Source organism: Oncorhynchus nerka, linkage group LG22 (assembly GCF_034236695.1).
Source record: "Oncorhynchus nerka isolate Pitt River linkage group LG22, Oner_Uvic_2.0, whole genome shotgun sequence".
In the NCBI taxonomy this organism is placed as follows: Eukaryota; Metazoa; Chordata; class Actinopteri; order Salmoniformes; family Salmonidae; genus Oncorhynchus; species Oncorhynchus nerka.
The window spans coordinates 80,694,994-80,936,704 of record NC_088417.1 but is presented as its reverse complement, the minus strand read 5'-3'; the positions used below and the strand labels follow the sequence as shown (position 1 = coordinate 80,936,704).

At 43.3% G+C, this 241,711-nt stretch overlaps 11 protein-coding genes, 2 long non-coding RNA genes and 2 pseudogenes across 24 annotated transcripts; 9 read left to right on the top strand and 6 right to left on the bottom strand.

Annotated features, from left to right (window-relative positions):
* Positions 1–9,365: 9,365 nt before the first annotated feature.
* LOC135563828 (uncharacterized) lies at positions 9,366–14,578 on the bottom strand. Its single transcript, XR_010460571.1, has 3 exons — positions 14,498–14,578; positions 13,812–13,969; positions 9,366–10,213 (listed from the first exon to the last, which is right to left on the bottom strand). It is a non-coding gene; the product is annotated as an uncharacterized LOC135563828 (long non-coding RNA).
* A 19-nt stretch (positions 14,579–14,597) lies between these two features.
* Positions 14,598–40,226, top strand: LOC115105838 (autism susceptibility gene 2 protein-like). 4 transcript variants are annotated; one of them, XM_029628262.2, is made up of 19 exons: positions 14,598–15,810; positions 26,879–27,085; positions 29,143–29,235; positions 29,365–29,391; positions 30,453–30,482; positions 32,312–32,360; positions 34,076–34,400; positions 34,503–34,717; positions 34,845–35,074; positions 35,937–35,987; positions 36,208–36,312; positions 36,430–36,483; positions 36,572–36,601; positions 36,701–36,772; positions 36,957–37,095; positions 37,369–37,440; positions 37,961–38,044; positions 38,138–38,369; positions 38,549–40,226. In XM_029628262.2, exons 1-19 carry the CDS (start codon positions 15,460–15,462, stop codon positions 39,576–39,578), a joined length of 3,396 nt encoding a protein of 1,131 aa, XP_029484122.2. In that variant the 5' UTR covers positions 14,598–15,459; the 3' UTR covers positions 39,579–40,226. The 4 variants fall into 4 exon arrangements, with proteins under 4 accessions (XP_029484122.2, XP_029484121.2, XP_029484120.2 ...); XM_029628261.2 differs by having other exon boundaries at positions 34,500–34,717; positions 36,960–37,095; XM_029628260.2 differs by having other exon boundaries at positions 34,500–34,717.
* Positions 40,227–54,341: 14,115 nt separating this feature from the next.
* On the top strand, positions 54,342–72,910 carry foxred1 (FAD-dependent oxidoreductase domain containing 1). Its single transcript, XM_029628258.2, has 11 exons — positions 54,342–54,639; positions 61,457–61,677; positions 62,142–62,252; positions 63,475–63,593; positions 63,712–63,806; positions 68,145–68,246; positions 68,369–68,445; positions 68,954–69,114; positions 69,346–69,475; positions 69,754–69,855; positions 70,153–72,910. The coding sequence occupies exons 1-11, from the start codon at positions 54,519–54,521 to the stop codon at positions 70,405–70,407; spliced, it is 1,494 nt and encodes a 497-aa protein (XP_029484118.1). The 5' UTR covers positions 54,342–54,518; the 3' UTR covers positions 70,408–72,910.
* A 969-nt stretch (positions 72,911–73,879) lies between these two features.
* On the bottom strand, positions 73,880–86,427 carry cry5 (cryptochrome circadian regulator 5). Of its 3 annotated transcripts, none has more exons than XM_029628252.2 (11): positions 86,327–86,427; positions 85,659–85,891; positions 85,065–85,259; positions 84,690–84,808; positions 83,056–83,210; positions 82,689–82,829; positions 82,382–82,549; positions 81,988–82,128; positions 79,197–79,348; positions 75,281–75,519; positions 73,880–74,105 (listed from the first exon to the last, which is right to left on the bottom strand). In XM_029628252.2, the coding sequence occupies exons 2-11, from the start codon at positions 85,871–85,873 to the stop codon at positions 74,050–74,052; spliced, it is 1,581 nt and encodes a 526-aa protein (XP_029484112.1). In that variant the 5' UTR covers positions 85,874–85,891; positions 86,327–86,427; the 3' UTR covers positions 73,880–74,049. The 3 variants fall into 3 exon arrangements, with proteins under 3 accessions (XP_029484112.1, XP_029484113.1, XP_029484115.1); XM_029628253.2 differs by having other exon boundaries at positions 75,296–75,519; XM_029628255.2 differs by having other exon boundaries at positions 75,422–75,519.
* LOC115105836 (BTB/POZ domain-containing adapter for CUL3-mediated RhoA degradation protein 3) lies at positions 85,991–100,545 on the top strand. Of its 2 annotated transcripts, none has more exons than XM_029628256.2 (7): positions 85,991–86,087; positions 95,283–95,496; positions 95,736–95,905; positions 96,047–96,133; positions 96,247–96,299; positions 97,891–98,086; positions 98,230–100,545. In XM_029628256.2, exons 1-7 carry the CDS (start codon positions 86,064–86,066, stop codon positions 98,446–98,448), a joined length of 963 nt encoding a protein of 320 aa, XP_029484116.1. In that variant the 5' UTR covers positions 85,991–86,063; the 3' UTR covers positions 98,449–100,545. The 2 variants fall into 2 exon arrangements, with proteins under 2 accessions (XP_029484116.1, XP_029484117.1); XM_029628257.2 differs by lacking the exon at positions 85,991–86,087 and adding an exon at positions 88,758–89,627.
* Positions 100,546–101,184: 639 nt separating this feature from the next.
* On the bottom strand, positions 101,185–116,133 carry LOC115104808 (unconventional myosin-Ih-like; annotated as a pseudogene).
* A 2,971-nt stretch (positions 116,134–119,104) lies between these two features.
* On the top strand, positions 119,105–126,492 carry LOC115105833 (forkhead box protein N4-like). Of its 3 annotated transcripts, XM_029628249.2 has the most exons (9): positions 119,105–119,301; positions 119,615–119,682; positions 122,807–123,092; positions 123,191–123,304; positions 123,458–123,609; positions 123,761–123,857; positions 123,976–124,189; positions 124,849–125,196; positions 125,372–126,492. In XM_029628249.2, exons 1-9 carry the CDS (start codon positions 119,266–119,268, stop codon positions 125,596–125,598), a joined length of 1,542 nt encoding a protein of 513 aa, XP_029484109.2. In that variant the 5' UTR covers positions 119,105–119,265; the 3' UTR covers positions 125,599–126,492. The 3 variants fall into 3 exon arrangements, with proteins under 3 accessions (XP_029484109.2, XP_029484111.2, XP_029484110.2); XM_029628251.2 differs by lacking the exon at positions 119,615–119,682 and having other exon boundaries at positions 125,372–126,405; XM_029628250.2 differs by lacking the exons at positions 119,105–119,301; positions 119,615–119,682 and adding an exon at positions 120,121–120,469 and having other exon boundaries at positions 125,372–126,405.
* Positions 126,493–131,449: 4,957 nt separating this feature from the next.
* Positions 131,450–167,184, top strand: LOC115105832 (protein phosphatase Slingshot homolog 1-like). The gene is made up of 15 exons (XM_029628248.2): positions 131,450–131,843; positions 133,394–133,431; positions 146,127–146,227; positions 148,894–148,958; positions 149,051–149,172; positions 149,267–149,335; positions 150,248–150,313; positions 150,755–150,949; positions 151,151–151,244; positions 151,369–151,497; positions 153,654–153,700; positions 155,020–155,166; positions 155,407–155,607; positions 160,560–161,184; positions 161,483–167,184. The coding sequence occupies exons 1-15, from the start codon at positions 131,772–131,774 to the stop codon at positions 162,581–162,583; spliced, it is 3,072 nt and encodes a 1,023-aa protein (XP_029484108.1). The 5' UTR covers positions 131,450–131,771; the 3' UTR covers positions 162,584–167,184.
* Positions 167,185–171,600: 4,416 nt separating this feature from the next.
* On the top strand, positions 171,601–202,319 carry LOC115105830 (coronin-1C-A-like). 3 transcript variants are annotated; one of them, XM_029628244.2, is made up of 11 exons: positions 172,035–174,786; positions 180,091–180,290; positions 196,050–196,172; positions 196,987–197,116; positions 197,298–197,479; positions 199,171–199,290; positions 200,045–200,149; positions 200,266–200,411; positions 200,561–200,618; positions 200,804–201,049; positions 201,328–202,319. In XM_029628244.2, exons 1-11 carry the CDS (start codon positions 172,035–172,037, stop codon positions 201,445–201,447), a joined length of 4,182 nt encoding a protein of 1,393 aa, XP_029484104.2. In that variant the 3' UTR covers positions 201,448–202,319. The 3 variants fall into 3 exon arrangements, with proteins under 3 accessions (XP_064863530.1, XP_029484104.2, XP_029484106.1); XM_029628246.2 differs by lacking the exon at positions 172,035–174,786 and adding an exon at positions 176,270–176,500; XM_065007458.1 differs by lacking the exons at positions 196,050–196,172; positions 196,987–197,116; positions 197,298–197,479; ... (4 more) ...; positions 200,804–201,049; positions 201,328–202,319 and adding an exon at positions 192,934–193,547 and having other exon boundaries at positions 171,601–174,786.
* A 3,282-nt stretch (positions 202,320–205,601) lies between these two features.
* selplg (selectin P ligand) lies at positions 205,602–209,107 on the top strand. Its single transcript, XM_029628243.2, has 2 exons — positions 205,602–205,734; positions 206,262–209,107. Exon 2 carries the CDS (start codon positions 206,272–206,274, stop codon positions 207,586–207,588), a length of 1,317 nt encoding a protein of 438 aa, XP_029484103.1. The 5' UTR covers positions 205,602–205,734; positions 206,262–206,271; the 3' UTR covers positions 207,589–209,107.
* A 4,235-nt stretch (positions 209,108–213,342) lies between these two features.
* LOC115105828 (uncharacterized) lies at positions 213,343–217,114 on the bottom strand. The gene is made up of 2 exons (XR_003859931.1): positions 216,895–217,114; positions 213,343–214,067 (listed from the first exon to the last, which is right to left on the bottom strand). It is a non-coding gene; the product is annotated as an uncharacterized LOC115105828 (long non-coding RNA).
* LOC115105827 (transmembrane protein 119-like) lies at positions 213,446–216,642 on the top strand (annotated as a pseudogene).
* A 330-nt stretch (positions 217,115–217,444) lies between the features above and the next one.
* On the bottom strand, positions 217,445–220,368 carry LOC135563827 (iron-sulfur cluster assembly scaffold protein IscU-like). The gene is made up of 5 exons (XM_065007457.1): positions 220,237–220,368; positions 218,878–218,991; positions 218,525–218,635; positions 218,263–218,341; positions 217,445–218,137 (listed from the first exon to the last, which is right to left on the bottom strand). The coding sequence occupies exons 1-5, from the start codon at positions 220,333–220,335 to the stop codon at positions 218,046–218,048; spliced, it is 495 nt and encodes a 164-aa protein (XP_064863529.1). The 5' UTR covers positions 220,336–220,368; the 3' UTR covers positions 217,445–218,045.
* Positions 220,369–225,268: 4,900 nt separating this feature from the next.
* Positions 225,269–228,524, top strand: LOC115105826 (E3 ubiquitin-protein ligase RNF185-like). 2 transcript variants are annotated; one of them, XM_029628239.2, is made up of 7 exons: positions 225,269–225,385; positions 226,223–226,427; positions 226,584–226,602; positions 226,732–226,844; positions 226,963–227,014; positions 227,444–227,561; positions 227,684–228,524. In XM_029628239.2, the coding sequence occupies exons 2-7, from the start codon at positions 226,276–226,278 to the stop codon at positions 227,779–227,781; spliced, it is 552 nt and encodes a 183-aa protein (XP_029484099.2). In that variant the 5' UTR covers positions 225,269–225,385; positions 226,223–226,275; the 3' UTR covers positions 227,782–228,524. The 2 variants fall into 2 exon arrangements, with proteins under 2 accessions (XP_029484099.2, XP_064863528.1); XM_065007456.1 differs by lacking the exon at positions 225,269–225,385 and having other exon boundaries at positions 225,397–226,427.
* Positions 228,525–228,743: 219 nt separating this feature from the next.
* LOC115105825 (uncharacterized) lies at positions 228,744–231,169 on the bottom strand. Its single transcript, XM_029628238.2, has 2 exons — positions 230,933–231,169; positions 228,744–229,899 (listed from the first exon to the last, which is right to left on the bottom strand). Exons 1-2 carry the CDS (start codon positions 231,060–231,062, stop codon positions 229,085–229,087), a joined length of 945 nt encoding a protein of 314 aa, XP_029484098.1. The 5' UTR covers positions 231,063–231,169; the 3' UTR covers positions 228,744–229,084.
* Positions 231,170–241,711: the final 10,542 nt, after the last annotated feature.

The window sequence follows — 241,711 nt, the reverse complement described above, 5'->3', positions numbered from 1 at the left end:
ACACAGTCAATTGTGGAAATGCTCACACTGTCGATTCCCTGGAAGTGTGTGTTGTCTTGTATCACTCGTTACATTATCTTGAAGGACCATGCCAACTATAACGGCCTCTTGCTCCCAAGTGAATATAGCTGTCCTTCCACCTGCATGTGGCAGCCTTGCAATTCTAGAAAAAGTAGTTGTGCTCGTAACCGGCCGCGACCGGGAGGTCCGTGGGGTGACGCACAATTGGCCTAGCGTCGCCCGGGTTAGGGAGGGGTTGGCCGGTAGGGATATCCTTGTCTCATCGCGCACCAGCGAGTCCTGTGGGAGGCCGGGCGCAGTGCATGCTAACCAAGGTTTCCAGGTGCACAGTGTTTCCTCCAACACATTGGTGCGGCTGGCTTCCGGGTTGGATGCGCGCTGTGTTAAGAAGCAGTGCGGCTTGGTTGGGTTGTGTATCGGAGGACGCATGACTTTCAACCTTCGTCTCTCCCGAGGCCGTACGGGAGTTGTAGCGATGAGACAAGATAGTAGCTACTAACAATAGGATACCACGAAATTGGGGAGAAAAAAACGGGGTAAAATAAATAAAATAAAAATTTAAAAATTTAAAAAGTAGTTGTGCAGTTACAAAACATATTCATGCAGTACAATACATACAGTGATTAACTTAACACAGTAAATTTGCAATTACAAAAAATACAGTAGTATACTGTACCTGTTCTCTTCTCTGAATGTCCTTACTATGGTGGACACAGAAAATCGGCTCAAATTGGGTTGCACTCTAAGTCCTGCTTCCCTCATTGTCAGTCCATAGACAAGAACATGGTCTATAACTGTGGCTCAAATTTCATCAGATATTTACACTCTTCCTCTTCCTCTTCGTCCTCCTCTTCCTCTTTCTTGCCCTCCTGCTCCTCTTCCTCCTCGTCGCCCACCTCACATACGCACTCGTCCTCATCCTCTCACATTGTTTCTTCTATCCATTCTCAGACTTTCTCCTTCCCACCTTCAACAACCTGTTTGCTCTCTGAACTGGCTTATATTGGTTGTGTCGCATCATTTGAAACAGGTTAAATCAATTTTGAGTGGTTGTGTTCAATCAATGACATGTGTTCTCTATTTGTATTTGTTTGTTGCCACTTGTGTTTACCAGTATGGATGACATGTGCATTAGAGTGCAGAATGTGTTTTGAGAATGAGAATGTGTTTAGAGTTTTGCTGAAAAGTCTAAGTGAGATCTGCAAATTGTGTTTTACCATGTGAAATGGTTTAAGGTATTGACAACAGACTGCATAATTAGCTAAATGAGTCTAGCCAACTGAGAACTTTGTTCAACCAATGGGTTTTAGGGTTTTAGCAATTGAGAAAAACTGTAATCTGGTGCAATTTGTAATTTTGCAGTTCGGACTATTTAAAACTGACAATTATTTCTAGGAAACACCAAGAATAAAGCCAGGAAGGTACACAATGTCATTCTGGGGCTGCAGGTAACCTAGTGGTTAGAGGTTGCTGGATCGAATCCCCGAGCTTGACAAGGTAAAAAAATAAAATAATAATCTGTCCTTCTGGCCCTGAACAGGCAGTTAACCCAATGTTCCCTGGTAGGCCATCATTGTAAATAAGAATTTGTTCTTAACTGACTTGCCTAGATAAATAAAAGTCAAATCTGTGTAGTTTTGCTGCTGTTGTTTTTTGCTTTATACTAATTTCCCAGGGCACCCCACATAAAGCAGGCGGGTGCTGAATGTGCGTTGCTATAATTACACAATCCACCCAGAGGCCCAAACTGTTCCTCAGGGCAACAGTCAATAGTCTAGACAGGGGGTATGTGGGGCCTCAAATCATATAGAATAAATAAATCTTGTCCCCGGATATCCAAATATAATAATAACAAACATCCAAGGAGGGAAAATAAATATCCCCATGTGTAAAATTGCATAATTCTTTACATTATAAAATATGTCAGCTAGAAGTAAATGACAGTGCAGTAATGAAGGACTGAAGCCATGTCCTGTTAAATAATGCTACAGTAGCATTATGCATCGAAGAAGCTAGAATATATATTTTTTTAAATAGAGACATGGCAATACTTCTATTTACTTGACCAGAATTATCCAAGAACTGTCATGGTCTGAGTACATTCATGTCATGGAGTACATTCATGTAATCTTTACAATCTGATAGGTGGATCTGGCAAATCTTATTTGCATCTAATGACATTAGTAAAACTGTTATTCCTTTGCTTGGTGAAATTGACCACATGGAAATGCAAACAAACCAAAATTGTCCATAAAGATTCATGTACAGCTTAACAACCAGCAGCATGAATCTGACTTCATACGATCTTTTACATGTTGGGTAAAAACTGCTGAGGGCAGCTTAATGTTTCTAACAAAAGTTGATTTGGGACCAAAGCAGTATTTATTTTAAGCAAAGTGATGAATGAAAATGTCTGCACAGAACAGAAATGCCAACTGTTGATATTTTCTTACAGAATCATGCGATGAAGGGCACAGGACAATAGGCTAAGGCAAAGAATCTTCCATTAAACTTGTTGTTGTAAAATTAAATATATAATACACTGACCTTTAGCAACATAAATTGTCCCTTGAGATATATTTCACACTAGCAAAAGGCAGCCTGTCTGCACATTTTAAAGTTGGTTTGGCATTTCTATCTTAAACCATTCAAGAGCAATATCCTGGCCTTTCCATTTAGGAGCTATTCTGTAAACCAAAACTACACTTCATTGCTGAAGAATACCCCATGGAAACTCACAACACCACCCTGAGTATATCTTAAAAAGCCACAGCGGAGGTGACACTGGGTATGGCTGCTCTCTCTCTCTCATTGGCCTTTCCACTGAATCCATCCAAACACATTTCCCAGTCAATCCTGCCTCTGTATTAGGAAATGTCCAAAACCATCACATCCTATTCAGAGCCAATGGCAGCCTGAGTACCAGACATGCTCTCTTAGCCAGATTAACAGCTTCATGAGAGCCATCAGGCTGCAGCTGCTGTGGTCATACAGCACATTATACAGCACAGGCAGGAGAAAGATGGTGTGAATAACAATAAAACAGGTCCTTGCCTCATTGCAATAGGCAAACATTGTTTAGGAAGTCTGCCTAACATGTTTCAATTACATTTTTTTCTTTGAACTCTGAGAAGGGGGTGGGAGACAATTGATACAGACAATCTGAAGTTCTTTCTTTTCCTTGATCAGAGTTTTGTAATAAATGTATTGTTTTTTTGCTTAGAAAATATTTCTACCATATGGTAACGTTCCATATCGTCCTTAAAGGCCCAGTGCAGTCAAAAATGATTTTGCTGTGTTTTACATACATTTCCACACTTTGAGGTTGAAATAATACTGTGAATTTGTTAAAATGAGGCCTGCAAATTCAGCCTGTTTTGGGTGGAATGGAGTTTTGGCCTGACTGGCAGTAAATGAGTTAATAGGCTAATAAGAGAGTTCCAAACGGTTCTACTATTAATTCTTGCTTGAGAAATTGCTCTTTATTAAGATGGCATTTTTGTTTATTTTTTACTGTTTTAATTGAACCCTTGTGTGGTGGTCTATGGGACCCATTTTCAATGTTTACTAAAAGAAAAGTGATACAATCAATCATTTTTTAACCCAGTCTCATTAGCCATTTTCTGTAAAGAACATTTAAAATAACATTTTCATTGAGTGCACACTCTGTGCACCCCCCTACACATTTATAGTACATATGTGGTTGTAACGGCTCTCGTCGGTGGAAGGAAGAGTGGACCAAAGCACAAAGTGTTCATGATATTTATTTTCAAGAAACACTCAAAAAATAACAAATCCCCCCAAAAAACAAAAGCGAACAGTTCCGTCAGGCACAGACACTAAACAAAAAATAACACCCCACAAAATCCAAACTGTAACGGCTGTTGGAAGGAGAGGACCAGAGCGCAGCGTTGTACATGTTCATACTTTTATTAATGGAACTGAACACTGATTAACGAAAATACAAAGAGAACGAACAAAACCGAACCAGTTCTGTCTGGTGCAGACACAAAACAGAAAACTACCCACAAAACCCATGTGGGAAAAAGCTACCTAAGTATGGTTCTCAATCAGAGACAACGATAGACAGCTGCCTCTGATTGAGAACCACACCCGGCCAAACAAAGAAATACAAAACATAGAAACTAAACATAGAATGCCCACTCTAGTCACACCCTGGCCTAACCAAAATAGAGAATAAAATCCTCTCTATGGCCAGGGCGTGACACAAACGGAAAATCACAACTTATATATGATCCCCAATCAGAGACAATGATAGACAGCTGCCTCTGATTGGGAACCACACTCCAAAAAAACAAAGAAATAGAAAACATAGATTTTCTCACCCGAGTCACACTCTGACCTAACATAGAGAATAAATAAGGATCTCTAAGGTCAGGGCATGACAGTGGTGTTCGGGTCCAATGTAATAAAAGTGTGGAAAAATGTGTGTGTAGGTGAAAACATGTAAAAATGAAACAAAAAGGTTTGCTGTGTGCCTTGACTCTTCCTTCCTCCTCCCAGGGCCTGCTGTTTCAACATAGCCCCAAGAACCTGCCCGTCTCCCGCTTTTCTCGCGCTCTTTACCCTCTGTAGTATGTGAAACTATACAATATCTTGCGGGAACTGTCGTGGAGGATCGTTACAAAATATAACACTTACAAGAACTTGTGAATTCAATGTAGGCTTTTAATACAAACATATCAGAAGCCTAGATGGTCCGCGGAACACACCCTTTTCCAGAGCACTGGCTCTGATTTATACACATACAACATATGAGTAGATCCCACATGCAAATGAAGTTACTTCCCTCAGTCCATCTGCCACCATTATATCCCAATCTGTGCATCCTGCTTGTTCACGCCCAATAACGCCCATATCTGCTTTCAGTTTTAAGTTATAATGGTGGCAGGACCTCTTCATGTCCCAAAAATAATAGATGCCCATCTTATCCTATGGGCCCCTTATATTTAGCTTGGTGTGTTCTTTGGTATGTCTGTCCTTATTAGGACTAGTAGACTATGTGTCTCTTCTCTTCATGTCCTAAAAATATGTGCCCTATGTCTATAGTCCATCCGTTGGTCATTTGGCTGACCCCCTCCTTTGTGTGTCCCTCTGACCTTGGTATATCCAGCTGTCCTATGCTCTCATGGCCTTACTTTGGTTTCCTGTCCTATACAATAGACAATGCATTTTACCAGAATGGCAAATGCACTCTAAGTGTATCTTCCTCTTGTGGTACAGTATTATGTTTGTCCCTATATGTACATCTTGCTCCCACAGAACCTGCAAAGTGTTATTATAATACATTATTTCAATACATTATAAGAAAATGCAGTATTTTCCCACACTCTACCCCAGCGATGTACAAATTTGGGGAGGGACACAACAAATAAATAGCTTTGCATGTGTGGCTCCTTACCACAATCAGTATGGCAAAAATAATCTCTGCTCAGAGGATCTGAGAAATAATCTGTGTAGAGAGAGAAGCTAGTGTGGAAAGAACGTCTTCCACTTTGGAAGATGAAGAATTTTCTGAATATGAGTATCTTGTCTCTGTCAATTCGGAGTCTGACTCTCAGCCAGCCCCAGGACCAGCCCATCAGCAACCAGCTCATCAGCAGCCTGCAGGAGGAGAAATATGGATGTCAAAAAATTGTGAGATTGAATGGTCTTCTTGCCCAAGGAATGAGCCACCCCGCATGGCTGCCAATATAATAAGGATGCAACCAGGGCCGACGCGGATGTTGGTTACTCATGTGCAGGACATAAAGTCTTCTTTTGAACTGTTCATCCCAGACACCATCCAGAAAATCATTCTGGACTGTACTAATATGGAGAAAGTGTGTTTTTGGAGAGAGATGGAAGGAGATGGACCAAACTCACTTTCATGCATACTTTGGAGTTCTTATCCTTGCTGGTGTTTTCAGATCCAGTGGGGAATCCACAGAATCCCTGTGGGATGCAGAAACTGACAGAGAACTTTTCCGTGCAACAATGTCTCTGGAAAACCTCCACATTATTTCCAGGATTATCCGCTTCGATAACTGAGACACCAGACCAGCTCGGCGGCAGAGAGACAAGCTAGCTGCAATCAGGTCAGTGCAGAGAGACAAGCTATCTGCAATCAGGTCAGTGTGGGACAAGTGGGTGGACAGCCTTCCCCTGTTTTACAACCCTGGGCTACCGTTACTGTTGATGAGCAGCTTAGCTTATGCCATTTACATACCGTCTAAACCCACAAAATATGGAATCAAGATCTGGGCTGCTTGTTCATATGCATGGAACTTGCAAGTGTAGATGGAGAAGCCAGATGGAGGAGCCCATGAGAAGAACCAAGGGACTTGGGTTGTCCTGGACGTGACACAGGGACTCCGTCACATCATAACTTTTTGACTTTGTATAAGCTGGGACAGGAGCTTCTCAAGAGGAAGCTGACGATGGTAGGAACAGTACGAAAAAACAAGCCAGAGTTCCAACCTCAATACATGGAACAGGCCTATTAATTCCTCTAAGTTTGTGTTCACGGCCGACACGTCCCTAGTGTCCTATGTGCCAAAGAAAGGCAAAACTGTGGTACTCATGAGTACGCTGCATAGGGATGGGAGAATCTGTGGCCAGGAACATGAAAAACAGAAATCATATAATGGATTACAATGCCACAAAAGGAGGGGTGGACAATTTACAGCTACAGCTGCAAAATAAGAACCCTATGCCACCCACTTGTGATATTCTTCAACATCTTGGACATCTCGGCGTACAACACATTTGTCATCTGGATGGCGTTGAACCCTGATTGGAACAGAGGGAATCTCCAGAGGAGACGGCTCTTTCTTGAGGAGCTGGGCAAGGCATTGGTGAGACCTCAAATCCAGAGAAGGCAACATATCCCAAGGACCCCAGCTTCTGCAGCCATCATGAGGAGGATTCAGGAGGAGGATGCTGGTTCTCCATCCACCCAACCCACAGAACCAACAACTCCAGTAATGGAAGAAAGTGTGTGATGTTGTGTGTGTCTTACTCTCCTACCTGGGCCGGCTGTAACAATTTATGTGAGTGAGTGAGATGTTGGTAAAATTCCTGAACTAATTGTTTTGATCATTCTAGATTGTAGCCAGTAGCAACAAGAAGAAGCGCTGTGATGTGTGTGGACCCAAGAAGGACAGGAAGACGCAATACACGCATCAAGTGCAAGAAATACATTTGCAACACACAGAGTAAAACTCTGTCCCTCATGTCGTGTGTAGACCGGCCTTCATTTGTGTTCTATGTGGCTCATTTATCATTTCCATAAAATACTGTGTATAAAATGTGTCATTCCAATTTGTTCAGTTCAAACCAAAAAACATCAATAGTGATGAAAACCTTGTTTCATTAATATTTGTTCAAGATAAACATGATTTATTGCACCCATTTTTGTTTACAAAAATCACATTATTTAAAAAAACGAATAGCGGTTTTATTGGTCAACATGATCTAGCAGAGGTAAATGGCAAATATGAACCATGTATGCTGTCTGTATTAACCATGTATGCTGTCTATATTGCTTGTAACTGATATAAGTCAACATCTAAGTATCAAGAATGTTTATATAAATTGTTATGGCTGTAGTGTTTTAAAAACCCAAAACTGTTGTGGGTCCATCAGACCCGCGAACGTTGCGTGAATAACAAAAACATGAACATCACACAAGGGTTAAAACAATCACAGTAAGGTACTTAATTGTTACCCATAAATGATTAGATATTGAGATAAAAACGTCTGCATTGGACCTGTAACTAAAGATGACAATATTATTTAGATGAAAGCGTTTCTGTCGGGTATTTCTGATCAATGTTGTGCAATGTGCGCACAAACAAAGGTTTATACAGGATAGCGTGGAGGCTGTGGTTAAACCATCCATCCCGAAGTCAAATGTACAATTTAAAGGTTGGACAACTTGATCCAACAGCACAATAAGTGACATGGGATAGACCTGTGCTGCCCTCTACTGATAGGCATGTTTCTGGTTACTCAAAGGGTTTTCAAAGAGCCAGCTATTACACCAGCAGAGGACAGTGTAACACAAAATGAAATGGCTGTGGTGACTGGACCCTCTTAGTAATGGATAACGTTGAACAAAAGCGTTGCACAAATGTGCCCTGTGATCCCTCAGGTGTGAAGTACGACATAGAAAACAAGGCCCACTCCAATGTTCCTTGCTGTTTCTCACAAAAGGTGGTTCCAGCTCTGTCCCTTGTTTGTTCTGTGTTTCATATCATTTCACTGCAAATCATCAGTCAGATTGGATTAGAAAGTAGACAATTGATCTCATCACAAAGGTTAATCTGGAGTGTGCTTTTATTACTGGAGTGTGCTTGTATTACTGGAGTGTGCTTTTATTACTGGAGTGTGCTTTTATTACTGGAGTGTGCTTTTATTACTGGAGTGTGCTTTTATTACTGGAGTGTGCTTTTATTACTGGAGTGTGTTTTTATTACTGGAGTGTGTTTTTATTACTGGAGTGTGCTTTTATTACTGGAGTGTGCTTTTATTACTGGAGTATTACTGGAGTGTGTTTTTATTACTGGAGTGTGCTTTTTATTACTGGAGTGTGCTTTTATTACTGGAGTGTGTTTTTATTACTGGAGTGTGCTTTTATTACTGGAGTGTGCATTTATTACTGGAATGTGCTTTTATTACTGGAGTGTGTTTTTATTACTGGAGTGTGTTTTTATTACTGGAGTGTGTTTTTATTACTGGAGTGTGCTTTTATTACTGGAGTGTGTTTTTATTACTGGAGTGTGTTTTTATTACTGGAGTGTGCTTTTATTACTGGAGTGTGTTTTTATTACTGGAGTGTGCTTTTATTACTGGAGTGTGTTTTTATTATTACTGGAGTGTGCTTTTATTACTGGAGTGTGCTTTTATTACTGGAGTGTGTTTTTATTACAGTGTGTTTTTATTACTGGTGTGCTTTAGTGTGCTTTTATTACTGTGTTTTATTACTGGAGTGTGTTTTTATTACTGGAGTGTGCTTTTATTACTGGAGTGTGCTTTTATTACTGGAGTGTGTTTTTATTACTGGAGTGTGCTTTTATTACTGGAGTGTGTTTTTATTACTGGAGTGTGCTTTTATTACTGGAGTGTGCTTTTATTACTGGAGTGTGCTTTTATTACTGGAGTGTGTTTTTATTACTGGAGTGTGCTTTTATTACTGGAGTGTGCTTTTATTACTGGAGTGTGCTTTTATTACTGGAGTGTGCTTTTATTACTGGAGAGTGCTTTTATTACTGGAGTGTGCTTTTATTGCTTTCACATTGCATTGGCATCTGGGAATGACAACAAGAAAAGGAGACCATCGGTTGATTAAAAAAAACATATATGTAAAATACCATAAACAGTTAGCATCACCATTGCATCCAATTCAATAGAAGGATGGAAATAAGAGTACAAGGAAGCAAATTGACATTAAAAGCCCAGTGCAGTCAAAAAAGTGATTTTCCTATATTTTATATACAGTGCCGGTCAAAAGTTTGGATACACCTACTCATTCAAGGGTTTTTCTTTATCTTTACTCTTTTCTGCATTGTAAAATAATAGTGAAGACATATGGAATCATGTAGTAACCAAAAAAGTTAAATCAATAAATCAATCAAATGTATTTATAAAGCCCGTTTTACATCAGCCGATGTCACAAAGTGCTGTATAGAAACCCAGCCTAAAACCCCAAACAAGCAATGTAGATCTAGATGCACGTTGGCTAGGAAAAACTCCCTAGAATGGCCAGAACCTAGGAAGAAACCTAGACAGGAACCAGGCTCTGAGGGGTGGCCAGTCCTCTTCTGGCCGTGCCGGGTGGAGATTATAACAGAACATGGCCAAGATGCTCAAACGTTCATAAATGACCTGCAAGGTCAGATAATAATAATCACAGTGGTTGTAGAGGGTGCAACAGGTCAGCACCTCAGGAGTAAATGTCAGTTGGCTTTTCATAGCCGATCACTCAGAGTTAGAGACAGCAGGTGCGGTAGAGAGAGGGTCCAAAACAGCAGGTCCGGGACAAGGTAGCACGTCCAGTGAACAGGTCATTGTTCCATAGCCGCAGGCAGAACAGTTGAAACTGGAGCAGCAGCATGACCAGGTGGACTGGGGACAACAAGGAGTCATCAGGCCAGGTAGTCCTGAGGCATGGTCCTAGGACATAGGTCCTCTGAGAGGAAGAGAGAAAGAGAGGGAGCATACTAAAATTTGCACATGACACCGGATGAGACAGGAGAAATACTCCAGATATAACAGACTGACCCTATCCCTCCGACACATAAACTACTGCAGCATAAAAACTGGAGGCTGAGACAGGAAGGGTCGGGAGACACTGCGGCCCTGTCCGACAATTCCCCTGTGACAGGGCCAAACAGGCAGGATTATAACCCCACCCACTTTGCCAAAGCACAGCCCCCACACCACTAGAGGGATATCTTCAACCACCAACCTACTACCCTGACACCAGGCCGAGTATAGCTCATGAAGATCTCCCCCACGGCACAAACCCGAGGGAGGCACCAATCTTGACAGGAATACCACGTCAGTGACTCAACCCACTCAAGTGACGCACCCCTCCATGGAAGAGCACCAGTAAGCCAGTGACTCAGCCCCTGTAATAGGGTTTGAGGCATAAAATCCCAGTGGAGAGAAGGGAACCGGCAAGGCAGAGACAGCAAGGGCGGTTCGTCACTCCAGAGCCTTTCCGTTCTCCTTCACACCCCTGGGCCAGGCTACACTCAATCATAGGACCTACTGAAGTGATGAGTCTTCAATAAAGACTTAAAGTTTGAGACCGAGTCTGCGTCTCTCACATGGATGGGCAGGCCATTCCATAAAAATGGAGCGCTATAGTAGAAAGCCCTGCTGCCAACTGTTTGCTTAGAAATTCTAGGGACAGTAAGGTGGCCTGCGTCTTGTGACCATAGTGTACGTGTAGGTATGTAGAGCAGGACCAAATCAGAAAGATGGATAGGAGAAAGCCCATGTAATGCTTTGTAGGCCAGCAGTAAAACGTTGAAATCAGCCCTAGCCTTAACAGGAAGCCAGTGTAGAGAGGCTATCACTGGAGTAATATGATCACATTTTTTGGTTCTAGTCAAGATTCTAGCAGCTGTGTTTCTGTACTAACTGAAGTTCATTTAGTGCTTTATCCGGGTAGCCGGAAAGTAGAGCATTGCAGTAGTCTAATCTAGAAGTGACAAAAGCATGGATATATTTTTCTGCATCATTTTTGGACAGAAAGTTTCTGATTTTTGCAATGTTATGAAGATGGAAAAAAACTGTCCTTGAAATATTCTTGATATGTTGGTCAAAAGAGAGATCAGGCTCCAGAGTAACGCCAAGGTCCTTCACAGTTTTATTTGAGATGAATGTACAACCATCAAGATTAATTGTCAGATTCAACAGAAGATCTCTTTGTTTCTTGGGACCTAGAACTAGCATCTCTCTTTTGTCCGAGTTTAAAAGTTTTTAAAAATCTGCCATCCACGTCCTTCTGTCTGAAACGCAGGCTTCCAGGGAGAGCAATTTTGGGGCTTCACCATGTTTCATCGAAATGTACAGCTGTGTATCGTCCACATAGCAGTGAAAGTTAACATTATGTTTCTGAATGACATCACCAAGAGTATATAGTGAAAACAATAGTGGTTATAGTGATTTGTCAGAAGATAAACCATCCACAGAGACCAACTGATATCTTTCCGACAGAAAATATCTAAACCAGGCCAGAACTTAAACAAATCAAAATAGATTTTAGATTTTAGATTCTTTAAAGTAGCCACCCTTTGCCTTGATGACAGCTTTGCACACCCTTGACATTCTCTCAACCAGCTTCACCTAGAATGCTTTTCCAACAGGAGTTCCCACATATGCTGAGCACTTGTTGGCTGCTTTTCCTTAACTCTGCGGTCCAACTCATCCCAAACCATCTCAATTGTATTTAGGTTGGGTTATTGTGGAGGCCAGGTCATCTGATGCAGCCCTCCATCACTCTCATTCATGGTCAAATAGCCCTTACTCAGCCTGGAGGTGTGTTGGGTCATTGTCCTGTTGAAAAACAAATGATAGTCCCAGTCCCACTAATATATGCGTATCACTGCATAATGCTGTGGGGACCATGCTGGTTAAGTGTGCCTTGAATTCTAAATAAATCACTGACAGTGTCACCAGCAAAGCACCCCCACACCATCACACCTCCTCCTCCATGCTTCACGCTGGGAACCACACATGCGGAGGTCATCCGTTCCACTACTCTGCGTCTCACAAAGACACGCCGGTTGGAACCAAAAATCTCAAATTTGGACTCATCACACCAAAGGACAGATTTCCACCAGTCTAATGTCCATTGCTCTATTTCTTGGCCCAAGCAAGTCTCTTCTTATTATTGGTGTCCTTTAGTAGTGGTTTCTTTGCAGCAACTCAACCATGAAGGTCTGATTCACGCTGTCACCTCTGAACAGTTGATGTTGAGATGTGTCTTTTACTTGAACTCTGTGAAGCATTTATTTGAGCTGTAATCTAAGGTGCAGTTAACTATAATGAACTTGTCCTCTGCAGCAGATGTAACTATGGGTCTTCCTTTCCTGTGGCGGTCCTCATTAAAGCCAGTGTCATCATAGCGCGGGATGGTTTTTGCGACTGCACATGAAGAAACTTTGAACGTTCTTGACATTTTCTGGATTGACTGACCATCATGTCTTAAAGTAATGATGGAATGTCGTTTCTCTTTGCTTATTTGAGCTGTTCTTCCCATAATATGTACTTGGCCTTTTACCAAATAGGGCTATCTTCTGTATACCACCCCTACCTTGTAGAATTGACTCAAACGCACTAAGAAGGAAAGAAATTCTGCAAATGAACTTTTACCAAGGCACACCTGTACATTGAAATGCATTCTAGGTGACTACCTCATGAAGCTGGTTGAGAGAATGCCAAGAGAGTGTAAAGTTGTCGTCAAGGCAAAGGGTGGCTACTATGTGTTATTTCATAGTTTGATGTCTTCACTATTGTACTACAATGTAGAACATTTTAAAAATAAAGAACAATCCTGGAATGAGTAGGTGTCCAAATGTTTCACTGATACTGTATATTTCCACACTATGGGTTTTGGAATAATACTGTGAAATTGTGAAAATGATGATTATGCCCTTTTAGTGTAAGAGCTGTTTGAAAAGACCGCCTGACAATTCTGCCTGTTTTGGTGAGATCGAGTTTTGGCCTGTCTGGTGACATCACCAGGCAGTAAATTAGTTAATAGGCCAATAAGAAAGAGAGTTACAAACCTCTGCCAATTACAGCTAGTTTTCAGTTTTCCCCGCTCAGACCACTTCCAGACAGTCCTAGCAAAATTCTTGCTTGAGAAATGGCTCTTTGCTAAGAAGCTATTTTTGTTTTGTTTTCTGACCATTTTAATTGAAAACAATCACAGTAAGGTACTTAACTGTTTCCCAGAAATGATTTGATATTTAGATAAAAATAGCTGCATTGGGCCTTTAATAAGTATTGAATGGACTCCTGGTGCCCTGGGGAGGTTAGAACCTACTGTTCCAGAACATACATGTCTCATGTATCAATGCTCTCGAGCAGCCTAGTGGTGCACTCAACTTACAGGACCTTTCTAAATGGAGCACTTCATCAGGGAAAACCCACAGAATGTGTCAGTGCACCACTAGAGACCTAAGACACTTGGGAATGTAGTAACTATTGCACTATACAAATACAAATATATATCACTATACAAATATAGGAAATCAAAAAGGTTTACTTACACTCAGAGTTTGAAGGACATTATGTGATAACAGAGCATCATGTAGAACTGCAATCATAAAGCTGTTATTTGATCAACTTTGTTCAGAAAGAGGACAACCAAGAGGATGATGAGAGCATATCCATGCTTCATGCATCTTTTAGCATTCTGCTAACGTTCCTATGGGAGTGATGCAAACCACAATAAAGGCTGGATGTTACTGATAATGGCGACCTGGGGAAGCTTTTCTACTATTTCCTATTCCTAAGGCAATTGTAGCAGGACACTTTGAACACTACTTTCCAGTGAATATGTACTGTAGGTCCTACAGCTATGGGGGGTTGATTTGTTTTCTTGGCACAGGAATACCAAGCATGCTTGTGCATTAGGATTAAGTCTACATCATATAAAGAATATTAATTTAACAATGCCTTTTAACACACACCTTATGCTCAATTTTTCCTATTAGCAATAGGCTATTATGCAACATCAATAATGCATATAGAAAAACAGTTTTGTTTGCATTTATTCGTAACGAATTGTGAAATATATGATTCACATTTCCTCAAAACCCTTTGTTTCACCATCATGAACTAATTTTTCCAAGAATCAATCTGTATGCTATTCTCAGCATAGGCTATACTCAGTTGTAATAACCTGGTAGTCATGATAACTTTTATGTAATACTGTATCAAGAACAGAACGAACTTTTTTAAGCAGTTAATATGGTAGAAGTAGAATTCCATTACTCATCTCCTCCCGTCAGTGTCAAGTCGATGATCATTTCAGACACTTCCGTGCAGAGGTGGCGGAAATACGTCAGTTGTTCAGGGTATTGGGATTTACTCTAGACTACAAACGAAAATGCAATGTAGAGCGAAGTGGGGAGTGGGCTTTAAATCTAACGTGTCTCTTTAACACCATTTACCCAACGATTTACTCAAGCTCAACGGGACATTCGAACCAAGGAACCAATCATATCAACTAAGGAACCACTGAAAGAAGAATTCGAGGCTGGATCTATTATGAAGACCGAACCAGGATAAAGGCGAATCGTTTTCTGGCTGAGGTTTGGTCACTTTGGCGTGAAGATTGACAAGCTTTAAACAAATAGCCTGCGCATGGATGGTTTTATCTGTCAATGGATGGACAATTATTCACTTCACGGAATTGATTGCGTTGTGTGGATTATTAATGTGGAATCTCGTTTGCATTTCAAAGCCCATAAGTAACAATCAATCGGGCAATCAACATTAAAAAGAGGAGTTATTTGGGCTATTTATATTTTAATTGGATTAACTGGATCCGTCTAGCCAAGCACAACCGTTTTGGGGGGAGGTTATGGCAGTGGATTGACCATGGATTGGGCGGTGATGGAAGTAGAAGAACCGTCGGACATGATACAGCGTCATAGCTTTGTCTGGCAGCTCGCGCTGTAGCAGCCAGACAACAATTGTAACAAAGTTGCAGAACAAGTCAATATTATTGTGAGTCTTGGTGATGCCATTAGAAGGGCAGCCGCTGTTCGCATTCTAATCGAAACCATCCTTCGAAAATGTTCTTGTCTGTTTTTGTTATTGTTGGATAGATAATTCTCTCAGATCGTTGTCTGAATTGTTTATTTGATTTGTAAAACAAAGCAAGGGCTCTTCTGCGCACTGTTACTTTCCATGGACATAGAACACATTTCTCACTGTCTTGTGGTATTCGCCTCGTCTCGGAGTTATAAAATGGACGGGAAAATAAAGCGCAGCCGGAGGTCCAGATCTCAACGAGACCGCGTGCGGAGAAGGGATGCGATTGACAGGAATGATCAAAACCGGAGTCCATCATCTGGCACCGACCGGGGGCAAAGTCCGTTCAGAAAAAAGGCCCTGTGTAATTATGGAAAAATGACCAACTTGCATTATGTCCGACCCCCGCGTCCCTCTCGGAGAAAGAGACGGGGGTCAGTGTCTCAGGAGGAAGACATTATTGATGGCTTTGCCATAGCCAGCTTTATCAATCTGGAATCTTTAGAGGTAAGAACGTAGGGCTATGTGTGTGTGTATATATATATATATATTGACACATGTTTGTTTATTTGGACATGATTCATAAGTAAATAAGTCTCTTAAATCACCATGTGTGAGCCTCATGGCTCATGGTCTCTGACAGGGTCATGTGCAGTTTACCCAGTTGTCTCCATTGTGAGTTAATTTGCAATTCTTGTGTAAAGATGAATAATAACCATTGTAACAATGTGTTGGCTATCTACACTGTAATTACCTACCTGCCTATGTAACAAGTTTTTAGGGACCTTGGATATTGCTCTAAACATACTGGTTTGCAGGGTCAATATGCTGTGAGGGTGACAGCTGATGATATGCTGTTAGGTTACTGTTGATTTATCCCAACTTCAACCATTATGATGCTATGAGGTGTCACTCAGTCCATGTGTTTCTATAAATCAGACTCACTTTCATTCCAGCAGATGTGTTTCTGGAATACAGATCATTATGGGTGCACATTGGCTGGTTTGGTCAATGTCATGATAATTGCTAGTGTTTTTCAGAGAAAAACTAGTCGATTTTGAATATGTTCTGATTTGCTGGTTGTACACACATGGAAAACCAAAAAACTCTAGGCCTACGCTTGACCCATTATAAAGAAAGCTGCTCTCTTGCTCTTAAACGCTCCCAGGTGCAGTATTCATCAGCTGGTTTTAGTTTTAGTGTGCCCCCTCCTGCCTCACGGCATGTCAACACACAGGGACATGTGTTTTGAAAATAGATGCAAAAGAAGCAATAATAAAAGCATCAGAGGCTTCTATGTTCAAGCAAACCAAGTGTGTGGAATGATTGAAAATGACCTTTTCTCTCAGTGCTTTCCGCCAGATGGTGACTACCAGTAAACAGTGATTAATGGTACTTAAGTGACACTGTGTAAAAGACAAAACTGGCAGTAAAAAGCCAGAGCTGACTCAAAGTGAATGGTGCATATGTACCAGACAGAAGACTCATTATCATTATGATACTGTCAGAATCCTGTTATGACATTCACATTCTAGAAAGAGAAACCTATTGTTATACCAAATGTCACGGGTGAAAAACAAAACATAACACAATACAATCAACTCTCATTGATGGTGATGACGATCATTATCTATTACCGTCAACCCTTGCTTCTCGCAGTTGTAAACTCAAGGATTTGCTTTGCTACGTGACTACACTAGAGCGTGCCAGTAGAGGAAAGGAATGTAGAAAGAATGGAGTTTGGTATAGATGCCGGAAATGAGGTCTGAGGTTAAAACAAGTTTAGGTCTTATACATTTTGTTTTATGAGATAATATCAGTCAGTTAATAGTACCTTTATGAATGATGAAGGCTTTATGTGCTCTATGTGCTTGTTCCTCTGTGTCCAAATCACTAAACACTTCAAATGGTCCAAACACACACGCACAGTCGTGAAGAAGGCGCGACAGTGTTTATTCTCCCTCAGGAGGTTGAAAAGGTTAGGCAGGGGCCCTCAAATCCTGGAAAGGTTCTACAGCTGTACCACTGAGAGCATATTGACTGTCTGTACCACTGAGAGCATATTGACTGTCTGTACCACTGAGCGCATATTGACTGGCTGTACCACTGAGAGCATATTGACTGGCTGTACCACTGAGAGCATATTGACTGGCTGTACCACTGAGAGCATATTGACTGGCTGTACCACTGAGAGCATATTGACTGGCTGTACCACTGAGAGCATATTGACTGGCTGTACCACTGAGAGCATATTGACTGGCTGTACCACTGAGAGCATATTGACTGGCTGTACCACTGAGAGCATATTGACTGGCTGTACCACTGAGAGCATATTGACTGGCTGTACCACTGAGAGCATATTGACTGGCTTGAGAGCATATTGACTGACTGTACCATTGAGAGCATATTGACTGGCTGCATCACTGCTTGGTATGGCAATAGCACCGCCCTTGATCGCATGGCGCTACAGAGGGTTGTGCGGACAGCCCAGTACATCACTGGGACCGAGCCGCCTGCCATCCAGGACCTCTATATCAGGCGGTGTGAAAAGAAGGCCCAAAAATCATCAAAGACCCCAACCACCCAAGCCTTAGACTATTTTCTGTGCGGCGCACAGCAAGAAGTACCGGTGCATCAAGTCTGACACCAACCAGCTCTTGAACACCTTCTAACCCCAAGCAATATGACTGATAAATAGCGAACAAAATAGCTACACGGACCGAGTTTACCTTGTATCTTTATTGACCTTTTATTTCAGTATTTGCACTGTTGCCTAGCCCCCTTATCCCTATACATATCTACCTATAAAACAACCTCATTCATTTCCCTGTGGTGGCAAACGAGCCATGGCAGAGTTAGTGCGTACAAACAGATGCCATTGCTATTACACTCACACTGTACTGTAGTCACTGTAGCCATGATGGACCAGCTTACCGTACATGAATCACTGTAGAAACAGCTGCTGCATACAGCTGTTGCATATTGCCAACATGATTCCCACAACATTCTGGATGAGGATGACTGTAGACTTATGACTCCAGCTCAAAATGACCCTGACCTGGATTGTAATAGAGGAGGCTTACATAATTGTATAATGATTGTTGCAGTGAGTGAGTGCTGTAAACCTAGACAGTGTAACTCACCAGGGAGGGATTCTTGGATGTGCTGGCCCACTGTATGTTTGTTTGACTTCATTAGCTCTGTAACCAGCGTTGTCATTAGTCTAGCTTTATGTATGAATGGGTGACGCCTGCAGCAGCTCTACCCTTTAAACTGTCACACAGTCTGTTCCCTTTAATAAGGCATGCTTCTCTTCTCTAGCTCTGTAACCAGCGTGTCTGGCTTGTCATTAGTCTAGCTTTATGTATGAATGGGTGACGCCTGCAGCAGCTCTACCCTTTAAACTGTCACACAGTCTGTTCCCTTTAATAAGGCATGCTTCTCTTCTCTAGCTCTGTAACCAGCGTGTCTGGCTTGTCATTAGTCTAGCTTTATGTATGAATGGGTGACGCCTGCAGCAGCTCTACCCTTTAAACTGTCACACAGTCTGTTCCCTTTAATAAGCCATGCTTCTCTTCTCTAGCTCTGCTAATAGAGCGACTCTCTCCCCACTCTCACACTTTTATGATGATTGAGCTTCTAGGATTTCCACCAGATAGAATTTCATTAATACTAAATCTAGGATTAGTCATTTATAGTGTGAGCTGTCAGACTGTTACAAGTTGTTAATATCCTACTGCATTAAAGCCCCACGTAGACATTTTGACACCCTATTTGCGTAAATAGAAAGATATGTTTGATGTTCTCTCTGAGTCTGTCCATCAGGTGTGTACTTTACTGTACACCCCAGAGGTGATGTCCTCTAAGTAGCTGTTTGATAAGCACTACCAGTGTGTCAAAGGCTAAAGGTTCATTTAATAGGCTGCAACAGGGGGGAAACAGTCACAGAGCATTCTACGCCCATAGCTCTAAGTTAATAAAAAAAAATGTTTGTCTGTATTCAAGATTACGGCTAAACTTGTACAGGCAGTGGCACAGTGGTCTAATTTTCTCAAGAAGCATATAATTGAAATATTACAGCTGTTGATAGGTAAGTGCTTCTTTATGACAGCCAGGGCCCTGCTGCATAGTTCATGTGCGCCAGCCTCCCAGTCCTCCGGCCCAGCTCTTCAGGCAGTCAAGGGGGAGAAAGGCTGCTGCTCCACAGCTCCTTGTCTCTTTGTGGTGTTTGTCTGTCTGTTTGGATAACACTCTTTAAAAGCTTGTGTGGACAAGATTGAGGAAGTGATTGGCTTTCAGGGGCCCTACAAGGATTTTTAAACAAGTAGGTGTCACTTGTCTGTGTATGTGAAGTGAAGCTGATAACAGGCTGTGCTTTTGCTTTCATCCCTTTTTTCAAGTAGAATCAATGTTCAATATTCTAGTTCTAGGAACACTGAAATGACCTCTCCATGGCCATATTCAGTGTGCCTGAATGTGCACTCATTGACATACCCTCTATGTTATCTGGCCTGCCATCCCCCTAGTCTCCACAACAGCTAGCCTCTTATGTCCAAGGATTACCTTCTCCTCTCTTAAGCATGGTGGAAGCACAATGACTTCATTCAGCCAGCTGAACGTTTCATGTTTTACCCCTGTTCACTGCAGTTCCACATAATGGGAAAAGTCACAGTTGTAAAAGTGAATGCGTGTGCGTGTGTAAGACAGAAAACAGGCTGGCTCGGACTCAGACTCTTCCTGCCATAAAACCTCTCTCCTAGCCTTTGTTCTGCTGCTTGTCCGCTTCTGCTGTAAATAAACCACCAGTTGCCCTAAACAGCCTGGAAATGACATGGAACACCATAGTGTCTGTCTGTTGCAGTGTGCTGACAGACAGAGAGGCAGCAAGTTTTATTTAGAAAGTGAATATGTAGAACAGGGCTGGCCCCAGGCATATCTTTTTTATATATATAAAAAATAGGAACTCAATCGGGGTCTCAACTTACGGTTGAGTTTAAGAATAGTATACACCAAGTGCAATTTTGAAATCAGCAGTTTTTCTGTTGTTATGTCAGTCACTGACAGTCACTCAATTAGACATGTCAACTACCAATGTTTTGATTCAGCTAAACTTATAGTAATCATGGCCGAATACCAACCCTGGCACATAGCGCACGTGCCCAGGGGCCCTGACCTCCCGGGAGCCCCCATTGTTTTTGTTAGTCATTCTCACTCAGATATTATATTAACATGGTAGAAGTAATGGCAAACTTTGTAGAATTGTTTGTTGTATATAGCTACATTTTCTCTCCGCCTCATGGCAAAATGTGTAGAATTGACAAAAACTTCCATTAAAAAACCTGCAGCATTTTCTCTATGCCCCATGGCACAATATGTAGAAGTGCAGGAAATTAGCTTTAAAACTGCAAAATGTCTCTCCACCAAATGGCAAAATGAGTCGAATTGTATGAAATTTGTTATACAGTTTTTACATTTTCTCTCCACCCCATGGCAAAATGTGTAGAATTGTAGGAAATGAAATGAATTTTTTTCGCACCGCCGTCAAAAGGGAGGCCACTAAAATGTTTTGCCGCGAGGTGGGGGGCTCCTGAACCAAATCTCACTTAGGGTCCCCAAAAGGCTAGGTCCGGCCCTGATGTAGACTTTGCTGCTATTTACTGCATGACCTCAATCCACTGGCTAAATAATGACTGTTGGCCCCATTTTGTGGATAGATACTATTTAGCCCTGATAAGTAGGGCTATCTGCTGAATATGGTACAGTTCCAAATGTAGTTTAGTTCCAATTCAGGGGCAGTGCAAACAACACTCTTTTGTTTTACACTGTCTTTCTATCTCTGTCCTTCTGTTTTTGGCCTCCCCTTTGTGTCTGTTGGATGTTGAGCTCTACTGCTTTGTAGTTAGGTTAGGGTTCCACTACAATGCCCATAGCTGAGGAGATTATCCCAGTATAATGTCTGGAGGCCACTGTGAATAGGCTCTCTGAGGAAAAGGCCTGATTAGTTACTGATGGTGTGTAATCTAATTGTCTTAGTACCTGGCAGGCGAGGAGAGCAGAGGCATTAATCAAGCTACTATATACAGCTGTCAAGGATAGCATGTTTTATTACATGTCCTTTTTACCCAAATATACACTGAGTGTACAAAACATTAGGAACACCTTCCTAATTTTGAGTTTCGCCCCTTTTGCCCTAAGAACAGCCTCAGTTTGTCGGGGGATGGACTGCAAGGTGTCAAAAGCGTTCTACAGGAAGGTTGGCCCACGTTGACTCCAATGCATCCCACATTTGTGTCAAGTTGGATGTCCTTTGGGTGATGGACCCTTCTTAATACACACGGGAAAAACCCAGCAGCCTTACAGTTCTTGGCACACTCGTACCAGTCCCCCTTGCACCTACTACTATGCCCTGTTCAAAGGCACTTAGATATTTTGTCTTGCCCACTCACTCTCTGAATGGCACACATACACAATCCATGTCTCAGTTGTCTCAAGGCTTAAAAGTCCTTCTTTAACCCGTCTCCTCCCCTTCATCTACACTGTTTGAAGTGGATTTGTGACATCAATAGGGATCATAGCTTTCACCTGGATTCACCTGGTCAATCTACATTGTCATTGAAAGAGCTGTTCCTAATGTTTTGTACACTCTGTGTATGTTGTTGCCCAGATTTACCCTCTACCACAGTAGCATGTGATAAGTACTTTGAGGTAAGATATGAAAATACATTTTTTCTCAATAATCTTGTCTGAAGAGTGAGTGTAATGAGGCTCACAAGAATTCCTGATGTTATGTCGTTGCCTAGATCAGCTTTTGTCAGCTGAACATCTAGTCAAGCTTCTGATCATAATCACTTGTCAGACTGTCTCCATCTCATTTTCCTGGGCTGCCAGTGCAAATAGCATATTGAGTTGATGTAAGTCAGACAGGATTCTGATGACGAATGATATTGACCGATTTAGCGTACCTCACTCTTATGAATGGCAACATCAGTCTATAAAATCAGTGAGTGTCCTTGAATGGGTCTATACTAGGATGAAGAGTTGTAGCTGTGCTGTACTACACAGAGAAAGAGAAGCTCCACGATGAAATCACTAATCGCTTCACACAGGTATGTGGGGAATTTCTTCCTCTGAGAATGGAACACAGCAGCTGTCCAGGGACTGTAGATAGTCTAGATACTGTGCTATGTGGACAGAATGTACTGTAGTGTTTACAAATGAATCTAGGTGATAATAATAAACTGGATCCATTTCAGCCCCCTCGTCTTTATCATTACTGTAGGTTGAGACAAGAAAAGTGACATTTATGTTCTATTACAATTTCATAATGTTTATATTTTTGGCCACCAGTACCCCTTTAAATATGTTTGACATTTATGTGACAAAGTACACATTTAGACTTGTACGGCAGAGCCATGGCAGTGTGAATTTATTCATGACTTAAGTCCATTACTGGTAAATAGATTGCCCGACTCCCATAATTCAGTGGCAGGACCTGCTGTGACCTCAGGCTGTTGGACAGGCAGAACCTGTCGTGGGAATAGAGTGTTAAGTGTCTAATTACCTCTACCACTTATTTGTGTGTCACACACATTGTGGGAAATGACACGCCAACTCCATTTCAGCATTCAAATAATCCAGTCATTATGAACCTATTGTATCTGCAACCTCTCTACAGAAGTCAGGGCCATTTAAAGTGAATCATGTACCAGAAGATGGTGGCCTATAGTTGCTTGTGATCGAACAGTTCAGAATGACAGAAAGAGGTCTAGCTGGGAATGGATGGAGTGCTTGATCTATGGATAGGCTGTTTGCAGTATTATCTCTGTTGTGGTCAGGAGGATAAAGACATAAATAATCATGCATATCAATTCAGATTATCTACAGCCATGACTGTATCTCCTCATGCCTCTATAGGACTTACGCTGTTTAACAGCTAAGCAGCACCTGTGTTATCTGTTGACCTGTAGCTTTACACACAGCTTAGGAATCCATCATGTACTGTATCTAATGGAGCAACGCCCATGAACATCAGATCTGCTGGGTCCACATTCATACACTGTAGTGCTTTAATACATGAACATAGGAAGGAATATATTTCACTATAACAGATTTATTACTCTAATAAAGGCATGTTAGCCGATGCTATTAACTTTATACAATTAACTGACTGACTCTCTGTTGTAACCCTGCATGTGTTGTACCTTTGCAGAGCAGTTAATGGAGGCTGAAGCAGCACTTATTGTGCCATTAGCTGATTGTATGCCCTTTGCACTGTCTTCCCGCAGACACAAATTGGATTTGAATAGCTTAACATCCCCCCTTGTTTCTCTGGCCACTTGTATGTCATGTCCTTTGTGGAACATTTGCAGGCCATACCCAGGGCATGTTCAGATGCCTAGTGAGAGCTCATATGTAACGTCTGACTGCAGAGGCTGTGGAACATGAGCTGTTAATAGCTTGATTCTCATGAACTCTGTTAATTGAGGATAGACTGTGTTATAACATGCATGTTACTGCTATATTCACTGGTGGCTTCATAGATGGTGAGAGGGAATGGATGGAGGTACAGCTGTGATAGTGGAACTAGATGAGAGCCTTCCAGCCACTGAATCCTTTGTAAGCCACTGGACTTTACCTGGGATTTAGATCCAGTGTTCTTTCTCAAAGCCATTCACACCCCAAACCCTAACCTGGATTTAGCTGGATTCACCCCATTGTATTCAGTGTAGCTGGCAAAACGTATCTACCCCAGATTATTTTCACCCACACTCTCTCATCCTCCCCTTGTTTGGTATTTGGTTTTTGGATATTTCTCCCCCTATCCCCCTGCCTCTCCACAGATGTGTACACCTGATGCTAATTCAGAGTCAAGCTGACAGTGATTGTTTTTATCAGAGTCTTGGTAACAGTCCAGGGAGCTGGAGAAACAGAATAAGACATCATTTACCTCACGCCGTTAGTCTTTCAGCAGAATGAATATTAATATCACTATGGCAATGGTTCTGGAGATTAGCTCAAGGTAGGGCTTTACACTTGTACCATTAGATCAGTTGTTTTCATGGATAGCTGAAGCTGCAGGCAGGGGGGACGCTCAGCGGGGAATGCTCACAGTTCACACTTGATGATTAGTTCGTTTCCATTGAACAATAATACCTAAAAAGCCACCAGCGTAGGGGTTAATTTTAGGGGTTAATTTATTGCATCGCTCCATTCAAAAAAATATATATATATATTTCACCTTTATTTAACCAGGTAGGCAAGTTGAGAACAAGTTGTCATTTACAACTGTGACCTGGCCAAGATAAAGCAAATCAGTGCGACACAAACAACAACACAGAGTTACTCATGGAATAAACAAACATACAGTCAATAACACAATAGAAAAGTATATATACAGTGTGTGCAAATGAGGTAAGATAAGGGAGGTAAGGCAATAAATAGGCCATTGTGGCAAAATAATTACAATGTATCAATTAAACACTGGAGTGATAGATATGCAGAAGATGAATGTGCAAGTAGAGATACTGGGGTGCAAAGGAGCAAAAAAATAAACAACAGTATGGGGATGAGGTAGTTGGATGGGCTATTTACAGATGGGCTATGTACAGGTGCTCTGACAGCTTGTGCTTAAAGTTAGTGAGGGAGATATGAGTCTCCAGCTTCAGTGATTTTTGCAATTAGTTCCAGTCATTTGCAGCAGAGAACTGGAAGGAGAGGCGGCCAAAGGAGGAATTGGCTTTGGGGGTGACCAGTGGAATATTCCTGCTGGAGGGCGTGCTACGGGTGGGTACTGCTATGGTGACCAGTGAGCTGAGATAAGGCGGGGCTTTACCGAGCAAAGAGTTATAGATGACCTGGAGCCAGTGGGTTTGGTGACAAATATGAAGCGAGGGCCAGCCATACAGGTCGCAGTGGTGGGTAGTATATGGGGCTTTGGTGACAAAACGGATGGCACCGTGATAGACTGCATCCAATTTGCTGAGTAGAGTGTTGGAGGCTATTTTGTAAATGACATCGCAGAAATCAAGGATCGGTAGGATAGTCAGTTTTATGAGGGTATGTTAGGGAGCATTGTTGAATGATGCTCTGTTGCGAAATAGGAAGCCGATTCTAGATTTAATTTTGGATTGGAGATGCTTAATGTGAGTCTGGAAGGAGAGTTTACAGTCTAGCCAGACACCTAGGTATTTGTAGTTGTCCACATATTCTAAGTCAGAACCGTCCAGAGTAGTGATGCTGGATGGGCGGGCAGGTGTGGGCAGCGATCGGTTGAAGAGCATGCATTTAGTTTTACTAGCGTTTAAGAACAGTTGGAGGCCACCGAAGGAGAGTTGTATGGCATTGAAGCTCGTCTGGAGGTTTGTCAACACAGTGTACAAAGAAGGGCCAGAAGTATACAGAATGCTGTCGTCTGCGTAGAGGTGGATCAGAGAATCACGCACAGCAAGAGCGACATCATTGATGTATACAGAATAATAGACATTTGTGTCTTAGATTACCTGTAACTGATTTTTGTTTGTGTTTATTGCTTGCCTCCACTGTGCTTGATGACATGTGTATCAACACCAATGGTAAACCCCCCGCAGGTCACTGGTGTTATTCCGGGCACGGGGCATTTAGCTCAGACTGCCAGACCCCACATCCACAGCCTGACAATGGGCAGCAGCTGGCCGCCCACATTCTAGTCTCACAGGCCTGCCTCATAGGATATGAAAGCCTGCTCTCATATACTAGACATAACATAGTAAACATAAATCTGGGACACTTACATTTGGTGTGGTTACATAAGACAGATGGTTACTTTAAGGCAAAAAACAAAAGTAGGGTGGTTAGTCGTGGGTGGAGGGGTGGGCGTATAGCACGTACGTCTAGCAACCTAAAGGTTGCGAGTTTGAATTTTATCATCGACAACTTTATCATTTTAGCTAACTTTTCAACTACCTACTACTTTTGAGCTACTTTGCAACTACTTAGCATGCTAGCTAACCCTTCCCCTAACCTTAACCCTTTAACCTAACTCCTAAACTTAACCCTAACCCCTAGCCTATCTAACATTAGCCAGCTGGCTAACATTAGCCACCTAGCCACCTACTGTAGCTAGAATTCATTAACATATCATACGTTTCGCAAGTTCGTAACATATAATATGATTTGCAAATACGTAACATATTGTATGTTTTGCAAATCATAATGTATAATACAAATAGTATTCTTAACATGTCATACAAAATGTGTAATGGAAATCCACAAATTAATACATACCATACAAAACTTAACATATAATACTAAATGGAGTGTCTCGGATTTACGTACAACATAATACGAAATGCTCTGAGACCAGGTTGGATATGACCTCAATACACAGAACCATGCCCAGAAGCATCATGAGTATGGTTTTATTTCAATTTTTTTTGTCTTTAAGATGGGTTTTTATTGAATTCTTAGAGGTTTCAGCAAGGATTCCCTTGCCGCCTTGTCACATTGACTCATTCTAAGCATTATCATCATCCACACCAAGGTCTCTTTCTTTCTGTGCTGTAGATATTAAGCCTCTTTTGTGTTTGTTCTTTCGTAGGTGGCTCTGAGGAAGACCTCAAAGAGCCTGAGGTTGCAGGAGGGTAAGGAGAAGTGGGAGAGCCAGATGCTGAAGAACCGAAAGGCTTCTGAAAGGGCTGAGATCCCTGTGAATGTATTCACTGACAATGGAGCTGACTTTGAACATGAGCAGTATGGAGAGAAGGAGCAGGGGAAGGTGAAAAACAACTCAAAGAAGAACAAGCAGGTAGCCTATGGATCTGTGGTATTAACCTTCATTATATTTCGAATGAATATGCTCTACTACAAACCAAAACCTGTCTACCTGGTAATGTGTGTGTCCACATGTGTAAGGGTTTTGCCCAGTGAAGTAATGAGGTCTTACAGTTGAGGTATTATTTTTGGTTGTTTGTGTAGCTTAGAGTCTAGGCTTGTTTATTTTGAGTTCTTTCTTTCTGTTGCAAGTATCTTTCAATCCCACAGTTCTATTTTTCTAATGGTGATCCTGTTTCAATCAGTTGTAAACAAACTGTCTCCATTATTAGGTGTTCATTGTTGGCACCAGCCAGTCAATGAACTCTATCAGGTTAATTCCCGAAGCTTCCCATCCTGGTCTAGTAATTGCCTTGCACAAGCCTGTCTGTTGTGCATGAAGTCAGGAGGGAGCCACACAGGAAACGAGGGCCAATAAAGAGCTATGATGAGATAAGGTGCTTTGTGAAGAGATTCCTCCTCAGCCCAGGATGTGTCTGTGTTTGTAACATAGAACACACCAGATACACACACAATTAGGCTCGCTTCCATATCAGTCTCTGGCCTAGCCAATTCCCCTACCCTTATCTCTGTGTGTAGACCAGATACTATTTGTTGTAAGGTATCGCCTTGTAAGGTATCGCCTTGTAAGGTATCGCCTAGATAGCCCCTGGCTTGTGGATGTTTCCTCTACTGAACAGTATGCAAAACAGTATGTTGGATAGTAGCCTCCTTTGCAATAGAGGAGAGATCTATGATCATGTTTGTTTCAAAGAGTCCTTTGTTCCTTGAATTGATTGTTTATCTAAGCACATTGTAAGTAGATGGAATCTACTTTACGAAATGGATGAAACCTACGCACACTTGATTCAAGCAGTTCAATTGTGTCATTGAAGAAACGTCTAAGGTGTTCTCTAGAAAGTAGAGGGACTTAAGATAACATCATCTCTTCTGTTTCACCTCATCACCAGAAAGATAGTGTATTTTACTGCAGCTCATTGCACATTGACACAGCACACTGGCTGTGTCAAATCAAGGCAGGACTTTTGCTGAAGGATGCTAGTTTGACATATTCGCAACCACTGTGAAACATCATCTATGCTATTTAAATAAATCGGTTTCACACGAACACCCACACACAGAAATAGATAGTGTCCTGGGCTGGACTGTCAAAGCAGGGAAGTGTAGCAGCCAGCAGAACACTACAGGAACGGGCTGAATGCTACAGTAGCAGTAGCTTTAAAGCAGGGCTGCCCAACCCTCTTCCTGGAGATCTACCGTCATGTGGGTTTTCAGTCCAACCCTAATTTAACACACCTGGTTCTACTTATTAGCTGCTCAACAAGACCTTAACTAACTGAATCAGATATTCTAAATTAGGTTTGGACTAAAAACCTACAGGACAGTAGATCTCCAGGAAGAGGGTTGGGCAGCCCTGCTTTAAACCATCAAACCTCAGATCAATACCACATTATTATACTGTTCCTGTGTCATCATCACCACGTGCTAAGCTTTCAGTCAATATCATTTCTGTCTTGTTTTGTCCAGAAACAATTAGTTATTTCCTGAATAAATGTTTGAATATGCATTATGCTTCATGGATCTGTCATTTAAGGTTTCCATTGCAACACAATTGTGTGTGTGTGTGTGTGTGTGTGTGTGTGTGCATTTGTGCCTGTGTGTATGTGTGTGTGTGTGTGTGTGCGTGTGTTTATGTGTGCGTGCGCCCATTTATGCATGCGCTGTGTACCTGCACCCATGTTGCCGTCGGCTCTCAGATGGGCCAGAGCATGGCCTAGTGCTAATTGCCCATCACGGGCAGTCAATGAGTCTGGGCATCAACTCTGCTTGTTTTAAATCAGGTTAACTGTGTCATTGAAATGGATGTCCTCACTGACGTGTAATCACTCACTGATGTCTGTAATACTGTAGCGCCCTCTGGTGGTCCAGATTCTCTTCTGGGCTGATAAATGTACTGTCTAACAATTCAATATAATATAGATAACCATGGACTCAAAGAACGGAAGATAATTAGTCTATCATGTCCCTCAGGTGAAGGGGCTTCTAGGAAGGCAAGACAGAGCTGAAGTCACCAAAACACAGGGCACACATCAGAGAAGCAACTCCAAAGGACACCATAGTGAGGTATGAGCAGTGTTGTCTGGATAAAGACATGTTTGTGTGCAACAACATCCTATTGAGTGATTACAGAAGGCCTTTATCAGAATCTATCATAAGCCCTTTGCTCATTAACATTATCCTTCCTTTCCACAGAGTTCATTTTCTGGTCGGGGATATTCGGTGAGTGACTTCAATTCTTTCTGACAGAATTAATGTCCAGGATCTGCCTATAGTCATTCTCAGAGTATGAGGGCAAAACCGGGTCAGTGATTATCTTTACCATTTTGAGAACAAGAACAGTCTGTGACAAAATGTTCTCAAAAGCTAACAGGCTGATATTTAGTAATGTAGCTAAACAGGTGTCATGTCAACATGGATTAGTGATTTGTGGATCTGAGTAACCTTGACATGTTGACAGTGAGCAGGGCTTGAGTCATTAGGGGAGTGAGGCAGAGAGACACGTGTTGTCAGTGGTTTCAGTATAAATTGACTGGCTGATACAGTAGCTCACAGTTGTGCAGCTGTGTCGTCTGGCATGATGAATCCCTTAGAGCAGACAGATCAGTTCACACAGCAGTTAAACACATGTCTGGTACTAGGAACGAGGTAACAGACATAATGTATAATAATATCCTCTCTCTCTCTCTTGATTTGTAAACACTGTTTTTGTGATATTACTACTAGACATAACCACAGTTTTTAGTCCTAATCTAACCAGGATTATTAGTTGATCTCAATGGATCTCAATGTTTCTTTATGCAGGCATTATTTGTAAATACAGCACATATTTATCAAGATTTCATTGAACATACTAAATTAAATGATTGGAGTCAAGTTTCTTAATCCACAATCTTGTTTTCATGGAATAGGATATTGTAATGAAAGCTTAGTTAATGAAGATAAATACTGCTGTGGATGCTTACTGTAAACACCCATCAGTCACTCGTATGACTACTGCCTCTAGTCTCGCGGTATCCTCTGCTGTTCTCTCCCTGCCAATAGAGTAGGAGTAAACACGGCAGTGTCACTCAAAACACAGGTCATGACCTTGAATCAAGGTCTCCTTATAATCTCTAGACAAATAATAACACTTTTTGTTCCTGTGGGTAATATTGATATGACTGTGGAGGCAGATAGCAGAAATGTGAACAACTCACTTCCAGTTTGAGTGTTTGTGATTGATGAAGGTGTTGATACATTCTCTTGAATTAATGCAGTGTTTTACATCCTTTCTCTCGCAGTGTGACAGTGAGAGTGACATCGATGACAAGGCAAGATAAACATTCTCACTTTTCACAACTGTTATCACTGATAATAAGGTATCAGTGCTCTACTATTCTGTCATTCAGCCATGTGTAACAGCTTCTGTTCCTCTCCTCACCCCAACCTGGGCTTCAACCAGAAATTATCTGCACATCGACAACGGTAACCCTGAAGCATCGTTACCTATCGCTCCACAAAAGCCACGTCCCTTGTAGAGCAATGGAAACAACTACTTCAAGGTCTCAGAGCGAGCGACGTCACCGATTGAAACGCTACTAGCGCGCACCGCTTACTAGCTAGCCATTTCACACCGGTTACACATGTATTCCCATCTGCGCTGTCAGCTGGCCAGGCTTTATTGTACTGAGAGGAAGGGGGTCCTCCAAATGCCAGGCAGGGTTGTGATGGGAGTCAGGTCTTTTGGCTGACCTTTTTATTTACATCAGGGCAGCGTAAACAGTGTGTGTGATATCTTTAGTCTTGTGTTTTATTACTGGTTTGTGAGTGTTAGGTTCAGTCTGTGTGTCCCGAGGACATTATACTAATTTAAACTTGTTATAAATATCTATATGTTAATAATACCAGCACTCTTTGATTTCATTATTGGATTTGATCTAAGGAATTTGCGGAAGTTAACTTGATTACACTGTGAACATCATTAGGCCTTTTTACGAAGGTCAAGATGTTCTGATAATAACAACTAGTCTCTGTTATTTCCTCCATATGATATATTTACTTTGTCAGCAACCTCAAATTAAATCTGGAGGCTCCAAAACTGAAATTGAACTCATGAGGTCATATGAACCAGATTACAGTATTGTGGCATTTTGCTAGGTTGTTAATCAACAGAGGGATTCTAGGAATAGCTGTAAATAAGGTCCTTACCTTTGCAACACCAAGGGAACCTCATGATGGTTTACCACAGCTGAATTTCAGCTGAGTTCAGACCCAGTAAATCAACAATTTGATGTAGCAATTGAGTCTGCTCTGTTTGATTCGTCTTTATTTGATGCCATTAGTCCATAATCAGGTGGTTTCACAGCGTCCGTATGACTTTGCAAAGAACATCAAGTTTAAAGATGAGAAATACACAGAACATCATATATTCTCACCACATATATTATTTAAATGAAAATGGCTGATTAGTCTAGTTTGTGTGTGTGTGTGTGCGCGTATGTGTGTGTGTCCTTTGCTGCCTGTTATTAGAATCTGGCCAATATTCAGCAATTTAATCAGAAACATATGGTTGGTAATGTAATTTATTGATTGTAATAAGATACTCACTAACTTAATTTGTCTCATCCACTTTCTAATGAGTTTTTCACAAGGTAAATGTCATGGACATTTATGTATATTTCTAGTGAGTGCTCTTACAAGGAAGATATGACTGATTACATGAATTACCTCTTAATATGTAATCTATGTTGAGATGCTTTTTACTATCCTGTCAAAAACATACTTGCATTGAGCTGTCACGTAATACATTAAATTATTTAAGAATGGTTTCGATTGAATCTCATTCAGTTTCATTTCGAAACTTTCCCTCGTGTCATTGGACTGGGTTCACCAAGATGTATGTCTCACCTTTTGTCCGTCTGTTCTCATTTACATTCATTGGAAACTTGAACACACCCCCTTGAGTGACGAAGTGCACATCGAGTCTGGGAGTGGAACAAGAGCCAGTATACAGAACAGTCCTGTTGATAGAGAGCTGATAAAGATGGAAAAGCAACCACTTTTCTGGACAGTTCCACTACCGGCACCTTCAGAATCCTAATTTAGCCTCTAGCTAGGCTAACATATTTGTTATTTCCTTTCTTTTCTCATTCTAACTCAGGTTTCAGGGATTGTGTCTGATAAACTCTTCACACTAAGGAAAACTACTGGTAAGAATATTTCCTCTGGATTCTGGGGTATTCAGTGTGTATGCTTTTGACTCTCTGTCCTCGTTTAGCTGTTGCTATTTACAGAATAGATATGTGTCTCTCTTAGTGACAAGATTTTGACATGCTTTTTATGGCATTCCATTTCTGTTCACTCGAATAAGGGAATAATCCTCTTTAAAGCCACACAGTGGTCAAGTTGTTGGCAAAGTGTTATGGCCTTTGCCATTTTAGGATCCTCACACACTTGCTCTTAATTACACAATGTGGGTATAATGTTACTCTTCCATGTGGAAAGTCTCTGCTCTAGAGGGATTTATTATATTTAAAGTAAAACCGAATAATGATGCAATGTTTTGTCAGATATATTTGTGCAATTGAGTTGAGTGATTTGAAATAGTTGATAAATGTTTTCTACAAAACATTTTAGCTATGAATTGGATTGAACCTCTACTCCCAGTGGCTTAGATGCTTTGTTGGGGCTAGGAACGGGTTAGTCACACTTCATGCTCAATGAGACTATTGGCTCAAGCAATTTTGTAATCTACTGCAATGTTCCCTATTATCATCCCTATTATCATCCCTATTATCATCCCTATTATCATCCTTAGTATCGCCATCAATTCCATATTGTGATCTAAATACAGCTGAAATTCACAAGAGGTTGGTGGCACCTTAATTGGGGAGAACGGGATGCGGTAATGACTGGAATTAGTGGAATTGTATCAAATAAATCAAACACATGGTTTCTAGGTGTTTGATGCCATTCCATTTTCTCCGTTCCGGCCATTATGATGAGCCTCCCCTCTGCAGCCTCCTGTGCTGAAATTCAACAATGAAATACAATTTTCACCCAAAAGAATGGTGCTGAAAGCAACATCACTGAATGGTATTGTTCCCATTCAGCAGTCTTTACCCGACTGAGGTGTTTGGCCGTATAGGGGCAGCTTGATAGATTGTGTTCCCTTCAAAACCCACGATTTCTCAAACTAAAACTCATTTGGCCTGTAAAAGCCAAGAGGAGACGCACATCCAAGGTCAGGCAGCATAAAACCTGCTCTAATCCCACTGGCTGGCTGGCGGTGAGAACCTTTTAGAGCTGAGCTAGGGGTTTAATATGTCTTGTGTGAACGTGATTAGGAGCTCCCCATTTAACTCTCACTACCTCCAAGCTGCTTGTGGTGGGCTTTAGACAGGGCATTTGTTGTTTGCTTTGGAGGTCTCTTCAGTCTCCCAATAAGCCGTCTGGAGTTCAGCCTATTGAACGTTATGATTACAAATAATGGTAAACACACCACTCGTCTCTCCACAGGGCCCTCAGCTCTTGTCAGAGCTCAAAGACTGCAGGGAATAGAGACTAAGGTTGTGTTTGGTGCTGGGAAAATAGGCCGTTTGTTGAATTTAATGATCATTTTCTGGCAGTGAATGGAAGATCTATTGGTGCGACTAACAAATTGTAAGCACTTTGTAGTATGAACATGCTAATATTTCCAAGACACACTGGCTGTTACGAAGCTGCTCGTTGTTGCCTCATTGTTGTTTCTAGATGTAGGCCTAGTACAGCAGAGATTAGAAGCTATTCACCACTCTGACTGAAGGTTGTTTCAGCTAAGTATGGACACATCAATGTCAGTATTTATCTGAAGTGGGAAAGAACATTAAATGACTAAGTTTTGTCAAACTGTGGTTGATAGCCTATGTTCTCTGTTTGCTAATAGACATAGGTGTTGACCAGAGGGATGAAGCGAAGGTGTGCAGCTCTGCCAGAGTGTCAGGTCTACAACGCAGCCAAGAGCAGAGCAGCGACACGCCCCTCGATCTGCCCGCTGCCAGCCCCGCCCCTGGCGCTCTGCCCGATGCCAGCCCTGTCCCTGCAGCCCCTCTCACCACCACCCCACCTCCTGCTGTGTGTGTGAAGAAGGAGAGGACGTCCCCTCACAACCCGACCATGCCAACTCTGCCAGGGCAAGGCCTATCCCAGGTCAAGAGAGAACCATCGTCACATCACCAGGGTCATCCCCTGTACATTGGTCTCCACAACAGGTAGGACATGGCATTGACCGACCTTGTTCAAACCATTTAATAATACTATATCCTAGAGGAGGTTGATATTTATTTACAACTTTTCCTTCCTCTCCACAGCAGCATAGAGGGGTCCCACAAGCGAACCCTCCCCCCATCCCCCCACTTCGGGCGCCATTCTTCTCCCTTGCCAGCCCTCCCCCTGTCCATCTCAGAGCTGTCCGCACCCCACTTCTTCCTGCCAGGTCACGGGCATCGCCACCCTGCCATGTTCACTAGTCCTGTGGGATTAGCAACCAGCGGTATTGTAGGACGGTCCACTCGAGCAGGCTGCTCAGGTAAGTGGCATGAACAGTAAATGAGATTTAATGTACAACAGGTGTAGGTTGTGAGAAAGGGTGAGAAAAGAACTGTAGTCATCATAGAGTATGACCTTTTAACCTCGCCTCTTTCCCCCCACAACAGAGCACGACCTGCTTCGCCAGGAACTGAACAACCATTTCCTGGCACAGACTGCAGTTAGAGGGGCAGGCTCTGAGCCACCTCTACTGAGGGCAGAATTCCACCAGCACACACACCAGCACCAACATCAGCACCAACACCAGCTCACCTTCTCACCCTACCCCAACTGGTTGCCTCCTCCACCAGGCATCGTCTCTACACCCCCAAATATGGGTCACACAGCTGCCCTAAATGTAAGTCCAGCACATGGCCATTACAAACCTCTTCATATGAGTTCATGTTATTATCAAATCCCACATTCATTGTAAAGAACATTTTAGGTCACCCAGAAACCAGAGAGTTTACAGAGTGCTTTGTTTTTGCTGTTTTCCAAACTCATCTTCTTAATAGTGTAGCCTCAGGCTCAGCATCTGCCTCCTGTACTCTGGGGAAAACCCTGTGTGTGTGTTAGTTTCACATCTCAAATATCACACAGAAATATCAGATACAGTCCCCAAGAGATACATTTTTGCTTTCAGATCCATTTACACTCCACTAAAACATTTTTTACACCCACCCGGGAACATTTTGAAATATTTCAGCATAGAAAAAAATGATGTATGATCCCTGAAATGGTTGGCTGTTCCACTGGCAGTTGGTAAAGGCAGTGTAAATGGATCTCATGGCTGTTTTGACACACCAAAGCCCTGCTGTCAGGACAAATGACTGTGCCGCAGCAGAAGGAATGAGGTCATTAGTGCTTTTGATCGTGGGTAATTGCTCATGGATGCTTGTGCCGGCCTTGGCAGGGCTTCAGTTAAGGCTTAAGCAGCTGAGATATGGAAACTCTGAACATAGCCATCTGAAGTGTGTACATGCATCTGTTAAACAGTCAATGAGCTGAGATGAATGCACCGTGCTGTGCAGTCGTTGGCATGCATAGCTTCCTGGCACTTTGTGTAATGAGAGGTGTAGAACAGGACGGTCATGGTTAATGTTTTATATTTTTTATAATAATTTGTAGCATTTTTACATTTGTTTCTTCTTTGTGTATGCTTATATTATTGTCTAATATTGTTCATATTACTGACGTGTTCTCACAAAATTGTCTTTCAGTTGGAAAAGTACTCAGCAAAACTGGAAAACCCTTACCTAAGACATCAACATGTAAGTTAAAGTACTGTTTTCAAAAAGATGGCAATATGTTCCTTTGGATTACCATCAAAGGCATTATTCTGTATCATATTATGGTTCTCAAAGAAATGAAGTTATATGCCATTTACTCACAGATCTACTCTGGGCGTACAAAGTGTTTGTTTAATCTTTTGTTTCCCCTGACGTTCCACTTCATTCATTCTCATCTTAACCTGTGTGTGGTCTTGCCCAGTTCTACCCCTCCTACCCCCCAGTGATGCCAGGCATGCCAGCCCTGCACCCCCACTCAGGACCCCCAGGACCTTTCAGCTCTCTGCAAGGAGCCTTCCAGCCTAAGGTCCATACCACATCACTCCCTCTGTCTGTGTGTCTGTCTGACTGTCTGTCTGTCTCCTTTATGGCCTTGTGTTAACCACATAATAATCTAATCATGTGACTTACCATCCCTCCCTAGTCTATGGATGTAGTGACACGGCCAGAAGTCCCTCTACTACCAAAGGACCCACGGGTAGGCCTCTTCTCTATCCATTAAGTTATGAATAAAACACTGTAGTAAAGGCTCAGATATTAACCCTCTGTTCTCCCTCTGTTCACAGATAGCTGATCCATTCAGATCATCAGCTAGGGTAAGAATATGCCATTCGCTGTCATTCTGTAAGCTTGTCGACAGAATTCTAGCCCTTGGGTTTAAGACTAATCAAATGATTGTCCTTCTATTCTTGCAGAAGGCTGGCAAATGGTGTCTAATGCATGGCCAGATCGCATGGCAGATTCATCACCACCAGCAGAGAATGAAGGTGCACAAGATGCATTCATTAATTTACAAAATGCATTAATTATTTTCCAAAACCGGTAATCAGTGAAGTAATGCTTTCTGTGTCCTCCCATCTCAGCAACCCCTTCACCTCTCAATCTCTATTAAGCGTTTAATCCCTCTCTCTGTCCATCACTCTCCTCCCCACTTTATCTATCTATCTTTAGCAGAACATGCACTTTGATCCACATCAGCTGAATATGAGCAGGGTGAAGCTGGACCTGTTTAGTCGGCCAGCCGCACCAGGTCTTTCTCCTGGACTATCCTATGGCCATGACATGGCCCGACCTTTCCTGTCCTCCTCAGGTTAGCCAGCCTACGGTTATGATGATATTGTACAGTTATGGTGATATTGTACAGTGATGATGATATTGTACAGTTATGATGGTATTGTACAGTTATGGTTATATTGTACGGTTATGATGATATTGTACAATTATGGTGATCTTGTACAGTGATGATGATATTGTTATGGTCATGGGAACAACGGCTTTTATTGGTTCCTTAGCTCCTTTATGTCCCTGTATGCCCATGTTAGTGTGGTTGATTCGCTCACTACTGTACCTTCTCCCTCTACAGGTCATTTGTCTGCATCACCATTCAATGCCCCCACGCATCACGGCCACTATCAACATGCTAGCCACCTTACTGGTAAGAGCCATAGGCTGCTGGTGCAGCGTCAAAATAATGAACCCAGAGACTCTGGGTTCGCGCCCAGGCTCTGCCGTAACCGGCTGCGACCGGGAGGTCCATGGAGGCAACGCACAATTGGCCTAGCATTGTCGGGGTTAGGGAGGGCTTGGCCGGTAGGGATATCCTTGTCTCATCGCGCACCAGCGACTCCTGTGGCGGGCCGGGCGCAGTGCGCGCCAACCAAGGTGGCCAGGTGCACGGTGTTTCCTCCGACACATTGGTGCGGCTGGCTTCCGGGTTGGATGCGCGCTGTGTTAAGAAGCAGTGCGGCTTGGTTGGGTTGTGTATCGGAGGACGCATGACCTTCAACCTTCTACGAGAGTTGTAGCGATGATACAAGATAGTAGCTACTAAACAATTGGATACCACAGAATTGGGGAGAAAAAGGTGTAAAAAAAATCAAATTAAAAATAAATAATGATGTATGAAGTACAAGACAACAGCCATTAAGAGGTGCTCCTCTTGTGATGCTCCTCAGATCCATTTGATCGAGCTAGTCACTATGGAAACCTTGGACAACTGGCAACTAATGCATTTGGCGGCCTGGGTGCCCCATCTCTTGGTAGGTTTTCGCTCTCAGATAGTTAATGCAACCTACTGTTTCAACTCAATTGGTGAACTGATTGATTTTATTGAAATTACATAAATCTTTTAGGCCCAGGCAGCCCGTTTGGTGACAGGCAGGGCCATGGGTTGCCAGGTTTTGTCAGCCACCCTCAGGAAGCCTGGAACCGCCTGCAACGAATGCCCCCCTCCTTCCCCATGCCTCCAGCACAGTCCAGGCCTGCTGATGTGGCCCGCAAGCTCACAGTCCAGAGCATCGAGAGGGAAAGGGAAGCTAAGAAAAGGGATCACTCTGCTACCAAGGAGGAGTCAGAGAGAGACGGGTGTGTGACAGCCCTAGCACAGAGATGGCATTTCCCAACCTGAAAGGCCTTCAAAAGTTGTGATTTTATATTTTGAAACAGCATCTAACATTCAAAGAATTGCCTATTTCTCCAACCACATAGAGGCTAGATATCATATTTCCCAGCTGTTAACCTCCGCACCTCTGTCCTCTCCATAGAAATTCTCTGGAAAGAAGCCATCAATCCACCCACACATCCTCAGGCTTTCAGATTAGTAATCTGATTGGCAGCAGCAGCCCAGAAAGGAAGAGGAGTAGCCCAGATCAGGGTCGTCGTCAGGCTGAGAGGGACGGCACCTCGCTGGGGAGAGTCCAGGTGAAGCAGAGCTCCTCTCCAGCGCTGGAGGTGCAGGATAGGGGATCCTCAAACCCTTATAACACAGTGAAGAATCACCAATCCAGTGAGAGCACACAAACCCTGAAGGGACCTTTAAACATAAAGCAGGAACACAGAGATGAGCCAGAGGTTATGGCTGGGCCACTAGAAATGACCCTCTTACTCCCACCAGGCCACTCTCAGGCTCCACACCCCTCATCAAGGCACAGCCACTTCCCCGTCGCAGGCATGCTTCAGAGCAGCCATCTACCTCACTCTCTACCACTCTCCATGAGCCCCATGCACCCAGTGAGCAGCCTCAGTGCAATGGAGCGTGCCCGTGTCCAGCCCTTCATGGGGGTCAGTTCACTAGCCACAGGTCGAGACCACCGTGTGCCCCTTCACCTCTCGGGCCCCTGGGATCCACTACGAGACCCCTACAGAGGTCTGTACCTGCAGAGCCAGCAGGTACATACGACCTATGACCCTGAGAAAGGCCACAGACAGCGGGAGCAACACCCCCACCCACAGCCGCAGCAGCACCTACAGGACAGTCACCGACAGGCAGAGGAGAGGGCCAGGTTGCACCAGCTCCAGGGGTCTCCCATGGAGGGCCACCTAGCACACACACCCACCTTTACGTCCTCCCTGGGTGGGGTGATGTACCCCAGGCTCAGCCCCTCAGCTCCACACAGTGGCCATCTGAACAGGACTCCTCCCACTGCTACTCTCAGTGCCCCACCTCCTCTGGTGCCCACCTCCACCACATCCCCTGGCATACCTTCCACTCCTCGAAAGACCACACCCACCAGTGCCCCACCCTCTGGGGACCCAACCCCATCCTGCAATCCTAAAGAGGTGGAGGCACAGTAGCATGGAAGTCTCTCAGATATAAGAGACAAGACTCTATACAGTACACACTCAACTTGACGACTTTATGTAAAAATAGTATATGGTAGATTATATGTTAATAAATAATAAGTTTAAGTAGTGAGTCTGCATAGAAACCGTTGAATAAGTTGAATAACTATTGTTGGATAATGTTATTTGATAGTAATATATGAGTATTTTGTAAGATTTATATTCCCTCTGTGTACAGAAATAGATTTTATGAATTTGTACATTTGTGTAATTAATGCATTACCTTTGTTTAATACACATTTATTACACATTATTTATCAATAGGTAAAACTGACAAAATATGTTCTCCTCTTGATTGATAGTTTTTAGGTTAATGTAACTATGTTTCTTACCTGAAAATGACTTTCACTTTGTGGAAATATTCACATAACCTGTCATTTGTTTCTATAAAGAATGTCTATTTAAACAAAAATTGAATTACTTGGCAATTCATTGTCTTATTTTCACTTGCATTTGCAGTACTCCTTAAATTATCATAATTGTTCTATTTTTTTGTATTATAGTATAATTTATCATAGCATGGGCTTGTATGTACATTGGGGTCCGATTGATAAAGATGAGCAAAAATGACTGTATAAAATAAATATGAATTGATATTTAGGTATGGAGTTCTTTTCTGCTTATGCATTTTAATTTCTACTCGAAACCCACCAATGGTGTGCCTGGTCAAACTGCTCCATTTTCATGTCATCTGACCAAAGCACGGGTTCCAATCCAAGTGCCAATGCCGTTTAGCAAACTCCGGGCATTTACATTTGTTGGACAGCATGAAAATAGAGCTCTTTGGCCACGCACTCCAGTGGAGCCGAAGTGAGAATGCATGAACAGAAAATAACCCCATACCTACTGCAAAACATAGTGGTGGATCTTTGATTTTATGGGGCATTTTTGCTTCCATTGTCCTGGGGTCGTTGTTAAGGTCAACTGCATCATAAACTTTACCAAGTACCAGGACATTTTAGCCAAAAACATGGTTGCCTCTGCCAGGAGGCTGAAACTTGGCACAAGTAGACGGCCATCTCAATCTCCAGACTTGAAACACATTGAAAATCTGTAGTTTTAATTAAGGCCAGGCACCACAGACAAAAATTGTGATTTTGCTTCCATCTGTCAATTTTCATATTTTGGGATGTTTGGCAACCTTAACTTCAATACTTTCATAAAATTTACAAATAAATTGGCAATAATGTATATAAATAACTCCGTCAACACCTACCATAAATGTCGTTCTTGATAGCATGTTTTATGTAGAACTTTTCAAAACTTTCCATGTTGAATCATATACAGTGGGGCAAAAAAGTATTTAGTCAGCCACCAATTGTGCAAGTTCTCCCACTTAAAAAGATGAGAGAGGCCTGTAATTGTCATCATAGGTACACTTCAACTATGTCACGCCCTGGTCGAAGTATTTTGTGTTTGTCTTCATGTATTGGGTCAGGCCAGGGTGTGGCATGGGTTTTTGTATGTGGTGTGTATATATTGGGATTGTAGCTAGTGGGGTGATCTAGCAAAGTCTATGGCTGTCTGGAGTGGTTCTCAATCAGAGGCAGGTGTTTATCGTTGTCTCTGATTGGGAACCATATTTAGGCAGCCATATTCTTTGAGTTTGTCGTGGGTGATTGTCCTTAGTGTCCTTGTTCCTGTCTATGTGTTAGTGTACACAAGTATAGGCTGTTTCGGTTTTCGTTACGTTTATTGTTTTTTTGTAGTGTTTGTATTTAGATTCGTGTTACGTTTGTTTATTAAATTATGGATCGCAATCTACACGCTGCATTTTGGTCCGACTCTCCTTCACACCTAGAAAACCGTTACAGAATCACCCACCACAAACGGACCAAGCAGCGTGTCAACAGGCAGGAGCCACAGGAGAGGCAACAGAGGCAGCAGCAGCAGGAGCAGCAGCAGCTGCAGTGGGAGAGGCTGCACTACCTGGAGAAATGGACATGGGAGGACGAACTGGACGGTAAAGGACCCTGGGCTCAGCCTGGAGAATATCGCCGCCCCAAGGAAGAACTGGAGGCGGCGAAAGCTGAGAGGCGCAGGTATGAGGAGGCAGCACGGCGTAGCGGATGGAAGCCCGAGAGTCAGCCCCAAAAGTTTATTGGGGGTGGGCTCACAGGGAGTAGGGCTACGCTAGGTAGGAGACCTACGCTAACTTCCTGTGGTTACCGGGGGGCTAGAGAGACCGGGCAGGCACCGTGTTATGCAGTGGTGCGCACGGTGTCCCCAGTGCGGGTGCATAGCCCGGTGCGGTATATTCCAGCTCCGCGTATCGGCCGGGCTAGATTGAGCGTCGAGCCAAATGCCATGAAGCCGGCTCTACACATCTGGTCTCCAGTGCGTCTCCTTGGGCCGGCTTACATGGCACCAGCCTTGCGCTCGGTGTCTCCGGTTCGCCTGCATAGCCCAGTGCGGGCTATTCCACCTCGCCGCACTGGCAGGGCGACCGAGAGTATTCCACCAGGTAAGGTTGGGCAGGCTCAGTGCTCAAGAGCTCCAGTGCGCCTGCACGGTCCGGTCTATCCAGTACCACCTCCACACCCCAGCCCTCCGGTAGCAGCTCCCCGCACCAGGCTTCCTGTGCGTGTCCTCGGTTCAGTACCACCAGTGCCAGCACCACGCATCAGGCCTACAGTGCGCCTCGCCTCTCCTGCGCTGTCGGAGTCTCCTGCCTCTCCAGCGCTGTCGGAGCCTTTCTCCTCTCCTGCGCTGCCGGAGCTGCTAGTCTGTAAGAAGCCGCCAGAGCTGTCAGCCTACATGGAGCAGCCAGAGCCGCCAGTCAGCGTGGAGCAGCCAGAGCCGCCAGTCAGCATGGAGCAGCCAGATCTTTCAGTCTGCCAGGATCCGCCAGTCAACCAGACTCTTCCAGATCTGCCAGTCAACCAGACTCTTCCAGATCTGCCAGTCAACCAGACTCTTCCAGATCTGCCAGTCAACCAGACCGCCAGTTGGAGCCAGATCCGCCAGTCAACCAGACTCTTCCAGATCTGCCAGTCAGCCAGACTCTTCCAGATCTGCCAGTCAGCCAGACTCTTCCAGTCAGCCAGACTCTTCCAGATCCGCCAGTCAGCCAGACTCTTCCAGATCTGCCAGTCAACCAGACTCTTCCAGATCTGCCAGTCAACCAGACTCTTCCAGATCTGCCAGTCAACCAGACTCTTCCAGATCCGCCAGTCAACCAGACTCTTCCAGATCTGCCAGTCAGCCAGACTCTTCCAGATCTGCCAGTCAACCAGACTCTTCCAGATCTGCCAGTCAACCAGACTCTTCCAGATCTGCCAGTCAACCAGACTCTTCCAGATCCGCCAGTCAACCAGACTCTTCCAGATCTGCCAGTCAGCCAGACTCTTCCAGATCTGCCAGTCAACCAGACTCTTCCAGATCTGCCAGTCAACCAGACTCTTCCAGATCTGCCAGTCAACCAGACTCTTCCAGATCCGCCAGTCAACCAGACTCTTCCAGATCTGCCAGTCAGCCAGACTCTTCCAGATCTGCCAGTCAGCCAGACTCTTCCAGTCAGCCAGACTCTTCCAGATTCGCCAGTCAGCCAGACTCTTCCAGATCCGCCAGTCAGCCAGACTCTTCCAGATCTGCCAGTCAACCAGACTCTTCCAGATCTGCCAGTCAACCAGACTCTTCCAGATCTGCCAGTCAACCAGACTCTTCCAGATCCGCCAGTCAACCAGACTCTTCCAGATCTGCCAGTCAGCCAGACTCTTCCAGATCTGCCAGTCAGCCAGACTCTTCCAGTCAGCCAGACTCTTCCAGATCCGCCAGTCAGCCAGACTCTTCCAGATCTGCCAGTCAACCAGACTCTTCCAGATCTGCCAGTCAACCAGACTCTTCCAGATCCGCCAGTCAACCAGACTCTTCCAGATCTGCCAGTCAGCCAGACTCTTCCAGATCTGCCAGTCAGCCAGACTCTTCCAGTCAGCCAGACTCTTCCAGATTCGCCAGTCAGCCAGACTCTTCCAGATCCGCCAGTCAGCCAGACTCTTCCAGATCCGCCAGTCAGCCAGACTCTTCCAGATCTGCCAGTCAACCAGACTCTTCCAGATCTGCCAGTCAACCAGACTCTTCCAGATCTGCCAGTCAACCAGACTCTTCCAGATCTGCCAGTCAACCAGACTCTTCCAGATCTGCCAGTCAACCAGACTCTTCCAGATCTGCCAGGATCTGCCAGTCGGCCAGGATCCGCCAGTCAGCCAGGATCCGCCAGATCCGCCAGTCAGCCAGGATCCGCCAGATCCGCCAGTCAGCCGGGATCTGCCAGATCTGCTAGTCGGCCGGGATCTGCCAGTCGGCCAGGATCTGCCAGTCGGCCAGGATCCGCCAGTCAGCCAGGATCCGCCAGATCCGCCAGTCAGCCAGGATCTGCCAGTCAGCCAGAAACCACCAGCCAGCCAGGATCTGGTAGATTTATCTACCTGCCTGAGCTTCCTCTCACTCCTGAGCTTCCTCTCACTCCCGAGCTTCCTCTCACTCCAGAGCTTCCTCTCACTCCCGAGCTTCCTCAGTCCCGAGCTGCCCTTCAGTCCCGATCTGCTCCTCAGTCCAGTGGGGTTCTGGGTGAGGACTACTAGGCCATGGTCGGCGGCGAGGGTGGACTATCCAGGGACGCGAGGAGAGGGGACTAAGACATTGACTGAGTGGGGTCCACGTCCCGCGCCGGAGCCGCCACCATGGACAGACGCCCACCCGGACCCTCCCTATTGTTTTGAGGTGCGTTCGGGAGTCCGCACCTTGGGGGGGGGGGTTCTGTCACGCCCTGGTCGAAGTATTTTGTGTTTATCTTCATGTATTGGGTCAGGCCAGGGTGTGGCATGGGTTTTTGTATGTGGTGTGTATATATTGGGATTGTAGCTAGTGGGGTGATCTAGCAAAGTCTATGGCTGTCTGGAGTGGTTCTCAATCAGAGGCAGGTGTTTATCGTTGTCTCTGATTGGGAACCATATTTAGGCAGCCATATTCTTTGAGTTTGTCGTGGGTGATTGTCCTTAGTGTCCTTGTTCCTGTCTATGTGTTAGGTTACACAAGTATAGGCTGTTTCGGTTTTCGTTACGTTTATTGTTTTTTGTAGTGTTTGTATTTAGATTCGTGTTATGTTTGTTTATTAAATTATGGATCGCAATCTACACGCTGCATTTTGGTCCGACTCTCCTTCACACCTAAAAAACCGTTACAAACTATGACATACAAAATGAGGGAAAGGAATCCAGAAAATCACATTGTAGGATTTTTAATGAATTTATTTGCAAATTATGGTGGAAAATAAGTATTTGGTCACGTACAAACAAGCAAGATTTCTGGCTCTCACAGACCTGTAACTTCTTCTTTAAGAGGCTCCTCTGTCCTCCACTCGTTACCTGTATTAATGGCACCTGTTTGAACTTGTTATCAGTATAAAAGGCACCTGTCCACAACCTCAAACAGTCACACTCCAAACTCCACTATGGCCAAGACCAAAGAGCTGAGAGAGACGGGTCAGTGACAGCCCTAGCGCAGAGATGGCATCAAAGGACACCAGAAACAAAATTGTAGACCTGCACCAGGCTGGGAAGACAATCTGCAATAGGTAAGCAGCTTGGTTTTAAGAAATCAACTGTGGGAGCAATTATTAGGAAATGGAAGACATACAATACCACTGATAATCTCCCTCGATCTGGGGCTCCACGCAAGATCTCACCCCGTGGGGTCAAAATGATCACAAGAACGGTGAGCAAAAATTCCAGGAAAAATCCCAGAACCACACGGGGGGACCTAGTGAATGACGTGCAGAGAGCTGGGACCAAAGTAACAAAGCCTACCATCAGTAATACACTACGCCACCAGGGACTCAAATCCTGCAGTGCCAGACGTGTCCCCCTGCTTAAGCCAGTACATGTCCAGGCCCGTTTGAAGTTTGCTAGAGAGCATTTGGATGATCCAGAAGAAGATTGGGAGAATGTCATATGGTCAGATGAAACCAAAATAGCATGGGGGTGGAAACATCCTGCTTTGGCGCTGTTTTTCTGCAAAGGGACCAGGATGACTGATCCGTGTAAAGGAAAGAATGAATGGGGCCATGTATTGTGAGATTTTGAGTGAAAACCTCCTTCCATCAGCAAGGGCATTGAAGATGAAACGTAGCTGGGTCTTTCAGCATGACAATGATCCCAAACACACCGCCCGGGCAACGAAGGAGTGGCTTCGTAAGAAGCATTTCAAGGTCCTGGAGTGGCCTAGCCAGTCTCCAGATCTCAACCCCATAGAAAATCTTTGGAGGGAGTTGAAAGTCTGTGTTGCCCAGCAACAGCCCCAAAACATCACTGCTCTAGAGGAGATCTGCATGGAGGAATGGGCCAAAATACCAGCAACAGTGTGTGAAAACCTTGTGAGGAATTACAGAAAACGTTTGACCTCTGTCATTGCCAACAAAGGGTATATAACAAAATATTGAGAAACTTTTTTTATTGACCAAATACTCCACAATAATTTGCAAATAAATTCTTCAAAAATCCTACAATGTGATTTTCTGGATTTTTTTTCTCATTTTGTCGGTCATAGTTGAAGTGTACCTATGATGAAAATTACAGGCCTCTCTCATCTTTTTAAGTGGGAGAACTTGCACAATTGGTGGCTGGCTAAATACTTTTTTTGCCCCACTGTATCATTCAAAAGCTTGTTTCTGGGGAATATCGTTAGCTAGTCCATACCTGGTTATATCCTTTGTAGACGTAGCGCTTCGTGCTGAAATATCAGTAATTTCCTGACATCCGATTGGGTACAAGCATTTAAAGGCCCTTTACGGCAACCTGATTGGTTAAAATGCCTCTCGTGCCGTTTGAAAATATCTCCCGCGAAAAGTCAACGTAAAGAGAGACAAAATCTCAAAGAATATACCTACAGTGTGTGAATAAAATAGGCGATCTCAGTTAGCCAATGCGAGAAAAGCAGTGAATGAAAGAAAGTGAATGTTCCGCGATCGAGGCAGTACAGGTAGAGGAGGAAAATGAGGTAGCCCGCAGCAGCGCTTTGAGACACAAATTAGTTGAGATGAAGACAACTAGCAGCGATCAACCAGACAGCAGCCAGCCAACAGTGGCTTTTATTCTACGTCTCAAATAAGCCAATTTGTACATGATTTGCCCTAACAGTCTAAACACTGGACTGAAAATCACCATAGACTTCCCCAACCAGTGATTCTGTAATTATGTCATGAAAGAATGTGCAGAGTGTGAAGGTGATCGTGATGCATTTAGGAGGACTGTTTACACTTCCTCCAGGCTGCAGGAGTGCTCCAGGCTGCAGGAGTGCTCCAGGGGAGGAGTGGCATTCGATATAAATGTGAGGATGATTCTTCTAGCTCACGAACTTGGATTTGGTTATGCAGCTCTAAAGAAAATAAGCAAAGTCCTAGGGATTCCTTCCTTGCTTCTCAGCTCATATCAGAGACATGACAGGTAAATAAAAAGGCAGAGTTGCCCATTATTGTCAGATGACTTGCTGTGTGTAAATAATATTTATTTCCTTGCTTCAGCAAATGTATTCAAAGTGAATAAAACAGAGTGATAGGAAATCATAACTACAATGAGACTGTAACATAGGCCTAAAGTGTCATAGGGCTGTAGCCTAATGTGATTAGTAAGAAATTAGCTTGACCTAAAGAAATACATGCTTATTGGCTAATATTTACATGGGGTAACATGCTGGTATTTAGTCCTGCAGTTTAGTCTGCTGTATTGTCAACAGACACTTTAGTTGCAGAGATTCAGAGAGGGCTGCAGTCAATGGAGAGTGCTAAAAATATAATTAGAAGAGCATATGCAGATATGGACCCAGACTTCCGTCATCATGAAGTGCTTTGAGAGACTAGTCAAGGACCATATCACCTCCACCCTACCTGACACCCTAGACCCACTCCAATTTGCTTACCGCCCAAATAGGTCCACAGACGATGCAATCTCAACCACACTGCACACTGCCCTAACCCATCTGGACAAGAGGAATACCTATGTGAGAATGCTGTTCATTGACTACAGCTCGGCATTTAACACCATAGTGCCCTCCAAGCTCGTCATCAAGCTCGAGACCCTGGGTCTCGACCCCGCCATGTGCAACTGGGTACTGGACTTCCTGACGGGCCGCCCCCAGGTGGTGAGGGTAGGCAACAACATCTCCACCCCGCTGATCCTCAACACTGGGGCCCCACAAGGGTGCGTTCTGAGCCCTCTCCTATACTCCCTTTTCACCCACGACTGCGTGGCCACGCACGCCTCCAACTCAATCATCAAGTTTGCGGACGACACAACAGTGGTAGGCTTGATTACCAACAACGACGAGACGGCCTACAGGGAGGAGGTGAGGGCCCTCGGAGTGTGGTGTCAGGAAAATAACCTCACACTCAACGTCAACAAAACTAAGGAGATGATTGTGGACTTCAGGAAACAGCAGAGGGAAAACCCCCCTATCCACATCGATGGAACAGTAGTGGAGAGGGTAGTAAGTTTTAAGTTCCTCGGCGTACACATCACAGACATACTGAATTGGTCCACCCACACAGACAGCATCGTGAAGAAGGCGCAGCAGCGCCTCTTCAACCTCAGGAGGCTGAAGAAATTTGGCTTGTCACCACAAACTTCTACAGATGCACAATCGAGAGCATCCTGTCGGGCTGTATCACCGCCTGGTACGGCAACTGCTCGGCCCACAACCGTAAGGCTCTCCAGAGGGTAGTGAGGTCTGCACAACGCATCACCGGGGGCAAACTACCTGCCCTCCAGGACACCTACACCACCCGATGTCACAGGAAGGCCATAAAGATCATCAAGGACAACAACCACCCGAGCCCCTGCCTGTTCACCCCGCTATCATCCAGAAGGCGAGGTCAGTACAGGTGCATCAAAGCTGGGACCGAGAGACTGAAAAACAGCTTCTATCTCAAGGCCATCAGACTGTTAAACAGCCACCACTAACATTGAGTGGCTGCTGCCAACACACTGACTCAACTCCAGCCACTTTAATAATGGGAATTGATGGGAAATTATGTAAAATATATCACTAGCCACTTTAAACAATGCTACCTAATATAATGTTTACATACCCTACATTATTCATCTCATATGTATACGTATATACTGTATATATCATCTACTGCATCCTTATGTAATACATGTATCACTAGCCACTTTAACTATGCCACTTTGTTTACATACTCATCTCATATGTATATACTGCACTCAATACCATCTACTGTATCTTGCCTATGCCGCTCTGTACCATCACTCATTCATATATCTTTATGTACATATTCTTTATCCCCTTACAGTTGTGTCTATAAGGTAGTAGTTTTGGAATTGTTGGCTAGATTACTTGTTGGTTATTACTGCATTGTCGGAACTAGAAGCACAAGCATTTCGCTACACTCGCACTAACATCTGCTAACCATGTGTATGTGACGAATAAACATTTGATTTGATTTGATTGATTTTAGACAGAGCAGAGTTGCTGAAGGAGGATGAGGATGCCATCATAGACATTAATGTATCCTTCGATGGAACTTGGCACAAGAGGATTCACTTCCAACTACGGAGTATGTGTGTGCATTGGTGGTGGTACCAGTGAGCCATAGAAAATGGTGAACATCCACCCTGTTATTTTTAATAGAGAGGTTGCACAGAAAATGGTACCTGTATATCATAGGATGTCAAATGATAACGTCCTCAATAGAATGTATTACGGAGGATCCCAGAATGCAAATGAATGTCTGAACTCTGTAATATGGTCGCGGCAAAAGCTGCATTGACTGAGCAGCCAGTAGGGCAGTAGCCACATTCAATGAGGGAGCCACTGCTATAACAAATGTGATGAACAAATTGTGGCTGGACAGCACTTTGGTGACATTGGAGCAATCAGAGAGGAGTTGTGAGAGCTGATGCTGCTTCAATGGAGTGTGCCAAGCGTAGGTCCCATGACACAGTCAAGAAAGTAAAGCGTCAACAGCAACAACTCAAAGAGGGCCTAACATATGTGGCAGGCATAGTTGATTAATGTTCTGCACATTTCAACAGCCATACAAAACATGACAAATTGAGCAAAGTGATATGAGGATTTTCCCAAAACTGCATATTTGCCCAACAGACCTGTTATGCACTTGAGTGAGGACCCAAAAGCGGTTTAACAAAAACAGAGTCCTTTAATGTAAACACAGGGAAGACATAGATCCTCTTCAGATGTAGATAATGGCAAAATAGACAACCCGCAGAGAGGGCGACAAATGAAACAAAAAGTCCTTCTGATAATTACAAAGAGCCCCCTTCTTAGCAGCAGTGGAGAATAGCTGGGTTAGCGGCGACAGGCTGCAGGTCTCTCTGGGTAGGCGCGGGTCGTAGAGGAACAGAGGTACCTGATCTCACGTAGCATCAGATGAACTGGACACAACGTAGCATCAGATGAACTGGACACAGTACCAACGATAAGACAGTTAGCTGAGTACAGGATGCACTTGCCAGGCAGATTCCGACAGGACGGGACAAGGGTGAAGCAAACGAGACGATAGTTTGGTTCTGGCATGAGAAACTCAAACGAGAATCTGACAAAGAAAGAAGCAGGAACAGAGAGAGAAATAGAGACCTAATCAGAGGGAAAAAGGGAACAGGTGGGAAAAGGGTGAACGAGGTAGTTAGAGGAGATGAGGAACAGCTGGAGGAGGAGAGAAAGAGAAGGTAACCTAATATGACCAGCAGAGGGAGACAGAGTGAAGAGAAAGAACAGGAACAAGACATAATATGACAATACATGACAAGACCAGTATTCAAAGCATATGCTCTATTGCTTGAAACAAATGTAGTACATGTGCTAATGTAAAAGGTATATTTGATGTTTATTTGTCAGTTTAGAAGTGATATATGATTAAGAGTTTAATTAATTTGACATAAATTGTCATATTTATGGAAAGTACATTTGAATTGTATTATTAACCTGTCTTTATCGGCCATTTTCTCAAAATGACATGTTCCCGGTGGGCCAATTCATTTTCTGTCTTCAAAGGACGTGCATTCCCATTATTCCACACACAGGTTCTTAGATCTTTTTTAAATATCTTGTGTCGTTTTGATTTTAAGTGGCATTTTATGTGTAAATACAAACAAAATATCCATCAGTCATACATGTGAAGTGTTTTTTAAATAATTCCATGAAATTACAATATTTTTGATAAACTGATCTGTAAAAGGCTGACCATTGAGTGTCTTGAAGCAATGTGTTGAAAAACACATTCTCGTAATATTCAACTTAGCACATATTTAAGGACTGTTTGCCTCATTTGCATATTTTAAATTTTAAATAAATAAAACTTGTAATACAATAATATATTGTATTTATATATACTTTCAACTGGTAACGTTTCAGTCTGATGTGAGTAAAGAAAAAAAAAAATCCATATTAGCCTGTGGTGCCTGGCCTTAAAATGGGCAGTCCATAGGCGAAGGATATCAAGGATCGGTAAGAATTGTGTATGGAGGAATGGTCTAAGAACCCTCTCAATGTGTTCCTCAACTCGTAATTGTTTTTTTTGTTTTTTTAAAGCTCAGTGCCATTATCCTCGCACGGTGAGGTATTGAAATTTATGAAAAACATGTATCAATCATTTTGACCCACCTTTTTTATGTATTTTTTTACCTTTATTTTACTAGGCAAGTCAGTTAAGACCAAATTCTTATTTTCAATGACGGCCTAGGAACAGTGGGTTAACTGCCTGTTCAGGGGCAGAACGACAGATTTTGTACCTTGTCAGCTCGGGGATTTGAACTTGCAACCTTTCGGTTACTAGTCCAATGCTCTAACCACTAGGCTACCCTGGATTTTTGAGGAAATAACATATTCCTTGTTAAACAAAATATCTTTCTCTGAGCAATTGTCAACTCAGCAAAAAAAATAAACATCCCTTTTTCAGGACCCTGTCTTTCAAAGATAATTCGTAAAAATCCAAATAACTTCACAGATCTTCATTGTAAAACGGTTTAAACACTGTTTCCCATGCTTGTTCAATGAACCATAAACAATTAATGAACATGCACCTGTGGAACAGTCGTTAAGACACTAACAGTTTACAGACAGTAGGCAATTAAGGTCCCAGTTATTAAACTTAGGAAACTAGAGGCATTTCTACTGACTCTGAAAAACACCAAAAGAAAGATGCCCAGGGTCCCTGCTCATCTGCGTGAACGTGCCTTAGGAATGCTGCAAGGAGCCATGAGGACTGGAGATGCGGCCAGGGAAATAACTTGTAATGTCCGTACTGTGAGACGCCTAAGACAGCGCTACAGGGAGACAGGGCGGACAGCTGATTGTCCTTTGCAGTGGCAAACCACGTGTAACAACCGATCAACCACTCTTCAACCAATCACTGCCTGCACCTGCCCGCCTGTCCAACATCACTACTCTGGACGGCTCTGACTTAGAATACGTGGACAACTACAAATACCTAGGTGTCTGGTTAGACTGTAAACTCTCCTTCCAGACCCACATCAAACATCTCCAATCCAAAGTTAAATCTAGAATTGGCTTCCTATTTCACAACAAAGCATCCTTCACTCATGCTGCCAAACATACCCTTGTAAAACTGACCATCCTACCAATCCTCGACTTTGGCGATGTCATTTACAAAATAGCCTCCAATACCCTACTCAACAAATTGGATGCAGTCTATCACAGTGCCATCTGTTTTGTCACCAAAGCCCCATATACTACCCACCATTGCGACCTGTACGCTCTCGTTGGCTGGCCCTCGCTTCATACTCGTTGCCAAACCCACTGGCTCCATGTCATCTACAAGACCCTGCTAGGTAAAGTCCCCCCTTATCTCAGCTCGTTGGTCGCTGTAGCAGGCGCTCCACCTGTAGCAGGCGCTCCAGTAGGTATATCTCTCTGGTCACCCCCAAAACCAATTCTTTCTTTGGCCGCCTCTCCTTCCAGTTCTCTGCTGCCAATGACTGGAACGAACTACAAAAATCTCTGAAACTGGAAACACTTATCTCCCTCACTTGCTTTAAGCACCAGCTGTCAGAGCAGCTCACAGATTACTGCACCTGTACATAGCCCACCTATAATTTAGCCCAAACAACTACCTCTTTCCCTACTGTATTTATTTTATTTATTTTGCTCATTTGCACCCCATTATTTTTATTTCTACAAGAGTGTGCCCTTTATGCTGTGTTTGTAAGTGGGATTTTACCACATCGACTTGAAACAATCCAGTTGAACAGCCATGGTAATTACTCGTGGGAGAAATGTATCTATTGCTGCGTTCACGTGCTAGTAGGAATTTATTTCTAACAGCATGTCACCTGTGAAACTGCTTGGCATCCGACCGTTAGACGCTACAGAAGGTAGTGCGTAGGGCACATCATACCAGGCCGTGTCAGATGAAGGCCCTAAAAAGACTCCAGCAAGTCATAGACCGTTCTCTCTGTTACTGCACAGCAAGCAGTACCGATGCACAAAGTCTGGAACCAACAGGACCCTGAACAGCTTCTGTTCACAAAACCATAACACTGCTAAATAGTTAACCAATAGCTACCCGGACTATCTGCATTACACCTTTTTGCACTTTGATTCATTACATATGCTGTTGCTTACTCACTTTGTCCCTACCTATATACAGCGCTTTCGGAAAGTATTCACACCGCTTGAATTTTTCCACATTTTGTTACCTTACAGCCTTATTCTAAAATGGATTAAATTGCCCCCCATCAATCTCAAATTAAATGCGATTAGTCACATGAGCAATCAGTGATGTTTTAAAGTGCAGTGGCCATGCTGAGCAGCGTTTCTCAACCGGTCATTCTGTACGGTTTACGTTTAATTGGACGTTCCAGAACGTTAAAAACGTACTCAACACAGCTATTCCTGGTCGTGCAGAACAACACCGTTTCACACCTTTTTTTTAGTACTGAGCCGTTCATTAATACGCTCAGTGTACTAATAATGAACCGTTTTTTGCCACAATTTCGTGAAAGCGACCGAAGCCTTCAGAAAGCCTCGGTTTCCCAAGCACTACTAACTAGGTTCTCCCATACATACTAGTGTGCTGCAAATTCGAGATTTTACATTCATCTACCGTGTGGCTCTACGCCCCGAGCCATCTTTCTGCTTGTTGCTGAAGGAGACATACCAAGGGGTGTGTTCGTAAATTCACGCTGGAGTGCGCTCATAGCGTTTCGCTCTCGGAACGTTCTGACATCACAAAAGCAATCAAGCTACATCCAGACAAAAATTAGAGAACTCCTCACTCTGACCATTTTACTCGCCCTAGCAGAGCTGGTTAGGCTGTTTTCATGTTATCTAGATCGTTGGTGACTGTAACATGTCATATTCAACTGATATTGCGCGATCGTAAATTCCTTATTCTGCGCTCTGGCACACAGACGGGCGGTCTGAAATCGTAGTAGATAGCAAGAGTGAATTTACGAACGCAACCGAAGTAGATTTCCAGAACGAATTTACGAACTCTGACACTAGATTTTTTTTAAATGAAGGTCGGTGGTCATATACCCGCTTTCACTTGCTAGTTGAAACTCAGGCATTTCCAACTTTCTGAATAATTGAACGCCGCACGGGTATAATGACAACCAGTTCGCAAGTAAGACATTTTCAAGTTTTCTAAATCCGACTCGAACATGACCGTGTCATTATATGGTTGTGTCACGTCCGAAGCGTTTATACGTCATTACGTGATATTGTTACGTCCACACGTTGTGTCGAATCGAAGTGTTGCACCAGACAGTGAATATTAATTTCAGGGTTAGCCAACACACCATTTTGAATCTGTGCTCAAAAGCCAGCTAGCTAGCTTACATTAGCATTTACAGTGTGCTAGTAGTGCTGCTAGAGAGAAGAAATCAAGCTCCAGCAATGTCAATGTGGAAGGGACTGCACATGACAGCGCGTGCCGCTCATGGAATTCATGTTTCCTCGCGACTCTGCACCCGAAACATCAGCACTAGTAGACCCGTGCAAAATGATTTCTTCAAAGGTGAGATAATCAACTTTGTTTTCACTGTTGCGTTTGTGTGCTACCCAGTAGCGATTTTAGCATGGCATTTTTGGTGGGGCTACAACAAAAATGGTTGGATGCATTCCGGAAAAGCCACAACACAACATTAAACAATACATTAATTGTACTATAACGGCGACAGACGGTGCCCACAAACTGTTGGGCCTATATAAAGCTGTCCCAACAGCAGTTCCAACATCTTACCACCGCTACACCTGGCTCTCAGCGAAACAGTTCATTCAGACTAAAAAAAAATCATAAGCTGACTTGCGTAAACAAATGTGGTTTCTACTGACAATCGAGATGTACAAACGATGGCGTAAGGGGGGCGATAAGAGGCAGTCCGTCATTTCGATTAAGACATTAATGAGCGGGCGACTACTGACGTAGTCATAACTTTGTTCAGCGATAGAATTCAGAACATGGGCTGTTCTTAGTCAGAACCACAGGATAAATAAAGGGGGCATATAAACAGACAATGAAAGTTCACAGACAATGAATTTCTTTAAAACAGGTTATAGGCTACATGTGCACCACCAAGTTAGAACACATGCATTGCTTGCTGTTTGGGGTTTTAGGCTGGGTTTCTGTACTGCATTTTGTGACATCAGCTGATGTAAGAAGGGCTTTATAAATACATTTGATTGAACAGTAGGTGAAAATAGACCCAAAGGCACATTGAACACAGATATGTCATGTAACACTTTGATGCATTAAATAAACTTGTTTAATTTGACACGTCAAATAACACTATTCCATTATAGAATGTTGTGTATGATGAATTTGCATGTGCCAGCACTACTATCAGTAGCACTGTCAAAGCTGTACAAAAAGAGTTGGCAAACAAGCACACACCTGCCACGAAAGATGTTTACAGTACTGCGTTGGTGAAAATAGACTACATTTATTAGTGAGGCACGTGGGCTACTAACAGCTTACTACACAACATACACTTAGTATTACTTTATTAGCTACAGTATACATATCTCCCTTGCATAGACATTTTTGGACTCACTTCGTGAAGGTGGCGTGGCGATCCATTGTGGTCAAATTTTGTCATCAGCCTGGCATTCTCTGGATTTATGGTGGGAACTCAGAGGGGGGGAAAAGCCACTCCATTGAATAGCAGGCTAACATTGTTGAATTTGCAATTTCCAACTTGTTGTGTAATCTTTATGGCTGATGAGCACCGATACATTATATCTATAATTTCTCTAAATTATTTCTCTTCATATGACAAGGATTAAAAAGGATTTGCCAGTAGATTGTTGACTTGATTCATGATGACTGCTAGCTAAGACTTTGAAAGTAAGTTGTTGACATCAGTTCAATCAAAGCTACTGTACATATAATGTGATTTGGTGTCATTTTATCTGAGGCCAATAATGACCTTGAGCCTTCTTGGAAGGGCACTTGTAATATAATTCTGGACCCAAAGGGCTGACATTTTAGATATCTACCCTTACTAAGGATTTAAACTTGGCAATGACGTACAGTCCCCATGAGTGACGGAACACTGAGCCAATCATGGCGCAATGCTCCTATTTTCTGCTGGCTTGCCCCACCACCACAGAAAACACTGAGCTAGGCTGAAACACCTGCATTTTGGAGCTGCTTTACTCAAGAAAACAAAAAGAGACCATGTGTGTATGCAACTTTATTAACGTCTTGTGGATCAGTCCCATTTAAGCGTCCCATTTCAACAACTTCCGGTGAAATTGCAGAGCGCCAAATACTATAAATATTCAACTTTTATTAAATCACAGTGTAATCCGTGTCAGATTTCAAAAAGGCTTTACGGCGAAAGCAAACCATGCGATTATCTCCCAGCACACAAATGCATGAATCATTTTTTTATATATTTTTTCGTGGTATCCAATTGTTGTAGTAGCTACTATCTTGTCTCATCGCTACAACTCCCGAGACGAAGGTTGAAAGTCATGCGTCCTCCGATACACAACCAGCCGTACTGCTTTTTAACACAGCGCGCATCCAACCTGGAAGCCAGCCGCACCAATGTGTTGGAGGGTACACCGTGCACCTGGCAACCTTGGTTAGCGCGCACTGCGCCCGGCCCACCACAGGACTCACTGGTGCGCGATGAGACAAGGACAACCCTACCGACCAAGCCCTCCCTAACCCGGACGACGCTAGGCCAATTGTGCGTCGCCCCACGGACCTCCCGGTCGCGGCCGGTTACGACAGAGCCTGGGCGCGAACCCAGGGACTCTGATGGCACAGCTGGCGCTGCAGTACAGCGCTCTTAACCACTGCGCCACCCGGGGAAAAAAATCATTTTCAACCAGGGAGTTAAGACATTTTACATTTACATTTAAGTCATTTAGCAGACGCTCTTATCCAGAGCGACTTACAAATTGGTGCATTCACCTTATGACCTCCAGTGGAACAGTAGTGCATCTAAATCTTTTCAGGGGGAGGGGGGGTGAGAGGGATTACTTTATCCTATCCTAGGTATTCCTTAAAGAGGTGGGGTTTCAGGTGTCTCCGGAAGGTGGTGATTGACTCCGCTGTCCTGGCGTCGTGAGGGAGTTAAGACACGAAAGTTAGAAATAGCGATTATAATATATGCCTTACCTTTGAAGGTCTTCTTCTGTTGGCACTTCAAAAGGTCCCAGTTACATTACAAATGGTCCTTTTGTTCGATCAAGTCCTTCATAAAAACTCAGTCGCGCTTCAGTCAAAAATCCACTCGGTTTCCCTCCTTCAAAACGCATACAAAATGAATAAAAACTTATCCAAACAAGTCAATCAACGTTTATAATCAAACCTTAGGTACCCTAATACGCAAATAAACTATACAATTTAAGACGAGAATCATTATTGTCTTTACCTGAGAAAAATAACAAAGAATGCGTTCTCATTCACGTGCTTGGAAATACTACAGCCAAAATGGGAGCCAACTAAAACTACAATTTCTGGCTCATTTTTCCAAATACCAGCCTGAAACTCTTTCTAAAGACTGTTGACATCTAGTGGAAGCCCTAGGAACTGCAATCGGGCATGATTTCGCCCTATTCTAAAAGTGCCAGCCATTGAAATCAGCAGTAGGATGAATATTTTTTTTGGGGGGGGGGGGCTTGACCTCAGGGTTTCGCCTGCCATTTCAGTTCTGTTATACTCACAGACATTATTTTAACAGTTTTAGTGTTTTCTATCCAAATCTACCAATTATATGCATATCCTAGCTTATGGGCCTGAGTAGCTGATATGTGACACGGATTAAAACAGGAAAGCCCCCAAAAATAATTAAATATATATGGGGCTCAAAACAGATGGGACTCAATGACGGTTTGCCACGGGTCCTACCTAGTTAGCTAACTTACAGTGGGGAGAACAAGTATTTTATACACTGCCAATTTTGCAGGTTTTCCTACTTACAAAGCATGTAGAGGTCTGTCATTTTTATCATGGGTACACTTCAACTGTGAGAGATGGAATCTAAAACAAAAATCCAGAAAATCACATTGTATGATTTTTAAGTAATCACCTACCAACCAGTAAGAATTCCGGGTCTCACAGACCTGTTAGTTTTACTTTAAGAAGCCTGCCTGTTCTCCACTCATTACCTGTATTAACTGCACCTGTTTGAACTCGTTACCTGTATAAAAGACACCTGTCCACACACTCAATCAAACAGACTCCAACCTCTCCACAATGGCCAAGACCAGAGAGCTGTGTAAGGACATCAGGGATAAAATTGTAGACCTGCACAAGGCTGGGATGGGCTACAGGACAATAGGCAAGCAGCTTGGTGAGAAGGCAACAACTGTTGGCACAATTATTAGAAAATGGAAGAAGTTCAAGATGACGGTCAATCACCCTCGGTCTGGGGCTCCATGCAAGATCTCTCACCTCGTGGGGCATCAATGATCATGAGGAAGGTGAGGGATCAGCCCAGAACTACACGGCAGGACCTGGTCAGTGACCTGAAGAGAGCTGGGACCACAGTCTCAAAGAAAACCATTAGTAACACACTACGCCGTCATGGATTAAAATCCTGCAGCGCACGCAAGGTCCCCTTGCTCAAGCCAGCGCATGTCCAGGCCCGTCTGAAGTTTGCCAATGACCATCTGGATGATCCAGAGGAGGAATGGGAGAAGGTCATGTGGTCTGATGAGACAAAAATAGAGCTTTTTGGTCTAAACTCCACTCGCCGTATTTGGAGGAAGAAGGAGGATGAGTACAACCCCAGAACACCATCCCAACTGTGAAGCACGGAGGTGGAAACATCATTCTTTGGGGATGCTTTTCTGCAAAGGGGACAGGACGACTGCACCGTATTGAGGGGAGGATGGATGGGGCCAAGTATTGCGAGATCTTTACCAACAACCTCCTTCCCTCAGTAAGAGCATTGAAGATGGATTGTGGCTGGGTCTTCCAGCATGACAACGAAACGAAACACACAGCCAGGGCAACTAAGGAGTGGCTCCGTAAGAAGTATCTCAAGGTCCTGGAGTGGCCAAGCCAGTCTCCAGACCTGAACCCAATAGAAAATCTTTGGAGGGAGCTGAAAGTCCGTATTGCCCAGCGACAGCACCGAAACCTGAAGGATCTGGAGAAGGTCTGTATGGAGGAGTGGGTCAAAATCCCTGCTGCAGTGTGTGCAAACCTGGTCAAGAACTACAGAAAACGTATGATCTCTGTAATTGCAAACAAAGGTTTCTGTACCAAATATTAAGTTCTGCTTTTCTGATGTATCAAATACTTATGTCATGCAATAAAATGCAAATTAATTTCTTAAAAATCATACAATGATTTTCTGGATGAATTTTCTATGATAACAAGTACAGAACTCTACATGCTTTGTAAGTAGGAAACACTGCCGATTTTGCAGGTTATCAAATACTTGTTCTCCCCACTGTAGCAAAGTAGTTTATGACATTTCATATTCCTCTATAGAAGTTGAACTACTACATGCATTTTGATTGTTGAAATTTTGTGCAGTTTGCTATAATATACTTTTTGTTGACATTGTGTTGAAGTGACTCCCTTACATAATTTTTGTATGGTAAACCCTGAATTTGAAATTACACTGCTCAAAAAAATAAAGGGAACACTTTAACAACACAATGTAACTCCAAGTCAATCACACTTCTGTGAAATCAAACTGTCCACTTAGGAAGCAACACTGGTTGACAATAAATTGCACATGCTGTTGTGCAAATAGAATAGACAACAGGTGGAAATTCTAGGCAATTAGCAAGACACCCCCAATAAAGGAGTGGTTCTGCAGGTGGTGACCACAGACCATTTCTCAGTTCCTATGCTTCCTGGCTGATGTTTTGGTTACTTTTGAATGCTGGCGGTGCTTTCACTCTAGTGGTAGCATGAGACGGAGTCTACAACCCACACAAGTGGCTCAGGTAGTGCAGATCATCCAGGATGGCACATCGATGCGAGCTGTGGCAAGAAGGTTTGCTGTGTCTGTCGGCGTAATGTCCAGAGCATGGAGGCGTTACCAGGAGACAGGCCAGTACATCATGAGACGTGGAGGAGGCCGTAGGAGGGCAACAACCCAGCAGCAGGACCGCTACCTCCGCCTTTGTGCAGGAGGAGCACTGCCAGAGCCCTGCAAAATTACCTCCAGTAGGCCACAAATGTGCACGTGTCTGCTCAAACGGTCAGAAACAGACTCCATGAAGGTGGTATGGTGGCCCGACGTCCACAGGTGGGGGTTGTGCTTACAGCCCAACACCGTGCAGGACGTTTGGCATTTGCCAGAGAACACCAAGATTGGCAAATTCGCCACTGGCGCCCTGTGCTCTTCACAGATAAAAGCAGGTTCACACTGAGCACGTGACAGAGTCTGGAGACGCCGTGGAGAATGTTCTGCTGCCTGCAACATTCTCCAGCATGACCGGTTTGGTGGTGGGTCAGTCATGGTGTGGGGAGGCATTTCTTTGGGGGGCCACACAGCCCTCCATGTGCTCGCCAGAGGTAGCCTGACTGCCATTAGGTACCGAGATGAGATCCTCAGACCCCTTGTGAGACCATATGCTGGTGCAGTTGGCCCTGGGTTCCTCCTAATGCAAGACAATGCTAGACCTCATGTGGCTGGAGTGTGTCAGCAGTTCCTGCAAGAGGAAGGCATTGATGTTATGGACTGGCCCGCCCGTTCCCCAGACCTGAATCCAATTTGGGATATCATGTCTCGCTCCATCCACCAACACCACGTTGCACCACAGACTGTCCAGGAGTTGGCGGATGCTTTAGTCCAGGTCTGGGAGGAGATCCCTCAGGAGACCATCCGCCACCTCATCAGGAGCATGCCCAGGCGTTGTAGGGAGGTCATACAGGCACGTGGAGGCCACACACACTACTGAGCCTCATTCTGACTTTTTTAAGGACATTAAAGTTGGAACAGCCAGTAGTGTGGTTTTCCACTTTAATTTTGAGTGTGACTCCAAATCCAGACCTCCATGGGTTGATACATTTAATTTCCATTGGTCATTTTTGTGTGATTTTGTTGTCAGCACATTCAACTATGTAAAGAAAAAAGTATTTAATAAGAATATTTCATTGATTCAGATCTAGGATGTGTTATTTTAGTGTTCCCTTTATTTTTTTGAGCAGTGTATATCTGAATGGTAAAAAAACTGTCTGTAACATGTTGAAATTCTTCTTGTAGTTGGTGTGAATGTCATGTATTACCATAAAGTACCTCTGGCCAGATAGGAGAATTAAGTCACTTTTGTAGTTACAACCAGATAACTAGAATGACAAATGTAGAGTGCCTTACGTCCTAATAGAAATAACAATATATTTCTCAACACAGATCTCGAGAACCAGTTCAAAGCGTTCAGGGAGAAAGCGGCAGACGCCATGCCTGGCAGTGACTGGACTCCGTTTGAGAAGAACTCCTCACTCCCCCCTGAGAGGGCGGACATCGTGATCGTAGGAGGTGGCGTGGTGGGCTGGTCCATTGCCTATTGGCTGAAGCAGAAAGAGATGATTCGGGACGGGGTGCGGGTGCTGGTGGTTGAGAGGGACCCCACTGTGAGTGGCCTAGGCTGTGTCACGTGACCTCACTCACGTCCACTGAATACATTTGAAGCTCAAGCAATGTTCCATTAATCTCTCCTGTCTCTGTGTGCACTTGTTCACTTCCTTTCACTGGTTTTAAAGGAAATGACTGGCATAAGAATATGGTGGAAACTCCCTGTACCCATGCCTCTATCAATCCAATGCTTTTAGATTTGTGGGAAGTAGTAAACAAGTGCACATTTCTGTAGAAAATTACTTTATTGGGATGCACCCTCAGGCTTGGAGCTGTCCTAATGGTCTCTGAAACTTTCCTTTCCATATCACCTTTCCTTGATGACCAAGTATAAACGAAGAGACTGGACTCTTATGTCATCTTAGATCAGATGCTCGTCAAATCATTAAAGGACTGCTACACTAACACAGTGCACGGACTGAATCTAGGTGTTAATCTGTATCTTCTATCTCCCTGTCTCCAGTACTCCCAGGCCTCCACAGTGCTGTCTGCTGGGGGGATTCGACAGCAGTTCTCCTTGCCAGAGAACATCCACCTGTCCATGGCCTCGGCTGACTTCATGAGGAACATCAATGTAGGTCACTGACACTGACCACCAGCTAGTATCAGCTATTGGGTCACTGTGACCACCAGCTAGTATCAGCCATTGGGTCACTGTGACCACCAGCTAGTATCAGCCATTGGGTCACTGTGACCACCAGCTAGTATCAGCCATTGGGTCACTGTGACCACCAGCTAGTATCAGCCATTGGGTCACTGTGACCACCAGCTAGTATCAGCCATTGGGTCACTGTGACTACCAGCTAGTATCAGCCATTGGGTCACTGTGACCACCAGCTAGTATCAGCCATTGGGTCACTGTGACCACCAGCTAGTATCAGCCATTGGGTCACTGTGACCACCAGCTAGTATCAGCCATTGGGTCACTGTGACCACCAGCTAGTATCAGCCATTGGGTCACTGTGACCAGCCAGCTACCACCAGCTATCAGCCATTGGGTCACTGTGACCACCAGCTAGTATCAGCCATTGGGTCACTGTGACCACCAGCTAGTATCAGCCATTGGGTCACTGTGACCACCAGCTAGTATCAGCCATTGGGTCACTGTGACCACCAGCTAGTATCAGCCATTGGGTCACTGTGACCACCAGCTAGTATCAGCCATTGGGTCACTGTGACCACCAGCTAGTATCAGCCATTGGGTCACTGTGACCACCAGCTAGTATCAGCCATTGGGTCACTGTGACCACCAGCTAGTATCAGCCATTGGGTCACTGTGACCACCAGCTAGTATCAGCCATTGGGTCACTGTGACCACCAGCTAGTATCAGCCATTGGGTCACTGTGACCACCAGCTAGTATCAGCCATTGGGTCACTGTGACCACCAGCTAGTATCAGCCATTGGGTCACTGACCACCAGCTAGTATCAGCCATTGGGTCACTGTGACCACAGTGTCAGGTTATTTACTCATAATACAGTTGACCATTTCCCTGTCAATATATGGCCACGCTGCAGTCAACATGTACAATTTGTATCTATTATTGGATCCCTATTAGTTGCTTCCTGAATACACAAAAATGTGTTTTTTGTTCTTCATTTAAGGTTTGGGTTTTTAAGCATAAGGTTAGGGATAGTTAAAAAAAAAAATTAGGGCGATATTGTGGTACTTCTGTCTTTACAGCTTGGCATGATGGTGACAACTATACATTTGTTTATGGCATTCCTTAGACCTGTTGAAGTGTTTTATTTATTGTTTCAGTGTAAAGTGATTGACAGTTTGTTGTGCCTTCTCAGGAACACTTGAGTGTGCTGAATGACGACCCCGTGGACCTGCAGTTTAACCACTCCGGATATCTTTTTCTGGCCAGTGAAAAAGTGGCTCATATCATGGAAGAAAACTACAGCACCCAAAGGTAAACACTTGTACCCTACACTTATGCACCATACACACAAATATCCAATCATGCAAATATTTAAATGGAACCTGATGCTGTTTTTTGACAAATGCTATTAATTTTAATTCCAAATCAGGTATGCTGGAGCAAAAGTCTCTCTTCTTTCACCTACACAACTAAAGGAGAAATGTCCATGGATCAACACTGATGGAGTAGTGCTGGCTTCATATGGTGAGTACAGATCTTCGTTATTCTGAGTGACGGACGAGATCGTATTACCTGAAATGATTACGGTGGCATAATCTGGGTCCATGCAACAATAAGACAATGAACATTGTCTTCTTTAAAGCAAATGGAGCATATGCAGTCTTGGTACAATGACAGATCCAATAAGCAATATATTCAACATTTCTGAACAAAGTAAAGGGGCTGAATAATTTTGCACGCCCAATTTTTCAGTTTTGATTTGTTAAAAAAGTTTGAAATATCCAATAAATGTCGTTCCACTTCATGATTGTGTCCCACTTGTTGATTCTTCACAAAAAAATACAGTTTTATATCTTTATGTTTGAAGCCTGAAATGTGGCAAAAGGTCGCAAAGTTCAAGGGGGCCGAATACTTTCGCAAGGCACTGTATGTATTGCATAACTTTTCCAGTAATGTTGATCTTATCAGTGGAACAATATAATTTTTATTTAACTAGGTAGGCCAGTTGAGAACAAGTTCTCATTTACAACTGCGACCTGGCCAAGATAAAGCAAAGCAGTGCGACAAAAACAACAGTTACACATGGGATAAACAAACATACAGTCAATAACACAATAGAAATCTGTATACAGTGTGCAAATGAAGGAGATAAGGCAATAAATAGGCCATAGTGGCGAAGTAATTACAATTGATCAATTAACACTGGAGTGATAGATGTGCAGATGAGGATGTGCAAGTAGAAATACTGGTGTGCAAAAGAGCAGGAAAAACAAATGTGGGATGAGGCAGGTAGTTGGTTGGATGGGCTATTTACAGATGGGCTGTGTACAGCTGCAGCGATCAGCAAGCTGCTCTGACAGCTGATGCTTATAGTTAGTGAGGAAGATATGTATCCAACCTCAGTGATTTATTTTTATTTTTTACGACTCATTCCAGTCATTGGCAGCAGAGAACTGGAAGGAAAGGTGGCTAAAGGGAGTGTTGACTTTGGGGAAGACCAGTGAAATATACCTGCTGGAGCGCTTGCTACAGGTGGGTGTTGCTATGGTGACCAGTGAGCTGAGATAAGGCGGAGCTTTACCTAGCAAAGATTTATAGGTGACCTGGAGCCAGTGGGTTTGGTGACGAATATGTAGCGAGGACCAGCCAACCAGAGCATACAGGTCGCAGGGGTGGGTAGTATATGGTGCTTTGGTGACAAAACGGATGGCACTGTGATAGACTGCATCCAATTTGCTGAGTAGAGTGTTTGAGGCTATTTTGTAAATGACATCGCAGAAATCAGGCGGTGGCCCGTTCTTGTAGGTTCATGCTCTACAACATCCGCAGAGTACGACCCTGCCTCACACAGGAAGCAGCGCAGGTCCTAATCCAGGCACTTGTCATCTCCCGTCTGGATTACTGCAACTCGCTGTTGGCTGGGCTCCCTGCCTGTGCCATTAAACCCCTACAACTCATCCAGAACGCCGCAGCCCGTCTGGTGTTCAACCTTCCCAAGTTCTCTCACGTCACCCCGCTCCTCCACTCTCTCCACTGGCTTCCAGTTGAAGCTCGCATCCGCTACAAGACCATGGTGCTTGCCTACGGAGCTGTGAGGGGAACGGCACCTCAGTACCTCCAGGCTCTGATCAGGCCCTACACCCAAACAAGGGCACTACGTTCATCCACCTCTGGCCTGCTCGCCTCCCTACCACTGAGGAAGTACAGTTCCCGCGCAGCCCAGTCAAAACTGTTCGCTGCTCTGGCCCCCCAATGGTGGAACAAACTCCCTCACGACGCCAGGACAGCGGAGTCAATCACCACCTTCCGGAGACACCTGAAACCCCACCTCTTTCAGAAATACCTAGGATAGGATAAAGTAATCCTTCTCACCCCCTTAAAATATTTAGATGCACTATTGTAAAGTGGCTGTTCCACTGGATGTCTTAAGGTGAACGCACCAATTTGTAAGTCGCTCTGGATAAGAGCGTCTGCTAAATGTCTTAAATGTAAATGTAAATGTAAATCAAGGATCGGTAGGATAGTCAGTTTTACAAGGGTATGTTTGGCAGCATGAGTGAAGGATGCTTTGTTGCAAAATAGGAAGCAGATTCTAGATTACATTTTGGATTGGAGATGCTTAATGTGAGTCTGGAAGGAGAGTTTACAGTCTAGCTAGACACCTAGCTATTTACAGTTGTCCACATATTCTAAGTCAGAACCGTCCAGAGTAGTGATGCTGGGCGGGCGGGTGCGGGCAGCGATCGGTTAAAGAGCATGCATTTTGTTTTACTAGCATTTAAGAGCAGTTGGAAGCCACAGAAGGAGTGTTGTATGGCATTGAAGCTCGTCTGGAGGTTAGTTAACAGTGTCCAAAGAGGGGCCAGAAGTATACAGAATGGTGTTGTCTGCGTAGAGGTGGATCAAAGAAGCACCCGCAGCAAGAGCAACATCGTTGATATATACAGAGGAAAGAGTCAGCCCGAGAATTGAACCCTGTGGCACCCCCATAGACTGCCAGAGGTCCGAACAACAGGCCCTCCCCTCCGATTTGACACACTGAACTCTATCTGAGCAGTAGTTGGTGAACCAGGCGAAGCAGTCATTTGAGAAACCAAGGCTGTTGAATCTGCCGATAAGAATGCGGTGATTGACAGAGTCGAAAGCCTTGGCCAGGTCGATGATGACTGCTGCACAGTACTGTCTTTTATCGGTGGCGGTTATATCGTTTAGGACCTTGAGTGTGGCTGATGTGCACCCGTGACCAGCTCCGAAACCGGATTGTATAGCAGAGAAGGTACGGTGGGATTCGAAATGGTCGGTGATCTGTTTGTTCACTTGGCTTTCGAAGACTTTAGAAAGGCAGGGCAGGATGGATATAGGTCTGTAACAGTTTGGGTCTAGAGTGGCCCCCCCCTTTTTGAAGAGCGCTTTCCAATCTTTAGGAATCTCAGACAATACGAAAGAGAGGTTGAACAGACTAGTAATAGGGGTTGCAACAATGGCGGCGGATAATTTTCGGAAGAGAGGGTCCAGATTGTCTAGTCCAGCTGATTTGTAGGGATCCAGATTTTGCAGCTCTATCAGAATATCAGCTGTCTGGATTTGGGGGACGGAGAAGCGGGGGGACTTGGGCCAGTTGCTGCGGGGGGTGCAGAGCTGTTGGTTGGGGTAGTCAAGTGGAAAGCATGGCCAGCCGTAGAGAAATGCTTTCCTAACTGACTGTGTATATTGGTTCCTGACTTCCCTGAAAAGTTGCATATCGCGGGGACTATTCGATGCTAGTGCAGTACGCCACAGGATGTTTTTGTGCTGGTCAAGGGCAGTCAAGCCTGGAGTGAACAGGGGCTATATCTGTTCTTAGTTCTACATTTTTTTGAAAGGGGCATGCTTATTTAAGATGGAGAGGAAAACACTTAAAGGACAACCAGGCATCCTCTACTGATGGGATGAGGTCAATATCCTTTCAGGATACCCGGCCAAGTCGATTAGAAAGGCCTGCTCGCAGAAGTGTTTTTGGGAGCGTTTGACAGTGATGAGGGGTGGTCGTTTGACCGCGGACCCATAACGGACGCAGGCAATGAGATGGTGATCACTGAGATCCTGGTTGAAAACAGCAGAGGTATATTTAGAGGGCAAGTTGGTCAGGGTGATATCTATGAGGGTGCCCATGGTTACGGATTTCGGGTTGTACCTGGTAGGTTCCTTGATCATTTGTGTGAGATGGGGGGCATCTAGCTTAGATTGTAGGACGGCTGGGGTGTTAAGCATATCCCAGTTTAGGTCACCGAACAGTACGAACTCTGAAGATAGATGGGGGGGTAATCAATTCACATATGGTGTCCAGGGCACAGCTGGGAGCTGAGGGGGATCTATAACAAACGGCAACAGTGATGGACTTTTAAAAGTAGAAGCTCAAACTTTGGACATAGACCTGGATATTATGACAGGGGGGCTAGGGGCTCTGCAGTAAAATAAAACAATGAGATCTACCCTAAACAACAGTATAAAAGGCATATTGACATTAGAGAGAGGCATAAAGCAATCACAGGTGTTGCTTGAGAGCGCTAAGACAACAACGGGTAAATGGCGATGAATGGGCAGAGAGGGTCAGTTAGCTACACACAGGGCCTGAGTTCGAGGCTGGGGCCGGCCGATAAACAAGATAATAAACAAGATAATCCTGTTAGTGTCCTCACACACTTCTTGTGGAAAAAAGCAATCCTTCAATAAATTGCAACCTTGCACAGACACGCCCCATAATTTTGCTGGCTAGAACCAATTAAATGACTTATTTTCTGGGTTAAGCATAAACTGTCTCTTCTCCCAAATGACCTCTACTTTGACAAGGTCACCTCATCCCTTTGCCCTTTTTACACCCAGGGCTGGAGAACGAGGGCTGGTTCGACCCCTGGATGCTGTTGAACGCTTTCAGACGGAAGGCCATCTCCATGGGGGTCTACCAGTGCTTTGGAGAAGTCACAGGTTTGTGCTTGTGCCAATATCACAGCATTGTGGAACAGACAAGCCATGTACACACTGGTTTAGCTTGGCTCTGTAATCTATCCAAGCTGTATATTGATGATTTTGGCGATGCTGCGTTTCAGGTTTTAGTTACACCACAAACACAATGACTACTGCAGAAGGAGACCAGGTGGATTTCAGGAGAATCAAATATGCTAATGTAAGTATGACTCCTGATTTGTGCAAGGACATGTTTCACTAAACATTAACTCTAATTCAGTTGCTGTGTTTCCCTTGATCTCCTGTGTTTTGAGGGAAAACGAATTGTGTGCAGATCAGAAACTCATTTCTGAATCAACATCTTAAGATTAACACCCAGATCCTCACTTCAGTTAATCAACACAGGGTTGAAAGGGAAAAAAACTGAGTCGGGCAAAACATTCTGCAACAGTAAACATCATCCCCCACGAATGATGCCGGGTCTCTCTGGCAAGACACATCATTCACCCAAGTTTGTGACTAATGGACAAACAGAGACTGATCCACAGTCCCCTCCCCAATTTCATCATAGGGGACAACAATCTGTATTTTACAGTAATTTGGACGTGTTCAAGTAATTCCGCCCCATTTCAAAATGTCCCTACTGAATGCAACCCAGCTCACAGTAGCTAGGACCTCTCTACCGTTATGGTCCCTTCCTAATTGTCTGTCCCTGGTGTCTTGAGTAGGTCCAGATGCCCAACAGTCTGGAGTACCAGCCTGTGGAGTGTGCCATCGTGGTGAACGCTGCAGGGGCCCTCTCCGGTAAGGTGGCAGAGATGATGGGCATCGGGCTCGGCCCGAAAGACACCATCGCTGGAATCCCGCTACCCGTGGAGCCCAGGAAAAGGTGCGTTGGATAGAGGACCACCACCCGATGTACTGCATTTGTCAGAACAAATAATTTACACCATGTTGCTGACAGCTGGCTTTCTTTCAGCCCTTATTGGTATCGGTCATAACACTGATATAATATTCACAGGCTACAGGGGAGAAATGCTAACTGTATTAGGTCTCTGTGTGTTATGTGTTTGCGGTACTGTCTAATATATCAGTGTAATTGTTGTGGGTCTTCGTCTAGGTTCATCTATGTGGTCCACTGTCCAAACGGGCCAGGGCTGGACACTCCCTTCCTCGTAGACTACTCTGGAGTGTACTTCAGACGAGAGGGGCTGGGAGGAAACTACATTGCTGGGATGTCACCAGAAGAGGTGAGGAAGAGGATTGCCCTATTCCTCTAACTTAATTTTGGAACCCTGAGTCACCTGACAAGGTCGCTTTTCCAAAAATGATCTAGATTTTAAATTAGGGTAACCTCGAATAATGGTTAAATAAACTGCATTCAGTAAGCTCAAATGGGAGAAAATGTTTTGAGTCAGAACTCAACCAATTTAGTTTTTGGTTGAGGGATTTCTCCTTTCTCCCGTCTTTGCTCTGAACTCGCCCCAAGAGTCTGGGAAGTGGTCTTCATTATTTGCAACCCCATCAGGAAGAGGAGCCAGAGACCAATAACCTGGAGGTGGACCACCAGTTCTTCCAGAACATCTGGCCTCATTTGGCCCACCGGGTCCCTGCCTTTGAGTGCCTCAAGGTAAATTGATGTGACATTGCAACCATATAATTACATAGTAATATGGGTCATAATGGTTGCAACCTTCCTCGCCTCTGAAAACTAGGTTGTGTTCAGTAGGCACCAAATGTTATAAACAGGGTGGGACAATCCATATGCTCTAATTAACTTTCCCTTTTCATTGGGAAAGTCAGTTGATAAATCTATTGCTACTGTTTCTACTTTTGTCCTTTGTGCTGCTTTCGAATTAGCTCCATATCATTGCCAATAACGTCTATCCCTCAAATTTTAACATTCGTTTCGCATCACTCCTTTCAGGTGAAGAGCGCATGGGCCGGCTTCTACGACTACAACACCTTTGACCAGAACGGCATCGTGGGCATGCACCCGCTGGTCAACAACATGTTCTTTGCCACAGGCTTCAGTGGGCACGGGCTGCAGCACTCGCCGGCAGTAGGTCGCGCCATGGCCGAACTCATCCTGGACGGGGGCTTCAAGACCCTGGACCTGAGCGCCTTCAGCTTCAAACGCATCATGACCAAGGAACCCATATTAGAGAGGAACATTGTCTGAGAGGGAGAGTCTGACATTTTTACGAAGGGAGGAAAGAGGAATGCCTTGTCGCATTCTACAGTCTTGTGGGAAATATGGTCTCGAAATAAGAGTTTGCCAAAGTTTCTGGTAAGGTGAATGGTGTCCTATTAATTTCTTCACTAAAGTGCATGAGGGAGTAATTGCACATTTCACAAGCTCAATTCTGTGGTCTACCGGTGAGACCACATGGCAGCGGCCTCAGCCAAAGTGCTTTGCACTTAAACACAGTCACCCATTGCTTGGGAGTGCAAGGGGAACGCAAGACTGAATGGGAAAAAATGGAATGCGTCAGAAATGCATCTCAGGAACGAGTGAGGGACTTTGTGGGATGAGGAAGAGAAGAGGGTAGAAGAAAGAGCCTTGACAGCAAACATGGACTTCTGAAGTAAGCATGGAATTTAGGATGCCCAATATCTAACCTACTGTACAAAGAATAAGGTACTGACATACAATGCGTTAGCACAATTAGAAAGGCTTTTAGTTGGATGTTGGAGTAATTTCCATTCCTCCGATGGTAAATCTGTATTGAATGGCTTGATTATGCATCTTTTTTATTTTATTTAACCATTTAACCTAGACATGTCACTTTACTCTTGATCACGTAAGCATTCAACTGTATTTGTATAAGAAAAAGTGAAGTTGGAAGTTTACATACACCGTAGCCAAATACATTTAAACTCAGTTTCACAATTCCTGACATTTAATCCTCACTTTATTCACCACTTTATTTTAAGAATGTGAACTGTCAGAATAATAGGAGAGTGACTTACTTCAGCTTTTATTTCTTTCATCACATTCCCAGTGGGTCAGAAGTTTACTGAATTAGTATTTGGTAGCGTTTCCTTTTAAATTTGGGTCAAACATTTTGGATAGCCTTCCACAATAAGTTGGGTAAATTTTGTCCCATTCCTCCTGACAGAGGACATGCTTTTTCAGTTCTGCCCACAAATTTTCTATAGGATTGAGGTCAGGGCTTTGTGATGGCCACTCCAATACCTTGACTTTGTTGTCCTTAAGCCATTTTGCCACAACTTTGGAAGTAGGCTTGGGGTCATTGTCCATTTGGAAGACCCATTTGCGACCAAGCTTTAACTTCCTGACTGATGTCTTGAGATGTTGCTTCAATATATCCACATAATTTTCCTTTCCTCATGATGCCATCTATTTTCTGAAGTGCACCAGTCCCTCATGCAGCAAAGCACCCCCACAACATGATGCTGCCACCCCTGTGCTTCACAGTTGGGATGGTGTTCTTCGGCTTGCAAGCATCCCCCTTTTTCCTCCAAACATAACGATGGTTATTATGGCTAAACAGTTATATTTTTGTTTCATCAGACCAGAGGACATTTCTCCCAAAAATATGTTCTTTGTCCCCATGTGCAGTTGCAAACCGTAATCTGGATTTTTTTATGACGGTTTTGGAGCAGTGGCTTCTTCCTTGCTGAGCGGCCATACAGGTTATGTCGATATAGGACTGGTTTTACTGTGGATATAGATAATTCTGTACCTGTTTCCTCTAGCATCTTCACAAGGTCCTTTGCTGTTGTTTTGGGATTGATTTGCGCTTTTTGGCACCAAACTACATTAATCTCTAGGAGACCGAACGCGTCTCCTTCCTGAGCGGTATGACGGCTGCGTGGTCCCATGGTGTTTATACTTGCGTACTATTGTTTGTACAGATGAACGTGATACCTTCAGGCATTTGGAAATTGCTCCCAAGGATGAACCAGGCTTGTGGAGGTCTCCCCCAAAAAATCTGAGGTCTTTGCTGATTTCCCATGATATCAAGCAAAGAGGCACTGAGATTGACGGTAGGCCTTGAAATACATCCACAGGTACACCTTCAATTAACGCAAATTATGTAAATTAGCCTATCAGAAGCTTCTAAAGCCATGACATAATTTTCTGGAATTTTCCAAGATGTTTAAAGGCACAGGCACCTTAGTGTATGTAAACTTCTGACCCACTGGAATTGTAATACAATGAAATAATCTAAACAATTAGTCTAAACAATTGTTAGGAAAATTACTTGTCATGCAAAGTAGATGTCCTAACCGACTTGCCAAAACTATAGTTTGTTCACAAGAAATTTGTGGAGCGGTTGAAAAATCAGTTTTAGAGACTCCAACATAAGTATGTAAACTTCCTACTTCAACTGTACATGTGATGCAGTAAAGATGTCAATCAATCTAATCCAAACGTCTTTACCGCATCGCATGTGTTTGTATAAAAAAAGTTAACAATTGTGATCAATAGTAAAATGAACTAGTTTAGAAACCCATGGCTTCAATTTCAAAATCTATGTTCAATGGCACATCAATTTACCTCATTGCCGCCCACCAAAATTAGCCTACATTTAGGCTATTGTTTTGTATTTCACACTGTTGGGGTAAAAATGTGTAATGCTTGTATAGATGTCAACCCCAGTTCATGTTATCGTCACCAATCAACTGCATTACAGTTAAACAACTACCACCCCCGATTTCTATATGCTAGTTATTCTACCAGCTTATACGAATGGAAAATGGCATTTAGCAGACAGTTTTGTAAACCTGAAACGGACAACTTCTAAATATATTTGGCTGTTTTCACTGCACAATATCCAAATCAGATTTTAGTAACCACCTTGTGGGCCTGTTTATAACATAATCATGATGGATTTGACAAATATCCACTTTGTTAGATCAGCTTTTTGAATGTGCGACAGTGTGCGTCCCATCATCCCCCACGGTCTGCGTCCTACGTCTGGTTGTTTTCTTCAGTGTGCGTCCCATCATCCCCCACGGTCTGCGTCCTATGTATGGTTGTTTTCTTCAGTGTGCGTCCCATCATCCCCCACGGTCTGCGTCCTATGTATGGTTGTTTTCTTCAGTGTGCGTCCCATCATCCCCCACGGTCTGCGTCCTATGTATGGTTGTTTTCTTCAGTGTGCGTCCCATCATCCCCCACGGTCTGCGTCCTATGTATGGTTGTTTTCTTCAGTGTGCGTCCCATCATCCCCCACGGTCTGCGTCCTATGTATGGTTGTTTTCTTCAGTGTGCGTCCCATCATCAGCCCACGGTCTGCATCCTATGTATGGTTGTTTTCTTCAGTGTGCGTCCCATCATCCCCCACGGTCTGCGTCCTACGTATGGTTGTTTTCTTCAGTGTGCGTCCCATCATCCCCCACGGTCTGCGTCCTACGTATGGTTGTTTTCTTCAGTGTGCGTCCCATCATCAGCCCACGGTCTGCGTCCTATGTATGGTTGTTTTCTTCAGTGTGCGTCCCATCATCCCCCACGGTCTGCGTCCTACGTATGGTTGTTTTCTTCAGTGTGCGTCCCATCATCCCCCACGGTCTGCGTCCTATCTATGGTTGTTTTCTTCAGTGTGTGAATCTCCGTTGTGATTTTACAGACCAAATTTCACATTTACTTCCTTAATATGTAAAATGACTGCCTTGTTTGAATGTTTAGCCAAAGAGTTTTTATTTTCAGCACATACTGGGGAAAAAGCCCACCAATTCCCATACATTGAAAGTCATAATGTAAATGTGACATGTAAACCGATAGACAAAATGTAACATGGCAGCTTCCACTCAAGCTCTAATTGGAGTAGATGAACACGTCTCCAAAACAATATCATTTCTTCTTCTTTATCAGCATATCCAATACAGATGGCGCTTTGTGTTTTTTACCTTCAAAAGCAAGAGAAAGAGTTAGTCCATTTCTATAAATTCAAACCATAGCAAATAGGGGTGTGATGTTTTAAATGAATTTGGGATTGTCAACGTTTTGATTTTTTTTGTGTGCAAATAATGCTACAACAATACTGTAAATAGAAGATGACATGCATCTTTCTAATTATTTGCCACTGATAAAGCGCTCCACACCTCATTGTCATTATTAGTTGTGAAAATGGCAGTGAGACATGAAAGCAACAGCAGCTAAGTCCTGTATGGCAATACTTTAGTTAAATGAGAAGGTGATGAAATGCTAACTTTGAGGGGGAATTGAGCTACAGTAGCAGTACTGGTGCAATGCTGAAAGGGATGCACCGTGAGACCCATGCTGTTGCTGGCAGCAGTGGGATAAGGGACAGAGTGAAAAAAATCAATGATTGCAACCATTGTCAATGGTAGAGGATGTCTACTTCAATACCCTAATGGCATATCTAGAACCAGACTACAAGATGCCATGTCGAAAAACCACCACGGACCTGATGGAGAAATGTACGATTGCTCTCAAACACCATTGTTGGACGTCTATGAACACGCTGCAACGAGTCATCATATTGATGAGAAAGTGTGACATGAAGTCCCATGTACCGAGAACATGGAGGAGAGGCACAAAGAGCCGAAAACTGCATTTATACCATCATTACTGAGTGAATGGGGGACAGCAGTAAGGGGAGTGCCGTTGGGTAGGTAGCCAGGACTGCGTTTAGATTTTTTATTAAACGCTTTAATGATAAATGGCAGTTTAAACGCTAAGAAAATGTGTGCATTTGTCACATCCCTAATTGCAAACAATGAGCTCCAATGAATCATTCCATCAAGGATATAGCAGTACATGTTTATTAGGACAAGGAACAGCTAATCTGCAGTCCCTGTCCTAAATACCGACAATTAGTCCTTTCATCAACAGTAACGTTAGTTGTCAGTAATAGCGATTAAGTAGTCATTTGTAAGGCATTCAGGGTGATATTCTGACTTGGTCCATGTGCACTACTTGGACTTTCGCATATCATTTATTGATATCAATGGGAGATTTGCATGTAAGTTTGAGCATGCAGATCCAAAGTCAGAATATGGTGCTCTGTGTTATCCTATACTATGGTTAAGGTTAGGGGAAGCTGATCCTATAGCTGTACCTAGGGGAAACAAACCTCTCCCCTTGCTGGGTGACTCATCACTGGAATGTGGGGATCTCTTTGCGTAGGCTGCCTTCATCCTCTGGATGTTCTTCTTGCTGATCACCTCGTGCTCCACTATGGGCCGCGGGTAGTCCTTACCTACGATGCACCCTGCTGCCTCCTGGACGCTGCGGGGAGCCTTCCACGGCTCGTAGATGTACTGAGCTGGGTACTTATTCAAGTGGGGCAGGTATTTCCTACAACACAGATGATTGTGATTGGTTAGAACTTGAAGGGGGGTGTCCTTCCTACAATGCACAGGTTCATGATTGGTTGTGGTTAATCATCAATTAACATATCATAAATCGCACTCACAGCTTTCCAATCATTTTTTTAAATGTATGGTCTGTTTACATATTTGAGGGTTACGGTTGGAATAAATGGGTATAACCTGTAAATTATTTATAATGACTTTTAGGGTGACTATAATACCATTACACTTTGATACATCACATACCTTTTTATTTTTCTGCATAAGTAAAAGCAGGAAATTTATCACCTATGCCTTTACTCTCATTCATTCCAATTAGACTGGTTTTGGATTTCTCCCTGACCAAGGTGGCTGCCATTTTTGCCCCGTTATAGATCTGAGAGCTTATGACATAGCCACTTTTATTAATTGAAAAATATTAGAGGTTGGCCGATTTAATTAGGGCCGGTTTCAAGTTTTCATAATCGGCATTTTTGGACACCGATCATGGACGATTACATTGCAGGCTGACTGCCTTTTATGCGAGTGCATTAAGGAGCCAGCTAGCATTAAACGTGTCTTATAAAAAAACAATCAATCTTAACATAATCACTAGTTTATCTAGCTTGTCCTGCGTTGCATATAATCGATGCGGTGCCTGTTAATTTATCATTGAATCACAGCCTACTTGATTTAACAAGCTCATTTGCGAAAAAAGCACTGTCATTGCGCCAATGTGTACTTAACCATCAACACCTTTCTTAAAATCAATACACAAGTATATATTTTTAAACCTGCATATTTAGTTAATATTGCCTGCTAACATGAATTTCTTTTAACTAGAGAAATTGTCACTTCTCTTGCGATCTGTTCGACAGAGTCTGGGTATATGCAGCAGTTTGGGCCGCCTGGCTCGTTGCAAACTGTGTGAAGATAATTTCTTCCTAACAAAGACAGCCAACTTCGCCAAACGGGGGATGATTTCACAAAAGCGCATTTGCGAAAAAAGCACAATCGTTGCACGAATGTACCTAACCATGAACATCAATGCCTTTCTTAAAATCAACAGACAGAAGTATATATTTTTAAACCTGCATATTTAGTTAAAAGAAATTCATGTTAGCAGGCAATATTAAACTAGGGAAATTGTGTCACTTCTCTTGCGTTCATTGCACGCAGAGTCAGGGTATATGCAACAGTTTGAGCCCCTGGCTCGTTGCGAACTAATTTGCCAGAATTCTACGTAATTATGACAACATTGAGCAATGTAACATCAATATTTAGACTTTGGGATGCCACCCGTTAGATAAACGTTTTGTTTTCGAAAAGATAGTTTCCGGATTTGACCATATTAATGACCTAAGGCTTGTTTTTCTGTGTTATATTATAATTAAGTCTATTATTTGATAGAGCAGTCTGACTGAGCGGTGGTAGGCAGCAGCAGGCTCGTAAGCATTAATTCAAACAGCACTTTACTGCGTTTGCCAGTAGCTCTTCGCTGTGCTTCAAGCATTGCGCTGTTTATGACTTCAAGCCCATCAACTCCCGAGATTAGGGTGGCAATACTAAAGTACCTATTAGAACATCCAATAGTCAAAGGTATATGAAATACAAATGGTATAGAGAGAAGTAGTCCTATAATAACTACAACCTAAAACTTCTTACCTGGGAATATTGAAGATTCATGTTAAAAGGAACCACCTGCTTTCATATGTTCTCATGTTCTGAGCAAGGAACTTAAACGTTAGCTTTCTTACATGGCACATATTGCACTTTTACTTTCTTCTCCAACACTTTGTTTTTGCATTATTTAAACCAAATTGAACATGTTTCATTATTTATTTGAGGCTAAATTATTTTATTGATGTATTATATTAAGTTAAAATGGTGTTCATTGTTCATTCAGTATTGTTCTAATTGTCATTATTACATATACAGTGGGGCAAAAAAGTATTTAGTCAGCCACCAATTGTGCAAGTTCTCCCACTTAAAAAGATGAGAGTCTGGTCATTTTCATCATAGGTAAAGACAGACAAAATTAGGGGGAAAATCCAGAAAAATCACATTGTAGGATTTTTAATGAATTTATTTGCAAATTATGGTGGAAAATAAGTATTTGGTCACCTACAAACAAGCAAGATTTCTGGCTCTCACAGACCTGTAACTTCTTCTTTAAGAGGCTCCTCTGTCCTCCACTTGTTACCTGTATTAATGGCACCTGTTTGAACTTGTTATCAGTATAAAAGACACCTGTCCACAACCTCAAACAGTCACACTCCAAACTCCACTATGGCCAAGACCAAAGAGCTGTCAAAGGACACCAGAAACAAAATTGTAGACCTGCACCAGGCTGGGAAGACTGAATCTGCAATAGGTAAGCAGCTTGGTTTGAAGAAATCAACTGTGGGAGCAATTATTAGGAAATGGAAGACATACAAGACCAATGATAATCTCCCTCGATCTGGGGCTCCACGCAAGATCTCACCCCGTGGGGTCAAAATGATCACAAGAACGGTGAGCAAAAATCCCAGAACCACACGGGGGGACCTAGAGAGCTGGGACCAAAGTAACAAAGCCTACCATCAGTAACACACTACGCCGCCAGGGACTCAAATCCTGCAGTGCCAGACGTGTCCCCCTGCTTAAGCCAGTACATGTCCAGGCACGTCTGAAGTTTGCTAGAGAGCATTTGGATGATCCAAAAGAAGATTGGGAGAATATCATATGGTCAGATGAAACCAAAATATAACTTTTTGGTAAAAACTCAACTCGTCGTGTTTGGAGGACAAAGAATGCTGAGTTGCATCCAAAGAACACCATACCTACTGTGAAGCATAGGCGTGGAAACATCATGCTTTGGGGCTGTTTTTCTGCAAAGGGACCAGGACGACTGATCCGTGTAAAGGAAAGAATGAATGGGGCCATGTATCGTGAGATTTTGAGTGAAAACCTCTTCCATCAACAAGGGCATTGAAGATGAAACGTGGCTGGGTCTTTCAGCATAACAATGATCCCAAACACACCGCCCGGGCAATGAAGGAGTGGCTTCGTAAGAAGCATTTCAAGGTCCTGGAGTGGCCTAGCCAGTCTCCAGATCTCAACCCCATAGAAAATCTTTGGAGGGAGTTGAAAGTCCGTGTTGCCCAGCAACAGCCCCAAAACATCACTGCTCTAGAGGAGATCTGCATGGGCCAAAATACCAGCAACAGTGTGAAGACTTACAGAAAACGTTTGACCTCTGTCATTGCCAACAAAGGGTATATAACAAAGTATTGAGAAACTTTTGTTATTGACCAAATACTTATTTTCCACCATAATTTGCAAATAAATTCATAAAAAAATCCTACAATGTGATTTTCTGGATTTTTTTTCTAATTTTGTCTGTCATAGTTGAAGTGTACCTATGATGAAAATTATAGGCCTCATCTTTTTAAGTGGGAGAACTTGCACAATTGGTGGATGACTAAATACTTTTTTGCCCCACTGTATATAAAAATCGTCCGATGAATCGGTATCCGCCTTTTTTTGGTCCTCCAATAATCGGTATCGGCATTAAATCATAATCGGTCGACCTCTAATTCTGATCAACACATTTATTTGTGTGACAGCAAAACAATTGGATGCTATGGTATTACAAGGTAATAAATCTAACATTCTGGCTTTGGTAAGGGTTAATGTTCTTACTTGATGTAGTCTCCGTTTTTGTCAGTTTTCTTCCCAAAGACGATGGGCGAGTAGACCCTGAAGAACTGGTGAAAGAAAGTACTAGCAGAGAGCCACTGCCAGTTCCCAGCATTCAGGGACCAGTCTCCATCCAATAAGAGTTCCTCAAATACCTGTGAGGCAAACAAGGTCCAATGAGAATAAACTCAATAATACAGTGGTCAGAACTAAGTTCATCTAAATATTCTGAAATGGTGTCAAAACCTTGTATCAGGCCTATTGCTGCCAACATTTTCAGATCAATGCATTCAAAAGAGGATGAGAGAAAGACTCTACTTTCAAGTATTGAGTTGCTCCTCTAATCTCAGCATTTAGCCTCATTCTTACCAAACATGACCATTTTGATCTGGTTATTGTGCTTTTCATTAGACTTATGAGGAATGGTTGAGCATATATAGGGATTATGCCCCAAATGGCACCCTATACCCTACATAGTGCACTATTGACCAGGACCCTGGTCAAAAGTAGTGCACTATTTACATTTGAGTCATTTGGCAGACGCTCTTATCCAGAGCAATTTACAGAAACAATTAGGGTTAAGGGCGCATCAGATTTTTCACCTAGTCAGCTCAGGGATTTGAACCAGCAACCACTCAGTTACTGGCCCAACGCTCTTAACCGCTAGGCAAGGGAATAGGAGACTACTTAATTTATGGCAACATCTGAAAATGGTTGTCTAACAATAATCAACAACCAACTTGACAGAGCTTGAACCTTTTTTTTTTTTTAAAGATTAATGTGCAAATGTTGCACAATCCAGGTGTCCAAAGCTATTAGACTTACTCAGAAAGACTCAGAGCTGTAATCGCTGCCAAAGGTGCTTCTGCAAAGCATTGATTCAGGAGCATGAATACTTATGTAAATTAGATATCTGTATTTATTTTTTCAATAAATGTTTAAAAAAAAAATGTTTTTATCATTATGGCATAGTGTGTGTAGATGGGTGAGTATCATTAACCCATTTAAAATTCAGGCTGTAACAAAATGTGGGAAAAGTCGAGGGGTATGAATACTTTTTGAAGGCACTGTTTCTGTTGTATGGTGAACTTGGGTGTCAATATTTCTGTGTAAATCTGGCTTTAACAGCCCATGCTTACCTAGCCACTGCTGTCACTGAATTGCACCTAATAGTCTACAGTAAGTTTCAAACTCTACAAAACAAGTCTGCCAAATAACTGTTGAATTATCACTTGAAAGTTAAAACCATTTGAGACACACACTAGTAACATGTTGATTGGCAGTAAAAACTACAGTTACAGCTTTCAGACGGCAGTGTGAACTTTAAAACCAATTATTAAAAGGTTTTCTATATTAAGATTTCACTGTAATAACCTTGTCCTTACAGAGCATAACAAAGAGAGAGTACTTGAGTTGGATGGTTGTGCTGAGATTAATGGATGGGGCAGGAGCCAGGTTTAAATATCAATCCTCTATGGAGCAGGACTAATCGTGTCACTTTATTCCATTAAACCATTCAACTCCGTACTAGACACGAGAGAGAAGTCCCTCAGCTTGAAAAGTTGGACGTAACAGACGAGGCACAAATCGTCTCTCTTAGGGAGACAGGATAACTTCTGCAAGGTTTCATGTTCTGAATTATAATTATGATATAAGCAATGCATGATTGTTAAAGCTCTTGTTTGAGCAGAACATCTGACGACATGGCCATCAGGCCCTAACTGTAGATACACTTCGGTTTCACAAAGGTTCTTAGACTGTACAGTACATAGGCCTATTCACTGTGGTTTCTTTCTTCTATGCAAATTAGACTCCAGAAGAGAGAAATGCTGTATTTCATAGATTTTTTATTTATTTATTTAACCTTTATTTACCTAGGCAAGTCAGTTAAGAACAAATTCTTATTTTCAATGACGGCCTAGGAACGGTGGGATAACTGCCTGTTCAGGGGCAGAACGACAGATTTGTACCTTGTCAGCTCGGGGGTTTGAACTTGCAACCTTCCGGCTACTAGTCCAATGCTCTAACCACTAGGCTCTGACAAATGATACCATTAACTTATTATTGGAATAATTATTTGCAGTACACTGTGTTTTCAACAACCACAGTGGACAATATGATCAATATTTCATATGGCCTACATCATTTCAGACCAAGTGTCCTACAGTAACAATGAATGAATTAAAGATGGATGAAGAATGTATTGCCCTTGGTGATACATTTCAATTAACAGTAGCTGGATATGTATGACACTTACTGCAGTGCCAGGCCATATTCATGTCACCAAACAGGAAGTGAATGATTATATCCATGAACATGAATATTATTTAAAGATGGAATGGATGTGGTGGTTTCACCATTAAGGATTCCAGCTTTAATGTTCAGGTTTGACTAATATCAATGATTGGTGGGCTAGGCTGGGCTGGGACATTCAACTACATCATCCATGCTCTGCAGTGAGGACCTTGTCAATAAAGGGGTCAGACTTGTTGATCAATCTTTTTAAATGTCATTACACAACTTGAACATTGTAAATGTACTAACAGCAATAAGAGTAGATAGTCTTTTTTTCTTTTTCTTGTGAGGTACTGTATTTGCCTCACTGAAAAGCATTTTAAATGATCAGATGTCTTATATTTACAGCATACATAATGGGGGTTCAATTATTATTTATTGTATTATTGCAGTACAGTTGTGATTGCTAAAGAATGCAGCTAAAACCCACTTGAGGTTATATACCGTAGACGTTAATAAATAACAATAATCCATAACGGCAAGGTATGGTAGTCCATACCTTCTGGCCCTCCTCCCAGCTGATCCACAGGTCTCCTCTGGTCAGGAAGCAGGCCACGGCGTGCCGGGCCAGGTGGTGGATCCAGCCCTCTTGCCTCAGCTGGGTCATGATGGCATCGATGAAGGGGAAACCAGTCCTGGCCTGCAGAGCAACACACGCACACATTGAGTGGATTGATAAACAACAATGTCATGCTTTACTATAGCATCAGATTAAGTGAAATTCTATTCTTCAGAGGTTTATGGTCTGGTTCCCAGACACTGATTGAACCTATTCCCCTGGACTAAAAAGCATGATCACTGGAAAATCTCCATTATTTGCTTTTTAGTCCAGGAGTAGACTTAATCTCTGACTGGAAAACTGGCCCTATGTGTTAGGAGCTCTACAGGCCTACCTCTGCCCATGCAGCCAGATACTCGGAGTTGCTGTCCCAGTCCACCTGTGTACACACCGGGTTTCCCTCCATCTTGTCAAAGTTGGGGATGCCCAGGCCGGCTGTGTAGAAGAACTCTCTCCACAGCAGCTGGCCATGCAGCGAGACGGGAGGCTTGGAGTGCTTCTTCTACAAATCCCACAAAGGTAAGATGTCAGACATTACTTTCCATTTTCCACAATATGACTTCCCATTCTTGTGCATGACCAAACTCTGCAAAACACTTACCCATCAATGGAAGTTGATTGATAGGCTTGAAGAGACTCACCCCTTGGTAGACGTCAGTTAGACTCCACCAGAAGGTGCGTACTGACAGGCAGCCAAATGTCATATAAGGGCTGAGGACCGTGGTGCTGGGGCTCAGGGAGTTTGGGGACGTCTGTGGTTTCTCAAAGCCACACACCCATTCCTGGGTGACACCAAATAACGAAAAGAAATTAAACAAGGAATTCCATTCAACCAACTCCCCCATTGACATCAACAAATGATTTACATGAAAGTCTGGGATAAGCGTGTGAACCTTAAGTCTAAATACTGACCAATGTGTTGGAAGGAAAATGGGTTTTTCCATCTTCCACCCACTTGTCATTGCTCATGTACCAGTAATCAAGATGGCTGCCAAAAGACATAAGTACCTTTCTCTCCATGTGTTGGTCCAGTCTCAGCAGAGCCTCTTGCTCTCCACCGGGGAACAGCTCCTCAGTCAAAGACTCTGGATCCTGATACAACTTCTCTAACGTGGAGATGCCATAGTGTTCCTCATGTTTCTCTGAGCACGGAGTCTTTACATCTAGTTGAATGTGAGGAAGAAAGGCAAAAGTTAACCCTTTACACTTGTGGGAATTGGCCTATCTGTATAGGGCTAAAATAATGTATGTTTCTTACAGAAATCTGAAAATAATTTGCATAAGCATGGTAGCAATTGAAAGTGAAGAGTATGGAGATCATGGGGAAATTATTAGACCAAAGTGGATGACAACAGTTGACCTAATACAAGACTAAATCCAAATATTACACTGTTGAATTTATGTGCATTTTACATTTAATGTACTTTTCGCCACATTTGTTGATAACGAAATCTGAAATACTCTGGATACATTCAGTAACATGATAAAAATATTCCTTAAATGTGGGGTAGGTGCAACATAACAAAAATAATTACACAGGTTTGAGTGAGGATGAACTGATGTCCCCAAGCGGCCACACACCTCTCCAAAGTGTAAACAGTTCCTAAGTCATTTCAATGCACTTTTATGACTCAAAGAAGTCTTCAACTATAAAGATTTTTTTATTTTTTAGCTCTCCTAGCTGTGCCGTTAAGGAGTTAACACAACCCTGTATCCCCGCTATATCACACAATTACTGTTGTTTACACAATCCAAAAACAGCCCATTATAAATTGCAATCTGGGTCAGGTGAGCATCATTTGAAAGCTTGTTCTAATGTCATCATGACTAGCTAAGTTATAAAAGGCTTTCACAAGGAAATTCTTAGAAACCGATCATAATTTGTGCGCATTGAAAGGAGTCGAGTGCATGTTCCACAGCACATTTTCTTCACAAAAGACAAACAAGCTCATTATGTTCAGAACAATCCAGGGTATTTTTTTCTTCCTTTATTTAACTAGACAAGTCAGTTAAGAACAAATTATTATTTTCAATGACGGCCTAGGAACAGTGGGTTAACTGCCTTGTTCAGGGGCAGAACGACAGATTTTTACTTTGTCAGCTCGGGGATTCAACCTTTCGGTTACTAGTCCAACGCTCTACCCACTAGGCTATGACACCATGTCATCTTGTAACTATACATCAAACAGTGATCATAATTGTCGACACTGTATATGACATGAGCTTTATGATATGGAAATGTGAAGTGCACATTTGGACTTGCTTGTATGACATCAAAGCGGTATTTAATATAATCCTCAAGGTCATCTTTCAAAATACAGTCTTCTTAGTTAAAGCATTTCCCTCACTCAAACAAACAAAAATTAGCAAATGTTGCCCAATTAGCGGGAAGGATGGGGGCAACATCTTGTCGCTTATCAGTGCACACTCTTCCTCACAAAGTTAAAAGCGTTGGATTGGTTTTGGCCTAAGCATGGGCTAGAGGAAGTTTCCACCATATTTCTTACACATTTTAAATCCATGAAGGGAAGTGAACAAGTGCACGCTTAGGACATAAACGCTTAGGACATAAAGGTAGAGAATCGGGACATGGCAAATATATTCACATGGGAGAACCATTCCAAAAGACCTTTTGGTCTTACCCTTCATGTCATCATTGGTTGGAGCGGGGATAGGCCTTTTGGGGGGACCGATACTACTGACAAGGGTCTGCAGCCGATTGTAGGTCAGGGGAGCCTTCCCGTTGTTCTCTTCAATTATCCTACAAGAATGACAGGGCAGGGATACAGATCATTAGTGCTGCATCCAAGATAGTCTTGCAACTTGAGTGATGGTGTTCATTTTATGTATACAGACATTTTTCAATTAAGACAGTGTCATCATGCATTTCTTTCTAAGATGTCTGTCTCCATATACAAATAATCACATTTAATTGTATTCTTATTGTGTTTCATTCATTTCTAAGTTGGCAATAAGCTTTCTCTGCACAGAGTAAACACTCGTTAAGGATCGCTCACCTGTCTATGTTGTAGAGTGTGTGGGAGACTTTGTAGATGATTTCTACTCCGTGCTCTTCAGCTAACCGGACCACCACCTTGTCCCGGCGGAGGCTGAAGGGCTCTGTGTCATACTCATATGTCAACCGCGTCACCTTCCACTTCTGGAACAGCTTAGGAAAGACCTCCTCTGGCTTACCTCTCACCACAAACAGCCTGGAGAGTGGAGACCCCACCAGCACTTTTTACTTCACTAACTGTAGATTTTTTTAGAAGCACACAACAATAGAATACCAGTAGGGATCCATCTGGGATCGCCACACAATAATAGAATACCAGTAGGGATCCATCTGGGATCGCCACACAACAATCGAATACCAGTAGGGATCCATCTGGGATCGCCACACAACAAACAGCCAAGAAGAGACACCATATCTCATTTCTTTATCCACTCCTTACATTAACTAACCAAAACAACACATGCATCTTTATTGATCCATTATCAAAAAAATATTGTTTTGCTCAACAGTACCCAGTCCCATCAACACAATATATCCACTAAGCAACTGAAATAGCATTGGATATCATGCTTTTGAGTTGTCCTTTTATTCCTACCTAGAATTGAGTTTCCTCAGGCTGCAATCCAAGTCTTTAAGGGCTCCTATGAGGAACTTCCATCGGTTGATGCCAATTTTGACGTTGTTGGGGGCACAGGGGTCCAGAACAAACACAGGGTAGATCTCCTTGCAGTCCCGCAATGCAGCCACGAGTGCTGGATTGTCGTGCAGTCGGAGCCCCTTGCGGAACCAGTGAATGCAAGTATGAGCCATGCCTGTTTGGTGACCTACCTTTTAAGAATAAACGAATCAAGGAGGCAGGATTGTTAGTTCAAGCTCTGCCCCAGTGGTTCCCTCTGTCCTTACATGTCTGTCAGAAGTAGTTCTAAAGTGAGGGGGAGTAGCCTAGCTGGACATTTATGGCAGTTGGTAGTCCTCTAATTCGGTTACTTTCAATATCTTGATGGGACGTAATGGACTTCAAAAGGTAAACACTGTGTCCAGCATAGGTTACCTATCTAGGCTTTAAAATATTTTAATAAAAGTAGCCTACTGAATGTCTCTGTATGGGTTCGATTATGCCTACATAGTTTCTATTGTAAACGAATTGAGATACAATTTATCGGTTTTAACATTTCAATTTTCTCATGTAAACAAATGGCACAACAGTCCGTTTTCAAATAACTATTTTGTGCCTTTGAAACTAGTTTTAAAAACTAGACTTACCTTTATACAGTCTTGCCTGCACCAGTAGAAAATATTGACAATTTGTTTTGTAATCAATCGTAAAGAGAGTTACAAAACCCAACACAACACGTGTTACCCGTGAGCAGCCAATCAGACGTAGGTCTAATAAATGGATGCTGTTTCTGGCCAATAAGATCATTGAGACAGTCCGTGTTGTGTGGTGCACTGCCAAGCTGTGTAGTTGCTACTTCTCCATTAGATGGCGCCGTTGCAGCTACATAGCAGCGAGCCATTGCAATGCATAAAGTGAACGAAATGCTAAGGAAGTGCACACTTCTGGAGAAGGGTAGAAAATCGGAAGCAGACCTTATAAATGAACTCAGTGATAGGGCCTCAACTCAAGTGTTTACTGCTAAACAGCCCATGGTCATCAAAGAGCCATCCTCTGTCTAGTTCTGGGACTTTATTTGTATTTTTTACTAACAACAAATCAATACATGAAGTACATGTTGGAACAAGTATATATAAATGATATACAAAGGACAATTGGGCTAGGGGGTACAATATCACATTACACAAGGACCTTAAGGGACATACATACACTTAGAATTCTAACAGCTTTTTTGTTAGTAGAGTATTTAATTGTCTTAAAATATAGTTACATTTCTTTTTGTAAGGTAAGAAAATGTGGTGTTTTGTTTGTAAATTTACATTTGTGAATATGAAATCTGGCCAAAAGAATAATTTAATTAATTACATAATTGTTTCAGCTTATTTCTATCATAGGTAAAGAATCCAAGCAGTACATCTCTCCACAATAGTGTAAAATCTTCATAAATGTGTTCAATTATAAATCTACTGATGTCTTGACACAGTTTTCAATGCCAGAAAAATAATACAGTACCAGAAAAAGATGCAGCACCATTTCTGGGTGGTCATTACAAAAGGTAGAATTTGAGTAACCTCAGCAGCAGGGAATAACAGGGAGGGACAGCCTCAGCAGTCAGCTGGCTCAGGCACCAGGACAACAGGAAGAAGAGGGATCAGACGAGCAGAAGCACCAGCAGTAGTGCCACATACGTCTGCTGTTTGGATGCTGTTTGATGAGAGAGTAACTGGGGATGCAGCACGAAGGAATCCCTCAGCAGATGCCATAATGGAGGTCTGATCCTATTTGGAGGAGCCCCTCCTCCAAAGATCTGCAGATGCTCTGAGCTGGTGGAAGAACAAGGCCTCTGTCTACCCACAGCTTACTAAAGTCATGACAGGGAGACTCTGCATAGTGACCACATCCATTCCCTCTGAGAGGGTCTTCTCGAAAACGGGACAAATAAACTAACTGTCTGTTACATGCAATATGCTTTGTGGACTGAACCAGACAGAGGTTGCTATCCAGTTTTGTGGCAAAACAAAGATTTGGTTGAATTTATTCTGCCAAGGTCTTATTGTCTCGGCCTTAGGCCTATATATCACTGTCGCAGGGCATATGAATGAACAGGATTTATAGAGCAAACACATTTATCACAACAGAGATAGTAATATGGCTTTTTTTCTGGCTTCCTCTGTGATTTTTACCCACGCATCACTACTGCAGCAGTCTAAAAAATTGAACAGAAAAGGGAATAGTCTGAAATTGGAGTGTAGGATACGTTTATAAATGATAATACATCGTTTCTTGGTGGGATGCGTTTATTGGGTAATTGGGTAATGATGCCCGTTTGAGGTGTTGGAAAATGTGAAGTATGCGCTGGGAAAAGTTGTCTATCAGAGTGACCAGGCGTGGTCTTATTTTGATTAATGATATTTCTGAAGAAAAGAGGAAGATTGCAGTGGGCATCACAAGAATCCGAACAACAGAAGTATTGTGCTTTAAACTTCGGAGCCAAGCACCCATCAAAGGAGTCATTTCAGGAGTAACGATGGATGCTCAGGTTGAATACCTGAAGGTTGGTGCCCGGCGTCTGACCCGCTGGGTGAATGGAGACAAATAAGTATGTCGGCCCTGTTTTTGACCCGCTGGGTGAATGGAGACAAATAAGTATGTCGGCCCTGTTTTTTAAATGTTTTATAAAGAGCACCTATCTACGCAAAGATTGGTTATGTATACAGCTTTGTAAAAATGTTTAAGGATTTGGCCATGTTTCAAGTGTGTGCAGACGGACGGAGTATGCTGAAGTGTATAGATGGACGATCGGTGTTGCAATTGTGTTGGGGTCATGTTCCTGGTGTGGGTGGGGTTATATCCTTCCTGTTTGGCCCTGTCCGGGGGTGTCCTCGGATGGAGCCACAGTGTCTCCTGACCCCTCCTGTCTCAGCCTCCAGTATATATGCTGCAGTAGTTTGTGTCGGGGGGCTAGGGTCAGTTTGTTATATCTGGAGTACTTCTCCTGTCCTATTCAGTGTCCTGTGTGAATTTAAGCGTGCTCTCTCTAATTCTCTCTCTCTCAGAGGACCTGAGCCCTAGGACCATGCCTCAGGACTACCTGACATGATGACTCCTTGCTGTCCCCAGTCCACCTGGCCGTGCTGCTGCTCCAGTTTCAACTGTTCTGCCTTATTATTATTCTACCATGCTGGTCATTTATGAACATTTGAACATCTTGGCCATGTTCTGTTATAATCTCCACCCGGCACAGCCAGAAGAGGACTGGCCACCCCACATAGCCTGGATCCTCTCTAGGTTTCTTCCTAGGTTTTGGCCTTTCTAGGGGTTTTTTACTAGCCACCGTGCTTCTACACCTGCATTGCTTGCTGTTTGGGGTTTTAGGCTGGGTTTCTGTACAGCACTTTGAGATATCAGCTGATGTACGAAGGGCTATATAAATACATTTGATTTGATTTGTGCCTTGTAAGGGTGAATGAGATTGAGGTGACATACATTAGAGCGTTCAATCGAATGCGGATGGAATTGAAAGAGTTGAGAATACAAGCGACGTTAGTGGAGATATCGTAATGGAAGTAGCACAGCCTGTAGTACATATTTTCTGTCAGGCTTGGATTTTGTGGCGTTCATTGGCACAATTATAAACTGTACGGCTCCAGTCTCAAAGAAGTCAAACAACTGGACATTATTGTGGCTGCGGCTATTTAAGACTTGAAAGTGGTAGACTACTGGCGACGGAAGACGGCCCACCCTCCCATCTCAGTTTCGTTTTTATTTTTAACATAAAGTTGTATGATTCGTTTTTTTTTTTTTTTGGTAGTTCAGTTTTTGGGTGATCCTGTTTCCATCCCGATTAGTAAAATGTGCGAACGTCAATATAACGTTACCATAGAAGTCTGAATTTAACACGATCTAGTCAGCAAACTTTGTTTCCAGGCTGACTGACCGGGTCCTATGGTACGTTTTTTTGTTGTATTTTTATATCCGGCTAACTAACGTTAACTAGTAACTGGGCGATTCGACTATTAAGATAATGTTAAAGTACACACACGACTAGATAGCTATGTAACGGTTAATCTACAGGATGTAGTTAGCTAGGCTTTTGTCTAGGAATTCTTGACAACCTGGAACCACAGTAACGATGTAATTTAGCTAGCTAGCTAGCTGTGTAGCTAACTGTTAGCTAGCCAGCCAACCGTCTTGGTAAAACAATGGATTTGCTAGCGGAGGTCCCTAAAAAAGGAGCTTTCAGGGCTAGCTAGCATTCACATAAAGTCAGCTAGCCAGACCAGAGTTAAGTTAGATCCAGATAAATGGCTAGATAACTATTCAGTAGCTGTAGTGTAAGTATTGCTTTCTGTGTTTAACTAGTAGTTAGATTCCGCTTGCTAGCTAACGTTAACATGAAACGGCTTTGAACTTTTGATGACAAGCTAACGTTAGCAGGTTAGACTTGTCATTGGCCCCATATATATTATTGTTGGCTAACTATTTACCCTAGTTTAAGAACCGGGTTTGTTCTGTATTTTTGTTGGCTTGTTATAAACTGAGTTTCAAACAAACTAGCTAGCTAGTTGATGGGTTTTGAAGTCTAGCCTGTCATCAAAATGTATTAGTTACCTGCGCCGAATACAACAGGTGTAGTAGACCTTCCAGTGGAATGCTTACTTATGAGCCCCTAACAAACAGTGCAGTTTAAAAAAAATACGGATAAAAGTAATTCAAGAGCAGCAGTAAAAAATATATATATATACAGGGGGGTGCTGGTACAGAGTCAATGAGCGAGTCCACCGATTAATTTAATTAACAGTGAGGGAAAATAGTATTTTATCCCCTACTGATTTTGTACGTTTGCCCACTGACAAAGAAATGATCAGTCTAATTTTTTTATGGTAAGTTTATTTGAACAGTGAGAGACAGAATAACAAAAATCCAGAAAAATGCATGTCAACAATGTTATACATTGATTTGCATTTTAATGAGGGAAATAAGTATTTGAACCCTCTGCAAAACATGACTTAGTGGCAAAACCCTTGTTGACAATCAGAGGTCAGACGTATCTTGTAGTTGGCCATCAGGTTTGCACACATCTCAGGAGGGATTTTGTCCCACTCCTCTTTGCAGATCTTCTCCAAGTCATTAAGGTTTCGAGGTTGACTTTTGGCAACTCGAACCTTCAGCTCCCTACACAGATTTTCTATGGGATTAAGGTCTGAAGACTGGCTAGGCCACTCCAGGACCTTAATGTGCTTCTTCTTGAGCCACTCCTTTGTTGCCTTGGCCGTGTGTTTTGGGTCATTGTCATGCTGGAATACCCATCCACAATGCCCTGGCTGAGGGAAGGAGGTTCTCACCCAAGAATTTTTATTTTATTTATTTATTTCACCTTTATTTAACCAGGTAGGCTAGTTGAGAACAAGTTCTCATTTGCAACTGCGACCTGGCCAAGATAAAGCATAGCAGTGTGAACAGACAACACAGAGTTACACATGGAGTAAACAATTAACAAGTCAATAACACAGTAGAAAAAAAGGGGAGTCTATATACAATGTGTGCAAAAGGCATGAGGAGGTAGGTGAATAATTACAATATTGCAGATTAACACTGGAGTGATAAATGATCAGATGATCATGTACAGGTAGAGATATTGGTGTGCAAAAGAGCAGAAAAGTAAATAAATAAAAACTGTGGGGATGAGGTAGGTGAAAATGGGTGGGCTGTTTACCAATAGATTATGTACAGCTGCAGCGATCGGTTAGCTGCTCAGATAGCAGATGTTTGAAGTTGGTGAGGGAGATAAGTCTCCAACTTCAGCGGTTTTTGCAATTCGTTCCAGTCAGGCAGCAGAGTACTGGAACGAAAGGCGGCCGAATGAGGTGTTGGCTTTAGGGATGATCAGTGAGATACACCTGCTGGAGCGCGTGCTACGGATGGGTGTTGCCATCGTGACCAGTGAACTGAGATAAGGCGGAGCTTTACCTAGCATGGCCTTGTAGATGACCTGGAGCCAGTGGGTCTGGCAACGAATATGTAACGAGGGCCAGCCGACTAGAGCATACAAGTCGCAGTGGTGGGTAGTATAAGGTGCTTTAGTGACAAAACGGATGGCACTGTGATAAACTGCATCCAGTTTGCTGGGTAGAGTGTTGGAAGCAATTTTGTAGATGACGTCGCCGAAGTCGAGGATCGGTAGGATAGTCAGTTTTACTAGGGTAAGCTTGGCAGCGTGAGTGAAGGAGGCTTTGTTGCGGAATAGAAAGCCGACTCTTGATTTGATTTTCGATTGGAGATGTTTGATATGGGTCTGGAAGGAGAGTTTGCAGTCTAGCCAGACACCTAGGTACTTATAGGTGTCCACATATTCAAGGTCGGAACCATCCAGTGTGGTGATGCTAGTCGGGCATGCGGGTGCAGGCAGCGATCGGTTGAAAAGCATGCATTTGGTTTTACTAGCGTTTAAGAGCAGTTGGAGGCCACGGAAGGAGTGTTGTATGGCATTGAAGCTCGTTTGGAGGTTAGATAGCACAGTGTCCAATGACGGGCCGAAAGTATATAGAATGGTGTCGTCTGCGTAGAGGTGGATCAGGGAATCGCCCGCAGCAAGAGCAACATCATTGATATATACAGAGAAAAGAGTCGGCCCGAGAATTGAACCCTGTGGCACCCCCATGGAGACTGCCAGAGGACCGGACAGCATGCCCTCCGATTTGACACACTGAACTCTGTCTGCAAAGTAATTGGTGAACCAGGCAAGGCAGTCATCCGAAAAACCGAGGCTACTGAGTCTGCCGATAAGAATATGGTGATTGACAGAGTCGAAAGCCTTGGCAAGGTCGATGAAGACGGCTGCACAGTACTGTCTTTTATCGATGGCGGTTATGATGTCGTTTAGTACCTTGAGTGTGGCTGAGGTGCACCCGTGACCGGCTCGGAAACCAGATTGCATAGCGGAGAAGGTACGGTGGGATTCGAGATGGTCAGTGACCTGTTTGTTGACTTGACTTTCGAATTGACGGTACATGGCCCCGTCCATCGTCCCTTTGATGCGTTGAGGTTGTCCTGTCCCTTTAACAGAAAAACACCCCCAAAGCATAATGTTTCCACCTCCATGTTTGATGGGGATGGCGTTCTTGGGGTCGTAGGCAGCATTCCTCCTCCTCCAAACACGGTGAGTTGAGTTAATGCCAAAGAGCTCCATTTTGGTCTCATCTGACCACAACACTTTCACCCAGTTGTCAACTGAATCATTCAGATGTTCATTGGCAAACTTCAGACGGGCATGTATATGTGCTTTCTTGAGCAGGGAGACCTTGTGGGCGCTGCAGGATTTCAGCCCTTCACGGCGTACCAATTGTTTTCTTGGTGACTATGGTCCCCGCTGCCTTCAGATCATTGACAAGATCCTCCCGTGTAGTTCTGGGCTGATTCCTCACCGTTCTCATGATCATTGCAACTCCACGAGGTGAGATCTTGCATGGAGCCCCAGGCCGAGGGAGATTGACAGTTATTTTGTGTTTCTTCCATTTGCAAATAATCACACCAACGGTTGTCACCTTCTCACCAAGCTGCTTGGCGATGGTCTTGTAGCCCATTCCAGCCTTGTGTCGGTCTACAATCTTGTCCCTGACATCCTTGGAGAGCTCTTTGGTCTTGGCCATGGTGGAGAGTTTGGAATCTGATTGATTGATTGCTTCTGTGGACAGGTGTCTTATATACAGGTAACAAGCTGAGATTAGGAGCACTCCCTTTAAGAGTGTGCTCCTAATCTCAGCTCGTTACCTGTATAAAAGACACCTGGGAGCCAGAGATCTTTCTGATTGAGAGGGGGTCAAATACTTATTTCCCCTCATTAAAATGCAAATAAATTTATAATTTTTTTTACATGTTTTTCTGGATTTTTTTGTTGTTATTCTGTCTCTCACTGTTCAAATAAACCTACCATTAAAATTATAGACGGATCATTTCTTTGTCAGTGGGCAAATGTACAAAATCAGCAGGGGATCAAATACTTTTTTCCCTCACTGTAGGTAGATTTAATTAAAGTAACTATGCATAGATGACAACAGAGTGGTGTAGAGAGGGGGGGGGGGGTCAATGCAAATAGTTTAGGTAGCCATTTGACTAGATGTTCAGGAGTCTTATGGTTTGGGGGTAGAAGCTGTTTAGAAGCCTCTTGGACCTAGACTTGGCGCTCCGGTACCACTTGCCGTGTGGTAGCAGAGAGAACAGTCTATGACTAGGGTGGTGGAGTCTTTGACAATTATTAGGGCCTTCCTCTGACACCGCCTGGTATAGAGGTCCTGGATCGCAGGAAGCTTGGACCCAGTGATGTCCTGGGCCATTCGCACTACCATCTGTTGTGCCTTGCGGTCGGAGGCTGAGCAGTTGCCATACCAGGCAGTGATGCAACAAGTCAGGATGCTCTCGATGATGCAGCTGTAGCACCTTTTGAGGATCTGAGGACCCGTGCCGAATCTTTTCAGTCTCCTAAGGGGGAATCGATTTTGTCGTGCCCGCTTCACGACCGTCATGGTGTGCTTTGGCAAGGCATTATGGTGGTCTGCTTAAAACATGTTGCTATTACACACTCGGACAGGGAGAGGTTGAAAATGTCAGTGAAGACACTTGCATGTTGGTCAGCGCATGCTCGCAGCACACGTCCTGATAATCCGTCTGGCCCTGCGGCCTTGTGAATGTTGACCTGTCTAAAGGTCTTACTCACATCGGCTCTGGAGAGCATGATCACACTCGTGTCGTGTCACTGGGCAGCTCTCGGTTGTGCTTCCCTTTGTAGTCTGTAATGGTTTGCAAGCCCTGCCACATCTGACGAGCGTCAGAGCCGGTGTAGTACAACTCTATCTTAGTCCTGTATTGATGCTTTGCCTGTTTAATGGTTTGTCAGAGGGCATAGCGGGATTTCTTATAAGCTTCCGGGTTAGAGTCCCGCTCCTTGAAAGCGGCAGCTCTAGCCTTTAGCTCAGTGTGGATGCTGCCTGTAATCCATGGCTTCTGGTTGGGGTATGTACGTATGGTCACTGTGGGGACGACGTCATCGATGCACTTATTGATGAAGTCATTGACAGATGTAGTGTACTCCTCAATGCCATTGGAGGAATCCCGGTACATATTCCAGTCTGTGCTAGAAAAACAGTCCTGTAGCTTAGCATCTGCTTCATCTGACCACTTTTTTTTGTTGATCTAGTCACGGGTGCTTCCTGCTTTAATTTTTGCTTGTTAACAGGATTGAGGAGAATGGAATTATGGTCAGATTTGCCAAATGGAGGGCGAGGGAGAGCTTTGTATGCATCTTTGTGTGTGGAGTTCCTTTCCCTCTGGTTGCACATTTAACATGCTGATAGAAATTTGGTAAAACTGATTTAAGTTTCCCTGCATTAAAGTCCTCGGCTACTAGGAGCGCCACCTCTGGGTGAGCGTTTTCTTGTTTGCTTATGGCAGTTTCATGTTAACTAGCTAGCTAACGGAATCTAACTACTAACGTTAGTTAAACACAGAAAGCAATACTTGCAATTTATTTGGAGTGCCTGATTGATATCAGCTGTGAAGTCCATCATTGTAGCTAATGACTTAAATTTGGACTGTTTTGACTCACAGGAAGAGATGTCAGGAGTAAGTGCGGTGAGCTCGGCGTTGCCTGCGGCTACAACCCGTACCACCTCATTCAAGGGCTCCTGCCCCAGCTCGAAGTATGTGAAGCTGAACGTGGGCGGGGCGCTCTACTACACCACCATGCAGACACTCACCAAGCAGGACACCATGCTCAAGGCCATGTTCAGCGGTAGGATGGAGGTTCTCACAGACAGCGAAGGTATTGATGATGACATGGGTTGACTGCACCAAGGGTTTCCCAAACCTTTGTCCACTGCCAAGTCTTGGCACTCCATGTTCCTTCATGCTGCATAGGATACGATTCTCCCAGGCTAGCTGCCCTTGCATGCCTCCCATCATGTCTTCTGAGATGACGCTATATGAAGACGCACAGTCTACTATCTCCACTCTGTTGTCCCTGCCACTTCTCAATGTAATGAGCCCTGTCCTCTGCTGCAGGCTGGATCCTTATTGACAGGTGTGGGAAGCACTTTGGAACCATTCTGAACTACCTGCGTGATGGTGCTGTACCTCTGCCTGAGATCCGGAGAGAGGTGGAAGAGCTCCTGGCAGAGGCCAAATATTACCTGGTGCAGGGGTTAGCTGACGAGTGCCATGCTGCCTTACAGGTATTGTGTATCACCTTAACATACTGTAAACACTTACCTGTAATGAATCTCTCTCTTGGTGTCTCTCCTTCTCTGTGTGCTTGTGTGGCCCATCATGCCATCATTGAATGATTTGTGTCCTGTTTTCCTCCATGCGTTCAGAACAAAGATATGTATGAGCCCTTCTGTAAAGTGCCCTTGGTCACTTCATCAAAGGAAGAACAGAGACTCATATCTACCTCCAACAAGGTTAAAAGAAAAATCACAATTTACATGTATGATTAGACAGACATGTCACAATATTGTATTCTGTTTGTTTCTCAACACTGACTGCCTCTGTGTCTTTTAATTTTGTATTACAGCCCACAGTCAAGCTGTTATACAACAGGAGCAACAACAAGTACTCTTACACCAGGCAAGCTAAACATTGCATATGATTATAATGAGCACATCACTGTGTTTCTTAAATGTATGTGTGAAGGGGATTGTATCAATACATTTAACTTGTATAGCACTTTTCATTACAGAAAATAATATCAAAGTGCATAAAAAGTTAAACAAATAAACTTAAATTGATGGAGATTAAATGTTTCTATTTGGCTTTTGCTAAATGGCTGGGAGTTGAGGCACTTTGGATTGGAAAGACAGTGTAGCTCCAGCGGAGGGAGCGTCGATGTTTCTCACTGGCTGTAACAAAGACAGTCTGACAAACGGGCCCGGAGCTCTTCATCAGTGCACCACATTTGCTTCTCCGACGGTCAGATTTTTACCACCAGTAAGTCAACCAACATTATCACCACCAGTAACTATACCAGCCAACCAACATTATCACCACCAGTAACTATACCAGCCAACCAACATTATCACCACCAGTAACTATACCAGCCAACCAACATTATCACCACCAGTAACTATACCAGCCAACCAACATTATCACCACCAGTAACTATACCAGCCAACCAACATTATCACCACCAGTAACTATACCAGCCAACCAACATTATCACCACCAGTAACTATACCAGCCAACCAACATTATCACCACCAGTAACTATACCAGCCAACCAACATTATCACCACCAGTAACTATACCAGCCAACCAACATTATCACCACCAGTAACTATAGCAGCCAACCAACATTATCACCACCAGTAACTATACCAGCCAACCAACATTATCACCACCACTAACTATACCAGCCAACCAACATTATCACCACCAGTAACTATACCAGCCAACCAACATTATCACCACCAGTAACTATACCAGCCATTCAACATTATCACCACCAGTAACTATACCAGCCAACCAACATTATCACCACTAGTAACTATACCAGCCATTCAACATTATCACCACCAGTAACTATACCAGCCAACCAACATTATCACCACCAGTAACTATACCAGCCAACCAACATTATCACCACCAGTAACTATACCAGCCAACCAACATTTTCACCACTAGTAACTATACCAGCCAACCAACATTATCACCACCAGTAACTATACCAGCCATTCAACATTATCACCACCATTAACTATACCAGCCAACCAACATTATCACCACCAGTAACTATACCAGCCAACCAACATTATCACCACCAGTAACTATACCAGCCAACCAACATTATCAGTATCCTCCATAGGACCCGGTCCTCCATTGAGGAACATGTAGCACCCGCCTGGGTGATGCAACAGCTGCTGAAAAGAGCATGAAAAGCCACCACATCTTGGCAGTGGTTAAGAACAGTCCCTGAGCCTCTTCTGCCATCTCTAGACACAGCATGCGGTACATGTTGTAATTCTTCCCGACAGATGAAACAATTAAGCCGGGCCGCATTATATGAATCCAAACAGCTAATGTGAAACTTTTCATCCCAATTCTGAAAATCAGAGTCAAGACCACGAGATGTAAGTGATCAACCCCCAGAGCAGTCGTGTATAGCGATTTTAAACCGATTGACAACCATAAATTAACATCTGGTGTCATTACCTTTTCACAGCAACTCTGATGACAACATGCTGAAAAACATAGAGCTGTTTGACAAGCTCTCTCTGCGGTTCAACGGACGTGTGCTCTTCATCAAGGACGTGATCGGGGATGAGATCTGCTGCTGGTCGTTCTATGGGCAGGGCCGTAAGATCGCTGAGGTGTGCTGTACCTCCATAGTCTACGCCACAGAGAAGAAGCAAACCAAGGTAATTGGTTTCCCACAGCAAGAACACAGAGAATGTATGATATGAATGTTGCTTGCTCTGGCAAAAGCATAGACTAGTCCCTTGTCAGTGAGAAACCTTGTATTTGTACCTAGTGTGGTCGAAGCAGTATAGTCTTTCCTCAGGTGGAGTTCCCAGAGGCTCGTATCTATGAGGAGACACTCAACATCCTGCTGTATGAGTCTCAGGACGGGCGTGGTCCAGACAACGCTCTACTGGAGGCTACAGGGGGCGCTGCAGGCCGATCCCATCACCTGGATGAGGACGAGGAGCGGGAACTCATCGAGAGGGTGCGACGCATTCACATCAAACGCCCTGATGACCGCACCCACCACCACCAGTAACTATACCAGCCAACCAACATAATCACCACCAGTAACTATACCAGCCAACCAACATAATCACCACCAGTAACTATACCAGCCAACCAACATAATCACCACCACTAACTATACCAGCCAACCAACATTATCACCACCACTAACTATACCAGCCAACCAACATTATCGCCACCACTAACTATACCAGCCAACCAACATTATCGCCACCACTAACTATACCAGCCAACCAACATTATCGCCACCACCAACTATACCAGCCAACCAACATTATCACCACCAGTAAGCCAACTAACATTATAGCCACCAGTAACTATACCAGCCAACCAACATTATCACCACCAGTAAGCCAACTAACATTATAGCCACCAGTAACTATACCAGCCAACCAACATTATCACCACCAGTAAGCCAACCAACATTGTCAGTATCTGCAGTGACTATTACCCATCACTGACAGAGAACAAGTGCAATCACACAATACCCACAAGTAATCTCATATCCTTGACATTGACCACAAGTGACCTCTGTGCTTCTGCATCACAGCCACTTATGAACTTTTGCCAGTCTCTAATCATGATTATAAACTGGGTGGTTCGAGCCCTGAATGCTGATTGGCTGACAGCCGTGGTATATCAGACCGTATACCACGGGTATGAGAAAACATTTATTTTTACTCTAATTACGTTGGCAACCAGTTTATAATAGCAATAAAGCACCTCAGGGGTTTGTGGTATATGGCCATATACCACACCCCCTCATGCCTTATTGCTGAAGTAGAGCATGGTTTGGGTGTTAGTTTGTGTGTTGTCCCAAATGGCTGTATCAGTGTTTTCTAAACCCTTCATAAGAGCTGTTCTTTTTATCAGTGGTCAAAGAAGACTTATTTGACCCCCTGTATTTCCATATGTTTTGTATGTCTCATCTTTGTATGAATGTTGACATGTCCAGTAGGAGATCTGGTGCCTTAAATCTGTGGTCTGGTTCCTTAAGTCTGTGGGTGTAAGTGCAGCTTACAATCTGATTTACTTTATCATGTCACTACAACATTGCTTGGAAGTTCATGTATTGTCACAGAGTAGCTAGTTCAGGTCAATTGTATTTCAGTGATTATAGTAATACACTGTGTAACAATACCTTTTCCTACCACTTCTGTTTTTAGAGATGTTTAATGAGAGAGAAAAGAAACATGTACGCTGCTCTTGCTAGTGTGACTGTTCTTTATTAAGCTTTATGTATTGTCCTCAAGGCCCTTTGTCAGAGCTTTTGTGAGTTTTTAATTTGCACCCTATTGTAGACATTGCTCCACCAACAACCGTTCAATGCATCGACTGGGGTTGGAGTGAAGGACAAATATATTCATTAGCTTGAATTGGTGATTTGCAAACTTTATCTAGAGGCGAAAGAAATTTACCTATTTAGACGAGGTGCTGGCTAGCAGAGTAGAACATTGTCTGTCCAAACGTTGGATATTAGGTTATTAAATTATTGCATCTGAGCTCCTAGAGTGTGCGGCTCTCCTTTAATTTTTCAAATATGCAAACTGCATTTTTATCATGTTTTAGAAATGTGGTTCTTCTATTTTCTGTATGTTCTAATTTCATCCAGCAGAGGGTGTTGTGTACAAAGACACTGAAAGTGTGCTAAGTTGTTGAAGTTACCCCTAGATGCTGATCTTGGGTCAGTTTTGTATTTCCCCCACTAATGGATAAGGATTGGGAAGCTGACCCTAAATATTTGCCTAGGGGAACTTTACCCCAGAGCAATATGTTACAACCCACCCCTGAATTGTAAGTGGTGTGAATACGCCCACCTTTTATACTGTAGTCATGGACTAAGTATTTTTTGGGGGCATCCTAAAGAACAAAGAACCTTTTGAGATGCTGGATGTGTAATTAAATGGATGCTATTGCTTCCTGTTACAATAATTATTTGAGTGCGACGTTACAAGACAACTTGTTTGGAAGACCGATGGCAAGAGATTAAACCAAGCACATCCAGACAGCAAATCATGTCACCATTTTTAACACTATTTTACCTGGGAAAGGATTGTCTTTTGCACTGTATTTAACATTTCTTACAATAAAGATTTTTATGAATGCATTAGTTGGTTTTAATGTAAATATGGTACAGCATCTTTGTGAGAAAGTATACAAATGATGACACAGCCTATTGCTTCAAAATCAATTTTTGACTATTTTAACCATGTTGTTTATCTCTATAAAATCTAGTGAAAATATCCCAAAAAACAAACCACATTTTACAAATGAGCCCTAATACAGTAATCACAACTGAGCCCATGTAGGTGATGTGTATCTTAATAACAGGTGAAGTTTTTGACAGAGTGGAACACCTGTAATTCCTTTGGGATTTTCTCCACATTATGAACCATTTGTTGAGATTTCAGTTAATATGAAGGGATTGTGAAATGGTCTTGGAGTTTTGGTAATATGTCAAACCCTTCTAGAGAGGATGCAGGTTCTCATTTATGATATAAGTCCCAAGATGCCTCAAACCTTGTAGAATCAGATTATTTGCCCAGTCCATTACTTTAAGTGCAAGGGATCCAGTTCAATGTATAATCATTGGACAGGACTTTGAGTTGATTCCTGAGTAAATATAAGAGAAATGTTCATGTCGTAGCCTACTGTTTACCAATAGTTTACAAAACGTATTTGTTCATTTGAGAATTGAATGGCCACACAGTCTTTCAGTTTCATACTCGCCTCCATCAGATGGCCATTATTTGCTCTGTAAATCATTGGTCTCCTGGTCACTCTCGATGTCAAACTTAACACTGCAAACGACCACAACATTAAATAACATTACGTACAATTTTGGCAACAATTAGCATTTTCTTTAGACTACAGTAGTATTTAGTTGAACACTGGTCTTACCTGGACTACTTTAATAGAGTGCTTCTTGTTGGCCAGCAGACAACTTGGTCAAGGCCTCAAACAGGTAGTCACACTGCAGCACCAGGTCCCCCTGAGCAAATAGACAATGCAACAATAGAAATGCAAATGTTCTACTATTCCATTCTGAAAATAATATGTGCAAAAGCTTAGTAAAAAAATATACATTTGTGCACATCAATGATAAGTGTTTTGCGCAGCCAACCTTTTGCTTGATATCCTCACATTGGACATGGAGGATCAGGAAGCTGTCACTCAGGTTGCTGACTGACACACCAGGAAGAACACACAGCCCAGATACTTAGAACAGTGGTTGAATGAACACAGTGCATTACACTGCGAGAACTAAACGTGATACATGCACACACACCTAGGCAGCTTTATTCCTCTCCTTGCTGTTTGATCTTGGCCTCCTCCACCAGGTAGGCTGCAGTTCCAGTGTAGATCAGCTGTCTGAAGCGAGGCCTGAAGCCATTCCTGTTGTATTTCACCACAGGAACACTGTACTGTGGGAAGGTATGGAGTTGACTTTAACAAAGCTTACTTAACTCCATTTGTTTACCTTGATGCGTTCTTGCCAAATCTGATAGGCTTTTATGTGGATGTCTTCCTCACCTGACCAGAAAAGGCAACTGGTCAAAAATGCTGGTCATTATCACCGTGGCTGTCTGTAAGAGGTGCACAATTGGGCACATAATTCATCAGCACAAGGTCTCCGCCTCACTTATCCTGGTGTCCACAAATGGTTTGCACACGTTGTGAGGGTAAGTTCTCTTTTCTTCCTTTGAATAGGGAACTGGTCAATCCCTTGATTTGTAACTGGAAATGGGGTAAGCAAACAACTGAGATGTATGGTGTGATTGAGGTGAGCCCTATAGTCAAATAGGGTACACATCTGCATTAAATGACTTGTAGGGTAGGCTTACCTGTGATTCCTTGCACGTACTTCCGTAAAATGTGCTGGGTGTAGAGTTTCCTCGACATCTGTGAGGCCTACAAGTACAAATGTATGTAATGGGTGTACAGTATACTCATTACAGAGGAGGCTGGTGGGAGAAACTATAGGAGGACGGGCTCATTGTAATGGCTGGAAAATAAATGGAACGGATGTGTTTTCCACGTGTTTGATATCGTTCCATTTATTCCATTACAATGAGCCCATCCTCCTATAGCTCCTCACACCATCCTCCTCTGACTCATACCATGACAAACAGGTGTGTAAAATAAGTCCAGAGAAAGTATTAAAGCACAGTCAATTCCCTATTGAGACTCACTTCCTGCATAATGGGGGGAGGGGTTAGCCAAGTGTTCTTGTCCAGAACTGTTTTGGGTAGATTCTCCTTGAGCTGTGTGAGGTAGGTTTGTCTGACTAACGCCAAATACTCTGTGTTGTCAACACAGGCTGGCTGATTTCTGGGCATGAAGCCCTTGATGAACCTACAAAATATGATCACAAAGTACAACTGATTTTGTGGAGTATTTGTGGTAGATGTTGACCCTTTGTCTTTTGAGATATCTTCTGATTTTTGTCTCTTAATGACCTTGACAGCCCAGGCTCTCTTCTCCCTCTCTCTCCTGGCCTTCATGCCTCTCCAGCATGTCTCAATCCTAGTAGCTAATGAGACAACAAGACAGCTGATTAAGTCATAGTCTTGTATATCATATTATACTATTTCCAAGAAAGTCAAAGTAGAGACCTGCTTGTCTCTGTCTCATGTAGTCTCCCTTCACGCTGTAGCCTTTGTACTTTGCCTGGATCCTTGTAGCTGTGACATGTGAAACCTGACTTCTTTCCAATTCAATGCCATTTAACAATCAAATTCCAGAATTGAGTGGTCTGTTGTTTGAAAAGCTAGAGCCAGTACCCACCCAGCTTATGCTTGCAGACCTCAAAGGCATCTTCGGTGGCGAACAGAGTTCTGAGGTGACGTGTGAAGATCTTGGTCCTTTTGTATCATAAATGAAAGACAAGCCAGTGAGAAACAGCCAGACTGTGTTACCAGGTGAACCCAAACCCATAATCCTGGAGACCACCTCACCTGCCCATCTTGTACTAATCAGGCTTGTAGCCCAGGTGCTTGATCAGGCACTCCACCCCCTCTGCATCTGTATCTTTCCAGCTAGGCCAGGTGTCTGAACACAGGGGCTTGTACCTGAAGGAGACAACAGGTAACACCAGAGTGTTCAACAAACTAATGCAGCTATGTATCATAGCAGTTTATGCTGGACAGAGAGCAACTGCACACTATCTACAGAACTGTTCCAATTTGTAAGTCGCTCTGGATAAGAGCGTCTGCTAAATGACTTAAATGTAATGTAAATGTAACTGTGAAGTGCAGGTTGTGTTGACCTCTGCAGGAAGATCTCATATCTCCAGCAGGAAGCGAAGCCAGCCCGTCTGACCCTCAGGTGCTCCATCAGCCCCAGGTACTTCACCTGGTGTCTCACCAACACGTCAAAGCGCCCTGCAGGAGGCGAGAGAGGTCACAAAGCTACAGGCATCAGGTCATGCACTATGAATGAATGCACCAAGTAACACTTTGTAGGCCATGCATGGGTCAGGTTCTGTTTGGTGTAATGGCCTCTACTGAGTATGTATGTGTGTTGGGTTTAGGCTAGTAGACTGTGGTTGGTCGTTAAGGTGATGAGGCCTCACCTGGCTCTTTGCCTTCGTTGGGCTTCATACAGCATACAGTTAAACTATTAACAAGTCAATAACACAGTAGAAAAAAAGGGGAGTCTATATACATTGTGTGCAAAAGGCATGAGGAGGTAGGCGAATAATTAAAATTTTGCAGATTAACACTGGAGTGATAAATGATCAGATGGTCATGTACAGGTAGAGATATTGGTGTGCAAAAGAGCAGAAAAGTAAATAAATAAAAACAGTATGGGGATGAGGTAGGTAAAAATGGGTGGGCTATTTACCGATAGACTATGTACAGCTGCAGCGATCGGTTAGCTGCTCAGATAGCAGATGTTTGAAGTTGGTGAGGGAGATAAGTCTCCAACTTCAGCGATTTTTGCAGTTGCCCAGTCACAGGCAGCAGAGAACTGAACGAAAGGCGGCCAAATGAGGTGTTGGCTTTAGGATGATGATGAGCGTGTGCTACGGATGGGTGTTGCCATCGTGACCAGTGAACTGAGATAAGGCGGAGCTTTACCTAGCATGGACTTGTAGATGACCTGAGCCAGTGGGTCTGGCGACGAATATGTAGCGAGGGGCCAACCGACTAGAGCATACATGTCGCAGTGGTGGGTGGTATAAGGTGCTTTGGTGACAAACGGATGGCACTGTGATAAACTGCATCCAGTTTGCTGAGTAGAGTGTTGGAAGCAATTTTGTAGATGACATCGCCGAAGTCGAGGATCGGTAGGATAGTCAGTTTTACTAGGTAAGTTTGGCGGCGTAGAGTGAAGGAGGCTTTGTTGCGGAATAGAAAGCCGACTCTTGATTTGATTTTCGATTGGAGATGTTTGATATGAGTCTGGAAGGAGAGTTTACAGTCTAGCCAGACACCTAGGTACTTATAGATGTCCAAATATTCATGGTCGAACCATCCAGGGTGGTGATGCTAGTCAGGCGTGCGGGTGCAGGCAGCGAACGGTTGAAAAGCATGCATTTGGTTTTACTAGCGTTTAAGAGCAGTTGGAGGCCACGGAAGGAGTGTTGTATGGCATTGAAGCTCGTTTGAGGTTAGATAGCACAGTGTCCAATGACGGGCCGAAGTATATAGAATGGTGTCGTCTGCGTAGAGGTGGATCAGGGAATCGCCCGCAGCAAGAGCAACATCATTGATATATACAGAGAAAAGAGTCGGCCCGAGAATTGAACCCTGTGGCACCCCATAGAGACTGCCAGAGGACCGGACAGCATGCCATCCGATTTGACACACTGAACTCTGTCTGCAAAGTAATTGGTGAACCAGGCAAGGCAGTCATCCGAAAACCAAGGCTATTGAGTCTGCCGATAAGAATATGGTGATTGACAGAGTCGAAAGCCTTGGCAAGGTCGGCGAAGACTGCTGCACAGTACTGTCTTTTATCAATGGCGGTTATGATATCGTTTAGTACCTTGAGCGTGGCTGAGGTGCACCCGTGACCGGCTCGGAAACCAGATTGCACAACGGAGAAGGTACGGTGGAATTCGAGATGGTCAGTGACCTGTTTGTTGACTTGGCTTTCAAGACCTTAGATAGGCAGGGCAGGATGGATATAGGTCTGTAACAGTTTGGGTCCAGGGTGTCTCCCCTTGAAGAGGGGGATGACTGCGGCAGCTTTCAATCCTTGGGGATCTCAGACGATATGAAAGAGAGGTTGAACAGGCTGGTAATAGGGGTTGCGACAATGGCGGCAGATAGTTTCAGAAATAGAGGGTCCAGATTGTCAAGCCCAGCTGATTTGTATGGGTCCAGGTTTTGCAGCTCTTTCAGAACATCTGCTATCTGGATTTGGGTAAAGGAGAACCTGGAGAGGCTTGGGCGAGTAGCTGCGGGGGGGGTGCTGTTGGCCGAGGTTGGAGTAGCCAGGCGGAAGGCATGGCCAGCCGTTGAGAAATGCTTGTTGAAGTTTTCGATAATCATGGATTTATCGGGTGGAGACCGTGTTACCTAGCCTCAGTGCAGTGGGCAGCTGGGAGGAGGTGCTCTTGTTCTCCATGGACTTCAGTGTCCCAGAACTTTTGGAGTTGGAGCTACAGGATGCAAACTTCTGCCTGAAGAAGCTGGCCTTAGCTTTCCTGACTGACTCGTGTATTGGTTCCTGACTTCCCTGAACAGTTGCATATCGCGGGACTATTCGATGCTATTGCAGTCCATCCACAGGATGTTTTTGTGCTGGTCGAGGGCAGTCAGGTCTGGAGGAACCAAGGGCTATATCTGTTCTTAGTTCTGCATTTTTTGAACGGAGCATGCTTATCTAAAATGGTGAGGAAGTTACTTTTAAAGAATGACCAGGCATCCTCAACTGACGGGATGAGGTCAATGTCCTTCCAGGATACCCGGGCCAGGTCGATTAGAAAGGCCTGCTCACAGAAGTGTTTTAGGGAGCGTTTGACAGTGATGAGGGGTGGTCGTTTGACTGCGGCTCCGTAGCGGATACAGTCAATGAGGCAGTGATCGCTGAGATCCTGGTTGAAGACAACGGAGGTGTATTTGGAGGGCCAGTTGGTCAGGATGACGTCTATGAGGGTGCCCTTGTTTACAGAGTTAGGGTTGTACCTGGTGGGTTCCTTGAAGATTTGTGTGAGATTGAGGGCATCTAGCTTAGATTGTAGGACTGCCGGGGTGTTAAGCATATCCCAGTTTAGGTCACCTAACAGAACAAACTCTGAAGCTAGATGGGGGGCGATCAATTCACAAATGGTGTCCAGGGCACAGCTGGGAGCTGAGGGGGGTCGGTAGCAGGCGGCAACAGTGAGAGACTTATTTCTGGAGAGAGTCATTTTCAAAATTAGTAGTTCGAACTGTTTGGGTATGGACCTGGAAAGTATGACATTACTTTGCAGGCTATCTCTGCAGTAGACTGCAACTCCTCCCCCTTTGGCAGTTCTATCTTGACGGAAGATGTTATAGTTGGGTATGGAAATCTCAGAATTTTTGGTGGCCTTCCTGAGCCAGGATTCAGACACGGCAAGGTCATCAGGGTTAGCAGAGTGTGCTAAAGCAGTGAGTAAAACAAACTTAGGGAGGAGGCTTCTGATGTTGACATGCATGAAACCAAGGCTTTTTCGATCACAGAAGTCAACAAATGAGGGTGCCTGGGGACATGCAGGGCCTAGTGGAAAGGTGGAAACATCCCCCAGCTAACAAATGGATAAACATCAACGCATCGTTCAACACTACAACATTTTAACAACAATTAAGCTCAACTAAGACTCTGGCACACTTAGGCAGTGTAAAATATGCAGGATGAACGATAAAGAATGGTCTTTTCAAAACCAAGAGGCAGTAGAACAAACACTCCCATAGTCCTCCCCCTTAACAGTCATGTCAGTCTATCCCAAAGCAATGCTTAACAATCAGCTCTTCTATAATTCACAGGTGGGCTTAACAATGAATAATATAGCAGTCGGCAGGAAGCAGATTCCTGACCGCAGCAGTGTCAGTGAGAGCCCTGGACACACCTCTTAAATGTTCCTGTACAGGAGAGGATTATTTTTGTCCAGGAATCCTGGAAAAACGGGTATAGTGGAGAGTAAAAAACAGGCTGTTAACAGTGAGAGAAAAAGTGATGAGAAGGAGTGGAGACTCCTGGGAGGCTTATTGAAATAAAATCAGAGAGACAAGAAACTGGGTTCATAAATGCTACTGGAATGTGGGGGAGCATGAAGTGTGTGTGAGAGGAAGGGCTGTAATGTTGGGGAACTCATCTCTCACCGACCACAATATGTGACTTCCCCCGCGTAGTGTAAGAGGCGGGAAGTCTCCTCGATCCAGAATCTTCCGGGTCGTCCGGTCAGCCAGTCTGTGTCTGCAGGATGTGGACAGAGAGAGAAGAGGATGTTCTAGTCCGGTGTTAGAGGCAAACCGTGACTCCTCCATCCTCAGCTGTCAGTTGTTGAACTCAGCATTGGAAAATGGGTCTTGTTAGGAATGTGTTACAACGCTCTATGTGAGACGGGTGGATGGCGCATGTGACAAAATGGGGGTGATCGCCCATCTCCTCCAGTTTCTCCAGGAAAGTGTTTTTTTTCATTTTTTTCAGGCAAGTCAGTTAAAGAGCAAATTCTTATTTTCAATGATGGCCTAGGAACAGTGGGTTAACTGCCTTGTTCAGGGGCAGAATGACAGATTTTTACCTTGTCAGTTCGGGGATTCGATCTTGCAACTTTTTGGTTACTAGTCCAACGCTTTAACCACTAGGCTACCTGCTGCCCCATGTCTGTGGCCTCCCCAGGACGTAGACACTCTTAATCCTAGTAGAGAGGAGACTGAACGTGTAGAGCTCAACCAATCCAAATCTATTGTCTGCCTGACTACATTTCTATCTGACCATCAGTCGTTCTATCTACTCACTAGCACTGAAATTATGCCTTTACATTTCTCCTCCACCAGGTCACAGATTATCTTGTTGTTGAAGTATGGCACTGGCATCCACTGAAAAACAACCATTCAAAACATGCTTTATATCTGAAGCTGTGTAGCCTAGGCCAATCTGAGATTTTAGTAAAAGAGGAGTATCTTCTTCAATCCCCTCCATCTCGTACTTTTCCTGCTCTGACTTCAGGGTCAACTGGATGAAGAGCTGCTGCAGTTTCTCGTTACAGTAGTTGATGCAGAACTGCTCAAAGCTGAAACAGAGTCAAGTCATTAGGCTCATAATCTCTGACACACTCTAAAAGTCACTGTCCAAAACTGACCCACTGTGTCTCCCCTCACCTGTTCACATTATTAAACACCTCAAACCCATAGATGCCCAGCAGACCAATCATCGTCTTCCTGGAGCAATCCTACATGGATGCACAATACCAGTCAGTCTCCTGGGTCTACTTACTGTATATCCTATACCTGTTAACAGCGTCTAAATTGGTTAGATTTAGTATTAGGGACATTATCACTCATTGGTGGAGCACTGAAGAGGGACACTCGCCTTGTTTGCTAAAGATTCATTGAGCTTGTTAACCAGCCAGGTGAACGTGCGGCCATAGATGGCTTTGGCTAGAGCGTCCTTGGCATATACTGCATGGTCAATGGTGAAGGGACTGAGCACCTGGCCAGAACAGCAGACAAACCACAGAGATTGGCTTTACTGTGGTGGTAAAGTTTTATGAATAACTCTGCAAAACAGTAGCATCTTCCTCACCTCCTCTAACCTTGCCTAAATCTTCCTGTGGGTCAATCCAACCTGTATCTCCTGTGCAGGAATGCCTAGCAACTACACAACAGAAAAACAACCAATCACACATCACCAAATACTCTCATTGCGAAGGGGATCCCTTCATCTGAAAAGTTGTCATAATGTCTGAAAACAGAGTACTCTAGCAGTTTTCTGTGGTATAAGTACTGCTAAATTGAGTGACTGTCCATTAGTGTGTAGTTTGCTGTCAGAATATGTCTCACCTTGGACAGCCAATGTATCTCTGGACTGTTGTTGAGAGTGGCGTATCCCAGAGAGTCAGCCACAAACTTAACATTTCCCAGGTGAAGTACACTAGCAATGATTGCAAACAGGCTCTACATCATGGGCCAAAGAAGACACCGGTTGGTCATAAGTGATCATTCATGATAAATTATATGATCTGATAGAGATTAGGACTCACCTCTATATTGCTCTCACTGAACTCTATGACACTAAGGTCTTTCCGTACCGTCATCCAGTCACTCTTGTCATTGATTGAGCTGACTTTGGCACATTCCCCCTGGATGAGACCGGAGATAACTGTCTTGATGATGATGGCCCACTCCATGGAAACGTTGATTGTTTGTCTCTTTTATACATATTCATACTGTTCAATTGTAAAGGTCCTCACCTGTACCAGGTAGCTGTAGTGTTGATAGGTTACCTCTCCCACCTGTAACGTTGATAAGTCACCTGTACCAGGTAGCTGTAGCATTGATAAGTTACCTCTCCCACCTGTACCAGGTAGCTGTAGCACTGACAATTCCTCTCCAGACCCAGCCAGCATAGCAGGTCCTCCTCTCCTCCATCCACTAGCTGGTAGAAGATGTGGAAGTTTCTCTCTCCATGGTTCTGATGAACCACCCGGGACTTCTCCAGTAGATAACTGAGGATGTGGCCACCAACAGCTTCCCCCTAGGGGGAGTACAGCCCATTAAAGATCGAACAGTCATTTTGTTATGTTCCTCTGATGTTTTACTATGGGAATTCTGTGCTCAACCTCATGGCACTTACCACGTGATCAAACTGAATGTCTATGTACTTCCCAAAGTGGCTTGAGTTGTCATTCTTCTTCCAAAAGCCTGAGAGAGGTACACACTATATTATCAGTCATTGTATTTGTACATGGCAGTGCACAAACATAATGTTAATTTCTCATGTCATCACATATGCTTTACTATGGTATTCACCTTAAGCACAGGGTTGGAGAGCAGCAGTCGGTCTCGGACGTTGTCCAGCAGTTTGGTACTGGGGCAGCTCACAGCGTAGAACTGCAGGATCTTCTTGCAGGCCTCCGTCTTTCCTGCTCCACTCTCCCCTGAGATCAAGATGAAGTGGTTGTTGGTCTCTGTTAACATGGTGCGGTAGACATTGTCTGCCAGGGTGTAGCTGAAAGGGAGCGCAGTGAAGTAGAGGTTCAATTACACTGCTGATGAATATACTGTAGATACATAGGCAGCACTGTATAGCATATCTTGTGGCGCACACATACAAGCAAAAACATATGTTATACATGTACACATGCAACTTACATATGGGGTGGAAGCACAAAAAAGTACACTCCCATGTAAATGTCCATCTTCTTGGTGCAGATTCCCAGATCTTTGTAGGGATTGACTGACACTAGGAGCATACCAACGTAGGTCTGTGGGAAATGTATTAGAATGAACATTATGAGAGATGGATGCCTGTCTGCATGGGTGCAACAAGAATGTAGTGTGCTTGTTATCTACATGACCTTACTTTCTGTAAGGTAGCTCACCCTGTAGGTACAGTAGAGCAAAGTGCCAGTTCAATTAGGGGAGAAACACTGTTTTCCCTGGCGCGTTGTGGTCTTGAGTTAGGGTGGCTTTTTGGCCGAGAGGAAGGCAATGGGATATCTCCGGAGTGGAAATTAGGTTCTGGTGAAAGTGTTTCCTCATGTTGTCCAGGAAGGCACTCTCACTGGTGTAGGCATTCAGCATAACAAAATCCTGGATGTCCACGCGATCCCGGGCCGTAAGGGAGCCCTCCACGTCCTGAAGGATCCGGTTACAGTGCTCCTCCAGGCTCTGACCAATCAGAGACAGGGTCCAGGACTGTTGCGTTGATATCTTATATGCAAATGCCCCCAAAGCACAACATAACAATACTGTCACAAATCCCATCAGGGCATGACAGTTGTAAACTAGTAATGACAACCAGATGACAAATAATTTATCTGCTGTATTCTTTTCAGACAAAAAAAATACCCTCTTACAGGAAAGCAACACTACCAGTCGCAGTTACCAGGTGGAAGATGGCCCAAGGGCACCAACACATAAGGCAATTCATCAATTTAGTTATTTACATTGTGCCTTCCTGATGCCATTTCCCTAGGGAAAGAAAGAAGGACATGCTTCCCGCTGGGCAGACATGGGTTGAATCAACATTGTTCCAACGTCATTTGTCAACCTATTGTGATGTGGAATCTACCTGGGAAAACCTTTGGATTTGAAAAAAATAATCAACCAGTTTTCATCTCATTTCAACCAGCATTGTAAACATTGAAATTAGGGTAAAAATACACTGACTTAATCTGACTAACCGGTTACTATATCAATCTAATTTCAACAATCATTTTTATTTTCTTTATATAACCTTTATTTAACTAGGCAATCATCAGAACTATGTAGATGGCCAGCATCCCGGAGTCGCCTCTTCACTGTTGACATTGAGTTAAGGACTTGTGAGGCGTCTGTTTCTCAAACTAGACACTCTAATGTACTTGTCCTCAACTTAACCCGATAAAAATATGTACTCTCTCAGAGCTAAACTCAGCAAAAAAAGAAACGTCCTCTCACTGTCAACTGCGTTTATTTTCAGCAAACTTAACATGTGTAAATATTTGTATGAACATAACAAGATTCAACAACTGAGACATGAACTGAACAAGTTCCACAGACATGTGACAAACAGAAATGGAATTATGTGTCCCTGAACAAAATCAAAAGTAACAGTCAGTATCTGGTGTGGCCACCAGCTGCATTAAGTACTGCAGTGCATCTCCTCCTCATGGACTACACCAGATTTGCCCATTCTTGCTGTGAGATGTTACCCCACTCTTCCACCAAGGCACCTGCAACTTCCTGGATATTTCTGGGGGGAATGGGCCCAGCCCTCACCCTCCGATCCAACAGGTCCCGGACGTGAGATTGAGATCCGGGCTCTTCGCTGACCATGGCAGAACACTGACATTCCTGCCTTGCAGGAAATCACACACAGAACGAGTAGTTTGGCTGGTGGCATTGTCATGCTGGAGGGTCATGTCAGAATGAGCCTGCAGGAAGGGTACCACATGAGGGAAGAGGATGTCTTCCCTGTAACGCACAGCGTTGAGATTGCATGCAATGACAACAAGCTCAGTCTGATGATGCTGTGACACACTGCCTCAGACTAAGACAGACCCTCCACCTCCAAATCGATCCCGCTCCAGAGTGTACAGGCCTCGGTGTAACGCTCATTCCTTCGTTGATAAACACAAATCCGACCATCACCCCTGGTGAGATAAAACCGCTACTCGTCAGCGAATAGCACTTTTTGCCAGTCCTGTCTGGTCCAGCAACGGTGGGTTTGTGCCCATAGGCGAAGTTGTTGCCGGTGATGTCTGGTGAGGATCTGCCTTACAACAGGCTTACAAGCCCTCAGTCCAGCCTCTCTCAGCCTATTGCAGACAGTCTGAGCACTGATGGAGGGATTGTGCGTTCCTGGTGTAACTCGGGCTGTTGTTGCCATCCTGTACTTGTCCCGCAGGAGTGATGTTCGGATGTACCGATCCTGTGCAGGTGTTGTTACACGTGGTCTGCCACTGCGAGGACGATCGGCTGTCCGCCCTGTCTCCCTGTAGCGCTGTCTTAGGCGTCTCACAGTACAGACATTGCAATTTATTGCTCTGGCCACATCTGCAGTCCTCATGCCTCCTTGCAGCATGCATAAGGCACGTTCACACAGATGAGCAGGGACCCTGGGCATCTTTCTTTTGGTGTTTTTCAGAGTCAGTAGAAAGGCCTCTTTAGTGTCCTAAGTTTTCATAACTGTGACCTTAAGACAGTAACAGCTTACAGACGGTAGGCAATTAACAACCGTTCCACCGGTGCATGTTCATTAATTGTTTATGGTTCATTGAACAAGCATGGGAAACCGTGTTTAAACCCTTTACAGTGCAGATCTGTGAAGTTATTTGGATTTTTACAAATTATCTTTGAAAGACAGGGTCCTGAACGTTTCTTTTTTTGCTGAGTTTATATGTGTATCTTCTAAGCTACAGTGAATAGTTTACTATAGGAGCTGTGTGGTAAACGTAAGGGCATGATTTGAAAGCTCATGGTCCCAAGGCTCACACCCAGACCTCCACCATGCTACCAGAAGACATAGAATTCTAAAGCTGCTTAAAACACGAGCCCTCCAGGATGTATTTCTGAGAACACAGGGGGGCAGAGAAGTGCAAAAAAAACGTTTTCAATCCACCACTCTAAGAAAAAAAAACCTTCCTCTTCCAACTCCCATTCTCCCACCCTCTACCTGGCACAGCAACCCGTCACATCTTACATGGTTGCCAGCTCTGCAACACTGAAAACCTCTTTTATTCAATTCTATAGTACTTTTCCCCCTGAACTGCAAGAAAGGCTCTTTCAATGTTCTGTAATGTTGAGAAAACATCCATTAAAAGATGCCCCTCCAATCCATCTTGTATGTGAAAAGCATTTTTGGTCATGTGAATAAGAAGATGGAAACCTTTTTAAAGAGCAGTCTACAATCCAGTTCACACATTCAGCCAGTATGTCTATTCAGTAATTATTCATTAGAAAACATTCAACGTCACAGTCAATTTCACACTCAGCAGTCAAAACACAAAAGAGTTTTGGCCTACTTACTGCAAGCAGGGTAATGCTGAGGGGAACGACAGAGCAAGAGAAAGCACAACAGGGGGTGTGGGTGACGGTTGGGTGATGGGGGGTGTAATCTTCTAATATGTGAACCCCAAAAGCAAGTATTTATATGTCAAGGAACAGACTATAAAGGAGAAGTAATGGTCTCAGACTTGCTGAGCTATGACACCTATAGTTATCATGAGGAACAAAACAATAGAACATATTTTTTAGTCTTCTGATTTCATTACTATTGAATTGTTATTCCGATCCTCAAGGAATGTGGGTAACTGGGTTAGGGATGTGGAAGAGGTGGGGGGTTGATTTCTCCCACCTTTTGAGCTACTATTTATTTTGCACTCTCCTCCCCTCCAGAATCCCTCCCTCCGATCTCCTCCCAGCCCAGCATCATGTTAAACCAATGAGACAGGTGAACAACATCACTGAAGGCACCCCATTTGAGATGTCAGAATCAATCTGACAAAACAGAAGGAGGCGATGGGGATCAAACCTCCCTTTCTCCCTTCCTTAGCATAAACAAGGGAACTGGACCCTTCTTAGCCACATTGAAAGTGAAAATGTCTTGAAATTCCATTCTCTCGCTCTGTGCGCGAGTACGCGCATACATGCTTGTGTGAGATAACGTTTCTTTGCACTTGTGTTTGACACACTCTTAATTGCTGAAAATGGAAGGACCATTAAATTATACACATTAATGGAACCTAATGGTAATGGCAAACAGGAGAGAGTGACATCTTTTCAAAAAGTCTGAAACAGGTGATAACTCACACAAAGAATGGAGAGAGAGATGTAGAGAGACAGGGATGTGGAGAGGGAGGGAGGGAGGGAGGGAGGGAGGGGGAGAGAGAAATAGAGAGAGGGATGTGGAGAAGTGTATATATATATAGAGAGAGATTTGGAGTGAGAGGGTGGAGAGAGAGGGGGGGGTGGAGAGAGATATGTGGAGAGTAATAGGTGTGGGCAGAGAGGGATGACACTAGCAAAGGTGGAAAATGAACAACAACACACCTACATTTAATGGCAGGCTAAAGCGGAACAGGAAAGCCTATCTGACCGAGTGGCCATCACCCTGGAGGCCAGCCCATTGTCCCAGGCTCTCCACTTTGGGACAGGATCCTGTTACTCTGTCACAAAGTGGCCGTTAGGCTCCTGAAAGAGAGCACTCCTCATGGGCCACAGACTGACACCACACATCACATCACCCATGTCAACACACACATGTTTAGGGGGCTCCAGGTGTCCGGAGAAACCTGAGAGTCACGGTTCTGTATCTCATCCTACAATGGTTCCTTTTTATAGCTTCAATTGTAGAGATCAAATACAGCATACTATAATGTGGTAGAAAACAGTACCATAAACAGTATGTATTTTACCATTGTATTACATATTTTTTTCAAAGTCTGGCAAAGGTTGAAACTTCATAAGTGGTGAGCAAGGCTCCTGTAAGTCGCTCTGAGGGTCTGCTAAATGACAAAAATAATAATAACATTGGGGAACAGTCATTTTTTCTATCAAACAGAGGGAAAGCACACAGACACACTAAAAAACATACTGCAGTATTACCTCACTCATCGCCAAAGCCATGTGAGTCATGGTTGAATCTGTCTTGTAATGGATCAAACAACTTAGAACTATTGTCCCCGATTTCACATTAAAGAGGGACTCTCGTCCTGGGACTGTTCTAGCAACCGAGCAACACTCTCATTCTAGAGCTACTTTTAGCCTCTGGCGACTCAGACGCAGGTATGTCCCTTTGACCGTAACACCTCACTGTCACACTGCTTTCCTCTATCCCTCTGACTTCCATGCTCTCTGACAGAACTGGCCAGGTTCTGGGGTCCAGGGGAGCGGTTCGTGGGGAGTTTCTCCATGTGGACTAGTACTTCCTGCTGGAGCGTTGCTCCGGTCCTGTCCATGCTGAGACCATACATGCTGAGACCACACTGAGACCTTGCTGAGACCACGCTGAGACCACACTGAGACCACACTGAGACCACACTGAGACCATGCTGAGACCACACTGAGACCATGCTGAGACCACACTGAGACCATGCTGAGACCATACTGAGCTAGTTGGCTCTGGATGCTCTAAGATAGTTAGTTCATCATTCATGAAGCCTAGACAGGAAGGTCTTATTCAGTGCTTCACATGAGTGTCCATTGACACACAATGTGTGTGTGTGTGCGTCAGTGTGTGTATGCGTGCATGTAAAACACAAGGATTCAGAAACTATCTGCTCCAAGCCCCAGTGCAGGTATTGTGTTTACTGATCTTTGAATAGGCAGATACATTTCTGACTAATTATAAACCACTCATAAATACCAAGGTGAAGCTACAGTAACAGGCCTGTTGGGATGAAACTATTGTCCTCTCAGTGCATCTTAAAACTGCTGTCAATATCAGCCTGTGCTTTTCCCTGTCTTCTTAAAAATTATATATCAAGTTTGTTCTCATTTTGATTCAAACAGATCATACATGATTTAACTAACCATAAATAAGTTATTGATCGACATTGTTATCCAGAACGATTATTTAAGATTAAGAAAAAACAAAGTATAGATGATCACCTTCCCTGTCTTGTGGATTAGTACGAAGTAATGTGTTAGGTTGTGACAGGCTTGACAGAAGCGTAACATTGCCCTCTCATTCCGACTGTTTAAAATGTAAAGTTGAGCATCCTGTAAACATTAACAAAGGCATCTTGCATTACAGCCACACTAATTAAACAGAGAGGAGACATTCAAAACAAAGGACATACATTTTAGACACTACTAAAAATCAGAACAGAAGGGATAACTTGACTCCCACTATATCAACTTAAGTTATATACTTCCCAAACAATGTTACATAGAGGCTTACATTCCCAGAGACTACTGTAACATTTAAGGTAATTTATGGGAAACACTGAACCATTTTGAGCAGTTCATGTTCTGTTTGGTTGCAGCCCCCTACCAAATACCCACCCATATATTCACAATCACACCACACGTCCTGTGCTCCCTGCCCCTCCAGCCTGTGGTTAGACTTGTCTAGCCTTAACAAGCTTTGTGCTACCTACCCACAGCTCTCTGATTTAACATGAGTCCCTGTAAAATCCAATTACACCAGAGTTAGGGGGTTGATTTTCCCATTACAGATTTCATGCTGAGTTTGAGGGCTACGATTTGATAACCCCACACATCAGCCCTCTTTCCCCTCTCTCACACAAACTCTCATTTTCTCCTCTTCCTGACACTTTATGTCTCTGTAATAAGGGGGAACAAGCTGTATACCCTAGTCATCAAAGTCCACTCCAGTCAAGAGGTAAGGTCATCATCCTCAACCAACCTCTGTCCTACCTTACTCTCATTCTATCATTAATTGAAATGGGATATCAGATCCCGTACACAGCAATGGTTTTTCATTGTTCTACCTTATCATCAATAGGGGGCAGCAGTAGCCTTGAAGTTGGAGAAGCTGGCTTTTAACCGAAGGGTTGCCGGTTCAAATCCCAGGGCAATGTGCCCACGAACAAGGCACTTAACCACACAATACACACACCTTTTCCTGCAGCAGGGCACCAATGTACCAAAGACCCCCGCACACCATAAACACACAGGTAGATACACATACACACACACACAAAACCAGCTACACCAGCATATTAGGTAACCCCTTAACCTCTCAGAAAATCATGGGTTAACATACTGACCAATTACAGCACAACTCTGCCTCCTTAAAGGGCATGGGACTAGGCATCACAGGATAGCCAAATTAATATTCACCTGCTCAATTAGTCCCATACAACTCAGCATGCTTTATTTATTGGAGCAAATAGATAGCTGAGGAGAGAGCTGGAATCTAATGGTCAAGACTAGCCAGGTTACTGTAGTAGCCTTCTGAATCTCAGCCATGTTCAGTGAGCAAGAAACTTTCTGCTAGGATACCATGGCCAAATGCATACAGCTGATGGCAATACAATAACATGATTCTAAAACGCAATCATTTAGGTTAAATGCAATTTCACTGAGCTATAGTATTGAAATGCAGCTCGGTTTGTTTATCTGAAAAAGTGTTATTTTTGTGTATAAAATGTGGCTGTTTGATATAGAAATTTCAATAAAAAGTATGACAATGCACTGATAGAGCATTTCATTGGAGGAGTGCAACAGCCCTTGCAAACTGGCTGTCATGGTGTCCTAATTTTCTTCTTCTGTTTTTTCGCCTGTAATGTTCTGCAGAGAGAACTAGACAGAATGCCTAGCAGACAGACAAATCCCCAATGTGATAAAAAAATATTGCAATATACATATAATCATACTCTGGGTAGTAAAAAGGCATACACTGTCATTCTAACACTTCTCTGGCTGGAACTATTGAAAGTAAGCTTAAGGTTATCATATAGGCTACATCAGAATGATAATAATCCACACAATATACAGTTGCCTAATCATGTTCTGCTGTCAGGTGGAGGGTAGGGGCAAGTTGCACAACTGTGTTGGAGTGTGTTGGCATTATTCATTTATGGGAAATGCTTGTTCTGATGTACTTGTAAGAGTTGTTTGGAAGGGGGAGAATGCGCATTCCATTAATTGACAATGCACAAAGTATTCAAATCCGGGGATTCGAGAGGAGGGCCTAGGCCAGGGTTCCCCAACTGAATTTGGCTAGCGGGTGGTTTTATTTGGCCCCCCAAATTTTCTCGGCAAAAAAAAAACATACTAGGAAATCAGCTCCAATTGAAATCTGTTCCCAAGTATTCCCAATCCCATCCATAATAGAGAGACAGGTGATCATAAACAAACGTAAGCAATGTTTGAAAAATGTTTTAGTCCAACGTGATATCTGTTTGGGCTTCTTGCGGTCAATTTGCAGTCTACAAACTGTTTAACACCCTTCCCTTAAAATGACCATCATTCCCACATGTCTATGTTGTTGTCTGCTTTCACTGGTGTTTATTTCACTGCTATCATTGAGCCTGAGAACTAACGTTACTGCCTCTCCTCTCCGCGCCTCCTCGACCACCTTCCCGCTGCAGCTCATCAAATCGCGCGGGCAAGCGCGCCGGATCAAAATTGGAACCAGACAGTGGTGCTGATGAACAGCTCCTTGCCAGAGTGGACACACTGGACAGGCAGTCGGTGACAGAAGAGAGTTTTAAAACGGGTTGGAAGGTTAATGAATGGACTCAAACTCAGCGTTGATTCGTTCAGAACAGGTTAGCAAGGGGTTGTTTACATAGTTGTTTTTACATTTCATATAACGTGTCTGATATCTAGCTAGCTAAGTTAGCTGTCAAAGTAAATACATGTCTCATACTAGCATTATGAGCTAGATTGAAACGAGCTACTGTAGCTAGCTAGTTAGACAGTCAGGTATGGGTCTGGTAACTAACGTTAGTTGAAACAGCTACGTAGCTACTTGTGTAAATGTAAAGCTAGCATTGTCACTGTGGTTAGCTACCTAGCTGTTGGCTGGCAGTGTGCCAGGTTTGTCAACTAAGGTTAGCTAACTGACTATTTATTTTGTAGGAGATGATACCATCGCGCCAGATGATACCACCGCGCCAGCATGACAGCGATTTTCAGAAATTCAGAAAGTAACGTTAACGTTAATCATTCATCACACCTCATCACAGGATGTCATGTAAAGCTAGATAATGATACTGCACCAGGTTGTCACGGGTCTGAATTAACTCTGAAAAGCTTGGCAGGCAAACCTTCAAGTTATGGTTTGCAAGGGGTCTCTCTCTTTCTTTATATATATATATAACGTTATATCTTGACCTTTCACACTCTCTCACTCTGCCCTTCTCTCTCTCTCCCTCTCTCTCTTTGTATGTGTGTGTCTGAAAATATGCACACACAAAAAACATTACAATTAATCATTTTAGGTCTGAATAGATATGTCAGAGCCCATCAGCTCTGTTTTCTGTCCCACTGTTGGGGGGGGGGGGTCTATCCCTGGGTTTCTGGTGCTGGGGACTTGGGAGGGGTGGCCTCAAAATAGATAACAAGGGGACACTGCTTGTAGAAACCCTTGGGGGAGGACTTGCTTGACTGCCTGTCTAATTTGTACTGGTAAGCAAAGGTGGTGGACACATCGTTCACACGTCGAACACTTCTTCCAACAGCGGAGAGAGTAAAGAGAGTAAAGAACAACTTTTCTCCTCGTCAATCAGAGCTTAGCTACCTCAGCGACATAATTGCTCAGTGAACTGGACCTGCTTGTCTATAGCCTTCTCATTGTGTTTATTTGGAGTTCCCCTAGCGACATTGTTGACAGTGAAGAAGGATTTTTACTTCAGAAGGAATCATTATTTTGTGCTAATCTGAATTGAGGGGTATTCTTTGTGGCACTGTTACATGGATGTTTCCCTCAAAAAGGTTTGTGTTTTTTCAGATTTTATGTGAAGTTACCTTTGAAGCAACCAAGTTTGGAGATTTCTTTCAGCCAAATTGTAATTAAATAAACTACAGTAATATTTTTCATGCTGGATACTCTGTTCCCACAGTAATGTAACTTTATTGTGATGTTCTCACTGTAGGCTAATGTCTTATGTTTCTTAACTAGTTTCTTATCTTATAGCCTATGACTCATTGATTGAAAACCAGAACAGCTCTTCAGTCTACTTACAATGGAGTTAATTCAAGACATTGGCTAAAACCTGACTGTAAAATGAACCACAATCAAACTTGTAATTGTATTACTACTACAGTTTATAGACTGGGTTTTTACATTATAGAACTTATAGTTAACCATTCCCTTTCTGGTTTGTGGGCATGACATTGACCACACAGGGTCTCCAAGCAACACTTTGTTTTTATCATCTGACGAAACATAAAAATGGGCCAGTTCATTTTTGCACTGCCAAGTTCACCAGGTGGGTGGAGATCTCATTTAAGGACCAATGGAATGGTCTAAAATGTGTAAACTCCACCCACCCAGGGCACCAAGCCATGCAAAATGAATTCACCCAATCTGCCTACTGATAACAATGTGTGGGTGGAGCTGAAATGCTATGTTTGTAACTGTGAGAAAGAAGATTCCCAGTAAAATACTAACTATTGTCAACTAAGCTAACCAAATGTAAGGTCAGACTGAAATATGCTTTAGAAAGGCAGGAGCATGCATGTTATTTTAATGTCTGTTTAGAAGAGTCAACAGCATTAAGCCTGCTTTCCAGGCTCTCCTGCACTAGAGCGGTTGGCTGTAGTGCAGAGGGTCTGGTGTTGATAGAGAGGCAGATGGTTCTCGTTTAACTCCCTTGTCAATTAGCTGTCACTCAATCAGATTAATGTAGGCTCTGGTCATCTTGGGGGTGGAGTGTAGGGAACAGCCTTCTGGAAACAATAGAGCCAGGTGCCACAGGGCTGGGGACTGTCATTTGAATAACTAATCATTATTCAATGGCCAGACCAACTGTTGCAGACAATGTGCACAGTGTACCCGACCCTACTCCACACTTTGAATATTGTGGGGGTGCCCCTGTGTATTTGTGATTCAGCCCAGTCCACCTGGTCATGCTGCTGCTCCAGTTTCAACTGTTCTGCCTGTGGCTATGGAACCCTGACCTGTTCACCAGCCCTGCTGTTTTGACTCTCTCTCTCTACCGCACCTGCTGTCTCTAACTCTGAATGATCTATGAAAAGTCAACTGATATTTACTCCTGAGGTGCTAACCTGTTGCACCGTCTACAACCACTGTGATTATTATTATTTGACCCTGCTGGTCATCTATGATCGTTTGAACATCTTGGCCATGTTCTGTTATAATCTCCACCCGGCACAGCCAGAAGAGGACTTGCCACCCCTCAGAGCCTGGTTCCTCTCTAGGTTTCTTCTTAGGATCCTGCCTTTCTAGGGAGTTTTTCCTAGCCACTGTGCTTCAACTGCATTGCTTGCTGTTTGGGGTTTTAGGCTGGGTTTCTGTATAGCTTTTTGTGACATCGGCTGATGTAAAAAGCGCTTTATAAATACATTTAATTTATTAAATGGAGCCGTGGGAACCGGATGTAACATTGCATTATATTTTTGAGTATCTGGAACTGGAAAGTAAGAGTTATTGAAATAAAAGGGTCAGTTGTGCAAATAGAGTTTGTAAAACCTTCGTCACTCGTTCGTGTCAACATTCGACCGATGCCGCAGCATATTGATGCCCGACAGAAGGTTAATGGGGGATAGTGAATGTTTCGTCAAAATTACACTATAGTGGACTAGAAATACAATGACATTGCTAAAGTAGACACATAATTAGTAGAAAACAACATTGCCATCATTATGTTGTCATCAAGTTTACTTTAGAGAGATGGCAATGTTGCTGGCCGTGAGCTAGCAAGGTTTGACAGAAATAGCTAGCAATGGTAACATTAGCTAGCTCAAATGTTGGTGCTCTCCCCTCAATCTTAGATAGCTAATTAAATTATACTGCATCTAAAGTCAATCTGGCGACGTAGCAAAGATGACAAAAGCTTGTCCTACTAAAAAATCTTGACTCCTTTTCTAATGCCATCGTGCTTCCAAGACATGGTAATGCACTTTAGACAGTCTTCATCAGCACCTATAGTCACTGCATTGAGTAGAATGCTCAGCTGGGCATCAGTCCTAAAATGAACATTCAAAACAATTTTGTGATGAAACATGGAATCCATGAATGAAGTTTCAGTTTCAGTAACTCAGGTCCCTTACAGTAGATGTTGAGCAGCTCCTTTGTCTGTCGTTCAGGCTGCTGACCACTGAGCTGTCCCAGCAGAGTGAGGAGCTGCCAGGGGACCTGCAGTCTCTATCCTGGCTCACCACCGTGGACGTACACAGGCTGCAGCAGATGGCCACAGGCAGACTGGCCTTCAACAACACAGAACCCCAGAGCAGCCCACTGGAGCTTCACCCAGGTTCACACCAGCACAGAAACATGAATTCAGCACTAGGACATGACACCATTGTCCCTCCCCATAGCAACATGCAGAACAGTTATATTGGAATGAACTACATCAACAATCAAAATGGAAATGTAAGCACTCCAAAACCTTTTGTTTTTTGTATTTGTGTTTGTCTTTGTTATTTTTAATCATCCATGTTCTTCCCTTCATATGAGTCTTTATCTTTCAGATGACAGGAGGGTACCCAGGAAGTGGTATGCCTGCCTCAGAATACCAGTCCTCCCCAGCCCACTACTACCACTCCCCCCAGCAGGCCTATAGCCCAGCTCAGGCTGTCCAACAGGTAACATCCACAGAAATGTTAAGAAATGTTTCTGAACTCTAATGAACATAAGAGTTTATGACAGAGTGATGCATATAGTATTTCTCTGTATGTCTATAACTCGTAATTAATGCAAGGAGGGCCTAATAAGTTTATTGGTTTCATTTTTCCCAGCATTCCCCCAGCAGCCTGTATAACAGCCCTTCCTACCATAGCCAAAACCTGTATGAGCAGCAAGCAGCAGGCATGAGCATCACCAACCCCCACAGCAACCAGGATCTCCTACAAGAACCTAATTCCTTCCCCAAACCGATCTACTCCTACAGGTACGACACACTAACACATTAACTTGGTCAGTTTACATGACATTTAATCGGTACAGTTTTAACACAGTTCGTAAAGGACCTATCAAAAAAGAAGACACAATTAGAACTGAGCAAAAAATGAAAATGGATGATATTTGACTGTTTTTGCCAGCTGCCTGATTGCTATGGCTCTGAAGAACAGCCGGACAGGCAGCCTCCCTGTCAGTGAGATCTATGGCTTCATGAAGGAGCACTTCCCTTACTTCAAGGTGAGGAGCAGGGAGATGCCTCTTTACACACATGACATTATCTGGGCTCATGGAAGTTTGGGAACATCGGCAACAATGTTTTTATCAGTATGTGTTTAACTGATGGTCTACCTTACAGACGGCGCCTGACGGCTGGAAGAACTCTGTGAGACACAACCTGTCTCTGAACAAGTGCTTTCAAAAGGAAGAGAACAAGCAGGGAGGCTCCTCCTCCACTCGTAAGGGCTGTCTGTGGGCCCTCAACCCAGCCAAGATCAACAAGATGGAGGAAGAGATGCAGAAGTGGAAACGCAAGGACCTGACTGCCATCCGCCGCAGCATGGCCAACCCAGGTGGGGATGGTAGAGCAGACGAGAAAAGACTAGCCATATTGTGGCAATTAGCCATTCTAATGAAAAAACAGCACATAATGCTTATGTACACTGAGTGTACAAAACATTAATGACACCTTCCTAATATTGAGTTGCACCCCCTTTTTCCCTAAGAGCAGCCTCAATTCGACGGGGCATGGACTCTACATGGTGGCAAAAGAAACCCACAGGGATGCTGGCCCATGTTGACTCCAGTGCTTCCCACAGTTCTGTCAAGTTGGCTGGATATCCTTTGGGTGGTGGACCATTCTTGATACACACGGGAAACTGCTGAGCGTGTAAAACCCAGCTGCGTTGCACTTTTTGACACACGCCTGTGCACCTGGCACCTACTACCATTCCCCATTCAAAGGCACTAAAATCTTTTGTTTAGCCCATTCACCCTCTGAATGTCACACATACACAAGATTTGTCTCAAGGCTTAAAAATCCTTCTTTAACCTGTCTCATCGCCTTCATCTACACTGATTGAAGTGGATTTAACAAGTGACATCAATAAGGGATCACATCTTTCACCGGGATTCAGCTGGTCAGTCTATGTCATGTAAAGATCAGGTGTTCCTAATGTTTTGTACACTCAGTGTAAGCTCATTGTTTACTGCTAATGTTCATGTCTCTCAGATGAGCTGGACAGGCTGATCACAGACCGACCGGACGGCTGTCGGAGGAACCCTTGTGACCCCAGGATGACGTGTCTCCCTTCTAGCCCCTGTGGTTCCCCTCTGTCTGGGCTTCTGCAGACATCCCTCCCCTTCCATCTCCAGGCCCAGAATCCCACCCTGCTAGGAGACCCCAGCTCCCCTGTTCCCGCCCGGACCCCTCCCCTCCACTCTGTCCCAGACTACTCCCACACCCCCTTCATCCAGCAGCAGCCCTACAGACAAGCCAACAGCCACAGTCTGTACAGCCTCCACCCTGACGTCACAGCAGATGTGGACGCTCTGGACCCTAGTATCATGGAGTTTGCCGGTGGGTTATTATGAATATCGGAGGGATGTTACTGTATGTTTAAAATGAATAATGGCATATTTGTTGAACACCTTTATCAAAACAGATAGTCTTGAACATAACTGTTTTAATCCAAGGATGATTTGGTTAATAATCTGTTTTAACGGGTTATAATGTGTTTGTTTCTGTCTCTCAGGGAGCCTATGGGAGGGGGTGAGAGAGGAGGGCTTCAGCCTGGAGAGTATGTTTAACCACTCTCCTCTGTGCCTGTCTGACTCTGAGCTGCCTGGCCCCACCACTGGACAGCCCCTGGTGGACCTACAGGTTTCAGGGCTGTACACCACCCTGGACCCGGCACCTGCTGTCCCCTTCCAGTACATCACCACCACAGAGGCCGGGGGCCAAGCCGCCACCCTGCTCTGACTGACTGTGAAACACTGATATACAGTGTATTAAACACTGATATACACCAAGACAGACCACTACTGTTGAACCTGCATGTCCCCACACCTACTGTATGAGAATCCTGAACATTCTCCCACCTGACTTGCCTCTTTCATGTCAATCAGAGATTTTTTTTTTTTTTTACTGATTCCTGTTTCTCCACCAAAGCACTTATGAAGCACCCAAATCAGCTAACATAGACGTGTTTGATTGGGCCTGTCAGATTTTTAGAGTGATGAGGATACAGTGTTTTTGTGTGTGTAATGGTTTAGAGGTAAAATGCAATGCCACTTTATTTTTACAAGAGCTGGAGTCAATGTTGTGACGGTTGTCTTCTGTGAAGATATGTAAAAGATTGTCGGGGAAACTCATCTGTCATCTATTTCTTGTGGAGGAAAAGTCTTTACTAGCTTGTGCAAACAATCCTTTTTTTGTAACCAGATTTGACTGTGGTGTTTTAGCTCGATAGTTTATTTGTAGTACTAAAGTCCTGCTAGGCAGGCATTATCTCAGAGTTTTCTGTTTTGTTCATTTTGTATTTATTTACTTTGCTCTGTGTGAACTGTCTAACATGACTCTTAAAGCCATAATATAGAGGACTTTAACATGTTAATGTATTTTAGAAATACTAAACATTTTTAACTTAAAGATTATTTATGTAAAGGTATTACAGACATGTTAAAAGCCTTAGCAGATTCACCTGTTTTAAACTGACAATAGACTCCTGTGCCTACAAGGTGTTTCTCTAACTGTAAACATTTTCAGAATAAATATTTTCAGATGCCAGATTTATTGCAGGTTTTTCAGTGTTATTCACTTATTCACACAATGCACACCGTGCTGCTGAACTAGAATTAAACATGTGACACAAGAGCCCAGTTTACTGTCAGTCTCTAGGGTATTACAACAAAGTGTTTTTATTCATAGCCGTACTGTACCAGTGGTGACTGGTGGCACTTTAAATCAGAGGATTGGCTCATAATAATGGCTGGAAAGGATTGGAATAATTGGGACCGTATCAAACACACCCAGCACATTTCCATGTTTGATACCATTCAATTCCATTGACTCCATTCCAGCCATTATTATGAGCCGTCCTCCCTCACCAGCCTCCTCTGTACTGTACATATCCTAAGTACCATTTGTAAAAGGTGTAATCCTAGCCTCAAATGTGTCCCGCACATTGAATATACACTGCTCAAAAAAATAAAGGGAACACTTAAACAACACAATGTAACTCCAAGTCAATCACACTTCTGTGAAATCAAACTGTCCACTTAGGAAGCAACACTGATTGACAATAAATTTCACATGCTGTTGTGCAAATGGAATAGACAACAGGTGGAAATTATAGGCAATTAGCAAGACACCCCCAATAAAGGAGTGGTTCTGCAGGTGGGGACCACAGACCACTTCTTAGTTCCTATGCTTCCTGGCTGATGTTTTGGTCACTTTTGAATGCTGGCGGTGCTTTCGCTCTAGTGGTAGCATGAGACGGAGTCTACAACCCACACAAGTGGCTCAGGTAGTGCAGCTCAACCAGGATGGAACATCAATGTGAGCTGTGGCAAGAAGGTTTGCTGTGTCTGTCAGCGTAGTGTCCAGAGCATGGAGGCGCTACCAGGAGACAGGCCAGTACATCAGGAGACGTGGAGGAGGCCGTAGGGGGGCAACAACCCAGCAGCAGGACCACTAACTCCGCCTTAGTGCAAGGAGGAGCAGGAGGAGCACTGCCAGAGCCCTGCAAAATAACCTCCAGCAGGCCACAAATGTGCATGTGTCTGCTCAAACGGTCAGAAACAGACTCCATGAGGGTGGTATGAGGGCCCGACGTCCACAGGTGGGGGTTGTGCTTACAGCCCAACACCGTGCAGGACGTTTGGTATTTGCCAGAGAACACCAAGATTGGCAAATTCGCCACTGGCGCCTTGTGCTCTTCACAGATGAAAGCAGCTTCACACTGAGCAGATGTGACAGTCTGGAGACGCCGTGGAGAATGTTCTGCTGCCTGCAACATCCTCCAGCATGACCGGTTTGGCGGTGGGTCAGTCATGGTGTGGGGTGGCATTTCTTTGGTGGGCCGCACAGCCCTCCATGTGCTCGCCAGAGGTAGCCTGACTGCCATTAGGTACCGAGATGAGATCCTCAGACCCCTTGTGAGACCATATGCTGGTGCGGTTGGCCCTGGGTTCCTCCTAATGCAAGACAATGCTAGACCTCATGTGGCTGGAGTGTGTCAACAGTTCCTGCAAGAGGAAGGCATTGATGCTATGGACTGGCCCGTCCGTTCCCCAGACCTGAATCCAATTGAGCACATCTGGGACATCATGTCTCGCTCCATCCACCAACGCCACGTTGCACCACAGACTGTCCAGGAGTTGGCGGATGCTTTAGTCCAGGTTTGGGAGGAGATCCCTCAGGAGACCATCCGCCACCTCATCAGGAGCATGCCCAGGCGTTGTAGGGAGGTCATACAGGCACGTGGAGGCCACACACACTACTGAGCCTCATTTAGACTTGTTTTAAGGACATTACATCAAAGTTGGATCAGCCTGTAGTGTGGTTTTCCACTTTAATTTTGAGTGTGACTCCAAATCCAGACCTCCATGGGTTGATACATTTGATTTCCATTGATCATTTTTGTGTAATTTTGTTGTCAGTACATTCAACTATGTAAAGAAAAAAGTATTTAATAAGAATATTTCATTCATTCATATCTAGGATGTGTTATTTTAGTGTTCCCTTAATTTTTTTGAGCAGTGTATAATCTGTATGTAAACATAATGCATAATAATGACAATGGTACAATTAGGCAGTATGAGGCCAATGGTTTTAAGTTAATTGTCTTTTACATTCTTGTTCTTCCCTCTCCCAAAAAGTTGTTTACAATAGATGTAACTCCTCCCTCACCTTCCCTGCAGGCTTTATTCCTATTGGATGACTGTAATTTGAGATACAAGATGCCCCAGCAGATTTAACCAACTCAACAACACGTGTTGTTGGCACCTCAGTGCTAGAAGTGTCACTACAGACCCCTTGGTTCGAATCCAGGCTGTATTACAACCGGCCGTGATTGGGAGTCCCATAGGGCGGCGCAAAATTGGCCCGGCGTCGTCCGAGTTTGGCCGGTGTAGACCATCATTGTAAATAAGAATTTGTTCTTAACTGACTTGTCTAGTTAAATAAAAATAAATAAAAAGCAGCCTCCGTTGGTTATGATAATGATGATTTGTGGCCACAGATGATTTGTTTCCGTTTCTACCAATGTGGTTAGATGTGGTTAGATTACAACAGCTCTATCTAGTGGTCGCGCCGGGGACAACAGTTGTTGACAAACTGTTGTTGACAAACTGTACCATTGTAGCTAAGCCTAACCCTAACATTAACCTAATTCTCCTAACCTGCTACATGAATTCACCTGCGCTGGTTCTGCTGCCTTGAACCCACAGCTTTCCTGGGTTGAACCCCAAGCTTTCCTATGTGGTTATGTGCAGTGGAGCTGATCAGGCTGAATTAACATAACACACTGTTATTGTAGCACATCCACATTCTCTCTTGGGACAGTTAAATCTGTGATGATAGCAGAGCAACAATAACGCTCCAACCAGGAACAAAACAAGTGTATTTATAGTCCTGTGTCAGTTATAGAACTGGTTCCAGACTCAATTATTCTGAACCAGAAAATACACGGCCTTTTGTTATTAAAATGCTGACTGTTAAAGTAGTAATTTTTTTTTGAATGTAACTGATTCTTTTTCACCAATACCAGGCCTCCCATTGCCAGTATAACAGCTAATGTTCTATGCAGTCCTAATGTTATTCTCTACAGTTGTGCTCTGCATCAGGGTTAAAAGTCATATTTATAGATTCATTAATTGACTTTTTCTTTCAGAGTGACGCTGTACTCAGAGATCCTCATGATGAAGTCGAGGACCACCTGCATTATGCTCATTGAGGTACTTCCTGCCCAATGTCCTTTATCATATTTGTACGATTGCGATTGTTTTATCTCATAGTAAGACAATCAACATTTTTCTTGATTCAGATATTCCGGGCCCTTGACGCTGTTCGAGGTCCTTCTGGCCATCTGGATCATGCCTACCATTGGCTGGCCTGGCTGCTTGGCCTGTCTACAGCACCCCTGCTGAGCTTTGTTACCTTCCGTTTTGTAAGTATTGTTACACTCTAGACCTGCCGTATCTACGGTTCTGAAACTAAATGGTTGAAATGCATCACTGAGGTGCATGTTACTGAACACATAGGTAGTGGATGAAGTGTGTTTCAGTATATGCATGTGTAAATGTCTGTATTCATGTCTGTGTGTGATACTGTGGCTGCCCAAGAGTGCCCGCTTCCATGTGCTTTCGGGAAATTGCTATGAAATCGTTAAGACGCATCGTTGCTGACAACAGCAAAACCATGCCCCATGGTGAACTTATTGCCAATAAACAGGTGAGACTGTATAATTGGTGTGGTGTGTGTGTGTGCATTCATGTTGGAAGTGTTAATCTGAGATCATCTTGCTTAGCTTATAACTGTGTTTGTGTATTCACAACACTTGCTTGGGTGTGTGCATTTTCCATATTTGCGAGGCAGGAGGATCGTGGTAGGATCCAAGATCTCTTAACTCCTCATTAATCGCAGAATAACTATTCTCCTGTGGTTTATATGGTAGGTCCATTTTGCTCTCATTATTCTGGTATCTCATTAGCTCACCATCTCGATTCAACCAGTAATCCTCTCCTCACAGTTCTGAAATTGAAAACCATTGAAACTTAGAGTTGGGCCCTTCGTATGATCTCTGTGTTTGTATGGTTTCTGCCTCAGGTTTGCCAATGCCTCCTACTATGGCCTGGTCCTCATGACCACTGAGCTATTCCAGGCAGGAGATGCATGTAGTGGTGAGTGATAGATGGTCTGCATGCTACTCTTTAAAATGTTGAAACTTCCCTTTTGATAGTCATAAGCAGAAACTCCTGCACCGCCCTAACAATCAAACATGTAAAACAGTCCTGCAAAAGCACGCTCTTCTAGTTGCTCTTCTAGAACCTTTGACTTAATGTAAATGTTTTGTACATCCAGTCATCACAGAAGCTGCCAATATTGAGCCAAAATGCAACCTGGAATGCAACTACTTGACGTTAGACGACTACAAAAACCTACTGTGGACCACCTCCTAAAAGTAATTCAATGGAATGGAAGCTTGTGTTTTGCTGATATGTTGAGTGTGTCTCAATGAGTAGATGTGCTGTTGCCCATTGATACCACAGGCCTGGGCCTGCAGGAGACTAGTCAAATCACAGCAGGTCAGGAAAAGACGTCAAGTGGCTCAGGTTTCACCAACACATGCCAGCTATGGATCAACCTATAACAGCTGATGAGGACAATAGGGTGTTGACAGAAATGGATGCAACTTGATTATTCCCACTTCAGTCTTTTCAAGTCATGTCCCATGGATTCTACACAAAAGGACATTAAATATATTTTTTAATAATTATTTAGATAATAATAACTTAAGAGAATGTAGATGGCGATAATGAATTCCTCCACACCATCTTCATTATAGCAATACAATGGGTGCATATCTGTGAAGGCGCAATATGAGTTCTAAAATGTGTGTACTAATGTTCCTTGCTTAAATCTGTTTGCAAATAATATTCCCATGAAGACATTTCATAATAAGTAGCCTTTGGTTTCCGTTGAGTGTAGTAGTCTCTAGTCTGGCCAGTGTCACCTTGACGACATTGGCCCAATGATAGCGCGCACGCAAACCGAAGCAGCCAATCATAGCATCCGGCAAAGTGTCAGAACAGAATCGCTTGTCATTTATGCTCTGCATGCAACCTGGCTGCGATGTATTTTGTTTGTCTGCACGATACATGGTATATGACACAGATGGACAAAATTGCATACTTGCCTTTACAACTATTTACAAATGACTATTCTAAAACGAACTGTGAAGGATGGGCGAGTCAGAAGCCGGTGATGGGTTTATCAGGATGGTGAAATCAGAGGCAAGAAAGATTTAATGCGATCCTGAGCGTTTTCTCCTGTGCTACACAGGGTCAATCTAGGCGCATCTTGGCCCAGAGCAACGCGCCTACCTTCCCCCCCATTCAAAGGTCTCCTCCTCTCCGTAGCAGTAGCCAGCCATGGCTCTGGTAACCCTACAGCGCTCTCCCACCCCAAGCGCAGCATCCACCGCCAGCACCAACGCGGGGGAGGTAAGTGAAACTGCGGGAGTTGTTCGCTACGTAGGCAGCGCCGTGAAGGAAACGCCGGGGATGTGCCCGATGCTCACGTCCCTCATCCACTAGGCCCAGCATTGAGGAGGACGCTTTCAGTTGTCAATATAATTTTTTTGCAATTTAGTGACATATTATATCTAACACGGCAAGACTGTTTTGTATGGACATAATTTAATAGACTTTATGGAATCCATCCGTTTAGAATGGTGAAGTAGTCCAGCCCCGCGCTATTAGCTTCTAAACAAAATCTGAGCCGGTGATTAGTTACCAGAACAATGCATTAATTGCATGTGGCAGCATTTTATTTCTGCCTTCAGTTTTTGTGGTTTAAAGACAAATATGCGTTTATACAGCAAGGCAATTAATGAAAGCATTATCTCAGGATTTTGCTTAGATTTTTAAGTCATGACATTTGTTTAAATTCCTTGCTTCAGCTTGCATATGGAATAGACTATAGAGTGAGATTCATCAGTATTGTGCAGCTACTTGCCTAGTTATGTACACCATTACATCACTACTGAGTCAGGGATGTTGCTGTTGGTACCTGCTCGTTTCAATCACTGTCAAAATACTACTGTGGCAGGTGTGAGCTTATATTTCAAAACATATGAGATCATAGATAGTGACATGGTATGGCCAGTAGAGAGCGCTGATACACTGTATTCAATATTAAATGCAAGTGTATTACACGTTTTAAAACCTAACGTAAAGCATCTCCTTCATGTCCCATAAATTCAGTTTAAACACTGGTACATCACTCTGATCTTACTAATAAAGCACATGAAGACTTTCAAAAACAAATAAATCCATCATGGCTTGAATTCTATGGAGGCGGGTGCGCGCACACACACACACACACACATTGCTGTGTGCTGCAGAAATGATGTCATACTAATTACATCATTAAAGATACTGCTGCAGAAATGATTTTATACAGAGTTGGCTACCTACGTCTGTATACCTCTATTTTATATCTGAAAGTATCTAGATTACAATTGCTACTAGTGACTGAGTTAGTTTGAGCTGTGCTATTAAATAGCCTCTTTGACATCAGATCCACAGATCAAGCGCAGTCTAGGCCTATGTGCTCTTTTTGACACTGTAACATGTCATGAAACGCAGAGAGAAGAGTTTTATTCAGATCTCCTAATGCAACAGACAACCTCAACCACTCTGCCCTCAGGGAGCTACAGCATTGCTACTGGTACAGAAGGCCCAATGTCTAGCCTATATTTAGTTACTTGTCCCATGTAGATCAAGAGCATCACTTAGTGATGGTCTATATACCCATAACTCTAAAGGAAAGGAATCTCTGTCTCCACCAGTCAATGGGAATCTTCTGAGTCATTGTATTGTGACATTGTGATTAGGTATGGTAGCAAGGGGAGCATGGAAGGACATAGCAGGGCATACGGGTCATGTGCTGCTGTTGCGCAATGCATCCTACTGTACTGTCAGCACAGCCTTGATGGAAGCGTTTCTAGTAGGCCTACAGTGTATGTAACATTTCTGTCTTTCTCTTGCAGGAATTAGGGTGTGATGATGACCGGAGAGCAAATCAGAGGTAAGCCTCTCCCTCCCCTATTTTCTCCCTAAAAAAAAACACACACAAAAAACATATACAGTGGGGAGAACAAGTATTTGATACACTGCCGATTTTGCAGGTTTTCCTACTTACAAAGCATGTAGAGGTCTGTAATTTTTATCATAGGTACACTTCAACTGTGAGAGATGGAATCTAAAACAAAAATCCAGAAAATCACATTGTATGATTTTTAAGTAATTCATTTGCATTTTATTGCATGACATAAGTATTTGATCACCTACCAACCAGTAAGAATTCTGGCTCACAGACCTGTTAGTTTTTCTTTAAGAAGCCCTCTTGTTCTCCACTCATTACCTGTATTAACTGCACCTGTTTGAACTCGTTACCTGTATAAAAGATACCTGTCCACACACTCAATCAAACAGACTCCAACCTATCCACAATGGCCAAGACCAGAGAGCTGTGTAATGACATCAGGGATAAAATTGTAGACCTGCACAAGGCTGGGATAGGCTACAGGACAATAGGCAAGCAGCTTGGTGAGAAGGCAACAACTGTTTATTAGAAAATGGAATAAGTTCAAAATGACGGTCAATCACCCTCGGTCTGGGGCTCCATGCAAGATCTCACCTCGTGGGGCATCAATGATCATGAGGAAGGTGAGGGATCAGCCCAGAACTACACGGCAGGACCTGGTCAATGACCTGAAGAGAGCTGGGACCGCAGTCTCAAAGAAAACCATTAGTAACACTTTTTTTTAAATTTTTTATTTCACCTTTATTTAACCAGGTAAGCAAGTTGAGAACAAGTTCTCATTTACAATTGCGACCTGGCCAAGATAAAGCAAAGCAGTTTGACACATACAACGACACAGAGTTACACATGGAGTAAAACAAACATACAGTCAATAATACAGTAAAAAAAAAAAAAAGTCTATATACAATGTGAGCAAATTAGGTGAGAAGGGAGGTAAAGGCAAAAAAGGCCATGGTGGCAAGGTAAATACAATATAGCAAGTAAAACACTGGAATGGTAGTTTTGCAATGGAAGAATGTGCAAAGTAGAAATAAAAATAATGGGGTGCAAAGGAGCAAAATAAATAAATAAATTAAATACAGTTGGGAAGGAGGTAGTTGTTTGGGCTAAATTATAGGTGGGCTATGTACAGGTGCAGTAATCTGTAAGATGCTCTGACAGTTGGTGCTTAAAGCTAGTGAGGGAGATAAGTGTTTCCAATTTAAGAGATTTTTGTAGTTCGTTCCAGTCATTGGCAGCAGAGAACTGGAAGGAGAGGCGGCCAAAGAAATAATTGGTTTTGGGGGTGACTAGAGAGATATACCTGCTGGAGCGTGTGCTACAGGTGGGAGATGCTATGGTGACCAGCGAGCTGAGATAAGGGGGGACTTTACCTAGCAGGGTCTTGTAGATGACATGGAGCCAGTGGGTTTGGCGGCAGAGTATGAAGCGAGGCCAGCCAACGAGAGCGTACAGGTCGCAATGGTGGGTAGTATATGGGGCTTTGGTGACAAAACGGATAGCACTGTGATAGACTGCATCCAATTTGTTGAGTAGGGTATTGGAGGCTATTTTGTAAATGACATCGCCAAAGTCGAGGATTGGTAGGATAGTCAATTTTACAAGGGTATGTTTGGCAGCATGAGTGAAGGATGCTTTGTTGCGAAATAGGAAGCCAATTCTAGATTTAACTTTGGATTGGAGATGTTTGATATGGGTCTGGAAGGAGAGTTTACAGTCTAACCAGACACCTAAATATTTGTAGTTGTCCACGTATTCTAAGTCAGAGCCGTTCAGAGTAGTGATGTTGGACAGGCGGGTAGGTGCAGGTAGCGATCGGTTGAAGAGCATGCATTTAGTTTTACTTGTATTTAAGAGCAATTGGAGGCCACGGAAGGAGAGTTGTATGGCATTGAAGCTTGCCTGGAGGGTTGTTAACACAGTGTCCAAAGAAGGGCCGGAAGTATACAGAATGGTGTCGTCTGCGTAGAGGTGGATCAGAGACTCACCAGCAGCAAGAGCGATCTCATTGATGTATACAGAGAAGAGAGTCGGTCCAAGAATTGAACCCTGTGGCACCCCCATAGAGACTGCCAGAGGTCCGGACAGCAGACCCTCCGATTTGACACACTGAACTCTATCAGAGAAGTAGTTGGTGAACCAGGCGAGGCAATCATTTGAGAAACCAAGGCTGTCGAATCTGCCGATGAGGATGTGGTGGTTGACAGAGTCGAAAGCCTTGGCCAGATCAATGAATACGGCTGCACAGTAATGTTTCTTATCGATGGCGGTTAAGATATCGTTTAGGACCTTGAGCGTGGCTGAGGTGCACCCATGACCAGCTCTGAAACCAGATTGCATAGCAGAGAAGGTATGGTGAGATTCGAAATGGTCGGTAATCTGTTTGTTGACTTGGCTTTCGAAGACCTTAGAAAGGCATGGTAGGATAGATATAGGTCTGTAGCAGTTTGGGTCAAGAGTGTCCCCCTTTGAAGAGGGGGATGACCGCAGCTGCTTTCCAATCTTTGGGAATCTCAGATGACACGAAAGAGAGGTTGAACAGGCTAGTAATAGGGGTGGCAACAATTTCGGCAGATAATTTTAGAAAGAAAGGGTCCAGATTGTCTAGCCCGGCTGATTTGTAGGGGTCCAGATTTTTCAGCTCTTTCAGAACTTCAGCTGAATGGATTTGGGAGAAGGAGAAATGGGGAAGGCTTGGGCGAGTTGCTGTTGGGGGTGCAGTGCTGTTGACCGGGGTAGGAGTTGCCAGGTGGAAAGCATGGCCAGCCGTAGAAAAATGCTTATTGAAATTCTCAATTATGGTGGATTTATCAGTGGTGACAGTGTTTCCTATCTTCATTGCAGTGGGCAGCTGGGAGGAGGTGTTCTTATTCTCCATGGACTTTACAGTGTCCCAGAACTTTTAGAGTTAGTGTTGCAGGAAGCAAATTTCTGCTTGAAAAAGCTAGCCTTGGCTTTTCTAACTGCCTGTGTATAACGGTTTCTAGCTTCCCTGAACAGCTGCATATCACGGGGCTGTTCGATGCTAATGCAGAACGCCATAGGATGTTTTTGTGTTGGTTAAGGGCAGTCAGGTCTGGGGAGAACCAAGGGCTATATCTGTTCCTGGTTCTAATTTTCTTGAATGGGGCATGTTTATTTAAGATTGTTAGGAAGGCATTTTAAAAAAATATCCAGGCATCCTCTACTGACGGGATGAGATCAATATCCTTCCAGGACACCCCGGCCAGGTCGATTAGAAAGGCCTGCTCGCTGAAGTGTTTCAGGGAGCGTTTTACAGTGATGAGTGGAGGTCGTTTGACCGCTGACCCATTACGGATGCAGGCAATGAGGCAGTGATCGCTGAGATCTTGGTTGAAGACAGCAGAGGTGTATTTAGAGGGGAAGTTGGTTAGGATGATATCTATGAGGGTGCCCGTGTTTAAGGCTTTGGGGGGGTACCTGGTAGGTTCATTGATAATTTGTGTGAGATTGAGGGCATCAAGTTTAGATTGTAGGATGGCTGGGGTGTTAAGCATGTTCCAGTTTAGGTCGCCTAGCAGCACGAGCTCTGAAGATAGATGGGGGGCAATCAGTTCACATATGGTGTCCAGAGCACAGCTGGGTGCAGAGGGTGGTCTATAGCAGGCGGCAACGGTGAGAGACTTGTTTTTAGAGAGGTGGATTTTTAAAAGTAGAAGTTCAAATTGTTTGGGTACAGACCTGGATAGCCTGCAGAGTTCTGTCCTACTATCTTTGCAGTAGATTGCAACACCGCCCCCTTTGGCAGTTCTATCTTGTCTGAAAATGTTGTAGTTTGGAATTAAAATTTCAGAATTTTTGGTGGTCTTCCTAAGCCAGGATTCAGACACAGCTAGAACATCCGGGTTGGCAGAGTGTGCTAAAGCAGTGAAAAGAACAAACTTAGGGAGGAGGCTTCTAATGTTAACATGCATGAAACCAAGGCTATTACGGTTACAGAAGTCATCAAAAGAGAGCGCCTGGGGAATAGGAGTGGAGCTAGGGACTGCAGGGCCTGGATTCACCTCTACATCGCCAGAGGAACATAGGAGGAGAAGAATAAGGGTACGGCTAAAAGCAATAAGAATTGGTCGTCTAGAACGTCTGGAACAGAGAGTAAAAGGAGGTTTCTGGGGGCGATAAAATAGCATCAAGGTATAATGTAGAGACAAAGGTATGGTAGGATGTGAATACAGTGGAGGTAAACCTAGGTATTGAGTGATGAAGATAGAGATATTGTCTCTAGAAACATCATTGAAACCAGGAGATGTCATTGCATGTGTGGGTGGTGGAACTAATAAATTGGATAAGGTATAGTGAGCAGGACTAGAGGCTCTACAGTGAAATAAGCCAATAAACACTAACCAGAACAGCAATGGACAAGACATATTGACATTAAGGAGAGGCATCCTTAGTCGAGTGATCAAAAGGGTCCAGGGAGTGGAGAGGTTGGTTTGGGGGTCACGGCGATTTAGACAGCTAGCCAGGACATCGGTAGCAAGCTAGCATAGGATGGAGGTCTGTTGTTAGCCACCTCTTGCGTTCCGTCAGTAGATTAGTGGAGTTCCGTGTTGTAGAGGGGATTAGTCCAAATCACACAACAACAAAAAAAAATAAAAACAATAGATATAGTTATAGAGGCCCAAGAAGAAACATAATAATAATAAAAATAAATAAATTGTCCGATTGTCTATTCTGAGAGCATCCGGTAAGACAGCTAACGGTTAGCAGGCCGCAGATGGGCATTCAGGTAACGTCGCGACGGAGGAGCCAGCCGGATCTCCTTCGGGTAGATAACGTCGGCAGTCCAGTTGTGAAGGCCCGGAGGGGCTCCGTGTAGGCAGTAAAACGGGTCCGGATAGGTGACTGCAGCCCAGGAGTGATTGACGGAGCTCAGGAGTGATTGACGGACTGGCTAGCTCCGGGGTAATTGATGTTTGCTCCGGAATCGACGAAAGCAGATAGACACACGGATAGCAGCCAGCTAGCTGTGAGATCCGGGAGTGAATGTCCAGAGAGCAGTTGAAATCCAGGGACATGGAGAGAAAAAATCGGTCCGGTATGTTCCGTTCCGAGCCGCGCTGCGCCGTACAAAACTGGCGATAGATTTTCGAGTTAAAGGATAGCTGATGACCACAAACCGTGGTTAGCTGAATACTAACGAGTTGCCAGTAAAGAAGCTAACTAGCTTCTGATTAGCTTCTGGCTAGCTCCTGGCTAGCTTCTGGCTAGCTTCTTGGAGTTTCTGGCTAGCTTCTGGCTAGCTTCTTGGAGGATTGCAGATTTGATTGCAGATTTGAGGTAAATAATACGTATTTATACATATCAATTGGTGAGGCAAGTTGCAGGAGAGTGTATTGAAGATGAGTTGATGGAAAATAAAAATAAAATGTATGTGAAAAAAAAGTTGTAAATATATATATATACACGATACGACAAGACGAGGACAAAAGACGTCTGAACTGCTATGCCATCTCGGGCATTAACACACTACGCCGTCATGGATTAAAATCCTGCAGCGCACGCAAGGTCCCCCTGCTCATGCCAGCGCATGTCCAGGCCCATCTGAAGTCTGCCAATGACCATCTGGAGGATCCAGAGGAGGAATGGGAGAAGGTCATGTGGTCTGATAAGACAAAAATAGAGCTTTTTGGTCTAAACTCCACTCGCCGTGTTTGGAGGAAGAAGAAGGATGAGTACAACCACAAGAACACCATCCCAGCTGTGAAGCATGGAGGTGGAAACATCATTCTTTGGGGAGGCTTTTCTGCAAAGGGGACAGGACGACTGCACCGTATTGAGGGGAGGATGGATGGGGCCATGTACTGAGAGATCTTGGCCAACAACCTCCTTCCCTCAGTAAGAGCATTGAAGATGGGTCGTGGCTGGGTCTTCCAGCATGGCAACGACCCGAAACACACAGCCAGGGCAACTAAGGAGTGGCTCCGTAAGAAGCATCTCAAGGTCCTGGAGTGGCCTAGCCAGTCGGGCACGGATGTTGGGCGATTAGGCCTGGAATAGAAAATCTTTGGAGGGAGCTGAAAGTCTTTATTGCCCAGGGACAGCCCCGAAACCTGAAGGTTCTGGAGAAGGTCTGTATGGAGTAGTGGGCCAAAATCCCTGCTGCAGTGTGTGCAAACCTGGTCAAGAACTACATGAAACGTATGATCTCTGTAATTGCAAACAAAGGTTTCTGTACCAAATATTAAGTTCTGCTTTTCTGATGTATCAAATACTTATGTCATGCAATAAAATGCAAATTAATTACTTAAAAATCATACAATGTGATTTTCTGGATTTTTTTTTTAGATTCCGTCTCTCACAGTTGAAGTGTACCTATGATAAAAAATTACAGACCTCTACATGCTTTGTAAGTAGGAAAACCTGCAAAATCGGCAGTGTGTCAAATACTTGTTCTCCCGACTGTATTTGAATCTAGAAAAAAGTTGTTTGTTTGTTTTCAAAGAACTCTTGCATTATGGTGACGTGATCTATATGGAAAACATTGTTGCCCTCCCTAGGTGCCTGGCTAAATTACTACAGGCCTCTATGTCCAGCTACATATTGGGGGTCGAAGGTCAGCTATTATACATGACATGACCAAAAGTATGTGGATACCCCTTCAAATGAGTGGATTTGGCTATTTCAGGCACACCCGTTGCTGACAGGTGTATAAAATCGAGCACACAGCCATGCAATCGCCATAGACGAACATTATCAGTTGAATGGCCTTACTGAAGAGCTCTGTTACTTTGAACGTGGCACCGCCCCTGTCAACTGTAAGTGCTGTTATTGTGAAGTGGAAAATTCTAGGAGCAACAACAGCTCATCCGTGAAATGGTAGGCCACACAAGCTCACAGAACGGGAATGCTGAAGTGCTTAGCGCGTAAAAATAATCTGTCCTCGATTGGAACACTCACTACTGAGTTCCAAACTACCGTTTGGAAGAAACATCAGCGCAAGAACTGTTCGTCGGGAACTTCATGAAATGGGTTTCAATAGCCGAGCAGCCGCACACAAGCCTAAGATCGCCAATGCTCAATGCCAAGCGTCTGCTGGAGTGGTGAAAAGCTCGCCGCCATTGGACTCTGGAGCAGTGGAAATGTGTTCTCTGTAGTGATGAATCACGCTTCACCATCTGGCAGTCCGACGGACAAATCTAGGTTTGGCTGATGCCAGGAGAACGTTACCTGCCCCAATGCATAGTGCCAACTGTAAAGTTTGGTGGAGGAATAATGGTCTGGGGCTGTTTTTCATGGTTCGGGCTAGGCCCCTTAGTTCCAGTGAAGGGAAATATTAACGCTACAGCATACAATGACATTCTATACAATTCTGTGCTTCCAACTTTGTGGTAACAGTTTGGGGAAGGCCCTTTCCTGTTTCAGCATGACAATGCCACCTTGCACAAAGCGAGGTCCATACAAAAATGGTTTGTCGAGATTGGTGTGGAAGAACTTGACTGGCCTGCACAGAGCCCTGACCTCAATCCCATCACCTTTGGGATGAATTGGAACGCCGACTACGAGCCAGGCCTAATCGCCCAACATCCGTGCCCGACATGACTAATGTTCTTATGTCTGCTGTGAGGACTAGCTTCCATTCAATGTTCCAACATCTAGTGGAAAGTCTTCCCAGAAGAGTTGAAGCCGTTATATCAGCAAATGGGGGACCAACTCCATATTAATGCCTATGATTTTGGAATGAGATGTTCGATGAGCAGGTGTCCATATACTTTTGCCCATGTATTTCCATGAGAAGCCGTGCATGCACATGCATTAGGTGATACAGTAATGTATAGTAACAATCTGTTGTGGTCCATCTGGGGGAGGGTTGGTATACATTTCTTTGACCAGGGAATCTGAGTTCCCCAATGCCTATGGATATTGACCCCTGGTCCTGGTGTCAGTGGGAATTCCAGGACTGGGTTACAGTAGGAAGCACCTAGGAATGTCCTGAATAAATAACATGGACACTGGTGCTGAATTACACACATTGTAGATAAATATGAATAACGTAATACCAGTATTCAATACATAGGCCCACACCTTAATGAGAGCTTGCAAAAGAGATGGAACATCTCACACCATTGCAGTCTATTACAGTTCACAAAGAATGTCTCCATCTGGGGACCCTTAAACACTGAGATGTAGGCCTAGTTGTATCAAGGGTAATAACGGTCCATCACTCAGTTACCATTCCCTTTAACCACCATTATACATTCCATCAAATCAGAAACACTATCCAGCTGTATTGCATAGGTGGAATCCTCTACTCAGCTACAGAAGGATGTGATGTCATGGTGTTGTTGTGCCGGGGCTAATTTTCAGAAATCTGGCAGTGGCTTCTGATTAAATTACATTTTCACAGAACCTCTTGTTGCGATTTCGATGAGGTTCTCGTTCAGATATCGGTAAGTGGACTAAAGGCAGGGCATGAAAGGGATAACGAATCCAGTTGTTTGTGTCATCGGTTTCGGGAAAGTACCTGCGTAATTGCGCACACAACTCACTCCGGTGCTTCGCTAAATCGCATTTGATATTGCCCGTAAGCTTGAGTTCATTTGCACACAAAAAATCATACAATGATAGATGGAAAGACATGTTGTCCTTGTTAATGCAGACAGAGAAGAGCTCCAACTTCTTAATCCTAGCCTCAAATTTGTCCCGCACATTGAATATAGTTACGGAGAGTCCCTGTAGTCCTAGATTCAGATCACTCAGGTGAGAAGAAACATCACCCAGATAGGCCAGTTGTGTGATAATCTCGTCATTATGCAAGCGGTCAGACAAGTAAAATTGATGGTCAGTTAAAACTTTAAGCTCATCTCTCGATTCAAACAACTGTGTCAATACTTTGCCCCTTGATAACCAGCTCACTTCTGTATGTTGTAAAAGCGTTACATGGTTGCTGCCCATATCATTGCATAATGCAGAAAATACATGAGAGTTCAGGGGCCTTGCTTTAACAATGATAACGTCTTTCAAGCTGTCAGGCATTCCCTTGACAGCAAGAGCCTCTCGGTGGATGCTGCATTGTACCCAAGTGGCTTCGGGGGCAACTGCTTGCATTCGCGTTTCCACTCCACTATGTCTCCTTGTCATGGCTTTTGCGCCATCAGTGCAGATACCAACATGAGCAGCAGCTACGTTTGGCTACATACGGACCGTTCGTGGAATTCCCGCGACAGAGTAATGGTTAATGTGATTGGATGTTAATTATTTGCCTAGGCTACCTGTATCTGACATTGTTGTTATTTCGCTGAACATTAGATTGTTAAATTTTATTTTGGGCAGTGAAACGAGGCTACTCAGGGGAGGGGGGGGGGGAACTCACCCAAATGTATAGCCCCGTTGGAAAATATAAATGGACTGTTATTTATATATATATATATATATTCTATATATATCTCACATTTTATTTGGCGTACCCCTAACAAGCATTGCGCTTACCTCAGATTGGAAATACATGCTCTAGTCCAACCTGGTTGGGCCAAGGGCGTTTCAGCCTTACACAACAGTTTCCCCCATCCGCTAGACATGAGACACACACAGGGTGGGTTGAGATTATAACATTGATAAGGTAGATTACTTTCTTGGTGGTACAAGGTAGATAGAGGAATGTTTGAAAGGTGGTATAGGGAGCAATTTTGATTATGTAAAATCTTGCTTCAGAGTTGCTTCTACCTGCAGAAAATGTAGGAAAACACAATAAAAAAAATATTGATATTAGTGGTTTTGTGCCATTAAATATTTTGTTGTTAAAAGGCTAAAGCAAAGACATTTAACTTGATAGTGATAGATAGTCACCAGAGAAATGCTGCAGGGCGGAGCAGTCACACCATTGATTATTGGAAGTGGCCCAGTCCACATTAGCTCTGCTCATCTTGTCCTCTCTCAGACCCTAGGGCCCAGTGATGTCACCAAGTCTACCTCTCTGAGGGCCATACTGTATCAGTCAGGCAGAAACCTGATCCACATTTACCCCCCAGCAGCCCTTGGTTGTCACAGTACCCTGGCTGCCTCAGCCAGAAAGCCCAAGCACCAGACAGGGTTATGCAACAGCCAAGGAGAGAGGTGTGTGTGTGTGTGTGTGCAGACTTCAAAAGGGAAGATGTCCTTGGTGTGCGTCTAACGAGCATCTTGCGTAAATTGCTTCACACTGGCATTGGATATGTGTTCTGTGATGGAGTTATGGTTCATACAAAGTTGAATATGCCACTCAATGAGTAGTATGTTTCCTTTGGCTCAGTGGCTCATCAGAGATCCTCTGGGATCTTACATGTCAAATAGCATCCACTCACTCTACAGACGTGTGCTTTGTAGACTGAAGATGAGGCAAGCTAGATTCCCTGCCACCCAACCCAGCTAACGTGAAACATGCTTGAATGGTGCTTTTGTGTCGGGAGTTGCGGAGGGAGTTATGATTGCTCAAGCGCGTGCTGTGAGGAGGAGATAAGCTGCTGCTGATGGCCGGGAGTTGAGGCAGAGCTGAACAGACGCAGCAGAATCTGAAGACTGATCCTCACAGCCCAGACGGACAGGAGGGAGAGACGGACGCACCAGACCAAAACAGGATACATCATCAGACTATTGAACCCAATCTGCACCTTTTTACAGGGAAAAACGAAACCCAGGGCCAAATGAGTTATTATACATTGGAAACCAAATTAGTTTTTGAGGCACACAATGCTTGTGAATGTATTTTTTGCACATGGATGTGCTAAAAAGCTATAAGGGCGGAGGAGATTTTGTGAGGCCAGTAGACTCCAGAGAGCTACTGAGGGAGAGATCCAGAATCAGGATGCATCTTGTGGTGGAGCCTTCACAGGAAGCCATGCTTACCATGCTGCCTCACTTTGTGAAGAACGCAGTCCTGAGTAAGAGAGAGATCTGGCGAATGTAAGTCCTCCACTCACTCAAGGACAGGCAATCCTGAGTGTATCTCTCACTGTCATTTCTACCTTGATAAGAGGTAGCACAACGGCGACAATGGTTTGAATGGTTGTCACTTGTAACTGTGCACCCAGCATTTTCTGTATACAGGTATTGTTTTTATGGCTGTCTATATGTCTTCTTGAGTGTTCTTTTTAGAAGTCTACTGTTCACAGCTGTCCTAATGTGAGTTTACACATGCAGCCTCATTCTGATCTTTTTCCACTAATTGGCCGTTCAACCAATCAGATCAGCTGTTTTGCCAATAATTTAAAAAATCATCAGAATTGGACTGTGTGTAAACTCAGCCTTAGAAAGATTGGGACATGCTCTGATTGTTTTCAGTAATGGTGTAATGGACGGATCAACGGTAGCTGGAGCCTTTTCCATACAGCTTTCTCTTTAGGTCTATACATCTGTGATTACTGCTATTCAGTTCATCCCATTTACAGTACATCAGACATCTTAAGATGAGCTGTTATGGTACCCTACCCAACTCTCTGACCTCTTGACTGAGGCCACCCTCATCTTTTTCAGGACATTCTGAAAAGGAACAATGCTACGTAACAGCGGGGCAGAAACAAAAGGTCTTGTGATGGACCCACTGTCATACCATGCTTTGTTTGTGGTGGCAGAGCGAGAGTGCAGCCTGTCTGTTAACAAAGACTGGCTCTGTTCCTCCTGGTCAATGTTGTGGCCAGCAAACGCGCAGCTCTGTTCCTCCTGGTCAATGTTGTGGCCAGCAAACACCCAACTCTTTTCTTCCTGGACATTGCTAAGTCCAAGGAAATACTATATTTTATCCGGGGGTGGTCAGTGCCTCGAGCACAGGGGTTAGGGCAGTCGGGAGAGCCCGTCCCTGGCCAGAGAAGGGAGGGATAGATGGTGCTGGCTGAAGAAAGGCAGAGGAAATATTTCAGTGGTGGGCTCAATTATCTGCCCCAACGATAGGCCAGGGGACCTAACCACGTTCTGTCAGTTCATTATCTGAGGGAAATATTTCATAAAGGAAAGGTCTGCTCACATTTTCTTCGTGATGAATTTGGGAACATCCTTTCCTGCTAGTCACTAAACTTTGGAAAAGCAATTAACAGCCATCCCACCCTGCCTCTTCTTCCCACTGTAGCTCTGCTCTCTGACTATGCACATTCTACATCCCCAGGTCATTTGTCTCCATTCCTGGACTAAAACAGCCTCACTCATTGACAAGTGAGAAGGATACTGTGGGTTGGACAGTTTAATTGAACCACATCAGCCTTAGGAGAGTCTGCAGCAGGGTTCCACATGATCATTTTCAATGAATATGTTGCCTCCCTGACGTGAACGCACTGGTGATTGCATAGTCTGTCAAATACATCATGGAAAGGAAAGTAGGCTATGGCTGGGTAGTTTTGTGACAACAGACATACTGTTAATCTGTGGATCTACTTAAATGGAGCACAACAAAACAGGGAAGAGACACCAAGCAGGTGTAGGAAGGAGTGACTATTTCAAATGTCCTCTCTGTTCTAGAGTAGAACTCCATGCTACTTACTATGGGTACTGTGGAGTGCAGTGTGCCACAGACGGTGCTTAAGCTGTTGAAGCAGTACAAGGATTTGTGCAAATCTCTATTCAGATATGCTGATGATCTGTTGCCTACTTCCAGTACAGTCTGTACTCTTTCTTTCACTTCTCTAATGAATGCTTCCCTTGTGTGTTACAGCATCAAACCACTAGAAACCCTATTTTCCTGTCTGTTTCAGCCTCAACGAGAGCTTCTTCATGGTCAAAGGAGCTGCCCTCTTCCTGCAACAGGGCACCAATGCACAGGGACCCAAGACCCCTACACACCACAAACACGCAGGTAAACACACTGGCACACCACAAACACGCAGGTAAACACACTGGCACACCACAAACACGCAGGTAAACACACTGGCACACCACAAACACGCAGGTAAACACACTGGCACACCACAAACACGCAGGTAAACACACTGGCACACCACAAACACGCAGGTAAACACACACTCTTGACACACACTGGGCCCATTGTTCATTGGCCCTGTTCACCCATGACTGCGTGGCCATGCACGCCTCCAACTCAATCATCAAGTTTGCAGACGACACTACAGTGTTAGGCTTGATTGCCAACAACGACGAGACGGCCTACGGGGAGGAGGTGAGGGCCCTCTGAGTGTGGTGTCAGGAAAATAATCTCACACTCAACGTCAACAAAACAAAGGAGATGATCGTGGACTTCAGGAAACAGCAGAGGGGGCAGCCCCCTATCTACATTGACGGGACAGGAGTGGAGAAGGTGTAAAGTTTTAAGTTCCTCGGCGTACACATCACGGACAAACTGAAATGGTCCACCCACACAGACAGCGTGGTGAAGAAGGCGCAGCAGCGCCTCTTTAAACTCAGGAGGCTGAAGAAATTCGGCTTGTCACCAAAAACACTCACAAACTTTTACAGATGCACAATAGAGAGCATCCTGTCGGGCTGTATCACTGCCTGGTACGGCAACTGCTCCGCCCACAACCGTAAGGCTGTCCAGAGGGTAGTGAGGTCTGCACAACGGATCACCGGGGGCAAACTACCTGCCCTCCAGGACACCTACACCACCCGATGTTACAGGAAGGCCATAAAGATCATCAAGGACAACAACCACCCGAGCCACTGCCTGTTCACCCGCTATCATCCAGAAGGCGAGGTCAGTACAGGTGCATCAAAGCAGGGACAGAGAGACTGAAAAAACAGCTTATATCTCAAGGCCATCACACTGTTAAACAGCCATCACTAACATTGAGTGGCTGCTGCCAACATACTGACTCATCTCTAGCCACTTTAATAATGAAACGATTGATGTAATAAATGTATCACTAGCCACTTTATATAATGTTTACCTACCCTACATTGGTCATCTCATATGTATATACTTTACTCTATACCATCTACTGCATCTTGCCTATGCCGTTCGGCCATCGCTCATTCATATATTTTTATGTACATATTCTTATTCATTCCTTTACACCTGTATGTAGATTATTTGTTAGATATTGGTCAGAACTAGAAGCACAAGCATTTCGCTACACTCTCATTAACATCTGCTAACCATGTGTATGTGACAAATAAAATTTGATTAGATTTGTTCAGTGAACCGTGACAATGCCACTGCTAAAGTTCTATTTAAAGACAAGGTAATATTGTCTGAGGTTGGCTTGGCCTTTGTGATTGAGCCTGTGTTCAACCCATATTCACAGAAGGATCACCTGGCCATCGACTGCCCTCGAGGCAGGTACTTGTCTGCTTTTAGCTTTGATATGTTTGTCAAAGTAGGTCCAGATGTGACCCTAGAGCCTGCCTATGTAACAGTTTAACTTTAGTCCGTCCCCTCGCCCCTACCCGGGCTCGGGCTCGGACTAGGGAGTGCACACATAGACAACTGACACCCACAAAGCATCGTTACCCATCGCTCCACAAAAGCCACGGCCCTTGCAGAGCAAGGGGAACCACTACTTCAAGGTCTCAGAGCGAGTGACGTCACCGATTGAAACGCTATTAGCGCACACCACCGCTAACTAGCTAGCCATTTCACATCAGTTACACCCCCCCCCCTTTTGACCTCCTCCTTTTCAAAGGGCTTTATAGATCCTGCTTGTATGATTTTTTTTTTCCCATCAAGATGTTACAAACTCACCAAGCTAGACTAACCAGCCTGCAGCACATATGATGTCACCTCAGTGGTGTGTGTGTGTATATGTACGGGTAGGCCTAGGTGTGTGTATATGTACGGGTAGGCCTAGGTGTGTGTATATGTACGGGTAGGCCTAGGTGTGTGTATATGTACGGGTAGGCCTAGGTGTGTGTATCTGTACGGGTAGGCCTAGGTGTGTGTATCTTTACGGGTAGGCCTAGGTGTGTGTATCTGTACGGGTAGGCCTAGGTGTGTGTATCTGTACGGGTAGGCCTAGGTGTGTGTATCTGTACGGGTAGGCCTAGGTGTGTGTATCTGTGTATGATGCAGCATGTCTTATAGCAGGGTTGTTGTTGAGATTAGTTAGATCGGGGAGTCCTAACACACCCTTCTCCTCCCCTATGATATGCAGGTTAATCACAAGATCAATGTGAGGATCACTCCAGATTTCTTGATTACATCACCAGACGTTCAAGTCAATGCTTAGCTCTGATGAACCTGGCATCCATTTATCTGTGTGTTTACGTGTATGACAGACTACTTCTGCATGTTTGTATGGGTTTAGCCGAGGGTTGTACTTGGGAATGGTGTCCCATAACATCTAATTTATTTACCCGTCTTGTCACGAGATGTTCAGGCTTTGCTCTGCAATGTGTAACTTCAATACAGACGTGTTATGGCTGGTATTGGATCACCCTGCAGGTGGGCATAATCCAAGGTACCAGTCTAAGTAGGGGCCTGGATAGCAGAGCTGGACACAGTTATACAATCTGTCTGATTATGAGGCTTGCTTGATCTGGATGATGGTATGCGGTTCTCTTCTCTCCCAGGTGACTTACCCCGACACCTGCAGGTCATGATTAACACCCTCCGCTCTGAGGACCGCATTAAACTGGTGAGTCAAATCCCCATCTCAGATGTACTTACCATCCATTTTTATTGACAAACAAATGCTACACAGTGTAACCTGTTCTTACTGTACCCCAGGCTGTACGGTTAGAGAGTGGTTGGTCTGACCGTGTGCGGTACATGGTTGTGGTCTACACCAGTGGTCGACAGGACACAGAGGAGAATATCCTGCTAGGGATGGACTTCACCGATAAGGACAGGTACTCGTCTTTCCTCCTTAGCCAGCAGTATCACACTACACTATGGTTTGTTGTTATCATAGAGTAATAATCTATTCCGTTGCATAATTCCCAGTAAAAGCTGCTCTATTGGCATGGTGCTACCGCTATGGAGCGATACGAAGATCCATTTAGATGGAGATGGGTAAGTGCTACTCTTCTACACACTGAGGATATAAAACATTAGGAACACCTGTTCTTTCCATGGCAGACTGACCAGGGGACAGCTATGATCCCTTATTGATGTCACCTGTTAAATCCACTTCACTCAGTGTAGATGAAGGGGAGGAGACAGATTAAAGAGGGATTTTTAAGCCTTGAGACATGGATTGTGTATCTGTGCCATTCACAGGGTGAATAGGCTAAACAAAAGATTTGAGTGCCTTTTGAATGGGGTATGGTAGTAGGCACCAGGCACACCGGTTTGTGTGTCAAGAATTACAATGCAGCTGGTTTTTCACGCTCAACAGTTTCCCATGTGTACGAAGAATGGTCCTTCACCCAAAGGACATTCAGCCAACTTGACACAACAGTGAGAAGCATTGGAGTCAACATGGGCCAGCATCCCTGTGGAACGCTTTCGATACCTTGCAGAGTCCATGCCCCGACATATTGAGGCTGTTCTGAGGAGAAAATTAGTGGGCTGCAACTCAGCATTAGGGAGGTGTTCCTAATGTTTGGTATACTCAGTCTATACCCTCACATAAATATACATGAAACTTTCCACAAAGGTACGGTATGTGTCACAGTGCATCCCACAGACATTAAGTTGCATATACAGTCGACCATGAAGTACCTCCGATCGTTTAGCCCTTCAAACAGCCCAGCTCTGTGACACAGAATGAGTTGCTCTGCCCTCCAGTGGGCAGTCCAATCAACAACAGGCATTTTTAATTCTCCATGTGGCAGATGAGTTCTTGCTGTTAGTCATCCCTCTCTGTGCTGGAGGAATGTTCCATTGGAATGTGTCCTGAATAGTCCCCTAAACCCTTGTAGCTCAGCCCCTGTTCGTGCGCCCAGACGCCTCTCTCTAATCCTTCATCTTCTCTCTCCTCAGAGGATTTAGTGTGACCACAGGAGGACGATCGCATGTCTTCAAGCCTGTTTCTGTGCAGGCCATGTGGTAAGTGTCTGGTTGTTTTTGGGTTTGATACTGTATTTGGGTACTTCAAAATATAATTGTCTGGTGACCTTTATATTCCCTGAAACCATACAGTGACTGTACTCTACCATGTTGGTTCCATTTTAATATCAACAATCAATGAGTGGAGAAACATAAACTAGTAGATGAATTATTCAGGCTGGTAACACTTTGATACGACCCCGCTGCCAGTTGTCCACGCACCATCTACTGGTCAATAGATGCCGCTATCATTACAATGTGCAGACTCATCATTTTCTCTGGGTTTGACAGGCTTTTAAATGTATTCTGAATTTCCTGCGTCATTAAAAATCAATGATTAAAAGACTGACTCTATAATCAGATAAGTGGAATAGCTTCTGAATAGTTGCTGTTGAGAACCTGTATTAAGATTGGGAGCTTCTTCTACCTGTGTGGCTTCAGGTCTGCGCTGCAGATCCTCCATAAGGCAAGCGATGTGTCTCGCAGGCACAACTACTTCCCCGGGGGCATGGCCCTCACGTGGATGGGCTTCTATGAGAGCTGTATCACCTCCGAGCAGAGCTGCATCAACGAGTGGAACACTATGACCGACCTGGAGACCATGCGGCCCGACTCGCCTGCCATGTTCGTCGACCGGTAAGACCTGAATCGTCCGTTTTCGTAAGATTCAATGAAGTCGTTTTTCTTATGATTCATTCTAGTTGCAGTACCTTCTGAGATTGGTAATGTATGTCCATCAGGGTAAACCGGGCCTTTCTTGTTTTAATCAAAAGTGACAAATGTGTTTGTTACATTCATAATTAATGAATTGATATATTGACATATGTTGTTATTCAGGCCAACGGAGAGAGAGAGAACCGAGTGTGCAATCAAAGCTAAACTACGCAGCATGATGATGTTCCGGGACCTGGAGAATGTCACTTCCAAGGAGGTATGTGTCGCCACTCACCAGGCTTTGTAGGGGCACACAGATCGGTTTGTTGGGGCAATTAACTCTGCATGAGATATAAGTACCATAGTGCAGCCTAATACCGGTTCTGTCCTCCCCCTCTCAGATCCGTGTGGAGCTGGAGCAGCATATGAGTTGTAACCTGAAGGAGTACAAAGAGTTCCTCGACAATGAGATGCTGCTGATCCTGGGTCAGATGGACAAAGCCACACTCATCTTTGACCACCTCTACCTGGTGAGAACCTTTCCCTAACTTTACATCCTTTTTTAAATGTATTTTTTATTTCACCTTTATTTAACCAGGTAGGCTAGTTGAGAACAAGTTCTCATTTGCAACTGCGACCTGGCCAAGATAAAGCATAGCAGTGTGAACAGACAACACAGAGTTACACATGGAATAAACAATTAACAAGTCAATAACACAGTAGAAAAAAAAATGGGCAGTCTATATACAATGTGTGCAAAAGGCATGAGGAGGTAGGCGAATAATACAATTTTGCAGATTAACACTGGGGTGATAAATGATCAGATGGTCATGTACAGGTAGAGATATTGGTGTGCAAAAGAGCAGAAAAGTAAATAAATAAATAAAAAAACAGTATAAAAACAGTATGGGAATGAGGTAGGTGAAAATGGGTGGGCTATTTACCAATAGACTATGTACAGCTGCAGCGATCGGTTAGCTGCTCAGATAGCTGATGTTTGAAGTTGGTGAGGGAGATAAAAGTCTCCAACTTCAGCGATTTTTGCAGTTCGTTCCAGTCACAGGCAGCAGAGTACTGGAACGAAAGGCGGCCAAATGAGGTGTTGGCTTTAGGGATGATCAGTGAGATACACCTGCTGGAGCGTGTGCTACGGATGGGTGTTGCCATCGTGACCAGTGAACTGAGATAAGGCGGAGCTTTACCTAGCATGGACTTGTAGATGACCTGGAGCCAGTGGGTCTGGCGACGAATATGTAGCGAGGGCCAGCCGACTAGAGCATACAAGTCGCAGTGGTGGGTGGTATAAGGTGCTTTGGTGACAAAACGGATGGCACTATGATAGACTGCATCCAGTTTGCTGAGTAGAGTGTTGGAAGCCATTTTGTAGATGACATCGCCGAAATCGAGGATCGGTAGGATAGTCAGTTTTACTAGGGTAAGCTTGGCGGCGTGAGTGAAGGAGGCTTTGTTGCGGAATAGAAAGCCGACTCTTGATTTGATTTTCGATTGGAGATGTTTGATGTGAGTCTGGAAGGAGAGTTTGCAGTCTAGCCAGACACCTAGGTACTTATAGATGTCCACATATTCAAGGTCGGAACCATCCAGGGTGGTGATGCTAGTCGGGCATGCGGGTGCAGGCAGCGATCGGTTGAAAAGCATGCATTTGGTTTTACTCGCGTTTAAGAGCAGTTGGAGGCCACGGAAGGAGTGCTGTATGGCATTGAAGCTCGTTTGGAGGTTAGATAGCACAGTGTCCAATGACGGGCCGAAAGTATATAGAATGGTGTCGTCTGCGTAGAGGTGGATCAGGGAATCGCCCGCAGCAAGAGCAACATCATTGATATATACAGAGAAAAGAGTCGGCCCGAGAATTGAACCCTGTGGCACCCCCATAGAGACTGCCAGAGGACCGGACAGCATGCCCTCCGATTTGACACACTGAACTCTGTCTGCAAAGTAATTGGTGAACCAGGCAAGGCAGTCATCCGAGAAACCGAGGCTATTGAGTCTGCCGATAAGAATATGGTGATTGACAGAGTCGAAAGCCTTGGCGAGGTCGATGAAGACTGCTGCACAGTACTGTCTTTTATCGATGGCGGTAATGATATCGTTTAGTACCTTGAGCGTGGCTGAGGTGCACCCGTGACCGGCTCGGAAACCAGATTGCACAGCGGAGAAGGTACGGTGGGATTCGAGATGGTCAGTGACCTGTTTGTTGACTTGGCTTTCGAAGACCTTAGATAGGCAGGGCAGGATGGATATAGGTCTATAGCAGTTTGGGTCCAGGGTGTCTCCCCCTTTGAAGAGGGGGATGACTGCGGCAGCTTTCCAATCCTTGGGGATCTCAGACGATATGAAAGAGAGGTTGAACAGGCTGGTAATAGGGGTTGCGACAATGGCGGCAGATAGTTTCAGAAATAGAGGGTCCAGATTGTCAAGCCCAGCTGATTTGTACGGGTCTAGGTTTTGCAGCTCTTTCAGAACATCTGCTATCTGGATTTGGGTAAAGGAGAATCCTGATTGTCTCTTTGTATCCCTAACACTAACTAGTAACTACACTCCTCCTCTCTAACCTCTGAACTACTGTCACAACTCTGTTACTGTAACCCTGGTGTAGGTAGTTTGACCTTTGTAACCTGACGGAGTAAGTTGTCTTGATATTCATTCCTCTGTTTGTCTTCTCTAGGGCTCTGAGTGGAATGCCTCCAATCTAGAGGAACTACGGGACTGTGGGTGAGTGGATGTCTCACAAACACTAAAGCTATTTCACTAGAACTGCTCCCTAATCACCCCTGCTCCCTAACCATCAGCACTGGCTCACAAACATAGTGTTGTATTATTCTGTATTCCCATACGAAGGACAATAGATGTATGTCAGGTCATTGATACATCTCTCCTTCATAAGACCTACCAATACAGAAAGGTTGGTTGTTGGAACACGGATAGCACCACTGAACGAGATACTGCCCCACTGGAACGCAACAGCGCCTCTAATTCCTACGGCAGCTGAAGAAATTCAGCATGCCATACCAGGTCCTCTCCAAGTACTTCCACTGCACCATTGAGAGCATCCTGACCATGTTGCATCATGGCCTGGTACGGGAATTGCTCCGTCCACTATCCCAAGGCCCTCCAGCGGATGGTGGGACTGTGCTCCCACCCATCCAGGACATCTACTTGAAACTGTGCCTGAGGAAGGCCCACAGCATCGTCAAGGACCCCACACACCCCAGTCATGTGCTGTTGACTCCCTTACCATCGGAGAGACGGTATTGGAGCATGAGTTCTGATACCATCAGACTGCCGAACACTTGAGCTGGACTTACCACCTGCATTCTCTTACCACCTTACCATTCTCTGCACCTTAGCACACATGAACTCACATACACACACACACAGATATATACTGAGTGTACAAAACATTTCCATTCCATAGACTGACCAGGTGAATCTAATGAAAGCTATGATCCCTTATTGATGTCACCTGTTAAATCCACTTCAATCAGTGTAGAGACTGGTTAAAGAAGGATTTTTAAGCCTTGAGACAATTGAGACATGGATTGTGTATGGGCAAGACAAAAGATGTAAGTGCCTTTGAACAGGGTATGATAGTAGGTGCCAGGCAGGCATATCAGTTTGTGTCAAGAACAAGAAAAAGTAAGAAAAATCCTGGAATGAGTAGGTGTGTCCAAACTTTTGACTGGTACTGTATATGGTCCACCACCCAAAGGACATCCAGCCACTTGACACAACTGTGGGAAGCATTGGAGTCAACAGGGACAGCATCCCTGTGGAACGCTTTTGACACCTTGTAGAATCCATGACCTGACGAATTGAGGATGTTCTGAGTGCAAAAGGGGGTGCAACTTAATATTAGGAAGGTGTCATTATTAATGTTTTAGACACTCGGTGTACACACCAATATTTTATTTATTATTGTTGTTGCATTATCGAGAAGGAATCTGCCAGTAAGCACTTTTCGTTGGCCTGTGTATCCTGTACATATGACAAATTAAAACTTGAAACATGTTGTTTTTGTCTTCTTGATGCAGTGTGGGCTACATCCTCAACGTGACCAGGGAAATAGACAACTTCTTCCAGGGCACGTTCTCCTACCACAATATCCGGGTGTTTGATGAGGAGGCCACAGACCTGCTGGCCCACTGGAACGAGACCTACAACTTCATCGTCCGAGCCAAGTGAGTGCCTACTTGTCAAACAAACTAAACCCTACTTCTCAAACAGCTAACTAAAACACGTCTTGCAGCATGTGAAGTATTTACTGCAGAACAACAAAGGAAGTGTATACTTAAATAGTGGGTAGTTCCTCTGTGTCTGGGTTATTTTATACACTAAAACCATGTGGAAAGCCTAGTCACTCTGGATTAGACTTCTTAAAAATTAACAGGGTTTTAATATAAAACATTATTGCCCCACAGAAAGAACCAGTCTAAGTGTCTGGTCCACTGTAAGATGGGTGTGAGCCGGTCAGCCTCCACGGTCATAGCGTATGCCATGAAGGAGTATGGCTGGACTCTGGAGAAGGCCTACAACTTTGTGAAGCAGAAGAGGAGCATTGCTCGGCCCAACGCTGGCTTTATGAAGCAGCTGGCAGAGTACGAGGGCATCCTGGACGCTAGGTGAGTCAGGGTATACTGGGGTACTGTACTGGTATATGCAGGTTTGCTCCGGTATGTAACCAACTGTGCTACATGAGTAGCATCTGCCACTTATTCTTACTCCACTGCAGTCATGAGGTATTGGTTAGTGCTATCCTTGGGACGTCCCTAGGGTTGCGCATTTTGGGGAATATTTGGAGTTGGAAACTTTCCATGGAAATTAACGGAAATATATGCAAATTAATACCATTTAATTGTAGATGTTTTTTACATTGGATATATTTACCATATCATATTTGTTGTGCCATGATGTCCTTGAGGAGCAGATTCAATGCATGAGCAGCACAGCCAATGGGTGTGATGTGAGGGTAGGACTCTTCCACTTTAGATAAAGCATGTCTGGTTGGAGGGGTGTATGCTTGGCGAAGAACATTCAGAAATCTCTTCCAATACACATTGCCTGTGAGCATCAGAGGTGAACCAGTTGCATACACAGCTTGAGCAAGACATTCATCAGCATTTCTCTGACTACGTTCCTCCATTGAGTCAAAAAAAACTTCTGAAGGACAGACCATGAGCTGTTGTTATAGATAAGGTGTCTGATTCATAATTTTCACATCAAATAGAAGTAGAGGGACCTTTTGTCAGAGGTTGCTTGTTGTGAGCGCTGAGGGAACTTTATGTACTTGGCCAGATGATTCTGCATCTTTGTTACATTCTTATTTGTAAATGTACACAGATTGTTTTGTCTACATTAGCTGCAGTGAAATGTCTCCACACATCAGATAGTGCCCGTGGCATTTTCCTGTAAAGATGAGATTTTTAAAAAATTTAAATAAATACAATTACATATACAGATAACTAGTTAGTCAGTTAGATTAAACAACTCATTTGTAAGATAAATGTTTTCAAATGAAACATGTATGGAAACAAGTGAATTAACACTCCTCAGTTAGCAGGCTCAAGCAAGCTTAGACCCACATGGTAGCAAAAACTAGCAAGCAGAAATTGTTAACAAGTTAGACATGATTTAAACAGACTTTGCTGTAGGTTACTATTTAGAGGTAACAAAAAATCATGTATGTTATATAAATTATATTCACCCCACCCAGTATTGTAATCAAAACTTACCAGAAAGCATGTAGTCTGTGGCTCAGACATAGTAGTGTGGGCTCAATCGCATTTCATTAGTGTGCAAGATCTTGAGAATCAGCTGTACATGTGATGAAAGAATGCACTGTGCATGCAGAGGGTTGCAATTCCATTGAATTGGGGATAGTTTAACCAAAATATGCCACAAGACCTAGAATTGCCTTGTGCATCCCACAAAAGGTTCACTGTTTTAAGCTAACTTTTTGATGAATTTAAGCAAAATTCCCGGGCTTAACTTCCCCATAGAAAATTTCCGGATATGTAAAGGAAAGTTTCCAACCCTTTGCAACTCTAGACGTCCTTACCACTTACCTTAACCACTATCCTAACATACATGAAGGGAATATTTTGACATTTGCCATATGGTCGGTGAGAAAGTCCATATTGCAAATGTACGGTCCCTTACTAGACGTCCGCAAACATTTCTAAAAATTTGCGGACGGCGGCGGGCCGTGCAGCAGGGCCGGATCTTCCGGGAAGTCATCGAACAAAGTCTCTCGGACATTCGGTTTCGTGGTCATTTTTCCGCTATCCCGGTAAATCCCACCAGAGGGTGAATGGAATCATATTTCAAATGTACAAAACATCACCAATCACGACGTGGCCTTTTCTCCTAAATGGAAAAGACTTCGAAGACTTGGTGAGCATAGGTTTGGCATAATGGGCAGTTGGCCCCGAACAAGATGGCGTCGAGGCCTCATCGGTTTTTGAGTTATAGCCATTTTTCTGGGATTAAAGGTCAAAAATGAAAATAGAGCGCTAATTTGACCTACGGTGTCAGGAAAAAAAGAACCAGCCATTTATCTATCGTAATTTAATTAAGAGAAATCGTACAATGTACAATTGGTGATGTTCAAAAACATTTTTTTATTATTTTTTTAAGTTACAGATCCAGTTGCAGCGTGTTCATACAAATCTTTTTGAAGTGTGTTTCGGAGCTCTGCGATTTTCTGTAATAACACACACTAATTCAACCCTCTGTAAATAAGTCAGTTCTTAACATAGAGAAGTTTGAGTTTTAAGTCTAAGTGCCTACCCCAAGGAGGATATGTGTTCACTTTCAGCTTTCTGTGTCAGCCAGAAGTGCCTTAAAATGGTGTCATAGGTGCTGTTTCGAAGGGTTAAAAAGGTCTGATCTTTTCAAAACGTCATATGTGTGATTAGGCAACACTCATGAACTGTAAGTCAGTCAATTCTCCCAACAGATGTCAAAGAAAAGCTCTCTCTCTCTCACACACACACACAGCAAGGATGGAGTGACAAAGTGCGGTGCTTAAAGACACTCAGAGCCTACAATGGCATTATCATAATCTCTAGGCTGTGCCGAGTGCAACGAGATGCCCCGCTAGACCGTAGCTTGCTCGGTCTGAGCTCAGCGACCAAGAAAATAGTAGGCCCATAATGAAGCCTGGCCCAAAATTGCAGGTGCTTTTGGGAGACAGAGAGAGAACCGTTAAGGTTAGAAGCAGAATTTGACCGCAGGAACATTGCTGAGGTCCTCCCGATCTGTGCAAGCCTACCCTTGACCATGTGGCTTTAACCCTTAACAGTGAAAACATGTTTTTTTCTTCTCACAGTTTTCAATGACTTCTCTCCCCATAGGAATACATTGCCTGCTCCTCTAAAGTCAACCTGAAGCCTATGTGGGTTATGAGTGCCTTATGAACCTGTCTTCGATGACAGTCCATCAGGCCACTATGAGGTCTACCCGGGGTCGTCTCAGCTAGGCCTACACAAAATGTTAGAACTGGACTAAGTGTTTTAGGTTTTTATTATGGTTTGAACAGAAGGCGCTGTGAATTTTGGGCCAGCTCTGAAATATGTGATAGTTTGCTTCTAAACGAGTTGGAAAAAGTGGGTGTGGTGTCAGTTTGTATCAGTTTGGTGTCAGAATGATATCTTATTGACTGATGGACAGTGACTTGCTGGCTGACTTTTGTCCATTTGCAATATGTTTAAACAGTGAGGTACCATCACCAAAGTGATATTCTGAATTCAACCCCAACGAGCGATGGAGAGGAACCAGAATCACTACCCGCCCATCCCGAGTTCATCGGGCCAGTCAATTTCGCATTCCTGCAGTATTTTTGAGCATGTTAAATTCGTGATGCTAAATGCAAATTGAAACATATTGGAAATGGATAGCCGTGCACCTGGTGATTGGAACAGGTTACCAGGAGTACATTTTTAAAAATGTTTTTTAATGTCATTACGGGGTAGCAAGGGGTCCACGGTTGGGTAGAGAGCACCCCCCACCCGTGCCCATCCAATAGGGGGCACCCTTGTCATTTTGGACGTTTTTCAAAAAATCGTTAAATCAACAGTCTCACTTCTCCCTCATCATACATGACAAATAGACCGTCTAGGTTGATTCATGGCTTAACATAGTGCTATATATCATTTGGGCAGTATAAATGCCTTTTGGACATGGTTCACTGACTTTGGGTTTGTAAACCGACTTACCTTTGACCATCTTCTTTGTTGGCACTCCTAGATGTCCCATAAACATCACTATTGGGTCTTTTTTTCCGTTTAAATCGGTCCATATATAGCCTAGATATCAATCTATGAAGACTGTAATCAAGGAAAAAAACATCGTTTTATAACGCGACGTCATTTTTTAAAATTAAAAAAGTCGACGATAAACTTTCACAGAACACTTCGAAATACTTTTGTAATGCAACTTTAGGTATTAGTAAACGTTAATAAGCGATCAAATTAATCACGAGACGAAGTATATTCTATAGGGGTACGTCTGGAAATAATGTCCGGGTAAATCTCAACCAAAATATCCGGTCGGAGACCTGAAGTAAAAGGCTGTCTCTTGTTCGTTTGACCAAGAAACAAAGACTAGGCAAATGACAAGACTGTTGACATCGTGTGGAAGCTGTAGGTATTGCAACCTCGGCCGCATTTATTGTGGTTCACCTTTATCAATTGGTTGAAGTCGCGCATGGATATAGTTTTCCATTTTCAGTGATCAGATTTTCCTGCACTTTTCGATGAAACGCACGTTCTGTTATAGTCACAGCCGTGATTTAACCAGTTTTATAAACGTCTGAGTGTTTTCTATCCACACATACTAATCATATGCATATACTATATTCCTGGCATGAGTAGCAGGGCGCTGAAATGTTGCGCGATTTTTAACAGAATGTTCGAAAAAAGTAAGCCCTAAGCTTAAGTGGTTTTAATTAAGGGGGTTATAAGTTTTTGAAAAGATGTTCAAATTTTCAAAATTTTACTTGTGTGTCTTGACTTGTGTTACATTTGCAATATGAACAATTACGGTGGAGCGCACTCGCCATCTATTGGATCTTTGCAGTGTTACACTTACCATTTGCAATCAACTTTGAATGAAATGACGTCCAATTGAGTGGTATTGGACATAGTGTAATGTTTTGTACGGTGCCGATATGTTCCCATTCATTTTTGTCCATTTCAGGGGGGTGTTACTATAATCCTGACCTAACCCTAACCTTCATTTCAACTTCAATGGGTTAACATCAGAGTTGGAACGTCCCAAGGATCACAGGGAGCAAGGACCCTGAGATATTTAACCTCATTATGCTCAACCTAACTCGCTGCTTAGAGGTCAGGTCAAATGTGACAGTTAATTCATCACAGTGGCTGTCTAGAGGGGGTAAGGTAAGCAGTCTAAGGTTATTAGCTTATAATTAGGTTGGTAGATAGATTGCAGGTCATTGTGACTGAATGATCCTTAAGTTTTATTAGTGGCTAAGCATCTCGTTTTGTCTGTATAAAGTACATGTACTCTGTACATAGTGATGGGGTTACAATAACCATAATGTGTTCCCCAGTAAACAGCGCCACAACAAGCTGTGGAGGCCCGAGGGAGGGGAGGACATCCCAGATGAGGCGTCTGGCCAGTGTTGTGGTGGAGAGGATACCCCCGTGGAGGATGAGGCCTGGGGGGGAGAGGGCTGCAGCGCCTCCCCCTGCCGGGGCCTGGACACCCTGGACCCTCTCAACTACAATTACTACTTCAGACGGCTGTCGGACACGGCCCTGGACAGCGAGCCCTCCACCCCAGTGCGCGGCCCTCCCCTGCTGGGCATGGAAAGGGTGTTCATCGAGATCGAGGATGTGGAGAGGGACGCCCTTCTGGAGGATGAGGGCTTCCCCATGGCCCAACTGGCTTTGCCCGGGGAAGGCACTGCCGCCCAAACCTGTGGGGGCCGCCTGGAGCCCCTGGAGGACATGAGGCTACGCCTGGAGTTCAGCACGGTGGAGGAGGAGGACGAGGAGGAGGCGCAGAAGGAGGAGGCGGAGATGGCCGCCCTGGCCCGGACACCTGCAGGAGGAGAGGGAGTGACGGAGGACGAGGAGAGGAAGGATCAGGCCAACGTAAACCGCTTCAACAACGAGAACGCCAATAACAGTAACCGCCTGGCTGCCAAGCGCAGCTGCCCCGCTGCCTTCGACGTGAGTGGGACAGTAATTAATGCCTGTATCTATAAGAATTATGCTGGTTTGCTTACTTTTAACTTGAACTGGCTTGGGGTTAGGGTTGAGATATTAAGCCTATAATTGTAATTCTGTAAGTGTAATATTTCTGTCATTATTTGATCCCATTTCATTTAAGGGATTATCATCTTGTAGGTGTCATAATCTGTTTTATTTGCTTCAAGACCTTAAATAAGGTAATGTCCTTGGTCCGTTACCCTGTCACTCTCTGTGCCTGACCATGCATTCCCTCCCTCTCTCTGTTTCTTCTGTTTAGGACAGTGCTAGCACAGGAAACCCTTACAAAGTGAAGCCCTCCTACCAGTCCTGTAAAGACTGCCTGCGTCTGCCACCAGGGCGGCGCTGTGAGCGCCCGGCAGGAGGCCGCAACCACCGCCTTAACCCCACACGCCACTGCGGGGTGGTCCCCACTATCTCCATAGACCCCCCTGGCACCCACTTCACCAACACACCCACCCCCCACTCACCCTGTGCCCTCCCTGCCACCATTGCCCGCCTGGAGGCCTACCGCCAGAGGCTGGTGTCGCCCATGAGCTGTGAGGAGCTGCCCCGAGACAGACACTGCTCCCTGGAGACGGAGGACATGGACGAGCTACAGGAGGAAGAGGAGGAAGAACAGGAGCCAAAGCCAGGGAGGGAGGCGGGGACTGGAGTCATCACAGAGCTCACTTTTATGAAGCTCAGCTTGGAGGGGGAGAGGCCAGCGGGTCAGCCTCCTGGTGTGGAGTTGCAGCCTGCTGGGGTGGAGGTGGACCCTCCTAGTGGTGGAGTGGAGCCACAGCAGGAGCAGGAGGCCCTGGCCCAGCTACAGAGGACAGGGCTGGAGCTGGGGCTGGGGCTGGTGAGGCAGAGCGCGGACCAGCTGGAGAGGCTCTCAGGACTGGCCATGGAAGGTCCACTCTCAGGGGCATGGCTGTCTGAGCAGATGGACCTGAGCTTGGCAGTGGAGGAGATGGAGGTGGAGGGGGATGTAAGGGTGCATTCTGAAACCCACATCCCTTCTACCAGCTGTGTGGTCACAGCCGCAGACCCCCAGATGAACACCACCCCAGTGTCGTACCCCCAGTGGTCCACCCAGACTTGGACCCCTGTGTCCTCCCCCCATGGCTCCACCCTCACCCGGAGCTTAAGCAGTGTCAGCCTCGACAGCAACTGCGGGGGACGCCCAGGCCTGGTCAGGCCGCGCAACCAGGAGATGGAGACCCGCATGAGGCTGGCCGGCCTGACCGTCCCCTCCCTGCTCAAACGCTCTAGCTCCCTTGCCAAACTGGGAGGGCTCACCTTCTCCACCGAGGACCTCTCAGACCTGGCTGATGATCAGGCCCAGCTGTTCTTCACCGTGCCCCCAGCCCTCTGAGCCCCCATCCACCCCCTGGAGCTGACTGTGTTTCCAGTGTCTCTCTTCCAGACAGGTTCCATGTGTCTGAACCACCTGACCGTAAGAGCAGTTTGAAGGAGCAGGGAGAAATTTGCCAGGTGTCCTGGAGACATGCCTGAGAAATATTAGCAGCATGTTGGCTGGAAGAAAGAAAAATAACTAAAGATTTCCTATTCCTATTATAGACAGTATACAAAACATTAAGAACACCTTCCTAATATTGAGTTGGACCCCCCTTCCCCTTTTGCCCTCAGAATAGCCTCAATACGATGGGGCATGGACTCTACAAGGTGTCAAAAACATTCCCCTGGGATGCTGGCCCATGTTGATTCCAATGCTTCCCACAGTTGTGTTAAGTTGGCTGGATATCCTTTGGATGGTGGACCATTTTTGATGCACACAGGAAGGAAACTGTTGAGCGTGAAAAACCCAGCTACTACCATACCCTGCCAAACTAAAAAGACAAACTTTTACATTTATTTTAAGGGGAATCTTTTGTCTTGCCCATTCACCCTCTGAATGGCACACATACACAATCCATAACTCAAATGTCTCAAGGCTTAAAAATCCTTCTTTAACCTGTCTCTGACCCTTCATCTACACTGATTTGAAGTGGATTTAACAGGTGACATTAATAAGGGATCACAACTGGTCCGTCTGTCATGGAAAGAGCAGGTGTTCCTAATGTTTCGTACAGTCAGTGTACATGTACTGTCTATTTATTAATCCAAATAAGAGATGCTATTGGAGAAGATCCACTCAAAGGAGCTCAATGAATGTGTGCAACTGAGCCTCTGTTTTGATTCATGTGCCCCTGAGCATCTCGTGCCCCTGAGCAGACTGACTGTTGAAGATTGAATCCTCCTTTTCTGTATATTCCTCCCTTGCTACAAGCTGATTGTTGTGTCACCGAATAACAACTTCATCATATGAGCAGCTTCCTGCCTCTTCAAGCAAAGCGGGGTACCTCAGTCAGAACACAAGCATCTCAAGACTATTATGGTCCAATACTGTTTTTGTTGGCTTACCTCTCCTCAATGACTGGCTCAGCCAGCTCTCCTCCATTGAGGTACTTGGTCAAAAGTCCATTCATAACGGTCTAGTGTTACGCAAGCTGTCCTCATTGTCACAACTAGAGCTTCCTCATGGGGAGCAGAGCAGTAGACTGACTGGACTTATCACACATGCTATGGATGATGGGAAGAAACAGAGAAGAAATATTGAAATTCTCTTCTGGATTCATTTCTGTATCTTTCAGGTAGTTTAGAGGGAGCATATACACTTTGGTTTAGTTTTGCCACAGCTGAACTTTCACTTCTGTGCAATGGTAATAGGTACAGTACTTCAATGATCTGATTTAAGAACTCCTCATGTTTGTATGGTTTGATAGGATTTGTGGGCAACTGAAAGAGTTCAAATGGTTTTGGGACTGGATTTTACAACACTGCATTAATCTACTGTAGCACTGATAATCCTCTGCTGCCCCCCTCGTAGACCAGCTGTAGTCAAAGCCATAATGTCTGACCCCATGCCTTTTATTCATCGTCCCTGCATCACTCTCAAAAGGCAATCAAATACAGTAGGTTGATTTTCTGGCTGTTTAGTTTTGGCATTAACATGCTAGTACATACTCCCCTCCCCTTCTTGTTCACACCTTTGTGATACTGCACTGTAGAGGCTTTGTTCACCGGCTTTATTCAACTGTCAATGTGCCACAGCAACAGAGTAACATTAGACTACCGTTCTTTGTACTGCTAAAAAAAATACTAATCCGTTGATCTGCATAAGCTACACAAGACGACACCTTTGACAGTCTGAAGGCCCAGGCATAAACCTGGTACTGTGAAGTGGCCACTGGGTCGTTGCTATACATTGAAGCAGAACGACTGTTTGAACAGCTTATTTTTGCTCTCCCATTTATTGCCAGACCTGGGAGTGTCCCAGCAGCAAAGCCTAATGTGATTTAGCTGGAGCTGTTTGTGGCAGGAAGAAAGAAGCAGCTTTTCTCAGCCTTTTCCATTCGTATGGCAATGCTATCAGCCAAACTAGGAAGTTGGGACTAAAACAAGCTGAGGTGTCGGAACAGACGATCTATAGGTGCTTAGAAAGGGGTTACAATTCTGGTTTCTGTGGCAGTCTGTGGAGAGAATATCACTAGCCACTAGGAATAGTTTTGTTTACAGCAGACATGAGCAACTTCCAAAGCTGTTGTAGAGCCGCAGTACAGTATGACTGGGGCCACTGCCATCATCCCACATGTTGTATCACCAATGTTACATTAACTTATCTTCCTTATTTATGATTGAGTATTTATTTGTACATGTTTTAATTCTATAATCTAATATGCATTTGGTTGAGTTCTTTGTGGCCAGCCTAAGCTTAATTTGCCACACGGGTGTTATTATGCTTTGAAGTTGTTTTGTCTGTTATAACTACTGCATTTGGCATGTTGAGTGTGCAAGGATAATGTGTGATGGCAGTGTGTGTGCAGGCGCATGACAATATATAGATTTTATTACCACCATGTTTGTAATATGAGTGCGATGGGAAAGGTGTCTGTGTGCAAAATAACTGTTACTCCTTATATCATTGTCACTGATGCAATGGTCTATACTATACATCATGTAGACTGGATTGCTCTTGATTTGGGATAACAAAGAAAATGAAAATCACTCTTAATCAGCTGATTATATCGCGGCATGTGTTACATTAGTAACTTTTGTTAGTGTTTGTTACTCCGAGGTACTGGTCAAAGCAATTTGCAATTAATTTAGGTTCAAGTCACAATAATGGCTTGTGTTCTGTGGTCAATGAACACTGGCTGAGCTTAGACAGGCAGCCCAGTTCAGAATTATATATATTTTTTTTCTCACTAATTGGTCTTTTGACCAATCATGTCAAATATTTTTGAGAGCTAATTTGATTGGTCAAAAGACCAATGAGTAAAAAAAGAGATCAGAATTGGGTTTCCTGTTTGAACGCAGCCCTTGTGGCTTTTGAGTTATTGCACTGTATGAATTTCCCTGTGTTCACTGGTGGGTTTTCAATGATCAAAGAGATTCCCTCACAGGTAATACAATTATTTGAATGGAATAGGGATTTGTCTCAAACTGACCCCTGTCCCTTCACTTTTAATCCAGTTCAGCCTGGTCTACCACTTGTGGTTAGTGTGGTCACCATTTAGAGGTGATCATTTGGTGCGCGTTATTCAAGCCTACTGTTATACTACCTTCATGTGGCTGTTATAAGCTTGATGTAATTTATGACATAATGGGTTATAAAAGTTTACAGAATATCCTATAAATTCAACTTTTTATTTCATGATACTGTGACAGGGTTGTGATGAAATTATTATGTTTGGTTAGCCAGTTGTGCTTAGCTTTAGGCCATGCTCATAGCAGTGAACAGTAGGCTGTGTGGTGGATTTAAGTGCTGTCAAAATGAGCGTCTTCACCAAATGCTCCATCACCACTGATGCTATGCTTAAAGCTACTGCACTAGGTTTGATTGTTTGCATCATTTGTTTTTGAGTGTTTTATATTTCTACATACGTGCCTTAACCATGGCCTTAGCTCTGTCTGGCCTAGCTACATCGCAGGCTTAACCCTGGCCTTAGCTCTGTCTGGCCTAGCTACATCGCAGGCTTAACCCTGGCCTTAGCTCTGGCTGGCCTAGCTGCATCGCAAGCTTAACCCTGGCCTTAGCACTGGCTGGCCTAGCTACATCGCAGGCTTAACCCTGGCCTTAGCTCTGGCTGGCCTAGCTGCATCGCAGGCTTAACCCTGGCCTTAGCTCTGGCTGGCCTAGCTGCATCGCAAGCTTAACCCTGGCCTTAGCTCTGGCTGGCCTAGCTGCATCGCAAGCTTAAACCTGGCCTTAGCACTGGCTGGCCTAGCTGCATCGCAAGCTTAACCCTGGCCTTAGCACTGGCTGGCCTAGCTGCATCGCAGGCTTTGCAGAGTCATTGTGAATGGAAAGGCCACTTGCCCTCTGCCCCCATAATAATAATCCTGTTGCTCACACAAACCCACAAAGTACACATGTTCACACACAAGCTCTCTCTCCCACATGTGCATATGCTTGTCAAGCTCATCAGTTGCTAGGGTGATCTATTATTGAAACCAAAGTTTGAGGGGTTTATTTGGACATATAAGCACAGAACCAAGTCTTATCTACATTGCCAGGCATCTTAGGGTTCATTCACCTGCCCTTACTGACAATCCTTTAACTGGTCAATGCTTTGAGAGCGATGGAAAAAGCTGGATAGGGAGACATAGGAAGAGGGGGATAATTACAGTAGTTCATGTCAAGAGTACAAGTGGCCATCTTTCCTTGATGTTCACCCCTTACAATAAGATGTTTTTGCATATAAGCCAAGGCATGAATGAGTGAAACCATCTAAAACATACATAATCAACTTGAGTGATTTTTGTAACATTTTAATTTTTTTAAGCTGTGACTTATTGTTTGCACTGGCTGTGTTGTGTGATGCCCTTTTATCTGTTTTTATTGATTTTTTTTAAACATTTTGTTAAGGATGTCCAGTCAATGTGCATCATGGAAATAAATAATTTCCTCTATTTTCTGGCCTGTACTGGATCATACTGAATGGAGAGGAGACAATCATCATGTAACACTTGCATTGCAAATACATGCACACAGACCATTGGTGTATTTATTGAGTTAGTCAAATTAGGTCATTGTGATATCACGGGATGGGCAGGGAGGAGAATGGGAGACTGGTGACAGTGGAAGAAGGATCCCTCCAACAAAAATACTCTGTAGTCCTTCAGAGCAATAGGCTAGACAGACAGGCCAGCAGGCCTGCCGCTTTCACAACTGACAGGTGAGTGCCTCCCTACCTCTGCTCCTCAGATGACAATGAAGCAAATGCTGTAACATAACAGACACAGACTTTATGCATAGGTTAAGTTGTATGTGTGTTCAGTGTTGCCCTTTTTATTATACAAAATAGTGTATTTGGTGGAATATGAAGCTAGTCAGGTGATGTGTTGATAATACTGGACCTGGGTTTGGGTTAAACAGATGAGAAGAGCAATGTTAGTCTCATTTCTCTGGGGAAGCGAGCAGAGCAGCATATTATGTGATGATATTCTGAGTGACAGACACATATTTTAGCATCCACGTGTCAGTCAACTTGGTGCCTCAGTTATCTATGTCATGATGTAACTCCTGGGTAAAGGTATCGACACACTCAACCATCCACTCTGTCCATGGCCGTGATGATTCAGAGCTATATTCAACTCCATTTTTGCACCTCGATGGGCTGTTCTGAAGTTGGCCACAAAGGTATGTGTTCTCTTATTTGCTATTTTGAATGGTGCATCATACTAGGCACTGGGACTGTTTTTTTTTCTTCTTCCCAGAACAGTTTGTTGGGACTTTCAGGAGTTGCTAATAGTTTGTTCTCTCGGAGTCACACGTCTCTCATAAATGCTCGGTGTCCTTGCATGATAGTAGAGAAACAAAGAGGGGGATATTTGGGTGAGGCTGTTGTCACAGTTGCCAGCTGCTGCCACGAGAAGATCCTCTACCCTGCACACATCCATCTCAATAACACCTTAGATACAACCCTGTAATGTTATCTAGTTGCGATAACTTCCTACCAACATTGTGAGAATAGAATAAATGAATTGAACCACTCATTCCCTTTGATACAGTACAGTATGTTATACACAGTGGGTGGTCATGATTACTTAAATGAACTGCCCAGTGAAAATATAACTTAAAACATTTCTAATTCTGTTAACTCCTATCCAAATAATGTTGTTGATGTGTACTATACCAAAGCATAATTTGGTATAGGACAAGAAAAAAACACTTTAAAAACCCAACCTCAAACCTGTATCTCAAACAGGCTGTCTAAAAAAAAAAAGCTATTTCCTCATAGAATATATAATCACTCTGAGGTGGATGAGCTGGCCAATCAGTGGACTACTTGCATGAACATTTTTAATGACCAGTATACTCCCACACTATTCTGTTGGTTGGGTACGCCCACACCATTCCACAACACAGAAAAGCTGCTTTTTAAAGGTGCACCTGGCAGGAATCACTCCGCCATTTCCTGGTTGCAAAGATTTTAATAGTTTTCCTAAATTCAGTTTGTGACAAAACAAGCAAGTAAAGTGTAGAGAATCATTGTACCATCTAAACTGCTGTAAAATATATTTTCAGGTGTTTGAAGCTGGTGTACAAAAGAACGAGAAACATAGAAATGGCACACATAGAACAGATCTACCACTTCTTAGACTTGTTTTAAAAGAGAATGACAGATCATACGTGAATTTGATTGGGTCGCCCAAAAAGTTAAATATTGCAGCTTTAACATTCTTAATGACCATTTTTTTTAAGGAAAACTATTTCACTCGTAAGTGATAAGTTCTTATTTCATAGAAATCTGGAAACACTGGGCAGTTACTTACATAGATGAAGGTTAAAAGTTGTCAGACCTGTTTAGATCACTTACTTCACTTAACAGCTGAGCCTAAATCAAATGCAAAAACCGATTTCATGGCTAATTCTACCATTATTAAAACATTGATCACTGCAGGCCTGGGTTTAATGCAGTATAACTGATATTGTCTGGGGGGCTTACTGGAATAGTCTCTCAGCACCACTTAAGCCTGAAAAACCTGAAGATACCTGAAGGATTAGTGATGCAGGGTCAAGAGGTTCAGTCACCTGTCTGTCCTCAATCACTTCACCCTGCGGAATCAAACAGAGCCTGGAACATGGACATGGAATTAAAGTCTACAGGGTGTCTTCGTTTTTGGTTTCCTTCCATTATAAACCATTAGAAACGTCCCTTTTTCAGGACCCTGTCTTTTGAAAGATAATTTGTAAAAATCCAAATAACTTCACAGATCTTCATTGTAAAGGGTTAAACACTGTTTCCCATGCGTGTTCAATGAACCATAAACAATGAACATGCACCTGTGGAACGGTCGTTAAGACACTAACAGCTTAGGAAATTAAGGTCACAGTTCTGAAAACGTAGGACACTAAAGAGGCCTTTCTACTGACTCTGAAAAACACCAAAAGAAAGATGCCCAGGGTCCCTGCTCATCTGCGTGAATGTGCCTTAGGCATGCTGCAAGTAGGCATAAGGACTGCAGATGTGGCAAGGGCAATTAATTGCAATGTCTATACTGTGAGATGCCTACAGGGAGACAGGACGAACAGCTTGACAACGTGGCAGACCACGTGTAACAACACCTGCACAGGATTGGTACATCCAAACATCACACCTGCGGGGCAGGTACAGGATGGCAACAACAACTGCCCGAGTTACACCAGGAAGGCACAATCCCTCCATCAGTGCTCAGACTGTCTGCAATAGGCTGAGAGAGGCTGGACTGTGGGCTTGTAGGCCTGTTGTAAGACAGGTCCTCACCAGACATCACCGGCAACAACGTTGTCTATGGGCACAAACCCACTGTCGCTGGACCAGACAGGAATGGCAGGTGCCTTGGTGGAAGAGTGGGGTAACATCTCATAGGGGCGGCAGGTAGCCTAGTGGTTAGAGTGTTGGACTAGTAAACCGAAAGGTTGCAAGACCGAATCCCCGAGCTGACGAGGTAAAAATCTGTCGTTCTGCCCCTGAACAAGGCAGTTAACCCACTGTTCCTAGGCCGAGATTGAAAATAAGAATTTGTTCTTAACTGACTTGCCTAGTTAAATGGTAAAAAAATAATTAAAGAACGGGCAAATCTGGTGTAGTCCATGAGGAGGAGATGCACTGCAGTACTTAATGCAGCTGGTGGACACACCAGATACTGACTGTTACTTTTGATTTTGTCCCCCCCTTTGTTTAGGGACACATTATTCAATTTCTGTTAGTCACATGTCTGTGGATCTTGTTCAGTTTATGTCTCAGTTGTTGAATCTTATGTTCATACAAATATATACACATGTTAAGTTTGCTGAAAATAAATGCAGTTGACAGTGAGAGGACGTTTCTTTTTTTCCTGAGTTTATGTTTAGTCACTGTCCATGTTGTAGTCTACCAAATCAAAACCCTATGAACATAAAACATGTATTGCTACATATGCTGTTAAGGGAAGGGTGTCACATTTCTGTGTCATAGCGCCAGGCCGCCAGTTACTGTGAAGACACACAGTGGGCATTCATATTTAATAGGCCTATGCACATTCCAGGTTTTGCCATGGTATAAATGACAAGTGTTTACTTCAGATAATAAACCGACCTTAGTGTGATGGTCAGTTGAGGACATAATCATTTCTATTTTTGTTTGTAACCTAGAACTACTAAGAAACAGCATGCCATTTTAATGCCTGTTGAGCTTTGTTCCTCTCAAATAATCTCGCCTCGGCCATCCATCACGTCAGTCATAAGACTCTGTCCTGATCAGTTACCAGACTGACAATCCTGTTCCAAAGTCAAAACCCTTATGACTCTGATCTGTTTTCAAGTTGACCTTTCCCTAGTCCTCATTGTCATAACAATCATAAACAATTGATTGGTTAAATTCTGTCGAATGCCTTACTGTAATATTCTAAGAGTGTGCTTAGATCAGGCTCTTTACTGAAGATATGATATCTCAGTATCCCTTACTGATGAATTTTCAATGGGAAATGGACATCAGTTGTGTTCTGTTCATGTTCCAAACAGCCCTCAGTGTGTGACCTTGGCATCAGGCTGGTGACTGATCTATTATCCCAGTTGTCCTGTTTCCTTTTTGGCCCTGGCATGTGACTCACCGGCAGCAGTGAGAGACACTTTAATTATAGCGCCACAACATTCCAGCAGGACAGAATGAGGAGGGATAGAAATAGTTAACTGGAGAGGGGGGGGTAATATATTTTATTCCTATCATCTATTTATATACAGAAATATGGAAAGTGAGCGAGAGGTACGGGGTGAGTGAGTCAGACAGGGAGAGGCTTGGCACAAGGCCTTATGTCAAATTAAGAGATACGCAAGCAGCATGCTACTGTTCACTCTGAGTCATTCCTTGACCACTGCTGTGTCTTGACGTGTATCTCTCTTCTCCTATAGAGAAAAAAAAGAACAACAACGAATGGGTCAGAAACTGAACAAAGGGTTGGAAAAGGAAGGAGTCTCAACAAATGCCTACAATGGAGGAGAGCAGTCGAAGCAGGGGGGAGAAGAGGGCCTTAAGGCACAGTTGGAGCCCAGTGAACAGGGCAGCGGTTGTCGTAGCGCTGGGACTGGGAGCTATGGGATAGCAGAGCAACTGATTGTCAGCAGCAGCCTGGCCACTGAGCAGGGAGACGATGAGCTCACTGCGACCCCTGCCCTGACAGACACCCTCATTAAGGAGCCAATGAGCCCCGCTCTAGGCGAAGAACAGAGCCCTTTGACCATGGGGGGAGGGAACGAGGGAGGGGACAGAGAAGACAGGGCTGTCACACATAATACAGATATGCCAGAATGTATCCTGAGCTCTGAGAGGAGCACACGGTGCTCAGAGCCCAAGAAGAAAGCTGCGGATAGTAAGAAAAGGGTGAATACTGGGACAGGAGCTACAATGGAAGGACAAGTAATGAGTAAATGCCCTGCTGGTGGTGGGCACAGAGACTCAGATACAGAGGATATGACAGATAGGGCTAACACAGAGGACTTGATCTCAGAACCTACCAAGGAGGTCTTCGTACTTCTGGCGAAGGATGAATCGGGGTTATCGTGTGATGTGAGCAGCGCGATCGCTGATAGCAGGGACAAAGAGAAGGAAAAGAAACAGCCTTCTGTAAAAATAATAGTGGAGGAGGATACGACTTCTGCCGCTAGTGTGGATAAACCTCAAGACCTTCCAATGTTGCCTACTGACCCACAGAGGAACGTTTATTCTGCTGTGGATGATCTGAGGCTCAGTGAAGACAGACTTCATAGCGGAAAGAAACAGCAGGAATCACAGACAGGCTCATCTTTGGGCACCGAAACAAGCAAAACACAAGTAACATGGGATGAGGAAACAAGCAGCACTGTAAACACTTATTGTGTTCTTTCCGGTAAAGGTAGCAGTGGTTGCCAGGCACAAACCTCACGTTCACAAACAGACTGTTCGGAAAGAGCAGATCCACATTTGGCTGAACCGGCAGGCATCGGGTGTCCCCCAAAGAAGGCTGAACGAACTGAGGGCGTCAAAGCTATTTCGGAGAATGAGTCTGGAATTACTGCAGTTTGTGATCTCAAAACGGGCATTCAAGGCAACGAACCAGACCTCTTGAGTATTGAATCAACTCGTGCCAATTCCAAGTCAACTGATATAAATAATACATTATATGATGATATAGACTGCACTCATGAGGATTTGGTCCAATTGAATATAGAGGAAGAGCTTGATGAGAAAACAGAAGCATTAATTGCGCTCAACACAAAAATGAAGCCGGACAAACGCTGGGAAAAGACAAATCCAGTTAAGAGTGGTTCACAAACTGAGAAAGAGCAGGCCACAGCCCCAGATGAGCATCCACAGGTGAAAGACACACAGAAAAGGGAAGTAAAAAGAGACTGTGTCACAGACAACAGGATTGGGCCATGTGAGTCAAACCAGTGTGAACCTGAACTACACATGTCATCTTCAACAGGTGTCCCAGGAAATCTAAAACAACCACATCCTCCTAAGCCTCCACCAAGGCCAAACGCCAAAGGTACAGACAAAAGACAAAAAATAAAATCTATTCATTCACAGTTTGATAATGTAGAGAGCAATGATGGAAGTGTCTCCTTACAACAGCAGACTACAACTTATACTGGAAAAGCAAAACCAGTATCCTCTTCCCCTGACACATGCACCTCCATCACCAACCATCAACATTTAGCTGATGACTCATTAGAACAATGCAATGTGATTCCCTCCCCTCCTCTCTCTGTGCCAAAGCTAGAGGATAGTGATGGGCAGAGACAGGTTGTTCCCATGCAGAGGGAGAGAGAACCTGTCTGTTACACTCATGTCACCACCCCATCACCCATCACTCACCTTCTGCCTGAGAGGGAGATGGCGAGCGCAGTGCCAACACAACATAACAACAGTATGGATTTCACCCACACAGAGGACAGAACAACACGTGCCTCTATAGATCCATCTGTTCCAGTAGAGAGGCCTAAACCGAAGGGGCCTCCTCCACCTGTCCCAAAAAAGCCCCAAAATCCCTTTAAGATTCCAGCTACAAAAACAAGCTCTATGGATGAACAGAAAAGAGGTGATGATTATCATCACAAAGAGGAAAAGAAGAAGAGGAGACAACCACATCAAGTCAGCAAAGGAAGTACTTGCGACACAGCTTCTCGGGATATGTGTGTGTTATGGGATGACACAGGTTCTTCTTACACTGTACCATCCAACATGTACACACCAGATAATTTTGATTCATTGGATGATTTTTCACAACAACAAAGGGCACCAACTAGAGAGGAAAAGTATAGAAATATCATAGATTTTGATGCTTGGGCAAGAATGGTGAAACTTGCTGCGGAAGAGGAGAAACCAAAACAACTTGACATGTTGGACGGACGACCTTTTTTGGAAAAGCAGGCTAAACTCAAAGGCCCACCACCTCCTGTACCCAAAAAGCCCCAAAAGCCATTTGTTCCATTAGAAACAGTTCCAATCTCAGAGGACATAGCTTGGCCTTCAGATGACGAGGAGATACGAGAACTAGAGCTGGCCTTGTGTGAGAGAATGGAAGAGGAAGATGATGACCCTGAACCCCAACCTGACACGGTCAGCACAGATGTCCGTTGGAAGAACCTTGGTGACCACAGAATCCATAGTGGTCTTGGTGAGCCTACTGATCGTGAGTCTGTGGCTGAGCTTGAAACTGAAACATACAGGCCTGTGGCTGAGCTCATAAAGGAGACCAACCAGATGCACCAGAGAATCAGGCATGCAGACCAGACAGAACCCCTCATGGCCAAGTCCATGATCAGGCATGCAGACCAGACAGAACCCCTCATGGCCAAGTCCATGATCAGGCCTGCAGACCAGACAGAACGCTTCATGGCCAAGTCCATGATCAGGCACGCAGAGCGGACAGAACCTCTCATGGCCAAGTCCATTGACGGGGCTGTGGACCTGGGCCAGAGCCTGAAAGTATCACAGATGAAGAAGGCCTTCGATTTCACTAAGAAGCCTGCTGAAAAACCACCAGAGACAAAGCCTGAACCCAAAAAAGGTAATAAAGTGCTTTGGATCAAATTCTCTCTCTGGCTGTCTCTTTATTTATATGTCTCCCTCCCTTCTGTTTCTTTCTTTCTCTCTTTATTTCTTTATTTTCTCCCTCCCTCACTTCCTTCCTCCCTTACTTTCTCCCTCCCTCCCTTTCTTCCTCCCTCCCTCCCTTTCTTCCTCCCTCCCTTACTTCCTCCCTCCCTTTCTTCCTCCCTCCCTTTCTTCCTCCCTCCCTTACTTCCTCCCTCCCTCCCTTACTTCCTCCCTCCCTCACTTCCTTCCTCCTTTACTTCCTCCCTCCCTCTATCTGTGTGTGTGTGTGTGTGTGTGTCTTTCTCTCTCACACACACAAACGCACACACAGCCATGTGAGGATCTTGAGTTGTAAAAAGCTATTGCAGTCTGGTTTTGAGCATTGCTTGCAAGTCAGTGAGTCATACTTGTCCTTTGTAACTATGGAGCGTACTGTACGCATGAAAATGTGTTAGTCAGGCCTTTGGGTTCAGTCGTACTGTAGATCGAACAGTCCTGTGTCCCGTGTGGATCAGTTCATAGAGCATGATGCTTGCAACACTAGGGTTGTGGTTTCGTTTCCCATTTGGGACCAGAATTTAAAAAAGTACACAGAGAGTATGTACTCACTACTATAAGTCACTCCGTATAAGAGCATCTGCTAAATTACTAAAATGTAAATGTAATAGAGTACCACAGTATGAGTCATAAAACCCATAAAACCTAGAGGTCAAACAGGGAAATGGTTCCAATAGTTTTTCCACCATTCATTTTTCCCATAGGGGATTTTAGAAACACTTAAAATAGGTATGTGTTTTGTGTAGGCTTACCTTGGTGTGACATCTGATAACTGAGTATTGTTTTTCTTGAAAATAATGGCACATTATTGTACTCTTTTCTCTAGGACAAGATTACTTTTATCAATATAGTCGCCTGTATTTACACCCCCCCCTCAATTTTTTTTTTAAATGCTACAATTCTGATATCAGCTAGAGGTGAGGTGCAGGCGCTTGCAGGGATTTAACGTTTTGCATGATGTCTACTTTGATGCTAATTAGCATTTTAAAATCTTAAGAGTAAATAGAGACGAATATATTGATAAAAGTCACCTTGTCCGAGAGAGATTTACATGGTTATCAAAACATCACGCCAGGGTAAGCCTACACGAAACACAGCCCTTATTGTAAGTGTTTCTAAAATCCCCTTTGGGTATTATGACACCTCCACTGTGGGATTCTATTGAACAAATGTACATTGAACAGGCGCAAACATCTGAGAAATGTGGTAAACTGGGGAGATTTTTATTGTATTTTTATAATGTGGAGCTGCCTGCCTTGCCATTCTCAGAATCACCACTTACAGGCGCACTAAACATTATTATTATAAGCCTACTTATGACAGTGTTGGTGATGCTTTCATAGACTCACTTAATAATTTTCAATGGAGAAAAATAAATAATAAAACGGTATCTTTATCATATAAATAAGACAATTGTTATCCTAAAATTCCTCGTATGTAAGAGGCGGGGATGGAACAGGGCGTTGCTTCCGGTTCATAGAATTACAGTCTGGAGGGAAAGAAGAATACTCGAACGGCTAAACGAGTGTAACAAGGGAAAATCGTAACGGACGAGGGCTAAACTACCATATTCATGTGTTCATATTGATTACCTCGCTTTCACGGAAAATTTCGCATAGATTTAGGAGGTAAGGAAAATAGACCGCTCTGTATTTGCTGTAAACATCTTGCTGCTAGCTAACCAACCCGGCTGTGCACCGTTAATGAATGGTAACAGCCTGAGCCATGGATAAAATATGCACTTTTGTTATAATAGCTCACTGGCGGTGTCTATCATGCTCCAAATTCTAGCCGATAGTAGTAAATAGTCAATTCATGAGTGTCTTTATCGATACATTCCTTAGACATCGCTTTAGCAAGTCTTGTTAACCTATCATTTATCCTCCTGGGTGATGATCTGCCTTTGAAAATTATTACTAATGAATTGCACATAGGGAAGTAGCTAGCATTTTTGCTAGCCACACAATGTATGGCTATTGTCCACCTTTTAGCGTATGGAATCAAGAGTAGCCTGCCTAGATATGCTCTATGGTCAAATCTGTTGGTTTATTATTACACTGTACTTCAATTTCTGCTTTGACCAATCACCTGTATTAATCAGAAGCATACAGATTACAGTAACCTACAGGACCCAGTCATCTAGTTAATTCAATAATAGCTAGCTAACGTTACACGTTGCTTAGATCGCTAGCTACATTCTCTGGCAGCTGCTGTTAACAACGCGGGTGTATTTAAATACACTAGCGTTGATTTCAATTGTATTGGGTTGCACAAAAACAGTCCGCGTGAAGCCAGAAGTTGAATACAATTCAATTTCAACTTACTGTGCCAGTGGGCAGGAGGGTTGGTCATTATGATGGGGAATTTGATACAAAATATTTAAAGGAACATATTATTAAACAGACTTTCCAAAGCTGGTCTGTTGTAGACCCACCTCTTCTCCTGATTACCTCATGTCAAAATAAAAGTTCTGCACATGCGCCCTAATATGTGGACAAAAAAGGAATAACTTGTTTTGCCATGAGGTAAGTAGATAGGAAGTGGGTCTACTGCACCTCTTTTCTTGCCAGGAAAGAGTAAGCATATTACCATTGACTGACCACAATTGTCATCATTTTGAACACGAATGCATACAATGTATTACATAATATTGTCATATGGTCTACCTCACAATACCTAGGGCTTACTATAGCAAATGTTTTGCATTGCTCGTATAAATTGATCATGATCAGTTTCTATGGGTTTGGTTGCACTTAGACATGTATCTATCATCTATCTACATCCTATCAGGGGTGAGAAAATACATGGTCCACCTCTGTTTAGCAGCAGAATAGATTTGACACTAGAACTGGCTGACAGTTTTACAATATGTCACAGTTAAGTCTGTCAGCCAGTTCTAATAATGGACCATCGTGTTCTGTTTTTCAAACCCTGCATGTCCTTCTCTGGCTGCATGATGCAGTTGTAGTGATGCAGGCTGTGGTCAAATAGCCACAGTATCATAGGAATAGTTTATGTCCTATACCCAAGGCTTTGACCCAGGAGGATATTTGATCCAGGAGAGATGGGTCTTGTTGCGGTTCCTGCTCCGAGAGGGATTGATGTGTGACTAGAAGGGTCTTCAGGACAAATGGATGCTTGCCTATGTTTTGGCTAATATGATTTATATGAAATATAAATAAATAGTGTTATTTGCTAGGCAGATGTTTCAGTCACTGGCCCCATTTCTTCAGAAGGATGCAAACCCATGACCTGAGTATACTTCATAAGTTGGGAGATGGGCTTGGTTGAGCTCAGTCAGAAGAATGTAAGTCCGTAGCTCTAGAGCGAGGACAGCCCATTGATACATGTACCAGCTCCCTAATAAAAACGACTGATTGAACACTTTTATGACTAAAAGACTATCTCTTCCCTCAACATGTAGTAGTCTCTGATTTATCTCTACACCACAGGGTCAGCTTCTGTGTTATTCAGACCAGTTCTTTCTGTCTGTACTACCATTCAAAATGAGAGTGCGGAGAACCCAACAACAAACTCCGATTCTACCCAGTGCTTACATCGGGTCAATTGGTGGGCTATTCACTACATTCTGGTTATCCTTACAAGATTGCGAGGCCATCAGTGAACATTCTGAATAGATGTTGAAGGTAGCAGCATGTGGGTTAATACTAGTGCTGGAAATTGCCTGGGATCTCACGCTATGATGTGCCGATACGATATGTATTATGATTCTCACAGTTATATATGTATTGCAATTTGATGTTCCAAACATATTGCTCACTATATTTCTGCTGCAGAGAGACTAGAGAGAGCATGAGAAAGAGGTTTGATATGTAATTGAAATAAAAGTGCTGAAAACATGTTGCCCCCCCCCCCCCCCCCAATCACTAGTTAATAATACTAGTAGAATGACTCTGATGGCGGACATTTGTGCTGTCCTATTCCTTATAGTCTCGTCTATTATCACAGTCTGCCATGCGCATGGGCTAAAGGAAGGATAGAACTTCTGCATCCACTTCCTGTTAAGGAAACAACACTATGTCTGCAGGAAACCATCACTCATCAAAAAACAACATTCCATATGAAGTATGGTGGGAGGATCAACAATTATTCAATCCAAATGCCAACAATAATTCATGTTTTTACATGGGTGGCACACTGGCAAAATGCCTACTGCTCACTCAAGAGGATCCACCAGGTCAAAGTTTTTGATTTTACGGTGCTGTATTGTGGCTATGCACTGCTTTCTGTTCGGGGCTATGGGAGACCGATACAAAGAAGCCTTTGATGCTGAACTGTAATTGATTAAGTTCTTCCTGCAGTAGGGTCAGCTCCTCTGATTGGAGCCTGCTCCCTGTGAAGCGTGATGGGAATCTATCATCTGTTTTGTTTGGAAACCAACCAATACGCTAGCTAAATTGAGCTCACTTGTCAAACCTTTTGGCCAGCTTACACCAACATTTAGCCTGCCAAAGTGAACATTTGGGAAATGTGAATAAAGGCTGGCTAAGTAGGCTAATAAGAAAGTTTGTCAAAATAACTATTAGGCTAATGCAGCAGGTAGCCTAGTGGTTAGAGCGTTGGACTAGTAACCGAAAGGTTGTATGATCGAATATCCGAGCTGGTAAAAACCTGTTCTGCCCCTGAACAAGGCAGTTAACCCACTGTTCCTAGGCTGTCATTTGTTCTTAACTGACTTGCCTAGTTAAATAATGGTTAAAACACACAAACTCAGCCAGCACCTTGTTTGATCAGATGCACAGAAAAGTAGACATCTACAAAGTCTGCCTCTTCTGACAGCTCTGCCATCGAGCTTGGGACAGCTTAGCTTAGCCCTGGTCTACCATTTGAGGCAGAGATGGGTACGTTATGAGACATTAATTAGTCAATGGCAATGTCCCATTAAGCTTTTAATGTGTTCTGTCTGGAGTGGCTTCACATCAACTGAGCATCAATTTGGGTAGTGAACAATGACCACACCAGTTTGTTTTTAGTATAATGTACACTCATAAGAGGGGGTCTAAAGATACATTTGAAATTTGTAATGAACAAATACATGTGAACTAGTGCTGATGAAGTGTTTAAAGTAGCTACTGAGAGGTCTGTCATAAACTGTGTCACTGTTGCCTTTAGTACGCTGTTAACTTTATGCCCTTAGTAACCCTGTTCTAGCATCTGTCTGACATCTCTCCCTGTCTGTCTCTCCTTCTGATGGCAGATATGTTCAGGCGAGTGGTGCGAGCGAGTAAGTTCCGTCATGTCTTTGGCCAGGCGCTGAAGAACGACCAGTGCTATGATGACATCCGCGTCTCCCGGGTCACATGGGACAGCTCCTTCTGTGCCGTCAACCCAAAATTCGTCGCCATCATCATCGAGGCCAGTGGGGGCGGAGCCTTCCTTGTCCTCCCTCTGCTAAAGGTGAGTGTGTCACTATCAGCCAGCCAACTAGGCAGCATCTAGACGACCAATTCTTATTGCTTTTAGCCGCATCCTTATTCTACTCCTCCTATGTTCCTCTGGCGATGTAGAGGTGAATCCAGGCCCTGCAGTGCCTAGCTCCACTCCTATTCCCCAGGCGCTCTCTTTTGACGACTTCTGTAACCGTAATAGCCTTGGTTTCATGCATGTTAACATTAGAAGCCTCCTCCCTAAGTTTGTTCTATTCGCTGCTTTAGCACACTCTGCCAACCCGGATGTTCTAGCTGTGTCTGAATCCTGGCTTAGGAAGACCACCAAAAATTCTGAAATTTTAATTCCAAACTACAACATTTTCAGACAAGATAGAACTGCTAAAGGGGGTGGTGTTAGCCTGCAGAGTTCTGTCCTACTATCCAGGTCTGTACCCAAACAATTTGAACTTCTACTTTTAAAAATCCACCTCTCTAAAAACAAGTCTCTCACCGTTGCCGCCTGCTATAGACCACCCTCTGCCCTCAGCTGTGCTCTGGACACCATATGTGAACTGATTGCCCCCCATCTATCTTCAGAGCTCGTGCTGCTAGGCGACCTAAACTGGAACATGCTTAACACCCCAGCCATCCTACAATCTAAACTTGATGCCCTCAATCTCACACAAATTATCAATGAACCTACCAGGTACCTCCCCAAAGCCTTAAACACGGGCACCCTCATAGGCACCCTCATCCTAACCAACTTGCCCTCTAAATACCTCTGCTGTCTTCAACCAAGATCTCAGCGATCATTGCCTGCATCCGTAATGGGTCAGCGGTCAAATGACGTCCACTCATCACTGTCAAACGATCCCTGAAACACTTCAGTGAGCAGGCCTTTCTAATCGACCTGGCCGGGGTATCCTGGAAGGATATTGATCTCATCCCGTCAGTAGAGGATGCCTGGATATTTTTTTTTAAATGCCTTCCTAACCATCTTAAATAAACATGCCCCATTCAAGAAATTTAGAACCAGGAACAGATATAGCCCTTGGTTCTCCCCAGACCTGACTGCCCTTAACCAACACAAAAACATCCTATGGCGTTCTGCATTAGCATCGAACAGCCCCCGTGATATGCAGCTGTTCAGGGAAGCTAGAAACCATTATACACAGGCAGTTAGAAAAGCCACGGCTAGCTTTTTCAAGCAGAAATTTGCTTCCTGCAACACTAACTCAAAAAAGTTCTGGGACACTGTAAAGTCCACGGAGAATAAGAACACCTCCTCCCAGCTGCCCACTGCAATGAAGATAGGAAACACTGTCACCACTGATAAATCCACCATAATTGAGAATTTCAATAAGCATTTTTCTACGGCTGGCCATGCTTTCCACCTGGCTACTCCTACCCCGGTCAACAGCACTGCACCCCCAACAGCAACTCGCCCAAGCCTTCCCCATTTCTCCTTCTCCCAAATCCATTCAGCTGATGTTCTGAAAGAGCTGCAAAATCTGGACCCCTACAAATCATCTGGACCATTTCTTTCTAAAATTATCTGCCGAAATTGTTGCCACCCCTATTACTAGCCTGTTCAAACCTCTCTTTCGTGTCGTCTGAGATTCCCAAAGATTGGAAAGCAGCTGCGGTCATCCCCCTCTTCAAAGGGGGGGACACTCTTGACCCAAACTGCTACAGACTTATATCTATCTTACCATGCCTTTCTAAGGTCTTTGAAAGCCAAGTCAACAAACAGATTACCGACCATTTCGAATCTCACCATACCTTCTCTGCTATGCAATCTGGTTTCAGAGCTGGTCATGGGTGCACCTCAGCCACGCTCAAGGTCCTAAACGATATCTTAACCGCCATCGATAAGAAACATTACTGTGCAGCCGTATTCATTGATCTGGCCATGGCTTTCGACTCTGTCAATCACCACATCCTCATCGGCAGACTCGACAGCCTTGGTTTCTCAAATGATTGCCTCGCCTGGTTCACCAACTACTTCTCTGATAGAGTTCAGTGTGTCAAATCGGAGGGTCTGCTGTCCGGACCTCTGGCAGTCTCTATGGGGGTGCCACAGGGTTCAATTCTTGGACCGACTCTTCTCTGTATACATCAATGAGGTCGCTCTTGCTGCTGGTGAGTCTCTGATCCACCTCTACGCAGACGACACCATTCTGTATACTTCCGGCCCTTCTTTGGACACTGTGTTAACAACCCTCCAGGCAAGCTTCAATGCCATACAACTCTCCTTCCGTGGCCTCCAATTGCTCTAAATGCATGCTCTTCAACCGATCGCTACCTGCACCTACCTGCCTGTCCAACATCACTACTCTGGACGGCTCTGACTTAGAATACGTGGACAACTACAAATACTTAGGTGTCTGGTTAGACTGTAAACTCTCCTTCCAGACCCATATCAAACATCTCCAATCCAAAGTTAAATCTAGAATTGGCTTCCTATTTCGCAACTAAGCATCCTTCACTCATGCTGCCAAACATACCCTTGTAAAACTGACCATCCTACCAATCCTCGACTTTGGCGATGTCATTTACAAAATAGCCTCCAATACCCTACTCAACAAATTGGATGCAGTATATCACAGTGCAATCCGTTTTGTCACCAAAGCCCCATATACTACCCACCATTGGCCCTCGCTTCATACTCGTCGCCAAACCCACTGGCTCCATGTCATCTACAAGACCCTGCTAGGTAAAGTCCCCCCTTATCTCAGCTCGCTGGTCACCATAGCATCTCCCACCTGTAGCACACGCTCCAGCAGGTATATCTCTCTAGTCACCCCCAAAACCAATTATTTCTTTGGCCGCCTCTCCTTCCAGTTCTCTGCTGCCAATGACTGTAACGAACTACAAAAATCTCTGAAACTGGAAACACTTATCTCCCTCACTAGCTTTAAGCACCAACTGTCAGAGCAGCTCACAGATTACTGCACCTGTACATAGCCCACCTATAATTTAGCCCAAACAACTACCTCTTTCCCAACTGTATTTAATTTATTTATTTATTTTGCTCCTTTGCACCCCATTATTTTTATTTCTACTTTGCACATTCTTCCATTGCAAAACTACCATTCCAGTGTTTTACTTGCTATATTGTATTTACTTTGCTATATTGTATTTACTTTGCCACCATGGCCTTTTTTGCCTTTACCTCCCTTATCTCACCTCATTTTCTCACATTGTATATAGACTTGTTTATACTGTATTATTGACTGTATGTTTGTTTTACTCCATGTGTAACTCTGTGTCGTTGTATCTGTCGAACTGCTTTGCTTTATCTTGGCCAGGTCGCAATTGTAAATGAGAACTTGTTCTCAACTTGCCTACCTGGTTAAATAAAGGTGAAATAAAATAATCATGGCTTCTTCTATCTCATCAGGCTTCGAACACTTCTTCTCACTGTTGGCCTAGATCTCAGTATTAGTTACATTCATTCGCTCCATTCTGTTTCGGTGTGATTTGATTATTTGTTATTTCCTACGTTTTTGGTTACTGACAGCCTATATGCAATCATGGAAATGAGATAACAAAATTAAATTACTATGCTATTTTACTATGCTGGATATGTATAAGTGCCAATCAATTCATTATCTGTTTAGCAGAATGTGAGGGTGCACTTTAGTATCAGGGCAAATGGACTTGGCCACCTTTTGAAAGACCAACAATTTCAGGACTATAGTGCTGTAACTGAATGGGTTTTAGATAACAACATTTCTAAGTAGTTTAATTTTTGTGTCAGAAAAGTGAATATGCCGGGGATTGATCAGGCTGACTAGAGAGCGGGTGTTGTTGGGGGGTATAGGGGAGATGTGTGAACAGCCTCTCTTTCCTCTATTCAGTACCCAAGAGCTTGCAGCTGTTGTCAGCAGGTTTGACCATATATGGTTGTCCAGCATTTCAGGCTGCCCAGGGCTCTACACTGACCTTTGTGCGCCTATTTTGAAAAATGTAGGCGCACGCAAATACATTTAGGAGCACAATGAAAAATATTTGAGACATTAAAGATAGAATCCTTACTTTTTCTAGGCACGCTCGTGCTCCTAAAATATAAACACAATATGTAAAGTGTTGGTCATGAGCTGAAATAAAATATCCCAGAAATTTTACAAATGCACAAAAAGCTTATTTTATCTCAAATTATGTGCACAAAGTTGTTTACATCCCTGTTAGTCAGCATTTCTCCTTTGCCATGATAATCCATATACCTGACAGGTGTGGCATATCAAGAAGCTGATTAAACAGCATGATCGTTACACAGGTGCACCTTGTGCTGGGGGAAATAAAAGGCCACTCTAAAATGTGCAGTTTTGTCATACAATGCCACAGATGTATCCAATTTTGAGGGATCATGCAATTGGCGTGCTCACTGCATTAATGTCCACCAGAGCTGTTGCCAGATAATTTAATGTTAATTTCTCTACAATAAGCCGCCTCCAATGTCGTTTTCGAGAATTTGGTAGTATGTCCAACCGGCCTCACAACCGCAGGCTAGAGGTCGACCGATTATGATTTTTTTCAACGCCGATACCGATTATTGGAGGGACCAAAAAAAGCCTGTACCGATTAATCAGACTATTTTTAAAATGTATTTGTAATAATGACAATTACAACAATACTGAATGAACACTTATTTCAACTTAATATAATACATCAATAAAATCAATTTAGCCTCAAATAAGTAATGAAACATGTTCAATTTGGTTTAAATAATGCAAAAACAAAGTGTTGGGGTAGAAAGTAAAAGTGCAATATGTGCCATGTAAGAAAGCTAACGTTTAAGTTCCTTGCTCAGAACATGAGAACATATGAAAGCAGGTGGTTCCTTTTAACATGAATCTTCAATATTCCCAGGTAAGAAGTTTTAGGTTGTAGTTTATTATAGGAATTATAGGACTATTTCTCTCTATACCATTTGTATTTCATATACCTTTGACTATTGGATGTTCTTATAGGTACTTTTGTATTACCAGTGTAACAGTATAGCTTCCGTACCTCTGCTAGCTCCTACCTGCGCTCTAACCAGGAACACAACGACAACAGCCACCCTCGAAGCAGCGTTACCAATGCAGAGCAAGGGGAACAACTTATCAAAGCGAGTGATGTTTGAAATGCTATTAGCGCGCACCCCGCTAACTAGCTAGCCATTTCACATCAAATCGTTACACCAGCCTAATCTCGGGAGTTGATAGGCTTGAAGTCATAAACAGCAGAGTTGCTGGCAAAACGCATGAAAGTGCTGTTTGAATGAATGCTTATGAGCCTGCTGGTGTGCCTACCGTTGCTCAGTCAAACTGCTCTATCAAATCATAGACTTAATTATATTAATATGACCATTAATATGGTCGAATCCGGGAAACTATCATCTCGAAAACAAGACGTTTATTCTTTCAGTGAAATACGGAACCATTCCATATTTTATCTAACGGGTGGCATCCATCAGTCTAAATATTCCTGTTACATTGCACAACCTTCAATGTTATGTCATAATTACGTACAATTCTGGCAAATTAGTTCGCAATGAGCCAGGCGGCCAAAACTGTTGCTCATACCCTGATTCTGCGTGCAATGAACGCAAGAGAAGTGACACAATTTCACCTGGTTAATATTGCCTGCTAACCTGGATTTATTTTAGCTAAATATGCAGGTTTAAAAATATATACTTCTGTGTATTGATTTTAAGAAAGGCATTGGTGTTTATGGTTAGGTACACGTTGGAGCAACGACAGTCCTTTTTCGCGAATGCGCACTGCATCAATTATATGCAACGCAGGACACGCTAGATAAACTAGTAATATCATCAACCATGTGTAGTTATAACTAGTGATTATGATTGATTAAGTTTAATGCTAGCTAGCAACTTACCTTTGCTTCTTACTGCATTCGCGTAACAGGCGGGCTCCTCGTGAGGCAGGTGGTTAGAGCGTTGGACTAGTTAACCCTAAGGTTGCACGATTGAATCCCTGAGCTGACAAGGTAAAAATCTGTTGTTCTGCCCCTGAACAAGGCAGTTAACCCACCGTTCCTAGGCCGTCATTGAAAATAAGAATGTGTTCTTAACTGACTTGCCTAGTTAAATAAAGATTGAATAGAGGTGTAAAAAAATATATATATATTTTTATATTTAATGGCTAAATCGGCATCCAAAATGACAGATTTACGATTGTTATGAAAACTTGAAATCGACCCCAATTAATCGGCCATTCCGATTCCTACCGCAGACCACTTGTATAGCGTTGTGTGGGGGAGCGGTTTATCAATGGCAATTGGATTGTCTCTATGGCATTTTGAATGTACAGAGATACCGCGACGAGATCCTGAGGCTCATGGTCGTGCCATTCATCTGCTGCCATCACCCCATGTCGCAAGGATCTGTACACAATTCCTGGAAGCTGAAAATGTCAGTTCGTCCATGGCCTGCATACTCACCAGACATGTCACCCACTAAGCACGTTTGGGATGATCTGGATTGACGTGTACGACAGCGTGTTTCAGTTCCCGCCAATATCCAGCAACTTCACACAGCCGTTGAACAGGAGTGGGACAACATTCTACGGGATTTAACCAACAGCCTGATGAACTCTATATGCGAAGGAGATGTGTCGCACTGCATGAGCCAAATGGTGCTCACATCAGATACTGACTGGTTTTCTGATCCACGCCCCTACTTTCAAAAACTTGTATTTATTTTTTTATCTGTTACCAACAGATGCGTGTCTGTATTCCCAGTCATGTGAAATACATAGATTCGGGCCTGATTTAAATAAATAAATTGACAGATTTTCCTGTATATGAACTGTAATTCAGTAAAATGTTTAAAATTGTTGCGTATTGTGTTTTAGTTCAGTATATTTTGGTCTTTAGTGCAGGGCCGACAAACACATTTTTTACCTTCTCCCCTCCATCTTGCCTCCATTTTACTGTAATCAGTTAGTTGTAATTTTGGATAGAGCAGACATTTCCATATATATTTTGTTAGCTGCATGTGTGACAACTCCCCCAGTTCTAATTATGATATCATTTACAAAGATTATATATTTTTCCAAAGACAATGTTTGTTTTTTATCAATTAGTGTATTTGTTTTGTCTTTTCTGGTGGATTAAACTGCAGCTTGTATTAAAAGTAGTCCTATTTTGGAGATTATTTCATTTTGAAAGAAGTAAGAGGTTGTAATCTGAATAAATGGGGAAAGGCCCTTTTTGATCATAGGGTGAGACATTTTTACTAATCTGCGGGAGAACCAGTTTGAATTTAAGTATAACTTTTGTATGACTGAAGCCTTTTAATGAGAGGTTCAATGCTTTAATATTTAATCATTTTAGCCCTCCGAATTCATAGTCATTTATAAATGAATGGTCTTTTTTAGGAATGTTAGCTTGCAGAGTTTGTAAATAACCATGTACACTGAGTGTACAAAACATTAGGAACTCTCGCTCTTTCCATGACATAGTCCGACTAGGTGAATCCAGGTGACAGCTATGATCCCTTATTGATGTCACTTGTTAAATCCACTTCAATCAGTGTAGATGAAGGGGAAGAGACACGTTAAAGAAGGATCTCTAAGCCTTGAGACAATTGAGACATGGATTGTGTATGTGTGCCATTCAGAGTGTGAATGGGCAAGACAAAAGATTTAAGTGCCTTTTTGAACGGGTTATGGTGGTAGGTGCCAGGCAGGTGCACCGGTTTGTGTCAAGAACTGCAAAGCTGCTGGATTTTTCATGCTAAACAGTTTGATTTCTGTATCATTGGTCCACCACCCAAAGGACACCCAGCCAGCTTGACACAACTGTGGGAAGCATTGGAGTCAACATGGGCCAGCATCCCTGTGGAATGCGTTCGATACCTTGTAGAGTCCATGCCCTGACGAATTGAGGCTGTTTTGTACTCGATATTAGAAAGGAGTTCCTAATGTTTTGTACACTCAATGTATCATGTACACTCAATGCCTTGGGTTTTTGATGATCGTAAAGAATATGAATGAATGGTACTGGAAGAAAGTAATAGTTAAGAAATGCCAGGCATGTACATGAACAACAAATGATCTACAGTGCCTTGGAAAGTATTAATACTCCTTGACTTTTCCCACATTTTTGATACGTTACAGCCTTATTATAAAATGGATTAAAGAAATTTAAAAAATGCTCAGCGATCTGCACACAATACCCCAAATTGACAAAGCAAAACATTTTTTCTTTTTTTTTGCAAAAAAACCCTGAATACCTTATGTAAATAAGTATTCAGACCCTTTGCTATGAGACTCGAAATTGAGCTCAGGTGCATCCTGTTTCCATTGATCATCATTGATGGTTCTACAACTTGATTGCAGTCCACTTGTGGTAAATTCAATTGATTGGACATGAGGTCGAAGAAATTGTCCATAGAGCTCTGAGACAGGGTTGTGTCGAGGCACAGATCTGGGTAAAGGTACCAAAGAATGTCTGCAGCATTGAAGGTCACCAAGAACAGTGACCTCCATCATTCTTAAATGGAAGAAGTTTGGACCACCAAGACTCTTCCTAGAGCAGGCCGCCCGGCCAAACTGAGCAATCGGGGAGAAGGACCTTGGTCAGGGAGGTGACCAAGAACCTGATGATCACTCTGACAGAGCTCTAGAGTTCCTCTGTGGAGATGGGAGAAACTTCCAGAAGGACAACAATCTCTGCAGGACTCCACCAATCAGGCCTTTATGGTAGAGTGGCCAGACGGAAGCCACTCCTCAGTAAAAGGTACATGACAGCCCAAGATTGGCAAATTCGCCACTGGCGCCCTGTGCTCTTCACAGATGAAAGCAGGTTCACACTGAGCACATGTGACAGACGTGACAGTCTGGAGACGCCGTGGAGAATGTTCTGCTGCCTGCAACATCCTCCAGCATGACCGGTTTGGCGGTGGGTCAGTCATGGTGTGGGGTGGCATTTCTTTGGGGGGCCGCACAGCCCTCCATGTGCTCGCCAGAGGTAGCCTGCCTGCCATTAGGTACCGAGATGAGATCCTCAGACCCATTGTGAGACCATATGCTGGTGCGGTTTGCCCTGGGTTCCTCCTAATGCAAGACAATGCTAGACCTCATGTGGCTGGAGTGTGTCAGCAGTTCCTGCAAGAGGAAGGCATTGATGCTATGGACTGGCCCGTCCGTTCCCCAGACCTGAATCCAGTTGAGCACATCTGGGACATCATGTCTCGCTCCATCCACCAACGCCACGTTGCACCACTGACTGACCAGGAGTTGGCGGATGCTTTAGTCCAGGTCTGGGAGGAGATCCCTCAGGAGACCATCCACTACCTCATCAGGAACATGCCCAGGCGTTGTAGGGAGGTCATACAGGCACGTGGAGGCCACACACACTACTGAGCCTCATTTTGACTTGTTTTAAGGACATTACATCAAAGTTGGATCAGCCTGTAGTGTGGTTTTCCACTTTAATTTTGTGTGACTCCAAATCCAGACCTCCATGGGTTGATATATTTGATTTCCATTGATCATTTTTGTGTGATTTTGTTGTCAGCACATTCAACTATGTAAAGAAAAAAATATTTAATAAGAATTATTTCATTCATTCATATCTAGGATGTGTTATTTTAGTGTTCCCTTTATTTTTTTGAGCAGTGTATTTCAAATATGTTTTTAATATTTTTAATCTCAATTTCCATCTATGGACTGAACATACACTCCTGCAACCCGCCTCACCCAATGTGTTATGGATCTGCTATTTTTTATACTTTAGAAACGGAACCCCCTTCAGAAGCATGCCAGCCAACTAGCTATTCACTAGAAGTCAGTTAGCACTGCTAGCGGTAATCACCGTTAACTCTGACATCAACCCAGAGCATATTGGACTGCTTTTCTCTACCGCATCTCCGGATTCCTACCGCAAGCTTTGAACCTTTACTCCGGATAATCGCAGCTAGCTAGCTGCTATCCGAGTGGCTACTCCTGGCTAATGTCTCTGTCCTGAAGCAAGCACCAGTTAGCCTGGATCTAGGCCCAGCTCCCGGCTAGCCGAAGAGATCCATCAGACTTTAATACCTCTTTTGCCAATTGGCCTGGCCTGGACCCTTTGCTGCCGTCATGGAGCCCAGCCGATCCATCACGACTGGTCTGCCGACATAACCGTCCGGGGGGTTTCAGCAGGCTCTCCCATTGCGACGTCCCCCTGAGGCCCATCTGCTAGCCCCGGTCTGCTAGCTGTCTGTATCGCCGTGCCTCCAGCTCACCTAGCTACTCACTGGACCCTATGATCACTCGGCTACACATGCCTCTCCCTACTGTAAATATGCCTTGTCTATTGCTGTTTTGGTTAGTGATTTTTGTCTTATTTCACTGTAGAGCCTCCAGCCCTGCTCAATATGCCTTAGCTAGCCCTTTTGTTCCCCCCCCCCACACACATGCGGTGACTGCACCTGGCTTAAATGGTGCCTCTGGAGACAAAACCTCTCTGGTTTTTGGTTTCATACATGTTAACATTAGAAGCCGCCTCCCTAAGTTTGTTTTATCCACTGCTGTAGCATACTCCACCAACCCGGATGTCCTAGCCATGTCTGAATCCTGGCTTAGGAAGGCCACAAAATCCTGACATTTCCCTAACTATAACATTTTCCGACAAGATAGAACTGCCAAAGGGGGCGAGTTGCAATCTACTGCAAGTATTTAGTCAGCCACCAATTGTGCAAGTTCTCCCACTTAAAAAGATGGGAGAGGCCTGTAATTTTCATCATAGGTACACTTCAACTATGACAGACAAAATGAGAAGAAAAAAAATCCAGAAAATCACATTGTAGGATTTTTTTATGAATTTATTTGCAAATTATGGTGGAAAATAAGTATTTGGTCAATGACAAAAGTTTATCTCAATACTTTGTTATATAACCTTTGTTGGCAATGACAGAGGTCAAACGTTTTCTGTAAGTCTTCACAAGGTTTTCACACACTTGCTGGTATTTTGGCCCATTCCTCCATGCAGATCTCCTCTAGAGCAGTGATGTTTTGGGGCTGTTGCTGGGCAACATGGACTTTCAACTCCCTCCAAAGATTTTCTATGGGGTTAAGATCTGGAGACTGGCTAGGCCACTCCAGGACCTTGAAATGCTTCTTACAAAGCCACTCCTTCGTTGCCCGGCCAGTGTGTTTGGGATCATTGCTATGCTGAAAGACCCAGCCACGTTTCATCTTCAGTGCCCTTGCTGATGGTAGGCTTTGTTACTTTGGTCCCAGCTCTCTGCAGGTCATTCACTAGGTCCCCCCATGTGGTTCTGGGATTTTTGCTCACCGTTCTTGTGATCATTTTGACCCCACTGGGTGAGATCTTGCGTGGAGCCCCAGATCGAGGGAGATTATCAGTGGTCTTGTATGTCTTCCATTTCCTAATAATTGCTCCCACAGTTGATTTCTTCAAACCAAGCTGCTTACCTATTGCAGATTCAGTCTTCCCAGCCTGGTGCAGGGCTACAATTTTGTTTCTGGTGTCCTTTGACAGCTCTTTGGTCTTGGCCATAGTGGAGTTTGGAGTGTGACTGTTTGAGGTTGTGGACAGGTGTCTTTTATACTGATAACAAGTTCAAACAGGTGCCATTAATACAGGTAACGAGTGAAGGACAGAGGAGCCTCTCACTGGTCTGTGAGAGCCAGAAATCTTGCTTGTTTGTAGGTGACCAAATACTTATTTTCCACCATAATTTGCAAATAAATTCATAAAAAATCCTGTGATTTTCTGGATTTTTTTTTTTCATTTTGTCTGTCATAGTTGAAGTGTACCTATGATGAAAATTACAGGCCTCTCATCTTTTTAAGTGGGAGAACTTGCACAATTGGTGGCTGACTAAATACTTTTTTGCCCCACTGTATCTGTCACCAAACCCACTGGCTCCAGGTCATCTATAAGTCTTTGCTAGGTAAAGCTCCGCCTTATCTCAGCTCACTGGTCACCATAGAAACACCCACCCTTAGCACGTGCTCCAGCAGGTATATTTCACTGGTCATCCCCAAAGCCAACACTTCCTTTTGCCGCCTTTCCTTCCAGTTCTCTGCTGCCAGTGACTGGAACGAATTGAAAAAATCTCTTAAGCTAAAGTCTTCTAACTTTAAGCATCAGCTGTCAGAGCAGCTTACCGATCACTGTGCCTATACACAGCCAATCTGTAAATAGCACACCCAACTACCTCATCCCCATATTATTACTTACCCTCTTGCTCTTTTGCACCCCAGTATCTCTACTTGCACATCATCATCTGCACATCTATCACTCCAGTACTAATGCTAAATTGTAATTATTTCGCCTCTTTGGCCTATTTTCCTACCTCCCTACTCTTCTACATTTGCACACACTGTACATAGATTTTCTTCTTTTTTTTCTATTGTGTTATTGACAGTACGTTTGTCTATCCCATGTGTAACTCTGTTGTTGTTTTTGTTGCACTGCTTTGCTTTAGCTTGGCCAGGTCGCAGTTGTAAATGAGAACTTGTTCTCAACTAGCCTACCTGGTTAAATAAAGGTGAAATAAAAAAAACTAAGCAGGAGTGGATTCGAGACAAGTCTCTGAATGTCCTTGAGTGGCCCAACCAGACCCCGGACTTGAACCTGATCGAACATCCCTGGAGAGAACTGAAAATCTCTCTCTAATTCTCTCTTTCTTTCTCTCTCTCTCGGAGGACCTGAGCCCTAGGACCGTGCCCCAGGACTACCTGACATGATGACTCCTTGCTGTCCCCAGTCCACCTGACTGTGCTGCTGCTCCAGTTTCAACTGTTCTGCCTTATTATTATTCGACCATGCTGGTCATTTATGAACATTTGAACATCTTGGTCATGTTCTGTTATAATCTCTACCCGGCACAGCCAGAAGAGGACTGGCCACCCCACATAGCCTGGTTCCTCTCTAGGTTTCTTCCTAGGTTTTGGCCTTTCTAGGGAGTTTTTCCTAGCCACCGTGCTTTTACACCTGCATTGTTTGCTGTTTGGGGTTTTAGGCTGGGTTTCTGTACAGCACTTTGAGATATCAGCTGATGTACGAAGGGCTATATAAATAAATTTGATTTGATTTGAAAATAGCTGTGCAGCAACGCTCCCCATTCAACCTAACAGAGCTTGAGAGGATCTGCAGAGAAGAATGGGTGTACCAAGCTTGTAGTGTCATACCCAAGATGACTCCAGGCTGTAATCGCTGCCAAATGTGCTTCAACAAAGTACTGAGTAAAGGGTCTGAAATACTTATGTACATGTGATATTTCAATATTTTTTAAATTAAATTAGCAACCATTTCTAAATACCTGTTTTTGCTTGTCATTATAGGGTATTTGTGTGTAGATTGATGAGGTGGGGGGGAAACTGTTTAATACATTTTAGATTAAGGCTGTAACCTAACACAATGTGTAAAAGGTTAAGGGGTCTGAATACTTTCCGAAGGCACTGTATATTGTCTCAGAGAGTACTGTGTTTCCCCGGTATTCATTTAGCAGCGGCTGCTGCTAAATAGTTGCAGCCGCACCCAACATTTTTTCAATGCGTTTTTTGGGATCCATTGATTTTGTCATAATGTTTCAGCATAAGAATACAGAATTGGCCATTGCCTCCGTGACACCTTTCCACAACCTTTGCCACCACTGCTAAAAATGTATCTAGGGAAATGCTAGAGTAGAGTGTGTGTGTGTGTGTGTGTGTGTGTGTGTGTGTGTGTGTGTGTGTGTGTGTACAGTTGGAAGTCGGAAGTTTACGTACAACTTGGCCAAATTCATTTAAACTCAGTTTTTCACGATCCCTGACATTTAATCCTAGTAAAAATTCCTTGTCTTAGGTCAGTTAGGATCACCACATTTATTTTAAGAATGTGAAATGTCAGAATAATAGTAGATAGAATAATTTATTTCAGCGTTTTATTTCTTTCATCATATTCCCAGTGGGTCAGAAGTTTACATACACTCAATTAGTATTTGGTAGCATTGCCTTAAACAATTTAAACTTGGGTCAAACATTTCAGGTAGCCTTCAGAAGCTTCCAAAAATAAGTGAGGTGAATTTTGGGCCATTCCTCCTGACAGAGCTGGTGTAACTGAGTCATGTTTGTAGGCCATGTTTTTTCAGTTCTGCCCACAAATGTTCAATGGGACTGAGGTCAGTGCTTTGTGATGGCCACTCTAATACCTTGACTTTGTTGTCCTTAAGCCATTTTGCCACAACTTTTGAAGTATGCTTGGGGTCATTGTCTATTTGGAAGACCCATTTGCAACCAAGCTTTAACTTCCTGACTGATGTCTTGACATGTTGCTTCAATATATCCACATAATTTTCCTACCTCATGATGCCATCTATTTTGTGAAGTGCACCAATCCCTCCTGCAGCAAAACACCTCCACAACATGATGCTGCCACCCTTGTGCTTCACGGTTGGGATGGTGTTCTTCGGCTTTCTTCCAAACATAATGATGGTCATTATGGCCAAGCAGTTCTATTTTTGTTTCATCAGACCAGAGGACATTTCTCCAAAAAGTATGATCTTTGTCCCCATGTGCAGTTGCAAACTGTAGTCTGTCTTTTTTATGGCGGTTTTGGAGCAGTGGCTTCTTCCTTGCTAAATGTCGATAAATACAATTGTTAGACATGGAAATATAGATATACCTCTCCTTAATGCAACCGCTGTGTCAGATTTCAAAAAAACTTTACGGAAAAGCAAACCATGCAATAATCTAAGATCAGAAAATAAATACAATTATCAACAGAAATCACATTATAAATATTCCCCTACCTTTAACGATCTTCATCAGAATGCACTCCCAGGAATCCTAGTTCCACAATAAATGCTTGATTTGTTCGATAATGTCCATTATTTATGTCCAAGTAGCTACTTTTGTTAGCGTGTTTAGTACACAAATCCAAATGGACGAAAACTTCAAAAAGTTATATTACAGGTTGAAGAAACTTGTCAAACTAAGTATAGAATCAATCTTTAGGATGTTATCATAAATCATCAATAAAGTTCCAACCGGAGGATTCCTATGTCTGTGGAGAAGCCATGGAACTCAGGTCGCTATCATGTGAAATGCGCATGCCCAGGACCTGGCTCTCTGCCAGACCACTGACTCAAACCGCTCCCATCCGGCTCCACCACACAGTAGAAGCCTCATTCAAGTTTCTAAAGACGGTTGACATCTAGTGGAAGCCTTAGGAAGTGCAACTTTATCCATATCCCACTGTGCATTCAATAGGGGCTGGGTTGAAAATCGACCAACCTCAGATTTCCACTTCCTGTTTGGATTTCTTCTCAGGTTTTTGCCTGCCATATGAGTTCTGTTATACTCACAGACATCATTCAAACCATTTTAGAATCTCCAGAGTGTTTTCTATCCAATACTATTAATAATATGCATATATTAGCAACTGGGACTGAGGAGCAGGCCGTTGACTATGGGCACCTTTCATCCAAGCTACTCAGTACTGCCCCTGCAGCCATTAGAAGTTTAAACAATTGTTGGAAAAATTACTTGTATCATGCACAATGTAGATGTCCTAACCGACTTGCCAAAACTATAGTTTGTTAACAAGGAATTTGTGGAGTGGTTGAAAAATGAGTTTTAATGACTCCAACCTAAGTGTATGTAAACTTCTGACTTCAAATGTATATAGATGCCTTTTAACCTAATGTTGTATTTGTATTCCTTCACAAGCCAACCCTTGGTCTTTGCCAGTAGGACTAGGGGGCTCACAGTTCATCGTTTCTCCCGTCATTGTTACTGATCTCCATCAGTCATACTGAATGTCCTCTTTCTCTCTCCAGACTGGTCGCATAGACAAGGCCTACCCAACAGTATGTGGTCATACGGGTCCTGTCCTGGACATCGACTGGTGCCCTCACAATGACCATGTCATCGCCAGCGGCTCAGAGGACTGCACAGTCATGGTACATACAGACAGTTTTCACTGCTTACATCTTTAAAATGGTGACACTATGTTCAAGATGCTGTCTAGGCCCAGGTATGAATACCTACCTACTACACATGTTCGGACTCTGTGGATGCACCTTACGTAATAAAGGAAAGCTCTTTACCCCTATAGATTTTTTTCCCAGTGAACTCTGACATCTCTTAAGAAGACTATGATCAATAGCCCTGTCTGGGTCTGTCAGTGTGCTGCACATGCTAGTGCTGCAAGCTTAGCCTCCCTGGTGTGCTCTATACACAAAGCATGTGTCATAGCGTTATCGGATCCACAGCCATAACTGGATGGTGGGGCAGTGAGGTCATACTAGCAGAATGTCTTGTGTCCTTATTTGGTCTTCGACAAATAAATAATGTCTGCAGCAAGAGACGGACAAGTCCACAGAAGGGTCCATACAATATTTTATCTAAATGTATTTTATATGATAGACCTTAAAGATGGAATACAAAAACATTTTAGTGAGGCCTGCTCTCTGAAACGTATGTTATGCAGGTGAAACATGAAATGTTATGCAGACCTTATTCCTTTCCCATCCTTGTTTCTGCCCCCATCAGCTCTCTGCTGCCATCCTTAGACTAAACACTGTTAGTACATCCTGCTAACATTAGACAAGCACATCCATAGTATACTGACACCTAGCTAAGGCTGATTGTCTCAAGGGGTTGAGGAGAATTGACCTCTTGTTTGTTCATGTCCGTAGTTATAAATGAGAAAATGGATATAAATAAGTAGAAGGCAATGGCATCATGACTAACTTCATCTCTCGCTGTCTCCAGGTGTGGCAGATCCCAGAGAATGGGCTGGTCACCCCGCTGGCTGAGCCTGTGGTGGTGTTGGAGGGACACTCCAAGAGGGTGGGCATCGTCACTTGGCACCCCACGGCCCGGAACGTCCTCATGAGTGCAGGTAGATACAGGTTTAATACCCTGCTCTCACACGAGTATAGTGTCTGCAGGAGTATGGCACTTTCAGCAGGGAGTTAATTTGTCACAACAGCTCTCAGAATACAAGGCATTTTATATTCCACTGTACTCTGCTACGAGGCAGTGGCATGTGGATTTCGACTGTAGTTTGTCTGTCCCACCAGGCTGTGACAACCTGATCATCATCTGGAACGTGGGGACGGGCGAGGCCATGATCCAGCTGGAGGACATGCACCCTGACGTCATCTTCAGCGCCTGCTGGAGTCGCAATGGAGCCCTCATCTGCACCGCCTGCAAGGACAAGAATATCCGTGTCATTGACCCCCGCAAGGAGAAGATCGTGGCTGTGAGTGGGCTGAGGACTCTAGGGGAGATACAGTGCCTTGTGAAAGTATTCACCCCCCTTGACGTTTTTCCTATTTCGCTGCATTACAACCTGTAATTTAAATGTATTTTTTATTTGGATTTCATACAATGGACATACACAAAATAGTCCAAATTGGTGAAGTGCGATGGAGAAGGGAAAAAAAGGAAAAGTGGTGAGTGCATAAGAATTCACCCCCTTTGCTATGAAGCCTCTAAATAAGATCTGGTGCAACCAATTACCTTCAGAAGTCACATAATTAGTTGACCTGTGTGCAATCTAAGTGTCACATGATCTGTCACATGATCTCAGTATATATACACCTGTTCTGAAAGGCCCCAGAGTCTGCAACAATACTAAGCAAGGGGCACCACCAAGCATGTGGCACTGTGAAGACCAAGGAGCTCTCCAAACAGGTCAGGGACAATGTTGTGGAGAACTACAGATCAGGGTTTGGTTATAAAAAAATATCAGAAACTTTGAACATACCACGGAGCACCATTAAATCCATTATAAAAAAATGGAAAGAATATGGCACCACAACAAACCTGCCAAGAGAGGGCTGCCCACCACAACTCATGGACCAGGCAAGGAAGGCATTGATCAGAGAGGCAACAAAGAGACCAAAGATAACCCTGAAGGAGCTGCAAAGCTCTGCAGCGGAGATTGGAGTATCTGTCCATAGGACCACTTTAAGCCATACACTCCACAGAGCTGGGCTTTATGGAAGAGTGGCCAAAAAAGCCATTGCTTAAAGAATAAAATAAGCAAACATGTTTGGTGTTCGCCAAAAGGAATGTGGGAGACTCCCCAAACATATGGAAGGAGGTACTCTGGTCAGATGAGATTAAAATTGAGCTTTTTGGCTATCAAGGAAAACGCTTCGTCTGGTGCAAACCCAACACGTCTCATCACCCCGAGAACATCTCCACAGTAAAGCATGGTGGTGGCAGCATCATGCTGTGGGGATGTTTTTCATCGGCAGGGACTGGGAAACTGGTCAGAATTGAAAGAATGATGGGTAGCGCTAAATGCAGGGAAATTCTTGAGGGAAACCTGTTTGTCTCTCAGACATTTGAGAGTGGGACGGAGGTTCACCTTCCAGCAGGACAATGACCTTAAGCATCCTGCTAAAGCCACACTCGAGTGGTTTAAGGGGAAACATTTAAATGTCTTGGAATGGCCTAGTCAAAGCCCAGGCCTCAATCCAATTGAGAAACTGTGGAATGACTTAAAGATTGCTGTACACCAGCGTAACCCATCCAACTTGAAGGAGCTGGAGCAGTTTTACCTTGAAGAATGGGCAAAAATCACAGTGGCTAGATGTGCCAAGCTTATAGAGACACACCCCAAGAGACTTGCAGCTGTAATTGCTGCAAAGTGTGGTTTTACAAAGTATTGACCGTTTTCTTTTTTTTCTCATTTCACAATAAAATATAGTTTGCCTCTTCAAAGTGGAAGGCATATTGTGTAAATCAAATGATACAAACCCCCCCAAAAATCTATTTTAATTCCAGGTTGTAAGGCAACAAAATAGGAAAAATGCTAAGGGGGGTGAATACACTGTATTTTGGCTTGATAATCACTCTTGTAGCACTGTCTCTCACATAAACACACACACGTCATTGGTGCTGAAACATGCGATCCTCTCTGATAGACGTGTTGTGTTTCAGGAAAAGGACAAGGCCCACGATGGAGCACGGCCCATGAGAGCCATCTTCCTGGCTGACGGAAACATCTTCACCACCGGCTTCAGCCGCATGAGCGAGCGACAGCTAGCCCTCTGGAACCCCGTATGTCACCTCCCATCCAGACCCACACGGACACACACACATGGAAATCTGCCGATGTGGCCTTGCGCAAGGCACTTAACCCTCATTGCTCCAGGGTCACCGTTAAAAGTGGCAGACCCTGGCTGTGACCCCACTCTCCGAGGGTGTCTCAGGGAGAGTTGGTATATGCAAAAATAAACGTTCTCAATTCACACGTGTAAAATAGGACAAATATAAGCACCCACCAAATTATTATTTGTTATACACATACAGACAGACATTCATGCACTCATAGATGCACAAATCCTTATCTAAATCAAATCAAAGTTTTTGTCACGTGTGCCGAATACAACAGGTGTAGACCTTACAGTGAAATGCTTACTTACAGGCTCTAACCAATACTGCAAAAAAGGTGTTACGTGAACAATAGGTAAGTAAAGAAATACAACAACAGTAAAAAGACAGGCTATATACAGTAGCGAGGCTATGACAGTAGCGAGGCTATAAAAGTAGCGAGGCTACATACAGACACCGGTTATTCAGGCTGATTGAGGTAGTATGTACATGTAGATATGGTTAAAGTGACTATGCATATATGATGAACAGAGAGTAGCTGTAGCGTAAAAGAGGGGTTGGCGGTTGGTGGGTGGGACACAATGCAGATGGCCCGGTTAGCCAATGTGCGGGAGCACTGTTTGGTCGGCCCAATTGAGGTAGTATGTACATGAATGTATAGTTAAAGTAACCACATGAAATGTATGTTTTGTGTTGACAGAAAAGCATGGAGGAGCCAATATCAGTCCACGAGCTGGACACCAGTAATGGAGTGTTGCTGCCCTTCTATGATGCAGACACCAATATAGTGTACCTGTGTGGGAAGGTGAGGATGATATACTTGTTAGAGATGTTGTCTCCCATCTGGATAGAGGATTAGTGTGACTTCAGTCTTTCTGGGAGGATTTCACAGGTTTTAACAGTAACCTCTCCTATGTTCAGGGTGACAGTAGCATCCGGTACTTTGAGATAACAGACGAGGCTCCATTCGTGCACTACCTCAACACCTTCTCCAGCAAGGAGCCCCAGCGAGGTATGGGCTACATGCCCAAACGAGGACTGGACGTCAACAAGTGCGAGATTGCCAGGTAACAACCATGCACTCAGTGATGGCTTTGAGACCTTCTCCTTCTGTCCATTAGAGGGAGGACATGTTGCAGTATTTGAGAGAACAGTCCTAATGCCTTTGATTCTGTGGCTGTACATCCTCATCATGTTTTGTCTATTTTACTTGCAGGTTTTATAAACTACATGAGAGAAAATGTGAGCCAATCATTATGACAGTCCCCCGAAAGGTTTGTGTCTTTCTTTTACTCTTTGAATATTTTTTTTTACATTTAAGACATTGATGCTGTAGAAAAGAGTGCAATTGTTGTTCAAATCGGGCAAATCAGGCAATATTAAGAATAGAGCCACTGACTAGAGTACAGTCCTAACTGATACCATTATGTCTTTCCTTCTCTCCGTCCCACACATCCAGTCGGACCTGTTCCAGGATGACCTGTACCCGGACACAGCAGGACCAGATTGTGCCATCGAGGCGGAGGACTGGTTTGATGGGAAGAACGGCGAGCCCATCCTGATCTCCCTGAAAAACGGCTATGTCCCCGGCAAGAACCGCGACCTCAAGGTGGTCAAGAAGTCTAATGTCTTGGAGGGCAAGCCAGCCAAGAAAGCAGCAAACACCTCGCCTGCCGAGAGCAAGGCCTCTCCACATCCATCTATAGTGAGTAGGACTGAACACTTTCAGTAACAACTGTCAAGCTATATTAAGACAATATAGTGAATAAAACTGTACTTTTAACACAGGCAATAGACGAGATGTGTTAAGATAAACTAAGAAAATCAGCTGCAGTAACACAGTGAATAGATTTGATTCGCAACGATTGATATCAGAACAGTACTGGAACATTTTCTGTTAAGTCATTTTAGCTACCAAATGGTTTGTGAAACAATATATCTTGTCATTATTTAACTGGTTGTCCTTTCTATGCTTTATTGCAGCAAAATGAAGGGAAACTGGAGGAGCTGCTGCGAGAGGTCAAGTCGCTCAGGGACCTCGTCACCCTACAGGACCGTCGAATTGCCAAACTGGAGGACCAGATGTCCAAGGTCGCCATCTAAGACTCAGCCCCCGCTCAGGACCATTCATTGATTAGGAGATAATCGAGTGAGAAAATCGGCTTCGTCATTCCGCTTGGAATCTTCCCAGCGACGATCCCAAGCACACATTCCAAGATGAACTTTGTTTTTTATCATGTCTACCCCTCACACTTACCTCTAAAATACTTAGAGAAACAACTGTTGCAATTCATAGTCCACCTTTTTACTGGGGATGAAACGCATTTGAATAACTGCCATTTTTTGGTTGATTGAAAAGTCTTACCATTTTGTTATTGTTTTAAATTGTGGTCAAGAACATTCTGATGGGAAGTTTGTACTTACTGCAATACTCTCAACAATCGTATGTAGCCACCAGTATTGCCATATTCCCTTGATTTTTGTGCTGCCAAAAAAATGTTTGTGTGGGTGTGGGTTTTCATTTATTTAGTCTTTTCTCCTGTTTTGCATTCCAGTTACAGACTATAAGGTAATATAATGATTTAGGCAAAGAGAAGAATTATCTTTGAACCAACTATAGCTGTTACACTGTTGCAAAAGAAAGAGAAAGATATCCAAATTTTTCCGCCACGCCAGCTGCTCGCATTAAGCATCAGATCACTGAATGTGAAGGAAGTCTGACGATATTGTTAGTTCTTCTGGGTGTAGATTTTAACTGTGGGGGTGTCGGCAGGCAGTGGCGTAAACTGCAGCTCTCGCTGGCATAAATGTAGTGGTGCCTCTGTCACGCTGTGGAGGGTATTAGGGCTCAATCTGAGGTCACCCACTCCGGTGCATGTTGTGGCATTGGAAAGGGACCTCTCTCAGCATTTCTTTCACTCAACCATCTAGTTCATGTAGTAAGGTGCATGCAATAAAGATTTTACACATGGAAATGTCTTCTCCACAATAAATCCCTTATTCTTTGTTTGCGCTAACCTTTCTTTCTACCCTTTTCACCTCTGTCTGTCTTGCTGGCTTGAATTAAATGATTCACACACTGAAACCGGCAGAGCAATGCACAGTCTGATAGACAGATCTCAAGTGGGATTTTAGAAACCGTTATGTGAATATACAGTATAACATTATCTTTTGATAACACCACATAATCTGAAATTATTGTAAATGACAACCAGGACAATTCAAGATCCAATAATTAGTCTTAAGTACAGTGAAAGATCCTTTGTTCCATCAGCAGAGCGCCAGTGGCACAGTCTAGAGGGGAAAAAACATTTAAACCATGGAGTAGAGGTTTTCATTGCTTTGGCGGGCCCATAAAAGTCATTTTCTGCTCCTGGCTTCCTGTTGGGGGTTGTTCTCATCACACAGCATGGAGGGAAGGGGGGTCAGAGGGGCTGTGTCTGGCATCCAGACACACTGGCAACCAGTGGGTGGATGAGGGGATGAACGTGGACTATGGGGATTTTGTAGATTAGATGAAATGCTAGAAGTGGAGGGATAACAGTTCAAGGAAGATTAAGTGGATTTGGTGGGAACTTGTTTTTTGGGGGATATGTTACCTACTGATACAGCATTTACATGAGTTAATGGATAAGGATTACTGAAAGGTTTACCAGCACACATTTTACTCCTGTATTTCCTCTCTCTTGACCACCCACCTCCTAAAATCATTTGCTGGGAAAACAGCCAGTTTGAAGGTCACTGTGGGATAAACGTCCTCTTTTGTAGCTGTGTTTGTGTGGCTACTCAACTTTGTTGTGTGTTAAAATTCTGGTGTATCAAATTCCCATGCTGTCTTTGCAAAATAACATTTTGAACAGTTTAGGTTCTGTGGGGGAAATATAATTTGTTGTTTTTAATGGATCAAATGTCATGTTTATTATCAGTCTGACAATTTAGTGAATATAGTGCTCAAACTCCATGGAGGCAAGAATATTTTGCTTTACCTGTCATGCATTGTGTGATGAAGTAAGCCTATACCAAGAAAACTATTTCAGCCTGCAACTAAACTAGTGGTTGTGATTAATCCATTATCCCTGAGACAACTACCTCTGAAGGGGTTTAGCTCCAGAGCAACATCCGTTCACAAATTACTCACAAGACGAGAACAGGAAGTGGTGGTTTCCATGGAGACAGGTTTCAATACTTGCTGCCACATTTCCACAGGAGGTCTGTAGTTTACACTGCACAGCAATGATGCTGGTTACAGGAGGTCGGTAGTTTACACTGCACAGCAATGAGCCTGGTTAGAGGAGGTCTGTAGTTTGCACTGCACAGCAATGAGCCTGGTTAGAGGAGGTCTGTAGTTTGCACTGCACAGCAATGAGCCTGGTTAGAGGAGGTCTGTAGTTTGCACTGCACAGCAATGAGCCTGGTTAGAGGAGGTCTGTAGTTTGCACTGCACAGCAATGAGCCTGGTTAGAGGAGGTCTGTAGTTTGCACTGCACAGCAATGAGCCTGGTTAGAGGAGGTCTGTAGTTTACACTGCACAGCAATGAGCCTGGTTAGAGGAGGTCTGTAGTTTGCACTGCACAGCAATGATGCTGGTTAGAGGAGGTCTGTAGTTTACACTGCACAGCAATGAGCCTGGTTAGAGGAGGTCTGTACTTTGCACTGCACAGCAATGATGCTGGTTACAGGAGGTCTGTAGTTTGCACTGCACAGCAATGATGCTGGTTACAGGAGGTCTGTAGTTTACACTGCACCGCAATGATGCTGGTTAGAGGAGGTCTGTAGTTTGCACTGCACAGCAATGATGCTGGTTACAGGAGGTCTGTAGTTTGCACTGCACAGCAATGATGCTGGTTACAGGAGGTCTGTAGTTTACACTGCACCGCAATGATGCTGGTTACAGGAGGTCTGTAGTTTACACTGCACAGCAATGATGCTGGTTAAAGGAGGTCTGTAGATTACACTGCACAGCAATGAGCCTGGTTAGAGGAGGTCTGTAGATTACACTGCACAGCAATGAGCCTGGTTACAGGAGGTCTGTAGTTTACACTGCACAGCAATGCTGCTTGTTACAGGAGGTCTGTAGATTACACTGCACAGCAATGAGCCTGGTTAGAGGAGGTCTGTAGTTTGCACTGCACAGCAATGAGCCTGGTTAGAGGAGGTCTGTAGTTTGCACTGCACAGCAATGAGCCTGGTTAGAGGGGGTCTGTAGTTTGCACTGCACAGCAATGAGCCTGGTTAGAGGAGGTCTGTAGTTTGCACTGCACAGCAATGAGCCTGGTTAGAGGAGGTCTGTAGTTTGCACTGCACAGCAATGAGCCTGGTTAGAGGGGGTCTGTAGTTTGCACTGCACAGCAATGAGCCTGGTTAGAGGAAGTCTGTAGTTTGCACTGCACAGCAATGAGCCTGGTTAGAGGAGGTCTGTAGTTTGCACTGCACAGCAATGAGCCTGGTTAGAGGGGGTCTGTAGTTTGCACTGCACAGCAATGAGCCTGGTTAGAGGAGGTCTGTAGTTTGCACTGCACAGCAATGAGCCTGGTTAGAGGGGGTCCGTAGTTTGCACCACACGTTCTTCCTTATTAGACTCCAGACACCTAACGTCTACCACAGAGGGAAATATCTGAGACACACCCATTCCACTTAAATATGACTCAGCACCTCAGACACTTCTGTTGATAATTCCATTTCGAACCCACTTCAACTATCATATGAGAGAGAGAAACTTTGATATTTCCAAAGTATGATATGGACTGTGGTTTGGGCAGATTTTGGGATGTAATTAATGATCTACTTTTGTGTGGATAAATGTCTGCTGAATGTAGTTCTCTGAGTTTCACATTCTTAGAGCACAAACAACATTTCATCTTGATGTTCTGGTGCCATTTCGGAAATGTTATGTATTGATTGGGGACTTAACAGGGTTTCTGGGTGATTTGTGATGTTTTACTTGTGCTTCCCATGTCTGTATTTTTGTATTTTAATCTGTATATGTTTGGGTATAATGTGTATATTTACGTTGTATATACAGGGCACATTTGTAAAAGAGACCTAGGTCTCAATACGTTTTCCCTTAAAATAAAAAATAAAAATGAATTAATACAAAATAAAAACTGTCCATAAATGCACTATAAATTGAATCAGATTATCCCCTGAACCACTTCAAATCAGGGAAAGGTAACAAACCTCTGGGCTTGTCAGTTTCACACTTGAGTCAGTGCGAAAAATGTAACTTCTGCAGAACAGTGCGCATTTCCTGTTTCTTCATATCAGGTAGAGAGCTCTGTTGTGCCTCTACCATCAGCTAGTCAAGGCATGCCAGCATGTGCTTAACTCCAGCATCACCAATTTGAGCCTCCTTTCCTTCCACGACTTCTACTACACTTCCCCATCAGTGAGGTAAGACTTAAGAATTACTGACAGTAAGTGCCTGGGACAATAGAGAGGTTTTGAATACTGGATGTTGAGTGTAAAATCTGCCTTTTTCATTGGTTCCAGAGTTTGAAGATTTTTGCTTTTCTTGAGATGCCTCCGATTTGTTTTATTCTTTAAATTATTATTTGTATTTTATTGATGCTACCAGAATTGTTTGTAAATAATAATACATACTTTAAGTCTCATTATAAAGCCTATGATACCTTTGAGTTCCTGTTTCATCCGTTGCGTGGGTGTGGTGCTAGTTATGAGTAACATACTGTTTCACCATGACATGTTGACGATGTCACCACCCACAGTGGCATGTCGCTTTGTCACAAACAACAGTTTCCTTAGGCCAGTTAGAACATCTATTAGTTGCATTCCACGTCAGCATTGATAGTCTGCTTCCTGACGCCCCTGCCATATCGCAACAGATCTTCGGATATAATTTCATATCCAATAGCATACTACATACAAGCAGTAATTTGTGTACTGATTTCTCATTTCAGAATTGGCACCATGATGTCATGGTATAACAAGGTGTATCCTGTTCTGTTGTGGAGCCTGTTTCTGTTGTATTCTGAGGGATCTCAGAACTTCACACTCACAGAAGACAGAGGCAGTAATATGAGCATCAATACAGCAGCAACACAAAAGAGCAGTTCGTCTATGGTGGAAACCCATACGGTGATGTACAACAGCAGTACCCGTGAGGTAGGCGGTGCCATTACTGTGGGTGTTAACGCCTCAGAGGCAACCATGATGACCAGCTTGGGTCCAACCCTTTCTCCCTTAGCAATGCTCACTTCATCAGGTACAACCCCATCTCCCCTCACCACCAACCAACCCACCAGCCAGACGTACTCTTCCCATGGGCCATCTAGCACATCTGACCTCTTGTCCACCACCACTCCCAGCTCTACCATCTGGTCCTCCATCACAGCACTTAACACCACATCTGAGGTGTCCTCCACCACTGGGCCCTCCTCCATCTCTGGACCTTTCTCCACCAATGTCTCAGCCTCCACCCCAGGGCCTAGCTCTACCATTGTCTCATCCTCCACCCCAGGGCCTAGCTCTACCATTGTCTCATCCTCCACCCCAGGGCCTAGCTCTACCATTGTCTCATCCTCCACCCCAGGGCCTAGCTCTACCATTGTCTCATCCTCCACCCCAGGGCCTAGCTCTACCATTGTCTCATCCTCCACCCCAGGGCCTAGCTCTACCATTGTTTCATCCTCCACCCCAGGGCCTAGCTCTACCATTGTCTCATCCTCCACCCCAGGGCTTAGCTCTACCAATTTCTCATCCTCCACCAATGAGACTTTCTTAACCACTTTTTCACCCATCTCAACCACTGACAATTCTACCAACTCCTCTTCTGGGGTCCTGATTCCCAAGATGAAAACAGAGAAGGTCCCCATCTTGATCACCAAGACAACGACCACCATGACAACGTTACCTTCTAAAAAAGATCCATCAGGGGGAGGGGTTCTGCCCTGCTCTCCTACCCGACGGGATGGTCTGGTGAGCCAGTGTCTGATTGCCATTGCCTCCCTGGCTGCAGTGGCCACCTTCTTCATGGTCAGCTGCATCATCCTCTGCACCAAGTACTCCTCCAGGAAGCATCGCTACAGAGTGGGCACAAACAATCGGGGCACTGAGATGGTGTGTATCTCTGCCCTGCTCCACGATGACAATGGTCCCCATTGGGGGCCCCACATCCCCAAGAGCAACGGAGCCCTGCTGCCTGGAACAGAGTTGGATAGTGACGAGGAGGGGGGAGATAATGTAACCCTCCACAGCTTCCTCCCAGACAATGAGCAACAAGTCTAGAGTGTAGATATTCAGACTGTGTCAGACTCTGTGAAGTGCTATATGGTCCAATTACACAGGGTACACAACTCCAGGCCTGAAGTTAATGGTCATCGCAGCCATCTTAAAGTTCATCTAGGGAAAGGATTAAAAACAGAGACTGTGGGGGCATATAAAACCTTTGTAGTTTTCCTACTTACTCTGGGTTAAATGACCACTTTTCTTCAATTGATGAGACTTTGAATTGTACATCTGACTGGTCGACTGCTGTCAATATACAAACTGTTGCTCTTAGAATATATTTTAGCGTCCTCTTTGAAGTTGTTGGTTGGGCCTCGCTGCACATCCATCTACTGCAACCAGTAGAGGAAGAGACAGAAACCACAAATGGAGAACCAATGATACGTTACTTTATTGTGACATGTTTACAGCAAATAGTGACAAAGTTTGGAGAAGTCAGGTGGTCAATCATCCTCAAACGTAACGCAACCCAATGCAGCCTCTGAGTAGTTCTGAGTGAGATTGAGTTTTTGCACCATTGCACTGACATGATTCTGTTGATAATGAAGTTCACCTAATAGGATGAGAACAGTGATGTAAACAAAAGGTTTGCTACACAGACAGTTTATTAGAGAGATTTAGGATTCTACAATTGATTTAGTAAAGTTCATGTTATTTTTGAAGAGAATCGTTCCTGCACATACACACTTATAGAGCTATAAGAAGACCTAGACTGCTTATGATGCTTGTAAGTCGCTCTGGATAAGAGCGTCTGCTAAATGACTTAAATGTAATGTAAATGTTATGATGACTCACTGTTCATTTGGTCACTGGGTGGATGGGGCTATTTAGAGTTGTATGTGGTCAGAATTTTATAGCTTTCAACGTAATGAGTGGAAATACATGATACAAAAAACAGAAAACATCATTATTTTATTTTATACATGCTTCAGAAAATATGTATCCTTGTGAGCAATTTCATTTATTTGTTTTCTGCAAAAAAGCTTGTTCTTCTGGAAGTCTTGTTAGGTCTTGATAACAAAACCATCTGCCTTGATGTACAGTGAGCCAAAACATAGACTGTATGAAGTATATCAAATATGTTCGGGGTCAAGCGAATGTGAGATGTGATGAAATGTCTTTTACAGGGTAAGTCAAATAAGTCTGTAACCTTCTGTATTGAGTGTCTGTGTAGACAGTCCCAGACGTTCGGCAGATGTTTCTTGTGTCCTTGTCTTGCCATAATATGTCATAATACAAAGATACAGTATCATTGCTAAACCCAGACCCCCTTCAAACCTTTCAAGCCCTCAGATGTTTGACTTCTGTTTTACTTTTTGGGGTCTTCTCTCCGTGTGAGAGAGGGACAGGTTTCCTAGAGACACCACATGTCTGTTTATCTCTGAGTCCAGTCAAACACAATGAAGAGGCTCCACAATTTAACTGAAAATTGATCACAAAGGACTGGAACAAATGAATAGATCATAACGAAACTGTAAAGAAATGACAAAGTGATATTAAACAACGGGCAGCTGGCTAATGACTGTGTCTGTGGTGATTCAAGTCCGATGACATTTCCGTTTTTCAAACATGAACCCTCTAGATTTGTCACTATAAAACTATGCCCTATGGTTTGTAATATGCGCCAATATTTCCCTTTGTTTTACTATGTACTCATAATAAGTAGATAACACAAGCAAGCAGACCAAATAAAAGGCTGGTTTATTTTTTTTACATGCATTCAAGGCCCCTTTCTGGCATCAATACCAAAGTTAATTCTTTGCAGGGGCAGAGATTTACATCTTAGTCCACATGCTTCATACAAACAGGGTGTATATTATAAAACTGGAATCAAATGTTCATGCCAGGGAAAGCTGACTCTGAGGGATGTAGACAGAGCATATAAGACAAATGGAATCATAGACCAGAGACTAGACTAGAGTATGTACTCCGTAACCACCTCACTATCATTATGACCAAATAAAGGTTGGCCAGTCTTGATGAATCATCTCAAACATTCTGAGCTGTAGCTGTGTTTACTCTATTAACATGAACACACACACACACACACACACACACACACACACACACACACACACACACACACACACACACACACACACACACACACACACACACACACACACACACACACACACACACACACACACACACACACACACACACACACACACACACACACACACACACACACACACACACACACACACACACACACACACACTTGCTTGCTTGCTAGCTCTTGCTTGCTAGCTCTTTCTCTCTCAATTGTGGCTACACATTGAGCATGTTTAACTATTGTAATGGCCATTTTTATGTTTGTGCTTTTCTTTTTACCCCTTTTTCAACCATAATTTCATGGTATCCAATTGGTAGTTACAGTCTTGTCCCATCACTGCAACTCCCATATGGACTCACAAGAGGTGAAGGTCAAGAGCCGTGCATCCTCCGAAACATAACCCAGCCAAGCTGCTTCTTGACACAATGCCCGTTTCACCCAGAAGCCAGCCGCACCAATGTGTCGGAAGAAACACCGTACACCTGGCGACCATGTCAGCGTGCATGCTCCCAGTCCACCACAAGAGTTGCTAGAGCATGATGGGACAAGGACATCCCGGCTGGCCAAACCCTCACCTAACCCGGACGACGCCCCATGGGTCTCCCGGTCGCGGCGGGCTGCGAACTGGACTCGAACCAGGCTCTGCCACTGCCACTCGGGAGGCCATGTTTGTGCTTTTGTAATTACCAATTTCTGTGTTCATGTAAGTGATTGATTGAACACCTGGAAGAAATCCTCACTGTAATATCTGCAATTTGGCAGTACGCCCAGACCCTTGTTTTGAGAACGATTCCATCAATAGAACACCCTGCTCATTGTTTTTGGCAAGGTCCTTGGCACGTGCCCCAACCCCCCTACCCTCTTCCTGGGCTGTAATGGGTGGTATGTCCACACAGAAAAAATGGACCCCTTCCTGTGAGAGACAATCACACTGTGGAGCTGCATGTCTGTTAAAGTGGCTGGTCTGCTGTAAGTCATCAGGGTGTCAGAGGTACAGCGTCGGGTCCAAAATAACTTTAGCCATAACTATAACCACTTGGGATCGTCACTATACTCTTGGAAAAAAGGGTTCCAAAAGGGTTCTTTGGCTGTCAGCATAGGATAACCCTTTTTGGTTCCAGGTAGAACCATTTTGGGTTCCATGTAGAACCCTCTGTGAAAAGTGTAACCAAAAGTGTTCTTTCTACTTGTAATCAACAATGGTTTTTCAAAGGGTTCTCTTATGGGAACAGCCAAAGAACCGTTATAGGTTCTAGATATAGATAGCCCCTATCTAGAACCTAAAAGTATAGCTTCGGTGAGTAGAATGTGTATAATATGGGAGAGTGAATAAGGTACAGTATGTGACAGAGTAAGGTATGTGACAGAGTAAGTGCAAGTGAATTCAATAAATTCCGAAAGGCCTTGACAGAGTTACTGTTAAGGAGGCCCAAAATGTTTCAGGGGGTTAAGTGCATGTAAGAAGACAGAGGGGGCAAGCCAAGTGACAAACAATTTATCCAATAAAATGTCTGTGGTTAGTCGAGTCTCTGTCTATTCCCCAGTTAAAACCCAGAGTGGTGATTGTCTCCTCACTCTGAGCTCAGCCAGCCTGCTGCAGTGTTGACTCTGGCCTTGAGCATCCAGAACAGGGACCGGAGAGCCGAGTTGATCCGAGCCCCTAGGCCCTGCCCCCCCATCACATTAGAATACTGCCTAACAAGAACAATCTGTGTGGAGTCAAGGAGCCCAGTCCTTTTCTGGGAAGCAAGGCAGCCAGAGAGGGAGGAGGGGAGGAAAGGAGAGGAGAGGGGGAAGGAGGGATTTGTCCCGATGGCAAAGAACTTTACGTTTTATTTTTTTCTGTGCCGATCAGAGAAACCTCCAGTCTGAAATCTGAAACTGTAGAATTACTGTTGGAGGAGGTGAGTCAGGCACGTTTTCTCATCCTCTCAGTTCATTACCCCATCCATTTCCCTCAAATTCTAAAGCATCCACAGTTCTAGAGGAGCCTTTTCTGTGTGTGACCACTTCTGTGGATGGTGAGTACAGACACCTTCATTTATTCACTTTATTTTATTCTTCTTTCTTTAGTGTACATTTTACCCCATAGGGTTTATTTCCAAAAGAGAAATTACATTCTTATCAAATATGAGTTAACTTTAGTGGACAGATATTACCTCACATGATTGCAGTGCAGTTTAGCTACCGTGACAGCATCATGACTTATGTCTCCAGGCTAGCAGCTCACCAGCAGGGAATCAGGATTGTTCAATAGAGTTCTCCAATAGGTTCTCTGAATCCGAATGGGTTTCCCATATTTGAATGAGTTTGTTCAGATAAATGTGTGGTGAACAGAGATTTTATTTTTGAAAGAAGGTATAATTTGAAGTCGGACTAAGTCTTGCATTATTCAATCATTTTAAAATGTTTGTATGCCATTGATATTCGACACAATGGCTGTGCTAAATATAGGACTGTTCAAAAATGTCTGGTAATCTCCATCAAATGGTATCTTGAACACTTCCATAGGGACTAATTCCTCTGTAACCATTATGTGTGTGCACGCATCCGTGAATGTGTGTGAAAGTATACACTGAGGGAAAGGGGGATACCCAGTCAGTTGTACAACTGAATGCATTCCTCTGAATCAGAGAGGTGCGGGGGTCTGCCTTCATCGACATCCACGCCCGGGAACAGTGGGTTAACTGCCTTGCTCATTTTTACCTTGTCAGCTCAGATTCGATCCAGCAACCATTTGGTTACTGACCCAACACCCACCAAGTGAATGGGTGATACATTATAAAGGAACTCCCCCCCCCCCCCCCCCCCCCTTTCCTGAAGAGTGCAATGGTTCATGTGGCCCAACTTGCACACAGATGGAGTGGAAAAATGGGGGGAAGGAGTGGGTCGGCTGGGATGATTTAGAAGGACCAGGCCAGCAGTCAACTCCTGGACCACATTCAGCAGGGCACAAATGTGGAATGTTCAGATATAAATATATTGTGTGGAGCAGACCTGCCTCTCTGACATGTTGAGTAAGGATTCATGACAGCTCTATTAATGACATTTCTATCTGCAATGTTCAGTTAGTTTAAAGTTTGGCTATTCTCTGTCATTGTGAAATTAAAAGGAGGTCCTTCCTTTTATTGTTACCATACACTGTGCAGCGCTGTTTAGTTTATTGCGTTAAGCAACATTTAATTTCAGGGAAATAAGAGGGTCATGATGTATTTCCGGGAACCAGCATGAAAAGGAGCTGCTCACCGATTTGACAGCTCCAACGCAGTTACACCTCCGAGATCGACTTAAAAAAAAAAAAAAAAAAAAAAAAAAACAATGATCTGCTTTACAGTTTGTGGTTACTGTGGGTTAAGGCAAAACGGATTGAATTCAGGCCTTTGTGTGCATATGTCTGTGTGTGTGTGTGCAAGTCATGTGTGCATTGTGTGTGTGCCTGTGTGTGACATGCTATGATTGGAATTCAGACCTTAAATTCTGCCTGCCTTTCATCAGCTCTCAGCTGCTATCTGGGTCTTAAAATGCCATCTACAGCTATAGACATTCTATCAAGAATAGAAATGACTCAGAAGGCATTTTCATTCATTGTTGATGAGTGAAGCCTTTACAATGTATTGTGCAACACTCACAAAAAAACTCTAGATGTCAGCTGTCAATGTTAGACACAAGAACAGCTATATGAATCGAAACACCTGTCGATCGAAATCTGTGCAATTTAATAACAGTGGAAATGCAATTTGACAACAGCCACACTGACACTGTATGTTCTTGTTTTGTTTTCTGCAGGTCCTATAGGAGATGACGTTCCTCATGGCACTTAATCTGATTGGTCTGTTGGTGACGCTGTGGTCCAGCAGCCCCAGTCTAGCCACACCCCTCCCTTTCAACATTTCATTGGAGGGAAGTGCAGAGGGGGAGGAGCTAGACAGCCTCATTGACACGCCTTCCCCACCTGCCACCAGTGGCCCTGCCTCGGAGTCCTCAACCACCTCACATGGCTACACCCACGTAGAGCACTTCTTGCTCAGCCAAATGGTTCACTTCCTGCAGGATAACCTGTTCCTCATCCTAGTTTTCTTCACACTCTTCATCACTATCTTCCTCATCCTCTGCTGTGCTTGCATCATGAGCCGCAAACGAAAGATCAATGCCTACTACCCCTCGTCCTTCCCCTCTAAGATGTACGTGGACCAGAGGGACAAGACCGGAGGTACCAAGCTTTTCAACGAGTTGCCAGAGAAACCCTCCAACCGGCAGTAGGCTGAGCCAGTCGACTCCAGCAAGGATCTCCATCATGACATCATGAAGGCAGCCAAGAACCTCCGTACTCTCTCCAAGCCTCCCCTGGGAGAGCAAGAGGGAAAAGACCCCACACAGATATCTGCAGCAGCAGAGAAAAGTCATGAGGTGAATGTTCAGGCTGTGGGAGAAATAATAGAGAAAGACAATCAGCCATCAAATCCACCAGAGCTGAGTGAGGAGGAGGTATGCCAGCTCTCAGTCAATGAAGCCCAACATAGCAGCTGCCCTGAGCAGTCAGAAATCCTTCCGGAACAGACAGGCCTAAAAAAGGATGATGAGTCATTCACATGAGCTGAGTCTCCATCTGGCCAAGGGCACTCACAGGCTCAGCAGGAAAAGGACAGGCAAGAGGACTCCACTGTCACACTGTCTATTCCGTTGATCACTGGAGAGAAAACAGCACTTTTGCTATGCTCTCGACACTATGTTTGATCTCAATGGTTTGGACCAATTTTGCATGAGTGACAATCTTTAAGGCAAACCTGTCAGCTTTGTTTACTGCTCTTTGGATTTACCAAATTATGTATGTTCAGTTATATGTAATCATATACTTGATTTACTTCTGTTTCCCAGTAGCCATCTTTCAATGTGTCTCCCTAAAAGTACAACACTATGTAACCTGCCATCTTTCAATGTGTCTCCCTAAAGGGTTAACACTATGAAACCTGCCATCTTTCAATGTGTCTCCCTAAAGGGTTAACACTATGTAACCTGCCATCTTTCAATGTGTCTCCCTAAAGGTTTAACACTATGTAACCTGCCATCTTTCAATGTGTCTCCCTAAAGGTTTAACACTATGTAACCTGCCATCTTTCAATGTGTCTCCCTAAAGGTTTAACACTATGTAACCTGCCATCTTTCAATGTGTCTCCCTAAAGGTTTAACACTATGTAACCTGCCATCTTTCAATGTGTCTCCCTAAAGGTTTAACACTAACCTGTCTTTCAACCTGCCATCTTTCAATGTGTCTCCCTAAAGGTTTAACACTATGTAACCTGCCATCTTTCAATGTGTCTCCCTAAAGGTTTAACACTATGTAACCTGCCATCTTTCAATGTGTCTCCCTAAAGGTTTAACACTATGTAACCTGCCATCTTTCAATGTGTCTCCCTAAAAGAACAACACTATGTAACCTGCCATCTTTCAATGTGTCTCCCTAAAGGGTTAACACTATGTAACCTGCCATCTTTCAATGTGTCTCCCTAAAAGAACAACACTATGTAACCTGCCATCTTTCAATGTGTCTCCCTAAAAGAACAACACTATGTAACCTGCCATCTTTCAATGTGTCTCCCTAAAAGTACAACACTATGTAACCTGCCATCTTTCAATGTGTCTCCCTAAAAGTACAACACTATGTAACCTGCCATCTTTCAATGTGTCTCCCTAAAGGGTTAACACTATGTAACCTGCCATCTTTCAATGTGTCTCCCTAAAGGGTTAACACTATGAAACCTGCCATCTTTCAATGTGTCTCCCTAAAGGGTTAACACTATGTAACCTGCCATCTTTCAATGTGTCTCCCTAAAGGGTTAACACTATGAAACCTGCCATCTTTCAATGTGTCTCCCTAAAGGGTTAACACTATGTAACCTGCCATCTTTCAATGTGTCTCCCTAAAAGTACAACACTATGTAACCTGCCATCTTTCAATGTGTCTCCCTAAAAGTACAACACTATGTAACCTGCCATCTTTCAATGTGTCTCCCTAAAGGGTTAACACTATGAAACCTGACCATACACCCCTATATATGCTGTCTTGTTTGATGTTTGTGTTGTTTTTATTTGTATTTGTACAATGGCCAAAGTAATGGTGCTGCATCTTGTTTTTCTCCCTCTTCCATTCTTTGGTAGGTTAGTGAGGTGTTAATCCTAGGTTAGAGATCATTTTCAAGGCAATTTGAGGTTTCTTTTTCTTGAAGAACAAATATGGATAAGTACAGGGCAAGTTAGCCTATTTTAGAATCCCAGAATTAAATACTTACACACTCCTCTCTAACATGTAGGTTCAGCATTCCCGAACAGTCCCATTACAAGTCAGAATGTTGAACACACTTTATTTAAATTTACTTTACTTGTCCACCGATTTTGTCCTTATGTCAGAGATAATCTGATACAAAATATCTACATAGAAGCATTATCAAGCTTGTAGAGACTATTGCATATTTTTTTTTACAGCGACTGAGTAGCCATGGTAACAGTCTAATGTTTAGACAAAGGTTAAGTTCACCATGAGCACCTCATGGTGCAGCATCTGCCACAACTTGAACTCAGACAGTATGTCTCCAACTTTAAGGGAGGTATATTTACATTATAAAACCTGTGTGTAGTTAGTCAAATGTTTATCCTGTCTCTTGAAACACTTCCATTAAAGGGCCAATCTGGAGTTCAAAAAGCTGTCACCCCACCATTGGTTTTGGTAAAGAGCTGAGAGAAATAGAGCCACTCAGTCATAGACAGAGCTATGGATACGAGGACTGGACATCCATAAGCTCAAATTGATTGTTTTAACCATGTTTTGAAGCTATACAGTATGTTTACATTTACAAACATTGGGAGTTAAACAAGTGTATATTTTGGGGTTTGATGGGGCGCAACAGTTGAACTAGGCTCATGAAGCATTTATAAGTTCTATTCATCAAGAATCAATGGCTATATATATATGCATCATTCATTAAAGCTGTAATATGTAACTTTTTGGGCAACCTGAGCAAATTCACAGAAATTACTTGTCATTCTCATTGAAAGCAAGTCTAAAAAGCGTCAGATCTGTTCTATGCTTCCCGTTCTTAAGTTAGTTTTAGAGGCTTTGACTTTCGGTTTTGTACAACAGCTTCAAACAATATTTTTGCTTACGTGAAACGTATTTCACAGCAGTTTAGATGTTACAATGATTCTCTACACTACACTTGCTTTTGTCACAAAGTGAAATTAGGAAAACTTACAATTTCAGCAACCAGGAAATGGCAGAGCAATTTCTACATAGTGCAGAATCCAAAAGTAGATGTAGCAACTCCGAAATGATCCATTAAGTGACAACTGTTGCTCTGCTGCAGAACCAGGACCTGTGAAAGAACTTGGGAAAGCATCAAACATAGCAGTCTACTCTACTCGTACTGTGACATTACAATTCAGGCTGGTTAGTCGTGTGTGTGTAGTGTGGTTGAAAACATAGACACATAAAAATGGTTGTAGAGGTGCAGCTTTCTTTATTTTCAGTGTTCTTTGGTTGAATATGGTAGAAATTGTGAAGACAGTAAAGAGATTCTAAAATGTGTCGTGTTTGGTATTTGATAAAAGCAGAACCATGATCTGCATTTATGGATGAAGTCAATGTATTTACATGGCTCCGGATAAAGTATGCCAACGATGCCATCTAGTGGAGAATACAAGCATTGCTCTAATTTCTGGTTGTCTGCACACTGCTGAGAAACACAAGACAATACCTTAACCGGATTATAGAGACCTTGCATGACAAAAAAGAAAGACATAACATACTACGTACACGCCGTACTTTATTAATTTGCATATTACAACCAGGAAGTATGAAATGTGACAAAATAATCCAAATAGATACCTTAACAGTTGCTGTCATTTTATATCTCCTGCACTGCATTTCCTCATAGCCTTCAAAACATTTGTGCTACATGGGTGTTGATGGGACACCTTTAGAAATCTTATTCAATACTTCACCACAGCATCCATAATCATTTCCCAATGGAAAACACCCCCAAACCATGACAAAATCATGACAAAATAAAGTGAATAAAGACAAAGCAAACTTGTCTCGGCTCACTTTGCATTTCTCACTCCTGAAAATAAGGCTTACTTTGTACCAATCACCCGATCAGTGCCCTTAAATTGTGCGTTAACGTGACAGGCTACAGAGTAGACTGGGAAACCACAGAATGCCACAGGGGCCTGGTGTGTATACTGTTGTCTATGTACGTTGTATGGGTGGACATAACCTGGGCTCATTTAGGATGCCCCATATATAGAAGGATGGAGGAGTGGGGAGCCAGGACTACATTTGAGTGTCTCCTTGGCAGTAGGGTGCAGGACAAGGGTGTCCAGGACTACGAGAGAGAGTCCTCCCTTAGTTGCTGGCTTTGACAGCCTCAATCTTGCCATCCTGCTGTTTGAGACGGTAGTCATTCAGAGCAGCTCTGATGGCATCCTCTGCCAGCACTGGAGAAAGGGGCAAAAATTTCACATGGTTGTAAAATAGATTAAAAGGGCATGTATGGTTTAGAAATTCAGCATGTTAGACAGGGCAGAACAGTATTATATATCAGACTGAAATAAGAGCTTACTGGAGCAGTGAAGTTTGACAGGTGGAAGACTGAGCTCTTTGGCAATGTCAGTGTTCTTTATTGTCAGTGCTTCATTAATCTGAAAGCCAAAAAGAGGGAAACATTTCACCAACCAAGAAATAAACTTGATCCAACCATGTAATGAAAGGAAAAAACAACAGTGTGGTGGAAATGACTGTTGAATTGAGAAATTGAATACAGAGCAACAGAACAGTAACACGGGAAGCAGAGGAAGTGTCATGGATGCAGAATGTTCACTCACGGATTTGCCCTTCACCCACTCTGTTACCAGGGAGCTGGAGGCAATGGCTGAGCCACAGCCAAACGTCTTGAACCTGGCATCCACAATCTTCCCCTGATCGTCCACCTCAATCTGTAGATAGGAGATTAGTCACTTTATGCAACTGTCTTTTGTCCACATAATTGAATAAACAATGCCGTAACATTACAAAATACATACACTTTATAACTTAATAAATAGAGCATGCTGCTTCTTGCTAAGTCCCATCTGTGTTATCTGCTTCTTTGGAACACAACCAAGACATTGTGACCTCATTCAAAATCCAAGGCCAGCAGAGGAAGACAGGAAGTAATGAGGACAGAGGACCAACATACCTGAAGCTTCATCACATCTCCACAAGCTGGGGCTCCCACCAAGCCTGTCCCCACATTCTTGGAAGTCTTGTCCAGGGAGCCAACATTCCTTGGGTTCTCATAATGGTCCACTACCTAAACATGGCAACAAGGAGACAAAAACATTTTATTACTTAACTCAAGTTTATAAATGACCCCATCTAGGTAATATTCCCTGCGCATAGCTACAAACATTCACATAATATCATCCTTAAATTAATTCCAACTGTCTCCCAAAAAAGCAGGCTCAAGGCTGAGAGGGCTCTTGCACTCCCGTTATGCAATGGGTAGTTTAAATATTATGTAAGGGAAATTAAAATAAACAGATTAGGACAGGACTCCACAACAGTAGCACTTCCTGCTGCAACCTCCCTCCCCCAGACGTAATCACCGTGATGCAGGTCATTCTCTGCATTATTGAAAAATGCTGTGTGTCTAAAGAGCCTAAATATTTTGTGAGTTTGTTAGTGGCCAGTTGGTAGTGACAACGGTTGTTTTATTGACTAGCCTAAATCTCATAACTGTGGGAGCAGCCTTAAATTACCAAGCTCATGTTCTTTTTGGCCAAAGATGGCTTACAAGACATTCATACATGTTCAGAATGAGTGATGAAATGTTAGCCTAAATCCAAATGGACAATTCCACCAAATAGATGGCATAATTAATAGGTTATTGTGTTCTTTAACACATGCATATAATACAGGTTCAACAAAAACCGAGAGTTACTGTGGAAATATGATCTTATTTCACACGTTCTGTAGAAAAATGCAGAATCAATGAAACTGCGTATTGCCATCGCAGGTAGTACACTGGTGCTACCGCTATGCTGCTTCAGAGATTTGACTGAAACCTGTAGCGTAACTGACGTTAGTGTTACCAAACAGCTAATTTGAGGAATTAGCTAAAACAGTTTAGGAAGAAACAGATTAACCTTCAGGTATAACTAGCTACATCAGTAAAACCTGCATCGACCGAGACAGAGCTGGAGATTAAAATTAGATTTTCTAAAAATACTATTTTTCTGCCAGAACATTATCTAACATGTTAGCTAGCTAGATGTACGCTATAGAACTAGTCAAGGCATGTGACGCATGTTGTTAACTTAGCTAGCTACTTCGACCTCTACTTTAAAATATATTTCATCTAGATACTCAGAGAAACAAATACATAACTAGATAATCAGTGCCAAATGTACTTATAGCAACTAGCTAACGTTAGTTTAGGTTCGTTGTCAAAACAAGCTTGCAAGGAATTCACATCTAACCAGTTTACGACCTAAACAGGGACACGTGGTTTAATTTATCAGACATCAAACATAGCTAGCTATACAGGTTATTTTACCTTCTTGTGGTAGGCGGCTTGGACCGTATATTCCGGGGAAGTGATCCTTCTAATCACAACAAGCGGGGTGATACACTTCTTTGCAACTAGACCCGCCATGTTCGCTGTTTGTCTGAAATGACGCAGTCTGGAAGAGTGCGAGCGAATACCCTTATCATGCGCATGACAGTGTGGGAGGAGGAGCTTTTGGACTGATCCCAGTGAATGACAGAAAAGTGCATGGAGTTTTATATAATATTCAAATATATCACATTTTTAGTGTAGCAATATTCAGCAAATATATCTAAAGGTTAGGCATGAGCCCTAAAGGCAAACACAGGGTAGTAGCTAATTAACCATAAGGAATGATATTGTGTTAGAAAAACAAAAGAACGTTGTATGTGTTATGAGTTATGTGACAGTGGAGAGTACATTTTCGAGGTAGGAGACCGTTACCTTTCATGTCAGCAAATCTAAAGATACACACAAAACAAACTAACCTTGCAGGTGTATTTAATTTCCTGAGGTTAACACAGGAGAGTGACATTGGTCACGTTTTAATTATAGCTCATATAAAGAAAGAAAGAAAGAAAGAAAGAAAGAAAGAAAGAAAGAAAGTGAGCCATTGGTCAAAAGGCAAGGGTGTAAACTGAGGGAACACTCTCAGTAGGCTATTATAGATGCTGTCACTTCACACTAACACAGAAGGTGAGTCTTTTATTTTTCATGTTTTTATGTAAAAGTGCTTAAGGTAAACTCTCACGTTTGACAAAGACAAATATTGAGAGGCTATTTGAGCACAGGTCTTGCTGTAATGTTATGCTTTCAATGTGTGGTCTGAGCATTTGTATGTACAGTGCATTCGGAAAGTATTCAGACCCCTTGACTTTTTCCAAATTTTGTAACGTTACATCCTTAATCTAAAAGGTATTAAATTGTGTTTTTTTCTGTCATCAATCTACACACTATACCCCATTTGGGGAGTTTCTCCCATTCTTCTCTGCCGATCCTCTCAAACTCTGTCAGGTTGGATGGGGAGCATCGCTGCACAGCTATTTTCAGGTCTCTCAATAGATGTTTGATTGAGTTCAAGTCCGGGCTCTGGCTGGGCCACTCAAGGACATTCAGAGACTTGTCCCGAAGTCACTCCTGCGTTGTCTTGGCTGTGTGCTTAGGGTCATTTTTCTGTTTGAAGGTCAACCTTTGCCTCTGTCTGAGGTCCTGAGCGCTCTGGAGCAGGTTTTCATCAATGATCTTTCTGTACTTTGCTCTGTTTATCTTTCCCTCGATCTCCCAGTCCTTGCCGCTAAAAAACATCCCTACAGTGAAGCATGGTGTTGGCAGCATCATGCTGTGGGGATGCTGTGCCATGTTTCTTCCAGACATGACGCTTGGCATTTAGGCCAGAGAGTTCAATCTTGGTTTCATCAGACCAGAGAATCTTATTTCTCATGGTATGAGAGTCCTTTAGGTGCCTTTTACTGAGGAGTGGCTTCCGTCTGGCCACACTACCATAAAGGCCTGATTGGTCCTTCTAGAAGGTTCTCCCATCTCCACAGAGGAGGTGGGAGGAACTCTGGAGCTTTGTCAGAGTAACCATCAGAGTGACCACCTCCCTGACCAAGGCCCTTCTTCTGATTGCTCAGTTTGACCTGGCGGCCAGCTCTAGGAAGAGTCTTGGTGGTTCCAAACTTCTTCCATTTAAGAGTGGAGGGCACCGTGTTCTTTGGGACCTTCAATGCTGCAGAAATGTTTTCGTTACCCTTCCCCAGATCTCTGCCTCTACACAATCCTGTCTCGGAGCTCTATGGACAATTATTTTGACCTCATGGCTTGGTTTTTGCTCTGAGATGCACTGTCAACTGTGGGACCTTATATATCAATTGTGTTTACCAAAGGTGGACTCCAATCAAGTTGTAGAAACATCTCAAGGATGATCAATGGAAACAGGATGCACCTGAGCTCAATTTCGAGTCTCATAGCAAAGGGTCTGAAAACTTATGTAAATAAGTTATTTCTGTTTTATATTTTAAATATATATTTGCAAAAATGTCATGATGGGGTATTGTGTGTCGATTGAGGAGGAAATTGTTTTATTTAATCAATTTTAGAATAAGGCTGTAACATAACAACATGTGGGAAAAGGGAAGGCGTCTGAACACTTCCTGAATGCACTGTATTAGATGACAATCCTGTTATTCTATTTTGGGATTTCAAAAAAGCATTTGATACTGTTAGTCATGAGTTTATTTTTGATGCATTGCACTATTTAAAATGTGGTCTTTTTTATCAACACTATTAAAACTCTTTATAATGGTGGTAATAGTTATGTTAAACTTTCCCGTGGATCCTCACCTAGATTGGATATTCTGATATCACCTAGATTTGATATTGATATTTGATATTCTGTGCTGTTCAGCATCACCATTTTTATTCCTATTAGTATCAAAAATTATTTATTCAATGGTCACCAAATGTCATTTTGAAGGAATTGTTGTGTGTGATAATGAGGTGAAGATTTCCCAGTTAGCTGACAATACAACCCTGTTTTTTTATAAATTAAAATCAGGTTCCAGTAGCCCTACAAAAGTAGAGCTTTTCTCTGAAGTGTCAGGTTTGGTATTGAATATTGCAAAATGTACATTTTTGCACTTAAAGATGCAGTGAGTCCTAGAATATGTGAGATTTCTGTCAAAGATGTTGTAACCTACTAAGGTGTCAAAATGACCCGAAATACTAATGAAATGAAATACATTTATGTAAATTCCTTAATTGAATTTATAAAAAATAAATGTTATTCATGGTTGGCAAGAGATTTATCTCTTCATGATAGAGTCTGTCAAAGGCAAAGGGTTTATCTCGAGAATCTTATCTTTTTACATCTTTAGAGATTCACAGTCTACATGTACCACTCTCCACAAATTATTATTCAATTTCATTTGGAAAAAGAAGACACACAAGATCAGGTAGGATATTACCAACAAGATTTGTGATGGTGGTCTTAATGTTTTAGATTTTAAGACTGTTTAACCGACTGCAAAAGTGAATTGTATTTAGAGGTATCTCAAAAAACCTTACAGTCTTTGGAATATAATACCACTTTTTTTCTCCAGAAAATTGGGTGGCTTCATTTTTTACTCCAATGCCCTTATGCTGTGCGTAAACTTCCTGTAAAATTTGCAACATTTCATAAACAAGATCTAATGTGCTGGTCCTTGTTATACAAGCACAACTTCTCTCCACACAAATGTTTTATTTGGAAAAACGGTGATATTAGATAGAAATTAAAAATAAATAAAACCATATAGAAATAAAACCATATTTATCCATAATTGGTTTGCAAATAACATATTTGTGGTTAATGAACTTATAAATGATAAGGGTAGTCCTTATACTTACAATGAATTATTAGCCAAATATTACTTTGTTATGTTGTGTAAGGAATATTACATTTGAATGAAAGCTAATCCCAATAGAATCCTTACTTTACTGAAGGATCGATCAAGCGTTTCATTACATGCACTAAATTACAGTGATAGTGTAGAAATGCATCAATACATTACATCAGAAATTTAACAACAATTTAGTCTGAGAAATTATTAACAGGAAGCTTACCACTGCTGCTATTTTTCAATGGGAATCTTGATGTGAAATGGCAATGTGAGTGGACTAATCCACATAAATATTTGATAACTGATAAAGTAAGAGAAGTCTCTTACAAGACCCTTCACAGATTTCGAAATATTGAATTAATGTTGAAGAGGAATGTGGCTTTTGTGAATTGGAAAATGAGACTATATAGCATTTATTTTGTGAATGTTTGCATAGTGAAATATTTTGGACGAATATGAAAATAATATTAGTGATAAAATCAGTAAACTCGCTTCATACTCGTCGCCAAACCAACTGGCTCCAAGTCATCTACAAGTCTCTGCTAGGTAAAGCCCCGCCTTATCTCAGCTCACTGATCACCATAGCAGCACCCACCCGTAGCACGCGCTCCAGCAGGTATATCTCACTGGTCACCCCCAAAGCCAATTCTTCCTTTGGCCGCCTCTCCTTCCAGTTCTCTGCTGCCAATGACTGGAACGAACTGCAAAAATCTCTGAAGCTGGAGACTCTTACCTCCCTCACTAGCTTTAAGCACCAGCTGCCGGAGCAGCACACAGATCACTGCACCTGTACATAGCCCATCTGTAAATAGCCCATCCAATCTACCTCATCCCCATACTGTATTTATTTATTTATCTTACTCCTTTGCACCCCAGTATCTCTACTTGCACATTCATCTTCTGCACATCTACCACATCTACCATTCCAGTGTTTAATTGCTGTATTGTAATTACTTTGCCACCATGGCCTATTTATTGCCTTAAGTCTCTTATACTACCTCATTTATACATGCTGTATATAGATTTTTCTACTGTATTATTAATTGTATGTTTGTTTATTCCATGTGTAACTCTGTGTTGTTGTATGTGTCGAACTGCTTTGCTTTATTTTGGCCAGGTCACAGTTGCAAATGAGAACTTGTTCTCAACTAGCCTACCTGGTTAAATAAAGGTGAAATAAAACAAATAAAATAAACCTATGAGCATTACCAATTGTGATATTTTAAAACATTTCCTAATTTATTTAAAATGTTATATAACACAACAAAACTATATAAATACCAAAGTATTAAAGAAGTGTCTACAGTATGTCAAAATGTAACTTATCTATAGCATAATATACTTTTTTTTGTGTCTCTCTGGATTTATTTATTATTTGTATTGTTTTTGTTATGTGTGATATCTGTACATTGTTTTGTACAATGTTAGTGTAATGCATAAAATAAAATAAATAAAAACTCCCCCAAAACATCTTGGATGCAGTCTCCAGTTCTTATTATACCTCGGTTGTTCGAGAGGATCAAAACCGCAATGTATCATGGGTCAAATGTGACGGACTGATCTACCAATGATAATTAGTCTTTATTTATGATGCAAGGTGTTTTGTAGATTAGTCCATTGGCAGCCTCCCTGCAGTCATTTTGATGCTCTCGAACACAGCCACCTTTGGTGTTTTTGGGTCGCCTTGTTAACGGCCAAAAACACAGTTTAGGAGATTTACCATTGAACTCCCTGCTTTATGTATCTTTTTGGGGATCTGACAAAATTCACATGGAAATGTGAGTTATAAATCTGTCATTCTCATTGAAAGCAAGTCTGAATGATAGATCTGTGTTTCCCGTTTTTACGTTTTGTTCACCAGCTTCAAACAGTTGAAAATATAATATTTGGGGTTATGGAAATGATCATTCACAGCGGTTTAGATGGTACAAGTATTCTCTACACTATACTTGCTTGTTTTGTCACAAACTGAAATTAGACGAACTATTCGAATTTTAGCAACTAGGAAATGCCGGAGCGATTTCTGAATTGGTCATCTTTAATCATATTTATCCTATCATGTAATCGCTTTTGCCACATTCTAATTGAGGTGGGAAATAAACTACAATGTAGGAAATTAATATTATTTGTAAATCAGTCAGACACAATTTACCCATGATACATTGCGGGTTTGAGCCTCACGAACACGGCCATTGGTAACCAATCGGCGTAGCAGCAGATACACAAGTAATCACCAAACAACTTCTGGATGCTAACTATAGTGATGATATCAGCTGAAACTTGAATTTAACTTGGTAACTTGAACGAATAGGTGGCTTTCTATCTAGATATCTGTACCCACGACACCGAAGATTTGTTTGAAAAACGCAAGGAGGTAGTCAATTATGTGATTTGATGTTACGCCGATCGCTCGCTAAACTAGTAGCAACATTTATTCTAGAAACGCGCAACGTTAGCGTACTGGATCTAGCTGCTACGTTAGTTAATGTGGTAACTTTTCTAACGCCATTGGAGCATTGTTAAGCAACATTTAGTGTAAATCATAACGCAAATTTTACTTTGGCATATCTCGATTCTCATCTGTTTGGATTAATTTACACATATTAATCTACAAGCAAGGGGGCGGCTAGATACATCACCCCAATTTACCTCCTGATCTGCGGAAACAATGGCTAGTCCTGCCCCTCCACCAGCCACTGAGAACCCCAGCAGCTCGACTGCTGCTGGGGAGGGTGGCAATCAGGACAGCACCTTCGAATGCAACATCTGCCTGGACACCTCCAAGGATGCGGTGATCAGTCTGTGTGGGCATCTCTTTTGGTAAACACCCTCTTGTGAGACTGTTCTGTATTTGTGATTGATTGAGGGACATTATTCCTTATCTGGTACTCAGGAGAGGGTATTGTGCACATAATTCAATATAGTAATTTAATATATATTCTCTCTCCCATCCTTTACATTCCTTGTATCACCTAGTTGGCCCTGTTTACATCAGGTAAGTCAATTGATACGTCATTTATTTTACACAACCACTGTCATCAGCTGCCACCTGACCCTTTACCAATGGATGTTTTACTGCTACTCTGAATATATCATGCAATCTTAACCCCCCATGTTTATGCAGTGGTTAGAGACCAGACCTAACAGACAAGTGTGTCCAGTGTGCAAGGCAGGCATCAGTCGAGACAAAGTCATCCCACTATATGGCAGGGGAAGCACAGGCCAGCAGGACCCACGGTGGGTTGGTGTACTCAACATGAAAGCAGGGAGCTCAGTTTGCATACAATCCTCAGTTATTTACTCTGAATTCCACATCCCAAACTACTGTTGTCAACAACTTGTCTCTCATTGTTAGGGAGCGAACGCCTCCTCGACCACAAGGACAGAGGCCAGAGCCAGAAAATCGTGTAAGTACTGTGTAATACAACCACTATCACCAAGCCATTACTCTCACTTTTCAGACTGTGCACAATTATTTAGCAAGGATGTTAGCAAAGCTCAATACAGATAGTTCTACTGTGTATCACTTGTGTTTGCAATGTTGGCTGCTGTATTGCACTACCCATTCATGATGAAACTATGACACGGGATGCTGTAGTGAACCCGCACATAGCTGAATTCATTAGCATAATTAACTTTCTCACTGGGACCTATTAAGCGCTGCCTGAAGAGCTCTATTTGACCCCTTGAGAATGACGAAACTTATAGCACTAGCGATTGCGTCACATCTCTCCCTCGAAACACCTGTTAAAGTCAAGTTTTTTGTACATATGGAATAGTCATGTTATAACCCTGGGTTGGTGCAATGTTATTGTAAGGTTCTCTTCCCATCACAGGGATTTCAGGGGTTCGGCTTTGGAGACGGAGGATTCCAGATGTCTTTTGGCATTGGTGCCTTTCCATTTGGCATTTTCTCTACAGCTTTTAACATCAATGATGGAAGACCACACCCAGGTACTTTAGCTGTGTAGGTTGAGCATTGTGTATTGTACCAATGTTTCATCAAAAATGTATTGTGAATGGCCCCCTCTACCTTGAAAAGTGTTGATCCATTCTCCTCTGGTTACCCCACACAGCTGCCCCTGGGACCCCCCAGCACATGGATGAACAGTTCTTGTCCCAACTCTTTCTAATTGTGGCTCTGGTGATTGTGTTTTGGCTACTAATCACATAAATGTCTGGGCGGCCAGGACTAAGGCTCAATTTGGACAGTTCTTAATACTCTGTTTCCAGATACTTGCTTGATTTTGTACTTATCCACATTCTAAGTATTGTCCTCTGAATTTGCCGTTGGTTTATTTTCAGTAATTGAGATTAAACTGTTTGATTACATCTGTACTATGAATCCTACAGAAGTCTTAAAATTGCCCTACCTCTTCATTTCCATCAATGGTGTGTTTTTTAATGACAAAGTTTCCTTGGCTGGCAATAGAACCAGATTTTAAAAGAAAAAATGGCAAATCAGTAAATGTAAGGTATCGGATATTTTTTGTATGGATGTAGATTATGAGCAGTATGTCCTGTTTCTGAACTGAATATCAAGTCGGGAAGAGGTGTATAATTGGCGATAGGCGTGTCAACAATTTAAAAGTCTTTTGAGTAACATTACCAGTATGCAGCCATATTAACAATACAGTAAGTAGGACATTGTGTGGTGTCAGCAAGGGAATAGTCCAAAGGAGCAGTATTGATATGGGTTTAAGTTATTGAATGATATTAACTGGTATGTCCTCAGTTGCCATAGGAGCTATTTTGCTAACTATTTCTCACGTTTCAGAAAATAAGCTTACAATTTAAAGGAGATATTTTTGGTTGAATGATAGTCATTGTCTGCCACTAGTAAGACTTATTTAGTACAAATGGAAATGTAGAATTCTAATGCATATATAATAAAGAACTTGGGGGGGATGTGTAAAAGATTTTGATTTCTTCAACCTGACAACTATCAAGATGAATGTCATTAGTAACAGAAGCTGTTATTTGATGTGCTCCCTCACTAATCAATTTTTACTTCACTTTCTCACTGTAATAAAAAGTTGAATATAAAAAATGGATTATTAAAATAGCATAAGCATCTGTAATAGACTGTTTGCTTCATATCCTACTGAGAGAACTTTAAACAAACACCTTCGTATGGGTAGTCAATGTTTCTCTAATCAGGCTGCAACCATTTAATGCCATTCAAAGAAACATAACAGCCCATTGTATTTTCAATTGGGTTAACTTGCATTCAAAACAGAAAATGCTTTAAGATCTATTAAAATAATTGATTTGGTTGTTAATCAACTCTTGTGAAAAATATAAAAGTATCTCTCAATATGATACCACAAAATGTGATTATTCTAAAAACAGATGAATAACTTGGCTCTTCATGTTTTAGGAGAGAAATATATTTAACAAAAAAATACTTTAGGTCCAAAGAAACAATAGAACTTCCACTGAGAACAACCCCTGTAGACCCTACAAAAATGAATGAGTTATGTCTCTGGCTCTTCTTGTGACTCTGGCCCTTGGTCTTCTTGAGGCATGGGCTCTGGCAGTTCATTGGACACTGTCACCAGTGGGTCTTTGACAGTCAATACACTAAACTCTGCCTCATACATTATCTGTTGGATCTTAATTTTGGTCTCACATCTTTTTTGTGGGGCTAGCCTCTTCAAGGCAGGAACGAAGCTGAGAAGAAACATCTCATCCTCGTCACACTGTCGGTTAGGGATCATGGAATCTGATCTGTGATCTTTCTCTTTGGCCAGCAGCCTCCTGTTCTTTGTGGAGAGCTTGGCAGGAGTGCTTGAGGAACATGGTGAAGCAGGGGACTCTTGTCTTGTCTGAGGCCTCTTCCTGGTTGTGTATGTTGATAGCTGGGGAGCTGAGGATGGCTGGGGCGCTGGGGATATTTGGGCACCTGGTGGTAGCTTGGCCAGGAAAGCCAGCTGGGCCATCTGGGTGCCTTGTTGCGCTGGGGACAGCTGGGTCACAAAGGCTAGCTGCGACATGGTCCCAACCTGGGTTGTAGGGGTTTTCATGTCGTTTACCAGGGCTGTGTTGAGTGTTTTGACAGGTTTGATATCACTCTGTGTGCTTTTATTGATTGTATCAGGGGTTTCCTGGTTGTCATGGTCTGCATTGCCATTTCTAGGTTTAATGAATGGTTGAAGAAAGTTCAGAAGTTGTCTGTATTTCCATCGACTGGTGGTGCGCTCCCCTGTCTCCTCCTTACTCCTTTTCTCCTGTCGTACTTCCTTGAAGTATCGGTCTCTTAGATTCTTCCATTTCCTTTTGCACTCTTCAGCTAAAAGGGATAAATCAATGATATCAATTATGCAATATGGATTCATCATACTCAAGACTTAATTTGATGCATTTCATATTGAACTAGCTAAACATGGAGAATATTTGACTAAATGGATGGAAACAAATATTTACAAGTAGCTAGTATGATTAAAAATGTATTTTTGGCCAATGCGTCAGAAAAAAACGGGAGCATTCAGGTGATTGAACACATCTCTCCATCCCAATGAGGGGGTTCGATTAATCTCACCGGGGCGTCAGGGCTGCCTCCCAGGTTTGGGGTACGTGCCTCGCTCTGTCCGACCGTAAAGTCGGCAAAAAAAATGGACGTGAGTAAATAGGATTGTGTTTTCCCGTGCAAAAGTTATTGCTTTGGATAAAAACGCTGTATCTGCCAACGAAAACGAAAACATTTGATGGAAAATATGTTTCTGGACCATGTACCCTGTTGAAAACATGACCAAGGCGACCCCGCTTTCGCATGATGATGTGACCGGCCATTGTCCGAGCCAACCCCGGCCAGCGTGTAATAAATAACTCCCTCACATGGAACCTAATCGGGTTCCTACTTATAAACTGTAAATGTGAGGCTCTACCATTGAGTTGGTCGGTAATAAAAAAAAAAAGTAAGTGCAGTGTTCTCCATTTGATGGCATTTGTTAGTTAATTTCATTAATGCGTGGAAGATGCGATGCCAATCTACTCGTGGCTCATTGCGCGGGTGGGGAACGGAACATTTTTCCCCTCGTGCCGCGGTGTCTACAGTCTGCGCCGCTGCGCTCACGAATTCGTCTGCCTCCCCATTGACGTAATATGATTCACGCGGTTCTTGCGGCGATGTGCCATTAAAACTCACCGTATACAGATGCTATTCACGTGATAAAAATGTATAAAATACAACAAACGCCATAATTTCTAAACTTGCCCCATTTCGACAAACAAGTCAGATTGCTTCAAACTAGCTAGCTCGCTAAGATTAGCTCAAACATTTGCATCAACGCAACTTGATGATTTGTAGAAACACCATAGTTTACCTGGAAGAGCTGTCAACGCGCTGATTCTCCGCCAAGCAAGGGATCTTGTCTCACCATTGCGGTAATCTGGCAAAGTTGTATTATACAGCTCAGGAAAATTAAAAACTGACAATATCAACTTTTCGTCCATCTTGACTTGAGAATGCGGTCGGTCGCGCGCGGAAGCGACGGTACCCCGCCTTTCCGCGTGGTTACGTCAAAGCGGTATGTACAGAATATCGCGAGCCGATCCGCTACCGCATGCGTGTCCGTGCGCTGCCCGTCCTACTTATTCTGTCATATCCCTACTCATCACAAGAGGGCAGTACAATCCCGTGTTCTGAATAGTTTTAGACCGAGGACAACCAATCAAAGCACACAGCAACCTTATAAACCATCTCTGGAACACCTGTTTTGAAGGAGTGCTCATCAGGAACAACCCAACTCTCATAAATATACATAATATAATATATACTAGACATTAGGCTATAGCTAAATAAATGTGGATTATAAATGAAGTGCAAACAAACTATGGAAGAAATTCGCAAATGCTGTATCTCATTTCAAGTAGTACTGTTATTTAAATTTTCTAAATATCTGATTGTGTGACATGACAACTGTCATATCAGCCCAGACATTAGCGGAGATACTGGAAAATTATATAAAATATAATGCGATGGGATGTTTAATTGATTAAGAAAGTATAATTTTGTCAAAATCACAGGCACAAAAAGTAACCATTTACCTAATACTGTAGGCCACTACTAGCATTTATTCAACATACAGCCTATACCACTGAAGAACCATAATTAAACTCTGTGTAGATACATCTTCCATTGCTCCTACAACTCTTCATTGTGTGAAGTCAGCCCGCTGCTGTCCTGAGACCTTTTCTGTACCATTCCCATTATTTGAGCCTCCACACATTTTAGTTTTTACATGCTGTGTTCAAAAACAGCATTTGAAAAGGAAAGAGAAAGGGCATCATTCCACAACACATCTATTCGTCCTGCTCCTCTCACACCTCTGGGGTACCTGCTAGTCCATTAGGGGTACCTGCCTGATCCATTAGGGGGTCCACATCCAACCACCCTCCCTGTCCCCCTCTCCTTCCTTCTGCACCCTGTCCTCCTCTTCAGCAGGTGTCTGTTGGACACAGACTGCCATCGTATTCTCATCCATTATTTCACAGGCCTGGTTGGAGAAACCAGAGAGAGGTAGGCAACTTTCGCTCACTTGCCTCTTGTTCCTGCTGCCTCTTGAGCTTCTGGTCCTTGGGTATAAAGACACAAGTCAGGCCGCTGTTTAATATCCATTCACATAATTGTTGAATAGATCATCTCAATTTGCTTAATTTGGCACCAAACTGATGTTCACTGCCAATCCCTCTCTGAACTAATTGAATGATAACAACTGAATCCTTGTATACGAAATGAGTAGCCCCCTGTTATAAAAGGCTGAACTACTACACTTTGATGACCTAAGATCATAAACATGCGAACGGCCAATCAGATTGGCTGGCTAAATATAGATCTCCATGAACCGTGCAGTGATATCTTATAGCATAAAAATGTGCACTGGGGCCGCCTCTATACCTGCTCAGAGTCGCAGTGATTTGTATCTCTGATTCCTTCCTTGTTCCTCTTCATTGCTCATTCATTCATGTTGAATGTCTGAGGAATTAATTTCCCACCTTCAGCTGACCTCTTATAGAGGTAACCGGCTATTATGCCTGATCCCAGCAGTACGATGATTGCCATTAGGATGTTTGCTAAGAGAACCTGACATTTTGAGATACACATACACTAAATATCACGGTGAAAGACCTTATCACTAAGACATATCTTACCAAGACTATGATCTATTCTAATATTTGATGTTGAAAGTGTATTTCTGTTTGTTTGCTGTTTGGGGTTTTAGGCTGGGTTTCTGTACAGCACTTTGAGATATCAGCTGATGTACGAAGGGCTATATAAATACATTTGATTTGATTTGATTTGATATTTCTGTGCATTTTGACAAAGGAGAGTGATTGAGTGCTGCATCAAATGACCTGGCCTCCCCAATTTTTGACCTCAACCCAACTGAGATGGTTTGGGATGAGTTGGACCGCAGAGTGAAGGAAAAGCAGCCAACAAGTGCTCAGGATATGTGGGAACTCCGTCAAGACGGTGGGAAAAGCATTCCAGGTGAAGCTAGTTGAGAGAATGCCAAGAGTGTGCAAAGCTGTCATCAAGGCAAAGGGACTACTTTGAAGAATCAAAAATATATTTTGATTTGTTTAACACTTTTTTTGGTTACTACATGATTCCATACAGTTGAAGTCAGAAGTTTACATACACTTAGGTTGGAGTAATTGAAACTCGTTTTTCAACCACTCCACAAATTTCTTCTTAACAAACTATAGTTTTGGCACATCGGTTATGACATCTACTTTGTGCATGACAAGTAATTTTCCCAACAATTGTTTACAGACAGATTTTTTCACTTATAATTCACTGTATCACAATTAAAATGGGACAGAAGTTTACATACAGTGGGGCAAAAAAGTATTTAGTCAGCCACCAATTGTGCAAGTTCTCCCACTTAAAAAGATGAGAGGCCTGTAATTTTCATCATAGGTACTTCAACTATGACAGACAAAATGAGAGAGAAAAAATCCAGAAAATCACATTGTAGGATTTTTAATTAATTTATTTGCAAATTATTGTGGAAAATAAGTATTTGGTCACCTACAAACAAGCAATATTTCTGGCTGTCACAGACCTGTAACTTCTTCTTTAATTAAGAGGCTCCTCTGTCCTCCACTCGTTACCTGTATTAATGGCACCTGTTTGAACTTGTTATCAGTATAAAAGACACCTGTGCACAACCTCAAACAGTCACACTCCAAACTCCACTATGGCCAAGAACAAAGAGCTGTCAAAGGACACCAGAAACACAATTGTAGACCTGCACCAGGCTGGGAAGACTGAATCTGCAATAGGTAAGTAGCTTGTTTTGAAGAAATCAACTGTGAGAGCAATTATTAGGAAATGGAAGACAAACAAGACCACTGATAATCTCCCTCGATCTGGGGCTCCACGCAAGATCTCACCCCGTGGGGTCAAAATGATCACATGAACGGTGAGCAAAAATCCCAGAACCACACAGGGGGACCTAGTGAATGACCTGCAGAGAGCTGGGACCAAAGTAACAAAGCCTACCATCAGTAACACACTACACCGCCAGGGACTCAAATCCTGCAGTGCCAGACGTGTCCCCCTGCTTAAGCCAGTACATGTCCAGGCCAGTCTGAAGTTTGCTAGAGAGCATTTGGATGATCCAGAAGAAGATTAGGAGAATGTCATATGGTCAGATGAAACCAAAATATAACTTTTTGGTAACAATTCAACCCGTCGTGTTTGGAGGACAAAGAATGCTGAGTTGCATCCAAAGAACACCATACCTACTGTGAAGCATGGGGGTGGAAACATCATGCTTTGGGGCTGTTTTTCTGCAAAGGGACCAGGACGACTGATCCGTGTAAAGGAAAGAATGAATGGGGCCATGTATCGTGAGATTTTGAGTGAAAACCTCCTTCCATCAGCAAGGGCATTGAAGATGAAACGTGGCTGGGTCTTTCAGCATGACAATGATCCTAAACACACCGCCCGGGCAACGAAGGACTGGCTTCGTAAGAAGCATTTCAAGGTCCTGGAGTGGGCTAGCCAGTCTCCAGATCTCAACCCCACAGAAAATCTTTGGAGGGAGTTGAAAGTCCGTGTTGCCCAGCAACAGCCCCAAAACATCACTGCTCTAGAGGAGATCTGCATGGAGGAATGGGCCAAAATACCAGCAAGTGTGTGAAAACCTTGTGAAGACTTACAGAAAACGTTTGACCTCTGTCATTGCCAACAAAGGGTATATAACAAAGTATTGAGATAAACTTTTGTTATTGACCAAATACTTATTTTCCACCATAATTTGCAAATAAATTCATTAAAAATCCTACAATGGGATTTCCTGGATTTTTTTTCTCATTTTGCCTGTCATAGTTGAAGTGTACCTATGATGAAAATTACAGGCCTCTCTTATCTTTTTAAGTGGGAGAACTTGCACAATTGGTGGCTGACTAAATACTTTTTTGCCCCACTGTACACTAAGTTGACTGTGCCTTTAAACAGCTTGGAATTTCAGAAAATGATGTCATGGTTTTAGAAGCTTCTTGGCTAATTGACATAATTTGAGTCAATTGGAGGTGTACCTGTGGATGCATTTCAAGTCCTACCTTCAAACGCAGTGCCTCTTTGCTTGAAATCATGGGAAAATCCCCAAAAATCATTCAAGACCTCAGAAAGAAAATTGTAGACCTCCACAAGCCTGGTTCATCCTTGGGAGCAATTTCCAAGTGCAAATCAATCCCAGAAAAACAGCAAAGGACCTTGTGAAGATGCTGGAGGAAACAGGTACAAAAATATCTATATCCACAGTAAAACGAGTCCTATATCGACATAACCCGAAAGGCTGCTCAGCAAGGAAGAAGCCGCTGCTCCAAAACCACCATAAAAAAGCCAGACTACTGTTTGCAACTGCACATGGAGACTAAGATTGTACTTTTTGGAGAAATGTCCTCTGGACTGATGAAGCAAAAATAGAACTGTTTGGCCATAATGACCATCGTTATGCTTGGAGGAAAAAGGGGGAGGCTTGCAAGCCGAAGAACACCATCCCAACCTTGAAGCACGGGGGTGGCAGCATCATGTTGTGGGGGTGCTTTACTGCAAGAGGGACCGGTGCACTTCACAAAATAGATAGCATCATGAGGCAAACATATTATGTGGATATATTGAAGCAACATCTCAAGACATCAGTCAGGATGTTAAAGCTTGGTCGCAAATGGGTCTTCGAAATGGACAATGACCCCAAGCATACTTCCAAAGTTGTGGCAAAATGGCTTAAAGGACAACAAAGTCAAGGTATTGGAGTGGCCATCACAAAGACCTGACCTCGTACCTATAGAAAATTTGTGGGCAGAACTGAAAAAGTGTGTGTGAGCAAGGAGGCCTACAAACCTGACTCAGTTACACCAGCTCTGTCACGAGGAATAGGACAAAATTCACCCAACTTATTGTGAGAAGCTTGTGGAAGTCTACCCGAAACGTTTGACCCAAGTTAAACAATTTAAAGGCAATGCTACCAAATACTAATTGAGTGTATGTAAGCTTCTGACCCACTGGGAATGTGATAAAAGAAATAAGCTGAAATAAATAATTCTCGCTACTATTATTCTGACATTTCACATTCTAAAATAAAGTGGTGATCCTAACTGACCTAAGACAGAATTTTTACTAGGATTAAATGTCAGGAATTGTGAAAAACTGAGTTTAAATGTATTTGGCTAAGGTGTATGTAAACTTCCGACTTCAACTGTATGTGTTATTTCATAGTTTTGATGTCTTCACTATTATTCTACAATGTAGAAAATAGTAAAAAATAAAGAAAAAATAGGTGTGTCCAAACTTTTGACTGGTACTGTAAGTTAATTTGTCCCAGTACATTTGCTACCCTAACATGGGGGGACTATGTACACAAAGTGTTGTATTTTCTAAACAGTCCATCCGATATGATTGAAAATACCCTCAAATTAAAGCTGACAGTCTGCACTTTAACCTCATAGTCCTAGTTTGATTTAGAGCCAAAAGAAGAAAAAATGTTTCACCGTCCCAATAATTACGGAGGGAACTGTACAACAGACATGACAGTTATTAGCTTACGGCATACAATTGAGAAAATGTAAGATTACAGTGTTACATTTACTGAAATAAATGTAATAATCCATATCACATTTAATGCCCGCCTACAGTATGTTTACAAAATTAGAATTAAGTAATTTAAGTATCTTGAAAGCCATAAATAATATAAACCAGGTCAAAACAGTTAAAATCTGAATGTGTTCAACTGACAGACGATAAACACAACCATAATGGATTCAGAATAAATTATATTGCTATTCAATTTTGATTAAGTAAATTACTTATTGTCAAAATGTTTATTTTTATTTTTATCTTGAGACACCTGCTGGTGCAGCAATCATTAAAATAAAATGCTTCCAGACAGACATTTTCCAGTATGTGAAGCTGGAAATTCCACTGGGAAATGAACTAATAAACTATCTATGGTACATAAAATAGAGCTGTATGTTCACAAGTGTTTTTAAAATTTTTTTTATCATGAGCTCATTTTATTTCTAGCAAACTCTCCAACTTCTCGGGTAAACAGCTCCTTTGCTATCTACTGTATGTTATCCTGTCTTCAAGGTCCTCTTGCTATAATGATTTGGTACTAAGAAAAACTACTCCAGGCCGGTCTCCAGGATACTGACAGTTATTTGTAGAATGATCTTCACGTCATCTTTGGGTGGCCTGGGTATATAATTGCTGACCCCTTGTCTCTCTTTCAACCTTGTCATGTTCATGCATTGCCTAGATTGTTCTACATACCATTGTTGTAGCCCAAATTCTCACTGAAGGAACCTTTTAGGCCTACAGCATATAGCGTGTAGCCTCACATATAGCCACCCTATTTTCTCTTTCTATTCTTTCTAATGTTTAATAAATTATTACCATGGCATTATTCCAACAAATAAATATATAAAAAATACACTATCACATTTACATAAGAATTCAGACCCTTTACTCAGTACTTTGTAGAAGCACCTTTGGCAGCGATTACAGCCTCAAATCTTCTTGGGTATGACGCTACAAGCTCGGCACACCTGTACTTAGGGAGTTTCTCCCATTCTTCTCTGCAGATCCTCTCAAGCTCTGTCAGGTTGGATGGGGAGTGTGGCTGCACATCTATTTTCAGGTCTCTCCAGAGATGTTCGATCGCGTTAGAGTCCGGGCTCTGGCTGGGCCACTCAAGGACATTCAGAGAGCTGTCCCAAAGCCACTCCTGCATTGTCTTGGCTGTGTACTTAGGGTCGTTGTCCTGTTGGAAGGTGAACCTCCGCCCCAGTCTGAGGTCCTGAGCGCTTTGGAGCAGGTTTTCATTAAGGATCTCTCTGTACTTTGCTCTGTTAATCTTTCCCTTGATCCTGACTAGTCTCCCAGTCCCTGCCGCTGAAAAACATCCTCACAGCATGATGCTGCCACCATCATTCTTCACCGTAGGGATGACATTGGCCAAGTGATGAGTGGTGCCTGGTTTCCTCTAGATGCTGCACTTGATGCATTTATTAAACTACTTATTCCAGGTACTAATAAGCATGCACCCATTAAGAAAATTCATGTAAAACTGTTAAATTCCTTTGGATTGATGAGGAATTTAAAAATTGTATGGTTGAGAGGGATGAGGCAAAAGGTATGGCAATTAAGTCTGACAGCCCAATTGATTGGCAAACATACTGGAAATTAAGAAATCATGTGACTAAAGAAAAATAAACTACACTATGAAACAAAGATAAATTATATAAAGAATGACAGTAAAAAGCTTTGGGGCACCTTAAATTAAATTTTTTGGGGAAAAAAAGCCAACTCGGCTCCTTCATTCATTGAATCAGATGGCTCATTCATCACAAAGCCCACTAATATTGCAAACTACTTTAATTACTTTTTCATTGGCAAGATAACCAAACTTAGGGAGTACATGCCAGCAACAAACGCTGACACTACACATCCAAGTATATCGGAGCAAATTATGAAAGACAAGAATTGTAATTTTGAATTCCGTAAAGTCGGTGTGGAAGAGGTGAAAAAATTATTGTTGTCTATCAACAATGACAAGCCACCGGGTTCTGACAATCTGGATGGAAAATTACTGAGGATAATAGCTGATGATATTGCCACTCCTATTTGCCACATCTTCAATTTAAGCCCATTAGAGAGCGTGTGCCCTCAGGCCTGGAGGGAAGCTAAAGTAATTCCACTACCCAAGAATAGTAAAGCCCCCTTCAGCCTGTTATCAACCCTTAATAAAATTCTGGAAAAAATTGTTTGACCAGATAATGCTATTTCACAGTAAAAAAAATTGACAACAGAATTTCAGCATGCTTATAGGGAAGGACACTCAACAAGCACAGCACTTACACAAATGACTGATGATTGGCTGAGAGAAATTGATTATAATATTATTGGGGGCTGTCTTGTTAGATTTCAGTGCAGCTTTTGACATTATCGATCATAGTCTGCAGCTGAAAAAACGTATATGTTATGGCTTTACACCCCCCTGATATTATATGGATAAAGAGTTTCTTGTCTAACAGAAACAGAGGGTGTTCTTTAATGGAAGCCTCTCAAATATAATCCAGTTAGAATCAGTAATTCCCCAGGGTAGCTGTTTAGGCCCCTTGCTTTTTTCCATTTTTACAAACGACATGCCACTGACTTTGGGTAAAGCCAGAGTGTCTATGTATGCGGATGACTCAACACTATACACGTCAGCTACAACAGCAACTGAAATGACTGCAACACTCAACAAAGAGCTGCAGTTAGTTTCAGAGTGGGTGGCAAGGAATAACTTATCCCTAAATATTTCTCCTGTTCTCCACTCATTACCTGTATTAACTGCACCTGTCCACACACTCAATCAAACAGACTCCAACCTCTCCACAATGGCCAAGACCAGAGAGCTGTGTAAGGACATCAGGGATACAATTGTAGACCTGCACAAGGCTGGGATGGGCTACAGGACAATAGAAATGCAGCTTGGTGAGAAGGCAACAACTGTTGGCGCAATTATTAGAAAATGGAAGAAGTTCAAGATGACGGTCAATCAACCTCGGTCTGGGGCTCCATGCAAGATCTCACCTCGTGGGGCATCATTGATCATGAGGAAGGTGAGGGATCAGCCCAGAACTACACAGCAGGACCTGGTCAATGACCTGAAGAGAGCTGGGACCACAGTCTCAAAGAAAACCATTAGTAACACATTACGCCGTCATGGATTAAAATCTTGCAGCGCACGCAAGGTCCCCCTGCTCAAGCCAACGCCTGTCCAGGCCCGTCTGAAGTTTGCCAATGACCATCTGGATGATCCAGAGGAGGAATGGGAGAAGGTCATGTGGTCTGATGAGACAAAAATAGAGCTTTTTGGTCTAAACTCCACTCGCCGTGTTTGGAGGAAGAAGAAGGATGAGTACAACCCCAAGAACACCATCCCAACCGTGAAGCATGGAGGTGGAAACATCATTCTTTGGGGATGCTTTTCTGCAAAGGGGACAGGACGACTGCACCGTATTAAGGGGAGGAAGCCCAGCGACAGCCCCGAAACCTGAAGGTTCTGGAGAAGGTCTGTATGGAGGAGTGGGCCAAAATCTCTGTAATTGCAAACAAAGGTTTCTGTACCAAATATTAAGTTCTGCTTTTCTGATGTATCAAATACTTATGTCATGCAATAAAATGCAAATTAATTACTTAAAAATCATACAATGTGATTTTCTGGATTTTCGTTTTAGGTTCCGTCTCTCACAGTTGAAGTGTACCTATGATAAAAATTACAGACCTCTACATGCTTTGTAAGTAGGAAAACCTGCAAAATCGGCAGTGTATCAAATACTTGTTCTCCCCACTGTATATATACACACAGTAGCAGTCAAATGTTTGGACTCACCTACTCATTCAAGGATTTGTCTTTATTTGTACTATTTTCTACATTGTAGAATAATAGTGAAGACATTAAAACTATGAAATAACAAATATAGAATCATGTAGTAACCAAAAAAGTGTTAAACAAATCAAAATATATTTTAGATTTTAGATTCTTCAATGTAGCTACCATTTGCCTTTATGACAGCTTTGCATACTCTTGGCATTCTCTTAACTAGCTTCATGAGGAATGCTTTTTCAACAGTCTTGAAGGACTTCCCACATATGCTGAGCACTTGTTGGCTGCTTTTCATTCACTCTGCGGTCCAACTCATCCCAAACCATCTCAATTGGGTTGAGGTCAGGTGATTGTGGAGGCCATGTCATCTGATGCAGCACTCCATCAGTCTCCTTGGTCAAATAACCCTTACACAGCCTGGAGCTGTGTTTTGGGGTCATTGTCCTGTTGAAAAACAAATTATAGTTCCACGAAGCGCAATCCAGATGGGATGGATTATCGCTGCAGAATGCTGTGGTAGCCATGCTGGTTAAAGTGTGCCTTGAATTCTAAATAAATCGCAGACAGTGTCACCAGCAAAGCACCCCCGCACCATCACACCTCCTCCTCCATGCTTCACGGTGGAAACCGATTATTCGTTCACCTACTATGCTTCTCACAAAGAAACGGAGGTTGGAACAGAAAATCTCAAATTTGGACTCATCAGACCAATGCTCGTGTTTCTTGGTCCAAGTCTCTTCTTATTATTGGTGTCCTTTAGTAGTGGTTTCTTTGCAGGATTCAACCATTTTTATTTATATCATTTATTTTTTATTGAACCTTTAGTTAATTAAGGATCTACAGGATCGGTGTTCCACCCTCGGGACGGCTGAGCTAACGTGCGCTAATGTGATTAGCATGACGTTGTAAGTAACAAGAACATTTCCCAGGACATCGACATATCTTATATGGGCAGAAAGCATAAATTCTTGTTAATCTAACTACACTGTCCAATTTACAGTAGCTATTACAGTGAAAACATACCATGCTATTGTTTGAGGAGAGTAGCAAAAACTTGAAAATGTATATATTGACCAATTAGGCACATTTAGGCAGACTTGATACAACATTTTGAACAGAAATACAATGGTTCATGGGATCAGTCTAAAACTTTGCACGTACACTGTTCCCATCTAGTGGACAAAATCTAAATTGTGCCTAGAGTCCTAAATCAGA

What these genes read in the sequence shown, in the direction of transcription:
- LOC115105838 (XM_029628260.2), top strand. Translation starts at nt 15,460, where the DNA reads ATGGACATAGAACACATTTCTCACTGTCTTGTGGTATTCGCCTCGTCT. An exon ending in TACATTGGTCTCCACAACAG is followed by an intron (nt 34,401 to 34,499) that starts GTAGGACATGGC and finishes TCCTCTCCACAG; the next exon opens with CAGCATAGAGGGGTCCCACA. An exon ending in CTTACCTAAGACATCAACAT is followed by an intron (nt 35,988 to 36,207) that starts GTAAGTTAAAGT and finishes GGTCTTGCCCAG; the next exon opens with TTCTACCCCTCCTACCCCCC.
- foxred1 (XM_029628258.2), top strand. Translation starts at nt 54,519, where the DNA reads ATGTCAATGTGGAAGGGACTGCACATGACAGCGCGTGCCGCTCATGGA. An exon ending in TGGTTGAGAGGGACCCCACT is followed by an intron (nt 61,678 to 62,141) that starts GTGAGTGGCCTA and finishes CCCTGTCTCCAG; the next exon opens with TACTCCCAGGCCTCCACAGT. An exon ending in GTGCTTTGGAGAAGTCACAG is followed by an intron (nt 68,247 to 68,368) that starts GTTTGTGCTTGT and finishes GCTGCGTTTCAG; the next exon opens with GTTTTAGTTACACCACAAAC.
- cry5 (XM_029628252.2), bottom strand. Translation starts at nt 85,873, where the DNA reads ATGGCTCATACTTGCATTCACTGGTTCCGCAAGGGGCTCCGACTGCAC. An exon ending in CTGAGGAAACTCAATTCTAG is followed by an intron (nt 85,260 to 85,658) that starts GTAGGAATAAAA and finishes TCCACTCTCCAG; the next exon opens with GCTGTTTGTGGTGAGAGGTA. An exon ending in GCTGGGAGGAGGGCCAGAAG is followed by an intron (nt 79,349 to 81,987) that starts GTATGGACTACC and finishes TTTGCCTCACAG; the next exon opens with GTATTTGAGGAACTCTTATT.
- LOC115105836 (XM_029628256.2), top strand. Translation starts at nt 86,064, where the DNA reads ATGGGACGTAATGGACTTCAAAAG. An exon ending in AACAAGTACTCTTACACCAG is followed by an intron (nt 96,300 to 97,890) that starts GCAAGCTAAACA and finishes ACCTTTTCACAG; the next exon opens with CAACTCTGATGACAACATGC. An exon ending in CAGAGAAGAAGCAAACCAAG is followed by an intron (nt 98,087 to 98,229) that starts GTAATTGGTTTC and finishes GTCTTTCCTCAG; the next exon opens with GTGGAGTTCCCAGAGGCTCG.
- LOC115105833 (XM_029628249.2), top strand. Translation starts at nt 119,266, where the DNA reads ATGGACTCAAACTCAGCGTTGATTCGTTCAGAACAG. An exon ending in GATTTTCAGAAATTCAGAAA is followed by an intron (nt 119,683 to 122,806) that starts GTAACGTTAACG and finishes TCTGTCGTTCAG; the next exon opens with GCTGCTGACCACTGAGCTGT. An exon ending in TAGTATCATGGAGTTTGCCG is followed by an intron (nt 125,197 to 125,371) that starts GTGGGTTATTAT and finishes TCTGTCTCTCAG; the next exon opens with GGAGCCTATGGGAGGGGGTG.
- LOC115105832 (XM_029628248.2), top strand. Translation starts at nt 131,772, where the DNA reads ATGGCTCTGGTAACCCTACAGCGCTCTCCCACCCCAAGCGCAGCATCC. An exon ending in GAGGAACTACGGGACTGTGG is followed by an intron (nt 153,701 to 155,019) that starts GTGAGTGGATGT and finishes TTCTTGATGCAG; the next exon opens with TGTGGGCTACATCCTCAACG. An exon ending in AACTTCATCGTCCGAGCCAA is followed by an intron (nt 155,167 to 155,406) that starts GTGAGTGCCTAC and finishes ATTGCCCCACAG; the next exon opens with AAAGAACCAGTCTAAGTGTC.
- LOC115105830 (XM_029628244.2), top strand. Translation starts at nt 172,035, where the DNA reads ATGCCAGAATGTATCCTGAGCTCTGAGAGGAGCACACGGTGCTCAGAG. An exon ending in TAGTGTACCTGTGTGGGAAG is followed by an intron (nt 200,150 to 200,265) that starts GTGAGGATGATA and finishes TCCTATGTTCAG; the next exon opens with GGTGACAGTAGCATCCGGTA. An exon ending in AACAAGTGCGAGATTGCCAG is followed by an intron (nt 200,412 to 200,560) that starts GTAACAACCATG and finishes TTTTACTTGCAG; the next exon opens with GTTTTATAAACTACATGAGA.
- selplg (XM_029628243.2), top strand. Translation starts at nt 206,272, where the DNA reads ATGATGTCATGGTATAACAAGGTGTATCCTGTTCTGTTGTGGAGCCTG.
- LOC135563827 (XM_065007457.1), bottom strand. Translation starts at nt 220,335, where the DNA reads ATGGCGGGTCTAGTTGCAAAGAAGTGTATCACCCCGCTTGTTGTGATT. An exon ending in AAGCCGCCTACCACAAGAAG is followed by an intron (nt 218,992 to 220,236) that starts GTAAAATAACCT and finishes TGCCATGTTTAG; the next exon opens with GTAGTGGACCATTATGAGAA. An exon ending in AGTGGGTGAAGGGCAAATCC is followed by an intron (nt 218,342 to 218,524) that starts GTGAGTGAACAT and finishes TTTGGCTTTCAG; the next exon opens with ATTAATGAAGCACTGACAAT.
- LOC115105826 (XM_029628239.2), top strand. Translation starts at nt 226,276, where the DNA reads ATGGCTAGTCCTGCCCCTCCACCAGCCACTGAGAACCCCAGCAGCTCG. An exon ending in GGCCAGAGCCAGAAAATCGT is followed by an intron (nt 227,015 to 227,443) that starts GTAAGTACTGTG and finishes TTCCCATCACAG; the next exon opens with GGATTTCAGGGGTTCGGCTT. An exon ending in TGATGGAAGACCACACCCAG is followed by an intron (nt 227,562 to 227,683) that starts GTACTTTAGCTG and finishes TACCCCACACAG; the next exon opens with CTGCCCCTGGGACCCCCCAG.
- LOC115105825 (XM_029628238.2), bottom strand. Translation starts at nt 231,062, where the DNA reads ATGGACGAAAAGTTGATATTGTCAGTTTTTAATTTTCCTGAGCTGTAT. An exon ending in CGCGTTGACAGCTCTTCCAG is followed by an intron (nt 229,900 to 230,932) that starts GTAAACTATGGT and finishes TATCCCTTTTAG; the next exon opens with CTGAAGAGTGCAAAAGGAAA.